Genomic DNA, 203,560 nt, shown 5'->3' with positions numbered 1-203,560 from the left:
AGTGTTTGTAAATAAAAAGGTGAGAGTCTGAAGGTTGGCAGTACCGTTCTAAGATTATTTCAGGGTGAAGAGTATGCTGGTTTATATATGATATTTTTTTTTTGTTATCATATCTATCTAAACTTAGAAGATTGATGCATACCTTTTCATTTTTTTTTCCTTTCTTTTTCTATCTTTTTGTCTTTTCTAGGGCCACACCTGCGGCATATGGAGGTTCCCAGGCTAGGGGTCTAATCAGAGCTGTAGCCACCAGCCTATGCCAGAACCACAGCAACACGGATCCGAGCTCTATCTGCAACCTACACCACAGCTCACAGCAATGCCAGATCCTTAACCCACTGAGTGAGGCCAGGGATCAAACCTGCAACCTCATGGTTCCTAGTCAGATTCGTTAACCACTGAGCCACAACGGGAACTCCAATGCATACCTTTTCAGAACCTGGGCCATTTAACATATAAGTCAATAATTCTTATTCTGATCTAACTTTCACCAAGTCACCCTCAGATGTTCATTTGGCTTCACATGTACAGTAATCTACTAGAAGATAATGAGCTTGAAAAAAATATAAGATAGCTTGGTCTTTCTCATAAACCAATAAATTTACATGTCTGGTTTTCATGTTGGATTCTTCTGAACCTGATTAAAGTGATTCAATCCTGACCTACCTATTTACTGGGAGATGATGAAAATCAAGCCCCTGATAGTTAGTGGTTAATCTGTTTCTGGTCCATGTCTTCTTTTGTAACAGTCTTGTCTCATCTGCAGAAATATATTTTTAGACTTCTGAGGAGCACCGAAGGCTCATCCTTGACTAAATCTGTAAATATGCATATCTCCTGCGGGGCTCAGAAATCTGGCTACATAAGCAAATAAAGCACATGAGTGGACTGATTCATGGTCAGGGCTTTGTAATCTGCTGCCATGAAAAGGCATGGAGGTTGAGGGTGTTTGGTTAGTAAGACAATAAAGTATCTCACCAGTACCTACAACTTGGAAGAAACTGATGCCAGGAGAATTATAAACTGAAAGAGTAAGAATAGGTCAAGACTTCAGAAGTCTAACTGACATAAAAAACAAGAATCAGTAGTTCCCATCATAGCTCAGTGGAAACGAATACAACTAGGACCAAGAGGCTGCGGGTTCTATCCTTGGCCTTGCTCAGTGGGTTAAGGATCCAGGGTTGCCGGTGGTAAGCTGTGGTGTAGGTTGCATATACAGCTCAGATCTTGTGTTGCTGTGGCTGTGGCATAGGCCAGCAACTGTAGCTCTGATTAGACCTCTAGCCTGGAAACCTTCATATGCTGCAGGTGTGGCCCTAAAAGGCAAAAACAAACAAACAAAAACAAACCAAGAATCATGGCAGTAAGAGAGTGAGAGGCCAAAGGAGATGGAACTAAAGAATGCAAAGCTGGTTTAGGTAGCCTAGGTAGCTGAGCATGGGATACCTACATCTGTCACCTTGTTGCCACTAACACTCCTGTCTGTCTCTCTCTACATGTCTTTAGATTTCCTGGCTACTAAAAATTGCTATGTGATATTTTAAATAACGATAAATTATCTTTAATTCTGTATGACATTTTATTTCATCCCTTACATTATGAATTTATGATTATATATTATTCTTTTGGAAAATATGCATGTAAAATTACGCTTTTATACCATATGAATCTCGCATTGGCACATGCCATTGTAATCCCACAACACCCCAGCATAAAGCTATCAACTGGAGATCTGGTTGAATGATTGAAGCCTGTGATTGCAATATCACATTACAATCCTCACTTTACATGGAAAAATCAAAGGCAGAGAGAAATACAGTTATAAGAGGGGTGATTCAGGAAATAAGAAAAAGTAAACTAGCAATACTCTCACTGAGTCAAAGATTTAGTGGTAAATGTTGATGTTATAGAAGCCATATTTTGGACAAGATGCCTCACTGGAAATAAAATAATGGATTAATCTGCATTCAATAAACACAGTTATTCTCCATCTATGAAATTATACTGGTCTCAAGGGCCAGTTTAAATGCCACTTTCAATAAAAGCATTCCCAGCTCTCCCTATCATGATTCATACTTCCTTCTGAAAACAGCAATGGAAACTGAAGCTACATTTTACCTTGTACCTTGTTTCAAAGTTATTTATAAGAGCTGCCCCTAAATTAGATTATAAAAATTGAGACAAAAATCTCTATCTTTACAAACACTACGTTGAGTTCTGTGTATTTTAGGTTGAGCCATGTAAAATTCCTTTCATTTAACTATTTCAACCTTAAAAAAAAATGCAAACTTTAAATGGTTTGACAATAAGAGGAATAATAGAAATTCTATGGTTGTCAAATTCTGAAAATTAGATACTCCTCTTTTGAAAATTCTATTTAAAAGCCCAAGTATCTATCTGGAGTTCCCGTCGTGGCGCAGTGGTTAACGAATCCAACTAGGAACCATGAGGTTGCGGGTTCGGTCCCTGCCCTTGCTCAGTGGGTTAACGATCCGGCGTTGCTGTGAGCTGTGGTGTAGGTTGCAGACGCGGCTCAGATCCCGCGTTGCTGTGGCTTTGGCGTAGGCCGGTGGCTACAGCTCCGATTCAACCCCTAGCCTGGGAACCTCCATATGCCGCGGGAGCGGCCCAAGAAATAGCAACAACAACAAAAAGACAAAAAACAAAAAAAATAAAAAATAAAATAAAAAAAAAATAAAAGCCCAAGTATCTAACAAAATTTTTCTAAACAATGAAAGCTTTTAATATTGACAATATAAGAAAATAATTGTCATTTAAACTTCTTCCTCAAATATTTTCTACTGGAAAATCCCAAAATATTTTTGTTACCTGCTTTTACAATCAGCTAACTAAAAGAAATGCATTTCTTAGGTTAGCAAGTGTACAAAAAATTAAGCTTCTTTGCTTACATAGCTGAGTTTAATTTTGTAACCTTAAGTATTTGAGGAGACAGAGAGATAGATTGTCTCTAAAGATATATATATATATATATACATAACTGATAACAAAATGCTGCCAATGTAAGAAAAGAGCACTGTAAAATAGTCTGCTATTAAGATCACTGTGAATTCACACCATGAATTTATGCACATTTGTAGGTTTATAAAGAAATTCAGCACTTTCTTCCATCTGGGTTTTCTCCTTCTTAATATGTTTTTCATGATTTCCCATTTACAATATTACATATAAAGAGATTAGGGCTCTCATAAATGAATTAATCTCATATGTCAACTTATAAAACAAACAGATTCCAAAGAGCTACACAAATTGACAAACTGGAATAATTCAAAATAAAAACAAAGGCAGGAGTATTATAAGATCAGTAAGTTCACTCACCATTCAAAATCGAGAGTTTTTATAAAAATGTCTAGGCAGTATGCCTCAGCAAATCTTTTCTGCAAAGCCAAATGAAACTAAGCAAACAAATAGTTTATAAGGAAATGTTAAGCCTTTTGCTTTACGGAAAAACTCAAAGTGTATTTAAGTTTTACCCATCTGGGTTGCTAAGAAATGGAATTAATTTTCTAAAGGACTCAAGTCAGGGTAGGAAAAAGGAATAAAAGCAGGACTTCTAATGTTGCCTAAAACCTAGCAACAAGGCAATAACTCCCAAATTCTTCTTTGAAAGGTTAGAAAATCAACATACTATAAAACTCAATACTCAGTAAACATCAAGAGAGAAAAAGAGAAAGAATATTCCACTCCAGTTCAGGTTTACTAAATAATGTCTCGACAATTCAACTTTTGAATTTGTTTAATAATCTCTTTTATAAATCAACATGAGTTTGACACAATATAAACACAGTTTGAAAATCAGTTTCAACTCTTTTATTATCTTGGGCTTAAGAAGATTTAATTTCCTACATGTTCATTTCATAAAAGGAATGAAGATTACAAGTTCTTCATTCTAACCTATGGCTTAACCTACTGACTTCTGCAAAATAATTTATGGAAAAAGCTTTCTGTTTTTACTGATCAAATCCTACACTCGATGATGACATTTCTCTTGGTGAGATTTTTTAAAAATATATTTTTTATAGAAAATTTCAAGCATGTACAAAAGTAGACAGAATTGTACAAATGAGTCATTATGTAACAATCCCCCAGTTCAAAATTGATCAATTTATAGTCCAAATTGCTTTAAATATACTTCAAACTTACCTCCCTCTATTTCTCATTTTATTTTGATACATCACATTGGTTTATCAGAAATTATTTCAGAATGTTTCCACTAAAAGATTAGAAACACTTTTATTTTAAAAGCATAAGCATAGTACAACTATGGCATCTAAAAGTAATGAACATGAATTCATTGATATTCAGTATCCAGTCAAAATTCTAGTTCCCAATTATCTCAACAACGTCACAAATATTTTTGGTTTTTCTTTTCTCTTTAGAGTATTATTTATTTGATTTGGGCTTACAATTCACTTTCATTTGGACCAAAAAAAAATTTCCTATTATAGTTTCTATTTTCCTCTTATTTTTTGTAATGTGGTATAAAATTTCCTGAACAGAGATCCTTAATGGCTGGAGTCCTTTGAACCATTATTTCATCTGAAGTAAAAGTTCACCACTGGGTGGCAGTGAATTACTTATAATTTTATCCAAGTTTATAAATGGAGACTCAAAGATAAATTTTCCTGTACTGTTTTCCCTACTGTTCAATTTCACTGTTTTTTTTCCTCAGAGAAATGACAGTAGATTTGAATTTACTCAATTACTTACAGTTTGGGGAATAAAATTAACCTATCCTTATACTACCTGACTTCCTCTCTCTCTCCCTCCCTCTCTCCTCATAGAGATGCATAGTATTCTTTCTCAAAAGCATAGGTTGAAGCAAGGCTCTCATTCAGATTTGAAGAAGAAATCAAAAACTTCACAGATAAGCAAAAGCTGAGAGAATTCAGCAACACTAAACCAACCTTACAACAAATACTAAAGAAACTTCTCCAGGCAGAAAAGAAAAGACAGCAACAGGAAACAAAAATTTCACAAATGATAGGGCTCACCACTAAAGGTATATACACAGTAAAGATAAGAAATCATCCATGCACAATTATACCACTAAAATCAGAAATCATGAGAAGAGGTGGGTACAAATGCAGGACACTGGAAATGAACTTGCAATTAAGAGAACAACAACTTAAAACAATCTCATATACATATAGACTCATATCAGAACTTCAGAATAACTGCAAACCAAAAACCTGCAATTGATACACAAACAAAGAAAAATAAACTCAAATATAACACCAAAGATAGTCATCAAACCAGAAGAGGAGAGAAAAAGAGAAGAAGGAAAGAAAAAAGAGCAACAAAAACAAATCCAAAGCAATTAATAAAATGGCAATAAGAACATACATATCAATAATTACCTTAAATGTGAATGGACTAAACGCCCCAACCAAAAGACATAGACTGGCTGAGTGGATACAAAAACAAGACCCAGATATATGCTGTCTTCAAGAGACCCACTTCACTTCTAGGGACACATACAAATTGAAAGTGAGAGGATGGATGAAAATATTTCACTCAAACGGAGATCAAAAGAAAGCTGGAGTAGCAATACTTGTATCAGACAAAATAGACTTTAAAATGAAGACTATTTTAAGGGACAAAGAAAGTCATTACATAATGATCAAAGGATCAATCCAAGAAGAAGATATAACAATTTTAAATATCTATGCACCCAACACAGGTTCACCACAATATATAAGGCAACTGCTAACAACCTTAAAAGGACAAACTGACAATAACACAATCATGGCGGGGGACTTTACCACCCCACTTACAGCAATGGACAGATCAACCAGACAGAAAATCAATAAGGAAACACAGGCCCTGAATGAAGCATTAAACCAGATGGACTAAATAGATATTCATAGGACATTTCATCCAAAAGCAACAGAATACACATTCTTTTCAAATGCACATGGAACATTCTCTAAGACTGATCACATCCTGGGCTACAAATCCAACCTTGGTAACTTTAAGAAAATTGAAATCATATCAAGCATCTTTTCGACCACAACACTATACAACTGGAAATCAACAAGAAAAAATCTGCAAAAAAACACAAACACATGGAGACAAAACAACATGCTACTAAACAACCAATGGATCACTGAAGAAATCAAAGAGGAAATTAAAAATTACCTAGAAGCAAATAACAATGAAGATACGACACTCCAAAACCTATGGGATGCAGCAAAAGCCATTCTAAGAGGAAAGTTTATAGCAATACAAGCCCACTTCAGGAAACAAGAAAAAGCTCAAATAAACAACCTAACTTTACATCTAAAGCAGCTCAAGAGAGAAGAACAGACAAGACCTAAAGTTAGTAGAAGGAATGAAATCATAAAGATCAGAGCAGAAATCAATGAAAAGAAACAAAGAAAACCATAGAAAAGATCAATGAAACAAAAAGCTGGTTCTTTGAAAAGATCCACAAAATTGATAAACCCTTAGCCAGACTTATCAAGCAAAAAAGAGAGAGGACTCAAATCAATAAAATTAGGAATGAAGAAGGAGAAGTAACATCAGACAACACAGAAATACAAAGGATCATAAGAGACTACTATATGCAATTATATGCCAATAGAATGGAAAACCTAGAAGAAATGGACAAATTCTTAGAAAAGTACAATCTTCCAAGACTAAACCAAGAGGAAATAGAAAAGATGAATGGACCAATCATAAGTACTGAAATTGAAACTGTGACTAAAAAACTTCCAACAAACAAAAGTCCAGGACCAGATGGCTTCGCAGGTGAATTCTATCAAACATTTAGTGAAGAGCTAAGACCTATCCTTCTGAAACTATTTCAAAAAATTGCAGAGGAAGGGATACTCCCAAACTCATTCTATGAGGCCACCATCACCCTGGTACCAAAACCAGACAAAGACTCCACAAAAAAAGAAAACTACAGGCCAATTTCACTGATGAACATCAATGCAAAAATTCTCAACAAAATACTAGCAAGCCACATCCAACAATACATTAAAAGGATTGTACTCCATGATCAAGTGGGATTTATCCCAGGGATGCAAGTGTTCTTCAATATCTGTGAATCCATCAGTGTGATACACCACATTAACAAACTGAAGAATAAAAACTATATGATCCTCTCAATAGACTCAGAAAAAGCCTTTGACAAAATCCAACACCCATTTCTGATAAAAACCCTTCAGAAAGTGGGCATAGCAGGAACCTACCGCAACATAATAAAGGCCATATATGTCAAAAACCACAGCTAACATCATTCTCAATGGTGAAAAGCTGAAAGAATTCCTGCTGAGATCAGGAACAAGACAAGAATGTCCGCTCTTGCCACTACTCTTCAACATAGTTTTGGAAGTCCTAGCCACAGCAATCAGAGAAGTAAAAGAAATAAAAGGAATCCAAATTGGAAAGGAAGAAGTAAAACTATCGCTATTTGCAGATGACATGATACTATACCTAGAGAATCCTAAAGACTCTACCAGAAAACTGTTAGAGCTCATCCACGAATTTGGCAAAGTCGAGGATACAAAATTAATACACAGAAGTCGATGGCATTTCTATATACTAACAATGAAAGAGCACAAAGGGAAATTAGGGAAGCAATCCCGTTTAACATTGCATCCAAAAGAATAAAATACCTAGGAGTAAACCTACCTAAAGAGACAAAAGACCTGTACTCTGAAAACTATAAGACACTGATGAAAGAAATCAAAGATGACAAATGGGATCTAATCAAACTTCGAAGTTTCTGCACAGCAAGGGAAACCATAAACAACACAAAAAAACAACCCACAGAATGGGAGAAAATCTTTGCAAGTGAATCGACTGACAAGGGATTAATCTCCAAAATTTATAAACAACTTCTGCAGCTCTATACCAAAAAAACAAACAAGCCTATCAAAAAATGGGCAGAAGATCTAAACAGACAATTCTCCAAAGAAGACATACAGATGGCCAATAAACATATGAAAAGATGTTCAACATCACTCATTATTAGAGAGATGCAAATCAAAACCACTCTGAGGTACCACCTTACACCAGCCAGAATGGCCATCATCCAAAAGTCTACAAACAATAAGTGCTGAGGAGGGTGTGGAGAAAAAGGAACCCTAGTACACTGTTGGTGGGATTGTAAATTGGTGCAACCATTGTGGAAAGGAGTATGGAGATTCCTCAGAAAACTAGAACTACCATTTGATCCAGCAATCCCACTCCTGGGCATCTATCCAGAGAAAACCACAACTCGCAAAGACACATGTACTCCAATGTTCATTGCAGCACTATTTACAATAGCCAAGACATGGAAACAACCTAAATGTCCATCGACAGAGGAGTGTATCCAGAAGAGGTGGTACATATACACAATGGAATATTAGCCATTAAAAAGAACAAAATACCAGCATTTTTTGCAACATGGATGGACCTAGAAATTATCATGCTAAGTGAAGTCAGCTATACAATGAGACACCAACATCAAATGCTTTCACTGACATGTGGAATCTGAAAAAAGGACAGACTGAACTTCTTTGCAGAACAGATGCTGACTCACAGACATTGAAAAACTTATGGTCTCCGGAGGAGACAGTTTGGATGTGCTTGGGTTATGGGATGGAAATCCTGTGAAATTGGATTGTTATGATCATTATACAACTACAGATGTGGAGAAAAAAAAAAGCATAGGTTGAAACCTTTATTTAGGTTTGGTTCACTACTATTGACCGGGATACCAAAATACATATGATATGGCCTCAAATTTTAAGAAAATTATAAATAATTGTCTAGAAAAGATACAAACCTGTAAGAATACATCTCAAGACATGTACTAAATGCCAAATGATCAGTACTAACATTTACTCTCCTAAGAAATTAATGAGGTCCTTAAAATTTGAGAATATTCTTGAAGATTTCTTAGTGTAACTAGATCAATTCTGATCCTTGACAACAGCAGAGTTCCTAATAAAAAGGATAAGAAGGGAAAATGGTTTGGATGACTGAAAGCATTAAAGTTACTAGAATTCTCTATAATGCTATCATGAATCCTTTTTCAGAAGTTTTTGATAGGGAAATATTATTTCATGGTTCAGTAACTAAAGTTATATATAGAACCATACAAAAATCTCCTCTTAAATAGATACTTTAAGTGAATAACATATTTTTACTGCACATGAATATCTAGGGGTTATTCCAGGATCTGTAGCTCAGTTTCCAAAAATTTAGGAAGGCAACTTGTTGTGGCAAATAAAAACCAAAAACCTCCACACTGACTTTTATGTTTCTAGGTACTAAGGTAAACGTGCATTTCTGAAAAAGCCATTTGAATAACATATTTATACACATGAATTAACTTAAAATTTACTGTAGTAATAACCTTATCACATAGCCAGTGACTATAGTCAGAAATACCCCATCAATTCATAAGGAAGTAAAACAGATTTTAAATTATGCTCAGAATAAGGGAAAAAAAGAATGAGGGAGATTCTTGGTCAAATGGAATAGTACTAATGGATGCTATAATGTAGCTAAACAGTTTCACTTCTATTTTATCTTCTTTATGAAAGGGAACAATTTTCACACTGAAAATAGCAGATGTGAATCAGAACAAATTGAAGCTTGAGTTACATGTAAAAACAATAAAATAACTTATTTACAGTGAAGTCAGGTCCATGAAACTATAGGAGTTACATTTCAGAACAATGAAAGAACTGGCAGTGGGAAAGGAGGTGGTACCCTTTGAAAACTTGTTGAGAGGACAGGATTATATAAAAGTGGATATTGGGGTTCAAACACACCTGAGTTTACCCTTGGCACAGGGAGGGTCTCTTTATGGGTACCATCTAACATAGCACACAGTGTGGGTTAATGGAATGGATTTTATTGTAGTAACAGTTTTATAACCAAAGATCAGAAGAAAAGAGGACTTGAGTTTTTCAATCCTCCTAATATCCTGTAGGTGGGTCCACCAGGGTAGGCAGGTGGACACACGATGGGTGAACATTTTGGGTGACAGAAATTCCTACTCCAGATGCTCTCCTTCTTTACAGAGCTAGTCTGAGAGCAACTTTATCAGCAGGGGTTGAGGAGCAGAGCACAGTGACTAACAGGTTATCTGGGTATCAGCCTGTGTCTGGATGCCAGCAATTCCCAAGAGTATCTGGGAAAGCCAGGTGTTAAGCATTTGGTGACTTTGGGGACCAGTACAAAGTTGAATTCCTATTTTTTGCGGATGAAAGCTAACAACACAGGGGGAAAGCTGAGGCATAAGCAACCCCTCTCACTAGGCAGAGGGAAGACCTCCAGATTCTAGTTATTGTATTGTCCAGGCAGACCCGAGTGAGCTGTCAGGGTTATCTTAGGATAGTCAAGTTTATTGCACCACAGAACCTTAATAAACCCTAGAATAGGTTTTCTAACAGATGATTAGTAATTACTCTAGGGGAAGTGGGACTTTCTGATCACTATCAGAAATGCAGATTAATTCATGGTAGATTTATCTACAAAGCAGAGCTACATATAAATAAAATAGGCCTAAACATATGCGACACTTCCACACTGTGCCTACATTAATTTGGCTGCTCTACACTGACCCTGAGATGCCCGGGTCTGTGTTATTGATGGTCAAAGCTCGTCTATTGATTTGTGCTTTTTTTCCCCTTCCTTCCTCCCATGAGACCTCTAAAATTTACCACCTAAAGAGCTCCTCCTTCACTTATAGATGTTCAAGTCACGCCAATTAAGACATGCCCCCTTGACAGAGCATGAGTGATGCTTCAAAGAAGGACTTCCCACATTCCACAGTTTCTCACCAGGTCAAGCATCTACAATGAACTGTCCCACATCTGAAACCAGGGCAAACTGCCTTCTCATCTCTCTTTCTATCACACTGTTAAGCATTTTCATGCCTTCCTTCACTTCAATCTCATGTACTGTTATCTTTTGTCAGCCTCTGGTGGTCAATAATTGTCTTCTCACTTTATTTAATCTCTTGCTTTTTGTAACATTCTAAAATACTTGTTTACTCCCTTTTATGCCTAATAAAAATACAAATGCTGTTCATCATTTGTAAACTTAAGTATACTTTACCTCTTTTCTCAAAGTACTGATAAAATATTTTAGTTCTATTTGTCCAGCTTCAAAGCAGATGTATTTAAGAATAATAATCTATATGTCTTCCACATAGTGGCAACTAATTTTCTTAACTTAATATTGACTAGTTGAGCTTTACAGTGCACCACCCAGGTATTGTACTAGTTGCTTTATGGTTGTTAATACACTCAATCTCACAGCAAACTTTGGGGGTAGGTAATTATCTCATTTGACAGATGAGGAAACTGAAGGAGAGTCTAATGATTTGCCCAAGGTTATTGAGTTAATAAGCAGTGGTACCAGAATGAAAATCCATCCAGTCTGGTCTCAGAGGTCTGATTCTCAGCCTCTACAGCACCCTAAAGCTAAATCAATGGTTCTCAAAGGAGAGAAATCAGACTACCAGCAGGAGTATCATTTGGCAATGAGTCAGAAATAGAAATTCTCAGGCCCTACCCAAAACATACTGAGTCAGAAACTCTGGAGATGGTGTGCAGCAATCCGTGTTTTAACAAGCCCTTCTGGTGATTCTGATGTTCATTCAAATTTGAGAAGTTCTGTTTTAGAGGACAGTGAGAGAATTGCTAGTATAGAGTCTAAAATTTATTTTATCCCGTAGCAGATTATTGCTTTTTTTAATGTGATATTATGACTGAATTATTGACGCTGTAACACCATACAGTGCCTATGTTGGAACGCTATGGGGCTACACTTGGTAGAGTTACAGAAAATTTTTAGAAAACTTAGTTCATATTTAAAAAGCAAAAACAGGAGTTCCCGTCGTGGCGCAGTGGTTAACGAATCCGACTAGGAACCATGAGGTTGCGGGTTCGGTCCCTGCTCAGTGGGTTAACTCAGTGGGTTAACGATCCGGCGTTGCTGTGAGCTGTGGTGTAGGTTGCAGACGCGGCTCGGATCCCACGTTGCTGTGGCTTTGGCGTAGGCCGGTGGCTACAGCTCCGATTCAACCCCTAGCCTGGGAACCTCCATATGCCGCGGGAGCGGCCCAAGGAATAGCAAAAAAAAGACAAAAAATAAAAAAAACAAAAAATAAAATAAAAAGCAAAAACAAAATCTATTATGATTTTAGGATGATTTATTTTTAATGACTATTTTGTTTTGCTTCTATGAAACTGGGAATTGAAAAAAAAACTACAGTGGACCATAAAGGGGAATAAGATTTTTTTAAAAGAGTTGTAAGCCTATCCTTAGCAACTTTTAACATTATTTAGAAAAATACATGATTTTACTACTAAGGGGCTCTGAAAATGCAAACGTAAATTTGAAAGAATCATGGCATAAAAAACTTGGTCCATAAAGCCCCATCCTTTCAAATTCCTATAATTTTCCATAGAGTACCATTTCCATTGTCTTTATCATTTCTGTGAAAATATATACCCCTAGAGAAATTGGAGAACAATATTTGGCATATTAGCGAAAGAGTAGTTATTGATTAAACCTGTGTTACATACTCTAAGCACGAAATACTTTGGGTTCAGTGGATGCTGTAATACAACTATTGCTATTATTTCCTCGAGTTATAACATTTAATATTTTCTTATATTCATCTTTTACATATAGCATGGGCTTTTAGGACAATATCACAGGAATCCATTAATGACTCATTCCCTTCAACTTGAAATATATAATCTGGGTATATTTTTCATGTATCAGGGATCCTCTGTTCTGAGGAATCTGTGACACAGAGCGAAGACCTAGAAAAAAAATGCAAAGTTGATATGATATACCTTTATTTCCCATTTCCCTTTTTCTCACTCCACCCCTTACCGTCTCTCATACTGAGATTCATCCCATCTAAGTCAAACATGCAGAGAGTTTATTTTTCAGAATGTATACCTTTACTGAAATGATCTCTCTTTACTTCACAGATCAGAGACAAGTAACTAATACACAATTAATCCATATTATTATCAGAGTAGCTCATTCTGATAACAACTAGTCAACATTTGGTGTCACTATAATGTGAATGACCCATTTCTAATCCCAATCATAAAAAAAATTGCATAGGTCTTCTCATCCTGAAATTACTTATATGAAACTTACTGGTAATTTCCATAACAACCCCTTCAGTAAAATCCTGGAAGCTTGCCTTACCAAAGGGAAGGAGTTCTTAATAAAATTTTTAAATTCTTATTCTTTTACAAGATTGGATAGATATGTGCGTGTATGTTGGGAAGAAGCTTTTAATTTTCAAAAGATTTACTATTTAGGAGTTTCCTGGTAGCTCAGCAGGTTAAGGGCTCTGCTGTGTCTCAAGTAGCTGCCATGGCACAGGTTCAGTCCTAGGCCCGGAAACTTTTGCATGCCATGGAAAGAGCTTTAAAAAAAAAAAAGATTTACTATGTAAGCAATGTCACACAGATGAGGCACAGATTTCAGGCTTAACTTGGAAAAGCCTCCTCTTTAATAACTCAATGGCTAAAACTAAAACTTTCTTCCAACTAATTAAAAATGTAAATTCTATCCTGTTGACATAAGGAGGAGAGCGCTGTGTCTATTAAAGGAGAAGCCAGAAGAAATAAACATAAATATCCTCAAATTCAGTTTTAGGTTTGAATCAGCTGTGATGTGCCCAAGAACTGGAAACATATAAACATCCACATCTCTCAGTTTTTACATTATTTATGAATACTGTACACAGGATCTTATACAGTAAAAAGAACTCAACCACCTCTATTTACAAAGTCTTTTTGGATGCAAAATTATCTAGAACATATTGGAAAGATAATCCAAACTCCCATTTGCAGATTTCAAACTCCTAATGACATGAAAAGTCTTTGTGGAATCTATGGGTATCCCTTCTCTCACCTGAGTCCTGAAAAAGGTGGGCCAGGTACTGTGGCTCTAAACCTCTTTGCCACATGACTCGGCTCTAAGGCTGTTTTGCCATAAAAGATAAATAATTGGTTGGCTGTTACCTTATACTAGAAATGATAAACCACCAGTTTTTGCAAATCCATAGGACAGCTAATCTCAGCCAGGTTCTGTTTAAATGTGAACCATTTTCATGAATCTTATACTCATCCAGAATCATGTATTTATCTATCTATCTATCCATTTATTTATTTATTTACTTACTTATTTATTTTCTGTGGGGGGAGGGATAAGAGGCACTATAATCTCTTGACTCCAACTTCTAATATTGTATGATAAATTTGGTAAAGAGGGCATTTGAGAACAAGCTATTGTATCTAAATTAGCTAAAGAATAGACTCATAAATGCTCTTGGGGACTGTTGTGAATTGGTAGCTGCTTCTTTTATATTTGTGAGAACTTGGTAAATGTTTGCTTTTCATGGGTGGGAGGGGTGATTGTGCTCACTGAAGAATCTGCAAAAACCGACATGTTTAGGTAGGAGATATCCAATGAGAAAAATGTGGTAGAGAAACGATATACATAGAAGGCAGAGAATGAATGTCTCTATGGAGAGAAGGAAAGTGAATGTGCAGAATAATAACACTTAGAAGTTTCCCAAAATTATGGCAGTTGAGCAATATAGGACTTCCTGTGACTCAGCCTGTCTCCACTTATATTTTTGGATTTCCATGACAGTATTTCATCTTTATCATTTCATGTGCATTTCATTATGTTGCTACATTGGGTAGTCAAAATATAAATGTGTTCCTTTGAACCAAAAGAGTGTATATAAAACAGTGAGTTATAGCTTGAATGCTTTGTAATGGAAAATACTATTATTTAAACACCATTAAAATTGCTCCTAAGAAAGATCTTATTTTAACATGAATATATTTCTTAGGCTCCAATTAGTACCATTAGTATGTTGTAATTCAGTGAGTTACAAACCCTGATGTTTAAAATTCTCTCAGAAGGGAGGTTTATGACATAGATTCTTAGGCTCCATCTCCTGAAACTATATTCAGTATGTCTAGGATAAGTGTAGGAATCTACACTTGTACAATGTTTCCCAGGTGACTTTGATGCACAATTAAGTTTAGGAAAATAAAATGGAGTTTAGATTTAGAAGGCAAGACTCAGGTCTAGGTAATTCTAGAGCAATTATTTTATCACTTAAAATTAAATTTCCTCATCTTTAAAGTAGATAATGATATCCTCTCCCAGGCTTGTGAGGATCCCTGAAATTATATACACAAAAAAGTAAGGCAATTCTAGAATAGAAAATTAATTATCTATTATTATTATGGTACTAATTGGAGCCTAAGAAATATATTCATGTTAAAATAAAATCTTTCTTAGGAGCAATTTTAATGGTGTTTAAATAATAGTATTTTCCGTTACAAAGCATTCAAGCTATAACTCACTGTTTTATTTACACTCTTTTGGTTCAAATTAATTATCTATTAACTTTGCAATTCCTTTTAAAGGCATCGATGTCTTTTTATACAAACTTTATGAAAGCTTAGAATGCTTGCTATGCCATGGTGCCATTCCAAGGAAATCTCCAGCCTGAAACTCAATCCAAGGAATTTGCAACTGTATCACAAAAGGTTCCCAATGCAAATAAGCGCCATGCCAAGAGATTCCCATGCCAGAATCTTTTAAGGCATTAGGACCAATTTGATTATTCATATATTAATCGTGTTAATAATAAAAGATTCTTTCACTTTTTTTTTTTTTGTCTTTTGAGGGCCATACCCACAGCATATGGAGGTTCCCAGGCTGGCCTACGGCACAGCCACAGCAATGCAGAACCCAAGCCACATCTGTGACTTATGCTACAGCTCACGGTAAGCAGGATCCTTAACCCACTGAAGAAGAGATAGAACCTGTGTCCTCATGGATGCTAGTCAGATTCGTTTCCACTGCGACATGACAGGAACTCCTCCCCTTTTTTAAATTTGTAAACTTATATTTCACTTTTTATGTGTTTTGTTTGAGTGAGCTCCTTTTCTTTCATCGATGATATAAATATTATTTTCCACTCTGTTCTCTTTGTTAATGGAGATATGGTTAATAATAGAAGAATGGTTAAAACAAAGTCACAACTAAAAAGCAAAATATTACTAAGCTATTAAAATATGCAAAATTTCTCATATGTAATTTAAATACAAAGGCAGCATAAAGTATATATACAGTGGGATCCTCAAAATGCAATAAATTATACCCTCACACATATACTTATATATGTCTATATGTATATATGTTTCAAATGCTGAAAGAATGTATACAAAAATTTCACTTGTGATTATGTCAGATTCACCTTTAATATTTCTGTATTTTCCCAATTTTTTTACATAGATGGTGTATTATATTACAATTTTGAAAACAATTACTAGAATTTTTTTAATTAAAAAATAAATGAGGGGTTCCTAGGTCACCTTGCAGGTTAAGGATTCAGCATTGTTAGTGAAGTGGTTCAGGTCACTGCTGTGGCACAAAATTGATCCCTGGCCCAGGAACTTTCACATGCCACATAGAACATATTAAAAAATAATCACAGAGGGTATAAATGGCCCAAGATATCAGACATCACTATGGAAATATCTGTCATTACTTCTTGCATAATTCAGGCACTAAAATAAGTAAGACAAGCTGACTAGGAGATCAGGGGTTATGGGTTCCCCCAGGATGATACATAAGCTGGTAGGTCTGTTCTATAATCTAGAGTAGGTTCAAATTACACAATTATCCAAAACTCAAGATATAAACATCACAAATAATTTTTCCCAACAAAAAGTATAATCCCACCTGACCTGTAACAAGTAACTCTAGTACAGCAACTGCCCTACCATGTAAGAGTAACGTGATACTAAAACATAAATTGGGGCACCTATGTCACTTCAGACTACCAGTAAACCGAAATAAAATAATTTGACTAAATAATAGAATAATTCAGAGATTTGTGAAATATTTTTTAATTGACTTTCTAGGGACATAATAGAGAAAGGTAATAGGATGTCATAGATCATAATTTGAATATCATTTTTCTTGTCAGGACTTTCAGAATCTAAAGTTGCCATGAAGAATAATGGGAAGAAAATCAAACAAAGAGAGTACTGGCTTTAGAGACAGAAGAACCAGGTTTGAGTTCCAATTATACTACTTGAGTATAGTTGAGTGAAATTAGCCATGTATAATGATTTCTCCAAATCTTAATTTCTCAACTGTAAAATTGAGATAATTCTACTGCCAACTTCACAAAGCATTCTGAGAATTAAATACACAACTGTGTGTGGACATATTTTATAAAGTAAAAAAATTCACACATATATATGCACGTATTCACACACATCTCTAGTTTTTTTCCCTACCCTTCACTTTTAATCCATTTTAATTACAATATATTTATAATTAAAATGACTACCTGTCATTTTGTCTGTTTAAGAGCCAATGAGGATTTCACAGATTCAAGCAGACATCCCGAGATGTAAGATATTACAAAAACATTGTCTTCCCCAAAGAGACACAAGATTTTGAAAGAGCAAAATCAGTTTGAGATGGGATTAAGATGGTGGAAGAGAAGGACTGGAGCTGAACTTCTCTCCTAAAAACAACAAAATTTACAACCAAATGCTGAGCAATCTTCAACCAAATGGACTGGAAACTTTCAAAAAGATATCCTACTCCAGAAGACAAAGAGGAGACCACCTCAAGAGGTAGGAAGGGCGATTACATGATATAAGCAACCCCATACCTCCCGGGTGGGAAGCCCCACAGACTGGAAAGTAACTGGTTCACAGAGACTCACCTACAGGAGTGAGAGTTCTGAACCCCACATTAAACTCCCACGTGTGGGGATCTGGCACTGGGAGAAAGAGCCCCCGGAGCATCTGGCATTGAAGGCTGGTGGGGCTTGTGTGCTGGAGCTCCATGAGACTGGGGGAAATGGAGACCCCATTCGTAAAAGGTGCACACAGACTTTCACGTGCACTGGGTCCCAGGGCAAAGCAAAGTCTCTATAGGAATCTGGGTCAAACCTGACTGCAGGACCTCCTGGGAAAACAGGGGTGAATGTGCTTGTTGTGGGGGAAGGACATTGGAAGCAAAGCTCTTGGGAATATTCAGCAGCATGCCTTTCTCTAGAGGTGGCTATTTTGGGAAAATCTAAAAAAAGAACACAATGAACTTCTTTGCAGAACAGATACTGACTCACAGACTTTGAAAAACTTATGGTTTGGGGGGTGGGGGATGCGCTGGGGTTGTGGAATGGAAATCCTATAAAATTGGATTGTGATGCTCATTGTACAACCATAAATGTAATAAATTCATTGAGTAATTAAAAAAAATTTTTTTAAATCAGTTCAAATCTATTAACAGATTTCAAAAGCTTTTACCTTAGAGCTTCAAGTCACTTGCTGCAACCACATCTCAGATAAGATTCCCAGCTGGAGGGAAATTAAAACACCAGTTGAATGAGTTCCTGCTGGGCCTTCATTGTCAGCAATCTACCTCATATCCTTCTTGGGTATGACTTTCAGACTTCAGGGACTTGAAAAATGTTTCTTCAACTTGTAAAAAATGGGAACCTTGTACTAGGTATTTATACGCCAGCTCCATTTGCACCTACCTGAACAATAGTAACTAAAATCAAAAGCAAAATAAGACTTTGTTCTGTATATCATAGTACATTGCCCTGACATGCATACACTTATAATTTACATTTTAAAATAATTACATTAATGACTCTCTTTAGAAAATGGTTATATGCAATCAAATAGCCAGATTATTATATTGTTCCAAGTCTTACACTAAATCAAAGTGATTTTGCTCATCTAAAGCAGAAGATTCTCAGTGACCTGGGAAGACAGGTAACAGAATAACTTTGGTCAGTCAAATGAAGTCTTAGTATTTTTTTTCTTCCAATTTTTAACACAACAGGCACTCCCATGCAAGTACTAGTTATTTAAATATGTTAATATTTTTAAGTACACAAGTCCTGGAAAAAGAGATACCTTATCCATTCGACATCAAAAGTAGTGCTTCTGGGGATGGGAGATGAGCAGCAAACTGCCAGAGTGAGAGAGCACACAAAACACAGAAGTGAGCAAAAACAAAACACAAGTCCGTTGAATGACAAGGAAGTAAAAAATATTTTACATTGGTCCTTCTCTTCATTGATTCTTTTTGAGGCAGAAAATTCTCCTGAATGGCTGTTGGAACTTAGAATGGCTCAAGATCATTTTAACCAGAACACCAGAGGGCTATGCTGCCATTATGTCCTTCAACACAAAGAAACATTGACTTCCATAAGGAATAGTGAACATGATATTTGCCATGAAGGTGGCAAAATAAGAAACAAAGAAGCAAAAGGATATTATAACTGTTCTTAATGTATTAATATGGGCTTCTGTCCTGGCATTTCTAAAACCAAGTGATTCATTTTGTATCCAAAGAGTGTGCTTATAGAGAGAAATGAATAACAAATCAGTGCACGATACAAATATGGTCAGAGCAAATAGTAATACCAAGTTGACAAGAAGTGCTTCATTAATGTGCTTTGTTTTTAGCTTAGTCCTCTGTAGTGTGCCATTCCTGGGGACATTAATAGCCATGTTTTTAGGGTAGTTCACCTTGACATACAGAGCTGCAGTGCTCGCAGAGATCAGCAGGCTTCCCAGAAGCATCCAAGGTATTAACTTTGAGATCCTGAGTTTCAGCCAAAGAAAATAGGACTGGTTGAAGCCTGTTATTTTGAGGCAGTAAAATACAGAGAGACAAGTGGCAAAACCAGAGACTGACAGAGCTAAAAAACATCAAAAAAAAAAAATCATTGCTCTACCATGAATTTTTACTCTATAAAAGAGTGGAAAGAACATAGAGAAAAAAAATTTTGTACCATTAACAGGATCTGCAAATCAAGTCTAGATATCCCTATACATATGAAAAGGAGTTGCACTGGTGTTAGCTTTCTGCTTTTGACCAATTCATTATAGTTGATGATTATAAGAAATTCATTTACTGTAATCCTGTAATAAATTCTGCTGACATGATGATAACATGAAGAATAGTCGACAAAGAGGAGGCCACGTTTCCTACCACAAATCTTAGCTTTTCTTCGTGGAGGATGTTAAAACCTTCTCCAGATGATCTTGCAGAGAGAAACATACAGTACTGAGCTATCTGACCTTCGGCCAACTCCTGGATCAAAAGCAGTCTTACACTAGACATTTCCCTTAATGAAGAAAATCAGAGGAAGTGCTGTTTAAATTTTGTGCCTTTCATTTGAAATTGTGGGAATATAAATCCGAAGATGTGAATTACATCTTTGAATTAAGTCTCAATTACATCCTAGTAAAAACTGCCATATTGACATTATTCCATTCTCATGTTTATTCATCTATGCTAAAAATATAAGCATGTTTTATTTAGATTACTACTATTTCCTTTTTGTCTTTTGTTTTTTTCTAATGACAAATGCCATATCCTTGGTACAGACAAATATTTCTTCTTACTGGCACAAGCATCCAATTTCAGATGTGACTCTTTCTTCAGTACACTTTTTTTTTTCTGATAATAATAATTCCAAGACACTTTAAATGAATCCTTCCTGGTTCCCCCACTTCTCCTCCAACCCCATGAAAGGCAATTTCTTCTCATACCTGAAAATTATTTCCTGGGTTCTAACTTTGTACTGTCATTTTTAAACATTTTGTATTAAAATATAATCCATTTACAATATTGTGCCAATTTCTGCTGTTAATAGCAAAATGACTCAGTCATACATATATACATGCATTTTAAAAATATTTTCCATCATGGTCTATCCTACAAGATTGAATATAGTTCCATATGCTATACAGTAGGACCTTATTGTCTATCCATTCTAAATATAATAATTTCCATTTATTAACTCCAAACACCCAGTTCATCCCACTCCCTTCCCCCTCCTGCTTGGCAGCCAAATTCTGTTCTCCATGTCTATGAGTCTGTTTCTGTTTTGTATATAGGTTCATTTGTGCCCTTTGTTTGTTTGTTTTGTTTTTTAGGGCTACACCTGTGGCATATGGAAGTTCCCAGTCTAGGGGTTGAATCAGAGCTGCAGCTGCCGGCCTATACCACGGCCACAGCAACTCAGGATGTGAGTGACACCTGCAACCTATACCACAGTTCCCAGAAATGCCATATCTTTAACCCACTAAGTGAGGCCACTGATTGAACCTGCATCTTCATGGATATTAGTTGGGTTCATAACCCACTGAGCCACAATAGGAACTCCCTGTGCCATATTATAGATTCCACACAGAAGTGATATCACGTGGTATTTGTCTTTCTCTTTCTGACTTACCTCACTTAGTATGAGAATCTCTGGTTGCATCCACGTTGCTGTAAATGGCATTATTTTGTTCTTTTTTATGGCTCAGTAGTAGTCCATTGTCTACATGTACAATGTCTTCTTCTTTCTTTCCTTTTTTTTAGGGCCAAAATCACAGCATATGGAGGTTCCCAAGCTAGGGGTCAAATTGGAGCTGTAGCTGCTGGCCTACACCACAGCCACAGCAACACCAGATCTGAGCTGTGTCTGTAACCTACACCATAGCTCATGGCAACGCCAGATCCTTAACCCACTGAGTGAGGCCAGGGATCGAACCTGCGTCCTCATGGTTACCAGTCAGATTTGTTTCCACTGAGCCATGATGGGAACTCCTATAAGTACAACATCTTCTTAATACATTCATCTGTTGATTGACATTTAGGTTGTTTCCATGTCTTGGCTATTGTGAATAGTGCTGCAATTCAATGAACATAGAGATACATGTATCTTCTTGAATTATATTTTTGTCTGGATATATGCCCAGGAATGGGATTACAGGATCATATGGTAGTTCTATGTTTAGTTTTCTGAGGAACCTCCATGCTGTTTTCCATAGTGGTTGTACAAATTTACATTCTCACCAACAGTGGAGGAGGGTTCCCTTTTTTCTCCATGCCCTCTCCAGCATTTATTGTTTATAGACTTTTTAATGATGGCCATCCTGACCAATGTGAGGTGGTACCTCATTATAGTTTTGATTTGGATTTCTCTAATAATTAGCGATGTTGAGCATTTTTTCATGTGCCTACTGACCATTTGTTTGTCTTCTTTGAAGAAATGTCTGTGTCAGTCTACTCCCTTTTTGATTGGGTGGTATATTTTTTGTTGTTGTTGAGTTGTATGAATCGTTTGTATACTTTGGAGATTAAACCCTTGTCAGTTGCATCATTTGAAACTATTTCCTCCCATTCCACAGGTTGTCTTTTTTTTTTTTTTTTTTTTTTTTTTTTTTTTTTTTTTTAGTGGTTTCCTTTGCTATGCAAAAGGTCATAAATTTGATTAAGTCCCGGGTGAGGAAGCTTCATCTCAATTCTGAATTCTAGACCACTGTCATGATTCTGGAGTGAAGGAGAAGAAATGGGATTTGTACAGTTTAGCTGAGCATCCTAAGTTACCTCTCTGAGACTAGGTTATCTCTATTGAGTGACTGTATTTAAAAGGATTTGATAATATTACAGACCTCTATGGAAACTGATCTTAGTTAAAATTAAAAGTCGATCAATCATAGTCTTCCATTTACCAAAAACCTTGTTTTAATTAATGTTCTATTATGATTGCATTTCACTGAATGAGCTTGTTGAATTAAAAGTGCTTGAGCAAATGACGACAATAATTTGGCATATATGTAATCAGCTAGATGATACTTAGATGACAAATTAATAATTAAGTAATGTTAGACTAAAAGTCTTGAAGTGTTTTCTGACTATTGGAATAATTTTAATTATGATAAATGTTCATTGTTTTTTGATTATACTGTGAAAACATTATGGAAAGGGTATATGAATATAGCCAAAAATGTATCCTATTCTAATTCAGCAATGAGGATTTTTATGTTTAAAATATCCTTACCATAATAACCATTATTTGAGGAGACAACAATCTTATTGTCTTCATTCCCCATTATTTTTTTCTATACTCTCGTCTCTCAATTTTCCATGGTAAACTAGAGTAATAAAATATGAACCAATAAAAAATTTAACAAATTTGTTATAATCAAGATTAATTTCTTGTGGAGTTCCCTGGTGGCTCAGTGGGTTAATGATCCAGCATTATCACTTCTGTGGCTCAGGTCACTGCTGTGGCATAGGCTTGATCTCTGGCCCTGGAATCTCCACATGCAACAGGCATGGCCAAAAAAAACGATTAATTTCTTGTAATCATGATTAATTATAACTATAATCATATTTAAAAAGCACTTCTTTTTAAAAATATTACGTATTTGTAATAGCTATCTCAGAATGCACATATTATGCCGTGGATACATAGAACTGGAAAATACAAATCACGCAGAACATTTTATAAGCAGTTATTTTGAATCACATTTATTAAATAAATACATAAGTTATGAGCTAGAATCTAGTCTCATTATTATCTGAGTGCTTTAAAATTTTTTGCTGAGTTAGTTTTAAACAATCTTGCATGTGTCACATTCATACAAATGCAGCTGGTGGTATGGTCTATCGGTTATATGATTTTAGCATGAGATTTGAATTTATAAAGAACTTATTTCATTTTGAAATCCTGGAATCCAGCTCTCATTTGCCTCACTAAATATTACATTACTTAAGTGAATAGAAAACTTGAATTTTTCAAGAACCATTCTAATGATGTAATTGGCATTCAGTCACTATTTTGCCAGTTTGTATTTGCATTTGTGATGTTTCTGTCATGTGAATTGTTTTGCATATACCCTTATTGAATCCTGTTTTGGAAAGAGAATTTTAGTGAGGAGCTCTTTCTCAGATCTGGGAAAAGTTCATGATGAGTGAGACAGTGTTGAAACAGTGTTGAAATTAATCATTCATAAGCTTGTTTCAATGTCTTGGAGAGGCAGTGGTAAACTGGAGAGATGATTTTCAAATTAAACAACCTTTGAAAATTTTACTAAAAATAGATTTCTTTTTAAAGAGAAGTAACAATATCTATTAAGAGACATTGGATATATATATATAATTCATTAAGTGAATTTCAGTTTAGTCATCTTCCAGTCAACATATATATTCACATTAACCCTGAGAACTAGGAGTTTTGTTTGTTTTGCTTTTTCTTTGAACAACATGATAAGAGTCACCTGATGCTAAGATGATGTTCATAAAATGCTTCTAACATTAGGATGAACTTCAAATACTATTATTATGACTAGGTGTCTCTCAAGCACAGAGATCAGCTTATTTAGTTCTCATTTACAAATGTCTGAATTTTCAGAACAAGCAAATTGAATTGCTACTAATCCTCCATGTTTAGGCTAGGTACTTTGTAGATCACTAATAAGATTGAAGCTGCATTCATTCTTTTAGCTAAAAAGAATTCTGTTTGCAATGTTCTCCCTAACTTTGCTTTGATATTGAAGTTTTGCTGAAAGAAATGGTTCTTAACACTGACGCCTCTACAGTCCAAGTTAATATATTGGATAGGCTATTTCTGGGAAAAACACTCAGAATGATTTTTGGCCTTTGTAAAGAATTGACTCAAAATTACACTTACGATCTGTCTTGTTGTCATCATATTGTCACAGAAGGTGAAAGAAGTCAATGTAGTTTTAAATGATGCCTTGCTCACATATTGGCAGTATTTGGGCCACAGTCTTCTTGCTGAGACCAAACTCCAGTCACTGGAGACACAATGTTTTAAAGTCCATGAGATGTGTCTTCATGTCTTTTAAAGTTCAGTGTAGTTTATCTTTTATATTCGGTTGATTTCACTTTTTTCTTTTTTTTTGCCTTTTCTAGGGCCGCTCCTGTGGCATATGGAGGTTCCCAGGCTAGGGGTCTAATCAGAGCTGTAGCCGCCGGCCTACACCAGAGACACAGCAATGCGGGATTCAAGCCTCATCTGTGACCTACACCACAGCTCACAGCAATGCCAGATCCTTAACCCACTGAGCAAGGTCAGGGATCGAACCCACAACCTCTTGCTTCCTAGTTGGATTCGTTAACCACTGCGCCATGACAGGAACTCCAATATTTCACTTTTCTAATAGGTAGTCGGTGTGGATTTTTATCTTAAAAAGAGATTTTTAAATTTAGTCTCTGAGTTCCTCTTCCAAGTTTCTAGAATAATATTAAGTATCAAGTGGGTGAATAAGAATCCAAATACAATGAGCATCACACTCATAATCCAAGTTCCAAACATTTTCCCATATATGTTATAGTGCTTTCAGGAGGTTAGTCTCTGTGAAAGAAATAGACATAAAATTTAAATAATGGAAAATAAGGAAATTTGCTGATGGTATTCAGATCTGACAGTAATACATCATTTAACTTGCCATAATACTAACAAATATTTGTTTTATTCCTAAAATATATTTTAGGCATTGTTCTACATACTCACTGTCATTTCATTCTTATTTAAAAACTATGGAATGATCTTATTCAATGAACATAGTGACGTTCAAAGACTGAAGTTTGAGCATAGTGTAATTAAGGATTTGATTATGACTGGTCAGCCTCTGTCCAGAGCCCACATTGTTGACCAAAACACTACAGTATATTCATATTGGAATACTTAACTTCACCAAAATCATTAGAGAACACATGTAAAATCAACTGGAGAATCAATGTTTAATAGACATACCACTTTCCTTTCACATATACATTGACAGAAAAAAATTAATAAAATTAATTTGTTTAGGAATGCATCAGTGATGTGTTGAAGCCCTGGAGACTCTATTATTAGCATATCTGACTGTACCTGGATGTTGTGGGACTAAGGGAGCAAATAGCAAATAAAACCTAGTAGTAAGTATTCAATTAATATTCTTACTGAATTTTCTGTGGAAAGTGAGACACAACTTAGTTCTGGAAAGATATAGAATTTCTTAGGATTTGTAATAACCTTCTGGGTAGAAGAAAGGCATTAGATCCCATAAAAAAATCCTCATTTTATAGAGAAAGACATTTTGGAACCCTAAAGATGAAATGACTTAGTCAAGAGTTAAAATGAATAAAAACTGGTAGACTTTATGTAGCTCATTTCAATTTTCTGAGTTGACATTTCCTCATAAGCAAAACAAGTGTATAATAAAAAATTAATTATTTATAATTTTGATTTTGTCAACATTTTCAGGCTCATCTGCCAAAATCTTGAAAGTTTCTTCCAAAATCTTGAATTAGTTGAGCTGCCTTTGATAAGCTATGTCCCATGTAGGACATATAGCAGATAGGATTTCATGATGCATTGATGAATATGTTGGATTAATACCCTGCTTTTGAGCCAGTTCTTCCCAATTTCCCCCACCCTAGCCAATGTCATAAGGTTTATTATAATTTTGCTTTGAAGGCCTTTCTATGTGCAAATTATGGTTTGTATCTCAGACAATCAGTGAATGAGGCTGGGGTGAGGAGAGCTCAGTTACTCAAAGAGACTGTGTAATTAAGGACTTCACTATCTCCTCACCACATCACTAAAATTCAACTTTAGTTATTCCATGGGACAGTTTATACCAACAGGAAATTAAGGAGGCAGTACTTCTGAAAATTTTATAAAGATTCAAAATATAAATTGTTGCTATGAGGTGGTTGAATATGACACATATGTATCAAAAAAAAAGAGGAGAGGTAAATTTGGGAAAGGGAAATTTTAATTTTTTCATTGCAATTGAGTAAATGTTAAGTAATATAACAGAAGCAGACCAAAGAAGAAAGACAGTCCAAGAGTCAGAGAGAAGTAATTAGAATGCCGTTCTAATAAAAGCAAGACACAAGCATTCTATTATACCTCCATTCTGAAATGGACTATAGCCCACCTTTAGACGTATAATATTCCTTAGTAACATGCATGTAAACAGGAAAAGTAGCTGATGGCAGAAAATATGATAATAAAAATAAATGTACTCCCCCAAATTGAGACATTATAAAATAATTTATAAGACAGTAAGTGAGGTATAATTAAACAATGCATTTTCTACCGAAATACTGAATGCAAAAAGCTCATTTAATTTCTTAAAATTTTATCATATTTGTAGACGATAGAATTATCTCTATTATAGAGATAGGAAACTGTAGTCTTAAGATGTTAGGTAACTCACCTAAATTTAATCAGACAATTCATGACAAAGGTAGAAATAAATTTTGACCTCTGTATATACAAACACTTTAGGCACACAAAGTCATATGTTCTAGAGAGTTGATCCATTTCATATTCTGAAATATGAAAAAAATACAACTTTAAAACATAGTTCAGAACACATATAATAATCAAAATAATCATGAAAGGCTATTATTTAGCCCATTTTGAAGACCAAATTGTTTTAATAAATTATGTAAACACACAGTGTTTAGATATTTTTAGAGTAATCTGTGTCTTCTTCAGTGATTTTTTTTAATAACCATTTTTGCAATATCCATTTTATATATGAAGTTATCCTATTCCAACATAAGACTCCGCTACACCTTTATATTTCTGGAAGCACTCTGGACTCAAAATGAAAACAGACAGCAATTTGTTTTAGAATGATATATTTTCTACTGTTTTCCTGATCTTTCCAAGGATAAATTCTTAAAAGGAAGGATCTGTAGCAGCTAGAAACTAATCAGCAATGAGTTAAAACTCCAACACCATCATTTTTCTTCTTTAGATGTAGTATGATAGTTGTGGCTGTCCATAATACAAGATCGATTTCCATCCCTTTTTTTTCCCTATACTTTGTTTTTTAGAGATATCAAAAGTTTAGTCAAACAATATTTTTCCTTGTCTGAGATCTAGTTGGAGTTACCTTGAGACAACATTTGTAGGAAGTAAAAAGCTCTGTGGCCAATTTTGGTGATACTAACATTTCAGAACTTCTGATGAACTGAAGTAATAATATATGAACATTTCAGAAGGTCTTATGAAGCAATCCATCCACAATGGACAAAAGGTAACACAAACCTTCTTTGATTTACATATGGATGTGGTCATGTGGGCCTTCTGTGCTAATTCAGGAGAAAAAAAAATCAGACCGTGTTCAAAGCAGCATGTGTAAATTGAACTTTACCCCTAAAAGTGTCCACATATAAAAATGCCAGCACTTCTAGGAGATATATTTCTTCTGAATCCAAAATATCAAGCTAGTATATTTATGACTGTGACACCTAAAAACTAGTGAATACAATAGAAATATTTCCTCTTCTAAGACTATATGCATACTATGTGTGTGTGTGTGTGCGTGTGTGTGCATGTGTTTGTGTATGTGTGTGTGTGTACAGCAATATTCTGGACTTAGATCATTCTGCTGATTCTGCCCCTTAGAAATATGATATGGATTCTAGGAAATAGGTTAACCAGTTGATTTTAAATTTTAGAGACTGGATTTTGGAATTAAAGTTTTCATTTGGGCTAGATGTGTGTTGCTTATTTTAAATGCATATATCTTAGTTCTCTAACATTTGGCAATCGCTGGTAATAGGTAGAGAGATATGGGGGAAATTGGTGAGATTTTCCTTTATGTATTTGTGCTAGAGCAGTTTTGTCTCTAAATGAAGAAGAGTATGTGTCCATTCACTGTAAACCTTGCAACTTAATGCCAATAACCGTTTTGTGTCAAATCAGTCAATAGTTTGTAGTCAATCAAATAAATAGGAAGTTTAAGAATATTAAAAATGTAACTCAGTATAACCATCAATTCCATTACACAATCCTCCATAAAAGTGAAAGCAGAGTATATAGTGAATGTCTCTTTCTCTATCATTTTTATTAATTATATGGTTGTTGGTATCTTAATTATTAACTCTGTGGTCACATCTGTAGCTCTGCAAAGATCTGCACGTAATCATCACACCTTGGAGTAAAATTAACATCATATATTTAGCTCGAGAAATAAGCATCTAAACCTGATGATACCCTTTACACAGGTCAACAGCTGTCAGCATGTGAACTGGTATCAGCGTACGCCCTACTGCTTTCTAGATTCCGGATCAGATTCCCCACACCCTGCTGTCTCTCTTGAGTGATGCTTGACATTGACAAATTACTTAGGAATAAATCTTCTCAGCATTTTGGCACAGGTCAAGAGAACATTAAAAAAAATTTTAGCTGGCCGTATCCCAAGTAAATACTAAAATCATCAGTGACTACTGGACATAGTTGTAAAATGTAAGCCCTATTATCATTAAATATTTTTGTCAAATATAGATTAGTGATTAATCTAGATCTGGAATCATATTTGCATACATTTCAATAATTTTACATTGTTTTTCTTTCAAAGAGAATGAAGTTAAAATCATTGGCTATACACTTATTTAGAGGGTTTCCATGTGTATACACAGCATGAATCGACAACTCATTGATACAAGAGCTTATTTTCATCATATGTTGTAACTATTTTCTCATATTGGAAAATAATCTTACAAAACACAACTTCCAATAGACAAAGAAAATTTTATAGTATATTCATACAATAATTAATTCTTCTTAATTTGAAGAGATGTTTATTCCTAACTTTTTATAAGTAGTATTAAACAGAACATCTTTGAATTTGATTTCATTTCATTTCTTTCTTTTTGTCTTTTGTCTTTTTAGGGCCGCACCTGCAGCATATGGAGGTTCCCAGGCTAGGGGTCGAATTGCAGCTGTTGCTGCCCGCCTACACCACAGCCACAGCAACACCAGATCCAAGCCACATCTGCCACCTAGACCACAGCTCATGGGAACACTAGATCCTTAACCCACTAAGCGAGACCAGGAATCAAACCTGCAACCTCATGGTGGTTCCTAGTTGGATTTGTTTCTGCTGCACCATTGTGGAAACTCCCCTGATTTCATTTTTGATTATTTGCTTAGATGAGGATGTAAGAGTGGATCAAATTATGTATGCATATTTTTTTGGTCTTTTTAGTGCTGCCCCTATGGTACATGGAAGTTCCCGGGCTATGGGTCAAATGGGAGCTGCAGCATAGCCACAGCAATGCTCCAGATCTGCACTGCATCTGCAAGTAAAGCCAGGGATTGAATCTGTATCTTCATGGATAATGGTGTGGTTCTTGACCTGCTGAGCCACAAGAGAACTCCTTATGATTATTTTTTAAGTTCATGATATGTACTGCCATATTGTTTCCAGAGAAAATGTACCAGTTTACATGCCATCAGCAAAATAGGAAAGTTTCTGTTTACCATTGTGCAGCATTTTATGTAAAATATATTTTCTAATTTGATAGAGAAAATGGTATTTATTTTTATTAGCATTTTTAGAAGTGTGGTTGAACGTTTTTAGATATATGTATACCTCACTTAAATTTTCTCTTCTGTGACTCATCTACTTATATCCACTACCTTTTTTATTTTAAATTGAGGGAAACAGGAAATTCCTTTCATCTGTATGCTTCAAACTATGTCCTAATTAGAAATACAAGCTTAAGTCTATATATGTAACTAAAAGTTATTATATATTTATAAATTCTTACATCATTTGAAAAAGCAATTCTAATGGGAACTCTTTAATTTAGCTATCCTGGGCTTTACTTTTCAATATGTTTTAATACATTTTTTTTTTCTTCTTTTTATGACCACACCTGTGGCATATAGAAGTTCCCAGGCTGGGGGTTGAATCAGAGCTGCAGCGTCTAGCTTTCGCCATAGTCACAGCAATGCAGGACATAAGCTGCATTTTCAACCTATGCTGCAGCTTGTGGCAATGCCATATCTGAATGAGGCCAGGGATTGAACACACATCCTCATGGACACTAGTCTGCTTCTTAAGCCACTGAGCCACAACCCCAACAGGAACTCCTGTTTTGATACTTTTTTTTTTTTTTTTTGTCTTTTTAGGGCTGCACCAGTGGCTGGTGGAGGTTCCCAGGCTAGGGGTAGAATCAGAGCTGTAGCCTCCAACCTACGCCAGAACCACAGCAATGCGGGATCTGAGCCACGTTTGTGACCTACACCACAGCTCACAGCAACGCCAGATCCATAACCCACTGAGTGAGGCCAGGGATTGAACCCTCGTCCTCGTGGATGCTATTTGGGTTCCTTAACCACTAAGCCACGACGGGAACTCAGTGTTTAGATACATTTTAATACAATATCTGCAGGTGGAGCCCAGAGTACCTTGGAAGCACCTAGCAAGGATGAAACTTTTTTCAGCCATAAAAAGAATGAAATAATGCCATTTGCAGCAATGTGGATAGACCTAGAGATTATCATACTAAGTGAAGTGTTAAAAACATATATGACGTCACTTACATGTAGAATCTAAAAAAAGATACAAAGAACTTATTTATCAAACAGAAACATATGGATTTCAAAAGCAAATCATACGATTACCATAGGGGAAATCATGGGGAAGGAGGAATTGAGAAAATGGAAATAACATCTACATACTACTGTATAAAACAGATGATTAACAAGAACCTCCTGTATAGCACAGGGAAATCTACTTAATAGTTTATAATAACCTATATGGGAAAAAAGTTTATATATATATATATATGTATATATACACACATCTATGTCTATATAAATGAATCAATATATACAAATTGATTCACTTTGATGTACACCTGAAACTAATACAGCATTGTAAGTCAATTATAGTCCAATAAAATTTGAAATAAAATAAAATAAAATTGGTAACATGTTCTGACATGAGTGCAAGCTCCTTTTGCTTATTTGGGCTCCATTTATCTAGAACATTATATTAACTGATGACATAAGGAGTTCTTCAACCAGTTTCCTCATGTACATTTCACTGTTTGTTAACATCTATACTAGGGAATAGAGATTTTTTTTTTAAAGGTGCAATTCATTCCCTGTAATGAGCATCCCTGGGGTGAGGAAAAATCTTCAAACTGGTATCTACAAATAAATTTCTTGCATTATCTATAGATTTCATTGAATTCCCCTTTTTAAATTTTTTTATTTTTAGCTTTCTTTTTTCTTTTTTTTTTTTAAGGGCCACACCCACAGCATATGGAAGTTCTCAGGCTAGGGGTCAAATCAGAGCAGTAGCTGCCAACCTACAACACAATCACAGCAATACCAGATCTGAGCCACCTCTGCCACCTATACCACAGCTCGTAGAAACACCATATCCTTAACCCACTGAGAAAGTCCAGGGGTCAAGCCCACATCCTCATGGGTACTAGTCAGATTTGTTACCACTGAGCCATAACAGGAGCTCCCAAATTCCTCTTTTATATTAAATCAATAGTTTATCATTGCTAGGTTAAAAGAATGCATCTAATTAATTTATATTTTTAAAATGTATCAGTTTCTGTACTTCTCCTGAATTTAAAAAAAAAAAAAAGATACAACTTTGCACTAGGTATCTATTGGTGTTTTGCGGTATGTGAGGAATTGGATTCTGCCTTTGAACTGCAGAGCTGAGAGCCTGATCCCAAGGGAAGCTGCTCTTCTGCTGGCAGTAGTGGAGGGGATTCTTTTCCAAGGACTGATTTCCTTGTCAGATGTCATCTACATACATATTACTAGAAACTGAGTGAATGGAATTATCTTACATATACAATGAAACTCATGTCAAAAACCTTTTTTTAATTTGCAAATATATTCTTATTTCTCTGCAGACTTTATTAATAATAAATCCCTTCAGGCCAGTCTTTTGAAATATCTCACATTAGGAACTTCGAATTAAGCCATCTGACTATTCTCAATTCATTCCAGGAAGTGGATTTATAAGTAAGTTACAGAAAAATTATAAAATGCTCTAAGCTATTTCAAGTAGTTTTAACTCATATCATACAGCAGAGTTCAGATAATTTCATAACATTAAAACCATTTATTGTTCATTGTGATGAAAGGAAAATGGACTTTTTTTCTCCCAATAAAACTGTATTTTAATCTTTTTTTTTTTCTTGGTTGAAGTGTACACATATTTTATGTAGGATAAAATTACCATTCAAACTTAAAAAAAAATTAGGGCTTATAATATAGCCAAAAACTTTTTTAAAAAGCTCTAATTTTTATCTCAAATGAATTAATTCAGAAAAAGATTGGTGAACAAAACCATCTGATAAAGATATTACTACCCTATAAGGACTTGGTATACTATTCCGTTGTTCATAAACAAAAGAATTTTATCTACTTTGTACTCTCAATTCTGGCTAATCTAGTTTAACTTTTTAATGGAAGTATAAATAAAATACATATATTTTCTTAAAATACATATATACATAAACATATGTGTGTGTGTGTGTGTGTGTGTGTGTGTGTGTGTGTGTTTGTGTGTGTGTGTGTGTGTGTATAACACAACTCTGGATCCTATACCAAACTACTTGGAAGCTTAACTTAGCCTCATGATGGAAAAAAATAAGAAAGGTGTCTTATTCATTTAGGGATAACAAACAAAGAAAAACAAAACAAAACAAAAGCAAAAATGATAACAAAGGGCAGTACAATTTTCAGTTAGGGAATTAAAATATAATATATAAAGTTTTTATTTTTAAAAAGAATATCTAAAAACTGCATATTAGGATTTCCCGTCATGGCTCAGTGGTTAATGAACCCAACTAGCATCTATGAGGACTTGGGTTTAATCTCTGGCCTTGTTCAGTGGGTTAAGGATCTGATGTTGCCGTGAGCTGTCGTGTAGGGCATGGTTACAGCTTCAGTTGGACCCCTGGCCTGGGAACTTCCATATGCCGTGGGTTCAGCCCTAAACAACAAAAAGACAACAAAAAAATTAAAAAATAAATACATAAAAACAGTATCTTAAAAGATGAAATCCTGCCTGTATATATTGGTAATTTCTGAATTGTCAGATTTAGCAAGTTAAATATTAACAGACACCAACAATTAACATGCTGAAAAGATGATGAAGAGACAATTATAATGACTTTTTAAAAAGATTACAGAGTGATAAGACATTAAGTAAAAAAAAATAAGATAGACTACATATTTACGTAGGCTCTTCCTTAGCATACGGCACACCACACGGAAGCGTTTCTTATTTTTTAAATTGCCTTTTATATTAAGCATAGCAAAGTGAGTAAATCAGTTGGGACTCTATAGTTCTTGTCACGCAATTATTTGGACTTGAAAGAAAAATATGCAGCCTTAGAGTTTGGTAGTGTTCAGAGTGAAAAATTTTGTGTACTTCTTCATTTAAATATCTGGGAAATCTTGAGTGAAGCAAATAGTAGCAATACATGAAAATTAACTTAATGTGAAATTCAGTTGAATACAGATGCTCAAATATGGTCTCTCAAGGCCCCCAAAATTTTGACTTTTAGTTTTTCATTTTCTTATACTGTAGATGCTAATGATGTTATTTAGGTATTGAGATCTTGTGGATCATAGACTATTTTAAGCCAACCACTTTGAGCCAACCGCTTTCTTTTGTTTGTTTGTTTGTTTTTTGTTTTTTGTTTTTAGGGCCACAGGTATGACATATGAAAGTTCCCAGGAAAGAGGTCGAATCAGAGCTGCAGCTGCTGGACTATGCCACAGCAACAGAGGATCTAAGCCACGTCTGCCACCCATACCACAGCTCATGGAGATGCTGGATATTTATCCCGCTGAACGAGGCCAGGAATCAAACCCACATCTTCATGGATACTAGTCTGGTTTGTTACTGCTGAGCCACAAGGGGAACTCCGAACCACTTTCTCTTAAAGATACTGTCCTCCACCCCCTAACAGATATAATATCAGAAGCTTCCCAGAATCTGAGGTTGATTCATGTATTATAGGCCCAGATTAAGATCCTTGTCCCAAGGGGGCAGGGAATATATATGCTTTGTGAGGTTATAATAGCCAACTTTTAAAAAAATTGGATTTAAACTTTTGGGCATGGTGATAAATATTTGATCATTTATCTATGAGATTTATCTTTAAAAAAATGTAATAAATAAAGTTCAATAAAATTTGAGCCAAAACAGTGGTATGGTCAATCCAAAACTCTTTTGATCAGAATGTATTTACTTATTTCCAAGTTCACTTTTAATTTTAAATAAGTTTGTGAGACCCTATTTAATTTAGTGTTAGATGAATGAGATGTAGTTAAAGCATTTTCCTTAGTGGAAAAAAAAACTAAATTTTACTTTAAAAAGATATTAGTTGTGAATATCAAGACTGGTTTCTACATGATACTTTTTCAAATCAATTTTTTTCCATAGGAAACCATCCAAACACAATCACATCCACTACTTGATTATTAAAAAAAACAGTTTTTGGTGTCACATAATGTAGATTTGGAACATTTATCATGTTCAACAAGCAGTGTGACAGTGGACTTATTGCTCCCCCAGTTAATGTGGTATTCTGACTTTTTTTTTGGGTTAACATATTATTGATCCACTGTGATGAACTGCACTTAAAAATCAGAATACTTATGTGTGTCTTTGTTTATAAGAAATCTAATTTTCATTTCTTATATATTTTTTGAAAGAAAGCTTTCTAGTTATAATTACTTTAAGAAAATATTTATCACTTTATTACGACTTAGATTTTGGAGGTCATAATCCATTATCAAAATATAGATATTTTTATAATTATCATATTGTTCTTTCATAATAAGTTATTTCAATTTTTATCATTAGTAATGAGGTCATAAAATAACAAAATCTATGAAGTAATAAAGGAGATAACTAATTAAATAATACTTTGAAATTGCTTAAATGGCATACTTATATAGATAAAATCATGTACTATTGTCTTTAATCCTACTTATCTAATCTCCACTTTGTTATCAAGGTAATTTGTACATATAGAATGACACATATTTACATGGGCTAGGAGTTGTAGTTCTTGATGTATCTGCTTAGACAGTCAAGCTCTGTGGTGTAGGGAAATACAGGTTTGTTCTATGTAAATAAGTGAGGTGGTGGGTCTTTTTCCTAAGCCATATTTACATGTATTATTCATATTTTTACTGGCGACAGTGAATCTAGTTAATAGCCAGGTGCTTTATGAAAATGTTCTTTGAAAAGTTAAAAATAAACATATAAACATATAGAAACATTATTATAGGTGAGTTAACCATTATTATTATTGTTTCCCCTCATAATATAAACATATAATTTATTTCCATTATTAAAGTTACTAGTCCAGTGCACTGAAATACTGAAGTAATCTTTAGCAGTCTACTTAGCTGAGCGAATATTGAGGAAGCCAAGTGGATGCTTTGGGCCACACAGCTCTGTCTATGTCTATGAAGAACTATTAACTTCGGATGAGGGAGGAATTTCAGGAGATTAGCTTTTGGTAAAAGAAAACACAACTCTTCAGGCAGAGGTGGATTTACAAGAAGTTAATGAAGAAGAAGCTTCAGGGCCTCTTACTACCACTGGTCATTTATTTCCAAGGTCTTGTAGGGGAGCCTGACACATGCTTTAGTGTAATATTTGCAAAAGTAAAAGACTATCTGAAATCTGCTAAAATTGCATTCTCCTCACTTTGTTTTCTTTGTACTTTCCTCAGGGGAAGTAGGATTGAAGTGACTGCAGCAATTTATGAGATTTGTCTCAAAGGAGGTTGAGGTGGGATACATTGAGATTAAGTTTATTATGCTATAGCTATGTGGTTCACAGTCTCTTGCATGGATAGTTACATAACTGCTAGCTGTCTGTGTGGGAAGGCCTTCTTCTACCATGATACCAACTCAGTTGGTGTCATTGTTCCAGAGTCCAAACTCTGGTACTGCTTGCTGCATGACAGGCCAATAAACTGAATTGCTGGGGCAAGGAAAAGCAACTTTATTTTGAAAGCCAGCAGACCAAGATGGTGGGCCAGTGTCCAAAAGCACTATCTTACTCTAGTTAGAATTTAAGCTTTTTATACTAAAAGGGGGAGGGTATGATTGTTTGTTGCAAACTCCTTGCCAGAATCCTTTGTTCCTGCAGCTGCCCTTGTAGGTCTGATCACATTGTTCCTATAAACCTCCAATAAGACAAATGCTATTTTCTGTTCCTCAACTTTTTATCTCTATGTGAATGGAAGAGTATTATACTTTTAAAGACCAGAACCTTGAGAATCATTTATACTGCATGTTATAGGCAACATTCTTTTATAAAGAATGTCCATGCTTAATCATGCAGAGCCAACATGATTAAGCACAGGAAACAGAGAACAAGGATTAGAGCTAAAGGCATAGATCCAATATGGAATCAGGTTTATTCTTCTCTGATACATCATGTTACAATAATGTTAGCACTTGAGTGGGATATATTACTCTATAAACATGTCCAACAACATCTGACACTAAAAGTGTAGAAATGCAGAAAAAATTGATCTCGAAATGTATGTACTCAAAAACTAGTTTGTAAAAATCTGTCCTAGCCTTATAGCCTATAAATGAAGGAAACAACTAAAACTTTACATAATAGCACTAGTGGTAAACAGTGAATCTGAAAGAAACTCTTCTAATTATTAATAATTAAAAATTTCAGCTAGGCAAAAGCTTCAATTATCTTCCAATTCTCTTTATAGAAACATTATGATATGGTTTTATGTGAGGAGACACTCAAATAATATGCAGCCAAAAGTGTCAGAAAATCTATTTTAGAAGTGAGGTGGTTATTAATAAAAGAATGCATTTTGCTTGCATTTTATGATGTTTGTGGTATTTGCCAGCTTTTTAAAATATGTAACGTGATTTTTCTTTTTCTAAATAATTATCATTTTCGTATCTGATTTTCGTATGCCCATTTTTTTTAATAAAAAGGGCCCAGATTATATAAACTGTAGGCTTCATAAAAAATGGTCTGCCTCAAGAATTTTTCAAAGAAGAATTCTAGATGGAGAATCTTTAGGAAGGAAGAAAAAGCAGTTCAGCAACCTTTTTTTTTTTTGGCTTTCTAACTTGATTCCTGTTGCTGTCACCACAGTCAGCCTCCAGGGAGATAAGTTTCTTTCTCTTTATTTAGATCTCTTTAAATTTCTCTTCTCAACCCTCAAAAACCCTCAGAAAGTTTGCTTCAAAATTGTTATAGTTAGTCATCTCTGTATAATAGGATTGGGATGGTTTTTAAAATATATATTCTTTTGACACTGCTTATATTCATTTTCTACATTGAAAAGTACCACTTTTATTTAAAAAATTAAAGCTGTAAGTTTAAAGAACTTGGCTTAAGCACCAAGCACAGTTCAAATAGATATTAAATTTATATAATCTAATATTTACTACATGCCAGGCCCTAGAATTAACCAATTCATAAAATGTTAATTTCATACGCATGGAAAAAAATAAAAGGAAGCTGAACAAAAGTCATATGATATGTGCTAAATATTTAATCTTTCAGAGCATAGTTTTCAAAGGGAAATAGCTTATTTTTTGTATATTATTTTGCATGTTTTATCCTGTTTGAGCAATCTGTGAAGAGACATTTGAGTGATCACCTCAGGATTCTTCCCTCTCCTTGTCCTTATTTGATCTCTTCTGTCTATACAAACCTTCTGTGGAGAGAGGTGGAGGGTGATTGGGGTTAAAGGCTGCTGTGTCCTAAATGTTTGTGCCTCCATTTATTATATTGAAATCTGAACTCCTAATGCAATAGTATTGGTGGGTGGGACCTTTGGGAGGTAATTAGGTAGAGACTAGGCCATGAAGGTCGGACCCTCATGAGGAGATGAGTGCCCTTACAGGAAGAGACAGCAGAGAGTCTCTTGTTCTCTCTCTTTTGCCATTTGGAGATACGGCAAGAAAAAGGCCATCTGCTGTTGCAAGACATGTTTCCTTGAAAACTCCATCTTGTCCTTCTTTACTTTATCCCATCTTCTTGTCTTACTTTATCCCATCTTCCTTCTTGGAAAAACAGTCACAGTGCTGGTAAATGACTTAAGCTTAAGAGCAAAGACCTAAAGGCATAAATGACTTAAGCTTAAGTACTGTTATGTGCCTAGAGGTCAGAGTAAGAGCTTAACCCTTTACCACCTAAGTGGCTTTTTAAATAGTAAAAGAACTTATATAATAGTAAACCCTGTATGATCCACCCATAGCCACTCCTCACTTAATCTCACAATAAAAGCAGTGTGGTTTCTTGACGCAGTGCTCTTGGTCCCTGAGATCTGGAGTTCCCCGGCGCTCTTGGTCCCTGAGACCTTGAGTCCGGCGCTCTTGGTCCCTGAGACCTTGAGTCCCTGGCTCCCACCTTTACTTAAGATAAATGTCTCTGTGTCTTGTTTTATGTTAACTATTTTTCCTTAAGTTCCACAGCACCCGTTCTTCCCCATCCTGCTGAGCTGGCCCCGGCAATCTGCAAACCAGAGAAGGGCCCTCAGCAGACACCAAATCTACCAGTACCTTGATCATGGATTTCTCAGCTTCCAGAACTATAAGAAACCCACCTGTTGTTTAAGCCCCATGCTCCCAGCCCCTCATAGTCTATGGTGTTTTGTTACAGCAGCTTGAGCAGAGACACTAAGACACAAAGGCCCCTTGAGAGGAGTGCAGCAGAACACACAATCCACAAAAGACAAACAACCCTCCAGACACAAAAAACCACCTGCTTGCACCACCTCTTTCTCATATTTTCTCCCTTCATCTTGAATTATCTTCCCACAGGGAGGTAATTCCCACTCATAGGTAGGAAGCACTTCACACTCTTCACTATTAGTCAGACGGCTCCTTGAACAGAAACCTTCTCTGTGTTCTTTGTGAAGGAGATGAGTTAGTCAGGTTGCCCTACGGTTCACACTGAGCCATGAGACGACTGCCCCACCTGGCTTTCAAGCTTTTAGGAAGAGGGATTTTGCTAAAGAGAGAGGAAATTGCCTTCCAAAGGGAAACTAGAAGAAGGAAGAGTGTGCTGGGCTGCATCTTTGATGGGAAACTGAAAAGGCCTGAAGGACCCAAAAGGATAAATAAGAACTTCTGAATTATTTATTATGAAAGGTGCAATATAGGCCCCCTCTTTCAGCTACTGGGTGAGAATGTTAAGAAAAATCTTTGATGAAGCCTCTGCATTTTTTTGGGAAAGAAGCTTTAACAAGAGTTGAGATCTGGATTCCATGGGTGCAGGAGCTAGAGGGTGTCAGGAAAGCTGACATTTGGGTTATGCAATTCTGTGACTGAATGAATGATGAAAATCAAGAAATATATGGAGCATTTTAATGGAACTGCAAGGAAGTGTACAGAGGTGTAGGTAGAATGCAAAGATGACTGATTTATTGTAGAATGAATATGGATTTTTATGGCCAAAATTCATAGATTTAAGAGATCTTTATTTTGTTTGCTTGTGGTATTACCTTTGAGAAGTAATTTCAATTTTCCAAGTCTCTGTTTTCTTATCTGTAAAATGGGGGCACCAATATGAATAATTTCTCTGAGTAGTATTTTCATAAGAATTTTTTTTTTTTTTTTACAGCCACACTCACAGCATACAAAACTTCCCAGGCCCACACCTCTAGAGCAACCTGAGCCACTGCAGTTGGATTCTTAACATACTGTGCCACAGCAGAAACTCCTTGGTAAGAATTTTTAGCAAATTATGTGAAAGTGCATTGTTAGAATAGTTGTACCCCTTATATACCTGGCCTCTCTAGACAATGTTTACAAAATAAGGTGATATTTATTCACACTGTACTCTAGCACTAAACCACACTAGTCCAACTAATAAAGTTATCTTTAAGCTTCCTTCTAGCTTTCTAGTTTCTTAAGTTTCCAGGCCATTGCCTCATTCATATCCAGGACAGTTCACAGCCCTCCTTCTGTGGAGACCACCACTGATGCTTTCTTAAGCCTTAGGACAGGGGTGACACTGCCTGCTCATATTTCCCAGAGTACAGCTGAGAATAGGCTGTGACTTTTAGCATCTATAATTTGCTGAAGTGTGAGTTAACTTCTAGGTCAACTCCCAATTTGCATTAGAGTCTAATTAAACAAGGGGGCCGTTAGATTGAGGTTGCACTAATGCCTTGGCAGCCTACTTAAGTAAGCAAACCAAAATCTATGCCTGCCAATGCCTCAGGGTTATGAAGTCAAAACCCAAGGACAATCAGTTGCAAAGAGCTTAGGCTTTAAGAAATTGCCCATCAATAATTTTCTTGCTTTGCTTCCCCCTTTCCTCTATAAGAGTCTCTCTGGTGGTCCCATCCATGAGGCACTTCTAACCATTTCCAGTTTGGCACTGCCTAACTCTGATCCATTTTTGCTCAAATAAACTCTTAACATGTTTAATACACCCAAGTAAATGTTTTTTTATTTTTTTTAAATTAAAGTATACTTGATTTACAATGTTGTGTCAATTTCTGCTGTATAGCAAAGTGCCTCAGTCACACAGATACTTGCATTCTTTTTCTAATATTATTTTTCATCTGCTTCAGTAAATCTTTTTTTTGTATTTTTTTTAAATTACCCAAATGAATTTATCACATCTGTAGTTGTATAATGACTCATAACAATCCAATTTCACAGGATTTCCATCCCATAACCCAAGCACATCCCCCTACCCCCCCCACTGTCTCCTCCGGAGACCCTAAGTTTTTCAATGTCTGTGAGTCAGCATCTGTTCTGCAAAGAAGTTCCGTCTGTCCTTTTTTCAGATTCCACATGTCAGTGAAAGCATTTGATGTTGGTGTCTCATTGTATGGCTGACTTCACTTAACATGATAATTTCTAGGTCCATCCATGTTGCAAAAAATGCTGGTATTTTGTTCATTTTAATGGCTGAGTAATATTCCATTGTGTATATGCACCACATCTTCTGGATCCACTCCTCTGTTGATGGACATTTAGGTTGTTTTTATGTCTTAGCTATTGCAAATAGTGCTGCAATGAACATTGGAGTACATGTGTCTTTGTGAGTCATGGTTTTCTCTGGATAGATGCCCAGGAGTGGGACTGCTGGATCAAATGACAGATCTTGTACAAGTCATTTGGAGTCAGGCTCTGCCTATCTCTTAGCAATTCTCTGCAAGGAAGAAGCCAGTTCATCCATCAGTGAATGCTCCACACTTTTCCTCACCTCACAGTTTCGGCCCCATTTCCTACTATTCTCAAAGGAGGAAGCAAATTCTCACCTCCCAAGGCCAAGGCTTTTCTCACTCCCTATCCCACAGTTAAGTCCTTCCTGCATTTATTGACAGTGAAGACATATCTACTCCCTTTAGGTATGTAGTTCCAATACAGGGAAGAGTCTGGGCCAGTGGACTGGTGAAGACTGTCAAAGCATTTGATGATATGTTTCTCTAAGTTTGGTTTATCAGGTACACACACACAAGCAAAATACACACACAAAAAAAACTAATGCAGTACAAATAGTCTGGTCCACACTGTGTGCTGCTGCAGTCAAATTTCAGTCCTCTTACTTACTGCTTGCAATCTTTCCTTCAGTCTGCTAGGCTCAAGGGAAAATGATCCTTGATAGGCTGTGAGCAAAATACACAGCTAAGATTATCTTCCAGGAGAAAAATGATTGTTTTCAGGATATGGCCTGTCCTTGTACTGATTTAACACATGTTTCTTGGTCTGAAACATCTGCTTTGGGCTATTTCACTGCACTATGATTCCCTGGGAAGAATGAGAATGTAATAACTCCTACTAAAAGACCCGACACCAAAGGGACCCTTCTCAGAATAAGACAGCATTTTCCTGAAAGACGAAGCACTGTTTCTATCCAAGGAGGCAGAATCTGTCCATAATTTTGCCCAAAGGCAGTTTTTCTAGGTACAGAAAAGAATTTATGTGTCATTCTATGTTCATATTATGTATTATATAAGCATTTACTACTAAAATTTAAAAAAAATAGAGATAAAATTACAGAAAATGCATTTAATATATATAACAAATATATGATTCATCTTAAAGCATATCTTAAAATTTGAATAATTGTGCCTTTTAGTAACTTCTAAAATAAACAATACAGCAAATAAGTTGTTTTTACATTATCGACAAACATCAAAAAGTCTTTTTTTTTTTTTTTTTTTTTTTGTCTTCTTGTCTTTTCAAGGGTCACTCCCACGGCATATGGAGGTTCCCAGGCTAGGGGTCTAATCAGAGCTGTAGGCACCAGCCTACACCAGAGCCACAGCAATGCAGGATCCGAGCTACATCTGTGACCTACACCACAGTTCATGGCAACGCCATTCCTTAACCCACTGAGCAAGTCCAGGAATCAAACCTGCAACCTCATGGTTCCTAGTCGGATTCGTTAACCACTGAGCCACAGTGGGAACTCCATAGTGTGCATTATTCTTAAACACATCTAGATTAAAATCTGAGTCAAAAATTTTTAGCACCAAATAATTTTAATATTTAACATCCTTATTTGAAAATAGTTGGAAATTTAATTTCCAAATATACTGGCCTGTGACTTAGCAGGATTTTTTGCTTATAATAATCTCATGTCATTTCAAACATAGTACAATTGTTATAAATTTCTTCACACTAACGACTAAAGCACAACCATTAAATTATAAATACTCAAAGTATCTCAATATAAATAAAGATAGAGCATTTTAAAATCAAACACTACATTCGTAAGTGATATGAGTATACAACCATTAAATTGATAATATATAGTTTTATCTACTAAAATAAAAATACTAATATATCATAAAAATCATGGACAGCAGCTTTACTGTGCTAAATGTAAGTAATTAGTCACATTAAAAAAATTTGGGGGAGTTCCCGTCGTGGCGCAGTGATTAACGAATCCGACTAGGAACCATGAGGTTGCGGGTTCCATCCCTGCCCTTGCTCAGTGGGTTAACGATCCGGCGTTGCCGTGAGCTGTGGTGTAGGTTGCAGACGCGGCTCGGATCCCGCGTTGCTGTGGCTCTGGCGTAGGCCGGTGGCTACAGCTCCGATTCGACCCCTAGCCTGGGAACCTCCATATGCCGCGGGAGCGGCCCAAGAAATAGCAACAACAACAACAACAACAATAATGCCGAGGGAGCGGCCCAAGAAATAGCAACAACAACAACAAAAAACAAAAAAACAAAAACAAAAACAAAAAAAAATTTGGAAGGCTGTATCGGAGTTCCCATCGTGGCGCAGTGGTTAATGAATCCGACTAGGAACCGTGAGCTTGAGGGTTCGATCCCTGCCCTTGCTCAGTGTGTTAATGATCCGGCGTTGCCATGAGCTGTGGTGTAGGTCGCAGACGTGGCTCGGATCCCACATTGCTGTGGCTCTGGCATAGGCTGGTGGCTGCAGCTCCGATTCGACACCTAGCCTGGGAACCTCCATATGCCGTGGGAGCGGCCCAAGAAAAGGCAAAAAGACAAAAAGACAAAAAAAAAAAAAAAAGAAAGAAAGAAAAGAAAAGAAATTGGAAGGCTGTATTATTTTTTTAGTTATCACTAGGTAATTTCTTTTCTCATACATTCAATTTTCTAAACATCTATTACTTCACCTTTAAAATATAGCTTTCTAGAGTTGATATTAAAAGCAAAAGTGAATAAAAATATAAAATCAAAGTGGAGAATCAGAATATCTTTTCTAGGTATTCATTATAAATATATAAATTTGATCAATGAGTTTTAAATTATCAATGAGTTTTAAATTACTCAATTATTAAGACTTTAATTCTCAGAGAGAGTGTTAGATTGTTTAGAGGCTACTGAGGCTACATTATCTTCCTCATACTTTATATTTTATTCTTAGATCCAACAAATTTTGCCTTCTGATCTATCTAAAACTAGCACAAATTGTATTTCTTGTACAGTTGAATGGAATAAAATCATTGATTTTACTTGTTACTTATCTGTTGTCCCTAATAGAATAAATTGTATGAGGTCTACAATTTGGTCTGGTTCACCCCAAAGCTTTGGTTTCATGCATGGTGTATAGCAAGCAATTCAAGGAGAAAACATAAATTCTGACTCCACAGTTTTTTCATTTAGATTTACTTGCTTTGGTCCCTCAAATGTTTCTGTTGGTGTTTTGTACTGAGCTATTGATATGTTTTCATCTTACTATTACCATGAGTCCTGTTGTTAATTTTAAAGCTAAATACACATTCATAGCTTAAATACAGGAAACCTTATGTTATTCATTGTGTGTGTTGACATTATTCTTGGGTATATTTTATTTTGTATCTTTATGGTCTTTTGAACTCAATGTGTTTACCTTTTCATGTTATTATATTTACTTCTAAGGATGCTTCAAATACTTTTGAAAATGAGAAAAATGGAGAAGGAAGGGGGGAAAAACGCAAAGAAGAGCATACATTTGATATACATTGATTATAATTAGAGTGACTGTATAAGTGGAGTGACTGTATAAACCATGAATTTTTGAGAGTAAAGTGCAAAGTCTATGATAATTGCATCAAACAAGAGAACCATTTCCAGCAAAATAGAATGTGATACTAATTATAATATTTTCTAATGTGGCAAAAAAAGAAAAATGTTAATACAAAAATAAAAATGAGTCATGAAATTTTGTTTCTCTGACCCACCTCACCTTTGGGACGATGACAGAGAGCATGGCCCTCCACTGTCTAATCTATGTTCTCTGTGCACACGGTGTCACCCTCCTTTCTCTGCTCCCTGCTCATGTGGACTATTTTTTTGCATGGGATACAAAAGTTCAAGGGTATCACTCTATTCACAATGCACAGATTATTTCTTTTGTCCTGTCATTCACTAAATTCTTCTATGAAGTGGTACAATTAAAGCAAAACTTGAAGCATCTCCAGATATTCCAGCTTTCTGCCTCAGAATTCTCCTTGAAGCAATGTACAATTTTTAGAACACAGCATACTATGTACTAAAAATCTAAGCAAAGTATAGAAAGAAAGAGAAAGAAGATGGAATTTTACTTCAAAATATCATTCTGCCAAGCCTTGTAGAACTGGGTCCATTCCAGACTATTTTCCTCCTTCCTGTCTTTGCACAAGTACACTCCCCTGCACGTGGGCTCCTTCACTCTCAGCTCAGAGAACCCCTTCCTAGAGCATGGTATAACCTTTCTCTAACATCCTTCCTTCAGGTTCCCAAAGTACTTTTTACTCTGGTTTGAAAATCTTGCACGTCTCCCTGGTTAGACCCCTGACGTCACTTTACTTCCTATTCGCAAATTTTCCTTTGTCCACTTATTTCCCTCATAAAAATGATATGAATCTTTATTACTAAAGAAACGATAACCATGTATTATAATGTTTGAGTTCAATAAAAAACTTAAAGTGCCCTTCCCTACTCCAATCCCAACTCCTTAAATTTCAAGAGTAACAATTTGATACATATCCTTACAGATATTTTACTAAGCTAATATCAACATTACAAAACACAGACACACTTTTATTTGCAGCAATTGCAATTTACCTCATTTCCTCATTTTATTACATTTTTTACAAATTGAAGACTTGTGGCAATTCTGTATCCAGAAACAATTTTTCTAACAGAATTTGCTCAACACATGTCTCTGCGTCACATTTTGGTAATCTCACAATATTTTAAGTTCCTTCGTTATAATTAATTTGTTGCGGTGACTTGTGATCAGTGATCTTTGATGCTACTATTGTAATTGTTTTAGGGCCCTATGAAGAGTTCCTATAAAAGATGGCAAACTTTACAGGTAAAAGCCATCAGAACTGATGGCTCCACCCACCAGTTTTTCTACCATTTCTCTCCCTCTCCTCTGGCCTTCCTATTCCCAGAGACACAACAACATTGAAATTAGGCTAGTTATTATTCCTACAATAGCCTCTAAGTGTTCAAGTGAAAGGAAGAGTCATATGTCTCTTACTTTAAATCAAAAGCTAGAAATGATTAAGCTTAGTGAGGAAAGCATGTCAAAAGTCAAAAGCTAGGTCTCTTGTGCCGAATAGTTAGCCAAGTTGTGAATACAAACAAAAAGTTTTTAAAGGAAATTAAAAGTGTTACTCATTGAACATACAATGATAAGAAAGTGAAATAATTGTATTGTTCATATGAAGAAAACTTCATGGGTCTGAATAGTTCAAACCAGCCACAGCACTCTGTTAAGCAAAAGCCTAATCCAGAACAAGGCCCTACAATTCTATGAAGACTGAGAGAAGTGAGGAAGCCACAGAAAAAAAGGTTGGAGCTAACAAATGTTGGTTCATGAAGTTTAAGAGGAGAAGCCATCTCTAAATTTAAAAGTGCAAGGTGAAACTACTGATGTAGAAGCTGCAGCAAGTTATCCAGTGGATCTAGTTAAGATAATCAATGAACGTGGCTGCACTATACAACAGATTCTCAGTGTAGACAAAACAACCTTCTACTGGAAGAAGATGCCATCAAGGACTTTCATAGCTAAAGAAGAGAAGTCAATGCTTGGCTTCAAAGGACAGGCTGACTCTCCTGTTAGGGCCTAATGCAGCTACTGAAGCCAATGATCACCTACCATTCTGAAAATACTAGGGCTCTTAAGAATTATAGACCAACAACAGAAGACAGGACATTTATTTACAACATGGCTTAGTGAATATATTAAGTAAGCCCACTGTTGAGACCTATTACTACAAAATATTACTGCTCATTGACAGTGAACCTGGTCACCCAAGAGCTCTGATAGAGATGTACAATGAGATGAATGTTGTTTTCACAGCTGCTAACACAACATTTACTCTCCAACATCAAGGACCACGGAGTCATTTTTGACTTTAGAGTCCTACTATTTAAGAAATACACTTTGTAAGTCTATGGCTGCCATAGATAGTGATTCCTCTTATAGATCTGGGCAAAGTAAGTTGAAAACCTTTTAGAAAGGATTCACCATTCTATATGCCATTAAGAACATTCATGACTCACAGGAATTCTAAGTGTCTTGCTATTTCCACCACATCTGCAGTTACTCTCTGCACTGAAGTCTTAAAGCCCTGAAAGTCATCCATGATGGTTGCAATTGACTTTTCCAAACTCCTGTTAATGTTGATATTCCAAATTTTCACCCCTAATTTGGCTCTAAAAACTGCTTTCTTTTCAGCATTCCTACTGTGACCCTAAATTTTATTGGGGAAATTTACGAAGATCTTCACATACTAAATGAAAGAAAGATCACATGAGCTCTTTTAGTGGAATGGGATGAGATATTATTTGGACTTGTCCATTGTAGAAACTTTCGTAGTTTCTTTTATTAAAATGTCAATTGTGACTCTGATTTATATCTATGATTTACTTATTGTGTTAGTTTTAATTTTTTTTTTTTGTCTTTTTTTTTTTGGCATTTCTTGGGCCACTCTCATGGCATATGGAGGTTCCCAGGCTAGGGGTAGGATCAGAGCTGTAGCCATCAGCCTACGCCAGAGCCACAGCAACACGGTATCCGAGCCGCGTCTGCAACCTACACCACCACAGCTCACGGCAACGCCAGATCCTTAACCCACTGAGCAAGGCCAGGGATCGAACCCGCAACCTCATGGTTCCTAGTCAGATTCATTAACCACTGTGCCACGACGGGAACTCCTACTTATTGCGTTAGTTTTAAAACATAAACCAAAATTCTTTGACTCTTTCCATGATGGCATTGGGGGGTAACTGTTGGGTGGTCAGCGCTCCCTCTTTTGAATCTGGGAAGGTATTTCATTGATTCCAACAATATATTACAGTAAAAGCAATGCTATATGATTTCTGAACTAGGTCAGAAAAGGCCATCCAGCTTGCACCTGGTTCTCTTGGGATGCTTCCTCTGAGATAAGCCAGCCAAAATGTAAGAAGATTGCCTACTTTGAGTCTACCATGTTGCAAGGAAAGAACATTACAGGAAATTGTTATATGCTAATGGATCAAGTACAATGTAAAAGGGGGAATAAAAAAGAAAGTGAATAAAAACAGAATATGAAGAATATAATAGTGGTTGCCTCTGGCTGATGGGATTATAAGCCATATTTTCTAGCTTTTACTATATTAGACTTTCTAAAATATTTATTAAATGTGTGTATTTTCATTATTATCAAAGCAAAATAAGATAATAAAAGAAGGGAAAAGTAAATCATATTATTCTAGATAAACTTAAACCTTAATATATTTGTTACTTTAAAATGTTTTCATTCATTGTTATTGAAACATACAGATATCAAATAACAATAAAGCAAAATTTAAAAGACTAGGGATAGATGAAATAATTACATTTATTACTTTTATCTAATGAATGGACAGATATTAAAATTATTTATTGAAAACTTAGCTTCTTTGTGGGACCTATTGGCTAAATGAAATATTTTTAAATAAATGAGAAATTGACAATACACAAGTAATATAATAATCAAGTGTTTTATAGAATGTTAGAATTTAAAGTATGATGAAATAAGCCATATGACATAAAATCAGAGTAGGTTATAAAAGGAGCAGTTCCCAGATCTATAAGTAAACATGTTCTATCCTTAAAAAGAAAAGTATTTACAAGTGGGAATTGACACCTGCAAACATTCAAATGCACACAAAAACATAAATCTATTTTCACCTTACTCTGTTCTTTGGAAGAAAAAGATGCTCATCACCAGCTATTACCGTTTTCCTTAAATATTATCATTATCCTTGATCTTCATCTTTGGTAAATTATTCTTTCTTCTGCCTGGCTGCTTCACTATCTAGTTTGTGTAGATTATCTATTATGGGAAGTTTTTCATGTTTGTGATTTCTTCGTGGGCTTAGGGAAAAGGGATAAGATTCAGGTTTTATTATAGACTGCATCTATAATGGAAATACATCAGTACTAATAATAGGGCCACTTATGACTTGGTTATACAAAAATTTAATACCATGAATTACTAACAAGTAGTTTTGCCAACAATATTTTATTGAATTAAACAGAAACAGCTCCTGACCTGTGGTATGACAATTTTGTGCACCATGCCTTGCTAAAAAGTAGCCTCCTGCTTTTGTGAGGGAACAGACCTTTGGAGCCTGAAGAGAAGACTGATTCTCAGAGACTGAGTGAGACAGTTGTACTGAACATGACATATATTTGGATTATGTGTAAAGACACAGCTCAAAATTTGGACCTTCTACTTAAACTATAAACTAAAGCAGAGTGCCTTGAAGTAGTCAGGAAAAAGTCAAGGAAGGCTCAATAATAACTGCTTTTTCACTAGTTACATCCAAAAGGAAAACCTGGACCACACCAATACATTGACTTCAGTGAAAGGAATGTAAGATTAGGGAAACGGGCTGACGATTTTACAAGCTCCTTCTTCCTTAACAGCACCCAAGATATACCTACAACTACACCTGTTATCTATACCCCTATATCAGCTATACCTGTATCATCTATCTGTCTGTCATATAACCATCTACCTATCTTTCTTTTCTTTTTATGAGCCTAATATTAAGAATGTCTAACTTCTTTCCATGACTATATGAAAATGTAACAAATATTTTATTAGAAATTATTTTGTGACTATTTCAGGATATGGAATGAGGGATAAATGCTTCTGTCAAGGAAACAAAAAAATGGTACCAAAAACAAACTGAAATAACTTCACAGTTTTGCTCAGTGACCACCAGACAAAAAAGGTAGAGGAAGACAGCCTCTACATGGAATAAGCGGAAAGAGTTAGACTATGAGGCTTTATATTTGACCCTGAAGATACTGAGTAATTAAGACAGAAAAAATACTTCAAGGGAGTTCCCATCGTGCCTCTGCAGAAATGAATCTAACTAGCATTCATGAGAACGCAGGTTCGATCCCTGGCCTTGCTCAATGGGTTAAGGATCCAGAGTTGCCATGAGCTGTAGTGTAGGTCACAGACATGGCTGGGATCTGGTGTTGCTGCGGCTGTTGCATAGGCAAGCAGCTATTCTATTCCTAGCTTGGGAACCTCCATAGGCCACGGGTGTGGCCCTAAAAGGACCAAAGACAAAAAACAAAAAACAAAAAACAAAAACCCTCACTTTAAGGATCTTCTTATTTAATAGATTGTGTTTTCTGGAAAATGAGAACTTACATAGTTGTTATTCATGTAAAGGCCAAAATACACATTAGAATATGTCCTTCTAACTTCTGTCATCAATCATCCCTATGCACAGACCATTTTCCTCCTTATTTTAGGGGTTGCTGCTACCTATGGATATGAATAGAACATTACACTTTGCATCAAGACTGCCTAGTATCCATCAGCGAGCAACATAGTTATGACTGTCAGATGTAGCTTGTTTCAAACATTTCAGTTCAGTTCACTTCAGTTCAAACAGTATTTGTATTCAATATTAAACCCTTAGTTAGGAACTGGACATTCAAAGATATATTTAAAAGGCTTTGATTCTCAAGGAGTTTAGAGTCTAGTAGGTAGAATAAACCTAGAAACATACAATTTCAATACCATGATATTTAAAAACAAAAATGTGCAACTGGTCAAGAGGATAATTCAGCTTTAATAATGTTTGAGTGTGAGGCAGGAAGTGTGTGAATATAATCTGGGAAGTTATACACAGCCCAGATCATGGAAAATTGTGTGCTTTAACGTAGAAAAGTACTTCAAGTAAATTAATGACAGCATAAGTGTGTTTGTGTGTGTTGCTAACATACAAAAAATTAGGTCCTGCACAGTTGAGTGAAGATATTGATTATATGAATCTGAAGCTCATACAATGGTTCTGGACTGGATATTCACATTGATGGGTTTGGGGATATGAGTAATAGATAAAACATGAGAAAGAATGCATCATACAGTAATACTATATAGGGAAAGGGAAAACAGCTGGCCAAGGAAAGGAGTTAAGAACACATTTATTAACAGTCAGAAGAACAAGAAACCTGCCAGGGATATAGTTTATAGGGTAAATCCAGGAAATTCCTAGAGCACTGAGAAGAGATTTTTTCCCCCAAATTACAGGATTCTTTTAAAATACCTGGTAAGAACATATGTGCATTTTATCAGTAAAATCAATATAAAATAACATTATGTAGAATATATAATCTTAACCAATAACAATTAGATAACCAGTATAATTGATATTTACTTGTTAAAATATTTCATAAATTAGCTGTAGAATATAAAATCGATATTAATAAATAGCTGCATCCTTGTATCTCTAGTTTTATATTTTAAATATAGAAATGAAACTGGGAAGTAAGAAAAAGCATGGTTTATTAGGAAGAGTTATTCTTTGATTCTCAATTGCAAAGCAGACTTTCATGTGTGAAATATTCATTAGAGATGAATATTACATTAATTTAATATTGTGTGAAAATCCTTGACTCATAAAATGACATAGCTACATGTAGGAAATAAACTACAAAGCCTGCATTGCCAGAAAAATGTGGGCAAGTATGATGTAACGTCAGATTTTCCAAGACTCTAAGCTGAATTCCTTTTACATCACTGCCTTTGTCCTCAGATCAATGACGGCAAAGATCTTCTTTGGCAAAATTTGTCCTACTAATGATGTGCAATTGCCAACTGGCAGTTATACAAGAAACCAGAAGAAGGACTCTGGTACTCCCACTCCATCATCAATGAAATCTCTAGACACACAAAATTTTCTTTGAATATTTTTTCTATCTTTTAAAAAAAGCTTAAGAACTGAAGTTCCCGTCGTGGTGCCGCAGAAACAAAGCCGATTAGGAACCATGAGGTTGCGGGTTCTATCCCTGGCCTCGCTCAGTGAGTTAAGGGTCCGGCGTTGCTATGAGCTGTGGTGTAGATCAAAGACACTGCAAAGATCCTACATTGCTGTGGCTGTGGCATAGGCCGGCAGCTGTAGCTCCAATCAGACTCCTAGCCTGGGAACCTCCATATGATGTGCAGCCCTAAAAAGATGAAAGACAATAATAAATAAATAAATAAATAAATGTTTAAAAATCTAGTGATTTAGATGATGTCTCCAGTTCTTAAAAAGTTCTTTTTAATGCAGATACCTATTTTTTTACCCTGGTTTATTGCTGTGTAGATTAGAATATACAAAAGCTCTGAAATAGGCAGATTTGATGTGTTTTAATATAACAAAAAATAAGATCATGTAGATAAAAAAAAGTCTGTGGAAGACATGTTGACAATTATTAATGTAATTCGCATGGAATTTGTCAACATACTATGGCTGGCATGCCAAATAAAGCTGGGTTCTGTCACTGTAAATAAGGTTTTTTTTGGGGGTTGGGGAGGGTTGGCCACACACATGGCATGTGGAAGCTCCCAGTCCAGGGACTGAACCCAGGCCACAGTAGCAACCTGAGCCACAGCAGTGACAACACCAGGTCCTTAACTTACTGAACCACCGGGGAGCTCCATAAATAAAGTCTTAATGGAACACAGCTATACCCATCTGTTTGCAGATTGTCTACAGCAGCTTTTGCCTCACAATTGCAGAGATAAGTAGTCTCCACAAAACATTAGTCAGTAAAACCAAAAATGTTTACTATTTGACCCTACTGAAGAAAATGTGTCAAACCTAGAGCAAAAGTTGAACAGCCTGCTTAGTGGAGAATGATTCCAGCTCAGATGAGGACTAAATAGAATTTACAGTTCCCTGGCTAAGTGATAACTAAGACAGCCTCTTTGTCCTCTTAGATCTTTTATTTTAATTAGCATATTTACTCTGTCACCAACAACAGAAGAGGGTATTTCTTTTCTTTCTTTCTTTCTCTCTCTCTCTCTTTTTTTTTTTTTTTTTTTTTTTTTTTGTCTTTTTGCCTTTTCTAGGGCTGCTCCCGCAGCATATGGAGATTCCCAGGCTAGGGGTCTAATTGGAGCTGTAGCTGCCAGCCTACACCAGAGCCACAGCAACGCGGGATCCAAGCCTCCTCTGTGACCTACACCACGGCTCAGGGCAATGCCAGATCCTTAGCCCACTGAGCAAGGCCAGGGATGGAACCCACAACCTCATGGTTCCTAGTTGGATTCGTTAAACACTGAGCCACGACGGGATAGGGTATTTCAATCCCATGTTTGTACTAATGACCCAGCAATGACAGTACAGTAATTGCTGCTAATCATTGAGTCCTTACCAGCATTATGCTCAACATTTGATTAGTATCACTTAATTTAAATTTTATCCCAACTTTATCACGTGACTCTATATTATTCCCATTTTCAAGAGGATAAAATGAGGCTTAGATACTTTATGAAACATACTTTAATCTAACATCATCAATGTCAAGAGGCTAAACTCCTAATAATGAAGTTAGGGGCCCAGTGGAATAAATAGTGGAGGCTTGCTTATACCTAGCCTTTGAGTGCAGGCAAGTTTGCTAAAGGTGATGTATTAGCTAATTCATAAGAGAAGAGGAAGTTTTAACCAGAAAAACAGAAGAGAGGATAGGTATATGAAGACCATAGGTGATCTCTAAACTCCCTGACAATTTTGTAAAGTAATGTGTAATTTAGCCTTTTTCTGGCTGCACTGAGTAAATCTGCTCATTTAGTCAGATTCTACTGATAGACCATATGAGAAATAATAAATGCTAAAAACAACAAAATCTTTCCTGTTTATCGAGCACATTTTCCATACTAGGTATGCTAAATCTTCACATGTATTTTTGCTTCATCCACACAATAACTTTATGAGTCAAATACTATGATTATCCCATTTTACAGATGTCAAAAACAGGTGAAAACAAGGTAAAAACAATAGAGTTACCTTGTTGGTTAGTGGCAGAGCTAGTTTTCAAAACAAGTCATTCTGATTCCATGTCTCTTAACCACAGCACTGAACTGCCTTACATTGTTCTTCCTCAAGTATAATGCAGTAGCTCTCAGAATAACAGCACCCTGGCAGCAACTCACCTCCTACCAGATGACTTTCCTCGTCTTGAATTCAAACTATCCAAAGTTGAGGACAGAATGTTTAGAGAATCAGCTCTGTCTTGAAGCCTCCTGCTATGGACTGATTTGAGTGTGCCACCCACCCCACCATACCCTTTCATATGTTGAAACCCTAAGCCCCAGTGTGACTATATCCAGAGATAGGGTCTTAGAAAGTAATTAAGGTTAAATTAGGTCAGAAGGAGACTTGCAGATAGCACCATTCTCATATGGAGAAGAGATAACCTCTCTTCCTCTTCTTATAAGGCCACAGTTCAATGAGATTAGGGCCCCCCCTTATGACCTGCAAAACAGATTCAGTACCAGAGCACAGTTAGAGAGCACTCATTTAGAAATCTGCCCTCTTTCATCACCAGCCCCAATATTGTCTGTCCTGGTGGCCAAGCACGCGTTTGCGTTGAAGTGAAACTTGCAGGGGTCTAGGCAATCACTTGAAACCTACAAGCTAACTTCTACAGTAGAGCTGTAGTGCCCTTTGGAACCAGGCAGGGCCTCCTGAAGGCCAAATAAATGAACTTCCATCCAGTCCTGTAGCAGCTGTGCAATGCTCTGATGGTGTTGTCTGAATTATAGACACAAGACTCAAGTCTGTTTGGATTTTCCTGTGAAATTCTAGTGTGAACTGCTTTGAATGTATTTAATACAAAAAGCTAATTTACTTTAAGGAAGAAAAAAAGAGCTAGTCAAAGATTTTTTGTTTGAGTTGAAGAATATCCTGAAGTCAGCAGGAAGATAAGACTTATTATAGAAGACTCTATAATAAAGTCCTCAGATCACCTGCAGTGGAGGCCAGGCCTTTGAAGTCACAAACTCTGTGCTTGGCAGCACTTAGGAGAGATGTGAACAGGTCCCTAAGGGATACAATAAACCTTGTTGGCAAAGGACAGAAAGGAGACTTAACAAAAAATTTCATTTAATGGAGTGAGGATAGCTTCTCTAAGGGCAGTCACAATCACTTAAAGAGTCATCAAAGTCACTACAACTCTAAGTGACTGAGTCCAAAAATAACTTAAACTCTTCTCAGAAGCATAAAGAACTATGTCACAGGGGAATAATGGTATTGATGCAAATGCTTAACTGCAGAAAGCTTAGGATTTTTGCCCAAGAAGATGCTGAATATCAGGAAAGAATGTAAAAGCCAAAGGAACAACAACAACAAAATGAAAACTTCGACACACAATGGAACTCTGTAAATGATGAGGAGTGAATCTAAAACCTCAGAGTGAATCTCTCCTGAAGAACTGTGCTTCATCTCATTAGAGAAGTATCAGTGTCAGTGTCACTGATATTGACAACTTGAAATCAGAGGGACAAAAAGTATTTCAGAAAAATGAGACCAAAAAAATAGTCAGAAGTGGATTTGAAGAAACTTAAATACTTCTTCAAATAGACTTAAAAGAGAAAACAAGTGATATTTTAAAAGTTATATGATGATGATCAAAAGATTGAAACAATTCAAAGTTTCAAACTGAGAGAGCATCTTTATGTATGAAAATGCACATTTTGAGCATGAGATTCAAAAGCTTCAGCTGAGACATCGAAAAACTGTCTAAACTACATCATGATTATGAAACACAGCATCCGTTGAGGAATTCGTCACTTGAAATGGAGAATGGGGAAGGCAATATGAAAATGATGGCAGAGTGATATGGCCACAAGTCAAGGAATGATGGTAGCCCCCAGAAGTTGGAAGAGACAGGAAGGAATCCTTCTCTGGAGCTCTAAAGGATTTGAGTCCCTGACAGCTCCTTGACTTCTGGTTTCTGGCTTCCAGAACTGTGAGAAAAGAAATCTGTTGTTTAAGAAAAAAGGAGAAGACTGTATAAACTTCTCAAAGTTTATGAAAACATTACCCTTACACACTAAAAGCGTGAAACCTATGGTAAGATGGCCAAAACCTGAAGAAAGAATTGGAAAGCTCCACTTATTTCTATCCCATAGGATTTTCTGCTATGACAAAAAAAAAAAAAAAAAAAAAAAACCTTAAGTTTCTTAGCAGCTCTGTTGACTAAAAGGTCAATTGACTAAGGAAGGAAAATGATCATAACAAGCAAAAATGCATAGAATCAGAGCTTAGAATCCAGCTTTTGCCAAAGGGCCCTTTTCATGCTGCTATTCCACATGCAGCCCAGGGCAGCTGCTAGAGAGGTCAGGGCATTCCCTGCATCCTCAGGTCCCTGGAGGAGGGGGGGTGGGCGATGAGAGGACACAGGGGTCCAGGGCGAGGCGCAGGTTTGTTCAGCTGTAGAAGAGCCCATTCTCCAATGTCCAGCACAGCAGAAAATCTGATGCTTTCCTCTCTTTAAAGCAATTTTGGTTGATCTTTTTCTAGTGTAACCGCTGCCCTTTAACTAATGATGCATATTCTCTCTCTCTTTTTTTTTTTTGTTTTTTTTTTAAAGTTTTATTGAAGTGCAGTTGATTTACATTGTTGTAATAATTTCTGATGTGCAACAAATTGATTCAGTTATACATGTACACACATTCATTCTCTCTCAGATTCTTTCCTCACATAGAACCTGTGTCCTCATGAATGCTAGTCAGATTCATTTCCACTGAGCCACGATGGGAACACCCCTAAGTTTGTTTTCCATGTCTGTGAGTCTGTTTCTATTCTGCAAATAAATTCATTTGTATGCTTTTTTAAAACTCCACATATAAGTGATATTGTATGATGTCTGTCTTTCTGTCTGACTTACTTACATTTAGTATGATAATCTCTAGGTCCATCCATGTTGCTGCAAATACCATTATTTCATTCATTTTTACTGCTGAGTAATATTCCATTGTATATATGTGCCACATCTTTATTCATTTTTCTGTTGATGGACATTTGGGTAGCTTCCACGTCTTGTTTATTGTAAATAGTGCTTTAATGAACACTGAGTGAATGTGTCTTTTCAATTTACATTTTTTTCAGATAGATGTCCAGGAGTAGCATTGCAGGATCATATGGTAGTTCTATTTTTAGTTTTTTGAGGAACCACCATACTATTTTCCTTAGTGGTTGTTACCAGTTTACATTCCCACAAACAGTGTAAGAGGACTCCCTTTTATCTGCATCCTCTCCAGTTGTTATTTTTTGTAGACTTTTTCATGATAGCCACTCTGATTGGTGTAAAGTGGTACCTCATTGTAGTTATTTGCATTTCTCTAATAATTAGTGATAGTTGAGCACCTTTTCATGTGATTTTGGTATGTCTCTTTTTTGGAGAAATGTCTTTTTAGATCTTTTGCCCATTTTTAAATTGGGTTGTTTGTTCGTTTTTGATATTGAGCTGTATAAGTTGTTTGTATATTTTGGAGATTAATCTCTTGTCAGTCACTTCAATTTTGTAGGTTGCCTTTTCATTTCATTTATGGTTCCCTTTGCTGTGCAAAAACTTTTAAGTTTAATTAGGTCCCATTTGTTTATTTTTTGCTTTTATTTTCATTACTCTAGGAGGTGGATTTGAGAAGATATTGCCGCAGTTTATGTCAGAGAGTGTTCAGCCTATGTTTTCCTCCAGGAGTTTTATAGTTTCTGGTCTTATATTAAAGTTTTATATATTATAACTTCTAAGAGAGTATTTCTGGAATATAAATGACTGAAATAATAATTACTAATACATTATTTTCGTTTAATTGGACCTTCTAGAATTCAATTGTGTTGTGTTGTATTTTAAGTGAATAAATTTGTCCATGATTATTTCAGCCACAATTGAAATTTGACATGACCAGCTGGAGATATTTGAAATACTAAAGTTTATTTCTATATGCTATTAAGTTTACTAAGAAATCTGTACAAATAACCTAATATTTACTTTAATAATTGATGATTGGCTTTGAAAATAACAGGGAGGGAGTTCCCATTGTGGGACAGCAGAAATGAATCCGACTAGGAACCATGAGGTTGTGGGTTCAATCCCTGGCCTCGCTCAGTGGGTTGGGGATCTGGCGTTGCCATGAACTGTGGTGTAGGTCACAGACGCAGCTCAGATATGGCATTGCTGTGGCTCTGTCGTAGGCTGGCAGCAACAGTTCTGATTAGACCCCAAGCCTGGGAACCTCCATATGCCCTAAAAGGACAAAAAAGACCAAAAGAAAAAAAAAAAAAAGAAAATAACAGGGAAAAAACATAAAAATATCCAAACAACAATAACAAACCCCTGGCAAAACTTCAGTGTTTTTATTCTTCATTCTCTTTAAGAATTCTTCTCATTTTTTTGGATGTTAATCTTTGTTTCCTTCATTTTTCCCTTTCTTCTCTTTAATTAGCATCTTCATATAATCTCTGAGATAATGGATAAAATAGGAAGATGATATAAATTTGTTCAGTATGTTCCAGCTTTTTATCTTGAAGACCTTAAACCATGGAGGAGGGAGCATATTTGGAAAGTGAATAAAATATCTTTGGGAGAAAGATGAACAGTATATTCCCCTTCCTCTGTTATCACCCCAAACACAAAGACACATGAACAGACCCAACCAGAGTCCTCTAAATTTGGAAAAGGGAGAGAAGAAAGGTAGGGGAAGAATCTTTAAAGGAATGGCCGTATGGCAGATCTAGGCAGAAAGATAAGAATCAGCCTTAAAGAAAGTTTCCAGTGCCCCCAAAATGGCTGTGAAAGAGCAGCAAGCTGAGAGGACCTGAGGATGCATAACAAGCAAGGCAATGTCTGTTGCAGGGGATAAGCATAAGGGTAGAGCTCTCCATCCTGACAAATTGTTGCCACTCGGCAGAGCCTCTAGTACCTTGACAAGATCAGGGGTTGTACCATAAGAAATAAGCACTCTCCTGTCTTCCAATAAACCCTGTGTCGCACACACACACACACACATACATATTAATAACCATTTTGTTATATTGATGATTTGTTTCCTCATTTAGTCTAATTATATCCCATATCATTTTATGATTTTGTTGACATTAAAAATTAGGGCATGATACCACACCCCTCATTTTGTCATTTCATTCAAATAAGAAATAATACACTGATACTTCAGTTACTGCTCTTTATTTTTATTTATTTATTTATTTTTATGGCTGCACCCACAGCATATGGAAGCTCTAGGGCCAGGGACTGAATCCAAGCCACAGTTCTGTCAGCACTAGCTATTTTAACCCACTGCACTGGGCCAAGGGTTGAAACCCAATCCTACAGCTACCTGTACCACTGTAGTCAGATTCCCTTTTTTTTTTTTAGAGCCATACCTGCAGCATATGAAGATTCCCAATCTAGAGGTTAAATCAGAGCTACAGGTGCTGGCCTACATCACAGCCGCAGCAACGCAAGATCCGGGCCGCATCTGTGACCTACACCACAGCTCACAGCAATGCCAGATCCTTAACCCACTGAGCGAGGCCAAGGATCGAACACTCTACCTCATGGTTCCTAGTCGGATTCGTTTCTGCTGCACAACGACGGGAACTCCTGCAGTCAGATTCTTAACCCATTGTGCCAGGGAACTCCCTGCTACTCTTTATTTTTATTGAATTCTATGAGTTAACCCAAATTTATGGTTATGCATATTATTTCAGAATTTGCCATTTATTTGTTCTATATTTTACTAAATTTGGTATGTATTTTTTATATTTTGATGTTTAGGAATTTTGTCATTTGTGACTTAATTTTTTTTTTTAATTTTGTGAACTTTTTAAGGTCATATATAACACTCACACATAAAGACAAATAAACCAGAGGTACATGGTGACTCCATGAGTACAAGTGATCGTCCCATTACAGCGCATTAGTCAGGAGAAAGAGTATCCACAGCAAGTCCTCCTCAACCTTGCGCAGCTGGAAAGTTTAACCAAATAAGGTTTGGTTTATGGCTCTGAATGACCAATGTGGCTGCTGCCTAATTTCTTTTTCCTTTTCCTTTCAAGATAGCATAATTTCCATGCACTACATGCATAGTTCCAAGAATTTTCATAATCAGTGTGCACCTACTTCTATAAGCAAAATATAACACAGATATCTCACCCCAAAATGTATTCCTTGTCCATTTGAAATCAACAAATACCCCACTACCAGCCCTGGAAGCTACTTATATATTCTTTGAGAAGATAGTACTACCTTGCATTAATGTCTGCCGTGGATGCGGCCCTAGAAAAGGCAAAATGCTCCCCCCCAAAAAAGCATTAATGTCATATAAATGGAATCAAGAAGTATGTAGCCATTTAAGTCTGTCTACTTTCACACTGCATAATGCAGCTGAGACTAATCCTTGGAAAAATGCTGTATTTGCTTTACTACTCTAGTGCTGCCTGTTCAGCAACATTTTTTTTTTTCCAAACACAGCCTGCCAATGCCACTTATTTACAAAAAATAGATCATTTTTAATGTTGGGGAGAGACACATAAAGTTTATTAAAATACATCTTGACAATCACTAAGCAAGTATAAATAAAGATTAATGGTTGCAACAATGAGGGGACATAAAGAGTGATGCATGTGACACAATGGATATGACTCTTTTCTTGGCATGTAATTTATAACTCCTTTATCTCTGATTTTACTTCAGCTGAATCATCAAGACGCTCTTGCGGTAAGAAATAGGGATAAAGGCAGTTTAGGCAAAGGAAACAGTGAGTACAAGGACATGGTCATGAGAAAACATCTGGTACATTTTGATGTCACAGTGCAACACAGTGTATTTACAGAAATGGCTTGCATCAACCTCAATTTCCTAATCCAAATACAAGACCCTTCTAAGCATGGAAACACCATCATATAGCGGTGAATGGTGCCAAGTATTGAATTGTGTTTAGATGGCTCTTTTCATTTCTGGAGTTCCGTGAAAGCTGCAGAGAAAGAGGAATGTCGCAATGAGGCCATTAGGCCCTCATCCTACCTCCCCTCACTGAGATGGAAGGTGGCAGGCGCATCTTCAGAGAAGCACGTTCGTCCTCATGGGCACTCCAGCAAGAGCTTTGAGAGGGTGAAGACTCTGTCAGCAGGGATAATCAGGGGGCGCTACCCTCTCCAACTGAACCATACCTGGCTTCAGTGATGGAAACTCCATCTCAAGTTTCTAAAACTACCAAATTTCCCCAAAACCAGTGCACTTAGCTAGTAGCCACGCAGGGCCTGGCTACTTGCCTAGCTGCTCGGGGCAGCAAGAAGCTGGAGCTGGAAACGCCGCAGGCATGTTTTCTGACCCGTGGGTCTGGGTCGAAGGCCTAAGTCAGGGAGGCACAGCGCACAGACTGACTTCGCTTTCCATGAGTAGGGCTGGCTGAGCCATGGTGAGCACACGCTGCCAACCCAAATTTGTAGCAGGAACAGACAAGGAAGGCCAGGATGGCCCCATCGTCCCTTGTCCCCATGCTTTGGCCTCAGGGACGTCTTTGTGATGGGCATGGGAGCCATCTGGTGCTCCTGCTCACGAGGAAGTTGAGAGATAGGGGGGCGCCTCCAGGTGCGGAGGCGGGAGGCTCTGTCAGACAACCCCAGGAGTGTCGCTGAGCATCTTCATGTACAGCTGGAGGCTGTGACTAACCCTGACTGATGGCCACCTGCCTCGTTCCTGCCTTTGCAGTAGTCACTTTTCTTCCAGTTGTTTTAGCTTTCCTTTAAGTACTGGAAGTTGTCTTCTCCAGGAGATACTGGGGGGTTTCTTTGTTTTTGTTTGTCTTTTTGCCTCTGACGTCCTGCTCCTTAAAATTCCCCTAGTGAACAGCAAGAAACGTCTAGATCCTATCAGACATCCCAGCGGCAAGGAACTTATAATTAGAAAAAGGGTAATCAGACACTTTCTGTTCCAGTCCCTCTCCCTACTGTAAGTGAGGAAAGACCCTCCCGCCCCCAATTCCTTTAATGTAAGCAAAGAAAACGTAGCTAATATACAGCACAATTAAAACAGAACAGCATTCATTATTGATTCCTAGTTATTGTTCAAGATCCATGTAGACAGGAATAGTAAAGTAAAAGTAGTTTGTTTTTATTTTCCAAGTACCCTTATGTTTTAAAGAAAATAAACATCTTATATATATGAAGTACAACTGTCTGCAGCTTTTAAAAAGTGCAAGACTTAACTGTTTAGGATATGATACTTTTGTTATTATCCCGTTGACTATAATCTATTTTATTAAGGTTAGTTTGATTTGTAAAAATGGAAAGCTATCTTATCATCTACCATGCAATTTAAAAATGAATATTAGATTCAGTTTACTAGATAATATCTTGAAATAACACACCTGAGTATGAGTGCTTTCCTTTTTTCTCTAACATAAATACCATGTCTTATAAGGAACACTTTAAAATGGATGCATATAATATATAAAATACGAATTTATTATAATTAGACAAAACATTTTACAGAAAATATTTCACCAAAATTTAAGATAAGAGATGTCAGATTTTTTTTTTTTTTACAGTTTTACTATAGAGCGCATATCCTCTTTTTACCCTTAGCCTTGTCATCTGTCTTCTTTGAGCAAACATTATCACAGATTCTAAGCTACAAGTATCATTGGCTGGTACTTCCCTTGTTTTGCGCACAGATTTACCATGGCTTCATAAACATCTTTTAAAAATGCATGCATGTAACACAGTAATTGTACATTTATTAAAGAAAATATCTTACAAAAAAGTGACTAAAATTTAATAAAGAAATAGACTTCATTTTTTACTATAGATGGCATCTTTTTAGCTTTCACATAAATAGTGCTGTCATTTCTCTAAGACTAATATTGTCGCTTATCAGGTTCTAAGCTCCTATAAAAGTACCATAGATAATATCTTTAACTGAATAGAGATACAAAAGAAGTGAGAGGAAATTGATTTTTATTGAGCAACTTTTATATAATAATAAAGAGAATATTGACCCATTTTCATTGAAATCTCAATTAAGACCATTATGGAAGCCTTGACATGGGGAATAAAGCTGCCTTACACCTGGTTCTCCTGAAGGAGAAGCTGTAGATAGAAATTAGCTAAAAGCCAAAATAGGAGGACCTAGTTAAAGTGGTTGACATATTTTTGATTGTCACACGCATTGGAATACATACTGCAGGCACCGAGGAAAATTTTTCTTATGTATTAAACTTAAGATTTTGTTCATTTTTATTTGTTCATGTATTAGGTGTAATAATATCCTTTCTTTATTATATACTCCTTATGATTTTTGAACATATAACCCAATAATAATACAAAATATTATTAAGCATTTGCAATCTTCATAACCTCTTAATTTACATACCCATAATACTTTAGAATTTGTTCACGTAACATAGAACTAACATAGGATTGAAAATAATCTTGGTCTATTTTTCTCCACTCTGTCACACATGATGACTAAGCTGTAGTTAAAATATCCCAGATCTGATGCTTTACATTGGAAAGTGAGTGGAATGGAATTAGCACAAAGATATTGAGGGGTAAACCTGTTTTGCTCATCTGTTTTCAAATATTCTATGTTATTTTGTACTATCAATAGCAACAAAAATTATTTTCTAATCTCTCATGTTTACACTTAGACACTGTAATAGAATATCAATTTGAATTTTGAAGAGCTATTTTTGATGTGTTCCATATTGGTTTTTTGTGTGTGTGTGAGTTTCTGCTGTGTCAGAAGGCAGATAGATCCTTTTTAGATGTGTTCTAACAGTAAATATCCACTTTAAAATGTAAAGTTTCAAAAATTTAGATATTTTTGATAATGAGTTGTATGTCATATGATAAAAGTAGAGTATATTTAATATTATAAAGTTTCCTTTCTTGTATTTGTTTTTATATCATTTTACCTAGTGTTAGAATTTCCTAAAGTTTGACCATTAAAGCAGATCCATTTGAAACTTCTATCTTTTGAAATTATATTTTGTGAAGCTTTTGATTCTAAAATTTATCAAAATAATTTTAACCAGATAACAGAACAAAGTCACAATGATTTTGGCTTTGAACTTGTTGGGTTTTGTAGATAGAAGTATGTTTGATAGACTTTTTTTCTATATGGGTCTTCATGGTACTCTGCATTAACTTTTTTTTAATTTATTTTTTTCCCACTGTACAGCAAGGGGATCAAGTTATCCTTACATGTATACATTTTCCCCCCCACCCTTTGTTCTGCTGCAACATGAGTATCTAGATAAAGTTCTCGATGCTATTCAGCAGGATCTCCTTGTAAATCTATTCTAAGTTGTGTCTGATAAGCCCAAGCTCCCAATCCCTCCCACTCCCTCCCCCTCCCATCAGGCAGCCACAAGTCTATTTTCCAAGGCCATGATTTTCTTTTCTGTGGAGATGTTCATTTGTGCTGGATATTAGATTCCAGTTATAAGTGATATCATATGGTATTTGTCTTTGTCTTTCTGACTCATTTCACTCAGTATGAGATTCTCTAGTTCCATCCATGTTGCTGCAAATGGCATTATGTCATCCTTTTTTAAGGCTGAATAGTATTCCATTGTGTATATATACCACATCTTCCGAATCCAATCATCTGTTGATGGACATTTGGGTTGATTCCATGTCCTGGCTATTGCGAATAGTGCTGCAATGAACATGCGGGTGCGTGTGTCTCTTTTAAGTAGTTTTGTCCAGATATATGCCCAAGAGTGGGACTGAGGGGTCATATGGAAGTTCTATGTAGAGATTTCTAAGGTATCTCCAAAATGTTCTCCATAGTGGCTGTACCAGTTTACATTCCCACCAACAGTGCAGGAGGCTTCCCTTTTCTCCACACCCCCTCCAGCACTTGTTATTTGTGGACTTATTAATGAGGGCTATTCTGAATGTTGTGAGGTGGTATCTCATGGTTGTTTTGATTTGCATTTCTCCTATAATCAGCAATGTTGAGCATTTTTTCATGTGTTTGCTGGCCATCTGTATATCTTCCTTGGAGAATAGTCTAATAATTTAGAATTTATATTTGTGTCTCCTGACATCTCAGTGAACTAAATCAACAAAATGTATTTATTGATTCAACTTGAAATTGAGCACTTGTGTGCTAGTTCCAGAAGAAAATATAAATGAATTGGTAATAAGAAAACACATAGAAATTCTCCATGTGCTCTGTTGTCAAGAAAATGTATTTCTAAATGAAGAGGGGAAAATGATACATGTGACTATCAAACAGGTAGATATTAATAAATAGTTTAGGGGGTTTAAATTGTGTTGCTGCTGTTACTATTGTTGTAATGTTAGAGCTGTGTCATTATAGCTCCTGCTTACTTAGTGGAGAGGAAGTTGGAAGGAATCTAATGACAGTTTTAGAGACAAGAAATTGTCTCAAATTCAGGTAATGTGTTTTTGTTGGAGAAGGGTTAGAATCATAGGAACCCAGTAATCTCAGTAAATGACTGTTGACTGAGTAAATGATTCAAGTTGTTAATTTGTCAAATATATTAAGTATCTGGTAAGTGCAAATCCAATTTGAGAGAAATGAATGATACATATGGAATTTTTGCTAAGTTATCATGGTCAGTCTAGCTTTAGATGAAAATAATGCTTCTTACCATTTTTTCACTGTTATCCTGAAATTCCATCATTACAAAACACAAATGTGCTGCCAGTTTGATATTTATTCTATTGTTTTCAGAGATTATTATTAAGAATAGGCCATGCTAGGAGTTCCTGTTGTGGCTCACCAGCAATGAAGCTGGTATACATGACGATGCAGGTTCAGTATCTTGCCTTGCTGTGAGCTACGCCATATGTTTCAGATGCAGCTCGGATCCTTCATCTACAGTTCTGAATCAACTCCTAGCCTGGGAACTTACATATGCCACAGGTGTGGCCCTAAAAAGAAAAAAAAAAAAAAAAAAAGAATAGGCCGTGCTGATTTATTAAAGCAAGCTGATTACTATTTTAAAAATCAGGTTTAAAGAGGACCATGCAGGAAATTCCTGTCATGGCTCAGTGATAACAAACCCAACTAGTATCCATGAGAACGCGAGTTCAATCCCTGGCCTCGCTTACTGGGTTAAGGATCCGGTATTGCCATGAGTTGTAGTGTAGGTCACAGATGTAGCTGGGATCCCATGCTGCTGTGACTGTGGCGTAGGCTGGCAGCTGTAGCTCCAATTTGACCCCTATCCTGGGAACTTCCATATGCCATGGGTGCAGCCATAAAAAGATAAAAATAAATAAATATAAATAAATAAACAGGACCATGCAACTATTGCATTTGGACTGCATAAGCAATGAGATCCTGCTGTATAGCACAGGGAACTATATCTAATCACTTCTGATTGAACATGACAGAAGATGTGAGAAAAAGAATGTATATGTATATGTACAACTGGGTCACTTTGCTGTACAGCAGAAATTTCCAGAACACTGTAAATCAAGCATAATATATTTTAAAAAAAGGAGTTCCCGTTGTGGCGCAGTGGTTAACGAATCCGACTAGGAACCATGAGGTTGCGGGTTCGGTCCCTGCCCTTGCTCAGTGGGTTAACGATCCGGCGTTGCCGTGAGCTGTGGTGTAGGTTGCAGATGCGGCTGGGATCCCGCGTTGCTGTGGCTCTGGCGTAGGCCGGTGGCTACAGCTCTGATTCGACCCCTAGCCTGGGAACCTCCACATGCCACGGAAGCGGCCCAAAGAAATAGCAAAAAAAAAAAACAACAACACAAAAAACAAAACAAAACAAAACAAAACAAAACGACATGGAAGCAACCAAAATGGCCATTGAAAGAGAAATGGATAAAGAAACTATAATGGAGTTCTATTCAGCCATGAAAGAGAACAAAACAATGCCATTTGCGGCAACATGGACCTAGAGATTATCATATTAAGTGAAGTAAACCAGACAAACATAAATATCATATGGTATTAATTATATGTGTAATCTTATAAAAATATATTAAAGAACTTATTTATAGAACAGAAAGAAACACAAAGATTTTGAAATCAAATTTAGGGTTACCAGAAGGGAAACCATGGGGGGAGGGATAAACTGGGAGGATGGGATTAACACATGCACACTACTATATATAAAATAGATAACTAACAAGGACCTACTGTATAGCACAGGGAGGTCTTCTCGATGTTCTGTAATAACCTGTAAGGGAAAAAAATGGATATATGTACGTGTATAACTGACTCACTTTGCTGTAAATCCGAAGGTAATACAACATTGTAAATCAAATATACCCCAATTAAAAAAAAAGCTAAAAAAATAAATAAACAGGACCAGAAAAAAGTATTTCCCTGCCAAAGACTCCCAGGAATCTTCTCAAATTGTATCCCACTTCTAATAGTGAGTTATGCACTTGATATTTTTTTTTCTTCTGCTTCTTTTTTAGGGTTACACCTGCAGGATATGGAAGTTCCAAGGCTAGAGGTCAAATTGGAGGTGCAGCTACTTCACAGCCATGCCAGATCCAAGTCACATCTGTGACTGATATGGCAACAATGAATCCTTAACCCACTAAACCTACATCCTCATGGATACTAGTCAGGTTCTTAACCTGCTGAGACAGAATGGGAACTTCTGCACTTGATCTTAAGAAATTAAACCTAAACATGGTGATTTGCTTTTCAAAAACTTTTTTTTAATTTCTGTAATGTCCTCTATCATCTACAAAATACTTTTATTACAGTGCTTTAGAGATGCATACTTTTTCATTACTGCCTGAAGTTGACACTGCTACTCAATGGAAACAACCTGTAGCTCTAAGAAACTACAGACAGGAAATCCAGGTCCTGAAGTCTGAGGATTTTCTTTGGTAGGTAAAGGGGAAGAAGTCTTTTCAAAGGCTTCACTTTACTAGAAGTCTCTCATTAAAATTGTTGTTCAACATGACATAGTTTACAAGAAGGTACATGTTTCCTCAACATGGCAATTTTTTCAATGTCCTTTTGTAGTTAATTATATTCATCTGTTTGCTTATTTTGAGGTGTAGTTCCTTTCTCAGATTAAGTGTCACAGCATTAAAGGTGACACCAAGATATATAATGTTTCACTGTCAGCTAGCAGATGGGCTCCTCTGTGACTGTTGGCACTTGAACTGTCAGTGTTACATATTTGTAATCCTACCCCTCTTTGGAAACTTATGTAAGCACTCACACTGTAGGTTTTTTTTTTTAATTGAAAACTAAGGTAACTAAATAATTCTGATTTGGGTTATAATTTTTTGAGATATTTGTTCTATAGACCCAGAAAGACAAAAATGCCTACATGTACTCAGTCATGCTTATCTAATGAAGATGCTTAGACCTGTATTTTCACACTACCTCACATCAAAATTTTCATGGCAATTTAAAATTTAATAATAGCCCCATTTATCAACTGTTTGCTGTATGCCTGGAATGGGTAAAAGGGTATTTCATTCACTGTCTCAATTTATCCCTCACCTCAGCCCTATGAGGTATTTACCCCCTTATGTTATAAATGAAAAAGCTGAGACATAAGGGGGTCCAGAGCTGGGGTTTCTAGAATAGGTCTGCCCAACCACAAAGTCTGTATTCTTAGCTGCTATCTGATCAGCAAGTTCTTTTCCCAAATCAAAGAAAGTATGTTAGTGAAAAGAACATTCGGATGCTGAAGTCAAAGAACATATTCCAGCCTTACACAAGTTATGATTTCTCATTGTCAATCCTCCTATCCATAAAAAGATGACTTTGACCCTGAGGAGAGGTTGCTGATTGGCTGCTGTTCCCTGGAGTTGTTTCTTTGCTCTGACAAGCAATGCTTCTTTTTCATTTGTTTTTAACTCTTTGTAGATTTTTAAATGTGTAGTATTTCATAAATATAAAAAGAGAAAAAAAAGGCTTGGCTTTTATTGAACAAACTGATGTTCTTACAAAATAGGCCCAATTTCTGTTAGTACAACAATCAGCTGGTGATAGCAGGTGCTCCCTTTATGTGGTCAATGCATTTCCATGTGCTAGTCCCCACCTCTCCCAGTTGTCTTGAACCAAACCATTGTCACATATTTATGTCTCCTACTCTGCCTCTGTGGACACCTGACTATATACTGTGCCCTCAAGCCATATTTCCCAAACTATCTTCTGCAGAGGTGGTGGGTAGGGCCCTAAGACTTCCACTCCATCTTTTATCAAAGCCATTGATATACACTATTTTAAAAATAAATTGTTTGTCTTAAAATAACCTTAAAAACCACTGATCTTGATAACTTCCCCAGCTCTAAAATAGGTAACTTTTATTGAGAATTTTTTTTACTATTTGTATCATTATTATTCAGGTACAAAAATACAGAAATTCTAAAGAGGTTTAAAATATTCGGGAAAACAAAAAAATAAGATCACGTATTTAAAAATAAATATTCTTCAATGCCTTTCTGTTTAGGTAGGCACTGAGATGTTAAGCCTCACTTTATAAACTAAAAAATTAGTTTTAGGAACAATTAAATAACTTACCCAAGGTCATAAAGCTTTTAAACTATTAGGTTCCAATTTTGAATAAAGGTTTGTCTAAGCTACTAAACAATATTCTACTAAACAACAAATGATCACTGAAGACGTTAAAGAAGAAATAAAAAAATACCTAGAAACAAATGAGAATGAAAACACAATAAGCCAAAACCTATGGGACACAGCAAAAACAGTTCTAAGAGGGAAGTTTATAGCAATAAAATCTTTTTTCAATACAACTCAACAGCAAAAAAGCGAACAACCCAATGGAAAAATGGGCAAAAACCTCAATAGACATTTCTCCAAGGTTGATCTACAGATGGCTAACAAGCACATGAAAAAATGTTCCACATCACTGATTATTAGAGAAACGCAAATCAAAACTACCATGAGATATCACCTCACACCAGTCAGAATGGCCATCATTAATAAGTCCACAAATAATAAAGGCTGGAGGGGGTGTGGAGAAAAGGGAAGCCTCCTGCACTGGTGGTGGGAATGTAACCTGGTACAACCACTATGGAGATACCTTAGAAATCTATACATAGAACTTCCATATGACCCAGCAATCCCTCTCTTGGGCATATATCCAGACAAAACTACCCTTAAAAAAGACACATACACCGTATGTTCATTGCAGCTCTATTCACAATAGCCAAGACATGGAATCAACCCAAATGTCCGCTGACAGATGACTGGATTAGGAAGATGTGGTATACATACACAATGGAATACTACTCAGCCATGAAAAGAACAATGTAATGCCATTTCCAGCAACATGGATGGAACTAGAGACTCACATCCTGAGTGAAGTAAGTTAGAAAGAGAAAGACAAATACCATATGATATCACTTATATCTCAAATGTAATATATGGCACAAATGAACCTTTCCACAGAAAAGAAAATCATGGACTTGGAAAATAGACTTGTGGTTGCCAAGGGGGAGGGGGAAGGAGTCAGGTGGTTGTGAGTTTGGGGTTAATAGATACAAACTATTGCGTTTGGAATGGATTGGCAATGAGATCCTGCTGTGTAGCACTGGGAACTATGTCTAGTCATTTATGATGGAGCATGATAATGTTCCATTATCATGTGTAATGGAAAATAGGATGTGTAAATGTATGTGTAACTGGATCACCATGCTGTACAGTAGAAAAAAATGTATTGGGGAAATAACTATTAAAAAATAATAATACAAAAAAATCTTTTTTTCAGGAAACAAGAAAAATCTCAAATAAACAATCTAAACTTACACTTAAAACAACTAGAGAAAGAAGAACAAACAAAACCCAAAGTTAGCAGAAGGAAAGAAATCATAAAGCAGAAATAAATGAAATAGAGATGAAGAAAAAATGAAAGATCAATGGCTCTTTGAAGAGATAAATAGAATTGACAAACCTTTAGCAAGATTCATCAAGAAAAAAAAAGGAAGAGGGCTCAAATCAATAAAATTAGAAATGAAAAAGGAGAAGTTACAACTGACACCATGGAAATACAAAGAATCCTAAAAGACTACTACAAGCAACTATTTGCCAATAAAATTGACAACCTAGAAGAAATGCACAAATTCTTAGAAAGGTACAATCTTCCAAGACTGATCCAGGAAGAAATAGAAAATATGAATAAACTGGAGCTCCTGTTGTGGCTCAGCAGGTTATGAATCTGACTAGTATGCATGAGGATACAGGTTCAACCCCTGGACTTGCTCAGTTGGTTAAGGATCTGGCATTGCTGTGAGCTGTGCTGTAGGTCACAAATGTGGCTCAGATTCTGAGTTGCTGTGGCTGTGGCATAGCTCAGCAGCTGCAACTCCAATTTGACCCTGAGACCAGGAACTTCCATATGCTTCAGGTGCAGCCCTTAAAAGAAAATATGAATAGACCAATCACAAGTACTGAAATTGAAATTGTGACTAAAAGTATTCTAACATAAGTCCAGAACCAGACGGTTTTTTAATCAAACATGCAGGGAAGAGTTAACACTTATCCGTCTGAAATTCTTCCAAAAAAAAAAAACTGTAGAGGAAGGAACACTCCCACGATCATTCTATGAGGCCATCATCACCCTGATACCAAAACCAGACAAAGATACCACAAAAAAAGAAAATTACAGGCCAATATCACTGATGAATATGCAAAAATCCTCAAGAAAATATTAGCAAACTGAATCTGACTATATATTACAAAGATCATGCACCATGATCAAGTGGAATTTATCCCATAGATGCAAGGATTCTTCAATAACCACAAATCAATCAGTGAGATACACCAAATTAACAAATTGAAGAATAAAATCCATATGATAATCTCAGTAGATGCAGGAAAAACTTCTGACAAAATTTGACACCCATTTTTGATAAAAACTCCCTAGAAAGTGGAGGGAGGTACCTCAACATAATAAAAGCCATATATGACAAAACCACAGCTAACATCATGCTCAATGATGAAAAGCTGAAAGCATTTCTACTAAGATCAGGAACAAGACAAGGATGTCCATTCTCACCACTGTTATTCAACATAGTTTTGGAAGTCCTAGCCATCACAGAGAAGAAAAAGAAATAAAATGAATCCAAATTTGGAAATAAGAACTAAAACTCTGTTTGCAGTAATATTAATATATATAGAAAATCCCAAAGACACTACCAGAAAACTGTATGAGCTCGTCAGTGAATTCGGTAAAGTTACACTATGCAAAATACACAGAAATCTTCTGCATTTCTATATATTAACAACAAAAGATCAGCATGAGAAATTAAGGAAACAATCCAATTTAGCATTGCCTCAAAATAATAAAATACCTAGAAATAAACCTACCTAAAGAGAAAAAAAAGACCTGTACTCTGAAAACTATAACATACTGATAAAAGAAGTCAAAGATGACACAAACAGGTGGAAAGATATACCATGATCTTGGGTTGGAAGAATCAATAGTGTCAAAATGACTATACTACCCCAAGAAATCTACAGATTCAATGCAATCCCTATCAAATTACCAATGATTTTTCACAGAACTAGAACAAAAAATTTAAAAATTTGCATGGAAAACCAAAAAACCCTGAATAGCCAAAGCAATCTTGAGAAAGAAAAATGGAGCAGGAGGAATCAGACCCCCTGACTTCAGAGTATACTACAAAGCTGCAGTAATCAAAACAGTTTGATTTGATGAAAACAGAAATATAGATCTGTGGAACAAGCCAGAAAGTCAAGAAATAAACCCAAGCATATATGGTCAACTAATCTCTGATAAGGGAGGAAAAAACATACAAGGGAAGAAAGTTTCTTTAATAGTGGGTTCTGAGAAAACTACATGGAAAAGCTACATGCAAAAGGATGAAATTAAAACATTCTCTAACACCATACACAAAAATAAACTCAAAATGGATTAAGGACCTAAATATAAGGCCAGATACTATAAAACTCCTCGAGAAAAGCATAGGCAGAACACTCTTTGACAAAAATCACGGCAATATCTTTTTTGATCCACCTCCTAGAATAATAAAAATAAAAACAAAATAAATGGGACCTAATTAAATTTAAAAGCTTTTGCATAGCAAAGGAAACCATTAAAAAAAGACATCATAGAGTGGGAGAAAATATTTGCAAATGAAGCAACCAACAAGGAATTAATCTCCGAAATACACAAACATCTCATGCATCTTTAATATCAGAAAAACATACAACCCAATCAAAAGATGGGGAGAAGCTCTAAACAGACATTTCTCCAAAGAATACAGATGGTCAAAAAGCAAATGAAAAGATTCTCAACATCACTAATTATTAGAGAAATGCAAATCAAAACTACAATCAGGTATCACCTCACAGCAGTCAGAATGATTATCATCAAAAAGTCTACAAACAATAAATGTTGAGAAGGTGTGGAGAAAAAGGAATCCTCCTACACTGTTAGTGGGAATGTAAATTGGTGCAATCACTATGAAAAACAGTATGGAGGTTCCTTAAAACTAAAAATAGAACTACCATATGATCCAGCAATCCCATCCCTGGGCATCTTTCTAGAGAAAATCAAAACTTGAAAAGATACATGCACCCAATGTTCATTGCTGCACTATGTATAATAGCAAGACATGAAGCAACCTAAATGTCCACTGATAGAGGAATGTATAAAGAACGAGTGGTACATATATAAAATGGAATATTACTCAGCCATAAAAAAGAAGGAAATAACATCATTTGCAGCAAAAGAGATGGAGTCTAGATATTGTCATACTAAGTAAGTCAGACAAAGACAAATATCATATGACATACTTATATGTTTAATCTCATAAAATGATATAAAAGAATTTTTTTGTAAAACAGAAACAAACACACAGCTTTCAAAATCAAACTTATGGTTGCCATAGGGGAAACTGTAAGGGGGAGGGAGAAACTGGAAGGATGGAAGTAATATATACACACTACTCTATAAAACAGATAATTAACATGAACCTACTTATACCACAGGGAAATCTACTCAATAGTTTGTAATAACTATATGGAAAAAAGAATAGATGTATTTATATCTGTAACTGGTTCACTTTGCAGTATACCTGAAACTAACATAATATTGTAAGTAAACTGTATACCAATAAATTTTTTAAAAAGTTGGTCTAAGCCAATAATGTATGTTCTTTTATTTCTTATTATGACAACTCATATATTACACAAAATTTAAATTCCTGATATTTAAAAAAGATAATCCAGGAATTTTTATGTACACTAAAAGATTTGTTTTTCTTTTAATTTCTAAGAATTATTTGAAGTCTAAAAGCATTGAAATAGATGGATCACTCATGAGGAAACACTGCTGAAAATTTAAAAAATATTGACAATAAATTTCATCTATAATAGTCATAAAAGTTTGAGAAAATTTTAAAGATTGACTTCAAAGTTTCTCATCCCAGTTGGATACAAACAAATCTTTGAGGTTTTACTTTATTTCACCTAATAATAAATGGAATGCATTGACATTTTGAGGCAATCTGTTTTTTTAAACCATGGCTGAAATTATTATAACTATTTTGCCAATAAAGTTTCAAAACTGAATCATAGAAAAAAAAGATCTAATTTTTTTGGTCCAAAAATTTCTGAGGGATTTTTATTTTGGAGAAATACAAGCCAAGAACACACATATAATATACAAATTTACTTTCCTTTTTAAAGCAAGTTTGTTTGGAAAACAATACAGAATTTCTTTAAAAACAAAACATAGGCTTATCATATGACCCAGCAACTTAATTCCTAGAACTCCATCCACAATAATGAACAGACGTGTACACTTAAATGTTAATGGCATCATTATTCACAATGATCAAAAAGTGAACAACTCAAAATGTCCATCAGCAGATGAATGGATAAACAAAATACAATATATTCATACAATGGGACATTATTTGCCAATAAAATGGAATAAGGTACTGACTATGATATGGATATTCTTAAAGATTGAAAAAAGCCATTTACAAAAGAATACGTGTGATTCCATTTATATGGAATAGCAAAGAAAGGCATTTATATAGAGGCAGAAAGGAGATTAAATTTTGCTTGAGATTGGAGATGGAGAAAGACTATAAGTTGGCATGAGGTTTATCTTTAGAATGATAGAAATGTTCTAAAATTAGGTTGTTGTAATGTCTGAACATATGCTAGTATTCATTGAGTTATACTCTAAAAACACGTGAATTCTATGTATGAATTCTATGTTAGGTAAATTACACATCAATAATCTATTTTTAAATATTAATTTGCATTTTGTAAAAATATGGCTTTTTTTCAAATTGATTAGGGTGGGTGTTTGGAACAGTTGGACAAAAACGAAGTATCTTGACATCTATTAGATTTTTTTTGTAAATCTATCCATTTACTAAATAATGAAATTACTGCTCCAATATTATCAAGCATTCTTTCTGTGGTTAAGAATTTAACTAATTATATATTACAAGTTATAATTGTGAGGCTCAAAATGCTTTGAGATTTAGAAAGTGATGATAACATAAATAATATAAACAAAAACATAAATATCACATAGCTTTGCCACCTGCTACAACGTTTTATTTAAGATTTCTAGAAGAGTCTAAATAATATTCCAGTGCAATTATGACACTTACTAGCCAGACATTTCAATTATAAAGGTATTGTATAACATATACTTCAGATGCAAACAATATTGCTTATGTGTATGGGTGGCTGTCAAAAGGGAAAATATACACCTTTTCCAGCTTCATGAAAAGGAATTTTAGTATTCCAATTTCATTTTTAAACCACATTGAAGAAATGAGTAAATCGAAAGAAATTAATTTTGTATTAAAATAAGGATTTTTAAGAGTTGCTTTTATTGTTGAGTACCAGAAACTAACATAGTGTTGTAGGTCAATGACACTTCAAACAAATATACAGACACAGAAAAAGGGGTGAGGAGTTCCTGTCGTGGCTCAGCAGAAATGAATTTGACTAGTATCCATGAGAACGCAGGTTTGATCCCTGGCCTCACTCAGTGGATTAAGGATCTGGCATTGCCGTGAGCTGTGGTGTAGGTCGCAGACGTGGCTTGGATCTGATGTTGCTATGGCTGGGGTGTAGGACAGTGGCTACGGCTCTGATTTGACCTCTAGACTGGGAACCTCCATATGCTGTGGATGCATGTGGCTCTAAAAGACAAAAAAGAAAAAGAGGTCAGATTTGTGGTTACTGAAGGTGGCGGGTAGGAAGACTGGGAATTGGATGAGGTGGTTAAAAGATACAAACTTGCAGTTACAAAATAAGTAAATAGAGATGTAATGTACTATATGATAAATATAACACTGCTGTGCAGTTATGTACAAAAGTTGTTAAGAGTAAATCCTAGGAGTTCCCATCAAAAGGAAAATATTATTTTTCTTTGTCTTTTATTTCGTATCCATGTAAGATGACGGGTGTTCACAAAACTTATTATGGTAATCATTTCATGATTATGTAAATCAAATCATTATACTGTTTACTAAACTCATACAGTGCTATATGTCAAATATATCTCAATAAAACTGGAAGGAGAAAAGCAAAAATAAAAATTGCTTTTATTGTATAAATGGCATAGAAACAAAATCTTTTGAAAAGCAGTAATTTCTCAGTCTTCTGTAAAGCAGTATGACCTACAGTAAAACTACTTAACTGGTAAAACGTCACCATGTTGCAATCTATGTGGTTTTGCATGGTTGATTGATATGTAATAAGGTTGTTACCTCTATTTGAATTTATGCCGAAAATAAACTCAATCAAGGATTGAAACATTTCTACTCTATTGAACATTTCCAAGAAACCTCCTTGGAGCCAATGAGGCTGAGATATGTTTAAATAAAGGGCTTGCTTTCTGGCTGATGGATAAAAGATTCATTCTTTCTATTTTATTTTACTTTTCTATTGAAGTATAGTTGATTTACAATAATGGTTTCAGGTATGCAACACAGTGATTCAGTATTTTTATAGATTATAGTTCATTTAAAGTTATTACAAAACAGGGGCTATATTTGCCTGTGTTGTACAATATCCTTGTTGCTTATTTATTTTATACATTGTAATTTGTACATTTCAATCCCCTATTCCTATCTTGTCCTTCTCCCCACTAGCTTGTTCTCTGTATCTGAGTCTGTTTTGTTACATTCATTTATTTGCTTTATTTTTAAAATTCCACATACAAGTGATAACACAGAGTGTTTATCTTTCTCTGATTATTTCACTAAGCTTAATGCCTTCCAGGTTATCCATGTTGTTGCAAATGGAGAATTTCATTCTTTTTAATAGCCAAGTTATATTCCATTTATCTGTTGATGGACACTTAGGTTGCTTTGCATATCTTGGCAACTGTAAATAATGTTGCTATGAACATTGACATGCAGTACCCTTTTGAATATTTGTTCTCATTTTCTTTGAATATATACCCAGGAGTAGAATTGCTGGGTCCTATGGTAGTTCTATTTTTAGTTTTCTGAGGAAACATATTGTTTTCCACAGTGGCTGAATATAATTTCATTCCCAGTGTATGAGGTTTCCCTTTTCTCCACATCCTTAGCAAAATTTGTTATTTGAAGACTTTTTGACAATAAGCATTCTGACAGGAATGAGGTGATATCTCATTATGATTTTGATTTGCATTTCTATGACGATTAGCAATGCTGAATATCTTTTCATGTGTCTTTTGACCATCTGTATATTATCTTTGGAAAAATGTCTATTCAGATTTTCTGCTCATCTTTTAATTGGGTTATTTGGGGTTTTTTGGATACTGAGTTGTACGAGCTATATATATTTTGTATATTAGCCCCTTACCTGTAATATCTTTGCAAATATTTTCTCTCATTCAGTAGGCTGTTTTTTTTTTTTTATTTTATCAGTGGTTTCTTTGCTGTGCAAAAGCTTTTCAGTTTAATTAGGTCTCATTTGTTTGCTTTTTTTTTTTTTTTTTTGCCTTAGGAAACAGATCCAAAAAAATGTTGCCATGATTTATGCTAAAGAGTTTTATGGTTTCAGATCTTACATTTAGGTCTTTAATTTATTTTGAGTGTATTTTTGTATATGGTGTGAGAAAATGTTCTAATTTCATTCCTTACATATAGCTGTCCAGTTTTCACAGAACCACTTATTGAAGAATCAGTCTCTTCTACACTGTATATTCTTGTCTCCTTTGTGGTAGATTAGGTGACCATAAATACATGAGTTTATTTCTGGGCCCTCTATTGTGTCCCATTGTGTCTGTTTTTGCACCAGTACCATGCTCTTTTGATCATTCTAGCTTTGTAGTATAGTCTGAAGCTATGTAGCATGATTTCTTCAGCTTTGTTCTTTATTTCTCAAGATTTCTTTGGTTCATTCTTTTTACTTATTTTTTTTCTATTGTAACAAAGTATATATAACATACATTTACCATTTTAGCCATTTCAAGTACAGAATTTAGTAGCAATTAGTATATTCACATCGTTGGGCAACCATCACCACCATCCTTTTCCAGAAAATTTTCATCTTCCAAATTAAAACTCTGTTCTCATTTAATAATAACTCCCCATTGTCTTCTTCTCCCAGTCCCTAGCAACCACTGTTCTATTTTCTGTCTCTGTAAACTTGACTGCTGTAGGACCTCATATAGGTGTGGAACCATACAGTGTTTGGCCTTTTGTGACTGGTGTTTTTCACTTAGCATAATGTCTGCCAGTTCATTCCTGTTTGTAGCCCGTTTTACAATTTCCTGATATTCCATGGTATGTATATACCACACTTTGCTTACCACTTATCCATCAGTAAACACTTCCGTTTCACCTGTGCTTTAGATATTATGAATAATGCTGCTATGAACATGGATGGAGAGAGAGTCATTCTTATAACCAGCATTCATGCCAGGCATACAGTTCCCCTCTTCCCGCTTATTTACATTACTTCCTAAAGACATGCCATAATAAACATTATCAAATTCACAGTTGCTAAGCTCAAATATTGATTTGCTGATGCCCTTCTCTTCCCCTAATGCTATTTCTACCAACTTCTCTTCCCACCACCAAAAAAAGAGATAAATCCCTGGTAAGGACCAGGCTTTCTAATTTAGTAAAACATACATGGGGCAAGAAATTCATATATTATATAAATGTGTGTTTTTGGTAAGGTTACTCCAAATTATACTGAGCACCATAAGAGGATAACACTGAGAAATGATGAACTTTTCTATAATAACAAGATTTAAGAAAAAGTATAATTATATGGTCTTGCACCTTGGTTTTATTTTCTGTAAACTAACATGAATGTGTGTATATATGTATGTATGTATATATATGTATATATACACACATTCATGTTAGCTATCCTGTACCAGACACTAAGTACTCTCTCTCCAAACCCCTCCTCCTCCACACCCACCCCAACTCATACATAGACTTTTTTTTTTTTTTTTTTTTGCCTTTTTGCCTTTTTGCCTTTTTCTAGGGCTGATCCTGCGGTATATGGAGATTCCTAGGCTAGGGGTCTAATTGGAGCTGTAGCTGCCAGCCACAGCCATAGCCACAGCAACTCCAGATCCAAGCTGTGTCTGCGACCTACACCACAGCTCACGGCAATCCCAGATCCTTAACTGAGCAAGGCCAGGGATGGAACCCACAACCTCATGGTTCCTAGACGGATTCGTTAACCACTGAGCCACAACAGGAACTCCAGACTCTTGTTTCTTAAACTCTATGGGGTAGGTATTATAACATCATTTCCACTGCACACACACACACAAAAAATGAGGTTCAGAAGGGTTAAGTGTTCCATCCAAGGTGACATAGCCAATAAACAGGTAGCAGAGCTAGGATTAGAACCCAGATGTCTTGATTTCAGCCTTGTGCACTTAATAACTGCATCTTTCTGGCCCCTGAATTTGGAGGTTTTCCCATATAAGTTCATCATAATTTTGCAAATGAACCTGACAAGAGCCATTTCCTTTTTCAAGGAAATTCTTATTTGAATTTTTTCACTATTAGGCTTTTATTTTCACTCAAGTTATAAATTCTTGGCTTCATTTTATCTTCCACATTGAGAGTCTGTACTATTTCTCTCTCAGTGATATTTACTGCATTTACACATAACTTTGCTATTTATAACTAGGGTACCATGAAGCCATTGTTTTTCCTCCTTTTCAAAAATAAAAATTTTTTAAATTTGAATATTACACCAAACTTTGATGAACCTCACTACATAATGTGTGTTAAAACATCCTTAATCCTTTTTATCTTTCCCATAGTCCTGTAACTAATTTTTCTTCAGTATATTCTGTGGACTCAAACCAGTTTAGATGAATTTTCCATTGAGATTTAAAAAAAAAATTAAATTATGCTAAGGGTTTCTTTTTCCATCTTAATTCACTTCTATGGAAGAAAATTCATTCTCTGTTACAATTCTAACTGGTATTCATGAATCAAAACTGAAAAAACAAATGAAACCCATTATACTTTAGCTTGTGTTCATGGTTTGCTGGAAGTCAGGTTTGTGATGTGGTCCTCCAGGAAGGTATATAAAATTTGATTGCATTTTTACAGATATTACTGGACAAAAAATTTGCAAAAAAGCCCGATATGATTTAATCCTGATTATAAATATTATTTCTGGTGATTTCACAAAAATAATTAGAAAATTGATGTTTATTTTTCTGTCTCAGTTTTGGACAGAATAAGAGAGCTACTACTGTCACAACATTAATTTCTACTTCCTCCTCCTATCGTTCATCACTGAGGACTAAGGTGACAGGTACAGCCTCTGAGAAGCACCTTTAGAAGCAAATCAGCACTCAGATTACCAAGAGTCCGTCTGCAGGTATAATCAGAAGCACTGCCCCTCCAACAGAATTTTGCAATCCATCTAAAGAGTTTCTAGGATTAGCAAAGTTTTTCCAAAGCATTTGTTGGAACATGGAGACGCGAGATGCCAAGTTATATCCTGGGGTATTTCCCCCTGAATGTGCGACAACTGTTAACCAAAACACTAGTGGAACCACTGTCCGACGCGCAGGGCACAACGCGGTCTCCTAGGACTGGTTGGGCGTGACTTTCAGGCACGCTGGCGGGCTTGGGAAGGAGGAGTCACCAGGCTCGAGACGTTATCCCCAGAGCCAGAACACGCAGCGACCCGAAGTGCAAGCAGGGACAGCCTGAGTGCTGTGAAAGAAGCACGGAGGGGCTGAGGTGGCCCCTCCTGCCCGCGCACACGGACGGAGCTCTGCGACCCCTTCGTCTCACCTGGGGCAATAGCGATGCCTGGCGGAATCTGGATGCTGACGCTGGTGTCCTTGCTCCTGACCCCTGGGAAAAGTCGGCCAGGTAGGGCGCTGGCCGATGGAAGCTGCAGGGGCGCCACCTGGGCCTTCGGGAGAAGGGGGGTTAATGACTTCCTGGATGACACGTGGAACGTGCCTGTGCATCTTTATGGCTGCATCTTATATTTGTCTCATACCCACCCCTGCTCTTTCATACTGCCATCTTTGAAATGGTCACTTTGCAGCTTTGGTGCTCTTCAGTTTTCCTTCAGCACTGGCTATTGTTGCTTCCTCTTCTGCTCTTAAGATTCTCAGTCTTGTTTTTGTTCCTTTGTTTCCTGCTGATCTCCTTTCCTTAAGATCCCTTTAATTTACTGTAAGAAACTTTTTCTGGATCTGCCAAATATCCTAACGGCAATGGACTTGAAATAGTCAAAAGGAGTTCAATTCCAAACTGTATCATTTCTACACCACGCCTACCCTACCTCCGAAATAATAAATTAACATTTTATCCCTAGAGTAATTCATTACGTTGTTTTCTGTATGATGTTTTTCATATATTTGTTAGAATCAGTTTTGCTACTACAAAAGAGATCTCTAAAGAGAAAATAGCTCTCCTCTCACTTAAATCCAGGACAAAGAACACATAGTTTAAAACACAGTGAAGTTAAAACACTGGTCAGCTCTTGCTGACTGTTTTTGTGTTCATATAAACAGGAACATTAAATGAAAGGTGACTTGTTTTTAGACATGTCCTTATGTTTTTCAGAAATAAATTGGATCTGTGTAAAATTACCTGAAGCTTTTCAAAAAAGATTGTGTTCAACATTTATAAGTGTTCAGCATATAATTTTGTTTTATCACCTTGTTGGTCTTGGTCTATTTTACTAAAGTAAGTTTTCTCTATAAAAAGAGTGTGGGGGTAAGCACTCCCCCATATAAAGTTGTAAAAAAAATATCAGAACCCAAATGTTATTTCCTGAAATACCTTAAGAAGCTGTAACTGAACTATGCCTTCTTTGCTTTGCTTACACATTTACTAGATTTTCATGAAGAACTATTAGAAATACATGTAATATACTGAATATGCACTCATTGAATTTATATAATGTTTCCAGAAAAATAATCAATATTTACAAAAGAATTTGCTTCAATGTTTACTATGATCACATAACCTTTTCTAGCCTCTGTAAAATAGCCTTGCAATCTCTCTACTGAAGGTGAATATTAACCGTTACCAGATTCTAAGCTCATATCATGGTAAAGCTGATAATAAAGTTTATAATAACTTCTTTATTATAATGAAGTAGAGATAAAAGTGGAGACATATGGAAAATATAAGGCTTTTCTTTTTAAAAACAGCTTTATTAAGATATAGTTCATATACCATACAGATCACTCATTTATGGTATACAATGTTTTATTATAGTGTACAATAGTCTACAGTTTATGCATATTCACAAATATGTGCAACAATTACCACAGTCAATTTTAGAACAATTTTATCACCTTAAAAAGAAATACCATATTCTAGCTATCCTTCTCCTACATCCTCCTTCACTCTTTCCACCTTCCCAACTGTAAGCAATCACAAATCTACTTTCTGCTCTATAGATTTGCCCATTCTGGATATTTTATCAAAATAGAATCGTATAATAGATTGTCTTTTGTGACTGACTTTTTTTCATTTAGCATAGTGTTTTCAAGGCTTGCCATGTTGTAGCAGGTATCAGTACTTCATGTCTTTTTTGTGATGAAGTAATATTCCATTGTAAGTATATAGCGTGTTCTGTATATACATTGACCAGCTGATGAACAGTTGTGTTGTTCCACCTTTTGGCTATTATAAATTTGCTACTATAAACATCTGGGTACAAGTTTTTGTATGGACACCTTTTTAGTTTAGAAATATAGCTAGCAGGGGAGTTAGTGGATCATAGGGTAATTCTGCTTAACCATTTCAGGAATAGCCAAGATATTTTCCAAAGTGATTGTACAGTTTTATATTCCTGCAGCAGTATGTGAGGGTTCCAAATTTTTTTTTCTTTTCATATATTTTTCTGGCTTTGGTAGCAAGGTAATACTGGGCTCATATCTGGTAGTATTCCATATTTTTCTATTTTTTGGAAATATTTGTGAAGAATTGGTATTATTCTTGAAATGTTTGGTAGAATTGAACTCTAGTGCCATCTGCACCTGGCCTTTTCCCTTTGAATGCCTGTGGTTTTTATTTTTATTAATTCATTTTTTTTACATGATATAAATCTATTTGGATTCCTTATGTTTTCTTGAGTCAGCTTTGTAGTTTGTGTCTTTTAAGGAATTTATCAATCTTCTATATGTTATCTAATGTACTGACATGCAATTGTAATAGTATTACTAGTATTACTAAGATCTCTAAAATGTGCCCTATTTCATTTCTGATTCTAGTAAGTCAGTCCTCTCTCTTTTTTCTCAGCAAAGTTAGAAATATGTCAACTTTGTTGATTTTTTTAGAAAATATCTTTCAGTTTTACTGATTTTTCTCACTGTTTTTCTACCTCAACTTCATTGATTTCCTCTTTAATTTTTAAATTCCTTTCTTTCTGCTTCGTTTAGATCTAGTACGCTCTATTTTTTCCAATCTTCTGGTGCAAGGTTAGTTTATTATATTGTTTTTTTTTCTTTTTTAATATAGACATATGTATCTATAATTTTCCTTTAAGCATTGCTTTAACAGCAGTCCATAAATTGTGGTATGTTGTATCTTTATTTTAATTCTTTTCAATGTATTTTCTCATTCCTATTTTCATTTCTTTGACCCACTGACTTTCTAGGCTGTCTAATTTACACATTTGTAAATTTCTTAAATTTCTTTATGCTATTGATTTGTATGTTCATTCCATTGCAAAAGGACATAATTTGTATGATTTGCATCTTTTCAAATTTATTGAGGTTTGTCTTAATAGTCTAATGTATGTGTAATAGGTGTATTTATGTTTAAAATTGAATAACTTCCTCATGGGTGAAATTTTATTGTTCTAAAATGTCCCTCCTTGCCTCTAGTAACATTTTTTAAAACATATTTTGGGTCATGGCCATTCTGGCTGGTGTAAGGTGGTACCTCATAGTAGTTTTGATTAACAGTTCTCTAATAATTAGTGATGTTGAGCATCTGTTCATGTTTTTTTTAGCCATCTATATGTCTTCTTTGGAGAAATGTCTATTTAGATCTTCTGCCCATTTTTTGATTGGGTTGCTTTTTGATATTGAGCTGCAGGAGGTGTTTGTGTATTTTGAGATTAAACTCTTGTCAGTTGCTTCATTTGCAAATATATTCTCCAATTCTGTGGATTGTCTTTTTGTTTTATTTATGGTTTCCTTTGCTGTGCAGAAACTTAAGTTTAATTAGGTGCCATTTGCTTATTACCATTTTTATTTTCGTTACTCTAAGAGGTGGATCTGAGAAGATACTGTTGCAGTTTATGTCAGAGAGTGTTCCACTTATATTTTCCTCTAAGAGTTTTATAGTATTTGGTCTTACATTTGGTCTTCAATCCATTTGGAGTTTAATTTTATGTATGGTGTTAAAGAGTGTTCTAGTTCCATTCTTTTGCAGTAGCTGTCCATATAGTTTTCCCATCATCACTTATGTCTTTTGTCCATTGTATATTTTTGCCTCCTTCAACATAGATTAATTGACCTCATGTGCTTGGGTTTATTTCTGGGCTTTTTATCTTGTTCCATTGATCTATATTTCTTTTTTGGGTGCCAGTGCCATACTGTTTTGATGATTGTATCTTTGTAGTATAGTCTAAGTTCGTAGAGCTTGATCCTTCCAGCTCCATTTTTCTTTCTCAGGATTGCTTTTCCTATTCGAGGTCTTTTTTGTTCTCATATAAATTAAAAAATATATTTTTATCTAGCCCCATGAAAAATGCCATTGGTGATTTGATAGGGATTACATTGAATCTGTAGATTGCCTTGGGTAGGGAAACGGGTTTGTAGAGTTACTATTCTAGTACTCGAGGAGTTAGGCCCCCAAATTGCCAAATGGGAATTCAAACCAGCCAAAGTTAACTATATCCTCTATTCTAGACTTAAGGTTGTAATGAAGTTTTTAAGAGCATGGCTTATTAATTGCTAAAATGATTCAAAATTTTTCTAGAGATTTTGAACATTTTAAGAGTGACAAGTAGATGTGGAGAAAAAAACCACTAAATAAATTATATAAAATATGAGATATTATGAATTATAAAATTGAGAAATTTCTTCTATATAAAAAGTAAATAAAAATAAAAAATAGGAGTTTCTATCATGGTGCAGCGGTTAATGAATCCGACTAGGAACCATGAGGTTGCAGGTTTGGTCCCTGCCCTTGCTCAGTGGGTTAACGATCTGGCGTTGCCGTGAGCTGTGGTGTAGGTTGCAGATGCACACATTATACAGCTCTTTAGCATTGTTCATGGCTTACTGTGATTGCGTCTACACATTTGCATCTTTAGCTTTGGATTAGAAAAAAATTATTCAAAGCAGCAAAGTCAAAGGAAGCATCAGAACTGTAAAAGCACTTAGGAAGGAGAAATACTACACAGAATAACTTTTTTCCCCTAAGACCAAATTCTATTTCAGGAAAAGATCAGAGAAAACATTTCAATAATTCATGCACATCTCACTAGTAATCTCTTTTATAATTTTTCCTTAGTTTGCAAACACATGCAGTCTTCTGATAATGACAGGATCTTAAAATTATTTCAAAATTAAGTGAAATGATAGCACATCCCTTAACTTCTATACACATGCATTTTATAAAATATTTATCTAGTGTTGACAGATTGAGACTGTCAAAATCACTAGAGCCTTTTGAGACATATGTAATTGGTGAAACTAGAAACAAAAGAAAGAACCTTTTGTAGTCATTCCTAAAATCCTTTGCTAAAAAAAATTCTTTAGGGAGATTTTTTTCTTGTAAGACAATAACTTTTTTTAACAGTTTAGTTGCTGTAACCATAAACAACAAAATGAAAAGCAAAGAAATTCTAAGCTACACATGAGATTGATTTGCATATTAATATCACTAGTTTATTGTGCTCCTTGTTAACTTGTTTGGAAACTGATTTTTGTTTATAAATACTCTTTAACCTATAATTATGTAATAAATGTTTGGGGATTTTGTTCAGTTAGATGATTTCTTTTTTTCCACAGTGAAGTACTTTGGTAATGATTACATCTTCCTTTTCTATTTCATAGATATTTTATTTATTATAGTGTATTCCTTGAACAAATATAATATCTAATATTGAGAGCTTGTCTCACTAATATGTCAACAAGGTACTCCAAGTAAGGCTATTTCCTTGTGTTTCTTATTATTTGGGTGACAGGAGCCTCAAATAAGAGCTCTATTTCTCAGATAACTGTTTCATTGCCTCCTCTTCTGTCTTCACGCTGGGAAGATACCCTTTCTGTTTTTTGCCTCTGTGAATTTGACAGAAAAAGTATCTTCCAGGCCATGGGTTTTCCATTGTGGCTCAGTGGTTAACGAACCCAACTGGTGTCTGTGGGGATGTAAGTTTGATTCCTGTCCTTGCTCAGTGGGCTAAGGATCGAGCACTGCCATGACCTGTGGTGTAGGTCACAGACACGGCTTAGATCCTGCATTACTGTGGCTGTGGCAAAGCTCTGATTCGACCCAGAGCCTGGGAACCTCCATGTGCCTCAGGTGTGGCCCTTTTTTTAGGTGTGGCTCTTTTTTAGACAAAAGATCCCGCCCCCCAAAAAATATCTTCTAGCAACTGAGGCTCAAAAAATGGCTTCCCTAAAAAAACTTCAAAACTGTCTATTTTTCCATGGTCTTTTCTTATTATTTCTTCAGAACTGTTCCCCTCCTCCCCATTCATTTTCTTGTGCTTAGAAATGAAAACAAACTTCTTTGATATTTTAAAAAGGAAAAAAAATTGAAAACTTTTTTTTCCTGCACTAGAAAAAAAAAAATGTAGGAAACTTCAGTAGGAGGGCATTTTATAAAAATTCTATTAGCATTTAAAGATTGGTTTAATTTGTTGCATTCCAGGACCTGGCAGAGATGGTATTTGGGGGGCATGTGGCTTCTGTGGCAGAAAGCAGGTCATGGAGAATCAATAATAAAATTCAAACCTGGAGGACCATTCTCAAGAGGAATCTTTGTAAGCCTATGCCTTTGGATAATAGAAATAAACAAATCCTGACTCAACAGCAATCAGCAATTTTGCTTGTACAAATTAAATGAACATAAAGTCCTTGAAGCTCAAATACTTCAAAAATACATTCTAAAAAATTTGCTGACCAGCTTATTGTATTTATGGAAAGTGTAACTTAACGTCATCTTTGTTTTACTAAGAGACCATTGCATTTCATACGGTCTTCATGTGCACCTGTAGGTTTATTTGCTCTGGTTTTTTTTTTTTAATTTTATTTTTTTAAATTTATTTATTTTATTTATTTTTTGTCTTTTTGCTATTTCTTTGGGCCGCTCCCGCGGCATATGGAGGTTCCCAGGCTAGGGGTCGAATTGAAGCTGTAGCCACTGGCCTACGCCAGAGCCACAGCAATGCGGGATCCGAGCCACGTCTGCAACCTACACCACAGCTCATGGCAACGCCGGATCGTCAACCCACTGAGCAAGGGCAGGGACCGAACCGGCAACCTCATGGTTCCTAGTTGGATTCGCCAACCACCCCGCCACGACGGGAACTCCTATTTGCTCTGTTTTTGTTTCAAGAATCAATTTTAATTGAGGACTGAACTATGTCAATAAGAAAATAAAAGACATAAAGACATCTATCTTTCATTCTAGCTCCGGAGTGCTCTCCTGGGGGATACCAGTTTCTTCAGAGCCCTTATAGAAATGTCCATTTTGACTCCTTGCACCTCCAGCAGTCAGCCATTCAAGACCTGATATGTGACAATGCCCTTTCTCCCGGATGGTATCGATTTCTCCTCTTTGACAGACCTGCCAAGATGCCAACCGAATGTGTTGAGGTATCAACTCACTAATGTGAACTACATCCATTTTTTCTTAAGTATTTTCTCATATAAGGATTGGATCTTGTTACAATCAATTTGTTTCTCATGTTGAAATACTATTTTAATTTTGTATCAAGATTCAGTTAATCCAAGGGAGTATTCCCATGTACTCTAATAGTAACAGTTAATGTAGTGATCAACAGTCACCAAATATTTTTACTTATAGTATCTTGTATCATTTTTACAACAACAGTATAAGATGGTCTATCATCATAATTCCTATCACACAGTACAGTAAACATATTTTTAGATGTAATACTCCTAGATAGCAGGACAGACAGCCAACTTTTGATTACAGTCAGTCATTCTCAAGAGCTGATGTAATCTCAATAACTTGCAAACAGTAAAATACTGTATATTTTAAGTGCTTTAGTTCTTGTCTGCTTAATAAAAGGATTATTCATTTTCCTTAACATTACCCACATTTTAAAAATTATACAGAAGTGGGAATTATTTCCTTTTTCAGGTATGTGATGTAAAAAGAACTCAGAAAAGATCTCCAGATTTGTCTTCAAGTGAGGCCTTAACTTCATTTTTTTTTTTTCAAATTGCCAACCAATTTGTCTGTCACCAGATTTTGAGCAATCTTTTCTTTCTCCCCTGATTTTTTATTTTTTAATTTTCCTGGCCATTCCTATGGCATGTAAAAGTGCCCAGGTCAGGGACTGAACCATGCCATAGCAGCAATCCAGGCCACTGGAGTGACAAAATCAGATCTTTAATCCACCACACAACAAGAGAACTCCTCTCCTCTGATTTTTTGATGCCTCTTCTACTGAGCACTAACTTCTTACAAATACTATTTCCAGAAATTTTTGAAGAATTCTCCTAGATCAGTTTATCTTTGTGCAATATGTTAAGATGACTGAAGATTGATTTTTTTAAATCTTTGAATGTATCAACTATTTTAGTAAGCTGACACTGAATTTATCTTATTCACAATACAAGAGTAATAAATGGAAGAAAGGTATTTTAATTTGAAAAGATTATATGAATTATGAGAAATCTACCCTTAAATTTACTGTTCCATAAAGTTATTTTTCTTTTATGGTACCCGTTATTAAATTTTTTAAATAATTGATAATTTAATATTTTAAAAGGCTGCTTAAAAGGAAATGCAAAGTTGATTTATCTATCACATATGAAACTAAACTGGCTTTTCAACTTTCATCTTCTCTGATCCAAAAGATGAACCACTGTGGAACACAAGCCCCCATCTGGCTATCTCTGAGAGATTCAGAAACACTGCCTCCACCTGGGGAGATCAAGCACCTGACAGCTTGTGCCACATGGCAATTTTTATTTAGCACTACAAAAGACTGCTGTCTTTTTCAAATCCCAGTGTCTGTGAGAAACTGTGGAAAGTTTTTTGTGTACTTGCTACAGCCCACTCAGGGATGTATGGGATATTGCGCAGAAGGTGAGAAAAATGTGTAATACATATAAACTGCTAATAATGGGACTCTGTGTGTTGGTGGGTTTTTTGCCATCCTCTGGCTAGGGTGTATGGACCTAATGCAACTCTTAGTGAGAGATCTGGCTTACTATTATCACTGTAATTAGGTTAAATTTCTGATTTAAATTGGCCAGATTTGTTCAGGATTCTTTGCTAAGATTTTAGAATCCTCAAAATATTTGTTAATATGAAAGTATCAATGGTTAATATTGCAGTGATAATGCATATTGATGTTATTTATCTGCTGATAACAGGCAATAAAATGGACCCTTCTCCTTTGTGGTATTCTTCCTCAAAAGGCATAACCCCAGTGTAATTATAAGCAAGCTCATATAAACCCAAATGGAGAAACGTTCTGCAAAATACCTGAATAGTACTCTTCAGAAGTGTCAAAATCATGGAAAACCATGAAAGAGTAAGAAATTGCCAAAGACTAGAAAGGTCTAAGGAAACTGTGATGGCATTCTGGATTGGATAACTGAAGCAGAAAAGAACTTCCATGGAAAACTAGTAAAATCTGCACAGTCTTTAGTTTTTTTAAGAGTAGAGTCCTAGAGACAATGTCTTAGTTTTGACGTATGTATCTTGATTTTGTAATAAAGGAGTACTGGTGGAAGATGGATATAGGTATATGGAATAGCTCTATGTTATTTTGCAAATTTCATGTGAACCTAAATTATTTTAAAATAAAATGTTTATAACAAAGCAAAAGTAAAATTATTTTCGAAAGCAATAAGTGTTGTAGATTAAAGAAAACTAGTCAATGCAATAAAGATTGACTGGCACAGAGATGCTATCCTTCAAAGGGAACCTGTGAAATGTCAATCTGAATAGGTGATGAGCTTAAACTGAGTTCTGAATGAAGAGTATAAGCCAGTTGAGAAAGATATGGGAAAAGAGCATTCCAGGTAAAAAGAACAGTGAATGCAAATGTCCTTAAATAGCGGTAGAGATGGCCACTCAAGGAACTGAAGGAAAATCAACATGGCAGGAACAGACTGATAGCATGAGCTTTGGAAAATGAGGTCAGAGAAGTTGAAAGGGAATAGAATCTGTAGGGTCTGATGACCGTAGCAAAAACTTACATTTAGTCATAACTGTAATAAAGTTTTAAATAGGTGAATAACATGATCCAAGGATTGTATTTAAAAGGCTACTATTCCTACAGTAAGACTCTATATAGGAAGCTGTCACATTAATTCTATAGAAGATGGTAGTGGCTTACAGGTTGGAGGAAGTGAAAATGGCCTCGACTGCTGGCAAAAGAAAGAAAGTAATGAGTTGAAATGTTTTTGGCAGGCAGAGCTTATGTATGGGAGAAAGTGGAAAGATGGAAAGAAAGGAACCAAGAACATCTAGTTTTTTGCTTGAGCAATTGAAATGGAAAAGCTAAGTACAAAGACATTGGCTGAAGAGAGAGAGAGAGAGGAATTGAGTTATATTTTGGCCTGTTATCTAAGAAGGGACATGAAATATACAGATATAAAGTACACATAAGACTGATGACCCCAACACTGACCATGCTACTGACTAAGGATGTTAGAGAATGGGGGCCCTTGCTGGAAGCTCCAAAATATACGATTATGGAGCTCACCGTAGATTATTGAACCCATTTAAATTCTTTTGTTTACTTTTCTCTGTGCTCAATAATGACTGTGAATTCTTTGAAAGCAAACGATATACCCTTTACATCACGGTCTCAAGACTTTGTATCCTAAACAAAGTAGGGACTTGACAAATGTATATTTAATTGAAGTATTTAATAGAACTAGTGACCCAACTCCCCTGATGCAAGGAGCTCAAAATAGAAAGAAACTATATAATAGTGATTTTTTTTTTTAACTTGGACTGTTTATACAAGAATGAAACTGATAAGTAAGGGATTTATTCCCGATGGACGGTGAGGCCGGGGTGTGCTGATATATGACCAGGTTATAGGAGGAAATCAACCCCCTTCCAATACATTATCTGGGCTCTTTGTATGTAGGAGACTGAAAATGCTGGGACATACTGCTATGGATTAGTGTTTTAAAACTAGGCAAACATTGTGAATCAAATAATAATCGTATGGGTAAGACTCATGAACATTTTTATCCTGAGATTATTAGACTCTCCAAATTAGAAAACCCCGAATGACACAGATACAGTGAAACAATGGCAAAGAATACACATGGAATTATACATTACAATTAATTTTAATTAATTATTTAAATTATGAATGAAAAGATTAAAAGTTTTATAGAATACTGGAGGTAAGGGTAGTAGAGCCTTTTTCGGAGAGCAGGACATTAACACTGAGAGTTTGAAGGTAAACAGACCTTGGTTGGATAGAGAGGGAGGGGAAGAACATCCCAGATAGGATCCATAGCACATGGAAGGCCTTAAGGCTATTAGATGTGCTCACAGGAGTGAAGACAGGCAAAGATGCTGGATCTCAGGGCGTGAGGGAAAGCATAGCAAGACATGGAGTGGGAAGGGCAGCAGAGCCTAATATTTAAGGAGCTCTGCATTTTATTCTCCATGCATTGAGAAGTCTTTGGAGAATTATACTTAGAGAGTTAGCCAGTAAATTTCTCCTTTGCTTACACAGCTGCTGGCCAACTAAATCTAGATGCAAGCAATATGCTCAATAAAGAAAGGCAGCATCTGCTCAGTTAGTAGAGCCAATGTCATTCACTGGGAAGGAGAAAATCCAGAGAGATGTGTTAGCTTCATCGAGTGGCTAGGATGAGATATTTTGAAAAATGTCTTTTAAAAGTATTTTTCTATACTCTTGCCATCAAAAAATAGTTAATTGTTATAAAATTTCAAGTAATATTACCAAATATTTGTATAAAACTCTGCAGATGTTTCAGTGGAACAAAACAGCAATATACTTACATTAGTTTAAGAAATATTGGCAACAGTTTAAAATGAAAAAAAAAATCTTTTATGCCAGAGAATACCATAAAATATAAATCATCAATTCAACAGAAATTTTGTTTATTGCTTATGCTAAATTTATTTACCTCAATATTTAAAATTTGCACTTCATGCATGCCTTTAAAACTTAAAAATATTTGCTGTTTTGTTAATGTCATTACTGCCCATTCAATTTCTCAGCCTTGGAAGAGTCAAAATTATTTCTCTCATTCTCCATATTCAAGTCTTCCTACTGGTTTTAGGGAAGGAGAATTTCTGGGAGATGATTATTTTTTACTCAGTGTACAAGTTATTATTTAGATGTTTGCATGAATTATCCTTTCTGATTTGCCAGTAAAAGCTTACTTTGAAGTAGCATATAGACTTGAATTAAACTTCATAGTTAGCAAACAAAAATGTCATTTAATCCACTTAAGAGTTTCTTTTTCTTGCTTACCAAGAATCTGAAACAGATGTTCCCTAATGATGGTGATTTGGCCAGTATATCATGTCAAGCTGAGGTCTCTGTGTGTCTCTAGGCTTTTCCTTTATGGTGACAGGATGAAGGTCCAGGTTTAGCCTTTATATTTCATTTTAGACAGGATAAAAGGGAAACCCCAAAGGGTAATAGAGGTATAGTGCTAACTTAAACTTGCCTGTACCCCCCACTTATGGAGATTGCTTAGGAATAGCCTTATCACAATTACTTCAGAATTCTCTGGCTCATCTCTGGTTCATCGTCAAAGGCAATCTATGAAATGGAGTTTTTACTTGAACATATTTCTGTTCCCAAACTTATGGTTATTGAATAGGTAACAGTGACTCATATTTAGCTTAAACACCATCAAAACAGCAAAAATTAAGAAAATTGCTTTCACTTTAATAGTATATTCTCATGATTGGATTTGGTCTTTTGTAATTTCTGTCATTTTCACACAACTTATCTACCCTTAGCAACTTTTAGAAGCCAAATAAGAAAAGAAACATTGATTTAATATTATAATTTTAATCAATACCATTGAAACAAAAAGATTGACATATGTGTATTTTTTAGAATAATCCATGGGAAATATATTTCTCATGTTTTCTGTATTTTTAGTTAGCAATGTAGTTAGGTCCTTGTGCTATACATGAAGAGGCAACATATCAATTGAAAGTAGGCTGTAAGACATAGAAATAACCTAAATGTCCATCAATAGATGAATGGATAAAGAAGATATGGAGTGTATACAGACAATGGAATATTACTCAGCTGTCCAAAAAATGAAATATTATTTGCAGCAACATGGATGGATCTAGAGATTATTACATTAAAAGAAGTAAGAAAGATAAATACAATATACTATCACTTTTGTGTAGAATTTAAAATAGAATACAAATTAACATATCTGAAACAAAAACAGACTCACAGATATAGACAACAGACTTGTGGTTGTCAAGAGGGAGGGATTAGGGAAGGGAAGGATTGGGATATTTGGATTATCAGAGACAAACTATTATATATAAGATGGATAAACAACAATGTTCTACTATATAGCACAGGGAACTATATTCAATAACCTGTGAGAACTCAAAATGGAAAAGAATATGAAAAAGAATATATATATATATGTGTGTGTATATATATATATGAGTCACTTTGCTGTACAGCAGAAATTAACACTGTAAATCAATTGTTCTTTAATAAAATTATAAAACAAAAGAAAATAGGCTGTGAGAAATTAAGAATGTATGCTATAAATCCTATAGCACCCACTAAAAAAAATTAAAATGTTATAGCCAATCAGCCAACAAGGGATATAAAATGGAATCATAAAGTATACCCTGTTTTTAAGGGGCAGAAAAAGATGAGAGGTGCCAATAGGACAAGTAGAAAATAGCAACACAGTGAATATAAACCCTACAATATCAATAATTAAATAAGAATGGTCCAAACACATCAACTGAAAGTCAGAAATTGTCAAATTGGATCAAAAAACAAGACTTTCAACTATAGGCTGCCTAGAAAAGCCAACTTTAATAATTTTAAAAATGAAGTCGAAGTATAAGAATAGAAAATGATATACTTTCTTACACAAATCACTAGAAATCTTGAATGGCTACATTAAGTTAGACAAAGTAAATTACAGAGAAAAGAATATTACCTGGAAAAACAAAGTTCATTTTCTAATGAAAAAAGCCTCAACAGTAGAACATAAAAATTCTAAATACTTACGTACCTAATAACAGAGATTCAAAATACATGAAGCAAAACTTACTGATATTCAAGAAGAAATAGACAAATCTACAGTCTATGTTGGAGATTAATACCCACCTATCAATAAATGAGTTTGTAGAAACAAAAACAGCAAAAATGGAGGAAACTAGAAGAACTCTTATCAACCAACTTGCTCTGACACTTAGAGAAGATCCCACAAATGATAGAACAATTCAGGTTATTTACAAATGCATATGAAAAATTTACCAAGATAAATGCATTCTGGGCCCTAAATTAAGGAAATTAACATATTAGAAAAAGCTTGAAGTTAACTAAAAGAAAAAGCCACTTAACATTTATTTTGGAAAACATGAAAGGTCACAAATTAAAGACCTTAGCTTATACACTGAGACTAAAAAGAAACACAAATGAGACCCAGAGTAGGCAGTCAAAAGGAAATAATGATCAGACTGAAAAAAATTATTGAAACAGAATGTTTATTCACACATACACATGAATTATCCTCTCTGATTTGCCAGTAAAAAAGAGAAAACTTGGCAAAAAAAAAAAAAACTCAAGAAAATAAAAAACTGGTTTATTTTAGAAATTCAATAAAATCAATAATTCACAAGACAATTTGATCTGTCAAAAAGATAAGATAGACATTACCAGTATAGGAACAAGAGAGGTGATACAACTACAGATTCTACAGATATTACAAGGATGAGAAAAGTATTATTATGAATAACTTCCACCCATGAACTAAATTTAAATTAAGTAGACAAATTTCTTGAAGCACAGAAAACCAAATCTCACTTAAAATAAATAACTTCAAAGGCCCTATATCTTTTAAGTGGATTGTATTTCTAGTTGAAATTTATCCCTCCTAAAAACAGTGTTAACATATGATCCTGCAAGCCCAGTCCTGAGCAGATATCCAGAAAAAAACTATACTTTGGAAAGATACATGCATCCCAATATTCATTGCAGCACTATTTACAATAGCTAAGACAGAGAAGCAACCTAAATGTCCATCGACAGATGAATAAAGATATGATGTGTGTGTGTGTGTGTGTGTGTGTGTGTGTGTGTATGCAATGGGATATTACTTAACCATTAAAAGGAATGAAATAATGCTATTTGCAGAAACATGGATGGACTTAGAGATTATTATACTAAGTGAAGTATGCCAGGTAAAGACAACTATCGTAGGACATCACTTATTTGTGGGGTCTGAAAAAAAATGGTACAAATGAACTTATGTTCTGTTCAAAACAGAAATAGATCCACAAACAGAAAAAACAAAAAAACAAAAAAACAACTTAACGGTTACCAAAAAGGAAAGGGAGGAGAGTGATAAGTCAGGAGTTTGGGATTAAAATAAACATATCACTAGATATAAAATAGATAACCAACAAAGATCTACTGTATAGCACATAGAACTATATACTATTTTGTAATAAATAAGGGAAATGAATCTGAAAAAGAATAGTTATATAAATGTATAACTGAATCACTTTGCTGTACACCTGAAACTAACAACACTGTAAATCAACTATACTACAATAAAACAAACAAAAGCTCATGCCCAGATGGCTCTGGAATTCTTCCAAACATTCAAGAAGGAAATAATACCAATTTTATGCAACTCTTCCCATATAAATAAAGAGGAGGAACTACTTATAAACTTTGGTAAAACCAGCACTATTCTGAAAGTAAAACCAGACAAAGACATTACAAGAAAAGGAAACTGGAACAATATCCCTCATGAATATAAATGCATATGACATGATCATCTGTTTGGGAAATCCAGTGGAATCTACAAAATAGCTGCAGGAGCTATCAAGTGACTTTAGCGATCCTGAAAAAAAAGATCAACATCTAAAAATTAATTGTATTTCTTTACGCTAGAAATGAGGTGTAAATATAGGAAAAGATGTACAAAATATGTAAAATGAAAACTATAAAATTTTGCTGAAATTATAGAACACCTAAAATTAAAAAAAGAGATAAAACATGTTCAGGGATCAAAGGACTCCATCTTAAGATGTCAAGCTTCCTCAAAATGGTTTTTAGCTCTAAAAGAGTACTAATCAAGATCCCAAAAACTTTTCATGGAAACTGACAAGTTTATTCTAAATTTTATATAGAGGGAGTTCCCTTGTGCAGTGGGTTAAGAATCTGGCTTTGGCACTGCAACAGCTCAGGTAGCTGCTATGGCACAGGTTCAATCTCTGACTGGGAACTTCCACATGCCATGGATGCAACCAATAAATAAATAAACAAAAAAAATTTATTTGGGAATACAAAATACCTACAATGTCTAAAACTATTTTGACAAGAAAAAATGTTGGACAAATTACAGTGACTTTCAGACTACTCTAGAGTTACAATAATCTCAAAGGGTTACATTAGCATTAAGATAGACAAATTGAAGGAAAAAAGCGAAGTGCAGAAATAAAATAATACATACACAATTAACTGATTTTCAACAGAGAACATAGTTCTGTGGAAAATAACTGTATAGTGTTTTCAACAAATCAGATATCTATATACAGAAAAATGAACTCCAATTCAAATGCAAATGAAAAAAGTTGGGTTTCAAATAACAGAAAACAAGTAGAAGTAATTTTTTTTTTTTTTTTTTTTTTTGTCTTTTTGTCTTTTTGCCTTTTCTAGGGCCTCACCTGCGGCACATGGAGGTTCCCAGGCTAAGGGTTAAATCAGAGCTGTAGTCACTGGCCTACGCCAGAGCCACAGCAATGCGGAATCCAAGCCGCGTCTGCAACCTACACCACAGCTCAGGGCAACGCCGGATCGTTAACCCACTGAGCAAGGGCAGGGATCGAACCCGCAATTTCATGGTTCCTAGTCAGATTCGTTAACCACTGCGCCACGATGGGAACTCCTGAAGTAATATTTTTAAAAAAGATCAACACTAAGATTTTAGGATATTTAATTGACTCTGAGGAGGAGTCAAATAGAAGGCCTCAGAAGGTGTGGGCAATAAAAAATTTCTATGATCATAGGAGTCTATAGACATTCATTCCTACAAATCTCCTTCATTAACTCAATTTTCAAATCATCTCTCATTTTAAATTCTAAATTCTTCTGAAAAGCAATCTGATGAGCCTATGTTTGATCAAATAGTTACCCAATGAACTGAGCTTATCATTGGATTACAGTATTACCATGACAGCTGTAGACTCATTTCTATTACCCTGTGCATGATCATGGGGAAGGTAATTCCCAAGGAAGGGGGTACGGAACCAACTGTTGTATAAATTTCTTGACATTGTAATGTTTAAAAATTACATTACAATGTAGACTAAACATTACATTACAATGTACATTGCATTATAATGTAGACTGAAATTTGGAATCTAAGATATGAAAGCTATTCATTGTTTCAATATATGATCCCCAGAATATTTCCATTTGATCTCATCCTGAAAAGGGAAAAAGTTATGAAAAAAAATGAGAACAATTAAGCCTAAGTCTGTATTAAAACACACTTTTCCAAAGCATTGTCATCTTGGCAATCTATCACCTATCAATTTAATCAGTTAAATAACTTTAAAAATCTTAACCTTTTGTAGCTATTTCTGATGAGAATTTATACCCATGTGGCCCTGATGAAATTGAAAGTGGAGGTGACTGTTTCCGTAAGTATCACATTTTATTTTTTAACCATGTATTTATAAATTAATAATTTCAACGGGTTTTTATGTTCTGTGACTTACTTTATGTGTCTAATTATGCTAATATTTGATGATGCTCCAGTCTTGGGGGTATCAAAAAAATCATTTTATTGTGCTTTTAAGAAATAGTCTTGGAGTTGGCAAAGCTACAGGGAGTTGGGCATATTCGTATCCTGAAGATGTGTATGTATATTGGTAGAATCTTCTTATGAGAAAATTTGGTAATTTATCTCAACCATGTTAAAAATTCACATGCATTTGTTTTTAGGAATTTCACTTCTAAATATCTATCTAGAGAAATATTTAAAGTGTGAGGATACTATGTTTATAATAGCATTTTTCAAATAACATAAAAAGTCAATTGTGCATATCCAGTAACTGCTGCTTGATTCAATGGTTTTGATGTATCCATAATGATAAAATAGTCTCTAAACAATATTAAAATGCAGGAATACATTCTCTGACATTCATGGTATATTGTAGTTACTAAATCAGATTATGGAATACAACATTATTTTTCTCTTCTAGGAATGACTACATTCGTACCAAATAAGTCTTGGGAGATAAACACCAAAAATGTTAATTTCCCCCCTTCAATCTGTATATTTCATTTTATAATTTAAATTTTTAAAAGTTATTTCAAATATTGACTCCCCCAGTATAACAAATCCCTCTATATAGATCGTGTGATAAAATTTAAGACATCTACTTAAATTAGGAGCAGAAATTAAAATTATTTAATGAAACATTAGCTTTTTTGTAGGGCCTATTGGTCAAATACATTGATGACATATGGTGATACACTGAATGAATTAGCAATTTGTTTACATATAATTGACAAAAGTGTTTTTCATAGTGAAATAAACCATAATGACATAAAACAAATCAGGATAGATCATATAAAATTTAGATCTATCTAATTAATATGCTTTATCTTGAAAAATACTATTATAATAATCCTCAAAATAAATCATGCTGAGTTGTTTTCCTATGCCCTATTACATTTGTAAATGGTTTTTCCAGCCCATTTCTCTAGTATTCTCTAAGCAAGCTATTATCTTCAAAAAATCTGTTTGATTAGACCCTGTTATAAAAAAATGAAACAATATCTTAATAATAGTAACATTACCCATAAAGTATAATGGTTTGGCTATTCTGAATTATAGGTTTGGATTTTCTTTATCATACACATATATTGTCATAAAATCACTTCTCTCTCTTGAAATAACAATAAATTTAATCTACTTGTTATGCTATTCAAAGTACTGATGCCATTAATTGGAAAAAAATTGCTATACAAATCATACACAATTTGGGAAAGTAACACTTGAATGAAAACATTGAGTCAAAAGTCAACAGATAAAGCTTCAGGATAAAATAGAGAATATATCAATACATTTAGCACATGCTAAATTTAGAATTGACAGTGATAATAATTGTGCTTTTCAAGAAGAAATAATTTATCTATCATTTTTTTCTTTAAGTATATTTTAAAATACAAATGTTCTTTGATCTACAATGTTGTAACCAATGATCAGCTCACCCAGATTGTTGATTCCAAATGATTAAAAAATTTATCTTCATGCATTATTTTCTTTTCAGTCATTTGTTACCTCTTATTCCTAATAATCATTTCCATAGATAGTTCCTCCCTGTTTGGAAATAAGTTCAACCTCTTTTCCTTAGTTTAAGAGAAAATTTTTACTCGGATGTATAAGTATTAAAAAATCATATATATTCAAAAGTAATCTGTTATTTTCTTCAAATCTAGATATAATGATTTGGCCTAATGTTTAAAACGTTCAGCAAAATATTTATTACTTAGATTAATTTGAAAACAAGTCATTTGTTACTGGGATTTTGTAATTGGATATCTAACAAAATAAGACTTTAAAATATCTGAAAGTACATAAGGTTTGTCCCCCTGAGATTTAGACTAAGGTCTCAGAATTTTCCAAAATCTATATGACAGAATTGAAATTTTTTTTTTTTTTTTTTTTTTTTTTTTTTTTTTTTTTTGTCCTTTTAGGGCTGTATCCATGGTTCCCAGGCTAGGGGTGGAATCGGAGCTCTAGCTGCTGGCCTACACCACAGCCACAGCAACGCAGGATCTGAGCCACGACTGTGACCTACACCACAGCTCACACAACATCAGACCCTTATTAACCCATTGGGTGAGGCCAGGGATCAAACCTGCATTCTCATGGAATCTAGCCAGATTGGTTTCCACTGAGCCACGACAGGAACTCCGAAAAATTATTTTATTATTATCATAAAATTACAGTGTATATCATAGAAAATATTCGTATATTTTAGGACATTTAAAAAATCTTTTAAAATTGATCACTGAGATTTTTTTCTCTTTTCTAAAACATAATGAAGCAAATAAAAAACTCCTTTAGAAATGTTTTAGATCCCTAGATTTAGTCTTGCAAATGCCCAGAGATAAAAATTGTAAAATCTTCCTGAGTTCCCAGAGAAAATTAAAAATTTTTTTAACCTCAAAAAAATGAAAAGAATTAGACTGTTTAACATTTAATACATTTCACTAACACAGTATAATCACTTCAATTAGCAGCTCTTTCAACCCAATGTAATGATGGATTGAATTATAAGATAATTTGTAAGAGTAAAATAGTAAGGCATTTGGTTTTGCATTATCATGACTATTTTTCTAACAGGAAATTATAAAGTAGAAAATCTTAATTTTATTTGTTCGATGTTTTAGAAAAGGCTTGAAAGTACTTTTCTCATAAGAGCTAGACTTTTTAAGAGTAGTCATGTTCAGCCTGCTTTAATATAAGCTTGATGAGCTGACAAATTTGTTATCAATATTTATTTAATTATGAGTCAAAATAAGAATATACTACTTTGTTGATTGCCAGAGAATATTTCTATAAGTGTAATGTATTTTTCCTTAACGTACACCCCTGAGTTATAGTTTTCATGAGCTTTCCCATAAGTCAGTCTCCACTCTTTAAAGTGCCCACCGACAGATTTTGCATTTTCTCCCACCAGGTCAACTGACAGCCTCATTGCCCCCACCACCTCCAGGAAGGCCAGAGGTTGTGGTGGAGATGATTGAGTCCAGGCTTTTCTGTAGGTGTACTTTTGATGTTTCCCCTACAAACAACTCAGTGGGATTTCTCATAACTTGGTCTAGACTTTCTTCTCAAGAAATCAAAGAGGAGCTGAAACAAGAGACCACAATTCAGGCATTCTCTCTTTTAGAGCTGGATGGCATAAATCTCAGACTTGGAGACAGGGTATGTTTAAGAACAGTTGGGTTGTCTTTACTTTTCATAAATATGTTCATTTTCAAAATGGATTTTTTAATATATTCTAAAATTAGTTTTTGTCTCTGGAATAGATAGCACATTTTTTTCTTTTTTCTTTTTCTTTTTTTTGGCAATTGTTCCAACTCCAGTGACAATTGGATAAGTCAATAATCTTAGTGACTTTATATGAGTATTTGCTTTTAGAAATTCACTGATTACTATTAATGAACCCTTATGAATTTATATATATTTCTGGTTTTAAATGACATAATTTTATTATAGAAAGGTGTTTTTATTTTTTCAACAATAATAACAATTATTATCTACTCATAAATATATTTTGATTACAAAGTCTACAACCACTTTGATTTATGTTGAGGTTTGGGTAATTAATATTTTATAATGACAGAACTTTTCTCAATTTTCTTTTTTAATTTTTTTAATTAAAGAATAGTTATTTACAATGTTGTGCCAATTTCTGCTGCATATCAAAATGACCCAGTCATACATATATACATATTCCCTTTCTTATGTTCTCTTCCATCAGGGTCTATTGCAATAGACTGGAAATAGTTCCCTCTGCTATACAGTAGGACCTCATTGCTTATTCATTCTAATTTTCAGTCAACTTCTTAAGTTATTTTGCTTTATATTATATCTTATTTAAAAATCCCTCAAAAATTAAAATTAAGTACTTAAATATAATAATTTACAAATATTTCCTCCATAATTGTGTTGCTGAATGATCATTTGTTAACTGTATTCATAGATATTTTGCAGTGCTTCCATCTTTTTCTTGGAGAAGCCACATGTACAAAGTTTAGCCATCAAAAGCCAAGAATTTTTTGCAGGCATTAAGGTATGTAGCAATGGGGGTCTATTTAAGGATGATTCCTCTGGAACTATTTTCCATATTGTGATCTGTGGATGCTGGTTCCATGACCTCATCACAGACCGAAGGTTGAGACCTAAGAATCTGTATTTTTGAAAAACAATCCAAATAATTCTAGTGCCAATTAGGTTTGAAGGCCTGTTAATGAACTAAAGCTGAAATATGCTTGCATTTTTTTTTCAGAAATAGCTTGAATTAGAATAAAGCACAAATTCTATCCCCATATATTCATCATTTAACTAAAAGTTAGAATGTCAAAATTTATCATGCATTTTGGAAGACAGGTACCAGATCAAGTACTGGAGCCTCTGGCTAGTGCAGAATTGGCCCAGAGATTTGGGCTTTCTGAACAGCAAAAACTGAACTAACTAAATAAGGCAGTATCTATGGTCACTGCTGGTAGCACTGCCACCCAAGAACTGCTGAGCTATTCTAGTGGATGAGCAGTCATGACAGGGAATCCAGCAGTGATGGAAGGAGGGAGGGCAGTATTAGTAGGCAAGCATGGTGCGACCTCTGAGGTCTAGGCCACGGGACTGGAGTTTGACCTGATCTCATCTCTAGTTCAAGGACAAGATGGGAAAATCGATAGATTGTGAGAATAAGACTTAAACCAGGACAAAGCCTATTTCTGGATAAAGTCCACTTATACATAATAGAGAGCAAGGAAATGAAAGAGGAGCTTGAACTGTTATCAGAAGAGCATAAAACCCAGTGGGAAGGGAGGGGAAGCAGAGCCCAGGCTCTGAGAACACAGAACCTTTGCATCTATATTGGTAAAAAACCTTGCAGACAATAGGGCCAGTGTCCAGTCCGCAGGTTCTATTTCTGATCAGGCTATAGGGCGACTATTCAGAGTCAACTCTTTTGAGAGCCAGCTGAGAACCAAAACTGTATAAAAACTCCTGGCTTCAAAAAAGGATTGACTGTGAACTAGGGTAAGAGCAGTCCTGTATTTCAATACTCAGTAAATCCAACTATGGAAAGCAGAGGCTGAGAACTAAGCTGAAGATTGAGATATATGTTGTAACAATAGTATTTTGATTTCTGTATTAAAATATTTAGATTTCTAATTATATTAGGGATGATAATAATCCCTAAGAATAATATAATTTTCTATTGGTGTGTCAGTAAACTTTAGCAAACAAATGAAAGAATGTAGGAATCTTTCTGTCTCCTCTATTCACCAGTGCCCAGCACAAACCAGAATCCAGCCAGACTGCTTAACACATGTTACTGAACCAAACTGTGCCTAAACTCAGAGCATCATAGTGACTCCCTGTATTCTTCTCTACACTGCTGATGTTTTCAATCGATCTTGTTTAATTCAACAATTCTAGTGCTTAAGTTATTACTACCAGTTCACTCAGCAGAATATGGGCTATTGAGGGAAAATGCCCTTTCATAATCATTATATCCTAGAAATAAATTCTATTTTCACCTTACTTCTCTGCATATTTTCTTATACCAGTTACAGCCTGAACTGAGCACTATATCAGAAGATGGGAAAGAATACCAGTTGAGGATAGAGAGTACAGTTCCTATTGTTTGTCCCGAATTCAGTGAGCTTGATCAGGAGTGCAAAATCTCATTAAAACTGACAACTGTTGATGAAGGTAAATCCATTTAATTTTATTATTATATTTTGAATGATAACCAATGCTTTTTTTCATTCCAGAAAGTCACTGGAATGTACTCATATACTTAATAATGTTCCATGTTTACATCAAATTACAGCCCAGTCATATAAATAATACTGGGCCAAATTTATGATTGTCAAAGCAATCTATGTTGCAATCAACATTTACCGCTCCTGGGCTCAAAGCACAAATTAGAAAAAAAAAGACAATAATGAACAATCTCCTCTTCATTTTCTTTCTTCTCCTTTTCTTCCTCTTCCATCTCTCTTTTTTAACCTCCTCCTCTTCATTATTCTTATACATTCTTAAAATCTTTAAGATTTTCCATATCCTCCCTAATGGGGGAGGTGTGATAAGTTATACTAAAAGTTCCAGCTCATGCAACATGAGTGTCATAATGCAAGCTTCATGCTTCACTCCCTAATATAAGCTTGTGTTTGAGATCTTCTGTTTTAAAATTCTTCCATTTAAATTACTTATTGTATATATTGAATGATACATGACCACATATATATCTTCTGTCACAGCCATATAGAGAGCTGAAATTCTTCCACAGAACAAAATAGACTACTAGAGGACAACCCACGTAGAACAGCGATTGGGTTGTTGGGTTCTTTCCCCCTAAGCCTCTGATGTAGAGAGCAAGCACATAAAAGATATATAAATTAAAATCACCTCAGAGAGATTATGATTCTGTTCACATACTTTTTCACCATAAGCTATTACACTTTACTTAGTAAATACACCAAATACCATATATCTAGTCTTCGTGTCTGTATTATATCTAAGTCAGAGAAACCAAAAGATAAAATGCTAGGTGAAAGAGAGTGTCATGGGAATGACTCATCCAGAAAAAGAGAGGACTATGGAAGGAGAGAGGAATCGAGAGGCCGTCCCAACATACTTGACAGTCACAAACTTAGGTAACAACCAGCTTTCAGGAGGACCATGAGAAACACTTTATTCTGAAATACAACCGGGAAAATGAAATTAAACCCTCTCTCTCAGGCTGTCTGACACAATTCTACTTCAACTATTTGTATACTACGCAAATTTTATTACAGTTTATGGGGGAGTATAGGAAGAGGAAGATGTTATTGACATTTTCCAAAATCACGTTAAGGCAAAAATTTCCTTCCAAATATACTTTAAACTGCATTTGCATACACTCAATTCTTTCAACAAGACAAGCATTACTATAATATAAAAACAGCCTAAATATATTCCTACATTTTAGAAGTTTGCATGTTCTTATTATCTGTCGATTAAAAATGATTTCCTTTTATTTTTCTGGAGAAAAATTTCTGGATTTCGCTGATATTCTTCATCTCATCTTTTTTAAGTATATTTTTATTATGTCTCTACTTTTATAGAGAACAAGTTGGTGTCTCCAAGTGTATTTCTACAAAGGCAAGACTCTTTTTCAGTCTTAAAGGGAACAGAATTTGGCCCTCACTCTATAGACCAGGGGAAATTATGTCATGGGTAATAGCTAAGCCAGATGTGTTCCATATTCACCTTAGGGAGCTGGTTAAGGGTTTGGATGTTTCTGTTGTTTGTTATGTGTGTGGGAAAACTATATATTTCTAGGAAAAAAATGCATGAAGAGAAAATTTTTTTAGGAATTTTGAATCTATGCAGTACTCCTATGTTATATCTGAGAAGAAAGTTTTTAATGACTTCTGTCCTCCTCTTTGATCTCAGATGGACTTTGTATTTATTAATTGGTGTGAGAGCAAACTTCTTTTGTAGCCAGGTTTTTGAGGATCTATCCTTTTTGGGAGTTCCCATCTTGGCTCAGTGGTAATGAACCCAGTTAATACCCATGAGGACAGGGGTTCGATCCCCGATCTCACTCAGTGGGTTAAGGATCTGGCATTGCTGTGAGCTATGGTACAGAGCATTGCTGTGAACTGTGGGGTGGGTCACAGACACAGTTTGGATCTGGTGCTGCTGTGGCTGTGGTATATGCAGGCTGGCAGCTGCAGCTCTGATTCGACCCTTAGCCTAAGAACTTCCATATGCCAAGGGTTAGGCCCTAAAAGAAAAAAAAAATACCCTTTTTGTTTAGTTATACAAATCCCTAGAATTCCTTCCTTTTCTTTTGTTACCATTTTCCTTCCAAATTATTATTTTTTTTTTTGCATGTTCTTTGTTCCATAGGCAACTCAAGGTTCTGAATATATCTGGACATTTTGGAGGTGAAAGTGTTGAGGATTTATTATTGGTGTGAAATAACTTAATTTGTTTTGATTTTTCCATTTTTTAAAATGATGAACTCTGTACCAGTAATCACTGCCATCACTCAAAAATGGATGGAACATGAGTTTAAGCCCTAAACATATCTGGACCCAAGGAAGAAAAAATTGCATTGTTTCTTATAATTATTTTATATAGAAACAAAGATTTTATATTGCTTCTGAATTTTATTCAGGTGCATATGAATTTATAACCTATAAAACAGTCAAATGTATGTGACCTAGGCTGATTAATTATTTGTAAAGATTACATAGAGTTAAATAACTTTGGCTTATTTACACAAAATTATAATCATATTTTTAAGGTAAGAAAAAATAATTTAAGAATAATAATTCAATGTTCTGTGTTAATCAACTTATTTACATGCTTTGGTTGGTAGGTTATCTTAGGAAATTCTTCTGTGTATTTTTTTCATTAAAACAGGTAAAGAAGAGCGAGGCTTGAATTTGGCACTGTCTTCCTGTCACGTGGACCTTCACCAGACTTCACCCTGTGCCAATGGAACATGCAGCCATGCTTTTGTGTACTACACTGCTATAACAGATTTTTCTCAAGATGGAAGCAGAGTCACAAATATTGTAGTAGAACCTATAGCTAATGAGGATTTCCTGTGGAACAACTACATTCCAGACAGTATCCAGGTTAACAAATTACAAAAAATACCTTTATAAATGAAGCTTTTAAAAAGATATGTGTATTTTATCACTATATCTTGTAAACTTTTCATTTCAAAATCACTGAACAAGCTACTTCAATTTTTAACTGATTCCAGTTTCAATAACTATGATATAAACAGTAGTTAATTAAAATTCATTGAAAGTGATAGGAAATTTATTGTGTATCACTAAATAACAATGAATGACAATAATACTGAAAATGTCTTTGCTTTTAAGATCAGAGTAAAGGATGTCCCAACTGCTTACTGCTATTCATTTACCGACCCACATATAATTACCTTTGATGGCAGGTAATTTCCTGAAAATTTTTTCCTTTAGTAGTTTTTCTCTTGGATTCTGTTGTTTTGTTTAAATATAATAATATTTTAGTTCTTAGTCCTATTCCCTGAAAGATTAGAAAGGAAGGCATGTATAGACATCTCTGGTTTATTTCAAAATACTCATTTATTTGTGTGGAATATTTTTGCCCCAAAATCTAGTTCTTAAGTTGTGAAGCTGAATTTGTATAAATGAGGATTCCTAAAAATACTAATATTTAAGCTTGATGTCCATTTATTTTATTTATAATAACTATTAAATTATCTACTCTAGAGATAGGTCCTGTACTGTATTTCTACATGATACTGAAATAATCTTTAAGATTTAGGCAGAACATTAAAACTAACACAATTATTATAAAAACTAATCAATTCTAGTTCATTGCAAGGATACTCAAGAGAAAAACTATCACAGCCATCAAGAATACCTGAATATCTGCCTTTGGAACTTAAAATAAGCAAAATATCAAAAAAATATAAGCTACCTTGCTATTAATATCTGCATAAAAGGATTTAAACGCAGTTATACAGTTCTAGGGAATGCATGGTTTTAAGTCATCTCTAAAGAAATAATAAACACCTCATTGTTGAGTCATAATTTTCTTCATGATACAAGGTAATTTCTTCTTTAAAATAATTATAATGTGATCATTGTCAGTAAAATTATTCAATATCAGTGATTATATGTAGAACTCTCCAATAACAAATGAAACTCCAACAAAATTTGAAGAAGTATTGAAAAGTTATGGAAACTAATCCCACATACAAGAATCCACTATGGTTATAATTAAAAGCTTGGAAGTTTTAGTAGAAAAACCTCAAGAAAGTTTTACGGTGATTAATTTAATTTGTTAGAATTCAACAAGATTAACTGTGTAACAACTAAGTGACAGTACACATTCTCAGTACTAGAGGTATGGCAGTAAACAATACAAACATTCCCTAGCATCATGGAGCTTATTCTATTTGTACAGGTGGAAAGAAATATACACAATTAATAAATAAAAAGTATAGTGTATCTGAGAAAATAGGTGCTATGAAGAAAACTAAAGCAGTGTTAGAAAGAAAAGGCTGAAAGGGGATTGAACGAATTGATGAAATAGAAGGATAGAGTAGTGAGGGAGATTTAAGTGTTTATCACCACTTTGTTTAATTCAGTACTCTAGAAATAATTTCTTGTGACATAGAAAGCTATTAGAATATAGATTTTTCATTCTTGAATCAAAATATATTGAATGCATATACATAAATTTAATACACACTTTTGGTTTGTAACAGATTGTCATATTTTATACCAATTCTTAATGCAGTTGACTTCTGTTAATGATAGGATGTATGATAACTTCAAGACTGGAACATTTGTGCTTTATAAGAGCATGTCACGTGACTTTGAAGTCCATGTACGTCAGTGGGACTGCGGAAGCCTTCACTATCCTGTGTCATGTAACTGCGGCTTTGTTGCCAAAGAAGAAGGTGATGTAGTTACTTTCGATATGTGCAGTGGTCAGCTGCATGAATCACAGCCATATTTATTTGTAAAGAGTCAAGATGTAACCAGCAATATCAAGATAAGTGAATCTTACTTAGGAAGAAAAGTCACAGTATGTATGATTTTTTACTATTAAAAGTATTTTTTCTTTTTAGATTTTGGATTCAAATATAAACTTTTCATCTCTATTAAGTTAGGAACCATTTGTCAACATTAGCTTTTTCAAGAAAATAGCCCTTTAATGAACACTGATGTTAGAAGGAATATCTACGCTTAATCACATATTAATAGGCAGAACATAGTTAACACTGTCAAATCTAAAGTGCCGTCTTTTCAAATTTCAGTATTATATAACTTAGTGGTTTATTCATAAAAATATTTTTGACAATGCTTAAAATGTGGTATACTAGGCAGACATGAAATATATAATTAATAATAAATATTCAGAAATATCTAGCCCATTTTTTGAAATGAATAGAGATAGTTCTGCCTCAGGAATAATATGGTAGATACATGGAAGAGATTATAAAATCAAGAAACAGATACAAAATTATATATTAATTAATATTTTAAAATAATACTTAATATCTGTGAGCTAATTGTTTGTATAAGGTCATCTTCCTTTCACCTTCCAAAAAAGTAAATACTATGTGAAATTTAAATGTAAGTGAAAGTAGTAGAAAATGTATGCAAATGTTTTTATAGCACTGAAATGAATGAGAATTTTTAATATAACATTATATATTTGAATTCCATCATAAAAAACCAAGATGCAGATCAAAAATTGGGAAAATATTTGCTACATATAAAACATACAGTTAATATAAAACTTGTACATTACTAATATATAGATAGCCCTCCAGTTAAGATGAGCAAATGATATAAATAAGCAATGCAAAAGAAATAAAACTGATAAATATGTCCAAATGTAGAAATAACCAACAAAAATATGAAAATCTCAACCTCATTAGTTAGCAAAGAAACATAGATCAAATTCCTCTCATACAATATTGACAAAAGTAGACAAAGTAGTGATAGTCTTTCCAGAGGACATACATATTTTTCATGTATAATAAATTGAACCTATGCATGTCATTTTTTAAAAAAAATTACTTTTGGAAATTTATCATGATTAAAATTAAGGATGTGAGTAACTCTATAATGTTCACTGTATTTCTTCTAGAGGGAAAAATTATGATTAATCAGTGATGAACAAAATGGTTTAACCAAAACCCTAAATATACTGATATCACATAATAGAACACCTTGTGGTGATGAAAATTTTGGAATAAATGTATATTGATTGACAGGCAAAGAGATTAATGAAATATAGGAGAGGTTTTTAAAGAATTTGCACCAAGCTACATTAACTACCTCAGATTGAGTAATAATATAAGGTTTGTTTGCTTTTAAAATGATTCTCTGTTATGAACACTTACTATTCAAAAAAAGGAAAAAAAAAAGGCTATTTTTAAATATCAAGCATTGAAAGGGGATGGAGAGTCAGAGGAACAAAGACAGGTAGTGTATGGTCAGTGGTGTTCAACACAGATATCAAAGTCCTTGAGCTGCAGAGGTCAGTCTTCTGTGGAGGATCATAGTTAGATGATGCAGACTATTAAGATGATTCAACGAACTCCTTGCTCCCATTCCCAACTTTGCAAGCAAACTTCTGCTATAATTTGGCTTCTGATTCTGTTTACCTACTATCTTCAGGAGTATACTGAATAGTCACAGGAATATGTATGCCACAGGAATTATATGTATCTGTGCAAATTAATTACAAGGCAGTCTAATTCTATATTAAATCAAGAATTATGAGAGACATTACTTGGTAAACATTATCCTCAACATTATTCTAGCTGTTTTAATTGTAAAAATATGTAATTTTTTAAAGAAAGGGATATAAACAAAATATCTCACTGGAAGTATCAATATGGAAATCAAATTTCAAGTCAGCCAAATACAAAAGTCCATTACTACGATGTGTAGCATTAAAAGGAAAGTTGTGATCTAAAGAAAATCAGTAGTTTATTTTCTTTTTATATTAAAGGAATAAATGAATTTATTTCTTATAAAGTCTTGTTTTTTGAATATTGGATATTTTTTAAACATCTTCTATTTCTGTATTTTAGATCTGGTTTTCTTCTGGAGCATTTATCCGTGCTGATCTTAGTGAATGGGGCATGAGTTTAACAATCAGAGCCCCCAGTTTAGATTATAGAAACACTTTGGGACTTTGTGGCACCTTTGATGAAAACCAAGAAAATGATTTCCATGATAAAAATGGGATAAAAATTGATCAAACTTTTAATAATCGTGTTGCTTTTATTAATGAATGGAGGTAAGAAAATAACTTGCTTTCACTTGTTATTGTATTAATATTTGACTTGAAATGAGCTGTGGGTGCCTCAATATTCTGATTTTTTGCAATACATTACTGCGAAAAGTGTTTTTGTCCAAATTACTGTTCTTTTCTGTTTTCTATCTGGAAGGATTTTACCAGGAAAAAGCATGTTTGACATAATGCCAGTTTCTCTGCCGTCACCTAGAAAACCATCCTTTTGTGGCTGCTCGCTGGAAACTACTTCACTATATCCATCTTCTAATCCTCTAGAAACTGTTTCTCAATCAGAGATTGTTTCAGCTTGCAAAGACCTGAAACATATCAAATTTGCTTCTTTGATACAAGACCTAGATGTCACCTCTGAATATATTAATTCAGAAGCTCTTGGCAGAGGAATAAACAAGCATACATCTCGAGAAGAAAATAATTTGGATTTCTTTCCTCATGAAAAAACAAGCCATGTGAACTTAACCAATCTAGATTTAAATTTACAAAAACATCCTGGGAATGAAAAACAAAATGCACTAAAAAGTGTAGACGAAGGGAGACATACACAGAACCAGAGTAATCACAGCCAAGAAATGAGGTGGGATCGACAAAACAGATGGAAACGACAAAACTTTTATGAGTTTCTTCCATTGTTTGCTTTCCAGAGTCTCAGCCAAAGTGACCTAGAAGAGTTTACTTACTTTTTCCCTGAGGACCACACTGAGGATGTCCACCCAGAGTTTGTCCCCACATGGCCCACACCGTCTGGCCTTACCGAATACAGCACGTTGGCCCTGTGTCAGGAGACTCTTGCCAAGTCTGGCATAGGAAGGCACTGCCTTGCCTTTCTTGGCAAGAGACTGGATAGTGTTATAGATATGTGTGTTAAGGATGTTCTCCTAAAAGATGATCTTAGCTGGGCAGAAGCAGGTGTGGCCCTTTTAGAAAATGAATGTGAGAAGAGGATTTTGGAAGAGGGGAAATATAACAGAGAAGAATACAGAAAGTCAATTCAAGACATTCTCTTGGTACTAAAATGCCCCAATTTATGTAGTGGCCATGGGCAGTGTATGGAATGGGGGTGTGCATGCTCCCCAGGTTTTAGTTCCTATGATTGCAGTGATTCACATGGTGAGTAAATACTCTCCATCTTTGATATTATGTATGCTATTTGATCATGAAAATTTGTTCTTTTTTATTATCAGTGTATTTTTAATTTTTTATTGAAGTATAGTAGATTTACAATGTTGTGCCAACTTCTGCTGTACAGCAAAGTGATTCAGTTATACATATACATACATTCTTATAATATATATACATACACATATGAAATTTTCCATCATTTTCTATTCCAGGAGGAAGACTGTATAGAGCTCCTTGTGCTATGCAGTAGGACCTTATTGTCTATCCATTCTAAATGTAATAGTTTGCATCTATTAACCTCAAACTCTCAGTTCATCCCACTCCCTTCCTACTCCCCTTGGCAACCACAAGTCCATTCTCTATGTCTTTGAGTCTGTTTATGTTTTGTAGCTAGGTTCATTTTGCCATAATTTAGATTCCACATATAAGTGCTATCATATGGTATTTGTCCTTCTCTTTATGACTTAATTCACTTAGCATGAGAAACTCTAGTTGCTTCCATGCAGCTGTGAATGGCATTATTTCATTTGACCATCAGTATCTTAACAGACTTTATTCAGATTATATACAGAAAAGAACCCAAATTATATCACCAATCAATACAATAATTTTCCAAAAGCATCTCATCTCACACAGAGTAAAAGCTGAAGTACTTATAAATGGCCTGTAAGACACAACATGATCAAGCACACAGTATCTTTCAAGACAATCCCTTACTGCTATCACCTCACCCATCCCATTCCACCTACTTTGGTTTCTGATCTGTTCCTTAAAACGATGGCTTCTCTTGATCTTAGGGCCTGTGCACATAGCTGGTCCCTCTACATGCAGAGAACAATCGTTTTTCCAGAACTCAAATTTAGTATTAAAAGGCACTGTTTATAATATTTTGCTAATTTTACTAATTCACTTACTTTTTCCCTATGATATCTAAATGGCACAAATTCTTTTGTCTCTCTATATTAGAGAAAGGTATTTTTAAAAGTCAGTTTGATTCTATTAACCATTAAACCAATAACATCTGATTTTCTTCCTACCAACATCAACGTGCCCTTCTCTATCTCAGTGAATGTAAATGTCATTCATTCCTCTAATGGTTCACATTATAAACTTTGTAGTCACTTTGACTTTTCTTTTTCAATCATGCCTCATGTTTCATCCATTAGCAGTAAATCCTGCTCTGGCTTCAAAGAATTTCATCTTTTTCCCTGCTACCAACTTAGTTGAAACCACCCTTCTCTCTCCTTGGAATATTATAGATTCTCTCAAAGTTTATTCTCCATGCAGAAGCTAAAGTGATCCCTTTGAAATATAAATCAGTATTACGCCTCTGCTTAAATTACTCTATTGGCTCTTCATCTCCTGCAGAGTAAAACTGGTAGATCCTACCATGTTCTAGAAGACCCTGTGTAAGTTTAGGCTCCTCTCTCGTTGAATTCATCTACCATTCTCTCCATAGGCCATTACTTTTCAGTGTTTCAAGTGGTTGCTTTGCTCTTCCTCAAAAGACCACACTTGCTTTGACCTCAGGACCTTTCCACTTTCGGCTCCCTCTCACTGGTGCATTCTACAACATATCTTCATGAATGACTTCCTTCTCTATCCAAGTAACATTTTATCATAAAATACTCCCATGCTCATTCTAAATAAAGTAGTTTTTATCATACAACTCCATGACCTTCATCACCCTTAATATAGTTAATATACTTTTTCTCAGTGATAAGCTTTTATGTGATACACTTCATTTTTTTATTTGTTTATATTTCATCCTCCCATATTAGCATGTGAATTTCACGAAGGCAGGGACTGTCTTGTTCATTATTTTACCTCCAATATCTAGAATAATACTAGAAAAATAGCAGTTGCTCAGTAAACATTTGCTGACTATACAAAGGAATGACATGTTTTTTTCATACTTTTTATAAATATTTTAGGGTTCTGAATACACATAACTTAGGATTTTTATACCCTATTGCTATTAAAGTTATTATATTTACTTAGATTTTGCTAGTATTTAGGAAGGTAGTGTAAGATTCAATTACTTTTTTTTTTTTTTCTCTTTTTTGACAGTCCTGTGGCATATGGAGTTCCTGGCCCAGGAATCAGGTTTGAGCCACAGTTTTGACCTACACCACAGCTGTGGCAACACTGTATCCTTAAACCCTCTGTGCCTGGCTGGGGATTAAAGCTGCATCTCTGCTCTCCAGAGACACCACCAATTCCATTGTACCACAGAGGGAACTCCTCAGTTACTTTTCATACTGCATTTATCTATTTTGACAACCAGACCTTGGTGACAGAGATAATGAATGATCTTACCAAGACCAGAACCAGAGATATAACCATGTGAAGGTCAGTTAACATGACTGCTAAAAGAAATTTTTTCTCCTGTGACTGAAAAGTACACCTAAGATTATAGTAGTATGTAGAATAGCAATAAAACATAAAAATATAAATAATATCTGAACAGCATCACAATTTTTTTTTTTTCTTTTTAGGGCTGTACCTTCAGCATATGGGAGTTCCCAGGCTAGGGATCAAATTGTAGCTCCAGCTGCCAGCCTACACCACAGCCACAGAAACACAAGATCCAAGCCATATCTGCAATCTATACCGCAGCCTGCGGCAACTCTGGATCCTTAATCCACTGAGTGAGGCCAGGGATCAAACCTACATCCTCATGGATACTGGTCGGGTTCTTAACCTACTGATTCGCAGTGGGAACTCCTTTGATAATTCTTTTCTAATGCTTATATTTGAATATTAAAAAGATTTTAATAAATTGCATTGCTAACTATACTATCTTATTACAAAGGCATTTTTCTATAATCAATCTAGATGTCACAATCCAAAATGACAAAACCAAAATATTGGCCATGATAGCAGTAACTTGTTAATATTTGTACTTTTAAATGGTATCAAATATTATTGAAACATTCATTAAACTGATATAATTAGGCACTGGTAGTATCTGTAATGCTATTTATATTGGTTTGAATAGTAGATAACACATTTTTTAATACCAGATTAACATGTAATAGTTTGATTCATGTGCTAAATAATATTTGGGGTAGACTTTAAAATATTAGTCTATGCACGCTTTTAATTGTGGCCTTGAAAATAATTAGGGTTTTTTTGAATTAAGGAAAATATGTCCTACTTTTTAATTTTTTCTCAAAGACAAGGTTCCTGAAATTATAGAACTTGAGAATGATGGATTCTGTAATATTCGAAAATATAACTGTATGCTGGTGAGAGTTTTTGGTCAAGGCTTCAAAGAATCACCTTCAGTTAAATGTGAAGTTACTAAACTGCAGGTATGTTAATTATAGTGAGAAAACAATTGAATTTATGAGTTACTCAGATTAATTTTTTTACATTAATTTAGAGTATCAATTAGCAACATAATCCCAAAGGATGTCACTTCCTCAGAGAGCTCAACAGGAAAATTATGAAGTTGCTTAACCTTAAAGCTTCCCTATTTGTTAAATTTATTAATCTATTTTATATAATGTCTATTGAGATACTGGCTATTTCAGCATAATAAGATATTAAAGTAATATCAAACTTGATATGTAAGCTTCTGTATTTACTGAAATGTGAAAACACAGAGAATGGAGGTTATTTTTTATCTAAGACAGAGTACATGAATTATAAGATATAGAATATAACAATTCCTTTTTACACACCCAAAAGTAAGGACTGATTGTGCTCATTCTTCATATTTCCCTTACTATAGATTTACTGTGGGAAAATTCCCCCCCTCAAAAAATATTGTTTTTTTCTTGAGACCACCAAAGACACATGATCACTCAGTTTGAACACTGGTATATCAATTTACACCTTACTTTTGATGATTATTTATATGGTTTTCCTTTTCTTTATTCTCGTGGGATTTTATTTTAAGAGAAGTGCTTTGAATTTAGAAAGTACTTAAACTACATGGATAAGCTGAAAACTAATAGCAAATCATAGTTTAGCAACTTTTTTATTTTTCTCTAAACTGATTCTGAGATTGAGAATTTAAGGAGAAAATAATTTTTGTATGTATTTATAAAATAGTTATACAAGAGAATTATGCTTATTTAAAGACTTTATGAGCAGAAGCTTTCTAAATGAGCCATGAAATATTTTAACCCCCATGAAATAATGACACACAGTAGAAAATGTAATATATATATAATTTCATTCACTTCGGTATCACCCGAGAGAGTAGTCATTATATTGTCCTTGGCAGAATAAACCATATGATACCACACAACAATTCAGTGATTTGACAAGAGAGAATTTTAGAGGCTTATATTCTCTTGGAAAGTACACTTTGTACTTATTTTCAGATATATTTTTTCCTGTGATATTTTTTCTCATACTATTTTCCTCCTCGAAATATCTGATAAATTAATAGTACACTCTGGAATTCTCTGCACTATACAGAACTATAGAAAGAAACAAAATAATATTCACTAGCCAAAAACAAATTTACATAGATTAGCTGTTTTCTTTCTCACTCTGTTTAGAGTGTTTATATATTTTATTTGTAATACGATTAGGTTTGTTTTTAAATATTTGTATTCCATTTTAATTTCCTTCATACTCTGGTTGATTTTAATTATATACTTACTTAGAAGGTGTTCAAAATTTATCATGCTTCTGAGAGTTAATGCCACATAGAAGGTAAACAGAGAAATGTTACTTTCTTCTCATCCCTACCTCCCTCTTCCCATTAGCCTTTTTTCTCTTCATTCCCATCCATCCTCTGAAGGTGACCATTTTCACTATTTTTTGGTTTATCCTGTGTTTATTTTGTACAAAAGAGCAGATAAATCCCTTCTTTTTTTACATAAAGAGTAGCATATTACAGATTCTCTTTTCTACTTTTGTAGTAGTAACTTAAAACAAGTTTTTAGCTAGAGATCACTTCTTTCACTCCCCTCAAAAGCAGCTAGGACTACACAGAATCCAATTTTTAAATCACTTACTTGTAGGATTAAATCCAAGTTGTTATCCTAGAAACAAAATGGCCCTTCTTGATCCAACTCTTGTATGTTTTTCAGGCTTGAACTTCCTGTGTTTGTGCTAGGAAAATCCTTTGCTGTTTCATGTATCATTGCCTTTGCTATTCCCTCCAGCTTTGCTGAATCACACTCTCCGTTTCTGCTCCCAGTGTCTAAATGGCAGCCTTTTTCTTTCTTTCTTTTTTTTTTTGAAGTCTTCCTTGACTGTGCTAGTTAGACTTAGTGGTTCTTTCTCTATCATTACACCTTATTTGAATCATGGTTATAGCAATAATAAAATATTTTGTTTGTCTTTTCCTTTGAGATCTCTTTTCATCAGGACATTCTCAGCAAATAAGATATTCACAAAATACTGATGAATGGGAAAGAAAGAGAACCCTATTTATTCCTCATTTTGGTAGGCTCTCTAAACAGAATGGTGGAAATAACTCTTCTATTCCCAGTCACTGCCAAGAGACCTTGTGTCCATCCAAGTGTCAGTTTCATGACTACCCTGAGACATTGTTATCAGTCTCCTCTGCTGGAAGAGAACCACTGATATATCTGCTAGGCCTGACAGTGCACATCCCCTTAAATATGGAGATGTGTTCCGGTGTTCATTCTTTCGATCAAATCTTCAACAAGATAGTTTCTACTAGCCACAGACTAATATGTTCTCACTTTCCTTTATTTTTCCTTTCTGAGCTACAATATTAAAGCATCAGCCTGCTCCTTTCCATTTTTAAGCGATAAAAAGCATTCTACAGTCATAAACTAAAAAAAAACTAAATAAAAAATTTTGTAATAAAACATATCCTTTTAGTTTTCCGTTTAGTTATATTAAGAAAATTATTCTTGCTTTTCTTCTTTAAATACCAATGCATTTCAGTATTGAAAAAAAGATACTTAAAATGTAAAATATGTATGAGATGCCACTGAGTTATTAAATAGGGTGAAGTGACTAAAATTTATGTAGTTTTGAGTTGCATAAATTCATTTGAACTAGCTTGAGCAAGAATGATATTTTGAGGATAGTGCATTTTGCACAGAATTAGGATAAGAATATAACTGCTCAATTCTCAGGAAAAAAACTTACACTTGGGACTCCATTTAACTCAGTATATCTGTATTTGTGTGTGTGTGTGTGTGTGTGTGGTGATTCTGCCTTTCTCTGTTGTGGCTTTATTTTTCCCTTTAAGTAGATCTTAGCTTTCTCCATATAGTAAAAAATGTGGCCATCAATATCTCATTAATCTTTTATCTTGCAACTCCAGCCACCAAAGGCAGACTGGCTCAACACAACAAAGTTAAAATATCTGAAGCAACTGAAGCATCGGCTTAGCTTAGGTCCACTCCTGGACCAGTCAAGTATAGTCAAGGAAGTGGGTCATATAAGAACATGAGAGGTCATGTGAGAAACATGTTTAGAGAGGCAGAAAGGGCAGTGTCAAGTAAAAGATGGGATCAAGAGAATAAAGGATTTTCTGGGTTCAAAATGATTCTGTTATGTTTAAACTATATAGCCAAATGTGTTTCTTCTTGCTACAAAAGTCTTTATATAGTGATGCATTATATGTGGCCAATATCGGTAACTTCTTTGATTTGAATTCACAAGAAATGTGAGTCATTAGATGCAGTTTACATCAAATTAGGATGCATATGCTTTCATTATTCTGAACATTACTATCAATGTCATTTTTATTTCTTCATTATACATTCCATTATACCAGCCATGTATTTTAAAGTTTACATTTTGATTGTATGTAATTCACTAGCAAAGCATTTCCATGATCTAACAGAAGTTAATTGCTTTCTCATTATGCTTTCAGTATAACAGCAGTAAATGGGTCCTTGGAGAAGCCATCTATACACATACTGTTTTTAGAAATAGCAGAACTGTTGATTGTCAGCTGCCCAGTAATGTTCAGCAATCTGGTGCCATGGCTCTGACGGGTGAAAAACCTATTGCAAAGTGGCAATTAAAGGTAAAAAAATATATATATGCTCATATTTATAAATAAATTCTTATTTCTTAAAACTTCATAATGAATTTGTGAAACTACCCTTAGAACAAATTATCTTATTATAGAACTACATATATCTTACAGGTATCTAATGACGGTTATAAATTCAGTAATCCCAAAATAATGATCATATATGATGGGGCTTGTCAAGTTTGTGGTCTCTATGAAAAGGACTCATGTACTATAAAGGTATATATCTTTTCAGTTATTTTTACATTTATAGTGTAAGTTTTTCACTTCCCATGCTCTTGGCATATTATGTAGGTTTTCATTTTCATATCAGAAATAGTAATAGAGAAAAGCCTTCCTTGAGTTTATGCAAGATTAATCAAAATTGTTCCTCTGCCCACAACACTTGTTGAAAGGGCAAAGAAGAGCTTCTACCTTTAAAAATTTTAAGTGGAAGGTTGTTTACTCCTAAAAAATCAAAAGAGGAGGTTCAGTTTGAATTTTAATTTATACGTGCATTTTTAAAGTAGTAGTAGTTATTTTCCAATAAAATATCATTTTATGGTTATTTAATATTCTTTTTGGCAAATGACATGCATTTGGATAGAGTTTGTAAAATGTGTGAGGCTAATACTTTCATAGGGAGTTTCTTGTGGCAACTAAGTTCACTGAACCATGCAAACATCCACCACTTGAGGGATTACATAAAAGTACAGCCTGAGCTGAATCTTCCCAGCAATACCCTTCTAAACCTATATCCAGTCTACTGAGTTTATCAACAGACTTCTTTTACATGTCAGCTGCTGATTCATAACTGATACCATGGATGTAATATCACTTGGCTCTTCAAAACTAAGAAGCATATCAAAAATATTTATGTATATGAAAATTTAACCATTATTTTAATTAAAAAGTTTTTTGAGACTAGCAATCGGATCATATTAATAAGAAATTTGTTATTGAAAAGTTGTTTAATTTTAATTTTCCACCAAATATTAGATTTCTACACGTCCTATAATAATTACTGTTAAAATGTTATTCACAATTGTTTTAACCTCTTGAGAATATTTTGTTCTTATTTTTGTGTAATGTTTTGTGTGATGTCAAAGGAGATTTGGTAAAATGAGAAAAGTTTATATATTCTAAACAAAGTTTGGTCTTCTTTCCAGGTTAAAAATGGTTGCTACATTTAAGATTATTTCTTAATCTTAAATCAGGATCTCTCTCCACTGATTTGTTCTGTGATATCTATTATCAAGTCTGGATAATTACGTCATGGATCTGGTTTAGTTTTGCCATGTTCAGAGGACTGAGTGGGCTCCTAGAGGAAGGGAAGATAGCTATAAGTCAGTATGGTTTCTAGATGTGCAGGGGAAAAGAGTCTGATTTCGTTATAAATAAAACTATTTTATCATAAGTTTAGCAATAAAAAGGCAAAAAGAGATCTTTTCTTCCAGGTTATTTCTGCACAGAGATCCAATTATATGTATTTTTTATTCCTGCCATATGGATCAGTTCCACAAGCATTTGTACATAAAGGAAATGATTTGTTTTCTAATATGCATTTAAGTTCAGGACATATGAAAAATGTTTTCTAATCCAAACAGACTTATAAAATGCATTCGTTGGAATAATCACCATATATGCTGCTATCCTTCTATGCATTGTGTTTTTTCTTTCCTAACACTAACTATAGTTGTATCTCGACTGGTGTTTTCCTTTTTAAAAAATTTCTCTTAGGAAAATGTTTGCATTATTGATGGACTCTGCTACACTGAAGGGGATAAAAATCCTACCAGCCCTTGTTCAATATGTAGACCTGAAATTTCAAAATTCACTTGGTCATTTTTAGAAAGTAAGTTGCTGTTTTTTAATCCAAATATTTCCTTCCTCTTTAAGATGGGTTTTCAAGTAATTTTAAACCATGAGTTATACAACTATGTTTAAGATGAACACTGTATAATTTAGAATTTTTCCTAACTGGATAATTTACTCTGCTGGAAGGAAATATAAGATGAAGTGTTTTATTTTATATAATTTCTATGACTATAGTACAATAGGGTATGATATTTTTACTTTAATATTTGATAAGGAATGCAAATTTATCCCTACCATTCTGTGACACTATGAGTATAATGTTGGACATGGATGATTTTTGGATGCTTTGTTCCACCCCCAAAATACCCAAATTATAGTCATATACCATATAATTTATTTACTTCCTTAAATACAGTTATGTATCATTCTACTTAGGTGTTCCTCACATGCTCTTTCTTCAGTCATAAGACCAGACCTGACACCATAAGATAGAACAAGATGTAGTTACTCCCTGGTTCCATGTAATTTTATCTAAGGAGTCATACAACCTTATATTTACATACTGCTTTGTAATGTCACTATGTATTTTATTTATGTGCAAATTTCATTACTGTTTTAGACTGTATGTCAGATGATTCATTGCTCTGGTATAAGATTCATGGTATATTATGAAGACAGTGGGAATTTGGGAAAGAATTTAGTACAAGAGACAAGGGAAACACATCTAACTTCTGAATTGGTGTCTATATTTTTAATGGTTTGGTACAACGGGTTCACAATGTTCAAATATATAAGAGGGTCTTGAATTATCATCTGTTCCAAGGCCCTTGTACTGAGATGTGAGGAAATTAAAATCAGTAAATCGTATAAGGATACAGAGGGGCAGAATGGGAGCCAGAACTACAGTCTCTGGCATCAGTGCATTTTCAATGCAAGCAGAGTGTTTGTGCCCAGTGAAATAAAAAAGGCTGTTCTTTCTGTTAAGACAGTTGTCAAAGAAGAGGACATTTTTTTACTATCACAATATAAAAAAGATGTTTTAAATCACTTCATGAACATAAAGGGAACGCTCACGATCTAGTTACATTCCAGTGTAAGAGTTTGGACCCTAGAAGGACCTCTGAGGAGCCGAGGATTGGTATGACTAAACGGTTCCCAATTATTATAGCTGAGGAGGCAAGTACTGAGAGGAAAGTTCAGGGGAGTCAAATGAACAATCCAGTCACTGGCAATAAGGAAGAAACAGAGAAAAGGAGGCATAAGGAACAAAGTAAAGGTGAAAAGAATAGATGGCAAAGAAAAAAGAGTGAAAGAGCAAGTGAGATGGTTGACATAGAAGTAATTTCAGACAGAAGGAGGAGAGGAATCTAGCTTGGGCAATGTAAATGAGTTCACATGTTTTATGGTATAATCAAAGTGCTGTATACACTCTCATAGCAAAGACTGAAATCTTGCACCAGTCAGTTTTACATTTTCTAATAATGGAACTGAATTTATTTAGAATGTTTTTTAAAAATTGAAAGCAGGTAATAGACATTTTAGAAGAGTTCAAAATTTATTGAAATGTCTGTCTCAGTGGGAACTCTCTGTATCATTCTTTTCCTTTTCCATACAGATAAAAAAATAAATGTTTTCTCTATTTCAGAAAACCAACCTCCAGTGATTCAAATACCACAAGCTAAATTACAGACATTTTGGGGTGAGAACTTTGTGTACCAGTTCATGGCTTTTGACCCTGAAGGCTTTGACATCCATTTTACCTTGGATTCTGGTCCTGTAGGAGCAAATGTTTCCTCTGCAGGACTTCTTATGTGGAAAACAGAGTCACAGACTCCCCAGCAATTCATCTTACATGTCAATGATGACTGCAACGCTGAAACTACAGTCATGATTGAGGTAATACTTATAATTGCATAAATGCCACTCAGTTAATTAAGAAAATTAATAACTATTTTAAATTTAAAATGTTTTTATTATCTTTACATTTTTTAGTATTTATATTCTCAATATGTGAAGAAAAACTAAGTTACTAAATATTTTATGGAAAATATTTTATGAAAAACTAAGTTACTAAATATTTTATGGAAAATTAAACTACCAAATTTTAAAATAATTTTTGTAAGAATTTAAAACCCATGAGGATAGAGAATTAATTCATGTCCATCTCTATGAAAGATCTGTGATAAACCTGAGATGGGTCCTTTTAAGTGAAGGAATCTTAGATGTTGAATTAGAAATCAAGATTATAAATATAATCACTGAGCTGTACACTTGAAACTAACACAATATTGAATTCAACTATATTTCAATTTAAAAAGATTATCCAATCTCTTGAGATAGACCAGGATGGAAGATAAGAAAAGCAATGTATATATATATTTTATATGTACATATATATAATATATGTGTGTGTGTATGTATATGTGTGTATACACACACACACACACACACATGGCTGGGTCGCTTTTCTGTACAGCAGAAACTGGCACAATATTGTAAATCAACCATACTTTAATAAAAATTAATTAAAAATAAAAATATTGTAATATAAGATTTGAAATAGCTAGTTGCAAACTATATTTTAATTTTTTGTACCCTATATTCACTTGAAACTTGGGGACACTTTTACATAGAAGTAATAATATTAAGCACAGCTGTGTACCTTGTCATATTAACCAGATAATTCAAGTGAGTGGCTACTCTCTAGATTTTGAGATAAGTCAGGTGATTCACTACTTTTCACTTTAAGGATATTTTCCCAAATGCTCCATTTGCATTATAGAAATTGATCATTTTGGGAGTTCCCGTGGTGGCGCAGTGGTTAACAAATCCGACTAGGAACCATAAGGTTGCGGGTTCAATCCCTGGCCTTGCTCAGTGGGTTAAGGATCCGGTGTTGCCATGAGCTGTGGTGTAGGTGGCAGACGTGGCTTGGATCCTGTGTTGCTGTGGCTCTGGCATTGGCCGGTGACTACAGCTCTGATTAGACCCCTAGTCTGGGAACCTCCATATGCCACAGGAGCGACCCTAGAAAAGGCAAAAAGACCAAAAAAAAAAAAAAAAAATTGATCATCTTGTAACATTTTAAAAATGTATCCCAAACACTTATATTTGGCTATGCTCTTGAGAGTGGGCATAATTGCCTTATTAAACTGGTTTTTTTGTTTTTGTTTTTTTGCTTTTTAGGGCCACACCCATGATATATGGAAGTTCCCAGGCTAGGGGTTGAATCAGAGTTGTAGCTGCCAGCCTACACTACAGCCACAGCAATGTGGGATCCAAGCCGCATCTGTGATCTACACCACAGCTCACAGCAATGCCAGATCCCAGGCCCACCAAGCAAGGCCAGGGATCAAACCCATGGCTTCATGGATGCTAGTCAGATTCATTTCCGCTGTACCACAACGGGAATTCCTAAACAATCTCTTCAAATACTACTTTACATTAAACATATATATTATAAACATGTATTGCAAAATGTGTGATCTGGTTCTACCTGCAATTAACATGCATGCATTTTATGACGCCTAACATACAGGCATAAACTGAGGATGATTCATGGCAAAATAAATCCTTTACTTCTTGTTTCTTTGGCAGGTGATTGTGAAGTCTTGTGATTGCTTGAATGGGGGATCATGTGTGTCTGATATTCAGTTTCCTCCCGGAAGTGGAGCATACTTGTGTGTCTGCTTGCCTGGTTTTCAAGGTGATCTTTGTGAAGAGGATGTCACTGAGTGCCAATTGAATCCCTGTGGCCTTGGCAGATGTATCAGTGGTTTTCAAAACTATTCTTGTGACTGTCCACCTGAACTCAAAGGTAAGTTTTGGTTCCTCTTGAATGAAATTAGGGTGTGAACAAATTATAAAGGAAAGCTTCTTGGCTTTCCACATAATCTATTCATTATTCAAGCAAATGTATTATCTTAAAGATTTTGATGCTCATTTTAAAATTCTACTAAAATTCATCACAAATACATTTGATATATCCATATCCCTTCTTTTTTATTTTTATTTTTTATTACTCAATTGAATTTATCACAGCTATAGTTGTATAATGATCATCACAGTCCAATTTCACAGGATTTCCATCCCACAACCCAAGCACATTCCCCTACCCCGCAAACTGTCTCCTCCGGAGACCATAATTTTTTGTCTGTGAGTCAGCATTTGTTCTGCAAAGAAGTTCAGATTGTCCTTTTTTCAGATTCCACATATCCCTTCTTTATTGTACACTGCTTACATATACTGTTACAGTTTCACTCAGTCTTACAGTTTGAATGGCAATACTCATGTCTATATTGCATTTTGCAGGTTCCTAAATATTTCTATCTATATTTGGTAGGTAGAAATATATTTAAATGTATTACTATTGATATATAATATAGAATAAATAAATTTGCCATGGGAACTATAAAAATTATAATTTAAGAGAAGTTTTATTAGTAATTTATTAGAGTTGAAATCAAGTGAAATGTTAGAATATTTTTAACTCATTATTTATCCTACAATGTCTGATTTCAGAAACCACAAATAAGTATATGACTGACAACTTTTAATTTCCCAAGACTTTTAAAACTTCATACCAATATTTTATTTAATTAAAATAGGTATAAATAGTAAATAAGTAAATATAGTTATTGAGCTGATATTTTCCTTGAAGGCATATATTTTAATATTATAATGGAACTAAGCAGACTATTTGGATGTCTTTATTTTCTTCAGCATTTTAAAGTAAAAATTTTATTATTTGAAGCTATTTTGCTACAACTACATTTGAAAGAATTCAAATGTGGATTGCTTCATGGGTTTTACTGTAATAGGGGTTATCATCATTAATGATTGTAAATATATCCATTTAAATAAGTTGTAAAACATTGTGAAGAGCAACACTTCATCTCAAAAAAGTTTATTGAAGAAAGACTGCCTTTCCTAGCACACTGTAAAATTTTTATGGATTTTCAGAGCCAATGCAATAATGGACTGAATAAGTTGTCCTTTAGGTAAGCAGGCAACCATTCTAATAACTTCTTTAAAAAATCATTGGGTTTTTTAAACAAAGTACAAATTACTGCCATAATATGGTAATTTTTGCCTTAAAACATTAATAGCCTTCATAAGTCTTATTTATAGGGAAAATCTTATATACTTGAAAGGACTTGCTTAATGCTAAATAGAATCTAATTAATGACCTTATGCTTAATTATATAACACATTTTTTAAATAGTACACTTTTCTCCTATTTTTATACGACAGTTTTGGGAGAGTTACCAGAACATACACAGAGAGTAAAAAAAAATTTAAATGAGCATTTGACTTGACATATAATGTTTTTCAAATTAAATAATTTGAACTCTCAATCTGTATTTTATTTAGGCAAAAACTGTCAGGAAGATGTTGATGAGTGTGAATCCAGACCTTGCTTTCCAGGAGCAGAGTGTCTCAATACCTTTGGTTCCTATCACTGTGGTTCATGTCCAAAAGGATTTTATGGTGATGGAAAAATATGTCATGGTAAAAGTCCCTATTTCCTACTATGAGATTTTTTGGGGGGGTGGGTTGCATTTAATTAATTCAAATCACCCCGTTCCATTCTCTCTTGTACTCATGCATTTCTTCAGGGTCATGAACCAAGCTAGATGCAGAGGATGCAGAAATATATAAGATATATCCTCTGACTAATAGGTTTGAATATAACAGCAGGAACTATAGCATGTAATCCCATAGTTTAATATGATGTTCTGTGTCTTTTGATAGACGTGCCTAGAGAGAACAGTAGGAATAGTACACAAGGAATCATGCCTGGAGGGATAATGAAAAATTTTATAAAGGAAGTATCACTACAGCTAAATCTGATGCTTCTGATCGAGAAAGACAAAGGCATTCTTAGGCAAAGGAATCACAATGAGCAAAGGTAGAGAGGCATGTAACATCACAGCACAGCTTGGGCACTGTGAATAATTCTATATGCTTGGAATGGAGAGGGTAAGGGGTGGGAGCTGCTACAAGAGTAGCAGGGGTACCCAATGGACAGATCACTGTCAAATGATGAGAAATATGATAGGGTTTACATCAGAGAAAGTCTGCTTAAGAACATTGTGGGGGATGGACCACTTTCAGGTAAGGACTTGTGCAAGTGTGAAGGTGGGAAGAAGGGTTAAGACAGTATGACAAACATAGAAAAGACATAAAAATATTCTGACTTAAGATGAGGAGATATTGGATGAAAGAGACACCAAAGAAGCAAGCTGAGTCTGTTTTTTCACATTCACAGATATAGAAAACAAACATGTGGTTAACAAAGAGGAGAGAGAAGTGGGAGACATATTAGAAGTATGAGATTAAAAAGTTTTAAATACTATATATAAAACATACAAGCAACGAGGATATATGTATAACACAAGGAATCATATCCATTTTCTTATAATAACCTATAATGGAAGATAATCTGCAAAAATACTGAATCACTATGCTAGATATCTGAAAGTAACACAATATTGTAAATCAAGTACACTTTAGAAAAAAGGAGCAAGTTGATAGTCCTTGGTCAGTGACTGGGATTAGAACAGCAAGGGAGAGAGTCACTACATTTTAAGTGCTTGGTTTAGGCAAACCGAGTGGGTAGAATAGACATTCACATTGCCATGGACTGAATTATGTACTTCCAAAATTCACGCATTGATTCTCAAACCCACTCTATGGCTGTATTTGGAGTAAGGAAGTATTAAGGGTAAATGAGGTCAAAATGGAGAAGCCTTAATCCAATAAGTTTAGTGTCCTTCTAAGAGAAGCCACCAGAGAACTTACTCTCTCTTTCTCTGCCATGTGAGGACACAGGGAAAATGCAGCTGACTGCGACCTGGGCAGAAAGATCTCTCATCAGGAACCAAATGGGCCTGCACCTTGATCTTGGACTCCCTCCTTTCTAAAATAGTTAGAAAATAATTTCCTATTGTTTAAACCACCCACTCTATGATGTTTTAGTATGGCAGCTAAAGCTAAGACACATATGAACTATAAGGAAGAAGATATAGTTTCAGAGAGAAAAGATAATGAAGTCAGTTTGGACACATAGAGACTGAGGTGACAAAGTAATATTTAAGTGGAGCTCAGGAGGCAGGTTTGCGTTAAGGATATAATTCTTAGGATCATCGGTCACAGAGGAAACTTCCCAGTGATAACACTTAGAATTAGAGAAAAGAAGACCAAAAAAATGGTGAACATCAACATTTTAAAACTTAAAAGAGAAGAGTAAATTATTGAAGTCAGTGCCAAAGAACTGTGTCTTTGGTATTATTCAGAAAACAAGACCTATTTTGATGAAAAAATATATTAATAGCATAATACCACCTTGTGCTTAAAATTGGGTTGGGCCTGTCTAGCACTGGAGATGACAGGTTTGTAGAACACAGTGTAGGATGGTGAGGGGAATTCCCTGCTAGTTCAGCCACTGACATCTCCCCCTCAATATTCAGCCCCAAACAGTCCAATCTTCCACTCTGTGAACTAAAGATACCTAACATCTATCTTTTCCAAATAGTGGCCCATTCTCTCAATAGGACCTTTATCAAGTGGAGTTTAAGAAGAAAGCTCATCGAACCATTACACAGGAGTGACTAATAAGACTACTTTATCAGAGGCATTTGTGCATTTTAGGAAGTTACTTGTTAATACAAAATATTTTTTTTATCGTTGGGTGTTTACTTAGTTTTATGACAATCACCAAGTCAATGACTATAAAAGCAAATATAGTGCATTTCTTTTTCGTGGAGTTGCTAACTAGTAGAGAAAAGTGACAGCCAAGTGTGAGGACAGGATTCTGTGGAAGAACTAAGATGCATGGCTTTGATTTAGTGGGTAAGTGGGACTACAGGAACATCTATTAGCTAGCTTGGGCTGCCATCATAGAATACCATAGACCTGGTTACTTAAACAGCAGAATTTTTTTTTTTCTCATAGTTCTAGAGCCTGGAAGGTCAAGATCAAGCTGCCAGCAGAGAGTAGGGTTTGTTTCTGGCTTCTCTCCTTGATTTGCAGATTCCAGCCTTCTCACTGAACTCTTACATGTACACTCTTCTTGTATCTCCTCCTCTTATAAGGACATCAGTCCTATAGGAAGAGTGCCCCACTCTTATGACTTCATTTAACCTTAATTACCTCCTTAAAAGCATCTCCAAACACAGCCACAGTTAGGGTTAGGGCTTCAACATATGTATCTTGAGGAACACAATTCAGTTCATAACAAAAGCATTTGCTGACATTTAAGATAGTTCTCCGATCTAATTTTCAAGTTCAATCCAGATGGCTCTTTTATTGTATGTTCTTATTCACAGTGCTTTGGTTTTATAACAGTTTAACTCTGATTAGTTTTTCATGTGTGCATTTACAGTTGAAACACAGTTTTTAAATGAACTTACTACACATACTGTGGTTCTCACAAGTTCTGACAAAAGTGTAACTAAGGAAGAGGATGGTAAAAATGCCGATCAGAGAGAGAGGCATCTTAAACCAACAAATGGAAATACTTCTGGTAAGTAATGGTCTTATTAAAAATCTAATGACAAGTAGTACCTTCTCAGTAATTTTTATTTTCAAAAAGATCACCAAGGATCACGTAGTGCAGTTCATAGATTCCTCTTTTCCTTGCTAAGCTGTTGAATCTTCTGGCTTATATTCTGGAAAAATGATTCATGTTGTGTAATAAACAAATTATATCATTATTTAAGGTGATTTCAGAGGAGCTTAAAGTTGGAAGTGACCATTTCAAACTTATACTCTATAAATCCCTAGCTGTCCATCTCAAAACCTAACAGAATGAGAAGTTTATTTCATAAAGCCTTTACTGCTTTGCAGTGCTCTTTTTTTATTATAATGCTCTATGATCTTCATAATAATCTTTAACACATGTCTCATTAGCATTCCCTATGCCTCTGAGTTCTGTAACATTAGCCGTCTATCTTGTAGGATATCACTGTATTTGTTCATTTTGCAAAGTGTTGTTGATAGGAAAGCTGTCTTGTTTTTAATGTTACTTGTTTTAATCCAGTTGCCTTACTAAACTTATTTACACTGTTTTTTATAGTTGATTCTCTTCTGGATTTTATAGGTAAATCATAATTTTTTTTTGCAAATAGTGAGTTTGCCTCTTTTATCTACTTTCTTACAGTAACTAAGGTTTGATCTATGTTTATGATGTGCCAACAGAAGGCATATATTTGATCCTCATAGTGGCTATCTTTGGTAACTATTCTTATTACCATTTTATACACAAGTAAATAGAGGCATCTATGAGTTAGTTAAGTAATCTGTTCATATTTACAGTTTATAAATTACAAAGGCAAGACTTGAACCTGAGCAATCTAATGGCCATGTCCCAGCTCTCAAACTTAGGCTCTTATTGAAGTGGCTGGGACCTTCATTTCAAAGTGGCTAGGGATGGAATAGCTTTGTTTCTTATTTGTTTAAATGGAATTCTTCTCATGTCACCATTGAGTACAACATTACTCTGGGTTTCCGATAGAACTTTCATTTTATTGGTTGCTTTCTCAAAATTCTCTTTAGCTTTAAATCAGGAGTGGATTTTAAATTTTATCAAATACTTTTTCAACATCATTTATTACTTGCTATAATTTCCATTAATGTTTCCTTAGATTAACTTTTGCAGAATGTTCTTAACAAAAATTGTTTTATCAAATTACTTTTAACATTATTTTATATTATTTTCTTCATTAATTTCTTAATGTAATTGTTAGTTGAGATACAAGTCTGTTTCATCCTATGTAATTTATACACTGTTGCATTTGATTTAACTGAAAGGCTAATATTTCATTTAAAATGTTTATGTATTTTTATAAATAATATTGACTATAAGATTATGCTACTCTGATAAAACATTTTAAAATATTTCATCTCTTTGTGTGTGTTACAACAGTTTTATAAAATATTCTTTCCTTGAATATTTGGTAAATTTTTTTCCATTAGACTGACTGTCCTGGCATAATTTTAGAAGGGGATATTAGATTATTTTTCTATTTCTTTCATAGTACTTTTTATTTCATATAGTCTATCTCTTCTTCAACTTAATCATTTGTATTCTGCAAAAAAGCATTTATCTCATTGATACTTCAAAGTCTTAGTTTAAAATTATGTGTAGTATTCTGGTATAATTTAAAATTCTTTTCATATATGTAGCTTTTTCTATTTTCTCATCTTCAAAGTTGTTTAGTTATATTCTTCAACTTCTTTTTTTCTGGATACAACTTGCCAAAGGCTATTTGTTTTTTTTCAATAATTGTTGAGATTTGATTTTCTGTTAATAATCTGTTCATAAATTTTCTTTGACGTTTTGTTTATTTGTAAGAATACTTTATATATTCTGGCCATTGACCCTTTACTTAATGTGTATTTGAAATTATCTTTCTTATCTCTGTAGCTTGCCTTATCTATGTTGTCTTTTTAAGCAGAAATATTAAAATTTTATATAGTAAAAAATTAAATAATGCTTAATATTCTGTATTATTTTAGGTATCCAAATAAATTATAAATTTCAAGAATGCAGGAACTGTGTGATGACTTCTTATTACTGCTCTTAGTATAGTGTTATACATGTAATAGACATTAAATGAAGGAATGGATTACTTAATTTTAAATACTGTGGGTAGAGCAGAACATAAACAAAATTATCAACTAACATTTTTTTCTCTTTGTTGTTTAGATACAAATTGGCAGCAACCATCAACAGAACATTCACCAATTGGTACAAGCTTTATCCACAGCCCTGCAACTATCAAAAAGTTCTTGGATACAACCAACAACATCTCATACTTACTAAAATCAGTTGCCCCTCGAATGAATCATTCAAAAAAGCCTATTTCCCATCAGATATCAGGTTTTGAACATATGGTTCATACCCTCAGTACAAAGCTCAGTCTGGAGGAGTTGGAAGTTCCTACAAACAACCATAGTTCTTTAAGCATTAACCCAAACAGTTCCCATGATGATGTAAAGGATATTATCCAGGGTACCATCCAAACAGAGGCAAGTGGGTATAATTCTCAAACTAACAGGTCTGCCCAAAGTTACACACAGTATAAGGATGGGTTTGTGTCATCACTTACTAGAGCCATCACTAATTTGCCAGAAATGCCTGGATTGACCAAAGTATCAACTTGTGCCGAATCCCCCTGCTTTTTTGGTGTTTCCTGTGTGCCAACCACAGATGGTCGTTTCCAGTGTGGACGCTGCCCCTTTGGATATTATGGAGATGGTGTCAATTGCAGAGGTAGTGTGAAGACTCTTCAAAAGATACAAAGAAAACTATTTAGTCCACATTTAAGCAATTAAGCAGTTGTGATCTAGTTATTAATTTTCATTCACTCCATTTAGTTCACTAATTTCTATTCATTTATTGTTTGTGTATATTCACTTCATATTTCAAAAAATTAGTATGTAAGTTTCTGAAATTTTTTAATATTAATATTAAATAATATAACTATATAATACATTATTAATATGTTTATTGAGTACCTACTATGTTCTAGGGTTTGTGGAAATATTCTATATCAATTATGTCATACAATCCATAGAGACCCCATATATCAGTTGCTATTTTTCCCATTATACAGAAAAGAAAGCAGAGCCTTAGAGGGCTAACTAACTTTCCTGGCATTAAGCAGCCAGAAAAAAAAGTAAGGATGTGAATAACATGGTGGCCAGGGTTCTTTTCAGCTCACAGTGGGCATTTAGCACTTTAAATTATTAATTCTGGCAATATTCCTTATTAGATTTCTCTGTAATTCCTTTAGTTCTTGAGAATAAAACAAGTTGGGCATCACTTAAATTTTGAAAGTGTTTCCTTTTTTTTTTACAATCATCAGCATTGTTTTCTCTGATGCATAGTAAACTTCTAGCTTTGACAACATAGAAGCTACTTTTTGTTGTTGATATTGTTTTGTTGTTAGTGTTTTGTTTTGTTTGAATTTTGATTTGTTTGAGACCAACTTAAGCAACAGAGCTGATGGTGGGTATGTTCATTTGTTCGCAGTTATCTAGAAGAATCTTATTTTTATCTCTTTTCTGTAGGAATAGTGATAACTTTCAATAGTTACATGTTTGTAAAATAAAACCCCTTATTATTAGCAAATAAAGCAAAATAACCTCACAAATTTCAGTTACCCCAGAAAGTGTTAAATGCCCTATAGCTAGAATATATCAGATTGTTAGAAGTTTAAGGAATACAAACCTATAAGCTAATGATATGTTCCTGGCATCTTACTCCTTGACATTCTGATTATCCCTGCCATTCACCAACATTTACCTAATTAGAATCTGAAATTGTATTGCTCTTTGAAAGACTGTAATTCCATTTATGATTAGCAGCCACCTCCAACATCATGTTTTGCTATGGGAACCACATATGGTATGTTTTTCTTACCCTATTCATCATTTATCTCAGTAATTCTAGTAGTAAAACAAATAAAAGAGGAAAAATAATTTTATAGATGTATGCAGTGGTTATTGTTTAATAGTAGTGTCCAAATTTTCAAATTTCAGAGAATTTTATTTGTGTTATAATTAAGTCCATGAGCAATGTGCATATACTGTTGTCTATAATTTGGCCTTTTTCCCTTGATTTTTTGCAGCTATTTGTAGACATCCATGTGGAAAAAACAGGGAGTGTGTTGCTCCAAACATATGCAAATGTAAACCTGGCTATTCTGGTTCTAATTGCCAAATTGGTAGGTATAGCATTCATTAATTTGCATAATCAATCATAATTTAATGATAATTGATATTTCTAAACCATGAGCTTTATTTCATACAGCTGTATGTCATCCTGATTGCAAAAACCATGGAAAATGTATTAAGCCTAACATTTGTGAATGCCCCCCAGGGCATGGTGGAGCAACCTGTGATGAAGGTGATACTTCAAATTAAAAATTAAATAATAAAACCAAAATAAAGCAATATTTTCTTTAAAAACTTAAAAAGATAATCCAGTTTTATTGTGTAAATATTAATAGATACTCATTAATGCTGGTGAGGGAGTTCAAGTTTGTTAATGATTATTAAAAATAATTTATTTGAAAATTTGAAAAGCTTGAATTTACAAAATCAGAGAGCTAAAGTGCAATAGTTTATTTGTTCTTGGTAAAAGTATCTTTAAAATTTTTTTTTGTGTGTGTGATTTAGCTATATGGTACCATATTCCTACAAATATTTTAGCTTCAAAGGACATCTGCTTGTCGAATAACTTGTCAAGCATAGTTCCAAGGAACTATGAAATACCAAATAATTAGAGAAGATATCAGGTAGTAAGAAGAAACCTAAAAAAAAAGATTTCTTCTTAAATTTTATTGGAGTATAGTTTATTTACAATGTTTTGCTTTAAAAAAATTCTAAAACATGTCTATAGCCATATAATTTTATTGTCTTGGTTGAAATATTAAGTGGAGAGTTTAGGAAATGGCATGCCTTAAATGGATAATATTTCAAAGAAATAAATTTGTTATTTTTAAGTAATATTTTAAAGAATATATTTTAGTAGATTGTGGGCATATATATTTTAATAGATTATACCACATATAATTATTAACAGAGAGCCATTAAATGTCTTCATAACAAGGCAAGGTACAAATTAACAAGTTATAGTAAATACAGAGTGAATTAACAGAAACATTCAATATTAGTAGCATAGGAAATGTAGAAGTATTATATTTACAGCGCAAGCATGCATATATTCAAGTCTCATTCTTCAGAAGAAACCTAAGATCAAATATTTCCATCAAGTTAACTAAAAGTTTTACAAATCAAAACATGCTGTTTCCAGAGTGTGAATTCATACTCAATGCCACAGAACTAAATTTCATACTAAACTAGAACTGTTTGCTACAAATTTCTCTTACAAGAAGGTGTTGTTGGGGCTGTGCTTCAAAAGCATATACTGACTTTTTCTTAATTAAAAGCTGACTTGACATAATCTGTGTCTGCAGAGTACTGTAGACCACCTTGTCAACATGGTGGCACCTGCTTGGCTGGAAATCTCTGCACTTGTCCTTATGGCTTTGTAGGACCAAGGTGTGAAACAAGTAAGCAAAGCACCCTTGCAGTCTAACATAATAAAACTGCTCCTTTGAGCAGCTGATTTCTTTAATGCTGAGACAAACCCAAACCCTAAGTGAAAAATATACCTTCCTGGAGTTCCCATTGCGGTTCAAGGGAAATGAACCCTACTAGTATCCATGAGGATACAGGTTTGATCCCTGGCCTCCTCAGTGAGTTAAGGATCAGGAACTGCTGTGGGCTGTGGTTTAGATCACAGCTGCAGCTTGGATCCCATGTCGCTATGGCTGTGGCACAGGATGGCAGCTGTAGCTCCGATTCGACCCCATCCTGGGAACTTTCATATGCTGCACCTGTGGCACTAAATATATACATATATGTGTGTATATATATATATATATATGCGTACATACACACACATATACCTTCCTGGCTTATTATGACAATTACCATTCTGCATACCACTAGTAGCACTGAATACCAGTACTAAGATTAAGAAGCTTGTTCTTAGAAGCAACTCTTTTCTTGATGCTATCCATGACCATTCCTTTGAGACAACAAGAATTCTAATTATTTGACTTGTATGTAAATTTATCTCATTTAATTTATGTCTATGATTACTTTTAAGTAACTAATAATTTTCCCAAATAGGCAACTCTTGTTTACCATTCAGCTCAATGGTTTTCTGCTTTTCCCATCTCTATTCACAACAGCGACAACAAAAATACTGGATGTGAAAACTGGAAACCATTTAAAGCCACAAGATAAATTGTTTTTATCTTTCTGCTATTATTCATTTGAGAATGTTATTGGCAGTTATGAGCAATTATATAATAGCCAATAATATGACCAATTCCAAGCCTAAAGTACCTCTTTTATTTTTATCCTATGACCTTAGTGGTTTGTAACAGGCACTGCGAAAATGGAGGCGAATGTCTTACACCAGATGTTTGCCAGTGCAAGCCTGGCTGGTACGGACCCACCTGTAGCACAGGTAAAATTAGATTTTCAATAAATATATTAGTTAAAAGAAATTTAAAATGGACCAATGTCTTAAAGACTTGCACCCCAAAACATAATACAAATCTGACAAGATTGGTATAAAGTTTATTTCAGACAGATTTTTGAAACCATATCTCTCGTCTTCATTCTCTTTGTTCTTATATTAGACCATAGAATGTTTTCCAGCCTTACTATTATCCAACCCAGCTAATATTTTCTTTTTTAGGACTTTATTTTTCCCTCATATATGTGCCTTGTGGTGGAGAGAAAAATATCTGTATTGCATATACAGGAGTCTTTCAAGTTTTTTTTTTTTTAATCACAACATAGACATTCTATTTAATTCAGCATTTAAGCAAGTCCAAGTTAAGTAGACATCATAAGGTTATTCTTGTATTTCTCATAGTATCAGGCTTACTTCTTTGGCAGTGTTATTTGCAGTTAATCTGTGTTTAATTTAATCCATTGTGATCAAATGACTTCTCTCAACAGAAATTTAATTCAGAGTTTATAGCATGACAACTATGTGTGAAGCACGATGCAAGGGGAAACAAAGATCAATTTGATTTTTGCCCAGTTTCAAGCAGCATATCATTAGTGAGGGAAATACAGGATACAATTATAAAAAGACTATGATACAAGATGAGCTGTAAGTAATGTAATGTGTACACAGTTCTTTGCAAGCAAAGAAAATAAAATTAATTCTGGCAAGTGCAGTTAGGAAGAAAATTGTATAGACTTTGGAGAACTGGTAAAATCTGGGTTGAAAAAATGGAACTTGGGGGTGACTTTCAAAATGGAACAAAGGTAAAGAAGGCAAAACAAAGAATGCTTTTGAGTGTGCTAGGATTGAGTGCAGTGTTCCTATTTGACTTGGGAAGGAAACTTAGAGGTACATATGTATTTGAGCAGATTGCAGACTCTCCTGTGTGTGCTGTTGAATTGTCTTATCCTAACTTATGGTCATGTTTCCAGCTTACCCAGGGCATTCTGAATTCTAATCATAGCCTCTACATTCTTAGCTTGGTAATATTTGTAAACTTAATGAACAGTCTTTCAAAGCTATTATCCAGTGATTTCACTCTTATGTTTGGAAAAGTCTAATTAATTATAGGTTATGGGTTTTACACGCAGTAAAAATAAAATATTTCATTATGAACCATTTTGTACTTCAGTGCAGCTTTCATTTTTTAAATAATAAAACTGTTATGGTCTTTCTCCCTCCTGCTGTTCATTAGCTTTGTGTGACCCTGTTTGCCTTAATGGTGGTTCCTGTAATAAGCCAAACACTTGCCTCTGTCCTGATGGATTCTTTGGTGCACAGTGTCAGAATGGTAATTATACTTTCTTTATAAATAAAAAAAAAAAGCAAAGGGAAAGCTAGACATAAACAGAGGTCTGAGTAAACACGAGACAAGTTTCAAAGGAGAAGATGCTATTTACTGTTTTTCTCTATTTCTTATGCTGTTGCAGTTTTGGTCACAAAATGACCAGTTCATAGAAATATATGAGTTATTGTGTAAAATATTTATTTCTTCAACATATCTTAGGCTCACAACTTTGGTACATTGGTAGTACCAAGTGTGAGACACAAAGCAAAAGCAAATTTCTCTTGCAATCTTTCATGTGAAATGATGTCAGTTTTGTTGCCTTCTCCAAAAACTGTTTGGTTTACAGTCCATCTAATGCCCACTATTATTATCTCTCTTGATTTAGTATCATTAAGCACTTATGAAGAGCCAGCTGTATACAGCATAATGCAACGTGATATGGGGACATAATGACGTATCATTTTCCCCTTTCATGGCATGTTATTTTAACACTTTACTTCATAGACTTAATGCTATTGGTTATTTTCAGAATAATGGGCATGACCTGAAGCTGAACGCATAGGCATGAAATAATTTCAGTAAACAAAATTTAAAATGTATTTTCTGCATGTTCATATTTTTTAGTAAACATAGAGGAGGTTTGTAATATAAAAAGTGTCAGACTATGTCATAATTTAACTCCTAAAATACATGCTTTCTTTGTTGTGTTACACTTTGATTTACAAAACTATTTTCTAACTTAGAGGTTGGTCAGAATTTTGAGACAGATATTGAGGTGAAGAACCCATCACTCTAACACTAGATATGTAATTATATGAAATGAATTTTTCTAATTCAGATTTCTGTTTAGAAATTAGTTTGCAAAAATTGAAAGTAGAGACTAATTAAGGCAAATCTTGAAAACTAGGAGACTGACTAAATGCATTTTTAAGGGTTTTGGGTAGGGTTTTGAGTAGAGAATGTAGAAGAAATAAGTTTATGTCTCTTATGCGATTTGCAGTAGATGTAAGATACAGTAAGAAACATTCTTTTCTAGGAGTTCCCCTCTTGCCTCAATGGTTAACGAATCCATGAGGATGCGGCTTCGATCCCTGGCCTTACTCAGTGTGTTAACAATTCAACATTGCTGGGAGCTGTGGTGTAGGTCACAGATGCAGCTCAGATCCCATGTTGCTGTGGTTGTGGCATAGGCCGGCAGCTGCAGCTCTGATTTGACCCCTAGCCCAGGAACTTCCATATGCTGTGGATGTGGCCCTAAAAAGGAAAGAAAGAAAAGAAGAGTTCCCTTCTAAAATGTATATGCCAGTTATATAAATGGGTAAAGGAAGGACTATCTAAATTACTACATTTAACTAAAAATTATTTTTTGAACATAGGTCATGTTATAGTTTTTAGAGTTAGCAGTCTCTATAATTTGCTAGCTGGTATAGATGTTGGAAATTTACTTGTAATCCCTAGGCCTCAGACTTCTTTACCTGAAAGTCTGAACAAGCCAGTTGCTGTGAAGTACAAATGAGACATATAGTGGACCACCTGCAAAGAGAGTCAGCACATGGCCAGCTGCCATTAAGTAATAGTGTTATTATCATAAGATGTGATACAGTGCAGAAGAAATAAAGACATGATTGTTATTTTTATTAGATAACATAACTTTGTGAGCCCAAATATTGGAAAGGGAAGATATACACATTAAAAGCCATTGAATAAAATTAGGCAGAACATGATTAAAAGTAAGTTTGAGGAGCACATGCTGTGTGTTCTACAGGATTTCAAAAGAGGAAGATAGACTTGAGCTGGAAGCGTCATGAAAGAGTTCAACTACTCTTTAAGCAAAACCTAAAATGTGTGGCTGAAGAGATGACTAAATACATCTTCTAATTTCCTCCACCTCTTAAATGCCATGAGCCCATTCCATACAGAAGGTGAGGCCAGATGACTTGGCTCATTTTGGAGTTCGATAGAAGATCCATCTGAGGCCTGTAGAATCTCATACATACACACGTGAAAGTGGGGCTTCTCCTGAACCTCATTTTCCCAAAATGGGATTAGAGGTGGGCAGGACCAAGCCAAAGTTTTAGGTAATTTCTCTATATTATTTTAATTATATATACTTTTTTGTATAAATGTAGTATTTATCTCTACATTGAATTTTGTAGAGTAGGTAAGTGTTGATTTTAACAAGACTTCCCATTATAAAAAGCTGTTTTATTATTTTTAAGTTTTAAATTTCTGGAGTTCACATCATGGAACAGCAGAAACAAATATGACTAAGAACCATGAGGTTACAGGTTCCATCCCTGGCCTTGCTCAGTGGGTTAAGGATCCAGAATTGCTAGGAGCTGTGGCATAGGTTACAGACGTGGCTCGGATCTGGCATTGCTATAGCTGTGGCATAGGCCAGCGGCTACAGATCCAATTGGATCCCAAACCTGAGAACCTCCATATGCTGTGGGTGTGGCCCTAGAAAGACCAAAAAAAAGACAAAAAAAAAAAAGTTTTAAATTTCTAACCACAGGTCTTTCCCATAGTTTTTTCTTCTTTTATGACTTTTTAGGGCCACACCTGCAGCATATGAAAGGCTAGCAATTGAATCAGAGCTGCAGCTGCCAGCCTATGCTACAGACACAGCAATGCCAAATCTGAGCTGCATCTTTGACCAATGCCTTGGCTTGCAGCAATAATGCTCAATCCTTATCCAACTGAGTGAGGCCAGGGATCAAAGCTGCATCCTAATGGATACTAGTCAGTTCTAAAACACTAAGCTACAGTGAGAACTCCTCTCATAGTTTTTTTTTGTAATAGAAAGGATACATTTTCCCCAATAAATAGAAATAACCTTAAATTGTATAAAGAATAGCATGCAGAAAATGTTAGAGCATTTTTTTCACAGTAAAAAGTACCAATAAAAAATGCCTGGGAGGGAAGTTCCCATGTGGCACAGTGGGTTAAGAATTCAGTGTTACCACAGTTGTGGTGCAGGTTGCAACTGTAGCACGTGTTCAATCATCCCTGGCCTGGGAATTTTCACATCTCATGCATGCAGCCAACAACAACAACAAAAAAAGCCAGAGAAAGTAAACTCAAGTATTAACAAAAAATCTCAGTCTAAAAGTACATCAAACAGAGATGAAAAACAAATAAAAGTAATCCAAATTGGAAAGGAAGAAGTAAAACTATCACTGTTGGCAGATGATATGATACTATACATAGAAAATCCTAAAGATGCTATCAGAAAACTGCTAGAGCTCATTAATGAATTTGGGAAAGTTGCAGGATACAAAATAATATACAGAAATCTACTGCATTCCTATATACTAACAATGAAAGATCAGAAAGAGAAATTAGGGGAAAAATCCCATTTACCATCTCATCAAAAAGAATACCTAGAAATAAACCTACCTGAAGAGACATAAGACCTGTACTCTGAAAACTATAAGACACTAATGAAAGAAATCAAAGATGACACAGACAGATGAAAAGAATATAGTTCTTGGAGTTCCTGTCGTGGTGCAGTGGTTAACGAATCCGACTAGGAACCACGAGGTTGTGGGTTCGATCCCTGGCCTTGTTCAGTGGGTTAAGGATCCGGCATTGCCATGAGCTATGGTGTAGGTTGCAGACACGGCTCAGATCCCGCATTGCTGTGGCTCTGGCGTAGGCCAGTGGCTACAGCTCCGATTCAACCCCTAGCCTGGGGACCTCCATATGCCGCAGGAAGTGGTCCTAGAAAAGGCAAAAAGACAAAAAAGAAAAGAAAAAGAAAAGAAAAGAATACAGTTCTCTTGGATTGGAAGAATCAATATTGTCAAAATGACTGTACTACACTACCCAAGCAATCTACAGATTTAATGCAACCCCTATCAAATTACCAATGTCACTTTGCACAGAATAGACCCATTTAAAAAAATTTATATGGAAATACAAAATATCCTGAATCTGAGAAAGAAAATGGAGCTGGAAGAATCAGGCTCCTTGACTTCAGACTATACTGCAAAGCTACATTCATCAAAACAGTATGCTACTTGGCACAAAAAAAGTAATACAGACCAATAGAACAGATTTGAAAGTCCAGAAATAAACCCAAGCACCTGTGCTTGATTAATCTATGACAAAGGAGGCAAAAATACACAATTAACAAAAGAAAATCTCTTCAATAAGTGGTGTTGGGAAAACTGGACAGCTACATATCAAAGAATAAAATTAGAACATTCTTAATACCATATACAGAATTAAACTCAAAATGGATTAAAGACCAAATGTAAGACCAGACACTATAAAACTCTTAGAAGAAAACACAGATGAAACACTGATATAAACTGCAACAATATCTTCTCAGATCCACCTCTTAGAGTAATGAAAATAAAAACAATAAACAAATGGGACCTAATTAAACTTAAAAGGTTTTTCACAGAAAAGGAAACCATAAACAAAAAGACAAACCATAGAATCAGAGAAAATATTTGCAAATGAAGCAAATGATAAGGGTTTAATCTCCAAAATATGCATCACCTCCTGCAGTTCAGTATCAAGAAGACAAACAACCTAAGCAAAAAATGGGCAGAAGATCTAAATAGACATTTCTCCAAAGAAGACATATAGATGGCCAAAAAACACATGAAAGGATGATTAACATCACTAATTATTAGAGAAATGTAATTAAAACTGCTATGAGGCATCACCTCACACAGGCCAGAATGGCCATCATCAAAAAGTCTACAAACAATAAACTCTAGAGAAGTTTTAGAGAAACTGTTGGTGGGAATGTAAATTGGTACAACCACTATGGACAACAGCATGGAGGTTCCTCAGAAAACTAAATATACAACTACTATATGATCCAGCAATCCCACTCCTGAGCATATATCCAAACAAAACTGTAATTCAAAACATGCACCCATATGTTCATAGCAGCACTATTCACAATAGCCAAGCCATGGAAACAATCAAAATTTCCATCAACACATGAATGGATTAAGAAAATGTGGTACATATATTCAAAGGAATACTATTCAAACATGAATGAAATAATGCCATTTGCAGCAACATGGATGTACCTAGAAACTATTACACTAAGTGAAGTTAGTCAGACAGTGAAAGACAAACATCATATACTATCACTTATATGTGAAATCTAAAAAAGGATAAAAATGAACTTATTTGCAGAACAGAAATAGACTCACAGACTTTGAAAAACTTGTGGTTACCAAAGGGGACAGGTGGGGGTGTGTGGGAGGGATGGACTGGGGCTTTCATATTGGCATATGCACACTGAGGTCTATGGAATGATTGGCCAATGGGGACATGCTATATAGCACAGAGGACTCTGCCCAATATTCTGCGATAATCTATGTGGGAAAATAATCTGAAAGAGAATGGATATGTGTATGATTGGGTCACTTTGTTGTACAGCAGAAATTATCACAACCTTGTAAATCAACTATACTTCAATAAAAGTTAATAAATAAATAAAATAGTGAAATTATCCATTTGCTAAAACCATTCAGTTATACTGTTTTTATACATAAAGTGCTACATTATTTTCACTTACAAATCTATTTGAAATCAGTTGAATTTTTCTTACAGTGCTTAGAAATTTAAAAAGCAGCTTATTAAAAATGGAACTAATCCAAATGGGAAATCTGCCTACAAAGGCCGTTATTACCAAAATCAGTTCATCTGACATTCACTTTTAAAACACAAACTAAAATTCACTTATTTATCCCTTAAGGAAAATTAAATTTTAAAATTTCTAGGCAGGTTTGCCTATGTATCATTATTTTTTAAACAAGTGCATTTAATTATTATATCAGGAAAAAACATGAAGCATTAAAAATCCTCTCATAACAGATGATAAAGATTAACTTCTGAACTCCATGGAACAGAATCATATTCATAGAAGATACTATTACAGTGTATTCAAGATTATCCAATAAATATTCCTAAAAAAGCCAAGGATTTGTTGTTAAAAAGATTTTTTTTTGGGGGGGGGGGCTTCCTGTTGTGGCTCAGCAGGTTACTAACCTGACTAGTACCCATAAGGATACAGGATTTCTGGCGTCACTCAGTGGGTTAAGGATCCAGTTTTTCTGTGAGCTGTGGTGTAGGTCACAGATGGAGCTTGGATTCCATGTTGCTGTGGCAGTGTAGAAGGCTGGCAGCTGTAGCTCCAATTCAACTCCTAGCCTGAGAAATTCTATATGCCACAGGTGCTGCCCTAAAAAGCAAAAAAGAAAAAAGAAAAAAAAAAAAAAGAAAAAAGGAAATGATTTCTTGTCAGGCATTTACAGGAATAAGTCACATATAAAGCTCTGCCTTTGTGACCTCAATAGGTATCCAAAAGTTATCTTAAAAGTATTGTCTAGGTTAAGGACCTGGCATTGCCGTGAGCTGTGGTGTAGGCTGCAGACACTACTCGGATCCTATGTTGCTGTGGCTGTGGTGTAGGCCAGCAGTTGTAGCTCTGATTTGACCCCTAGCCTGGGAACCTGCATATGCCTCGGGTGCAGCCCTAAAAAGCAGGAAAAAAAAAGTATTGTCTAAACATGTGATAGATTAGTGATTTTATCTAATTTCCACCAGAACAAATATTCTTATTTTGAGATCAATGTTCACTTATTTTCTGGGTTTTGCCTAGGCCATTTCACTCTGCTTCAAAGTATGGTAAAACATAAGATAAGGTTCATAATATTGCAGTATAATACCAAAAGCTCTATTGGTTATACACACTTCACCAAGGCATTTCAAATTGTGCTAACCCACTAGTAACTTACAGGTATCAGCAATGTATTTTAAGATTTAGAAAGGCTGGTTTTAATGACTTGCATTTGTGATCTTTTAATAGCATATATCTCTGCCTATGTCCTTATAGATAATACACTCATGATGCAAAATGTAATATATAATAATATGTGATATTCACAGATTACTTCCATGTATTCTTTTAGCTGTCTGTCACCCTCCTTGTAAGAATGGTGGTCACTGCATAAGAAATAATGTGTGCACCTGTCCCAAAGGATACACTGGTAGGAGATGCCAAAAAAGTAAGATACCACTAAACATATTTGCCAACTATTGGTAAAGCAAACATACTAAAGAGTAAAAGTATTGACATTTAAGTACTGACATTTCATCCCTTTACACAAAGGTATCTGTGACCCCATGTGCATGAATGGAGGAAAATGTGTGGGACCAAACCTTTGCTCCTGTCCTTCTGGTTGGATAGGGAATCAATGCAACACACGTAAGAGAAATGCTCTTAAAATGCTAAACCCTACAGGAAACATAAAACAGAATTTTAAGACAAAACGCATTTTCCTTGTTTGTTTTTATTTTTTCTTATTTGTTCCTAACTTAGAAGATACCTTTCTGAAGTAGAAGGAATAAAATGCCCAGTCCTCTGAACTCATTCTTTCAGGTTAACAGAGAGAGGATACACTGTATTTTCCAGTCTGTCCACTATAATTGCCAGGATAAATGACAAGTCTTTAAATCCTTGTCTCTCAGTCTTAAGTAGGAGTGAGGGGTTGGTTTTTTAAAAATTAATGATTTCTTTGCCCCATTTCAAACCTATTCAGAATCTCCTGAGATGGGATTCCACTGCTTGAAAGTTTTGCTAGATTTTGAGATGATGACAGCTCTCCTCATTCAAATGTTTCATTTTTTTCCCTTTTTATAAATTGCTATTTTAAAATTAGCAGATATTATAATGTACTGGTCAAAGTGTAAAATGAGAGGCAACATAAATGTCCAATAATTGGGGGAAAATTAAATCACAGTACATTCAATTAATGGAACATTATACAGTCTTTAAAATCACATTTTCTAATAAGTAGTGACACTGAAACATATCCTCGATAAAATGTTAAGGGGAAACATCCCTAAAATCATTGATTTTTAACTGTTTCTCTTTTTTCTTTAATGAAAACTTTTATGGATTATGATAGGAGTAGTAAATTTTTATTTTTTAACCTGTTTATATTTCTATTTTTAGCTGTCTGCTTTCAGAAATGTAAAAATGGTGGTGAGTGTATTGCACCTGGCATTTGCCATTGTCCTGTCACCTGGGAAGGAGCACGGTGTCAAATCCGTAAGCCTACAGATTTTGTTTTCTATTCCCTCTTCTAAACTTGAATCTATTATAAAGGATAGCTTTAGGAGAAATCGATAAGAGAAAATAAACTTAAGCATGCTGATTCATTAAAAAAAGTTTTAAAAATATAAGTATATCTTATCCATTTTTATACCCATTTAAACAAAGTGTGGTATATTATATTAATATTTTATGTGACATAGCTCCAAATAATGGTCAATCGGTTTCCATAATTTAAGTTTTCTTAGGTAGGCTGAAGAAAGTTGTTTTTTTTTTTCCATTTAAAAAAATCTTTCTTTTCCTTCCACTTTTACTGCAATATAATTAACATTAAGCATAGTATAAGGTGGACAGCGTAACGATTTGACTTACATAGATCATGAAATGATTTCCACAATAAGCTTGGTGAATATACATCATCTCATACAGATACAAAATTAAATAAATTGAAAAAAAATTTTCCTTGTATAAGAACTGTTACGGTTTACTCTCTTAAATGAAAACTTCCATGTATAATGTATGGCAGTGCTAATATTTATTTTGTTTATATTACATCCTTAGTACTTATTTAACTCATAACTAGAAGTTTGTATCTTTTGACTACCTTCATCCAAGGGAAATTGTATTACATATTTTGTCATATTATAAGGTAGGTATATATCTATCAGGAAATCACAGAATATATGAAAAAGTTTAAAAAATTAATCACTCCAAATTCCAACACCCAAAACTAGCTTCTCTTATGATTTTAGCATTTTACTATACTTCCATTCAGTTTTAGTCATAAGTTTTTACATAGATGGGATCTCAGGGTATGAAAATCATATGTGTGTGAGTGTGTGTGAATAACCGAATCATTTTACTGTACACATGAAATTAACACAACATTGTAAATGAATTATACTTCAGTTTTAAAAGTTTATGATAAAGAAGAAAGATGTGCTCAAAAAAACAGTAATTCTCACTGTACTGTAGATGTGATAAAATATTAGAAAAAAGAACTATCGACCTCAATTTGGGCTAATCATTCTGGAGAGAGGTCCGTGTGGACCACTAAATGTGCTAAAAAGTACATTAACATGGAAATATGCTCCAATGATTGAGGTACTCTGAGCACAGCTTAACTACGTGCACCCTGTTTCTGCAACTTTATGGGATTTTTCAAAGTCCTCTTCCTCAAAATGCTTCACTTCCATCTGTCCGTAAACTATCCAAATATTGATGACTTTATTTGTTCAAGATGTGTTACAGCCATCTTCTGGAAAACTGTAGTAGTAAATATTCAAACCTGTGACGTCTACGATGTGAACAGGACTTCCTTTTCTGTGGAACATTGTGCATTACACAACCTGCTCAACCATACTCAGTAGCCCTGATACAAACATATCTTCCAATGTTGTATTTATATCAAAGGGAATATTATTCTTGAATTACACAAGCTTTCAAGATGAGCTATTGAAACAGATCCCTCTCCCATGAAAAATAACTATATTGAATATAATTTATATATGCCTATTTTTTCTCAATATTACTTAAAAATGTAATTTTAAAAGAAGAAATTTCTAGTAGAGACTGTGTGAAAATCTTTAGGAAGCTTCCAATAGAGTTGTTGCACAGTAAACTTCCATTGACAGTATAAAAAACTGTTTTTACACACAATGGCCAGTAGTAATTGTCTCTTTTAAACCGCTCCTAGAATTTTTATTAAAAAGAAAATTATGAATGCTATCTTATGTCAGTGATTTGAATATACTCTCTAAAGAAAACAAAAAGATATATATTTAAATACTTTAAAATGCAGCCAATGAAATTTTTATTTGCTTCAATAATGAAACCATTGTGTTGAGTTTGGGGTGTTTTGTCTTTTGATGAGAGTTGCAGAAATATGAGTGCAGTTGGCCATTCAGAGATTCTTATGACTACTTTTATAGTCAAGTTGCCGAATAGCTCTAGACCACCAAAATATAATGTCACAAGCATTTGTGTCAAAAGATGCTAACTGTTAAATGTGTGTGTTGCAGCAATTTGCACTCAAAAGTGTCTTTATGGCGGCAGATGTGTACTCCCCAATGTGTGTTCTTGCCGCACCGGATATTCTGGAGTCAAATGCGAAAAGAAAATACAGGTATTTTTACATTTTAAACAAAATACATATTAGATATTTATATCTGCCATCTACTCAGACGTTCTATTTAGTAAATTATACCTATCTGATAATGTTAGATTTTCAAAATAGAAAACATACAAGGTTTTACTATTTGCTTCTAAAAATAAAAATTTTGTCATTTTGTGCCATTACAGAATTATTTTATTCTTCAAAATTTTTTACGTGCACTTAAGGAATTTCAGTGTGTAGATGCAACTGTCAAATGTAATGCCGGAGTTCATGACACCAGAACTTAAAGAGAATAAAAATTTCACAGTATGGATTTAAAACACCAATAATTTATATTTAGTCAAGTAGTAGATAAAAAGACCACCCTCACCCCTCTCAAAAAAATTCCCTAGTTTTAAATCAATGAACCACTACTTCATTGATTTGTGAGGGAGGGGTGTTTCTAAACATTTTCAGTGGGTCATATGCCACTGATGCTTTGAATATCCTCATTCATTTCCCAGATAGTAGTTCTTTCTCTTCATTTACTCCTTATTAAAATCCATTTCAGAAAAAAATAAAAAACTCTTCCCATCATTAGAATTAGAATTTATTTGTATTTCAGAAATCAAGAAAGCGAAGGAAGAATAAAAACTTTCTTAAGAGTTTCTGAAATTGCCCCTCACTACTTGCAAGGCCGGTGCTATAAAAACATCTATCTTAAAAGTTCTGTGATCCTAGAGTTCCTGTGGTGGTGCAGTGCTTAATGACTCCGACTAGGAATCATGAGGTTGCTGGTTCGATCCCTGGCCTTGCTCAGTGGGTTAAGTATCCGGTGTTGCCGTGAGCTGTGGTGTAGGTTGCAGACGTGGCTCGGATCCAGCGTTGCTGTGGCCCTGGTGTAGGCCAGCGGCTACAGCTCTGATTGGACCCCTAGCCTGGGAACCTCCATATGCTGCAGGAGTGGCCCTAGAAAAGGCAAAAAGACAAAAAAAAAAAAAAAAAGTTCTGTGATTCTACCTTTACTTATAAAATGAAACGATTATTTTGGTATCCAATCTTAAATTTCTTTTATTTTTATGGCCATGCCTGCAGCATATGAAAGTTCCCAGGCTAGGGCGTCAAATGAGAGCTGCAGCCACAGCAATGCTGAATAAGAGCTATATCTGTGACCTATACCGCAGCTTGAAGCAATGCTGAATCCTTAACCCACTGAGCAAGGCCAGGGATCAAACCTACATAGTGCATCTTCATGGACATTGTATCAGGTTCTTAACCCACTCAGTCACAACAGGAACTCCTACTCTTAAATTTCTAAATATCAACATCCAAGATATTTTTTTCACATACCAAGGTTGTTCTAACAATCTCTCTCTCTCTCTCTCTCTTTCTCACACACACACGTACACACACAAATTGTAGCAGAACTCCAAAAATTGCTTGAAGTTAATCTGTATTAGATTTTAATTTAAAAAGCAATAATTTGCTATTTAACACTTAAAAAAAACCCAAGGGTCATGAATATCAGAGTATTTTGGAGTATTATAATTTGGAAAATGATAAGGAATTTTCTTCCTGGAGCAAGATACTAAGTCAGTCTGGCTTAGAGGCAAATGGGTATATTATGTGTTTTTATCCTAGCATTGGTGTTCTTCCTGGAAGGATATGGTATCTTTTTTCAAAAAAAAACCAAGATCATAATAGTACTATGACTTAAAAACTAGAAAATAAAAGTTATTGAAAACTATTTGATCAGCTATTATTGAGAAAAATATAAAAGAGTGTGTTTCCTGAGTTGAAGGCAAACTAAATATACTTCATCTTATTTTATTTGAGATTTTATGGCACCAAAAACTCTAAAACTGCAAAAGCTTTCGACTCTGTTTTAACAAGCTAAATTAGGTTATCCTCTATATTGTATTTTTACATATTTCTTTACTTCTGAATCTTTCCTCATATGATTAACAGCAGATCATCCTCATGCCCACTAATGTTGCTTCTTAGACTGCATCTGGAATCATATTAAGGAAAGAAAGAACAGAATGTCATGGAAGGAAAGGAAAAAACAAAACAGAAAGACTAGCTAAAGGACCCACATGTCCTGCTTTACTGTAACCTGCTTTTCCAGGTTTTTATGGATTTCTAGAATTTAATGAAATTCCATGAGAATTGTTGGCTAGAAACAAAAGAAACAGAGAAAGAGAAAGTAGGAAAGGAGTTGCTAAAGATGGCAGGTCAGCTTTGGGAGGCTTCATAACTTGCTGCCTAGCTAAATGCCCTTACCATATCCCTGCCATTTGTTTGTTCTGTGACCTTGGGCACAGTATTGAACCCGATCTGAGGCTCATTTTTTTTTCTCTAACATGGAGCTAATAATAACATCTGATCATGGGGTTGTTATAAGGATTAAAAATGTTAATATATGTGAAGTACCTGGAACAGTGTCTGGTATGAGAAAACACTAAGTAAGTTTGTTACTGATGGTTACATTGAATAGAGGAATATAGAGAGGTGGGGGGAAAAAGTCTGGGTAAGGAGACTTGAGAGAAATGTTGAAATGCATTCTGAACATGAAAAGTCTTTTTCAGATGGATGTAAAAATTTTTATTTGGATGTTTCTTGAATGTAATTCCTTTGCCAAGACAGAGTTATGATGTATCCAAGCTACATTGTCACAACTGTTTTGACATTTAAGTATGACCTTGATTAGATATCAGTTTTTTCGAAAGCAGTATTTAGTCTCTGGTGGCAAACATAGAACCAAAAGAGCTTTATGTATCACATCAGGGGGAATAAGGTAACAAATAATGATTTGGAATTAAATGGTTTCCTAATGTTCTTTGACACTTGATTTCCCTCTTCCTACTACAGATAAAACGCCATTGAGTAATATCAGGTATATTAATGACAAGCATATACCCTAGAATGAAAATTTTTATTCAGAAGAAGTTGAAGATAACTACTTGAAGTTTATTTGGACATCATTTTTGAAATCATTTTTAAGACCGAAGAAACTAATAAAATATAAAATGATTTTAGTTGTTGCTAGAGAAAAGCTCTTTGCTTGAAATTGGAATTTTATTTTGAAATGTGATTTGATACTTACATACTGAAGTGATGTTTCTGATATTCCTGACATTGACAATATTTAATAAACTATTGTCCTAGTCCTTGCTGTGACAATGTATTTATCACTAGGGATCAGTCAGCATAACAGAAGCCACTTGATATATCTAGATATAAAGAGTTAATGCAGAATTAGGTACGTTCAGTACTCTTAGAAGAGCTGGGAGAGGGAACTGGGGACCCTAAGATAGAGGGCAGCAAAGCAGCTGCTGAAGGTCAGAAAAGTTGAGAGCGAAAGTGTCAGCCTGAAGCACCAAGCATGCCCTTTTACATTTCCCTGAAGCTGCTGCAATACTTGTGACTCCCCAGAAATTACCAGCAACTATCTCAGGCAAGGTGGGAAGAAAGAAAGAAAGAGAGAGAGAAAGAAAGAGAGAAAGAAAGAAAGAAAGAAAGAAAGAAAGAAAGAAAGAAAGAAAGAAAGAAAGAAAGAAAGAAAGAAAGAAAGAAAGAAAAAGAGAGAAAGAAAGAGAGAAAGAAAGAAAGAGAGAAAGAAAGAGAGAAAGTAAGAGAAGGAAGGAAAGAGAGAAAGAGAAAGAAAGAGAGAGAGAAAGAAAGAGAGAGAGAAAGAAAGAGAGAGAAAGAAAGAGAGAGAGAAAGAAAGAGAAAGAGAAAGAAAGAAAGAAAGAAAGAGAAAGAGAGAAAGAAAGAGAGAAGGAAGGAAGGAAAGAAAGAAAGAGAGAGAAAGAAAGAAAAGAAAACAGAGAGAAAGCAAGCAAGCAGGGAGGCAGGCAGGCAAGGAAGGAAGAAAGGAAAGAAAGCAAGAAGGAAGGAAAGGAAAAAAAAATTGCTGGAAAGCCACTCTGAATCTTTCATCTAAGTGAGTATCTAGCCGCAAACATATCTCAAAAAAGTAATGGCTTCCTATTCATTTCCATCTTCTAACACTCTGGAAAGCTTCTCCTTGGTAAAGTGCAACCCAGAACCACACAGAGAAGGGTTATTTGGAAAATGTTGCTCCCAGCCTTAGAAGACAGTGACTGTGGTGGCAAGGGGAAAAAAAATTGAGCTAACACAAAACTTGCTAAAATTTGTGTATTTTATTGCTTTGGACTGTATTTCAAAGATAAAGCCATTACTTCTGTGATAAAAACACCACATCTAGTTTTGTCTGTCTCTTTTCCCCCCTCTAGTCTTTCTGCTGCTCTGTCTACCATTTTTGGACAAGGAGGAAGAAATAGTGACATTTATTTGGTCACTGCATTTATGTGTAAAAAGAAAGTGAAAATGTCTGTTTTATCTATCCATTCTTTCAGTACCATGAACTATTTTGGTGTAGAAGCAATAGAGAAACTATTGTGGGACTTCAAGTCCCCTTCAAGGCGATAGAACTCAAAGCCTCTGGCCAAGACAAGAATTACCAGACCCTTATCATTGCCCCATCTGGCTCATTGTAATGCCCCCTCTGCAACCTTGAGCAACCTGGCCTACTCCTTCCTGCCCTCTACTGGGAAAGGTATGTGGCCCACTCCTCACCTCACCCCTATAGGGGCCTTAGATACCCCCAACCAACCAGCAAGTGTGTCATAATGTGCCTCTTTCCCCAACCAACCAGCAGGTCAGGTGTATGACAACACCTCTCACTTCTCCCTAGGTTATAAAAGCAGACATGACCACGTGCTCCTCATTGGCTCTCCCTGATTATCAGGAAGTTGTCCCACTGTGCTAGCAGTGTCTCTTACCTCAGTAAACTCTTCTTTCTCTTCACCTTGCTATGAATCCAGAAATTCTTCCTACCTGCATGCACAGACCATGATAACTATCACAAAATCAAATCCTTCTACAAATATCAAAAGGGAAGGGTATGCTTATAAAATAAAAATTACAGGACATGAATTGCTGAGGAAGTGAGAATGTCAATAGAGAATATATAATCAAAAAATTTGTCTCAGAGAGCAAATAATTAGTCAACTAGTTATAAAACTTCCGTTTCTCTAGTATCTTATACTTGACCTCAAATTTTTCATTGTCTTTTTCAAAAAGAAATTATTTTAGGAGTTCCCATTGTGGCACAGCAGAAATGAATCTGACTAGTAACCATGAGGTTGCAGGTTCTATCCCTGGCTTCACTCAGTGGATTAAGGATCTGCTGTGAGCTGTGGTGTAGGTTGCAGACATGGCTTGGATCCTGCATTGCTGTGGCTATGGCATAGGCCAGCAGCTGTAGCTCTGATTCAACCACTGGGAACCTTCACATGCTGTGGGTTCGGCCCTAAAAAGAAGAAAAAAAAAAAAAAAAAAAAAAGAAAGAAATTAATTTGATATACACACATTTTAAATCATGAGTTTACAAAACTTGTTTTGTTCTTTTAAGTGAAAAACTAAGCCTGCCTAAGCCATGTCTAAACTACAAGATAAAAGACATTTTTAGAATAAGATTATTGCTACTTTTTATAAAAATATTTTTGGGAGTTCCCATTGTGGTGCAGCGGAAATGAATCTGACTAGTATCCATGATGATGTGGGTTCGATTCCTGGCCTCACTCAGTGGGTTAAGAATCCTGTGTTGCTATGGCTGTGGTGTAGGCTGGTAGCTGTAGCTCCAATTGTCCCCTAGCCTGGGAACCTCCTTATGCCACCTCCTTAGTGGGTGCAGCACTAAAAAGCAAAAAAAAAGACTATATTAAATAATGGTATTCAATGTCAGACATAAGAGATTTTATCATTTCATATTTGCCAAAAGGTAGTTTTAAGCAATCATTTAAGAGTATATAACATTCTCATTATATTTTATTTTGTTACCAAAAAAATACAGAAATATAACCGCAAAAATAAACTTGACAATTAGTGTATATATACATTTTTTTTTTTTCCTTTTTAAAGCTTCACCTGCAGCATATGGAAGTTCCTGGTCTAGGGGTCAGGTTGGAGCTGCAGCTGCCAGCCTACACCACAGCCAGGACAAGACTGAGCCTAAGCTGCCTCTGTGACCTACACCGAAGCTTACGGTAACACCAGATACTTAACCCACTGAACCAGGCCAGGGGTCAAACCTGCATCCTCAGGGACATTACTTCATGCCCTTAACCCACTGAACCACAATGGGAACTCTGATTTTTTTTTTTTTTTACTGTACACATTGTTTTAATAAATTTAGTAACCCTACAACGTCTTCTCTGGAATTTATATTTTTCAAAGTTGTCTCTAAGATAGGCTTTTTAAAATTATACTTATACATTATACTTAATTGAAGTATAATGATTTACAACGTTGTTAAATTTTTAAGCTCTTGTGAAAGTATGAGTACTACAAAGAAAAAAATTCTCTAGATAAAAGTGAATACTTTTAAAATTATTAATTAGAATTCAAACCCCTACAAAAATAGTTATAATGAAATAGATATAATTTGTATATCCATTTCTGCCTCCTTTGCTCAGTATACAACATTGCAACTTTAGCAGCAGCCTTACTAAGTTGACTTTCAATGTATACATTTTATGGTTAAAAAGTTATAATAATTCAAGGATTTATTCCAAAATGTATAAACCAATACTTTAAATCTACAGAAATATTTCCTAGATCCATACCAAGAATCCCAAAATACAATTACAATATTAATTGGTAAACTATCCATTTAAAATAGATTTAATGGACCTGTATATGCTAATAATGCAGAAATGGTATGGTTCATGGTTTACAAATCATACACAAAAGCACTCCTTATGAAAGCTAATGACTCGTGCAAATGGAAGTAATGTTTTAGAAATACAATGTATTTTGAAAAGCAAGTAATTTGATAAATTTATGGAGAATAAATTTAATGTTTTTAATTTCTTGGTGATATTTTTCAACCTATTAATTTCAAAATTTTTTACCCATAATCTATCTGGAAAATATTTTCAAGAAAATGAAAGTTTGGTAATTTAAGCAAAAGTACATAATTTTCAATGTTTACATTATAAATCATTTTCCAAAATTAATCCGATGGTAGACCATACTTTTGGCTATTTTGTGTTTATTCATGTTAGCATTTAAATGAAATATTTGAATTATCAAATTTTTTATCCTTTCTTTGATCCTCTATCTAAACTTTAAAATATGTCTAGTAGCCTTTATTCTAAAATATTAATATAATAATGTTTTTGATAGAATTATAAATGTTTCTTATTTTTTATATTCACAAATTATAATACTCCTCTGAACTGCAACAAAAATAATAATATTTTAAATTTCAGGTTAAAACTATTTGGAGTATTTGGAGCCCATAATGAAAATATATACATATTATATTCATTTTATAAACACCATTATAGTTATGTAATTTGTTTTAAAGTATTTATTGCCAGAATTTAAACCATGTATATATATACTAATCAAATTAATGTAATATTTTCTTCCCTTTTTATCATTTAATGATTTATTCTTTACAATATGTATGCCAGTTCTAAAATGGATGAAGTGGTCTAAATATTGAAGGATATATTAAATCAGGGGGTCGGAGGAAAACACAGTATAGACAGAAAATCTAAAAGGATAAACACTGCATTGCATATCTTCAACTATAAATAGGACATAAATAAGAGGCAGAGTTACAAGATTTGTTTGGCCACACCTGCAGCATGTGCAAGTTCCCAGGCCAGAGATCAAACCTGCATGGTTCAGAGCCATGCCAGAAACTTGGACCACAGCAGTGACAACGTTGGATATTTAACCTGCTACACCACAAGGGAACTCCCAGAGTTATAAGAGTCTACCTTTTTTTTTTTTCCCTAAGAGAAAGAGTCATTTGTCAATACAAAGCAAAGAAGGTGATCTAATGGAATATACTAGTTAGGTCTTCTATAATAGGCATTTGATAGCCCTGCAGCTGACATTTTCTTAGTCACTGTTTGCAAATGATACTGAGAATTATTAATTCAATTCTTGCTTTAAAAAAGTCTGCCTTGTATAAGTCAAACACATTTTCCCAGCTGAGGATATGTAAGAAATGGTGTATTTGTAAATAGCAGTAAAACAGAGTTGTGCTGAAATCATTAATATTTAATGTTGATTAAGAAACATAAAGCTTATTCCTAGATGCCATCTATTTGTCATAGAACTCAACCCTTAACCCCTGAAAATAGGCTGCAAAAATGAACCTGTTGATTAGCTTTTGTCAGCTTTTTCCCACCAGTTTTCTCTTTGCCTCATGAGGACCTCCTCATATAACATTTTCTTGATGATGAAAACAATCACAGGATCCTTGACCCTTTCCATCCCCCAGTCATCACATTCACAATGGCCTGAAGTGATCTGGAGTTCACTGTGGACAAGTATGTTGGAATGCTAAATACCCCTGGTGCTGCTCTCAGTTTCCTTCATTTTCTATCCTAAGTCTCAGTTGGTAAAAGATGCCTCCTTTCTCTCAGATGGAAGCCATCAAGTTCAGATTCAAGTTTGATTCAACTCATTGAGAATGGTGGTTTATTAAAAGGATAGAAAAATGTTGGAGTTCCCATCGTGGCTCAGCAGAAACGAACCTGACTAGTATCCATGAGGACGTGGGTTCGATCCCTGGCCTTGCTCAGTGGTCCAAGGATCCAGCATTGCCCTGACCTGTAGTGTAGGTCGCAGACACAGCTCAGATCTGGCCTTGCTATGGCCATGGTGTAGGCCGGCGGCTGCAGCTCTGATTCAACCCCTAGCCTGGGAACCTCCATATGCTGCGAGTGAGGCCCTAAAAAGCAAAAAGAAAAAAAAGAAAAAGAAAAAGAAAAAAATCTCACAAAACTCAAGGGCCAGATGTGAAGCTGGGCTTAATGGGATTCGGGAAGCCATCAAGAAAGGAGACCTACACCTTTTACTTTCTGCAGCTGCATAGATTATTTGTTCTCTGCAAATTTCTGGTTCTTTCTGCCCATTGCTGCCCATTATTGATCTTCCTCAGGATCCAATGTGACCACCAGATCCACAGGATAATCTTTTAGCTGCTATAGCTGACACCCATTGGCTAGAAATCATGTTGTTTAGTTCAAAAGTCTTGAGTGAGAAAAGTTTCAGAGGATAATAATGCCCAGTCAGTGGACTGGGTAAGCTTAATCCAGTGTCCCTCCATCTGCAGTCAGCCACAATCAGGACCAGCAGTCATATGGAGGGTGGAGCTGTCTGTATCAGACTATAGGGAAGTTCAAATTCTGATTTGGGCATGTAACAGGTCTGAACACAGGAAGTTCCCAGTGTGCCATCGTTTCTGGAGCCTGAATTTTGTGATGCTGGAATGAACTGAAGTAAATAATTAGGTCAGAACAGTTCCCTATTTTTGAAAAATTATGGTAACTGTAGACAGACCATGGTTGTCAAGGAAGGTTTTTTTTATTTCAGTTTTTTTGTCTCGTTTTGTTTTATTTTCATTTTGTTTATTTAAGGCAGGTAAACTAAAACTTGTGTGAACAAATATATCTATCAAAAGATAGTGCTAGGTGTGATGCTATCTCTGGTCAACATCTACTTTATTGTCATAAATCATTCAGCAGCATGCTGAAAAAATCAAAAGTATTTCCTTGATAAGAAATGGATCAATTATTTGGTTATCTAATTATCAGACTAATTTCAGGAAAGAAAACTAAGACGTATTGAGCTCAGGACTAGAGATTTTAACAAATATTATTTAGACCTCAAAAATCTACTAAGAGGGAGTTCCCGTCGTGGCTCAGTGGTTAACGAATCCCACTAGGAACCATGAGGTTGTGGGTTCAATCCCTGGCCTTGCTCAGTGGGTTAAGGATCCGGCGTTGCTGTGAGCTGTGGTGTAGGTTGCAGATGCGGCTCGGATCTTGCGTTGCTGTGGCTCTGGTGTAGGCTGGTGGCTACAGCTCCAATTGGACCCCTAGCCTGGGAACCTCTATATGCCATGGGAGCGGCCCTAGAAAGACCAAAAAAAAAAAAAAAATCTACTAAGAGATAATGAGTTTTATCCCCACTTTATAGATGAAGACACCAAAGCCCAGAAAAGTGCATTTAATATCCTGCTAATTACATATTTCAGTAGTTTTGTATGAATTCGCATCTATCTGACACCAAGACCTATTATTTATTTCAACTGCACAGTATCACATATTTTTTAAATGAGCCAAGGATTTCAATAGCTCTTAATGGCCCAAGACCACTTGATAATTTCAACAAGGCATCCTACTTGAATATCTCTTTGCCCTGACCATTTCAGTCCACATTAGTCTGCACATTAACAGAAGAAAACTCTGCATGTTGAGATAATAAATTTTAATTTATTAACTAGTTGACAAAAATATTTTGAAAGGAACACATTTTGAGAAAACTTTCTGAATTAGTAGCCTGTTTTAGTTTTAGCTGTGGAATACAAATCTGTTTCCAGAGAAGTGTCTGCCAAGGAAGAGCACCATGCAGAAATAGTACTGAAGGCAGGGGAACAGCATAACACATTGGGCTGAGACTTTAGAGTTGGGGGAAACCTGTGTTTTAATTCAACCCCCAATCCTCAGTCCACCTCGTGCCAATTATGTGGATTTACACAGAGTGCTTCACCTCCCTCTAGATTTAATTCCTTCATTTGAAGAGATAAATAATACTTATTCCATAGGATTACTAGGTAATTTTAAATTTAAACTGAGATAATTATAATTTTTCACAATGACCGTCGTCTAATAAATGCCCAAAACATGGGTTTTATCATATATTTTTTGTTGCTAAAAATGAATCACTAGAACCTGTGGAGAAAGAGATGACAGGTAGACTCCCTATTTGGATTTTAGTTTTCTGACGATTACTGTATATCGGTGTTTCTTGTTCCCTGACTAAAGAATTTGCTTTAAAAAACACTGATTAAACAATATGTGAATTAAAAACAAGATAACATAAGTGAACATAAATTTTAAATCAACTCTGTCATGCTGTTATTAAGAACCAGCCTAAAAAGGCTAAAAGAGGCAGGCATAGAATGATGAAAATTTGGCAGCTGCATGTGTGCCAAGTTTGGTTCTAAGTGGTTTGCATGGGTATACCTCATGATTATTTACTCCTAAAATAGCCACTATGGATGTTCTGAGAGAATAAAAGAAAAAAGGAAGACAAACTATATGGAATTTCAATTTATATTTTTTTATCACAAGAACAGTTTTGTACATCACTGTGAAAACAATTTTAACCTCAGCTATAAAGTTTTTGTAAAATCATTTCTACTTCCAGATGAAATTAGCAGAGTTTTGCCTGAAGATGGTGCTAGCTTCTCAGTTCCCAGGTAACTCACAAGCAATGCAAAAAGACTGTTTGGTAAGAGATCATATTAAATATTTAAAATAAAATTCTTAAAAATAAATGACATCTCCTAAAAATAAAATTCTTCACTAACACACCACCACTCTCTCTTGTGAGCCTAGAAGTCTTCATTATACCTGGTGAAAAATCAACTGCCACTTGGCTGATGGCAGTTAACAATTCCCATTGTGCTAGCAAGGGATGAGTTGCATTTAAAGATTTGGTTACTTAATCTACATGAGATTTAAATTGTTGTGAGTAGCATTAGGTTGGGCAGAAAACCTTTTGTTTCTCATACACACACTGAACTTGTAAAATTCTAGCAATTAAAATGGACAGTACTTACAGGTATTTCAAAACTAATACCTTTTCCCCCTTCTATTGACAAATAATCATAAGGCAATATGTAGCAGAGCCTGAGAAAAAGTCTTTGTAAAGGAAAATATTTTCCTGGATATGCTCCTTCTTGGCACCATAATTTTGTCTTAAGTAGAGTCCACCCAGCTATATGTCTTATATGGACAACACCTGGAAAGTCTTTGAGACACTATGAACTTGAAAAAAAGTATTTTAAGACTTACTGGATACAACATTATAGTAGGAAGAATCCCTCATTATTTCCCAATTCCCTCGATAGCCAGACAGAACGAGAAATAGATCAAACATACAGAGCGTACATTTTGACATCAAACTTAACCCTCGCTCACTGAGGAATTGTGGTAATCCTTGCTAATGTGGTCAAAAAATACTGTTATGGTCCAGTTTATTCTTTTTTTTCTTTTTTTTTTTTTTTTTTGTCTTTTTCTAGGGCCGCACCCGCAGAGTATGGAGGTTCCCAGGCTAGGGGTCTAATCGAAGCTGTGGCTGCCAGCTTAGGCCAGAGCCAGAGCAACGCCAGATCTGAGCCACGCCTGTGACCTACACCACAGCTCATGGCAATGCCGGATCCTTAACTCACAGAGCAAGGCCAGGGATTGAACGCACAGCCTCATGGTTCCTAGTCAGATTCGTTAACCATTGAGCCACAACGGGAACTCCTATAGTCCAACTGAGACTCTCATTCTAGGATCTAGGGATCTTCATCTGTATTCCTTTACACTTTGGTTCCGTGCTGCCTGAGCTGAGATGCTTCTCTCTTGGTTGAGGGTTCTGACTATGAATCAAAGGAAATTCTCAGGGTTTCTCTTCCCTGACTCCAAGTTATGTTTTAGCCACCAGGACCTGTCATTCATTTCTAGATGGTGCCTCCTCTATTAGTTTAAGGAGATAGCAGATGCAGGACACCTCAACCCCCTACTCCCACTCTTTGTTGCCAACATCACATAGAATGCATCAGTGAAAATTCTATGCTAATGCATTTTCACTGATGATTTGCAATTTCTGAGGACTCTAGAAATAAGCAGGATTTTTTTTTCAAATCCTTTCATGTGATACAGTCAGTTCCTTCTTTGCAGTTGAACTGAAACCCAGCTCTTCCTATCAAAGAATCAAGCCATCTTCAATGTAATGCCATCAGCATATCCTGCCTGCAGCATTACAGTGAAATAAATAAAGCATCAGAGAGGTGGTAGAGACCGGCCATTTCATTTCCTACACAGTGGCCTGCACAGAAGAATAGAATGGTTCAACCCAAGGGAAAAAACAAACATACAAACAAACATAAGGCAGCAGCAGAACTTGGCAAAAAATGTGGGCATCTTCACAGAGAAAAGGCATCAGGTCTGTCATGAGTGACAGACAAACATTTTGAAAAATATTTTAGTTTTATTTTTTCCCATAAAAGAAGAAACAGTTGTAGGAAATGGAAACTGACCTTACCAGGACAAAAAAAAAAAAAAACGTATTGCTCATTTTGAGAGTTGGCATATGGCTGTGTGCCTTGCTCTGCAGAGCAAGAGTGGGATTCTTCTAGAGCCATATGGTTGAATCAAGAAGGGCAATGGGTTCGAGCAGACAGAAGGCAGTTCACAGGTAATGATAAAGTCCTGAGGCATAATATGTCCTAAAAAGCTTCCAGTCTTAGATTTGAATTTAAAAGGAGGAGGCTGCCAAAAAATACACCAGTGTGTTTTTCTCCTGAAATGAGAGAACAAATATCCCAGACAGAGCACTACCAGTCAGCTCTGCTTAGATGATCTAACCTTCCAATCACCATTAAATCAGCTAAAAGAAAATTCCTATTTTTAATTGTTTTGAACCCCATGGTAATCTTCCAAGCAAGTACATACTGAGTTTCCACTAAAACACAAAAATTCTTTACTAACCCATGCAGGCAGGCTGATTACAGGCTCTGCCAATCTGTATTACTAAGCACTAAATAACCGAGTGAGATAACTTGCTAGAAAGAGAGTTGTTATGTTCCCCATCCCTCAGGGAAAACTAAACTGACAAGCATGGTTGAAACCAAGATGGATAGGCAGTTTGTAACTTCTGATAGAATTCTCATGCTGAAAATACATATGTGAAATTTTGACTAATTAGGCCTCAAGCTCTTTGTAAAAGCCACATTGCAATTAATTAAGATGATTGCTACTCATTATTTTTCAAAAAGAAAATTCTTTATCATAATGTATAAAACTGTCAGGGAAGAATAAACACTCACACTTCCATATTGTTGTTAAGCTAAAAGAAATAAGATACTTAAGATGAACTTCAGTTGTTATTTTTAAGCTGTTCATTTGAGTAGAAACTGGCATACTATTATGAGTACTTCAGCTAACATGTAACTATAATTGCATTAATAAATGAAAATTAAAAACAAGATTTGTAACCTTTCATTGAGACCCAAATTTAAAGAACTGTCATATCCATTATTATGAAATGGGACTGTCAGTGAAAATCTTGAGAGATACAATCAATTAAGAGAAAACAAAAATTTTAAAGAAACCCTCTGATATATTACCTTTTTTTTTTTTTTTTTTTGGTCGCTTTAGGGCTATATGCATGGAACATGGAGTTTCCAAGGCTAGGGGTCAAACTGGAGCTGCATTTGCTAGCCCACACCACAGCCAGATCTGAGCCACATCTGTGACCCACACCACAGCTCATGGCAACACCAAATCCTTAACCCACTGAACGAGGCCAGGGATTGAACCCCCGCATCTGCATAGATATTAATTGGATTTGTTACCACTGAGCCACAATGGGAACTCGTATATATTACTCTTTTAATAATTTATTTTAATTAGTAGAATAATAATTTCACTGCCAAAAATGTTTATTGTGGCAATTTCTAATACTAAGAATAAAAATCAATAAATAATAAAATATTTTAAGTGACTTGTAGGAAAATGGTTAAATTATTACACATCCAGCTATGAAATTTCTATAGAGCATATAAAACAGTGAGTCATGCAGCACTATACCTTATATCTTTAAATGATGGCTATGCTATATTAAATGAAAAATATGAAAAGGCAAATTTTTTAGGTAACAATTTTACTATACTCTCATTTTAAAATGTGTATGTGTTTACAAGCACACGTTTCCAAGAACAGAAAAATTATATAAAGACAGACATCAAATTTTTAAAACTTGTTACCTTAGAGAAGTGTGACTAGGAGCTGAAGGGTGATTTATATATATATTGCTTATTACTTCTCATATATTTGTACTTTTTAAAATTTTTATAGTGATCTTATTTTTGTAATGTATACTTTTGCAGAATCTTCAGTTAGCCTCAAACAATGCAGCTCTCTTAAAATACCAATTAATAGACATTTTGAATAATATGAATTGAAAATCAAAGGCATAGTTTTTCTTAACTGAAAAGGGGCAATAAAATTAATTAAAAATTTAATATGTTATTTGTATAAAATTTTAGTTGTACTTATACTCTTTCAGAGTAAAAGACGTTGCTAATTCATTATTGCATATGTATTTAAGTTGGAAATTCTTGTATTTAAATTAAGGATGGTTTATAGTCCCATGAGTATTATCAAAAGATTAAAATTAATTGCTCAGTATTTTCATCTGAGACTAAACTGGACAGGTAATCAGTCACAAGCTAATGTTATTAGCTTGATTCATGTTATAAAACTGTGTTTCTGATATACAGCCAAAGGGGTGGCAGAAAAGAAATATACTACATATAAAAATGATGGAACCAAGTTCTTTTGTTTGCATAAGTTCTAATATTTAGAGGTAGCATTTACAGCAAAGACTTGAGTTTATTTCCTGAGTAATGCCAAAAAAAAAAAAAAACACATTTGCCTAAATTTAGGGGAGCAAAAATCCACAAAATATTTTTTCTACTTATTAGTTTATAGAGTACCTTTTATGTGAAAAGTACAGAGCCTTTAAAAGACTGAATTAATTATCCCTTAAAATGAATTAATGAATATTTTACTTTAAGGATAGAATTAAAATGCACTATTCAATGTACATATACAATCTGAGATGTGCAGGGGTGAGGCAAACTTCCCCAGACTCATAGATAAAGTGCAATGGTTAATTTTCAGTAGAATCTAAATTTATCAAGGATCAGTCTTAAATAGGAAAAGATTTGTTTTGTTTCAGAAAATGACTACTATCTTTCTTTTTTTCAGAAAATATGATACTGTAAACACACAAGAGAAAATGTTACTGTATCTCTAAAGTTAGAAAACATACCAAAATGGACACCTACAATTCAATAATCTAATTCAGAAATATGTCAATGCCAACATAGTTGCACTTCTATGTTCCTCTTATAATTCTGCTTCTCTGCATTCCAAACTACTGTTCTGTATTTTGGGTTTATTACCTGTGCTAGGTAATCTCTAAGATGGTCCCCAATGACCACTACTTCCTGATATTTACACCCTTATGTAATCCCCTTCTTTTGAGAGTGGGCTGAATTTAGCGATTCCCTTCTAACAGAATATGACAGAAGGAGTTGCTGTCACTTCTAAAATTAGGTTACAAAATAACTAGCTTCTCTCTCCGTCCCCTCCCTGTGCCACCCACCACCTTTTCTCTCTCCTCTCCCTCTCCCTTTCTTTGTGTCTTGTTTGCTCTGAGGAAAGCCAGTTGTCATGCTAGTAGTTTGCCCATGAAAAAGTCAATATGGCAAGAAACTGAGGGAAGCCTCCAGCCAACAGCCAAGAAGAAATGAGGCCTTCAGTTCGACATCCGAGGAGGAACTGAATCTTGATAAAAACTACAGGTGATTTTGGAGTGCGTCATCCCCAAGTCAAGCCTTGAGGTGAGACCATAACCCCCAGGAATCATCCTGACTGAAACCCCAAAATACATCATGATCCAGAGGGACTCAGTTAAATCGTACCTGAATTCCTGACTCCCAGTAAATGTGATATAAGAAAATCATGTTATTTTTGAACCACTATGTTTTAGAATAATTTGTTAGCAGTAGATAAAAAATGCATTATCCTTGCCTTTATAAAGTTTTGGTAAAGAGTACAGAGTGAATTAATTTCGTTAAATCAAACTTTTAAATTGATTAATTTTTTTTTCAGTTCTTCAGCTTGTGAATTTTTCATCTGCTTATTCTTCTAATAATTTTCTTTTCTTTTCTCTTCTTTTTTTTTAGAGCCATTCTAGCAGCACATGGAAGTACCCAGGCTAGGGGTCTAATCAGAGCTGTAGCTGCTTGCCTACACCACAGCCACTGTAACCTGGGATATGAGCCATGTCTGCAACCTACACTACAGCTCATGGCAATACCGGATCCCTGACCCACTGAGCAAGGCCAGAGATAGAACTCACATCCTAGTCAGATTTGTTTCTGCTCTGCCACAACAGGAACTCCTGAAGTCTCTTTTCTGTAATTTTTGTACTTTTCTATTTCTCCCTGTAGTTTTAGCAAATTTCCCTTGTGTACTTTAAACTATTAAAATAGACGACTGCAAATTTCTAGTATACTAAGCCTTTTATCAGGTGACTTAATACAGTTGTCAAGTGCATAAACATAGGACAAATTGCCTCCTGGCTTTGAGTCCTAATCTTATTCCTTACAAGCTGTGTGACCTTAAACAAATTATTTAATGTCCATCTCTTCATTTCCTCACCTAAAAAAAAAATGGAAATATAAATAATGCCTACCTGATAGAAGTTAAATGAAGTTTAAACAAGTTAATACTTCCATGCATACACAGTAGTTTAAATACAGCTACTGGTAAATCACTATATGTTCTGACCTCTTTATCCCCAATGTGTTTTGTTTAATAATAAAGGTAAAAATTATTCTGAAAGTTACCCCCAATTTTTTTTTTTTTTTTTTTTTGTGCCTTTCTAGGGCTGCACCCATTACATATGGACGTTCCCAGGCTAGGGTCAAATTGGAGCTACGGCTGCCAGCCTATGTCACAGCCATAGCAACAAAGGACCCAAGTTGTGACTGTGACCTATACCATAGCTCATGGCATCGTTGGATCCTTAACCCATTGAACGAGGCCAAGGATTGAACCCACATCTTCATGGATACTAGTTGGGTTCATTACCTCTGAGCCACAACAGGAATTCTGAAAGTTACACCCATTCTTTAAAAAAAATTTCCTGAAAAAATATATTTTTCTGATTAATCTTTTTCTACTGTACTTTCAACCTGTCTGTCTCCTTAGGTTTTATGTGTACTTCTGGAAATCAGTGTAAGGCTGATTTTTTTTTAACACAACTAGTCATTCCGTCTTTCAACTAGAAATAACTAAGTGTATTGTGATTATAAATATTTTGACCTATTTCTACCATTTGTTTTTGCTTGTTGCCCCACTCTTTTCTCGCTTCATGCTTTCTTTTGGATTGAGATATTATATAATAGTTTGATTCTTGGTTCATCTTTTCCCTTTAACTGGTTTGGCTATAACATATATTATGTATACATATATTTTTTTTGTCTTTTTTTTTTTTTTCGGTCTTTCCTAGGGCCACACCCGCAGCATATGGCAAGTCCCAGGCTAGGGTTCTAATCGGAGCTGTAGCTGCTGGCCTATGCCAGAGCCATAGCAACGTGGGATCCAAGCCGCATCTGGGACCTACACCACAGGTCACGGCAACGCTAGATCCCTAATCCACTGAGAAAGGCCAGGGATCAAACCCGCAACCTCATGGTTCCTAGTCGGATTCGTTAACCACTGAGCCATGATGGGAACTTCATATACTATATTTTTATGTTTTTGATTATTGCCTTTGAAATTCTCAACTGATGAACAAAACATAAAACACCCTTCACTCTCATTTCAAAAAATCTGATTTTTTTCAACAGCTTAATTCCTGTAAACCTCCTTCCACATTACATGCTATTGTTGTATTTCATCTTTTTATACTCTAAATTAGAAACTATTAACTATTACTTTGTAAAGATAATATTTGCATAAGTTTAAATGTTTACCAATTTTCTTACCATTCTTTCTTGCCTCCTGACCTTTTGGGGATCAATTTTTTACCCTTCGAATACATTCGTTTTGAAGTTCCTTTAGTGAATGTCTATTGATAGTAAGTATTCTGTTTTATCTTAAAATATTATTATGATTCCCTCATACTTGAAAACAGTTTTGCTGGATACTTAATTCTAGCTTTATAGTTATTTTCTTTTTATACATTGACGCTATTATTCCACTGTTCTTAAAACTTCTGTTATCAACTTAATTGTTGTTACTGTCTTTTATTCTGGCTGTTTCTATTCTCTTTTTATTTGGTGTTTTATAGTTTGACTACAAGGTGTTCAAATGTCAATTTATCTTTATACCATTCAAAAACTATTGTATTTCTTGTATTTTTGGATTCATCCTATACCCAATCATAAGCTTGTTAGATAGATGGATTAAGTTAGTTAATGAAAGTCAAAATGCTGTGAACAATACCTTGCACATAGTAATGCTATATGTAAGTGTTTTCTTTTGTTATTAAATAATTACATTTATTATTACCTCTGTTAATATTGTCTCCCCTGCATTATTTGTATTCTTTCCTCTAGGACACTTATTGGAATATTAAACACTTGTGCTTTTCATTCTTCATGTCAATTAACTAATCTTTCCAATTTTCCAAGTCCTTGATTCTCCATGCTACTGGGTAACTTCTTCAGACCTACCTTTAAATCACTAATATCTTTTAACTTTCATCCAATCTGCTATTTAACCCATCTGTGCTGGTAGTTAGCCATTCTCTGCCTGACTCTGTGCACTGCATTTGTTCTTTACAGTATCCCACATAGGGTCTCTGCCCTACAGTTTCTGATGGAGTCAGGGGAAGAGGAGTCATGAGCAGCAGATCTAAATTCAGGAGGAGGGAGTTGTCAGGGTAATTAGTACACTCTTATCTCCATGTTTTATCATAAAACTTTTTAATAGAGTTAATATTTATGTGAAGCTGGGCTTTATTCTTGATATTCGAAAGACACAAGAACACAAAGGGAATTTTTTTCTCAAAGATTGAATCGCATTCTTCAGAATCATGACAAATTCCCAAATAAACTGAGAAAAACAAATCATTTTTGCTTCACCTGAATATTGCTGTGCCCATCATCACTGAGTGTTTTATGTGAAACTGCTTCAAGAATGTTAAAGATAAATAGACAAATCCTTTTCTCTAAATAAGAGAGGCAGAGCAATTCTCTTTAGATATAGCACATCTGGAAACAGAACAGGGATTGTTGAATGAAGATGGAGAATCTGATTATAAGAAAGAAAAAAAATATTTGGAGATTTGGCATAATGTGATCTAAACTTTTCAGGAAAGAAAAAAGTAAAGACTGTAGAACCACAAAGTGAAATTATGAGCTAACATGTTTTTTCCTCTTCTGACACAGAAGATGGATGATATTTATAAAGATACTTTGCTACTTTTCTATATGTTTTTATTATTTATATGCAATTACTACAATATTAATGACATACTTAAGGGATAGAAATTGTGATTTAACTTCTAAATTTAAAAAGGAAGAATAGAATCTTTTCAAAGCATCTTTTCTCACTCTTAACATCCCTACTTTTAGTAACAGGAAATCTTAACCATCTCCCCTGTTTTGTCCAATGATCATTTTACTAATCTTAACCTGTTATAGTCCTGCCAAGGTTCTTGAAATGGTAAATAACTAGATCAGTTTGCCTAAACACCTCTACTATTCTCGAGCTTCCAAGGACCAAAACCATCCAAAACTCATTATTAAGCTTTCCATATCACCTAACTATGCTTTTAACCATCCTATAATGACAGAAATAAAATTGTAAATGAATGCTGGAATGACAACTATTTGCCTTGATATGCATGTATCTAGTTGTTAGGTCAAGACAGTTTATTATCTGCATAAGGGAAATTAACTACAATATTTCAGCACATATAAAACATAGTTCAATTATTAAATTATAAAAATTTAAATCAGAAAAAATATCTAATGAGATCTGGTATATAACAGCTCAAGAAGTTAAAAAGCATTGATTCATGTTTTGGACTTGGAAAATTAAGCTTGTCTCAGGAGTATTAAATTTATCTAAAGAGAAACCCTAATTTTAGAGTAAAGCATAAGTGTATTTCTTTTGAAAAGATGACATTTAAACAAAGGTTTTTTTTCAAACCAAATAATGTATACATTGTTATGTCTCGAAAATGGTGAGGACATGGCATATATGAATATTTCTAAAACTAAACCCAATTTATTCTAATTTTATATAACTTAACTAGAGTAAAACATCAAAGAATAAATATGAAACCACACTCTCTGTGTTGCTAAAAGTTAGATGGAAAACAATGAACAAATGTATCTGTCTTAAAAAATATATAACTGGACTCAGCAAACTCAATACTTTTTATCAATTATTAAGGATGCATGTAAAGGGAATTTTTCAGCATACCCTCCTTCTCCCCTTTGCTTTAGAGTTTTAAAGTTTCTTTGATCCTTTGATTTATTTTCCTGTTTGTACATTCCAGCCCCAGAGTCACAGTTAAGGGGACAGCTAAAATTAAGGGACTATGAAATATTCTGTCAATCTTTGCCCCTTGGGTAGAAGGCTGCTATAAAGCAAATGAAAAATGAAGCATTATTAAGAATAAATTGTAGGTTTTGAGTATGTTCCTTTATTCTCAAAATGGGTTTTCTTTTTTGAGAATAATTTCTTTCCATTTGAATTGGCTTGTATTATAGGCTGATTGTGGCATTTTGTTTTCATCTGAGTTTGTCCAGATGTTCCTTCCATTTACAGGGAAAAACAAATTCTACTTCTAACACAAAGTTCTGTAATTTTAAGCCCCATCTGATGAGTTAGGTTTCAAAGTCCTAGGAAAGTTTTTAGAAACTTATGACTTTTCTTTTAATCTGCACTTTTCTTTCTAATTTGAAAAGAGCCTTTGTTGACTTTTCTGTTTTAGTAAGCTTTGAAAGTTTTCTTTCATTTTGCCTACCAGCTAACTTTTAAATTTCAAAGAAGGATCTTCATGTTAAAATTTGTAATCTGACTCTTCAGTTTTGAAAAGTACCAATAGCTTTATTTTCACTTTTTGTTTCCATTGATGATTACTATTAATGGAAATTTTAATAAGCTTATAAATAATCACATTTAATTGAAAATATAGAAAACTACACATAAATATGAATATCATTGTGAGCAGAAGAAATACATTCAAAATAAAACCCGATCTTTCAACATCATTTTTTAAAGCAACTTTAATTAAAATTTTCATCACATAATCATTCTCTGTTAAATCAAATCAATGGAGTTAATGTATACATTTATTAAAGCACTCCAAAGAGAATAAAACCAAAAGGAACAATTTTTCTCTCACAAATGATATATTTCTCACCTTTTTTCATTTGAGGGGAAAAAAAATGTTGGCAAAAATCATGGCATGGGTGGAAGAGAATCTAGTTTTTAATCCACAAGTATCCTGAAAAACACAGCATTTTAGGAAAGAATTTCTAAGGCTAGTTATTACAGACACATCATTGGGATCAAGGTGAGGAATCTGCAGAATCCATTTTACCCATGTCTCCATATCCCAATATAGTGGAAAGGAAACATCTTCAGGTAAACCCCAGAAGCTGTTAGAAAGCTAATACCCAGACTCCTGTCATTGCAGGAAGGACTGCCCAGAATATGTCAACAAGAACAAGAGAATAATGAAGACTCTCCAACAACCCAGGCACCCTGACACAGAATGCAGTCCTCCATATCTTGTCCAAACAGCCACTGCATTCTCTTTTCCTTCCAGGTTTCTCTCTTTCCCTGATCCTCACAGGATGAATGATTTGTAATTGAACTACTGAAAATCTGCTGACCAAATTTTATTAAGCCTTTTAGTCTGGGCTCAAGGTTATTTCCTTAATAGTAATTTCCTTGCTCCTCCAGGCTGCTTGACTTTCTGCATTCCCAGAGCCTTGTGCATATTTTAACTGTCTCTGATGTCATATTCAATTTTAAGTTCCTACCACCAATTATCATGCCTTGTGTATGGGAGGTGACCAGAAAATGTCAGGTGGATTCATGAAGGAATCAAAAGAGTATTTTAGTTCTTCCTAAGTATAGACTGACACAGATTTTTAAAATTAACACTTGGTTAAAAAGCACTTGGATATTATGATACATTGATATTTATCTTTGGGTATCACATCCTTTTTCAGAAAACATATTATGGTCTATATGTCTGTTTTGGTACCAGTACCACACTGTCTTGATGACTCTGGCTTTGTAATATTGCTTGAAGTCTGGGAGAGTTATACCTCCTGCTTGGTTTTTGTTCCTCAGAACTGTTTTGGCAATTCTTGGTCTTTTGTGGTTCCATATAAATTTTTGGATTGCTTGTTCTAGTTCTGTGAAACATGTCATGAGTAATTCGATAGGGATTGCATTGAATCTGTATATTGCTTTGGGTATTATGGCCATTTTTACAATATTAATTTTTCCAACACAGGATCATAGAATATCTATTTCGTTATATCTTTCTTAATTTCCTTGATGGATGTTTCATAGTTCTCAGCACATAAGTCTTTTACCTTCTTGGTCAGGTGTATTCCCAGGTATTTGATTTTTTGGGGTGCATTTTAAAAGGTATTGTGTTTTTGTATTCCTTTTCTAATATTTCATTGTTAATATGCAGAAATGAGACTGATTTCTGAATGTTAATCTTATATCTTGCTACTTTGCTGAATTTGTTGATTAGTTCAACAGAATAGAGAACCCAGAAATAAACTCAGACACCTATGGTCAGTTAATCTTTGACAAAGGAGGCAAGAACATAAAATGGGAAAAAGACAGTCTTTTCAGCAAGTACTGCTGGGAAACCTGCACAGCTGCATGCAAATCAATGAAACTAGAACACACCCTCACACCATGCACGAAAATAAACTCAAAATGGCTGAAAGACTTAAATGCAAGACAAGACACCATCAAACTCCTGGAAGAGAACATAGGCAAAACATTCTCTGACATCAACCTTACAAATATTTTCTCAGGTCAGTCTCCCAAAGCAATAGAAATAAAAGCAAAAATAAACCAATGGGACCTAATCAAACTGACAAGCTTTTGCACAGCAAAGGAAACCAAGAAAGAAACAAAAAGACAACTTATAGAATGGGAGAAAATAGGAGCAAATGATGCAACTAACAAGGGCTTAATCTCTAAAATATGCAAACAACTTATACAACTCAACAGCAAAAAAGCCAACAACCCAATGGAAAAATGGGCAAAAGACCTCAATAGACATTTCTCCAAGGAGGATATACAGATGGCCAACAAGCACGTGAAAATGTGCTTAATGTTACTGATTATTGGAGAAATACAAATCAAAACAACCATGAGATACCACCTCACACCAGTCAGAATGGCCATCATTAAGTCCACAAATAATGAATACTGGAGGGGGTATGGAGAAAAGGGAACCCTCCTTCACTGGTGGTGGGAATGTAACCTGGTACAACCACTGTGGAGAACAGTATGGAGGTACCTTAGAAAACTACACATAGAACTACCATATGACCCAGCAATCCCTCTCTTAGGCATATATCCACACAAAACTCTACTTAAAAAAGACACACACACCCACATGTTCACTGCAGCCCTATTCACAATAGCCAAGACATGGAAATAATCCAAATGTCCATCAACAGATGATTGGATTAGGAAGATGTGGTATATACTCACAATGGACTACTGCTTAGCCATAAAAAAGAACAACATAATGCTATTTGCAGCAACATAGATTGAATTAGAGACTCTCATACTGAGTGAAGTAAGAGAAAGAGAAAGACAAATACCATATGATGCCACATATCTGGAATCTAATATAGGGCACAAAGGAACTTTTCCACAAAAATGAAAATCATGGACTTGGAGAATAGACTTGTGGTTGCCAAGGGGGAGGGAGTGGGATGGATGGGGTGCTTAGGGCTAACAGATGCAGCCTTTGCCTTTGGAATGGATAGGTAATGAGATCCTGCTATGTAGCACTGGGAACTATGTCTAGTCACTTATGATGGAGCATGATAATGTGAGAAAAAAGAATATATACATGTATGTGTGACTGGGTCACCATGCTGTACAGTAGGAAAAAAATGTATTGGGGAAATAACAATCGATTATAATTAAGGCTAAAGATTTTTTTTAAATATTCTGAAACTTGTGAAAACTAATTTTTACAAGATAAAGTATAAGTGATTACAGTATTAACTTTTACTGATTCAAAAGCTGTTTTAGGATTTTAAAAGAGGTACGATTCTCAGTTACCCAAGGTAAATTATTGGCTTATTAGTTTTCACCATAACTGAAATTTAACAAGAGTGTAGAAGTTTTATATCAAAACCTCGAGGCTAAATTACAAGTCACTTTATAAGAATTGCATTCTCACTGTGACTACTCAGAAATATTTCTTAAAGGGGACATAGTTTGAGCTCCAATAATTTTTAGAAATAAATTGTCAAAAATAAATCAAAAGCAACTAAACTTTCTTCTGACATTCTGAGTTACCCAAAAGTGGACAATTGCAAAGGAAAGGAACAAAAATTTCCATATGTACAAAATTGATTCTACATTTGTATATAAAATGATTATATCTTCATAATGGATGATGTAGTGTTAAGAATGTTATCCTTACTATATTTCTTGACACATATTCTTTTATTTTACATTATTTTGGCCTGTGTATATCATTATTACAATTTTTGTTTTAGTATGGTAATCCACTGGTATTTTTTAGAGTTTTCTCAGTGCCAAGATGGAAAGAAATGGCACATGGTAGATTTACAGGAGTTGAAGCTTGCCTTAAACATATTTGAACTGTTCCACTATGTACTAATTTGAGAAATGGATGACCTAAGGCTGTTATTTTCTTCTTCTCATATATCAATAGCAATTAACACCAATGAACTGTGCAATCTTTATAATATTACATCCTACTTCTAGTGCTAGTAATATTGTATAAGTCCATGCATCACTTTCCACCTGAATGCCATTCCAGTTCACAACAGGTGAAGGTCTTAGTGATGCTATATCATCCTAGGCACTATGTGTCACCAGCAATGGGAACTGTTAGCATTTAATTTCAATTCTCCCCACCCCCAGTAAACCCTAACAAGGGTTTGAGTGCAAGTAATTTATTGGAAGTTGAGCCTAGGTAGCTACCATAGGCTAGAGGAAAAATGAGACAGAAAAGGAAAGAAAGTCAACTAAGAAATAGACTACTGTGGTCAACTGAAGTCTGATCTAACACAGAGTGGACTCACACTTCAAACTTATTCACTGAAAATGTGAAGAGTTAAATGGTATTTATCTGCAAATTCCCACTAGTCATCGTTTGAAGAATACTGTGGGGAACTGGAAGACAAGAACTAGTTAATTTGGATTCCAGACCGTATGGGCAAAGTGGAGCAGTCAGAAAAATTGTGGCAAAAAAATGCACATGCTGATGATTAGAAGTAGGGCTTCCATGGTAGTTCTAGGAGCAAGAATGAGGGTAACTGGTAAGAGCACTTCTTGATTTATGTAACCCAAAAATGTAAAGAGTATGTGCCAAAAAGGCTGATGTCATCTCTAATGGTAGAAAAATCATTGATCCATTATCAGTTCCTAGACCTAAGTCATTTCTCTTTCCCAAGTGAAAGGTATGCTGAGTGCCATTAAGGAAGGACCAAGTAATACCACAGCAGGTATAATAGGTATTCCCCCAGTATATATGGATACAGTACATGTATCCATATAGCTGCACATGGAAGGAAGTGAGAAACAGATTCTTTGAGGATTGTTAGATACAGGGTTGAGTCGTAACTGATGATGAGGACCCATTTTATGCCATAGCAAGTAGGGCAGAGAGCATAGGACCATGGATACCACTGGCTCTACTATATACTTTATCAACCATAAAGCTTCCAGGTTAATAAAAGTTTTAATGGCCTGTTAAATGCCCAGCTGAGGCTTCAGCCTGAGATGCTTCCTTGAATAGCTGGGGGTTGGGATACTATTCCTCAAGATTCAGTGTATACTTTAAACCAAAAGCCATTATATGGTGATATTTTCTCAAAAGCTAGAACACATGGGCCTGAGTCCCATATATGGGAATGGGGTAAACTTTCATCATTGCTCACCACTCCTACCAATCTACTTGGGGAATGTTTTCTTAACTCTCCCACAACTCTAGGCTCTACTGGTTAGAGGTACTGGTTTGGGAAGGTGTATAGGATGGGATCCTTCTATCAGGGGATACAGTAAAAGTCTGTAACTAAACCTACAGCTGTGGTTACCACCTGGATATACTGGATTTCTGGTCCCAAAAGACAAGCAGGCAAAGAGAAATTTACCATACTGGGAAGAATAATGGGCACTATGTCTTTTTTTTTAATTTATTAAAGTGTAGTTGATATAAAATGTTGTGCCAATTTCTGCTGTACAGCAAAGTGACTCAGTCATACATATATATTTATATTCCCTTTATTATATTACCTTTCATCATGGTCTATCCCAAGAGACTGGATATAGTTCCCTGTACTATACAGTAGGACTTATTATGGGATTGCTTATTCATTCTAAATATATACTTAGCCTTTACTAACCCCAAAAGGGACCTGATTATCTTAAATAGATAAGGTTGCTGCTAGTAATAGAGGCAGGAAGCAGTATGTCTGAAATTTAGATGGTTCTATTGGATATCTCTTTCCACTTCATCATCTCTGATGGTAACTGTTAATGGACAATAAACTATGCACAGTCAATTATCACACTGATTAGGAAAAAACTCAACAGTGTGATGCTAGATTGATATAAAGATTTTTTAAGATACTGAGGAATAAAAGAAGTTTCTAAATTCAATTGAAATTTAAGGAAACTTAGTTGTTATTGCTTTTCAGTATCCATTTTCATTATGGAATATGATTTTTTTAATTAGAAAATGAGTTATGGATAATGTACAATTAAAATGAGATAAAGCTATATACACAAAAATCCACTTTTCTTTAATACAAGAATGTGTTTGAAATGCTACAGTGTAATAAGTCTTTAACTGAAAATTGAGAAGTTTAAGCTATTTGTTAGAGAACATCTATTTCTAATTTCAAAGGTTATTAAAATCAATTGAGAAACTGTTTCACCATATCCTTTCATTCCACTTCAGAGCACTCATACTGAACCCTACAGAGCTTGGACAATCATAGCAAGTTGGTTATTATGTAGCAACATTTTAAAGTCTGTGGGCTTATTATATAGCCATTAAGAAGACTGATTTTTTTTCTAAAGTAATTTTCATATTTCTGGTTTAAACTTCCCATGAATTTATTTTAGAAGTTGTGGGACGCATTGGAGATATATGAGAAAGTAAATTAAGCCCAAGTTGAAACATCATTTAAACCACAATTTTATATTTTATTTTCATACATTTAATTAATTTTCTCCTACATGAGGGGGTAATTCATTTATATTTTGCTTCCATTTCTATGCTGACTACCTTTTATGTGTCTCTGAAGATACCTTCCCCTAGGTTTTCACCCCATCTTTTTCCTGTTCTATGCCCCAGGGTGCCGAACCTAGGAGACACTAATGATTTACTTACCCACAGGCTTTGGCTTCAGCCAATGAGAAAAAGCCAGGAGACTAGAAAGGGTGGGGGGTGTAGTGTGAAGAGGATGTTCCTTCATATTGTCCCATGTGACATCACCTTTGGCCGTTTGTGATCTGCTGACAAGCTACCTTCTCTATAGAGCTTCCTTCTCCAGGATCTGATCATAGCTACCTTCCCCGGCCTCTTTCAACCAAAGACTAATAAAGGCACTCTCGTATTAGTTGCACAGGCACAGCACATCACCCCACCACCCTTCACGTGTTTTCTAAACCATGCTCTCACCATTGTAAAGAGTCATTTTACTAAACTCTCTTTCATAAGCCAAGCTTGAGTCCAGAGTTTTGACTTAAGTAAGTACTATATTTCTTTTCCATACATCAAAAATTCAAAAAGGTTACAAAAGCTAATAATTGCTTTCAAATTCATAACTTTTAATTGCTGTGCTTAATTTCTTTAGATATATACCCCTTCACTTCTAAATCCAAGATGGATGATTGATGTTCTTCCTTTATGAACAGAACACCGTTCTTTCTACTTTCTCATGTCGCTTTTCTGATTAGTTTACCTGGAACTTCTCTTTGTGCCTCTCTTCTTCCATTCTCTGCTCCCTCCAAGTGAACTAAGGTCCCCTACATACTGTATTTTCCCATTACATCATTCTTCTCTCCAACTAAAGCCTAGAAAGACAGACTCTTTCCTCTTTGGAGAAATCTTAAGTAGTCTTCAAGTCTTACCTTTGACCAATGCCCAAATGAATACTATCAGTTATCTACCGGACATTTTACCAAGTTATCTGATTTAATATGCTTAAATGTTGTCTTTATTTTCCATCTGGCTTCCTACTTTTCTTGAATAATGAATGGTTGTATGATCCTTATTAAACTAGAAACTGTTTTCATCCTCAAATCCAATTTTTTCTTTCTCTGGCATTGAGTAATAGTGGTTATTATAATGATAGTACTAAGTATACATTGATTACCTTTTATACACATGCCCTAAAATGGGTACTCTACTTACGTTATATAACATTTAAAATAGCAGCTAATATTTATTAGGAACTTTTATTTATCAAGATACCATGCTAAGAATTTAATTTGTACTATTCCAATCTTCATAACATAATTTTGATGCTACATATTATCTCCATTTTTCCAGGTAAACGTGAACTACAGTAAGTTATATACTTTACTAAAGTTAAATATATGATAGCTGGCATGACTTGAACACACAGTTTGAGTTCAAAAATCATTCCAGTAACCATCACATTATTTTCTTTTTCTAACTTTTTATGGGAGAAACTACCCATTTTCACAGATGAGAGAACCAATTTCCAAAGATGCTTAATTAACTTGCCCAAGATTACACAGATAGTCAGAGGTAAATACTGATGCAATATATTTCTTCTTTCAAAATTCCCAGCAACAATGACTTTCATTAAAATTTGCTCATAGGTCCTCCATAAATTTTTCTTGTAAAATGCCTCCCAAACCTCACTGTGAGCAAATTTGAATGAAAAATAATATTTATGGGGCATTTTGAAATCAAATTTGTGTGTACAACTTATACTCCCCAAACACCAATATCTGATGCCATAGCTAGGAAGACGAGAAGCAAGGACTACATCTTAGATTGTCTCACAGCAAAGCCCAGCTCTTTCATCTATTCTGTGTTATTATCAAATCATACAGAAAATAACTCTTTAAGTTCCCTCTATTTCCTCTCCATTTCTATCACTACTGCCTCATCATTTCTCTTTTGAATTACCCAATAAGGTCACAACTGTTCTTCCTTGTTCTTTCCTTATCTCTCCAACTCATCACTCACACTATTTTTTAATGTTTTTATAATAAAAATTCAGTTATAGGAAAAAAATGTTTCTATATAATATATTTGATAAGGGACTAGAATCCAAAGTATGTAAAGAACAATTCTCAACAAATAAAAGACAAATGACCCAATTAAAACATAGACACAAGATTTGAATAGATATTTCTCCAAACACATGAAAATGGCCAATGAGCACAGGACATGATAAGCAATATCATCAGTTGTTAGGCAAATGCCAATCAAAACCACAAGGATATACCATTTCACACTCACTAAGTTGTCTATATTCAAAACAATGGACCATAACAAGCGTCAGTGATAATGTGGAAATACAGGAATCTTCATACATTGCTGGTAAGGATGTAAAATGGTGCAGATGTTTTGGAAGCGGTCTCATTTATTCAAAAAATTAAATCTAGAGTTGTCATATTATCCAGCAATTCCACTTTTCAGTATAAACCCAAGAAAACTGAAATACATATGTTTACAAAAAACTGTACACAAATATTCACAGCAGAATTATTCATAATAGTAAAAAAGTAGAAATAACCTAAATGTCTATCAGTTAATAAATGGATAAATAAAATGTTATACATCCATAAAATGGAATATTATTCAGCTATAGTAGGAATGAAGTACAACATGAATGAACCTTAAAAACATTATTCTCAATGAAATAAGTCATTCACAAACAGATACAAATTATATAATTCTATTCATATGAAATGTCCAAAACAGGCAAATCCATAGAGCCAGAAAGTAGATTAGTGGTTACCAGGGGCCAAAGGGAGGGGAGAATGGGAAGTGACTGCTAATGGGTATGAGGTTTCTTTCGGACCAAGCCTTTTCTTTAACTATCATAACATGTTAGATTACATATACTATATTAGTCAAAACAGACTTAGCAGTGCTGAAGGAACAAGCCATGGTTAAAATCTAAGCAGTCTAACACAATCAAAAGCTAATTTCTCATAAATGCTGCAAGAAATATCTCATATTTTACATAATTTATAAGAAAGAGTTTGACTCATAAAATGACGGGTGAAATGTTTGCTGTATCAAACAGGGAATAAAAAGAAAGACAGATATGCTTTAATCATCCTTCCATTGACAGCATCCTCAGTAAAATATATTTTTACAATATAGGCTATATTTTGCCATTGAATATTTTCTTTTAAAAAAATCCTTTAACTAAAATATACATTTAAATAAAACTCTGAAAATTCATTGCTCTTTAATAACCTATAAGGGCTTTAGCCTTCCTGGTTTAAACATGTTTTGATGCCTAATTAAAGGTAAAATAAGCTTCTCTCATGCAGCTAATTTTCATGTCATTTTATGACCTTAAGAAATAAAATTAAATTTTGTAGTCAACAGCCAACTAATTTTTGCGGTTTAGCAATAAAAGCTTAGATGTAATGGAAATGTGTAGTGATTTGTCTTGTAAATAGTCAAATTATTAAAATAATGCATAAGGACATAAAATAATTTAATGATTTTTTAACATGAAGTCATTAATATTTTGGTACTCTAATAAACAGCTAATCAGTTAAGAAATTTTAATTACATAATGAGACAGAATTTGAAAGATAAGAAACACATCCTTAAACAGTAGCAGCCTCTTGAGTAGACAAAAATACAGATTGGCCTGTATTGTAGAACCTGAGGGTGTCTCTCCAAGGGCACTCCTACTTGCTACTCTGTCTTAAATGCCAATTAAAGATTCAGTCACCCAAATACTTGTTCTTTATTATGTACCACACTTTGTTCAAAGACTTGAGAATTCAACAGAGAACAAAAATGAAGACTACCCATTTTCCTGAAACCTGAGTCATTATCACTTTTATAAGATTTGCTATACATATTCATACAGCCTATACTATTGTAAACTTTATACTTTTCTTTAAAGTGATTTATTTTACTTAAATTTATGTAAGAAAGAATAGATATCAGTTCAACACATATTAAACAGAAAGCATTTGCTCTTAACAGACAGTAATTATGAAGAAATCAATACAAGGAAAAGAAAACAATTATTAATAAATTCTATTTGGTGCTCTCTATGACCCTGATGATTTTGAACTTGTAGAATGCTCTCTCCTTATATAAAGGAGGAAATTATAAAATGTTTGAGAAGTATTAAAGGCTATGAGAAAACTGCAACTTTTCATGTAATCAAAAGAATCATGGAGTGATTTCTTTTTTGTTTTATTTTGCTTTTGCCATGCCCACAGCATATGGAAGTCCCTTGGCCAGAAATCAAATCCCAAGCCACAGCTGTGACCTATGGCACAGCTGCAGCAACACCAGATCCACGTTTTCTGCTGCGGAGACAATACAGGATCTTTAAACCTCTGTGCCACAGCAGGAACTCTCAGTCTTCTGGGTTTTTTTTTTAGTTTTTGTTTTTTTGTCTTTCTGCTATTTCTTGGGCTGCTCCCACAGCATATGGAGATCCCAGGATAGGGGTCTAGTCGGAGCTGTAGCCACTGGCCTATGCCAGAGCCACAGCAACGCGGGATCCGAGCCACGTCTGCAACCTACACCACAGCTCACGGCAACGCCAGATCATTAACCCACTGAGCAAGGGCAGGGACCGAACCCGCAACCTCATGGTTCCTAGTCGGATTCGTTAACCACTGCGCCATGACGGGAACTCCCCAATCTTCTGTTTTTTAGTGTGACATCTTAACACTTACATAATCATCACTCTGGAGAGAATAATCTCCATTAAAGTAGGCTCCTTGGCTATAAGGATTTGTTGTCCTGTGAAATCTTCTTCTTAAATACTAAATATTCTGTATAAATTATTGTGTATTGTGAAAATACATCTGTACTTTAAGTGACCTCATCATAGGAAAAAAGCCTCCTCCTGAGGCATTAAGACTCCAAGTAGATTATAATGGTAGAGAACCACTGTGCTCAAGCCTCAAAACTCTGATAGGTTTCCACAAGGGGAAAAGTGGAAAGAATTCAAAAGTAAGGAGAAAATGAATTTAACTTCCTCCACAATTTTGCCTTTAAATCAGCTAGAAAGTCAGGAGAGGGTAAATAGGAATTAACATTTTCAATTTATAAAATGATTTATTTCAGGAATTCTCATTGTGGCTCAGTGGGTTAAGAATCTGACTAGTATCCATTAGGATGTGGGTTCAATCCCTGGCCTGACTCAGTGGGTTAGAGAATCTGGTGTTGCCTCAAGGTACAGCAGATGTGGCTGGGATCTGGCTTTGCTGTGGCTGTGGCGTAGCTGCAGCTCTGATTAGACCCCTAGCCTGGGAGCTTCCATATGCGCCAGGCATGGCCCTAAAAAGACATAAAATAAAATAAAACAAAAAAGTTTAGGAGTTCCCGTCGTGGCGCAGTGGTTAACGAATCCGACTAGGAACCATGAGGTTGCGGGTTCGGTCCCTGCCCTTGCTCAGTGGGTTAATGATCTGGCGTTGCCGTGAGCTGTGGTGTAGGTTGCAGATGCGGCTCGGATCCCGCGTTGCTGTGGCTCTGGCGTAGGCCAGTGGCTACAGCTCTGATTCGACCCCTAGCCTGGGAACCTCCATATGCCGTGGGAGCAGCCCAAGAAATGGCAAAAAGACCAAAAAAAAAAAAAAAAGTTTAGTTCAGTGGATTAGTAATAAATTTCTAAATAATATATTTCCAAATTAAACTTCACTTTAGGAAATTACTTGAGTGTAACAAATATTAAACCTGTGTGTGGTAAATTATTTCACTTGAGAAAAAAATAAGTCCTAGCTGAAATTACTAAGGGAAAAACCAATTCTGTCACTGCTGTGCTGGACAGTCTTTGCCCAACTAGATACTCTATTTATCCTTACCCTACTCGGTATTCTGGAAGACTGAACTAGTATGCATTACATCAGTGAGCTCCCTTGTCCTCTGACATCCTATTTAATTGAATAAGCATTAGCAGGAGATTGGAGGAAGGGAGGAAAATGAGGTCTGAAGGTTTGCTTTTTTTTTTTCTTCCTGGCTTCCTTCCTATGAGGTGAAATGGGGTGGCAAGCCCTTTGACTAAAGATCTCAGCTCCGACAAGGAATTCCTCTCAAAACAGCCCTGTTTTTTCAATCTTTTTGCTCCTTCTGTCCTAAGGGTGGTATAAGTGCCACAATTCTCTACTGCTTGTGGTTTCCCTATACTTTTAAAAAAGTCATTTTATTAACACTCCTCATATTACTCAATTTGAATGTATCATTTCATTTTTTCTCCTTAGTCCCTTAACTAGTGCAGTTATTTATCTTCTCAAGAACTTCATTGGGTTGGGGCCAAGTATTCAGCACACAGAATTAATCTTTCATAAGAAGACCTAGTTTTAAAAGGACATTTTCTTGTAATTGTTTTATATTTCTGAGAAAACAGACACTCTGCACTCTCATTAAAAATGTGAGTACTTATTCTCTACTCCTTTTCAGCTTACAGTCTTTAAAGGGTTAAAAAAAAAGAATTAGACTAAAACAAAAAATTTCAAAAATAGCTAAAATGTTATATCTGATTGAAAATACATATTAAAATAAAATGTTTTTCTCTTGTAAGATATTCAAGATAGATACTTGTTTTCAAATTTTAATGATTGGTTCTGGCTATTACAGAGTGGCTAGGAACAAATTAAAACTCCTCTTGTGAATATAGTAAAAACTGGAAAAAAATCTAAATTTAAAAAACAACAATTTTTAAGCACTGAAAACCTGCACAGAGGGTTATCTATAATCCTTGAGAGAAGGGAGGAAGATGAGATAAGGCCTAAATTCACCGGCTTTCTCACTGAGGCATTTTTCACACTGTGGTTAGCCAGGAAAACAGAGCTCTGAGAGCACAGAGTTCAGGGTTACATAGACAGTGGGTATTTGAGGATCAGAGTACCTAAGAGAAGGAGGCCAACACAAGGAGACCAAAAATATGCATTAAAATCCCTCTCTGGTCTTTGGCCACCTCATAAGGTTTGCATGTTTGTTATGAAGCACTGGGAGATCTAGTAGAGAAAAGCTGTTGGGATACTGAAGGGCGCAAGAGAGATTTTAGAAACTACACAGTACTGTGAAAATGAGAGACTGGATTTTAGACCGACCAGAATAGAAAATCCTTCACAAACAGGATTTTCGTCAAAAACCCAGAAGGGTCAGTCTTACAAGTGTGGACAAAAATACAGGAGTAGGAAGAAAACTAACATGGGCTGTGGCTACAAGTCCTTGAATCAAGCCATTCAAAGTAGGTGCTGGCAATTTACTTCTTGACAAAGCAAAAAATGACCAAGTCTAAAAGAATATAATATAATCAAGAATTCCCACATAAAAAAATTCACAATATTTAACCTGAATTAAAAATTACTAAGCAAGTGAAAAAAAAAACCCAAAAGGTAGTTGCTGATATTCAAGATGTAATATAGTCAATTGATTCAGACCTACAGAAGATTAAGGAAATGGAGTTGCAGAAAAAGACTTCAAAATTAGTGTGATTAATATGTTAAAGATAATAGAAAATATGAGGAAATGAATAGAAATGAATGATTTTTTGCAAAACCTTAAAAATCTATTTTGAAAGATTTTAATGAATATTGTAAGGCAACAGAAAGCAAAATATAGTATTTGGAATCAATAACATTGAATAATTTTAACAGTATACAGAACAGAGGCAAAGACAAAATTAGTGAATATGGAGATAAATGTAGATAAAACTCAAGAAAAGTATGGGACCCTTTCTAAGTCTGTGGCTCTCAGAGGTTTCTCCCTCTCACACTAGTTCAGGTCTGCCTCCCACAACTCATCAAGGTGACATGTAAATATTCCTACCAGCTTGTAGCTGCAGCAGCTTCTGCTCCAAGTAAACTGATTTTATCTATGATTTTCTATCTTTGTCTGTTTCTCCAGATTTTGCATGGTGGTTTGTCCTGTAACCTCAATTCTCTGGTAAGCCCAAAATAGTAATCTGATTTTCAGGATTTTTAAAATCATTTTTCTTGTAAGGATCAGAACGATGACTTCTAATTTCCTTACATGTCAGCATTGAAACTGGAAATCTACATATATTTTTAAATAAGCTTTTTATTTTAGAATATTAATATACATTTTTCAGAATTCATCTCTTAATCCAAAACAAAATATCCCTAGCATTAAACAGAGATTCTTCAGATTGTCCTTTTTTTTTTTTTTTTTTTTTTTTTTTTTGACAGGTTCAGTCTCCTCCAAAGGAAAAGCTATGTCTGCACTTGGTTCTTGCCTATGTCGCAACTACAATTTTATAGAGAGATGACAATCTTCTCAAAAATGATCCTAGTCAATTTTATTACACATCTTTAAATTTAAAAGAACCTGGACCCATATTTTATACCATATACAAAATTACTTCAGTATTGGTCATAGACTTAAACATGAAAGCTAAAACAACCAAGCTTCTACAAGAATACAAAGTAAACTATTACCCTTGCAGTAGCCATAAAAATACTGACATCTGTTAAAATTTAAAATCTCTCTTCATTAAAATAAATTATTAAGGGAAGGAAATGTAAGCCCAAACTGAGAGAAGATAATCTCAATATACATGTATCGACAGGCTCATATCCAGAATATATAAAGATTTCTTATTAAATGAGAAAAAGTATATTCAGTTGTTAACGTGTAAGATTTAAACAACACTTCCTAACAGAGATTATCAAAATACCCAATAAATACATAAAAAGACCCTGAAAATATCACAATACATGAGCCTATTTAGAGGAAGTTCAAAAAGAAACTAATGTGATAAAATCAGGATAGTGGTGTGGGTGTGTTGAGAACTGCTTGGGGAGGGGTACAAGAGAATCTCCAGGGAGGTCCAGAATGTTTCCTACCTTGATTAGGGTAGTGGTTACATGAATTAAGCAATATATAACATTGTATCAGGCTGTATATTTAAGATGTGAGCACTCTGTTTTGTGTAAGTGATTTGTCTCAATTTTTTAAAGACACATTGTCCTTACCCTCACAAATGAAATCAATATCAGGTTGAAATCTTTCCTCCCCACACCATCAATTATTTGTTCTGCAGCACAGACAACACGGAAATATTATCTTCAAAATATAAAGCACTTGAGGAGAGAGTCCACCGAGCCCCGACCTCCAGAGAAACAACCTGGTGCCACAGACCCCTTTGACTACTGGTGGTGCCACTACCCTCTCTGACCTGAAGCTTCCAAAACACAACCGGAGTGTGACAGGGATATTCAGACTAAGGCAGAGCTGGCCATCAGGGCACACATGCCTAAGGCAAAAGACCTAGATACCCTCATTTTGAGGAAAAGTTGACAGGCGACTATTATTCTCATGCTAATATTTGGTCACATACCTTAAATTGTCTGATTGTCTGATGTCCTTTGTCTCCAAAAGGTTTGGCAGAAGTGGTCGCTCAGGAATACGAACAGCCTGGGCTGAGACCTGAGGACCACGGAGCTTATCTAAAGGGAGCTGGAGCTCCACCGCAGTTTGACAGACGACCTCGAACTCGGCAGGAAGCAATTACAGAAGAGAACCTGCACCCACCAGCTCCTCTCAAGAATGAGGAGCTGGACAAAAGGCAGAGACTCGTCCCCTGGCAAAGTCCATTAATAACCCTTGGGAAATAAAAAGAGAATTTGGGCAATACAACGAAGCCTAAACTTTTCCTTCTTCCTTTGTGCTTTGTCTGGTGTCACTCGCTCCTGGGGCCAGCGTGCAGAGTCCCCCACACCCGGCCTTTCACAGCCGAGTTCCTGGTGCCAAATGGCTCTACAGACACGTCCACTCAGGACCCTGTGCCCAAGCGCAGCTTGGGACACTTCAAGATGGCGGCGGCAGGCTGATGCGGAGACGCTGTTCCTGTGGAGTGCAGGCTGGAACCAGGCAGCAGTGCGCCTGCGCCCTAGCTGTGAGAACTCCACCCCCACCCCTGATGAGACCCTATAAAAAAAAACAGCCCCTAAAGAGCACGTACTGCAGAGTAAAAGCTTGCCCCTCTCCGTTCTTTGATCAAATAATTAAGTTTTCCTTTGCTTCTGAACCAGAAAAAAAAAGAAAAAGAAAAAAAAAAAATAAGGTTTCCCTCTATGCTACTGGATTCATGCTTGGAATTCTCTGCCCACTTCGTGACCCCAGCCTTACCTCCAGGCACTTTTTTTTTTTTGGTATTTTTAGGACCGCACCTGCAGCATATGAAGGTTCCCAAGCTAGGATTGAATCTGAGCTGTACCCATCGGCCTATGTCACAGCATTGCCAGATCCAAACTGCTTCTGCGACCTACACCACAAATCACGGCAACACCAGATCCTTAACCCACTGAGCGAGGCCAGGGATCAAACCTGTGTCCTCATGGATGCTAGTCAGATTCGTTTCTGCTGAGCCACAACGGGAACTACCACTTCTTTTAAAGTGCTGAGGAGTTCCCATCATGTCTCAATTGTAATGAACCTGACTAGTATCCATGACGACGTGGGTTCAATCCCTGGCCTCACTCAGTGGATTAAGGATCCAAAATTGCTGTGGCTGTGGTGTAGGCCTGCAGCTACTGTTCTGATTTGACCCCTGGTCTGGGAACTTCCATATGCCCTGGTGCAGCCCTAAAAAGACAAAAAAAAAAAAAAAAAAAAAAAGTAAAAAAATGAAAGTATCGAAAGAAGTCTGAGGCTGAGGACAGGTTTTAACTGAGACTTTTTAGAATTTTCTTTGTTCTACAACTGAATATGTTTATGAGGAAAGCAAGGAGAAGAGCACTCTCTTCAGTAGAACCTCTCGGGATTTTTTTATATATATATATATATAGACAATACTCACTGGAAGAAATGAATCTTTCATTGGCGGAAATCCAAGGTATTACAGCAAAGTTTATTGAAGATATTGTTTGGGCTGATGCGTTTTGTCTAGCTACCTCAGTTGAAATTAGGGACAATATCACAATCGCAATGGTGCATTTTGGAAACTATGATCAAGCTATACAAGTTTATACTTTTATGTTTTTTTTTTTAACCTAGGATCATTAAAAGTACTGTCACATTGCATAAATAATGCTGGTGATGGAGAGGAAGTTGAAAAGGCAGAATGGAAGATGTATGAAAATGATGTATACAATTTCTATTAAGAAATAAACAGAGAAAACATGATTAAAATTTCTTCAGTATGAAAAAAACTAAAACCAAAATCTTAGCTGTCCCCTTCGTAAGACAAAATAGCAAGTAGTTTTGCAAACTCTTTTTAGATATTTACATCTTATGTGTATATTCCAGATTTTCATTTTTCTACTTTACAACCTAGGAATGACTTCTCAGAGGTGCTATTAATGGCCCCATTCTCTCTTACTAATATGAGATTATAATTATTTCATTGGGAAGTTCCCATTGTGGCTCAGCAGAAACAAATCCAACTAGAATCCATGAGGTTGTGGGTTTAATTCCTGCCTTTGCTCATTGGGTTAAGGATCTAGCATTGCCATGAGCTGTGGTATAGGTCACAGACACAGCTTGGATCCCACATCGCTGTGGTGTAGGATGGCAGCTACAGCTCCAATTTGACCCCTATCCTGGGAACCTCCATATGTTGCGGGTGAGGCCCTAAAAGGCAAAAGAAAAAAAAATTATTTGATTGGGAATCACTGCTACATATTATTTTATACTTTTATCTCTTTCATAATTTTGTTCATGAATTAGTGTCATATAATATCTACCTTAAAAATATTATAATACCAAGAAAGAGTTAATGTAGAAATAACAATGATATATGGTGTCCCTACATATTATTTACGTTTGCATAATTTAGAGGTGCTCAAAGGGTTCCACAAATACTGAGTCATTAAAGCTTAGTACTCCTGTGAGGTGCACTTGGTTATTATCATTATAGGCTACTATTATTCAGACAACTCAGGTTTCCCCTGGAGCGCTAAATGGCTCTTGTAGAAAGCATTGGCTTTTTAATATTCTGTATCTGAGAATTCACATTTCAGGTTTATAAAATTAGATCATTTTTCCTAGGACTGTTTCTTGTGAGTTACCGGCCATCCACTTCAGGCAGCATAGCAGAAGAGGCTTTATCCAGCTTTTAGAAAGCCTTGTAGGTGAAAGGCCACTTTGCTTCCTTCCAGAGATATGGAGAAGAGGCAAAATAGTTGAGGAATGAAAAGTAATCAATGGATAGTTTGCCTTCCATCACCACCAAACAATGCTCCAATTCTCAGGAAATACCTACTGAGCATCCTACAAATCTAACTGAATTCTGACTCTCTCATCTTAGAGATGGTGTCACCCATGCTATGCAGCCCAGGCCACAGGATCAGAACTGTTTTTAACCATGCAGGCTAGTTATGCTTTATCAACATGATGCCGCAAAAGTCTATGACAAAACTAGACTCAGCTGGTTAGATCCAAGATAGTGGGCCAAGTAGGCTAAAAGTCACTGCTTTCCTGGCCTTGATCATCTCTGCAGCTCCATACAAACCCCTGGGAGATGAAGGACACTCCCTGAATTATCTGTGTTTGTTTCAAAAGTACCTGGTGAGTGGCATAGATGCTTTGCCAATGTACTTTGAAAGATACATGCTTTGAGAGCTATACAGTGGTCAACAGCCCTGAATGGCTCTGACTTCACTGCAGGAACATCCTGCACAGATGAAACCTGGAGCCTGGAAAACTGGGCATGCCTTGGCTGCCCCCAGCTACCCCCTGGAAATCTCCTCTAGCCCTGATGACCTATCTGCCTCTCATCTGTTAAAGTCTGGGACCAAACACAAGTTTCATTATTAGTAGTGCGAACCTGGGCAGGGGAGAACTTCAGTTCAGCTAGGACCCCAAGAAGGGGGCCCCATGTCTAATTCAGTGAAAACAGCATCAGATCCCACAGGTTAAGGGTTCGGTCCCATAAGTCTGCCCCCTACTTTATTTATTTATTTTTAAGTTTATTTTTTGGCCATGTCTGCGGCATGCAGAAGTTCCTGGGTCAGAGATCAAACCTGCACCACAGCAGCAACCCAAGCTACAGCAGTGGCAATGCCAGCTCCTTAACCTACTGAGCTACTAGGGAACTATTGTCCCCTACTTTAAACACCTGTTGAAGTCCAGGTTGTCACCTGTATTTCTCACTCACTGGCTAAAAACTAGGTTTCCCTTGACCACTTCCTTGAATTCAGTAATATGCTAGTATGGCTCGCAGAGCTCAGAAAAACATTTACTTATGTTTACCAGTTTATTAGAGAAGATATTATAAAGGATACAGATGTAGAGCCTGATAAATTCATGCACTGAGTAAGGTTGAGATGGTCCTGAGTTCAGGAGCTTCTGGCCTGTGGAACTGAGGTTTGCCACCTTCTCAGCATACAGATGCATTCACGAATCCGGATGCTCTTCCAAACCCATCTTATGGGGGTTTTATTGAGGCTTGATCTTATTAATTAGATCACTGGCCACTGGTGATTGAATTCAATCTCTAGTCCCACTCCCCTCCCAAAAGGTCTCAGCGGTGCAGTTGAAAGTTCCAACCCTCTAATCACATAGTTGATTAGAGGCAACCCCTATCCTTAAGTGCTTTTCAAAAATAACCTATCATAAACTTAGATGTGGGTGAAAGAGGCTTATTATGAGTAACAAAAGGCAATTTTATCATTATCACTCAGGAAATATCAAGAGTTTTATGACCTCTGTGTCATGAATGCATTGAAAACCAAGTATATATTTATTATAAATCACAATATCATAGTGAGTGACATGAAAATTATTGGTATATTTGCTAACATTTATAGAAAAATGTATCATGTGCCTGGATTATGCTACTTTTTTTCCAGAGACAAGGATATTGAGAATTTCAAAAGTTATATACTTTGCAAAAGCACAGCTCCTTAAGGGGCAGAGCCAGTCCTAGACATCTGGTCTTTTAAAAACTAGCCCAATACTCTAAACTCTATCCCTGAATTTCCTAAATTGTAATACGTTAGCTAATAGTGGCACAGAACTTAATTTTTCTCTTTACATAACAAGGTTTAAATGTAACGATTATGTATTTTTTTTTTTTTTTTTGTCTTTTTGTTGTTGCTATTTCTTGGGCCGCTCCCGCGGCATATGGAGGTTCCCAGGCTAGGGGTCTAGTCGGAGCTGTAGCCACTGGCCTACGCCAGAGCCACAGCAACGCGGGATCCGAGCCGCGTCTGCAACCTACACCACAGCTCACGGCAACGCCGGATCGTTAATCCACTGAGCAAGGGCAGGGACCGAACCCGCAACCTCATGGTTCTTAGTCGGATTCGTTAACCACTGCGCCACAACGGGAACTCCCGATTATGTATTTTTAAAACAATACGATTTCCCCATCAAATTGTGGTATTGTGAAAATTATTGCTGTAGTTAGGGTCAGTGGTGTCAATGAAAAATTAAGAAAGAAATGGACAATTTTATTCAAAACAAATTGAGGATTATAACTCAGGAATAGCATCTCAGAAATCTCCAAGAACTGTTCCAGCCATTAGAAGAAAAGGCACAGTGTTTTGAGATTGAGGGCTGTACATGATGTATTATTAACAGGTCATACAATCCCAACTTAACTTCATCTTGGCCCCTTACAAGATCAATAAGGAATGCCATCTTTTTTTCCTTTATAGGGCCACACATGTGGCATATGGAAGTTCCCAGGTTAGGGGTCAAATCGGAGCTGCAGCTACCAGTCTACACTGCAGCCACAGCAACATAGGATCCTAGCCACATTTGCAACCTATACCACAGCTTACAGCAACACCAGATCCTTAACCCACTGAGCAAGGCCAGGGATCAAACCCCCACATCCTCACAGATACTAGTCAGGTTCTTAACTCTCTGAGCCACAGTGGGAACCCCTGGAATGTTATCTTTTAAGGAGCTGTCTTGTTGGTGCTAGTAGAATGCTGCTCTTTATAAGGTTGAGCAGGTATATCTGGCAATAGAGAGGTTTGGTCAAAGTGTAGTGCAGATGCATAATGCACAGTGAGGGGAGACAAGAGGCCAAAGGGTAGAGAAAATTTCTTATGTTTAAATTTTTCCTGTCTTTCCATAAATTATGAGTTTTACTTCAAGTGGGAATGATAACACTAGTGAGTGTGATACATTAATCCTCAAATTCAGGAGACCTACTGTGATTCATTTCATAGGCTCTTTTAAAGTGGGGGCTGTAGTGTAAAAGAGGGGGTACAGTTGGAGAAAAAAGGTTGAAGAGACAATGTAGATCTAAGTTTCTAACCTGTCTCTCCGAAGACATTACTTTAACATTTCTTGCAAGGCAGCTTCTACTGGCAACAAATTCCCTCAGTGTTTAGTTTTTTAAGAAAGTCTTTATTTCTAATTCATTACTTCTGGTGCTGGTTTCTAATTCATGGTAGCTTCATAATCCAAAAATGCTGCTGGAGCTCCTGTAATTTAGTCTAGGTTCAAGGCAACAGAAAAGAGGACAGGAGAGAAGAGAATGCCCTTTTCCTTCAAAGACTATCCATGAGTCCCAGATGCAATGCTTTCACTTATATGCTATTCATGCATTTGGTCATAGGCCACATCCAAACATAGGCAGACTGCTAAAGGCAGTCTTTTTTTTTTTTTTTTTTTTTTTTTTTTTGGTCTTTTTTTGACTTTTTCTAGGGCCGCTCCTGCGGCATATGTAGGTTCCCAGGCTAGGGGTCTGATCAGAGCTGTAGCCGCCGGTCTACACCACAGCCACAGCAACACAGGATCCAAGCCGCATCTGCAACCTACACCATAGCTCACGGCAACACCGGATCCTTAATCCACTGAGCAAGGCCAGGGATTGAACCCACAACCTCATGGTTCCCACTCAGATTCGTTAACCACTACGCCACGACGGGAACTCCCAGGCAGTTTTTTCCTCATTGGTAAGGGATCCACCTAAAACTCAGAGCTCTAAAAAAAGAAGGGGATGAATATTTTGAGGCAACAAACATCTCCAGCAGAGGAAGGAGCAACATTAACTTTGTGAGGAACTGTGTCATTAGAATCCTGAGTCCCAGTAGGTAGATGACTAATGCATAAAGAAGCCACTCACCCAAAGAGCAGCTGATTTATTAGTCTTGTAGCTGCTTTGTTCTTTGAGCTCACATAAATCCAAATACTATAATCACCGCCATCATGTCAGCACAATTCACCTACATTACATTGTTCGTATATAATTTATAAATGACATATTTGTTTCAACAAGCATACTTCATGTAAAGATTAGTTGAGCAATGCCGACTTAATTTCCATAATCTTCAGCTGTCTAGAAAGATTCTTGCGCCATGAAATTCACTAATATGGAAAACAAAACATTAAACTGTCTTCATTTAGAAAAAAGATTTTATAATAGGTACACTTTATGCACTATATTGCACTGAATAAAAAACTGATTGTAGAAGCTAAGTATAAGTGACATATTAAATAGCCCTATGCAAAATTAACATAGAATGTCTCTATAGCACATTTGAATTTGCATTCAAAGAAATCACTAGCAATTACAAAGTTAAGTTTTAGTAATAATGTTGTTCCACTGAGACTAAAAGATATGTATGATTGAAGTGATATATTTTTAGTTTGTTTGTTATTTAACAAATGAGATGAATATTTAATCTTGGGATGCAAAGGAATTTTTAAACATAAAAAAGTTTGACATACAAATGTACAACTTAAATGTCAAAAAATTACATGCAAAATTAAAAAGCAAACAGTAAACTAGTAAAACATTCTTAAGTTGAGAAACTATTACTATGCTATATAAAAATATTTAATAAATATTTGCTAAATGATGTGTTAAGTGTTACTCTTCTGAAATTATTAGGGAAAGGATATCTTTTTAATTTTTATAAAGCACTTGAGATATCTTTTTCTGGAACAATTCTGATTCATACTGTGTGAGAATATTTCTTGTTTTAGGTATACAATTGATGCTTTTTTGGGGGCTGCATCCACAGCATGTGAAAGTGAAAGTTCCTGGGCCAGGTATTGAATCAGCAACACAGCAATCTAAGCCACTGCAATAACAATGCCAGATTCTTAACCTGCTGCACCACAAGAAAACTCCAATTGATGCTATTTAATTACAAAAAAAAAAAAATAAGAACCATAAATAGTGTTGAAGAGGAAGAAATTTTCCTCTATCATGCTAGGTTATTCTGGCTTGTCTATGAATTGACATTAGACAGATTAACAGGAGAAAATCAAAGTTTAATAACATGTATATATAGGAGAGACCTAGGAAAACTGAGTAACTCCCCAAATGGCCAAAGCCTTCACCTTAAACACCATCCTCAGCTGAAGAAAAAAGAGGACATCGAAGGTGGGAACTGTCAGCTACGGAAGGTTACCAGGAAATGCTCAGTAAACAAGGGTAAGGTTATCATTGCCCTCTCCTCGTACAGAGTTTCTAGAGATTTGGTCATCTTCCTCTTCTAGGCACAGAGAGGGAGACATTCTCACACAAAGGGAGACTTCCCCTGCAAATGTAAATAAACGTCTCTTAAAAAAGAGCAATTTCTATGTTTTTCAGAGCCCCTTCCATGTTTGTTGTTTCTCAAAAAATAATCAGCTTAAAGCTGATAATCAATAAGCCAAATAGACATATTTTAGGGTGATAAAATACTGCTCCTCTACATGAACTAGAGCAAGTCTTAATGGCCTTAAGAGATAGAAGGATTTTGTATTCCTTAAGAAGCTGCACGCAACAGAACAACAACCTGCTTGTGACTTGAACATAAAGTGAGAAGCAAATTTTATTGTGAAAAACTACTGATATACTGGGATTATTTGATGTAGCAGTTGGCCTGTCAAAACTAACTTGGCTACTATATCCAAAAGACATAAACACACTCCTATTTTCTCCCCCTTAAAAAATGCTTTATGTTGATACTTTAATGTCTAGATCAGGGGTCAGACAAGTTTTTCTTGAAAGGCCAAAGAGTACATATTTTAGGATTTGTGGTTCAAATGGTCTTTATTGCATCACAACTCAAGTCTGCTGTTTTGTGAAAGACAAATTCATAAACAAATAGGCATCTCTGAGTTCTAGTACTTAACAGGCAGCCAGTCCATGGATCAGTTTTTTGGCCCCTGGTCTAGAACTCAATTTCTCTGGATTTATTTTGAGCAAAACGTGAGGTACAAATTTAACTTTCTCCATGAATAGTAAATTGTTCTGACACCATTTATTAAATAGTATGTTTTACCTTCCAGTTTTAAAGTTAAGGGACTTTGAAGTAAAGGAATTTTATGAATCTATATTCAGTTCCCAAAAGTTATTTTTCTATTTCTAGGTCAATAATAGGCTGTTTTGATTTCTATAGTTTCAAAATGTGATCTAATGGTTTGTAATGCAAACTAATACTTTTTCCTTATTTTTCAAAATTTCCTGGCTAATCTTACCCATATAGTCTTCCATCTGAATTTTGGAGTTTGTCAAGTTCTATGAACATTTTTGTTAGGATTTTGATTGGGATAACACTGAACTTATAAATCTTTGACTGATTTTATTGTACTAAATATTCTTATTCATAATCCTGGTGTATTCCTCTATTCAAATATTTTATATTTATTATTATATTTCTACATGTTATTTTTATCCATTTGGTTTATTCCTAAGTGCTCTAGCCCCTGCTACTATGGTGAACAGGGTTTTATTTATTTGTATTTTACTTATTTTTGGTAATTAGTTTTAATGCAATATCAGCTACTTTTTGTGTGCTAAAACTTAATTCTTATACTTTATATGAAATGTTTAAATAATGGTGCCATTGAAAAGGGGCAGGAGCCTGAGGGCCCCTCACAGATAGAAATGTACTGCATTTCTTATTTTTTTTTATTTATTTTTTTTGTCTTTTTGCCTTTTATTGGGCCGCTCCTGCGGCATATGGAGGTTTCCAGGCTAGGGGTCGAATCAGAGCTGTAGCTGCCAGCCTACACCAGAGCTACAGCAATGCAGGATCCGAGCCACGTCTGCAACCTACACCACAGCTCATGGCAACACCAGATCCTTAACCCACTGAGCAAGGCCAGGGATCGAACCTGCAACCTCATGGTTCCTAGTAGGATTCTTTAACCACTGTGCAACGACAGGAACTCCCAGTACTGCATTTCTTGTTTGAGAAAGACTTTAGTCTCCTAGGCCTTCCCTGAGGTCTAAAGAGCAGACTCAAGCAGTTACCAATTAGGGAAGTGAGGGAATGCAGAAACAAATAAAAAACAGTTAAGCAAGAAAAGTATGACAATAGTTCAGCAGTAAAACAGAATCCTAGCTCCTCGAAGGATGTACAATAACAAATCTAATACATATTTTTGAGCTATTATGCAGAAACTAAGATCTCTGCCCAGGTTGAGGGTGGTGACTATACACTGACCAAAAAGCATACAGACCCCAGATAATTAGGATTTCTGAAACATCATCCTATTACCTTACCACCAACCAATCAGAAGAAATTCACCTACCCTGCACCCTTCACCTCAAATTCTGCTTTTTTTTTTTTTCACTTGCCTTAGCCCCTTATTATTTTTTTTTTCCGCTGTACAGCATGGGGACCAAGTTACACATACATGTATACATACTTTTTTCTCCCATTGTCTTGTTGCAGCAACATAAGTATCTAGACATAGTTCTCAATGCTATACAGCAGGATCTCACTGTAAATCCATTCCAAGAGAAATAGTTTGCATCTGTTAACCCCAAGCTCCCAATCCCTCCCACTCCCTCCCTCTCCCCCAGGGCAGCCACAAGTCTGTTCTCCATGTCCATGATTTTATTTTCTGTGGAAAGGTTCACTTGTGCTGTATATTAGATTCCAGTTATAAGTGATATCATATGGTATTTGTTTTTCTCTTTCTGACTTATTTCAGTCAGTATGAGAGTCTCTAGTTCTATCCATGTTGCTGCAAATGGCATTGTTGTTCTTTTTTTATGGCTGAGTAGTATTCCACAGTGTGTACATACCACATCTTCCTAATCCAATGTCAGTGAACATTTGGGTTGTTTCCATGTCTTGGCTATTGTGAATAGTGCTGCAATGAACATGTGGGTGCATGCGTCTTTTTTTCTTTTTGCTATTTCTTGGGCCGCTCCCACGGCATATGGAGGTTTCCAGGCTAGGGGTCTAATTGGAGCTGTAGCCTCCAGCCTATGCCAGAGCCACAGCAACGCGGGATCCGAGCCGCGTCTGCAACCTACACCACAGCTCACGGCAACACCGGATCATTAACCCAGTGAGCAAGGGCAGGGACCGAACCCACAACCTCATGGTTCCTAGTCGGATTTGTTAACCACTGTGCCATGATGGGAACTCCGCATGTGTCTTTTTTAAGGAAAGTTTTGTCTGGATATATGCCCAAGAGTGGGATTGCTGGGTCATATGGTAGTTCTATGTATAGTTTTCTAAGATATCTCCATATGGTTCTCCATAGAGGCTGTACCACCTTACATTCCCACCAACAGTGCAGGAGGGTTCCCTTTTTTCCACACCCCATCTAGCACTTGTTATTTGTGGACTTATTAAACATGGCCATTCTTACTGGTGTGAGGTGGTATCAAAAATCTCTTGGAAAGTAGTGGGGAGTTCTGGTTCTGAACATGAGCTGCCTGTTCTCCTTGCTTGGCCCTGTACTTTTCTTCACCACAAGCTGGTGTTAGTAGATTGGCTTTGCTGTGCAGCAGGTGAGCAGACCCAAATTTGGTTCATTAACACCAATCTTTCTTCCTTCCTATTCTTTTTTCTTATAATCCATGTTTATGGCCATCCATTAACTATATGTTCCTACCCCAGAAGATGGAACTGTTGGGGAGGACAATGAAGTGACATCCTCCCAGACAGAATGAAAACTGTTGAGTGAACAAGGTACATGATTTACTTCAAGAGCAAGGATTTCATGTGGTTCTGACCCAGCAATATTTGGTAGGTACCTTGCACTAGTAATTGTGTGTAATTCCCATCTCTTCCTTTTGCTAAAAGGCAATATTATTGCAGTCATCCTGTATGTCACTTGTGTTGTAAGAAAACACTTGCTCATTTAACGTGGATCACCAGAAGATGAGAACTGAGGGAAAGAACTCCTTGTCCCCTGAAGATTCCAGACTTCAAACCGTATGCTGAATCTAAATGGGCTTTGGAGCTGTCTGGAGTTTAATCTTCTTCTTTTTTAGGGCCGCACCTGAGGCCTATGGAAGCTCCCAGGGTAGGGGTCAAATCAGAGCTGCAGCTGCTGGCCTATACCACAGCCACAGCATCATGGGATCCTTAACCTGCTAAGCAAGGCCGGGGATTGAACCCACATCCTCATGGATACTAGTCACAATGGAAACTGCCCTGGAGTTTAATTTTATTCTCCTTTTCCTTCCCCTCAGTTTTGTTAAAGTTAGAATAATTTATTTTCCATTTTTTGTTTTCCAGCAAATACACTGAAGGCTTTAACATTTCCTTTGACTAATTTCATATTTGTAATCCTTTTGCTGTATCACACACTTTTTAACATGTAGAGATTTCTTATCCATGTGATTCTTATTCATGTGATTCTAAGTGATTTTTGCTCCAAACGTTTCCTCTTCACTAGCTTCATCATGTAAAAATATTTTTCCAATCACTTTAGAAGTTCTGTGCTATGAATGTGGCTCTAGACACCCATCTCACTACAATGCTGGAAATAAAAGGCCTGGTTTTTAGAACCTATTTTTAATAATCTGCATTATCATAGTTTTTTTCCTCCATCATCACAGATTTTTCTCATTCCATTTTTTTCAGGTCTATTTTGTTGCTTTTCTTTTCTTCTGGTTTTGAGCTGGAAATACAGATTACTTATATTCAATCTTCCTCATTTCTTCTTTTTCCTTTTTTTTGGGCTACACCCATGGCATGCAGAAGTTCCCAGGCCAGGGATGGAACCTGAGTCACAGCAATGACAAGAGAGTCCTTAACCTGTTAGGCCACCAGGGAATGCCATTCTTTATTTTCTGATACATACATTTCAGGCAGTTTTTACATCACTTTGGCTACATCTGAAAAGACTTTGTAAGTAATGCTCCCATTTTGCTTCTAAATGATTTCCATTTTATTTCCTCTTTGCCTTCAGTTACATACCTTTTCAATTTCCAGCTTTATATAATTTATTATTTTTATTGATACCTAGTTGTATTGCATTTGAGTGGAAGTTACCTAAGCCCACTCACATACCAATGTTCTGACAAAATTTTCTATCTTTTAGATCACAGATCACTGAATTTTTTAATCTAAATCCTAAATATCCTCAGCCTTCAGGAAAGAAATGTTAAATCTCATTGTCTACTGGTCCATTTCTCTGTGTCCAGTATCAATTTTTTCTTTCTATATTTTGGAGTTGTTGGCACAACACTCACTGTTTTATTTCCAAGATGATGACCCTGTAAGCTTCCCTTGGGCCCTCTCCTGCTTCCACTTATACCTCGTGAGGCATTCAGCCCTGTAATCCCACCTGTCAGAATGGTATCAATGCATGGACTATATTCTTCCTTTGATATGATTCTTTTTCTTTAATTTTTAAAAATCTTTTTTACAGAGATTTCTTCACTTCTGAGTCAACTCCAGGTTTCTTTCCTTGTTTCTGAGCAGGGCTTTTCTTAAAAAAAAAATAGTAATAATTGGAGTTCCTGTCGTGGCTCAGTGGTTAACGAATCTGACTAGGAACCATGAGGTTGCAGGTTCAATCCCTGGCCTTGCTCAGTGGGTTAAGGATCCAGCGTTGCGGTGAGCCATGGTGTAGGTCACAGATGCGGCTCGGATCCCAAGTTGCTATGGCTCCGGCGTAGGCTAGCGGCTACAGCTCCGATTAGACCCCTAGGCTGGTACCTCCATATGATGTGGGTGAGACCCTAGAAAAAGACAAAATAATAATAATAATTTGGGTTAGGAGACTATGCTGCAGTATTCATGTTCAATGTAACATGTTAAAATTTGAAATCCATAACTCTATACTTATTTACTCAAATATTACAGAAAGAAAAATAAATTCTGAAAGCAGAATTATTGGGTCCAGGCAGGTGTACATTTTCCATTGAGAGATAGTGATCAATCATGCTCTAACACGCTACATTCAGACTCCTGTCAAGTGAGCACAATGAAGAGCATTTTCACACTTTTGCCACCAATGGTTAATATAAGTCTTTTAAATATATTGCAGTCTGAAAAAAAAAATCATGTTTGAGTGGCACTTCTTTATTTGTAAGTTCCAGGGTAAAATCCAACTCAGATACAATGATTAGAATTGATATCTGAGGAGTTCCCATCGTGGCTCAGTGGTTAACGACTCTAGGAGCCATGATGTTGTGGGTTCGATCCCTGGCCTTGCACACAAGCTGTGGTGTTGGTCACAGATGTGGCTTGGATCTGGTGTTGCTGTGGCGTAGGCCGATGGGTACAACTCTGATTAGACTCCTAGCCTGGGAACCTCCATATGCCGTGGGTGTGGCCCTAGAAAAGACAAAAAAAGACCCCCCAAAAAAATTGATATCTGAAAGAAATTAATTAGAATTTAAAGGTCAGCCTTTGCGTGAGCCTCATCTTTTTATTTAATCATAAGATCATAAATTCCTAAGTGTGCTACAAATCAAACCCAAATAATCAGATTGTTACATTACCTATGACATGAAATAGAAAATAATGCCCAGAGAAAGGGTAAATAGACATGGTTACTAAGCTGCTTAATATTCTAACTTTTCAGCCACAAAGTAACTTAGACTTGAAAGATAAATCCAGATGAATATATTTGTTATTTACCCTAGTTAGACTTCCAATTAATTTTAGATACAGCCAACTGGCCTGGCTAAACATCTGTAGCTCAACATGAATCCTATTAGTGAACTGTCCAAAACTTAAATAGGCAGTTTGTAAAAAAATTCAAAATGGCACTTTGCTTCCAGGATTTGGTCTACAGCTATAGATAAACCAAATAAAAATGTTTATCACTGAGGGCAAGTGTCTTTGAATACTGTATTTTTACAACTGAAAATGAAAAGGGAATTTGAACAAAGCTACTGGGACTTAAAATCACGTTTCAAAAACGTTTTAAATGATTCATTCTATATAAAATTATTTTAACCTCCATGTAAATCAGTTTGTGTATACATCCAGAATTGTTAAATAACATAGTTTTCATCTTCATATAACTTAGAATTATATATGTAATTATATATAATATATAGTTCTATCTTTGCCTTTAATAAATCATAAAATGATAAAGAGCAGACCTAAGTTGAAAGCCAAAATTGATTTAAGGGATCTGCCAGGGCAGTAATTTTGATTAAGTTTGCTATAGACATATTTGTTTATATCTGAAAAACATAATAGTTTAATGGACTGAGCCAAGGATTGGGAGTCAGCTACTCCTTAATGACATGTTATCATATCAGTTCCTTCCTAATCCTACCTTTCTCCATTGTAAAATAAAGATTTTGGAATAAATTATCTCTATGGAAAGAAAAATTTATTTAAGGGAAAATATTGGTAATACTATAGCATATTCTTTTTTTTCTTTACTATAATAGCATATTCTAATGAAAGTTTGGGAAGTATGCCACATGATTTCTATCAGTTAATAGGATAAACAAACAAATTATTTTGTTCATCATTTCCTTCAGGTATGGGGCTTTCCAACAAGTCCCTTCCCTAGATTCATAGAAAACATTTGTTCAGTGTATTAGGATGAACTAACTAGGATGCTCACAATGTGAGATAATCAGCAGCCTCAGAATTCACCTCAGAATTCAGCCTTTCCAGAAGGCTGGCATACCTGTAACCCAGTGGTAAGTAAATGGGTGCTGCAGCAGTTAATAAAATAGACAAGAAATCTTGTTCTCATTCATGCATACAGATGATAAATAAATCAGTAAACATGTATAGTATTTTACATGGTAATAGATGCTAAGAAGAATGGGAATTCCATGTTCAGGAATGCTGAAAGCATTCCTTTTTTAAAATAGACACAGCTTATAAAATAGTCAGCTAGAATTTTAGGAAGGAAAGAAGATACTGGTTGAAGAGGTAATGCTTTTAAAGTTAAATGTGATAAAGAACATGAATATTCAAATAGTATGATTTTAGGAAATGTCATACTGCTTAACTCAAAAAGCACAAAAAGTGGAGTTACTGTTATAGGTCAATGGTTAATGAACCCAACTAGTATACATGAGGACACAGGTTTGATCCCTGGCCTTGCTCAGAGGGTTAAGGATCTGGCAGTGCTGCGAGCTGTGGTGTAGGTCACAGACATGGCTCAGATCCCACGTTGCTATGGCTGTGGTGTAGGCCGGTGGCTACAGCTCCACTTAGACTCCTAGCCTGGGAACCTCCATATGCCGTGGGTGTGGCCCTAAAAAAGACAAAAAGACCAAAAAAAAAAAAAAGCACAGAAAGTTAACCATAAGGACACAATTAATTTAACATGTAAGCAAGTAAGGTTGTAACTTTTTAAAAAATAAGAATTTACATGTGAATAAATAACTTTTAGGATAAAGGACTATCTTAAAAACATGAAAACTTTACATTTGAATAATCGTTCTCAATAAAAAAACTGACTTTTTAACCTTACTCTTAACTTTACATAAGTTGTTGCAGATACTATTTGTTTTTGTTCTAAGAATTAGAAACAATTATTCACAAATTATCAACCATGACAAAAAAAAGTCATTTTGTTTGGAAAGTGTATCCTTTAAAAAAAAAACACTGAAACATATGTAAACGTGGAAAATCACTAATTGGGAAATTAGGACTTAATCTGTTTTTCCCCTTTATTCTCATTTTCAAAACTATTTATAAATATAAACATAAAATAATAATTTAAGCTTACATTTTCCCAGTTGTGAAATATCTTTGAGTCATAAACCAAAGCAGTTTTATTAAACTACAGTAAGTTATCACTAAAGAAGTGACTATACATCACACTGTAAGCCAGTGGCTTAGGGGGCCATCGGGGAAGATGAGCAGTGAGGGCGAGGGCCTGCAGGTCTTCTCCCAGTGAAATAGAAGTTGCCAAAAATAAAAAAATAAATAAGGAGTTCCAGTCGTGATTCATTGGAAATGAATCTGACTAGCATCCATGAGGATTCGGGTTCGATCCCTGACCTTGCTCAGTGGGTTGGGGATCCAGCATTGCCATGAGCTGTGATGTAGGTTGCAGATATGGCTCGGACTCCCTGTTGCTGTGGCGTAGGCCAGAAGCTGTAGATCCGATCCAACTCCTATTCTGGGAACTTCCATATGCCATGAGTGAGGTCCTAAAAACCAAAAAAAAAAAAAAAAAAAAAAAAAATTGCTGTTTTGTCACATCTTAGGGTTCTATGTAAGACACTGTATGAAAAATAGGTTTTATATAACCTAAAAAAAAAATTCTGAAAGCTAATGACCAAAGGAACAGAAAGAAATCAGGGAAAAAACACGCACAAATTTCTTCTTTCGTGATAAAACTGACTCAAGTACACCCAGATAATTAATCTTTTCTCCTCCCCTATTATTCTACCAAGGTATCTTTGATTACATTTCATCTACCTTCAAATCATGTTACTTGATACAAAACAAGATTTTTAAATTCATAATTAAAACACCAAGCTGGCAAAATGTGTTTGATTAATATTAAAATGAAAGGTCTTTTTAAAAGGAGTTCTTGTTTTGGCTTAGCAGGTTAAGGACCCAATGTTGTCTCTGTGACGATGTGGGTTCGATACCTGGCCTCGCTTAAGTGGGTTAAGGATCCAGCGTTGCTGCAAGCTGCAGCATGAACTGCAGACATGGCTTGGACCTGGTGTTGCTGTGGCTGTGGCGTTGGCCACAGCTGCAGCTCTGACTCAATCTCTGGCCTGGGAACTTTCATATTCTGCAGGCCATAAAAAAAAAAAAAATTAAGTTTTAAGTTCAGTTCAAAACAAAAAGTTTGGGTTCAAAAACAAAATCAAAACAATTTTTTTGTGATTAGACAATTATTTTAAGAGTACACATTTGTGGGAGTTCCTGTTGTGGCTTAGTGGTTAAGGAACCTGACTAGTGACCATGAACTTGCAGGTTTGATCCCTGGCCTCGCTCAGTGGGCTGGGGATCCAGCGTTGCTGTGAGCTGTGGTAATAGGCCACAGACGCAGCTCAGGCCCCACGTGGCT

The 203,560-nt window shown here is 35.2% G+C and overlaps 1 protein-coding gene, 1 long non-coding RNA gene and 1 pseudogene across 25 annotated transcripts; 1 reads left to right on the top strand and 2 right to left on the bottom strand.

Moving 5' to 3' along the window:
• Positions 1 to 19,139: 19,139 nt before the first annotated feature.
• On the bottom strand, positions 19,140 to 20,196 carry LOC146400021 (taste receptor type 2 member 2-like; annotated as a pseudogene).
• A 3,170-nt stretch (positions 20,197 to 23,366) lies between these two features.
• Positions 23,367 to 186,345, bottom strand: LOC146400020 (uncharacterized). The gene is made up of 4 exons (XR_014815885.1): positions 185,793 to 186,345; positions 67,544 to 67,583; positions 27,087 to 27,201; positions 23,367 to 25,231 (listed from the first exon to the last, which is right to left on the bottom strand). It is a non-coding gene; the product is annotated as an uncharacterized LOC146400020 (long non-coding RNA).
• On the top strand, positions 81,500 to 151,497 carry VWDE (von Willebrand factor D and EGF domains). 24 transcript variants are annotated; one of them, XR_014815878.1, is made up of 32 exons: positions 81,500 to 81,705; positions 88,453 to 88,637; positions 89,871 to 90,102; positions 98,836 to 98,901; positions 101,956 to 102,203; positions 102,985 to 103,074; positions 104,579 to 104,723; positions 107,430 to 107,647; positions 107,900 to 107,973; positions 109,331 to 109,601; positions 111,625 to 111,833; positions 111,985 to 112,955; positions 116,148 to 116,284; positions 119,791 to 119,946; positions 120,070 to 120,174; positions 121,675 to 121,789; positions 123,398 to 123,648; positions 125,350 to 125,569; positions 127,126 to 127,263; positions 130,139 to 130,279; positions 132,464 to 132,786; positions 132,890 to 133,030; positions 134,391 to 134,486; positions 134,573 to 134,668; positions 135,741 to 135,836; positions 136,709 to 136,804; positions 138,051 to 138,146; positions 145,088 to 145,165; positions 145,288 to 145,383; positions 146,134 to 146,229; positions 148,254 to 148,357; positions 151,199 to 151,497. XR_014815878.1 is itself a non-coding variant. In XM_084977131.1 (32 exons), the coding sequence occupies exons 1-32, from the start codon at positions 81,639 to 81,641 to the stop codon at positions 151,211 to 151,213; spliced, it is 5,376 nt and encodes a 1,791-aa protein (XP_084833257.1). In that variant the 5' UTR covers positions 81,500 to 81,638; the 3' UTR covers positions 151,214 to 151,497. The 24 variants fall into 24 exon arrangements, 17 of the variants coding, with proteins under 17 accessions (XP_084833257.1, XP_084833255.1, XP_084833268.1 ...); XR_014815876.1 differs by having other exon boundaries at positions 145,088 to 145,183; XM_084977131.1 differs by having other exon boundaries at positions 132,464 to 132,790.
• Positions 186,346 to 203,560: the final 17,215 nt, after the last annotated feature.

This window comes from Sus scrofa, chromosome 9, assembly GCF_054392235.1.
Source record: "Sus scrofa isolate SSC_HxYL_T2T_F1_AM1 chromosome 9, Sscrofa_HxYL_maternal_Yorkshire_Landrace_v2.0, whole genome shotgun sequence".
In the NCBI taxonomy this organism is placed as follows: Eukaryota; Metazoa; Chordata; class Mammalia; order Artiodactyla; family Suidae; genus Sus; species Sus scrofa.
The sequence above is the reverse complement of the archived record's forward strand: the minus strand, read 5'-3'. Positions and strand labels throughout refer to the sequence as shown.

What these genes read in the sequence shown, in the direction of transcription:
- VWDE (XM_013979733.3), top strand. Translation starts at nt 81,639, where the DNA reads ATGCCTGGCGGAATCTGGATGCTGACGCTGGTGTCCTTGCTCCTGACC. An exon ending in ACTGACAACTGTTGATGAAG is followed by an intron (nt 104,724 to 107,429) that starts GTAAATCCATTT and finishes TCATTAAAACAG; the next exon opens with GTAAAGAAGAGCGAGGCTTG. An exon ending in AGATGGTGTCAATTGCAGAG is followed by an intron (nt 133,031 to 134,390) that starts GTAGTGTGAAGA and finishes GATTTTTTGCAG; the next exon opens with CTATTTGTAGACATCCATGT.